This window comes from Trematomus bernacchii, unplaced genomic scaffold (assembly GCF_902827165.1).
Source record: "Trematomus bernacchii unplaced genomic scaffold, fTreBer1.1, whole genome shotgun sequence".
Taxonomy (NCBI): Eukaryota; Metazoa; Chordata; class Actinopteri; order Perciformes; family Nototheniidae; genus Trematomus; species Trematomus bernacchii.
In genome coordinates this window covers 448,438-667,486 of record NW_022987584.1, presented here as the reverse complement: position 1 = coordinate 667,486, position 219,049 = coordinate 448,438, and the positions used below count along the sequence as shown (strand labels likewise).

At 40.9% G+C, this 219,049-nt stretch overlaps 5 protein-coding genes across 11 annotated transcripts; 1 reads left to right on the top strand and 4 right to left on the bottom strand.

Annotated features, from left to right (window-relative positions):
* Positions 1 to 24,893: 24,893 nt before the first annotated feature.
* On the bottom strand, positions 24,894 to 33,532 carry LOC117480822 (butyrophilin-like protein 2). The gene is made up of 3 exons (XM_034128308.1): positions 33,406 to 33,532; positions 26,434 to 26,781; positions 24,894 to 26,234 (listed from the first exon to the last, which is right to left on the bottom strand). Exons 1-3 carry the CDS (start codon positions 33,464 to 33,466, stop codon positions 25,948 to 25,950), a joined length of 696 nt encoding a protein of 231 aa, XP_033984199.1. The 5' UTR covers positions 33,467 to 33,532; the 3' UTR covers positions 24,894 to 25,947.
* A 4,154-nt stretch (positions 33,533 to 37,686) lies between these two features.
* LOC117480805 (low affinity immunoglobulin gamma Fc region receptor III-like) lies at positions 37,687 to 209,533 on the top strand. Of its 6 annotated transcripts, none has more exons than XM_034128283.1 (10): positions 37,687 to 37,874; positions 44,244 to 44,279; positions 66,942 to 67,199; positions 67,905 to 68,147; positions 131,835 to 131,993; positions 132,444 to 132,530; positions 134,267 to 134,356; positions 136,236 to 136,331; positions 137,427 to 137,516; positions 146,113 to 147,035. In XM_034128283.1, the coding sequence occupies exons 1-10, from the start codon at positions 37,844 to 37,846 to the stop codon at positions 146,157 to 146,159; spliced, it is 1,137 nt and encodes a 378-aa protein (XP_033984174.1). In that variant the 5' UTR covers positions 37,687 to 37,843; the 3' UTR covers positions 146,160 to 147,035. The 6 variants fall into 6 exon arrangements, with proteins under 6 accessions (XP_033984174.1, XP_033984170.1, XP_033984172.1 ...); XM_034128279.1 differs by lacking the exons at positions 131,835 to 131,993; positions 132,444 to 132,530; positions 134,267 to 134,356 and adding exons at positions 68,473 to 68,652; positions 71,875 to 71,970; positions 73,578 to 73,667 and having other exon boundaries at positions 37,697 to 37,874; XM_034128281.1 differs by lacking the exons at positions 131,835 to 131,993; positions 132,444 to 132,530; positions 134,267 to 134,356 and adding exons at positions 68,473 to 68,652; positions 71,875 to 71,970; positions 73,578 to 73,667 and having other exon boundaries at positions 37,699 to 37,874; positions 146,116 to 147,035.
* Positions 109,244 to 113,650, bottom strand: LOC117480811. Its single transcript, XM_034128294.1, has 3 exons — positions 113,477 to 113,650; positions 110,661 to 111,011; positions 109,244 to 110,467 (listed from the first exon to the last, which is right to left on the bottom strand). The coding sequence occupies exons 1-3, from the start codon at positions 113,625 to 113,627 to the stop codon at positions 110,052 to 110,054; spliced, it is 918 nt and encodes a 305-aa protein (XP_033984185.1). The 5' UTR covers positions 113,628 to 113,650; the 3' UTR covers positions 109,244 to 110,051.
* On the bottom strand, positions 149,005 to 160,442 carry LOC117480825 (coxsackievirus and adenovirus receptor homolog). 2 transcript variants are annotated; one of them, XM_034128312.1, is made up of 4 exons: positions 160,347 to 160,442; positions 152,895 to 153,163; positions 149,885 to 150,235; positions 149,005 to 149,690 (listed from the first exon to the last, which is right to left on the bottom strand). In XM_034128312.1, the coding sequence occupies exons 1-3, from the start codon at positions 160,411 to 160,413 to the stop codon at positions 150,227 to 150,229; spliced, it is 345 nt and encodes a 114-aa protein (XP_033984203.1). In that variant the 5' UTR covers positions 160,414 to 160,442; the 3' UTR covers positions 149,005 to 149,690; positions 149,885 to 150,226. The 2 variants fall into 2 exon arrangements, with proteins under 2 accessions (XP_033984203.1, XP_033984202.1); XM_034128311.1 differs by having other exon boundaries at positions 149,007 to 149,690.
* Positions 180,167 to 197,043, bottom strand: LOC117480824 (coxsackievirus and adenovirus receptor homolog). The gene is made up of 3 exons (XM_034128310.1): positions 196,697 to 197,043; positions 181,610 to 181,933; positions 180,167 to 181,424 (listed from the first exon to the last, which is right to left on the bottom strand). The coding sequence occupies exons 1-3, from the start codon at positions 196,764 to 196,766 to the stop codon at positions 181,279 to 181,281; spliced, it is 540 nt and encodes a 179-aa protein (XP_033984201.1). The 5' UTR covers positions 196,767 to 197,043; the 3' UTR covers positions 180,167 to 181,278.
* Positions 209,534 to 219,049: the final 9,516 nt, after the last annotated feature.

Below are 219,049 nucleotides of genomic sequence, written 5' to 3'. Positions count from 1 at the left end.
TGTAGTCTCTCTCTTCTCAGTCTGTAGTCTCTCTCTCAGTCTGTAGTCTCTCTCTCAGTCTGTAGTCTCTCTCTCAGTCTGTAGTCTCTTCTCTCAGTCAGTAGTCTCTCTCTCAGTCTGTAGTCTCTCTCTCTCAGTCTGTAGTCTCTCTCTCAGTTGTAGTCTCTCTCTCTCAGTCTGTAGTCTCTCTCTCTCAGTCTGTAGTAGTCCTCTCTCTCAGTCTGTAGTCTCTCTCTCTCAGTCTGTAGTCTCTCTCTCTCCAGTCTGTAGTCTCTCTCTCAGTCTGTAGTCTCTCTCTCTCAGTCTGTAGTCTCTTCTAGTCTGTAGTCTCTCTCAGTCTGTAGTCTCTTCTCAGTCTGTAGTCTCTCCTCTCAGTCTGTAGTCTCTCTCTCAGTCTGTAGTCTCTCTCTCTCAGTCTGTAGTCCTCTCTCTCTCAGTCTGTAGTCTCTCTTCTGTCTGTAGTCTCTCTCTCTCAGTCTGTAGTCTCTCTCTCTCTCAGTCTGTAGTCTCTCTCAGTCTGTAGTCTCTCTCCTCAGTCTGGTAGTCTCATCTCTCAGTCTGTAGTCTCTCTCTCAGTCTGTAGTCTCTCTCTCTCTCAGTCTGTAGTCTCTCTCTCAGTCTGTAGTCTCTCTCTCTCAGTCTGTAGTCTGTCTCTCTCAGTCTGTAGTCTCTCTCTCAGTCTGTAGTCTCTCTCTCAGTCTGTAGCTCTCTCTCTCTCAGTCTGTAGTCTCTCTCTCAGTCTGTAGTCTCTCTCTCAGTCTGTAGTCTCTCTCCCCGTCTGTAGTCTCTCTCTCTCTCTCAGTATGTAGTCTCTCTCTCAGTCTGTAGTCTCTCTCTCTCAGTATGTCTCTCTCTCAGTCTGTAGTCTCTCTCTCAGTCTGTAGTCTCTCTCTCAGTCTGTAGTCTCTCTCTCTCAGTCTGTAGTCTCTCTCTCTGTCTGTAGTCTCTCTCTCTCAGTCTGTAATCTCTCTCTCAGTCTGTAGTCTCTCTCTCAGTCTGTAGTCTCTCTCTCAGTATGTAGTCTCTCTCTCAGTATGTAGTCTCTCTCTCTGTCTGTAGTCTCTCTCAGTCTGTAGTCTCTCTCTCAGTCTGTAGTCTCTCTCTCTCTCTCAGTATGTAGTCTCTCTCTCTCAGTCTGTAGTCTCTCTCTCAGTCTGTAGTCTCTCTCTCTCAGTCTGTAGTCTCTCTCTCAGTCTGTAGTCTCTCTCTCTCAGTCTGTAGTCTCTCTCTCAGTCTGTCCTCTATCTCAGTCTGTAGTCTCTCTCTCTGTCTGTAGTCTCTCTCTCTCAGTCTGTAGTCTCTCTCTCAGTCTGTAGTCTCTCTCTCTCAGTCTGTAGTCTCTCTCTCAGTCTGTAGTCTCTCTCTCAGTCTGTAGTCTCTCTCTCAGTATGTAGTCTCTCTCTCAGTCTGTAGTCTCTCTCTCTCTCTCTCAGTCTGTAGTCTCTCTCTCTCTCAGTCTGTAGTCTCTCTCTCTCAGTCTGTAGTCTCTCTCTCAGTCTGTAGTCTCTCTCTCAGTCTGTAGTCTCTCTCTCTCTCTCTCAGTATGTAGTCTCTCTCTCTCTCAGTCTGTAGTCTCTCTCTCTCAGTCTGTAGTCTCTCTCGCAGTCTGTAGTCTCTCTCTCAGTCTGTAGTCTCTCTCTCAGTCTGTAGTCTCTCTCTCTCAGTCTGTAGTCTCTCTCTCAGTCTGTAGTCTCTCTCTCTCAGTCTGTAGTCGCTCTATCTCAGTCTGTAGTCCTCTCTCTCTCAGTCAGTAGTCTCTCTCTCAGTCTGTAGTCTCTCTCTCAGTCTGTAGTCTCTCTCTCTCTCAGTCTGTAGTCTCTCTCTCAGTCTGTAGTCTCTCTCTCTCAGTCTGTAGTCTCTCTCTCAGTCTGTAGTCTCTCTCTCTCAGTCTGTAGTCTCTCTCTCAGTCTGTAGTCTCTCTCTCTCTCAGTCTGTAGTCTCTCTCTCAGTCTGTAGTCTCTCTCTCTCAGTCTGTAGTCTCTCTCTCTCAGTCTGTAGTCTCTCTCTCAGTCTGTAGTCTCTCTCTCTCAGTCTGTAGTCTCTCTCTCAGTCTGTAGTCTCTCTCTCAGTCTGTAGTCTCTCTCTCTCTCAGTCTGTAGTCTCTCTCTCTCAGTCTGTAGTCTCTCTCTCTCTCAGTCTGTAGTCTCTCTCTCAGTCTGTAGTCTCTCTCTCTCTCAGTCTGTAGTCTGTCTCTCTCAGTCTGTAGTCTCTCTCTCAGTCTGTAGTCTCTCTCTCAGTCTGTAGTCTCTCTCTCTCTCAGTCTGTAGTCTCTCTCTCTCAGTCTGTAGTCTCTCTCTCAGTCTGTAGTCTCTCTCTCAGTCTGTAGTCTCTCTCTCAGTCTGTAGTCTCTCTCTCTGTCTGTAGTCTCTCTCTCTCAGTCTGTAGTCTCTCTCTCAGTCTGTGTCTCTCTCTCTCAGTCTGTAGTCTCTCTCTCTCAGTCTGTAGTCTCTCTCTCAGTCTGTAGTCTCTCTCAGTCTGTAGTCTCTCTCTCAGTCTGTAGTCTCTCTCTCAGTATGTAGTCTCTCTCTCAGTCTGTAGTCTCTCTCAGTCTGTAGTCTCTCTCTCTCAGTCTGTAGTCTCTCTCTCAGTCTGTAGTCTCTCTCTCTCTCAGTCTGTAGTCTCTCTCTCAGTCTGTAGTCTCTCTCTCTCAGTCTGTAGTCTCTCTCTCAGTCTGTAGTCTCTCTCTCAGTCTGTAGTCTCTCTCTCAGTCTGTAGTCTCTCTCTCAGTCTGTAGTCTCTCTCTCTCAGTCTGTAGTCTCTCTCTCAGTCTGTAGTCTCTCTCTCAGTCTGTATCTCTCTCTCAGTCTGTAGTCTCTCTCTCAGTCTGTAGTCTCTCTCTCAGTCTGTAGTCTCTCTCTCAGTCTGTAGTCTCTCTCTCTCAGTCTGTAGTCTCTCTCTCAGTCTGTAGTCTCTCTCTCAGTCTGTAGTCTCTCTCTCTCAGTCTGTAGTCTCTCTCTCAGTCTGTAGTCTCTCTCTCAGTCTGTAGTCTCTCTCTCAGTCTGTAGTCTCTCTCTCAGTCTGTAGTCTCTCTCTCAGTCTGTAGTCTCTCTCTCAGTCTGTAGTCTCTCTCTCTCAGTCTGTAGTCTCTCTCTCAGTCTGTAGTCTCTCTCTCTCAGTCTGTAGTCTCTCTCTCAGTCTGTAGTCTCTCTCTCTCAGTCTGTAGTCTCTCTCTCAGTCTGTAGTCTCTCTCTCAGTCTGTAGTCTCTCTCTCTCAGTCTGTAGTCTCTCTCTCTCTCAGTCTGTAGTCTCTCTCTCAGTCTGTAGTCTCTCTCTCAGTCTGTAGTCTCTCTCTCTCTCAGTCTGTAGTCTCTCTCTCAGTCTGTAGTCTCTCTCTCTCTCAGTCTGTAGTCTCTCTCTCTCAGTCTGTAGTCTCTCTCTCAGTCTGTAGTCTCTCTCTCAGTCTGTAGTCTTTCTCTCTCTCTCTCAGTCTGTAGTCTCTCTCTCAGTCTGTAGTCTCTCTCTCAGTCTGTAGTCTCTCTCTCAGTCTGTAGTCTCTCTCTCAGTCTGTAGTCTCTCTCTCAGTCTGTAGTCTCTCTCTCAGTCTGTAGTCTCTCTCTCAGTCTGTAGTCTCTCTCTCAGTCTGTAGTCTCTCTCTCTCTCAGTCTGTAGTCTCTCTCTCAGTCTGTAGTCTCTCTCTCTCAGTCTGTAGTCTCTCTCTCTCAGTCTGTAGTCTCTCTCTCAGTCTGTAGTCTCTCTCTCAGTCTGTAGTCTCTCTCTCAGTCTGTAGTCTCTCTCTCAGTCTGTAGTCTCTCTTCTCAGTCTGTCTCTCTCTCTCAGTCTGTAGTCTCTCTCTCAGTCTGTAGTCTCTCTCTCTCAGTCTGTAGTCTCTCTCTCAGTCTGTAGTCTCTCTCTCTCAGTCTGTAGTCTCTCTCTCAGTCTGTAGTCTCTCTCTCTCAGTCTGTAGTCTCTCTCTCAGTCTGTAGTCTCTCTCTCTCAGTCTGTAGTCTCTCTCTCTCAGTCTGTAGTCTCTCTTTCAGTCTGTAGTCTCTCTCTCAGTCTGTAGTCTCTCTCTCTCAGTCTGTAGTCTCTCTCTCAGTCTGTAGTCTCTCTCTCAGTCTGTAGTCTCTCTCTCAGTCTGTAGTCTCTCTCTCTCAGTCTGTAGTCTCTCTCTCAGTCTGTAGTCTCTCTCTCAGTCTGTAGTCTCTCTCTCAGTCTGTAGTCTCTCTCTCAGTCTGTAGTCTCTCTCTCAGTCTGTAGTCTCTCTCTCAGTCTGTAGTCTCTCTCTCAGTCTGTAGTCTGTCTCTCTCAGTCCGTAGTCTCTCTCTCAGCTGAACGAGGCTCCTCCTATCAGGTGGAGGGGGTAAACACAGCAGCAAGCTTTTGGGATGAACTCCCCTCTCTCTGACAGAAACAGGAAATGTTGTAACTTTCCGTAACACCGCTTTCAAATCAGAATCCCTTGAATAAAAATAAAATAAATAAAACTCAAAAATCTTTAACGGTGTTTATTTTTTGTAAACCACTTTTTGATTTAAAAACTGAGCTTCTTAGTTTTTGCAACAGTCTGTAAATATACACAACTTTATAATAAAATGCACAATTTTACCGTTTTCTAGACTAACCGGTATATGGTCCTGAGTTAAAAACAATACGAGGTAACAGGAAGTCGTTAACATCTGTATGTCGATATTAAATGTCTCTTGTTTTGCAGTTACTTACTAATAAGAACATATTTTATTTTTGTATTCTCTATTTTCTTATTTGAAGCGTTGTACTGCTTACATCGGACCAAATCAGATTTATATAGTTTTAGTGTATTTCATATGAATTGTTACAGTCAGTACTATTCAAGAGGAATATATTTGAATCCGTCACAATGTTTGTAAACAGTTCAACAAAAGGCTCAAATTAAACTTTCTTTTCTTGGTTATAAAGCCATATATATTGTAAATAAGATATATAAATATATATTGATTTTTTGTAGTAATTTGCAAAATTCCTATTGTATTTCCTCTTTTTTGTATATTTTATTTGGTGTAAAAAAAATGATAATATATTTAATAATATCAATTACTCAAATAAATACATTTCTAATAATATTTCTACTTTTTCTCCTATTTGTTGCAGGGGCACTAAATACAAGTCCTTGGGAAAACCTGCTAGACTAACTTTAGATTTTTTTTAAAAGAATCATCCACAGCTGCTTTTTATTAATACAGGTAAACACTTTATAACCCTCCTATCTCAAACCTGACTCAGGGGTCCAGAGTGTGATAGTGTGAGACAGTATTAGATGTATTGTTAGTATCTAACCGAGCAGCAGGGGGCAGCAGAGCTCTGCAGATCAACCTTTATCATCAGGGTTAAAACATGAGGTCAGAATCTACCAGTGTATTCTATATGAACATGCATCGCAGCATGAAGAGTCATGAAGTCCCTCTTTCTAACTCAAACTAATGATAACAATGAGTGAAACCGTTCAGATCGAGCTCCAAACACACATTTCCTGGATCCGTGAACTTCCTGGTTTTACATGTTATTTGTAATACGATACGATATACTTTATTGTCCACAGAGACATGTGAGAGATGAACTGATGCCAAACAGGATGGTTTACATACTTAGAGGTGAACACACACACACACACACACACACACACACACACACACACACACACACACACACACACACACACACACACACACAACACACACACACACACACACACACACACACACACACACACACACACAGGCAGCACAGGAGATTCATTTTGCATTAAAATACTGTTATTAGCGATTCCTTTAAGAATTCAAAACATTCGGAGACTATCAATAATTCCCACGCCGCTCACAGCCGTACGGTTTCTCTCTCGCTTAAATCTCTAGCAGAGACGAGCGCGACCATAAGACTAGACAAGCTACAACATCTACTGGCCCCTAAACCCAGGACACATGTTCTGAAACCTTCTTTGACTTACAGAGCTATAAAGGAACTCATTGCCAAACTACCTCGCTGACATAGAGTCCAGAGCCTCTTTCAACAAGAGATTGAAGGGCCATCTACTAATGACCATGTATCCTGTGAGCTGTGAACCCTAAAGTCATGCTTTGTGCTGGTGGGTGTCTTGTGCACTCATCCTTGGCTGAGATTGATGTTTTAAGTGGATGAGATTGTTGATGATGTTGTTAATGTTGTTGATGATGTCAGGACTTATGTCTTGAATGTTGTTGTCTTGTATTATTGTTGTTTTAAGTGTCGGACCCCAGGAAGAGTAGCTTTTGTCAAGAGCAAAAGCTAATGGGGATCCTAAATAAACATAAACATAGTGGGAGTCTTTCATCATATTTCACATATAACAACAACAAAGAAGCTTTCAGTGAATATATATTACATTTATTTCTCTTATTATTAAAGTCACATGTACTCACTTCCTTTTTAGTAAATATCAAACAGACTGCAGGAATAATGAGAAGTATTCAGCACACATTAGCACTCTCTCTGGGTAAATGTTAGCCTAGCATGGTTAGTTTAAATATGTGTATTTAAACAGAAATGAATAACTCTAAACCCTGAAAACATAATAATCTGGCGCCCTCTAGAGGTCTGTCTTATTACTGCAACATAACTTCACTTAGTTATCATTTCAACTGATAGAACTTAAATATAAATATACATAATGATTAAAAATGAATTACTTTTAAAGTAGTCACACAATTATACCTAATGGTACAAATCACATTAAAATGACCTACATTTATGATAAATGTGTACTTTTACTGGAGTATATCAGAATACTTAATATTTCTGAACATGAGGAAATATTTACTAAGGTAATAATTGTTATATTAATACAAATAATAATAATAATATTAAAAAAATTGTAGAAATAAAAATACAAAAACGAAATAAAAAATAATAAAATTGTAATTATACAATACAAAAAATAATAATAATGAAACATAAGAAAATAGTAATAATCATAATAATGTATTCATCAGAGTGTAAAATGAAGATAAATCTCGTGGTGCTTAATAAATTGGAAACAGTCAAATTAAATAAAATGTGTCCTGGAGTCAAATTTGTGAATTTTGGTTAAAGGGGACCTATCATGCAAAATGCACTTTTGTACGTCTTTTCTACATGAATATGTGTCCCCGGTGTTCCAGGGAACTCACCAAGTGTCAGAAAACACAACCCTCTCTATTTTCCTCCATACCCAAATCTCTAAAAAAGGGGCTGCAACGGATCTGATAAAAACTGATCCAGATTTGAACACTGTCCTGACGTCAGGACGGTGGCGCTACGGCTATTGGGCCAACTCCACCAATCAGGAGGAGACAGCCACGGCCATTGCCGTTCGAAAGCGCTGGAGACGCTGTAGTACATATGCCAGGCCTGTAGATGGTTCTCACAGAATCAGCCCTGAGCGAAATGAGGCATGGCTAAAATGCATGATCTGTTTGGTATTTTGAAAATGATAGGTCCACTTTAAATAATCAAATGTATTAGACTTGCAATGCAGCTGACCGCCTGCAGGTGGCGCCAAAAACGGTTGACTTAAGAATATAAGAAAATATCACTTTTCTTTTTTTTATATTTTTATTTAAAGCGTTGTACTGCACTCGGACCAACATTTTTTAATAGAGTTTTAATGTATTTAATATTAATGTTTACAGTCAGTACTATTCAAGAGGAATATATGTTAATCCATCATAACTTTTGTATACAGTTCAACAAAAGGCTGAGCCGAATATAAGTCACTATTTTATCAAATTAAACCTCCTTTTTTTGGATATAAAGCAGAAAAAGAAAAGCACAATGCCTATAGTAAATTATATATAAATATACACAGATTTTCTTTGCAGTAATTTACCAAATCCTTTGTGTATTTCCTTTTTTTTATTTGTATATTTTATTTGTTCGAATTGCTTTTATAATATATATTATTTTTAAATACATTTAATAATATCATATAATATATATTATATTTATATTTGTTCTCCTATTGTATGTATGCACTAAATACAATTCCTTGTGAAAACCTGCTAGACTGACTTTAAAAAAAAAAAAAATCTTCCACAGCTGGTTTTTAAATGTTATTTATTTAGGGAAATACAGAAAAACACTTTATAACCCTCCTATCTCAAACCTGACTCAGTGGTCCAGAGTGTGATAGTGTGAGACAGTATTAGATGTATTGTTAGTATCTAACCGAGCAGCAGGGGGCAGCAGAGCTCTGCAGATCAACCTTTATCATCAGGGTTAAAACATGAGTTCAGAATCTACCAGTGTATTCTATATGAACATGCATCGCAGCATGAAGAGTCATGATTAAGTGTCTATATTTTAAATCTTGTGTCTGTAAAAATGTAAACGGTGTGTTAACCAGTGCATGTAATGTTGAAAGAGGGGTTAAGCAGGAGGGCAACGTGCTAGCCATAAGTCCATTAATTAAACTTATAAACAATGACAAGTTAATATCAGGAACACCAGTTGGCCATGCGCCCAAAATACCTGCCATCGCCTATGCAGATGATGTCACTGTTATTATAGAAAACCGGATGTTCGAACAAAATTCTGCGTTTACAAACTTATTTTGGTTGTGCTTACCTTGCAAAGTAATGTTATAAGTGTCAAAGGAATGTTTTAATGTAAATATTAATGATAATATTGTAGCGTGTCCAAGTTAATAGTTATTTCAGTTATCAGATGTGCAGTTTAGTACATTTGTAAAGTTATTTAGGCAATGTTGTTGGCGGGAGTTAGGGAGAGACCGCCCCTTCCAGGTGTGTGTGTGTGCGTTTTCCGGTGTGCTCTCTGTTTAAGTTATTTATATATTTATGTGTTGTGTGTTTTGTGTATTATTAATGTAACTTTTGTATATTATGTATTGCTCAAACTATCTAAAATAAAAAATGAAGAGTCATGAAGTCCCTCTTTCTAACACTAATGATAACAATGAGTGAACCGTTCAGATCGAGCTCCACACATTTCCTGGATCCGTGAACTTCCTGGTTTTACATGGTATTTGTGATACGATACGATTTACTGTATTGTCCCCGTAAGGACATTTGATAAGATAAGATAAGATAAGATAAGATGGACCTTTATTAATCCCCGTGGGTAAATTCAGTAGTACAAAGCAGCAACAGGGTGAGCGTGAACAAACAGGAAGCACAGATTCATAACATCAAACTTTTTTTTAATTAATAATGATAATAATAATAAAAGACTATGAAATAGGAGATGAGTAAAAATAAGAGTAAAATAACTGTCAGCATATATACATATTTGGTCATCTCAGTTATGAAGTCCGGAATGAGTTAAAGTGAAAAGTGACATCTGTACATATAGTGACACATCTATCTACATATTTGATCTACTACTAATATATTAACATGGGTTGTGGAAACAGTGTATATTTATGTCCAGTGATTTGATTTGATTTCTTTTTCATGATTGCCCCCCTTGTTGTGCAGCCTGATGGCTACAGGCACAAAGGACTGTCCGAGGCGGTGCGTTGTCGTGGAGGGATGAGTCTGTGGCTGAACGTACTCCTCATCTTCACTAGCTCTGCGTGGAGTGGGTGGGAGGGGTTCTCTAGGATGCTGTCGAGCTTCCTCCTCGTCCTCCCCTCTGCCACCTCCTCCAGATTGTCCAGTTGTACTCCCACTACAGAGCTAGCCTTCCTCACCAGCTTGTTCAGCCTGCCAGTGTCCCTAGTGTTGGTGTCTCCCCCCCAGCACACCACGGCAAAGAAGAGCCCACTGGCCCCCACAGACTGGTAGAACATCTGCAGCAGCCTCGTGCTGAAGGCCCTGAGCCTCCTCAGGAAGAGCAGCTGGCTCTGTCCCTTCCTGAGGAGAGCATCAGTCTGTCCAGTTCATTGTTCAAGTGCACTCCCAGGAACTTGTAGCTGTTCACCACCTCCACCTCCTCCCTCCTGATGGTGATGGGGGTCAGAGGCCTCTTCCTGCTCCTCCTGAAGTTAACCTCCACCTCCTCCCCCCTGATGGTGATGGGGGTCAGAGGCCTCTTCCTGCTCCTCCTGAAGTTAACCTCCACCTCCTCCCCCCTGATTGGTGATGGGTGGTCAGAGGCCTCTTCCTGCTCCTCCTGAAGTTAACCTCCACCTCCTCCCCCCTGATGGTGATGGGGGGTCAGAGGCCTCTTCCTGCTCCTCCTGAAGTCCACCTCCACCTCCTCCCCCTGATGGTGATGGGGGTCAGAGGCCTCTTCCTGCTCCTCCTGAAGTTAACCTCCACCTCCTCCCCCCTGATGGTGATGGGGGTCAGAGGCCTCTTCCTGCTCCTCCTGAAGTTAACCTCCACCTCCTCCCCCCCTGATGGTGATGGGGGTCAGAGGCCTCTTCCTGCTCCTCCTGAAGTCCACCTCCACCTCCTCCCCCTGATGGTGATGGGGGTCAGAGGCCTCTTCCTGCTCCTCCTGAAGTTAACCTCCACCTCCTCCCCCCTGATGGTGATGGGGGTCAGAGGCCTCTTCCTGCTCCTCCTGAAGTTAACCTCCACCTCCTCCCCCCTGATGGTGATGGGGGTCAGAGGCCTCTTCCTGCTCCTCCTGAAGTTAACCTCCACCTCCTCCCCCCTGATGGTGATGGGGGTCAGAGGCCTCTTCTGCTCCTCCTGAAGTTAACCTCCACCTCCTCCCCCTGATGGGGATGGGGGTCAGAGGCCTCTTCCTGCTCCTCCTGAAGTTAACCTCCACCTCCTCCCCCTGATGGGGGGTCAGAGGCCTCTTCCTGCTCCTCCTGAAGTTAACCTCCACCTCCTCCCCCCTGATGGTGATGGAGGTCAGAGGCCTCTTCCTGCTCCTCCTGAAGTTAACCTCCACCTCCTCCCCCTGATGGTGATGGAGGTCAGAGGCCTCTTCCTGCTCCTCCTGAAGTTAACCTCCACCTCCTCCCCCCTGATGGTGATGGAGGTCAGAGGCCTCTTCCTGCTCCTCCTGAAGTTAACCTCCACCTCCTCCCCCCTGATGGTGATGGGGGTCAGAGGCCTCTTCCTGCTCCTCCTGAAGTTAACCTCCACCTCCTCCCCCCTGATGGGGATGGGGGGTCAGAGGCCTCTTCCCTGCTCCTCCTGAAGTTAACCTCCACCTCCTCCCCCCTGATGTGTGATGGGGGTCAGAGGCCTCTTCCTGCTCCTCCTGAAGTTAACCTCCACCTCCTCCCCCCTGATGGTGATGGAGGTCAGAGGCCTCTTCCTGCTCCTCCTGAAGTTAACCTCCACCTCCTCCCCCCTGATGGTGATGGAGGTCAGAGGCCTCTTCCTGCTCCTCCTGAAGTCCACCTCCACCTCCTCCCCCCTGATGGTGATCGGGGTCAGAGGCCTCTTCCTGCTCCTCCTGAAGTCCACCTCCACCTCCTCCCCCCTGATGGTGATCGGGGTCAGAGGCCTCTTCCTGCTCCTCCTGAAGTTAACCTCCACCTCCTCCCCCCTGATGGTGATCGGGGTCAGAGGCCTCTTCCTGCTCCTCCCTGAAGTTAACCTCCACCTCCTCCCCCCTGATGGTGATGGGGGTCAGAGGCCTCTTCCTGCTCCTCCTGAAGTTAACCTCCACCTCCTCCCCCCTGATGGTGATGGAGGTCAGAGGCCTCTTCCTGCTCCTCCTGAAGTTAACCTCCACCTCCTCCCCCCTGATGGTGATGGAGGTCAGAGGCCTCTTCCTGCTCCTCCTGAAGTTAACCTCCACCTCCTCCCCCCTGATGGTGATCGGGGTCAGAGGCCTCTTCCTGCTCCTCCTGAAGTTAACCTCCACCTCCTCCCCCCTGATGGTGATCGGGGTCAGAGGCCTCTTCCTGCTCCTCCTGAAGTTAACCTCCACCTCCTCCCCCCTGATGGTGATGGGGGTCAGAGGCCTCTTCCTGCTCCGCCTGAAGTCCACCACCAGCTCCTTAGTCTTGCTGATGTTGAGCTGGAGGTGATTGTTGTCACACCAGCCTACGAAGTTCTCCACCAGGGCCCTGTACTCCTCCTCATTGTCATGTGATGCAGCTGACAGAGGAGGAGTCGTCAGAGAACTTCTGTAGGTGGCACGAGCCGGAGTTGAAGAGGAAGTCGGAGGTGTAGAGGGTGAACAGGATGGTGACAGCACAGTTCCTTGGGGGGCTCCGGTGTTGCTCAGCAGCACATCAGACCCTGCAGTCTGACATACTGAGGTCTGCTGGTGAGGTAGTCTGTGATCCAGGCCACCAGGCTGTGATCCACCTGCATCACTGACAGCTTCTCAGCCAGCAGCTGGATCGTGTTGAAGGCGCTGGAGAAGTCGAAGAACAGGATTCTTAGTGAGCTGTGCGGCTCCTCCAGCTGCGTGTGGGCTCTGTGGAGCTTGGAGGTGATAGCTTCCTCTACACCAGTGGTTTCCTGGTAAGCAAACTGTAGAGGGTCCATGGAGTCACACACGAGGGGTTTGAGGTGCTGCAGAATCAGTCTGTCAAAGATCTTCATGACGTGTGAAGTCAGAGCAACAGGCCTGTAGTTCTGACTGTCCTGCAGTTCCGCATACATGTACAGATACAAACATAATACACATACAAATACATACACATATCATCAGTCATGCACCGTTTGAACAAACACAGACGCACAAACTGACAAAGGAGACCTGTTGCACAACCCTCATGGCCAACATTTAAAAGTATATTACATGTGAGTGTTGAGAAGCTTAATGTCAGGAATGAGTGGGAACCCTGGATCTTATTTGCAAGCTGCACATAAAGAACTTCAGAGGGAAGAGATGTGCATTAAAAACCTGCTGACACACACACTGAGCAGAGAGTGTGTGAGTTTATTTCACAATAACAACACTTTGACCTCATTTCAATCGGTGGCAACAGGTCGCATAACACCGACATGTTTCTGCAGAGACAGAGGAACTGAGCCAAGAAAAACAGCCGCCATAAAACTGCTCGTGCTTTATCCTGCACATCTACTCTTAGGATGAAAGGAGTTTGTACACGTTGTAAAGCATCTCTTCCTCCTCTCCTCGTTTGTTTGTTTGCAGGAAGTGGAAATCTAAACTGTGTTGAAATATAAGTAAAATGACTCTGTTTGTTCAAATTACAAATCAATCCTTTTTAATACAGTTTAAATAAATAAACATTTTCAAAAAGAAACACGTCTTGAATCCGAAAGCATTTTTTAACATCAAGAGAAATGAAATTCTTGCAGAAATCTCCAAATGTCAAACTATTTTAATATCTAATCTCAGCATGGATCGTTCTGTGTTGTTATGAGTTCAGTGTTTTCTCTTTGGACACATTGATAGGGGTTGAACCTGTGACTTCTCTGTCAGTAAAACTTGCTGAGAGGTCATCCTGCTCTCACTGATGATCCAGAATACTGCCTGAGTATTGATGTGTCCTAACATGTGTACACCGTGTCAGGACTCAGAGCGCCCTGACTCAGAAAGTAAAGATCAGTCCCAGCGTCATCAGGGCGTTTGATTTACAGACATCACAACGCTTACTGAGACCTGGAGGATCTCATGAGGAATGAATACGGTCATTAATATTAAGAGAAGAAGTCTGAGATGTAACCAGAGAGATGGCAAAAGTACACACGTCCTTTACTCAAGTAGAAGTACAGATACTCGTGTTTAAAAATACTCTGGTGAAAGTAGAAGTACTGACTAAACTTCTTTACTCAAGTCAAAGTAAAGAGGCTTTGAAATGTACTTCAGTAGAAAGTACCCATAACTAGCAGCTGTTTTAAAGAGTACCTGACCTCCCTTTATATTAATAGAACAATAATGTCATTGTTAGCTAATGAATGTTTCCATGCTGAACAACGGCAACATGACAACGTTTTCATTGGTCCCTCTTCTTTAGAGAAGACCAGGAAATGATGGATACACGGATCGTGTTCAAATCAATAGGCACGCAATGACTCTAAATAATAATGATCACGCCACCAAACACACATTCAAACTAAAGGAACCAGCCTGTTTGGGAAATGTGAGAAGTAGAAAGTACAGGTATTTGAGTTCAACATGTAAGAAGTAGAAAGTACAGGTATTTGTGTTCAACATGTAAGAAGTAGAAAGTACAGGTATTTGTGTTCAACATGTAAGAAGTAGAAAGTACAGGTATTTGTGTTCAACATGTAAGAAGTAGAAAGTACAGGTATTTGAGTTCAACATGTAAGAAGTAGAAAGTACAGGTATTTGTGTTCAACATGTAAGAAGTAGAAAGTACAGGTATTTGTGTTCAACATGTAAGAAGTAGAAAGTACAGGTATTTGTGTTCAACATGTATGAAGTAGAAAGTACAGGTATTTGGGTTCAAGATGTAAGAAGTAGAAAGTACAGGTATTTGGGTTCAACATGTAAGAAGTAGAAAGTACAGGTATTTGTGTTCAACATGTAAGAAGTAGAAAGTACAGGTATTTGTGTTCAACATGTGAGAAGTAGAAAGTACAGGTATTTGTGTTCAACATGTAAGAAGTAGAAAGTACAGGTATTTGTGTTCAACATGTAAGAAGTAGAAAGTACAGGTATTTGAGTTCAACATGTAAGAAGTAGAAAGTACAGGTATTTGGGTTCAAAATGTAAGAAGTAGAAAGTACAGGTATTTGAGTTCAACATGTAAGAAGTAGAAAGTACAGGTATTTGGGTTCAAAATGTAAGAAGTAGAAAGTACAGGTATTTGAGTTCAACATGTAAGAAGTAGAAAGTACAGGTATTTGTGTTCAACATGTAAGAAGTAGAAAGTACAGGTATTTGTGTTCAACATGTAAGAAGTAGAAAGTACAGGTATTTGTGTTCAACATGTATGAAGTAGAAAGTACAGGTATTTGGGTTCAAGATGTAAGAAGTAGAAAGTACAGGTATTTGGGTTCAACATGTAAGAAGTAGAAAGTACAGGTATTTGTGTTCAACATGTAAGAAGTAGAAAGTACAGGTATTTGTGTTCAACATGTGAGAAGTAGAAAGTACAGGTATTTGTGTTCAACATGTAAGAAGTAGAAAGTACAGGTATTTGTGTTCAACATGTAAGAAGTAGAAAGTACAGGTATTTGAGTTCAACATGTAAGAAGTAGAAAGTACAGGTATTTGAGTTCAACATGTAAGAAGTAGAAAGTACAGGTATTTGGGTTCAAAATGTAAGAAGTAGAAAGTACAGGTATTTGGGTTCAACATGTAAGAAGTAGAAAGTACAGGTATTTGTGTTCAACATATAAGAAGTAGAAAGTACAGGTATTTGAGTTCAACATGTAAGAAGTAGAAAGTACAGGTATTTGGGTTCAAAATGTAAGAAGTAGAAAGTACAGGTATTTGTGTTCAACATGTAAGAAGTAGAAAGTACAGGTATTTGTGTTCAACATATAAGAAGTAGAAAGTACAGGTATTTGGGTTCAACATGTAAGAAGTAGAAAGTACAGGTATTTGTGTTCAACATATAAGAAGTAGAAAGTACAGGTATTTGTGTTCAACATATAAGAAGTAGAAAGTACAGGTATTTGGGTTCAACATGTAAGAAGTAGAAAGTACAGGTATTTGAGTTCAACATGTAAGAAGTAGAAAGTACAGGTATTTGAGTTCAACATGTGAGAAGTAGAAAGTACAGGTATTTGTGTTCAACATGTAAGAAGTAGAAAGTACAGGTATTTGTGTTCAACATGTAAGAAGTAGAAAGTACAGGTATTTGTGTTCAACATATAAGAAGTAGAAAGTACAGGTATTTGGGTTCAACATGTAAGAAGTAGAAAGTACAGGTATTTGAGTTCAACTGTAGAAGTAGAGTAAAAGTTGAGTTAAAGTAGAAGGGAGAAGTAGAAGTACAGGTATTTGTGTTCAACATGTAAGAAGTAGAAAGTACAGGTATTTGGGTTCAACATGTAAGAAGTAGAAAGTACAGGTATTTGGGTTCAACATGTGAGAAGTAGAAAGTACAGGTATTTGTGTTAAAGTGTAAGAAGTAGAAAAAGTACAGGTATTTGTGGTTCAACATGTAAGAAGTAGAAAGTACAGGTATTTGTGTAAAATGTAAGAAGTAGAAAGTACAGGTATTTGTGTTCAACATGTAAGAAGTAGAAAGTACAGGTATTTGTGTTCAACATGTAAGAAGTAGAAAGTACAGGTATTTGTGTTCAACATGTAAGAAGTAGAAAGTACAGGTATTTGTGTTCAACATGTAAGAAGTAGAAAGTACAGGTATTTGTGTTCAACATGTAAGAAGTAGAAAGTACAGGTATTGTGTTCAACATGTAAGAGTAGAAAGTTACAGGTATTTGTGTTCAACATATAAGAAGTAGAAAGTACAGGTATTTGAGTTCAACATGTAAGAAGTAGAAAGTACAGGTATTTGTGTTCAAAATGTAAGAAGTAGAAAGTACAGGTATTTGTGTTCAACATATAAGAAGTAGAAAGTACAGGTATTTGAGTTCAACATATAAGAAGTAGAAAGTACAGGTATTTGGGTTCAAAATGTAAGAAGTAGAAAGTACAGGTATTTGTGTTCAACATGTAAGAAGTAGAAAGTACAGGTATTTGGGTTCAACATGTAAGAAGTAGAAAGTACAGGTATTGTGTTCAACATGTAAGAAGTAGAAAGTACAGGTATTTGTGTTCAACATGTAAGAAGTAGAAAGTACAGGTATTTGAGTTCAACATGTAAGAAGTAGAAAGTACAGGTATTTGGGTTCAAAATGTAGAAGTAGAAAGTACAGGTATTTGAGTTCAACATGTAAGAAGTAGAAAGTACAGGTATTTGGGTTCAAAATGTAAGAAGTAGAAAGTACAGGTATTTGGGTTCAACATGTAAGAAGTAGAAAGTACAGGTATTTGTGTTCAACATAAGAAGTAGAAAGTACAGGTATTTGAGTTCAACATGTAAGAAGTAGAAAGTACAGGTATTTGGGTTCAAAATGTAAGAAGTAGAAAGTACAGGTATTTGTGTTCAACATGTAAGAAGTAGAAAGTACAGGTATTTGTGTTCAACATATAAGAAGTAGAAAGTACAGGTATTTGGGTTCAACATGTAAGAAGTAGAAAGTACAGGTATTTGTGTTCAACATATAAGAAGTAGAAAGTACAGGTATTTGTGTTCAACATAAGAAGTAGAAAGTACAGGTATTTGGGTTCAACATGTAAGAAGTAGAAAGTACAGGTATTTGAGTTCAACATGTAAGAAGTAGAAAGTACAGGTATTTGAGTTCAACATGAGAAGTAGAAAGTACAGGTATTTGTGTTCAACATGTAAGAAGTAGAAAGTACAGGTATTTGTGTTCAACATGTAAGAAGTAGAAAGTACAGGTATTTGTGTTCAACATATAAGAAGTAGAAAGTACAGGTATTTGGGTTCAACATGTAAGAAGTAGAAAGTACAGGTATTTGAGTTCAACATGTAAGAAGTAGAAAGTACAGGTATTTGAGTTCAACATGTGAGAAGTAGAAAGTACAGGTATTTGTGTTCAACATGTAAGAAGTAGAAAGTACAGGTATTTGGGTTCAACATGTAAGAAGTAGAAAGTACAGGTATTTGGGTTCAACATGTGAGAAGTAGAAAGTACAGGTATTTGTGTTAAAGTGTAAGAAGTAGAAAGTACAGGTATTTGTGTTCAACATGTAAGAAGTAGAAAGTACAGGTATTTGTGTTAAAATGTAAGAAGTAGAAAGTACAGGTATTTGTGTTCAACATGTAAGAAGTAGAAAGTACAGGTATTTGTGTTCAACATGTAAGAAGTAGAAAGTACAGGTATTTGTGTTCAACATGTAAGAAGTAGAAAGTACAGGTATTTGTGTTCAACATGTAAGAAGTAGAAAGTACAGGTATTTGTGTTCAACATGTAAGAAGTAGAAAGTACAGGTATTTGTGTTCAACATGTAAGAAGTAGAAAGTACAGGTATTTGTGTTCAACATATAAGAAGTAGAAAGTACAGGTATTTGAGTTCAACATGTAAGAAGTAGAAAGTACAGGTATTTGTGTTCAAAATGTAAGAAGTAGAAAGTACAGGTATTTGTGTTCAACATATAAGAAGTAGAAAGTACAGGTATTTGAGTTCAACATATAAGAAGTAGAAAGTACAGGTATTTGGGTTCAAAATGTAAGAAGTAGAAAGTACAGGTATTTGTGTTCAACATGTAAGAAGTAGAAAGTACAGGTATTTGGGTTCAACATGTAAGAAGTAGAAAGTACAGGTATTTGTGTTCAACATGTAAGAAGTAGAAAGTACAGGTATTGGGTTCAACATGTAAGAAGTAGAAAGTACAGGTATTTGAGTTCAACATGTAAGAAGTAGAAAGTACAGGTATTTGTGTTCAACATGTAAAAAGTAGAAAGTACAGGTATTTGAGTTCAACATATAAGAAGTAGAAAGTACAGGTATTTGAGTTCAACATATAAGAAGTAGAAAGTACAGGTATTTGAGTTCAACATATAAGAAGTAGAAAGTACAGGTATTTGAGTTCAACATGTAAGAAGTAGAAAGTACAGGTATTTGTGTTCAACATGTAAGAAGTAGAAAGTACAGGTATTTGGGTTCAACATGTAAGAAGTAGAAAGTACAGGTATTTGAGTTCAACATGTGAGAAGTAGAAAGTACAGGTATTTGAGTTCAACATGTAAGAAGTAGAAAGTACAGGTATTTGTGTTCAACATGTAAGAAGTAGAAAGTACAGGTATTTGGGTTCAACATGTAAGAAGTAGAAAGTACAGGTATTTGGGTTCAACATGTGAGAAGTAGAAAGTACAGGTATTTGTGTTAAAGTGTAAGAAGTAGAAAGTACAGGTATTTGTGTTCAACATGTAAGAAGTAGAAAGTACAGGTATTTGTGTTAAATGTAAGAAGTAGAAAGTACAGGTATTTGTGTTCAACATGTAAGAAGTAGAAAGTACAGGTATTTGTGTTCAACATGTAAGAAGTAGAAAGTACAGGTATTTGTGTTCAACATGTAAGAAGTAGAAAGTACAGGTATTTGTGTTCAACATGTAAGAAGTAGAAAGTACAGGTATTTGTGTTCAACATGTAAGAAGTAGAAAGTACAGGTATTTGTGTTCAACATGTAAGAAGTAGAAAGTACAGGTATTTGTGTTCAACATGTAAGAAGTAGAAAGTACAGGTATTTGTGTTCAACATGTAAGAAGTAGAAAGTACAGGTATTTGTGTTCAACATGTAAGAAGTAGAAAGTACAGGTATTTGTGTTCAAATGTAAGAAGTAGAAAGTATTTGTGTTAAAATGTAAGAAGTATTAGAAGTAGAAAGTACAGGTATTTGTGTTAAAATGTAAGAAGTAGAAAGTACAGGTATTTGTGTTAAAATGTAAGAAGTAGAAAGTACAGGTATTTGTGTTAAAATGTAAGAAGTAGAAAGTACAGGTATTTGTGTTCAACATGTAAGAAGTAGAAAGTACAGGTATTTGTGTTCAAAGTGTAAGAAGTAGAAAGTACAGGTATTTGGGTTCAACATGTAAGAAGTAGAAAGTACAGGTATTTGTGTTCAACATGTAAGAAGTAGAAAGTACAGGTATTTGTGTTCAACATGTAAGAAGTAGAAAGTACAGGTATTTGTGTTCAACATGTAAGAAGTAGAAAGTACAGGTATTTGTGTTCAAAGTGTAAGAAGTAGAAAGTACAGGTATTTGTGTTCAAAGTGTAAGAAGTAGAAAGTACAGGTATTTGTGTTCAAAGTGTAAGAAGTAGAAAGTACAGGTATTTGAGTTCAACATGTGAGAAGTAGAAAGTACAGGTATTTGTGTTCAACATGTGAGAAGTAGAAAGTACAGGTATTTGTGTTCAAAGTGTAAGAAGTAGAAAGTACAGGTATTTGTGTTCAACATGTAAGAAGTAGAAAGTACAGGTATTTGTGTTCAACATGTAAGAAGTAGAAAGTACAGGTATTTGTGTTCAACATGTAAGAAGTAGAAAGTACAGGTATTTGGGTTCAACATGTAAGAAGTAGAAAGTACAGGTATTTGTGTTCAACATGTGAGAAGTAGAAAGTACAGGTATTTGGGTTCAACATGTAAGAAGTAGAAAGTACAGGTATTTGTGTTCAACATGTAAGAAGTAGAAAGTACAGGTATTTGAGTTCAACATGTAAGAAGTAGAAAGTACAGGTATTTGTGTTCAAAGTGTAAGAAGTAGAAAGTACAGGTATTTGTGTTCAACATGTAAGAAGTAGAAAGTACAGGTATTTGTGTTCAAAGTGTAAGAAGTAGAAAGTACAGGTATTTGTGTTCAAAGTGTAAGAAGTAGAAAGTACAGGTATTTGTGTTCAACATGTAAAAAGTCTTCAGAAAAATAAGTAGTGGAGTAAAGTACTGATACCAGAAACATGTACTTAAGTACAGTAACAAAGTATTTGTACTCCACTACTTCCCACCTCTGAGATGTGGTTCTGTGGTAATGAGTCATGTGACAGAGGTCCAGAGGGGTTTAACTCCTCAGAGACTCAGTGTGTTGTTAGGCCTGAACAAAGACAGATATCAGCTCCATGTTGAGAGCAGCGTGTTGTTAACAGAAAAAGCAGATTGTTCACCAGACAAAGACTCTCACAGAAATGTGCCACGGTGCAACTCCTCCCCCTCTCAGTGCTCTCATGTATCAGAGGCAGGTCCACACAGGAGAACAGGCAACATCAGGATTGAATCTCCTCTGGCGGTTACTAGAGTTCAGAGCAGGCTGCTAGGCTGTTTGTCAGGAAACGCCCTAATGCTCCGAGTGCTGGAAGCACACAGATCATTAACTCTACTCAGATCCCACACGTCTGAAGGAGAATCTCTTTGTTTGGATGTAAAATTGACAAAACTGCCCTTAGAGTCACATTATCCTGTAGTTTCTTTGCAGGAATCATGATTAGTGAAGCTGCCAGATAGAGGAGTACAAAGTACAGTATTTCACTCTTAAATGCTGAGGGATGTACACAGAAGTACCTCAGATGGTACAGAAGTAGAGTTCTGCTATGAAGCCTTTAAAAGCTTATGAAACTCAACATGACTCTAAAACAGGAACAGGAAATGACTGCTGCTGGGTAAAGTCACGGGGTTTTCAGTCTCATGAGAGATGTTGTGTTCCCATAGAAACCGTCAGTAACTGTGAGTCACTTGAGAACTGAAAGGCATTTTCTTTCCCATTTTAATGATGTTAACATCATTTATTTTTTTAAATCACCAAAAGTAATAATTTCTCTCTTTTTACAATCCATCAGTTATCGGGGGAAAAGCAGAGAATCCCAAATAAAGTTTGAAATGAGTTAAAATAAAGATTTTCTTTTGTATTAAAAACTATTATTTCTGAATAAATGGTAAAACTATGTTGAAGGTTAAAGACAAGGCAAGTTTATTTACACAGCACTTTTCAACACAAGGCAATTCAAAGTGCACACTAATGAAAGACATGAAGAGCATTAAGAAACATATAAAATGACATTTAAAAACACTCATTTAAAATCACAGGTACATGAATTAAAGTCACAGAGCAGTGTGAGAGACACACATCTGAAAGGTTGAGCTCTGACTCAAACATTGATCACTTTCTAGCAGAAATAGTTTTCTATGACCTCACTTTCTTTCTACTTTCTTCTTTAACTTGTCCTTTAGTTATTTCAAGTGTTTCGTGCTAAACGAACCCCCCTTTGGAAGATTCTCATCTGACCCCATGGTACCTTTTAGAAACTATTCCTCTTTTTAAATGCACATAGTTAAGTTTACCTTGTCTTTGTAGGACTTTTTTGGTGTCCTCCATGAACCAGGGTCTTGAAACCCTAACGGCACACGTAGGGGTCTTTAACCCTAAAAATACTAAGCCTGAATATATCAAAAGCAGCAAAGAGGAAAGTCTTCTTGCTGGATTTCAAAGTAGTCTTCGTTGCAGCGGACCTGCAGGTTTCTGGGAGTTTGTTCCAGATGTTTGGAGCATCATAACTGAATGTTAAAGAGATGTTTCAATGTTATATCAAATAAAGTTATGTTTAGTACATTTGTATTTATTTTGAAAATTGTTAATATTGTTAAAAGTGTTAAAGGTGGGGTAGGTAAGTTTGGAGAAACCGGCTTGAGTGCACTAGAATTTGAAAATAAACAGCCGGAGAAAATCTGCCACTTCCTCACAGAGCCCCTCCTCCAACACACACGAACCATGACCAATGAGGGCACGAGATAAGTTTGTGCACAGATGGAAGGCTGACAGGCAGGTAGGCCATCCAGTTATTTTAGCCGGGCCGGCTCAGATGATTGGTCGTGCTTTTTACAGTACCACAGCTTCCACTGATGAAATTTATTTATGTATTTCTTGTCAAAGCACTTCAGATATTCATTGCTATCAGGATGTTAAGAGCATTCCATGGAATATAACAAAAAGTGTATCTCGAGCCGGTTTCTCAAACTTACCTACCCCACCTTTAATATAGTTTTCTCTTAAAATGTGTATTTGTATTGTATGCCCTGTAAAAATAAAACAATTAAGGAAAAAATTAGCTGATGAATAAAAAATATAATATTTCTAATATCTTTTTAATTTTGTACTTAAAAGAGTATTTTTTATATGTTTTACTTTTACTGAAACTGTTTTGATGGTTTAGAAGATTTTTAAATAATTGAGCCTGTTGTTCTTCTTCTGGATAAATAATGTCAAAGTTGAGCTGAAGGGTTAAAGTCACGGTTAGAAACATCATTATAATTAGAGTTAGTGCTGGTTAAAGATAACCAGATGAGGCTCACAGATGTTTAAATGTTCGTCTCGCTGTCGGTGTCTCACTCCTCTTTCCTTCTCGCTCACAGCTTCAGCCATTTTCAAAAATCTTTCTTGAACTCAATTTCCTCAAGATTTCTCTTGAAAGTCCACATTTGTGCTCCACTACAAATCAAAAGGAAATATTGTACTTTGTGCTTCACTATCTTACATAGAGTTGATCAAGTATAAGGTTCTGTTTTTACACATTTTTTAAAATATTGTTAGAAATCCTTGAGCTATTACGTTTTTGTTTGTTAATATTGGATTTTTTACTACAGGGTACTTTTTACGTGTAATATTCAAACAGCATTTAGCTAATTATACTTTTACTTACATGTAAGTAAGATTTTCATTACCAGACTTTCACTTTTAATAGAGTATTCTTACAGTGTGGTATGAATATCTTTACTTAAAGGGGACCTATCATGCAAAATGCACTTGTGTACGTCTTTTCTACATGAATATGTGTCCCCGGTGTTCCAGGGAACTCACCAAGTGTCAGAAAACACAACCCTCTCTATTTTCCTCCATACCCAAATCTCTAAAAAAGGGGCTGCAACGGATCTGATAAAAACTGATCCAGATTTGAACACTGTCCTGACGTCAGGACGGTGGCGCTACGGCTATTGGGCCAACTCCACCAATCAGGAGGAGACAGCCACGGCCATTGCCGTTCGAAAGCGCTGGAGACGCTGTAGTACATATGCCAGGCCTGTAGGTGGTGCTGTTCTCACTGAATCTGCCCAGAGCTAAAAAATGTCAAATTGAGCGAAATGAGGCATGGCTAAAATGCATGATCTGTTTGGTATTTTGAAAAAAAAAAAGTATAAATATGCCTTATATAGGTATGGTCCTACACTATATTATTACAATATAGCATGATAGGTCCACTTTAAGTAAAGGGCCTGATACTCCTTGGACCTGTATGTATGAGTGACAGTATATCAATGTGTTTCTGTGCCTGCTTTGTTTAATTTAACGGATGTATGTATTTGTATTTGTTCAAATCATTGTAAGCTGTAGATTCATCATGGCTTGTATCAGACAACAGAACAAAAATAAATGTGTTGTTTAAAAGTGTGTACCGTTTCATGTTTTGTAGTAGCCTTAGTGTAAAACAGTTTTATTGAATAAGAATTGCATTTGATGATAATAATTATATTTAAATATTACCTACATATTTATTAAATGAAAGATAAGAATAGCAAGTAAAAACAACCTGGAGATTTGTAATAAGATGCAAATGTAACCTTAAGTAACATCTACTATACAATAGTAAATAAAATGTACTTACAAAAACTGAGTGTGACAGTAAAGTTTACTTAAGTGCCTTTAGTAACAAACACTTCTTAACTGTAAGTAGAAGCTACTTGAAATATACGTTTTCTGAGTGCGTTTTCTAGTAAATCTTACTCCCCTATTTTTGTCAGTGTACACAGTTATTAACGGCATGTATATATATATATATGTATATATATATTGCACATAGTTGGTTGGTATTTAACAGCAAGGGGTGTTATAGTCGGCGGGGGGGGGGGGGGTCTACTAGGGGCTGTGCTGGTTGTATAGTCTGACGCTGAAAGGATAGTGCAGTAGAAGTATAACGTAGCAGACTAAGGAAATACTCAAGTTAAGTACAGTTATGTCAAAATTACGCTGACCTTTGAAACCTTTGAAACCTTTATTATTGGCTTTTTGAGTAATAATGTAGAAAGTATGAAATATAAACGTCTCATCAAGACATCACGAGTCGAGTCTCCCTTTGTCAAACAGAAAGCTAAATACTTTCAGCTTCACCTCCACACACTACAGACCTACAGGGGGGGGGGGGGGGGGGGGGTACTCAATAACATGTCTTTGAAGTACATTTCAGCCAGGATATAAGGTGTTTAAATCTTGAGATATGCAATTAAAATAAGAACACATTATATATAAAAATAGAACTTCAGTTTAATAAAGTAAATACAACATATATCACTGAAATACATGACACAGTGCAGAGTTGTTTGAGTTGTAAGCACATACATGTTCTGTTCTCAACGGTTTAGATAGATAGATAGATCGATCGTACTTTATTGATCCCAAATTGGGAAATTGTTTTTGTTACAGCAGCATAAAAGGCATTTTACAATAAAACAAAACTACAAAATATACAAGAATAGAAAAGAAAATATAAAATATACATGCAGATATTATATATATATATATATTCAAAATATATGGAATATGGAGTATTAAATATGAAACAGATTATGTATGAGTAAAATGTACAACGTGGTTTTATTTCTAGAGAAGCTATGGAGCAGAGAGTTCTCTTCCAGCCAGAGGGGATTTGTTGCACAGAGTTATTGGGCAGGAATGTTTTCCAGTATCTGTCCTTGAGACAGGGGAGCGCGGGGGGGGGGGGGGGGGGGCAATTTATTATCATCTGACATTTGTTCATTTCTCATTTCATCTAATCGTTTATTTGAATAGGAGCAATGCACTTTAATGAACACTTTAGAGAAATAATACTTCAAGTATAAATATGCTTGATTTTAGCTTTGAGCTCATTTCCACCCGTAGTCCCTGACATACAAGAACATGACATTTATAAAGATAGCAACAATAAATACATGATGTACAAAAAGAGCATGAGCAGCAATTCATTATCTGTGGATGTTCTGATTCAACTTCAATTATTGAACACAAACAACTTCTTATTAGTATAGTTTTTAACCCTTTAGCACTTTCAGGTTAAACAGGTGCTGGGTTTGATTTCATTATTTCACATTTCATGTAAATCTACTTAGTAGAAAATAAATAAACATTTTAAAGTCTTATCAAGACAATCATTTACAGATGTACGTATGACGTATATTTTAACCGTGTACTTAGTATACATATACTGGAAATATTATCTGTAAATACATAAACCTGAAGCAGATATTTCTGCAGCTATACGTAAACACAAAGTACATCTGAAATGTATCACTGATATATCTGTACGACAGATACACAGTTTAAGACCTCTTTACACCGACTTTAGTTTGAAATTGACCTGCTGATATTTAAATAAACCCCTCACCATGAATCCCTTCCAGGCTCTGACACACAAAGACCAGATCAGACGCCATGTTGTCAGCGCTGTGTCTGAAAGATAGGCTTCACTGTCGATCCTACGTGTTCAGCAGCAAAGTCAATCCTTCTGATTGGCCGATCACTTAAGGATAATATTTTAGCACTCTCTCAGACTGAAGTTAGAAACTGAATCACGTTTGGTTAACCCTCACCAGGTGTTTGTGTCTCAGGGGGTAAAGCCCCTCCACCGCGTCAAGGTAGAGATTCATGGAGGAGATGATTTAGTTTAGAAGCAGGTGATGGAGGACAGTCAGGTGTGAAGAGGTCTGGGACATGTCTGGGGTTCAGTTCAACATTCACTTTCTCATCAACACTCTCTGATGGTCTCTTCTCCTTAGCTCTTTTAGATTTCACAACAAGTCCAGCAACGACAGCAACAACGATGAGACAAACCAACCCAACTCCCAACCCAACGTATCCTCCGGGACCCCCTGGTTGTTCATCGTTGGCGTCTCCATTCTTCAGGTGCTTCTCAGAACCTGAGGACAGAAACAGAGAGCAGTGAGGAAACGACTGGACCCCCCCTCATGTTGGAGAACAGCTGATCATGAAGGTGATGAAGAACAGAATCTGTTTCCTCTCCAGTCTCATGTCAGACATTATCTACCGATCACAGAGCATCAACATCATCTTTAAACATGCCAATGGAGGAACTCTTCAGGAGAAACACAAACTCACCTTCAGAGACGCTCAGAAGGACGGAGTGCACAAACTCTCTCACGTCTCTCTTCCAGCGATTATTGTAGCGAGTTATAACCCGACACTTGTAGGTTCCCGTGTCGTTGGTGCTGACGTTCTTCAGGAGAATAGTAAAGTCTCCGTTCTTCATCTCTGGGTCACTCAGCTCAACACGACCTCGATAACGTTGATTCTGGAAGATTTCCATCGACTCGCTATCTCTGTAGTAGAAGACGTACTGCTCCAGCTCAGATCTCTTCCACTCTAACACAGTGATGGCAGCATCTCTGGAAGTGTGGCACTGAAGAGTGACGTTCTGTCCAGGCCTTGCATTCACCTCTTCTAGATCTGGAGAAAAACAGAAAGGCAAAAGTCAGTTATTTCATTTTGAGCCGTTTGTATATTTACAAGGAGTCTTGGAAGCAGCGGCAACATCAGATTAAAAAAAAGGTTTACAAAAACAGAAATGCCACTAAAGACTGGGGTTTTGTTATTATATAATTGTTTAATTATTCCTCTGAGAGAAGCTGGATTCCAGTGGTAGATTCCTACATTTATTCTAATACTTTACTTAAGTATAATTTTGAGGTATTTTATTAGTACATTTGCATCTATGATACTTTATACCTCTGAGTCAGTGATCGTGGTAAAGCTCACGGTCCTGTGCGAGGAAGGCATGGAAGCAGCCTTTGAAAGGAATAAGGAGAAATACAGAAAGCTTCATGAACTTAAGCTGGATGTCCAACTATCAAGTGGAACTCTGATGCAGAGAATATCCATCCAAAGATTCCTCAAGGCTGGAGGAATGACCGGATGCAGACAAAAGAAGAAGTGGCTGAGCAAGGGAGTCTCTGGATAAGAAGGAATGATGCAAACTGGGGTAAGCAAGGACCTCAGATCATTGCAGACAGTGGTGGATATACACCAGCACTGAAATGCGTAGTGCCTGGACCGAGAAAGAGGAACAAATCAACATAACATTGTAATATTACAGAACAACACAGATACCATTCTCATTTATTCATTTTATTTACATGTTATTTATATAATTAAATCGATGTTTTTGTTTTTTTTTATCCGAGTGTTCCAGGGTATTCTCTGAACACTAAAAAAAGAATTAAAATATGTCTGTAATATAGGCCTACAGTACTCATATGTTCTAGCCCATCTTTTGTGAAATATGTTATGCCAAGAATGAGTGTAGGAAGTTGTGTTATAGTTCCAACAGTTCCTATTCTGAAAAGGTAATAGGCCTACATTGTGCATACTGAAATGAAAGCTTTATTTAACTGCATCAAAGAAGACTTGAGAGGGCAGTTTGGGAGTTTAACTTTAACTATAGAGATGCCTAATTCTGTAAATAAGTTATTTAACGTGTGTTCTGTTCGGTTTGTGTGTTGAAAGATTTAGTATTTTCATTCTATATCTTATGTGTCCTTTTATTTATTAATGTATGTTTCCAACTACTTTTTATATTCATGTGTATTTTGTGATATTGTTATTTAATTTGTGTAGTTATTTTTGATTGTAAATATTGTTCTACTTGTGTGTTTGAGAAATGTGTGCAATATAGCTATTTCATTCTGAATTGGAATGCGTCTTTTCATTTATTCATATCACCCACTCTTTAAACCCTCTGCTCTGGGTCCGTGTACGTTTTGTTAGTTGGATTTTTCGTTTGAACCAAAAAAACGAAAATACCAGCCTTTTTTCCTTTTAAATCAAAAACGAAAAAACGGGAAACCAAAGCAGTTTTCCCGTTTTTGTTGTATGAATAAAAAAACGGAAAACAAGAAGACCTAATAAAAAAAACGGTCCGGTTTTGGTTTTTGATAACAACTTCATTCAATGTTCCGTTTTGTATTGAAGAATGAAGAAAAGCAGTCCGGTGGACCGGAAGTTAAAGAACATAATATATAATGGCAATGCTGTAAAGGTTAAATCCTGGAACCCAGAAGTCTGACGAGGATACGTTTATTTCTGCATTCACATGCAGATATGCGTTTATGGAGAATACAAGTATGCAAGCTCTGTGCATAACTTTAAATTCGCTGACTTCCGGTTTGTACTGTGTCTGTAAATCCAGTGTCCAGCTTGTCGCTGTGTGACAACCATAGACTGGTGACAACGTCATGTGTGTTGCATACCTGCAAGATTTACCTGTGACAAATGTCAGGGATATATCAGTATGTATAAGAAGTTGTAAGTAGAAAACATTTAGGAAAAAAGATGACTTCTTATTTACTCCTTAAAATAGCACTATGTTATTAAACCAAAATGTTACCCTAAAAGAAATAATACAAAGCAAACTGAATACGTATTTATTTTGTTTCTCTTCTTACAGGTGGGGCTGAAAGACTCGACCCCCGTTGAGCTGGAGCATCATGGCTGCAGGTGTGACGTGTGTTACTCTCCTGCTCCAGTCACATGACTCCCAGTGGGTCCCCAGTACTCAGCTGTACAGAGCAGCAGTGGTACAAACCAAGAACTATGGCAAGTCTAAGAATAATGTCATGAAATACTAAAACGACACACTCATCATGTCTCATACACACATCATCTCATCATTTCTATATCTGGCTTAAACCCAGTGTGTAAAACCAGGCCCGGTAGAGCACATGGCTGGGATGTCCGCAATCCAAAGCAGAGAACAATGTCAGAGAAAGTCAAGTGAGAGATGAGTAGTTATGTGAAAGTAAGCTATGCACACAGAATAGTTTATGTGTTGATGTGTCTGAGAGCTGAGAGCTGCTGGATCTGTCTGCCCTCAAAGTGCCAGGGTAACATTTTGGTTTAATAACATTGTGCTATTTTAAGGAGTAAATAAGAAGTCATATTTTTTCCTAAATGTTTTCTACTTACAACTTCTTATACATACTGATATGAATTGATTTACTTTTATACTATGAACGAAGAAAAATAACTCTTTAACAACAGAACAGGAACAAATCACAGCTGTGACCTCTGTGCAGCACACACAGACCAGTCAGTCCAGTTCTGGGGAGTAGCTACCTTGTGCTAGTTAGCACACACAGACCAGTCAGTCCAGTTCTAGGGAGTAGCTACCTTGTGCTAGTTAGCACACACAGACCAGTCAGTCCAGTTCTGGGGAGTAGCTACCTTGTGCTAGTTATATTAAAGTGTATGTCTGACTATTGGCTGGGTCTAACCTGTCTAAAATGAGCCACATCCCCAGGAACATGTTCAACCAGACGGTAACTAAGACAGTAACAACACTTCATCCTGAACTCACTGTGGGGCCTGTCTTCATGGACCTGTAGCATAACACCCTGACACTAAGAATGCACATACTGTCCCTCCTCTGTCTTTCAATGTAACTTGTTGAAGAAAAACAATAAGTTTAACGTTACAGAAATAAAAGCTTAATTACTCACCCTCCTAATTGTAGACGTAACTTCATAAGTACAACTTGAAACATGTCTCCCGCTTGCTGCTGGGTGCAGGTGAAAGTAGGTCGACATTTCTGTTTACATCCCTGACATTTGTCACAGGTAAATCGTGTAGGTATGCAACAAACATGACGTTGTCACACAGCGACAAGCTGGACACTGGATTGACCAAATAACTACACACTCTTATTTACATTTGACACGTTATTCAAAACCAACAGCCTGTGTGTTGTTTGCTAAACACTGCCACTGAAATACCAGACTCAATGATCAAACCCCTGCCCCCAGAAACATGTTAAAAGCCACGTAACCAATTAGATCACTTATGGCGCGTTTCCACTACACGGCCTCGCTCGGCCCCGCTCGGTATGGCTAGGCCTCGTTAGGACTGGCTCACTTTATGGCGCATTTCCATTACAGTTTAGGAACTGGGGTAGTATCAGTGTAGGCGGAGCCGTGACGTGATCTTCAATGAGAACCCCAGAAAAACAACACAGCCGTTAGCTGTGAGCACTCACAGCTCACAGCTACTTATATATGTTCAGAAACTAGACAACAGTTAAACAAGTACAAACCACAGACTGCCTGTGTCATGGCGAATACAGTCGCTGCTTTATTTATGTCTGTATAGGCCGTTGTTGTGAGTGTGGACGGTCGGGGCATATATTGCGTTAGCTTAGCCAATCTCCATTTAGAAAACAAGCATTTTAAAAGGTGTTTCGCCTGCCGTCTGTCTGCAGACTTGACAAAGCATTAATTCATGGTTTTTACTAACCGGTATCAGTATGTTGTTACTTCGGCATCATTTTGAAACGTGTATTACAATTAAATCACGGTCAAATATGTCCATCTTGTTGTAGTTGTAGCCCCCTTGCCAGCGACGCTCTCTCTAGTTTAGCATGCTCAGCCCGACTCAGCCTCGTTGTCTCTGGCCCTAGACCCACGATTTTATGAGGCCAGAAAAACTGTGAATTAGGACCCGCCGGCCGGTACTAGGCCAAGTGGAAACGCAACCAAAGACGGGCCGCTGACGTCACAGCCCTCTTAAACCGTGCTCCGCGCTGTAGTGGAAACGCGCCATATGAAACCTTAGAAACACTTTGTTGTGCACAACAATGGAGGCCACTTTTGGAGAGAGAGTTAGAGGAAGAGGTAAATGCAATATACTGTATTTTGTCTTCAGTACCATACAGTAACTATGTTCATGTCATCTTCACTCTCAGTAAAGTCATTGTGTCTGATACTGTTATGAGTATTGAGAATAAACCTATGTGTGTGTTTCCACATTGCATGTGTTCATTCCATATTTACAGCGTGCTACAAATGAAAATGCCTAAAACTTTGACTTGAATGTCTTGTTTATTAATCAACTAATGGACAGTGTTTCAATTCAGTTCATGTAAGCCTTACACACACTCTTTTGAGCGTCTAGTGATTATGGCCTGCATGTCTTTCTGTTCTAACTCAGCTGTCAGCTTCTTAGAGTTTAGACAAACATCAAATTCATAATGTAGACTAGTTGGACAAAATAATGCTTAACAACTGTTCCATTATTGAGTGAACTGTTTTAGGGGTCGACTGATATATCGTTCTCCCGCTTGCTGCTGGGTGCAGGTGAAAGTAGGGCGACAGGTCACAGGTAAATCTTGCAGGTATGCAACACACAGGACGTTGTCACCAGTCTATGGTTGTCACACAGCGACAAGCTGGACACTGGATTTACAGACACAGTACAAACCGGAAGTCGTACAAACCGGAGGTCAGCGAAATTAAGTTATGCACAGAGCTTGCATTAATCTCTATAAACGCATATATGCATGTGAATGCAGAAATAAACGTATCCTCGTCAGACTTCTGGGTTCCAGGATTGAACCTTTACAGCATTGCCATTATATATTATGTTCTTTAACTTCCGGTCCACCGGACCGCTTTTCTTCATTCTTCAATACTGTCACTACCCGATCTGTCCCCCTGCCCGATCTGTACTGCGCATGTGCTGACGGTCCGCTATATTGGACAACTACATACGGCAACTCTACTAGGACACTTGACACAGTGGCTTTTGGCAAAGCAGAAAAAGAACCGAGAGAGATTATTGTTATTACAACGTGACTTCACTATTATTTAACAACTCTTTGTATTGGGTTCTTTTATTTGGGGTTAAATACATTGTCAGAATAAGTGAGACATGGATTTAACTTCTGTTAGACAGCTATCATACTGAATACATATTTACTGTGAATGTATGCAAACATGTATGGCATATAGCTGTCTAACAGAAGTTAAATCCATGTCTCACTTATTCTGACAATGTATTTAACCCCAAATAAAAGAACCCAATAAAAATAGTTGTTAAATAATAGTGAAGTCACGTTGTAATAACAATAATCTCTCTCGGTTCTTTTTCTGCTTTGCCAAAAGCCACTGTGTCAAGTGTCCTAGTAGAGTTGCCGTATGTAGTGGCGGACCATCTCGCACATGCGCAGTACAGATCGGGCAGGTGGACCGATCGGGTAGTGACAAATACAAAACGGAAAATTGAATGAAGTTGTTATCAAAAACCAAAATCGGACCGTTTTTTTTATTAGGTCTTCTTGTTATCCGTTTTTTTATTCATACAACAAAAACGGAAAAACGGCTTTGGTTTCCCGTTTTTTCGTTTTAAATAAAAAACGAAAAAAGGCTGGTATTTTCGTTTTTTGCCTTTTGGTTTAAACGACAAATCAAACTAACAAAACGTACACGGACCGCAGAGGACTCCCCAAGTGCTGTGTTGATTTATTTTAAAGTTGGCCTGTGGATTTTTTTTTATTCTCCTTATAAGAGTTCTTTGTTTATTATTAGAGGTTAACAGTTTTCTATAATTTAAAAATAATAAATGCAAAAAAACTAGTTTTTGTCTTTGATGTAACAATATATACAACTTTATAAGCTATCAAGCTATCAAATATGTTTTGCGGCTACACCATATCAGCTAGAACCGTAACTGGTTTGACAGCTGTAGCTACTTTACAGATTATTAGCTAATACAAAAAATAAAAATACACTTGTAATAAAGTCATTATAACAGCAAACAAGCTGACGTCACTGGTGACGGGCAAAACACAGGCAGCATTTAAAATGTTAGAAAATGGTTGGTACACTACAAATATAAGATTATCTCTATAACCATGGAGTAGTTTGGTGATGTAGTATGGTGTACAAAGACACACAAAGAGTAGCAGACTAGCAGGCACCGGCATTTGTTTTCAAATTACCATGAACAGTAATTTACACACATCTGGCTAACTCCATAGGTATATTCCCTTCCCAAGTTTCGTTTAATCTTCTCGATGTAGTGCTTAGTCCTGTCGGAGTGCACCGGAACGAACGACACTATCATAACAGTGAGGCGTGTGGCGTAGTGGGTAGAGCCTTGGTATGGGGATCAGATGGTAACGGGTTCAAACCCCACTGCAGTCAGCATGTCGTTGTGTCCCTGAGACCCTTCTCCCCAAATTGCTCCTAACAAGCAACATGTAATGTAATAATATCTTACACACACACACACACACTCACTCACCTCCTGCAGCCACAGAGCCGATCCACAGTAACATGAACAGCCCCACATGTTGAGCAGCCATGAGAGCAGCTGGCGAAGAACAGGAAGTGATCTGAACTGAGTGTAGTGCGAACCGGTCTGTGGCCGTGTCTCAATTCAGGGGTTTCATCCTTCGAAGGGTGCATTCGTAGACCGCATACGTCACTTCCGCCGAAAGAAGGCTGTCCCAATTTAAAAAAAAGACGAGACTCCTCCGAATGCGGCCCACGAATGCAGCCTACTTTTCCCCAATTTGAAGGATACATCTGATGTACACTCCGCGGCCTACCATATCCCAGGGTGCAATACGCGCAGGGAAGAGTGAGTTTTTTTCAAATGAAATGGCTTCCGGTCTCCCCAGCAGAGTGGATTTAAAAGCAGCAGCAAGCGGAGGAATCACTAATAAATGTGAGTATTGGGTTTTAACTTACTTTAAATTAACTAACGTCACACACGTCAAACCCAAGGGGCATTAAAACGTACATTTTCGTTAAATAATACGGATAAATATGTGACGCTAACTAGCTAGCTGGACGTACTGCACTGTTGTTTACACTTATTTTTAATTCAATTCAGAAGTTTACTAAAGTCATACAGAGATCGTGGCTCTGTTATAGATAAGTTATACTTTATATTGCATAAATAGACCAAAGTGAAAACATTTAGACCGGTATAGCCTACAGTACGGTGGGATTTATAAAAGGCTACCCTGACGTGTAGCTGCTGTTAGCTTTATGTATTTCTCTGACATGTTGCAATGTTTTACTGTTTATTAAACTTTGGGACAACATTACAACCTTTGTGTTCAGCTCATGCTGCTTTGAGGTAGGGCTAAAAGAAAAGCCTATTTTAAATATTTCCACCAGATTTGATCATCTTTTATAAGGTTAAAGTTTATTTAATGTATCCTAATCCCATAATAATAAGACAATCAAAAATAGACAGCAGCCTTTTGCTTGATGTTAGTTTGTGCAGTGCTGTCAAAGGGATGCACGTGTGACTGTCATTTCATCTCTTTAGTTTTTTTAAAAACCAGAACAGTACATCATTTTAAATGATCCTTTAGGGATTGTTTGTCTGACTCTGAAATGCTTAGTTACATTTTGCAATAATACTTCTGCAACCCTGTGTTTAATATGATTAATTCACTTTTTAATTTTTCTCTTGTTTTTCTCTGTAATTAGTAAAATTCTGGAGAAATGGATCTGCTGGAGAAGGACCCCTAATCTGAAAAGTGCCCAGCGGATCATCAGGACAGAGCTGCCATCCACCTGGACACCCCGTGGTGCTGAAGAAAGCAAAACGGCGATCAGGAACATCCTCCACCCAGACCTCTGCTTACTGCCGTCCTACATACTTGTGTGTCTTAGTTTCAGAATATGATTTTGTATGTGTCCTTTCTTTGAATAGATATGTAACGATTATAGCTTGAGTCTGTCTGATTCCCCAAACAACTGCTTCTATATACTTGCTGCACATATAATTCAAATAAACAACTGCATAAACACACTTTTGCTGATATTTGTTTTACTGCTGGTGATGTTAAATAACATGATTGATTTGCTCTGTCTCAATGATGAAAGTTATAATAATAGAAGACATGAAGCTGCAGAGAGAGGATGGATATATTCTTACCTCTACTTTGTGATAAGATGAAAATACAATATTAAATTGTAATTGTTAAACACATTGTTTATTTCATTTACTGAGGTTTTAACCATTATTTACAACATGTGTAGATAAGCAGTGGAATAATAGGATATCTCTAGGTCATTAAACTGTCTTCAGTTTAATTTTATTAATACAAAAAATAGGTCATAGAAAATGTTTAATTGTGTATTTCAGCAGAGCGGGGGATCACGGTGCTGCTGGACCTGGAGGTGCTGACCTGGGGTCAGTGGGACATCATCTGGGCAGGTTTAGGGGAAGAAGGAGAATATAAACTGTTATGATCACAGCTATTAAGATTAGAACACTAATATTGTTAAGAATCAATCTATACAACATGCTTTGGTTCATTTAAAAAACATATTGTTTTATTAGTACAGAACAATTAAGACTTATTTTAAATAAATAATATGATTAAATTACATCAGCTATATATAATTTACTTGTTAACTTACTAATGTAACATTACTGGGGGCTAAAGGAACAGCTTCATCTTATTTACCTGGCCATGGTCCTCTTTAATTCATCGCCGACGGTGATCTCCAAAAAATGTAAAAGTAAAAGTAACGTTTCTGGATCCTTTTCAGCTGAGTTAGCTTGTAAGCTAATTTGCTAGCAGGCTGCTGGAGCAGCGCAACCGAACAGCGCGTATCACGTGACATAAATACGAAGCGCTCCGTAGGCTAGACCGTCTCATTTCGTAGGCCGCTCGGTCCAGCCTACCCGGTCTACGTGGGCTTGGTCCTCCGTGGACCGCGTAGGCTGCGTACTCCGAAGGGTGCAGCCCCTGAATTGAGACACGGCCACGTCTGCTCAGAGGGTGGAGGAGGAGGAAGAGGGAGGAGGGGAGGATCCATGGTCACATGATTTACAAAAACAGTTTGCGTGTACACAAAAACCGAGAGAGACACCAAACCAACTGAGACCTGTCTGTCCGCTGCATCTACGCACACACTGTACCACACACACCTACACCACACACGCACCTACACACTGTACCCTACACACTGTACCACACACACCTACAGCTCCTAAAGCATATCATCAGGCTACAGCAGTTGTGTATTTTATTATGTGAAGCACTAAATGGTTTTAGAAACATCTGGACTCTTTGTTTGTAGATATCTACTAAACTAAAGCAAATAAAGAGAGTAGGCCTGTTATACTGAGTGATATATATTATACACACTGCTCTGCTTTCTGCACGGACCTCACAGCTGTTCTCACTGTAAACATCGCGTCGCGATGAAAGCAGTTAATAAAATAATATCCAGGGGATGCATGCTGAGCTGTGATTGGCTGAGATCAGTCCGGCCGTGCGTCACGACTCTTTGAAACATCACTGTTCCCGGAAATGCATCCACGAAGGAGCCGTGGAGGACCGTGGAGGACCCATCAGTGTATCCTCGGTTATAGCTCCTCCAGAGAGCCTCCTCGACGCTCGATGCTGGGTCCTCGATGTGCATTTAGAGAAATGAGATGTCCTTCAACATGGCGCGCTAAAATTCATTTCCGGGTCACTACCGGAGGACCGAGGAGTCGAGGAGTCGAGGAGGGGGATTTGATGAAATGAGAACGGCCCATAGTATACAATGTTTATATTATGTACACATCAATGATATTCCAGTGATAAATATAATATTATTCTGAAAATCACTTTTCTGCAAAAAATAGTGCATTTAGTGTTACTTTAAGATATCATGATACTTGTACTTTTACCTAAGTAAAATACCTTAGGACCTTTTCTACAATAATGACACTTAATTCTTAATTTGTGTCCAGCAGAGGGCAGTGTTGCTTACTTATTCATTATTATTATTTATTCTGGCAGCTCACTGCTTGTTTCTTTTATTTTGTATATATATTCATTTATAATTATTATTATTTATAAATAATTATAAAACACATGAGCTAACCAACTCAGTATAAGGATTATAAATTAGTAAATAAAAGCAAAAGAATAATAAAAAGAATAGGGATGAATACGTTTCATAAATATCAAATAATAGACAAATATATTCTTAAATTATTTCTTCAAACAATTTGACACCCAATTGCTTTTTAGTATTTAAATGTATATCAAAAATATTCTATACCATACAAACCAAATTATATTGGTTACATATACAGATAGATTTATATAAAATGTACCAAATAAAGTTAATGAACCATGATTGTTGTTAAGGCTTATATATACAATAACAATTTTATCATGAAAAGTGTATTGTTGTTTATTATTAAGATCATTTTACATTAATATAATAAGAGGAAGTGTTAGAGACAGGCTTTTGTTTTGGTCAAAGTAATATTGCCATCTAGTGGTGACCTTGTGTACTGCATGGTGAATAAAAGACTACAATTCCCATGTTGCAGCCAATTAAGAGACAGAGGTAGTCAACCTGTGTGGAAGATGCCGACACAATTATTACAATTATTTAACGTTAATCATCCAACAGAATATATAAAGACAATCTTAGTTTGCTTCAATAAACGCTTTCATGTGAGTTGTGCCTCTTGTGTTGTTGACTCTGACTGAAAGAGTATTTTCTGAGTCTAATTTGTGTGGAAACTATTTTATTTTGATTAACCGCACAAGCCTTGTAGCCAAGAGTAAAACTGATAACCTGAAGGATTAGTAGATGTGTTTCAAAAGGTGTTCAGAGTGGTTGAAGGAAGCGGTGACAGGAAGGAAACGCTGGTGTGAGCTATACTTTCAGAGAAACAGTTTGATGTCACATCACAAAGAGGTACAATGGATCCAACAAGTCTTCAACGCCTCGTCTGTAAGTACAATCTTTATACTGTTAGCATGACCCAGGTAAAAAAACTTTATGCTTAAATTATACTTTTTAAAGAATGTACTAAGTACACTTTTAGGATAAATGTGCTATTTTGGTCGCATTCAAGTATACTAAAGTGTACTACTTAAGCATTAGTTGAGTATATTTGAAGTGTAAATTGTGTGCTAAATTGGCACAACTTTATGTAAACTTTAAGTGTACTGAAGTACACCAGTTAAAATCATGATTTGTGTGCATTCGAAACACACTTTAAGTACAATTGTATTATATCATCAGTGTGTTGGAAATATACTTAAAAAGGCATTCAGCTCAATTCATAGTGTATAAGTGTGTTTTGAACATTATCATACTTATTCAAGCACACCTGTTATATTTCAAATTAACTTCAAATGCACTTTCTGACTGTATTTAATACTTTTAAATTGTGCTATTATGTTAATAAAAATGTATTTATAGTAAGGTTCTATCACAATTTAAGCACCATAAATCCATGTATTTTAAGTATAATGTTATTATACTATAATGTAATAATAATAATAATAATAATGGGTTCCATTTATAAAGCACTTCATATTTGATATCAAATCCCGAAGTGCTACAAGCAGTGAGCATGAACAGTATAAAATAGACATTACACAACACAGTAGAATTAATAAAAAGCAATAAAAAAATAAATAAAAGGATGGTAAAAAGGTCTGGGCAAAGGCTCTTTTGAAGAGATGGGTTTTGAGGCCTTTTTTAAAAGCCTCCACGGTCTGTGGTGCTCTCATGTGGTCGGGGAGAGCATTCCACAGACTGGGAGCAGCCGAGCAGAAGGCCCGGTCTCCCATGGTACGGAGCTTAGTCCTGGGGGGTTTGAGCAGGTTGGAGTTGCTGGAGCGGGTGGTCCGCAAGGAGGTATGGGTGGTGAGGAGTTCCTTGAGGTAGGGAGGGGCAGTTCCATGGACACACTGGTGGGTGAGGACGGAGACCTTGAATTCGATCCTCAGTTCCACGGGGAGCCAGTGTAGTGCTTTAAGGATGGGGGTGATGTGGTCATATTTGCGCACCCTCATCAGGATCCTAGCAGCGCTGTTCTGGATGTACTGGAGCTTCTGGATGCTTTTGTTAGGGATCCCGATGAGGAGTGCATTGCAGTAGTCCAGCCTGGAGGAGACAAAGGCGTGGACCAGTTTTTCGGCGTCGGACAGAGTGAGTGTGGGGCGGAGTTTGGCGATGTTCCTGACGTGATAAAAGGAGTTCTTGCACAGCTGTTTAATGTGGGCCTCAACGGTCAGATGGGCGTCCATTTTAACACCCAGGTTGGTGACTATTGAGGAGAGGGTAATGTCCTGGCCGGAGAAGGTGATGGTGGTGATGGTGGATGACTGAACCTGGTGTGGGGTGCCAACTATAATGGCTTCGGTCTTGGAGCTGTTGAGTTTCAGGAAGTTTTGCTTCATCCACACCTGCATCTCCTCCAGGCAGGCAGTGAGTGTGGGTGAAGGCAGGGCTGCAGAGGAGGTAGGGTTGATCCTGAGGTACAGTTGGGTGTCATCAGCGTAACAGTGGAATGATACTCCATGTCGGCTGATGATAGAGCCAAGGGGGAGCATGTAGAGTGTGAAGAGGGTGGGGCCGAGAACTGATCCTTGAGGGACACCACAGGTGACGTTGTGGGTACCCGACTCTGCCTCGCCCAAGGAGACGTACTCTGTTCTCCCGGTGAGGTATGATCTGAACCAGTCAAGGGGAGAGTCAGAGAGTCCGATGGTGGAGTGCAGACGATGGAGGAGGATGCCGTGATCGACGGTGTCGAAAGCTGCAGTGAGATCGAGGAGGATGAGGAGAGAGGGAGAGCCAGCATCAGCCGTCATCAGCAGGTCGTTGGTGACCCTGACCAGGGCAGTTTCTGTGCTGTGGCCTGAGCGGAAACCAGACTGGAACTTCTCAAATAGGTTGTTGGAGTTTAGATGGTCCTGGAGCTTTTTCCAGCTCCTTGGATAGAAAAGGAAGGTTGGAAATGGGTCTGTAGTTGGCCAGGACTCCCGTGTCAAGGGAGGGTTTTTTGAGACGAGGTTTGATGACAGTGGTTTTTAGGGCAGAGGGGACATGGCCAGCCTGGAGAGAGAGGTTTACGATCTTAGTGATTATGGGGCTCATGGTACAGATGTACGATTTCACAAGAGCTGACGGAAGGGGGTCCAGGACACAGGTGGAGGGCTTCATCCTCCTAACGATGCCCTCAACCTCCCGCTGAGAGATGTCCGTGAAACAGCGAAGAGGCTGGGTTGTCCCAGGCTGTGGGTCAGCAGTTGGAACTGGAGGTGTAGAGGGGCTAGAGAGGAGGGAGAGGATGGTGTCAACTTTGTTTGTGAAGAAGGCGGCGAAGTTGCTACACTGCTTCTCAGTGGAGTCGGAGTGTAAAGGACTTTGGGGTTTGAGGAGGTGGTTAATGGTGGAGAAGAGTTGCTTGGAGTTTCCAGTACTGTTGTTGATGAGGGAGGAGTAGTACTGGGACCGTGCATCTCTGAGGGACTGTGCGTAGGCCTTCTGGTGTTCACGATAGGCTAACTGGTGAACAGTGAGTCCTGAGGCCTTGAGCTGCCACTCAAGGACACGCCCAGCTGTCTTCATTCTCCGCAGCTCGCCGGTGTACCAAGGGGCTGAGCCCGAGAAGGTGACCATCCTGGTTTTGAGGGGGGCGTGCAGATCAAGGAGACGGTTAAGGGACTGGTTGTAATATGCAACTGACTCATTTACTGATGAGAAGTTGGCGGAAGAAAGATGCTGGAGGTCCAGGGTCATGGTGTCCGGGTTGATGTTCCTCAGGTTCCTGAAGCGGATTTGGCGTTTGGGCATGCTGAGTGGGGACTGGATAAAGAGCTCCTTTATCTAGTCAGCAGGCTACTCAAAGCGCTTTTACACCACATATCACATTCACACACTGATGGCGGGAGCTAACCATCAGAGGTAACACATTCACTCACATCCACACACCAATGCGCAGCATTGGGTGCAATTTGGGGATGGGGCCCAAATTACTTACATATCAAAGTCTTTTCATCTGCAAGATGGAAGAATAGCTGGGTGCTGCCTGGAGAGACTGATGAGAGGGACACAGGCTGGCATCAGCAGCTTTCCACACCATCACATCTTCTCTTCCATAGTCTTCACTGTCCACTGGTGCTCTGTCAAAAGAGTGAACATCACAGCTGTCATGTTAACCCTTTGTTACACAACATACAACCAACATGCGTCAAAAGTGACCCGAATTAGTTTTAATTGTAAATATCTTCGCAATAAATTACTTTAACCATTCAGGGTTCCAGGTATTCCTCAATTAACCTGTTTTGGATCAACACCAATTCTAATTTTTATTTTTCCTTTCTTACTTTTTGAATACAAATCATGTTTGTATCACTACACTTCTAAGGCACAACATGGGTCAAAAATTATCCTTATTCTTTTGCTATGTTATTTCATGCATGGCTGAGTGTTTCTTTACTATACATTTTCAAATCTATTTCTTTAGTCATTAATATTCAAAGTATTAATTAAATACCTTGTTTTTGATTACCACAAATCATTATTTTCATTCTCCTGTTCTTAAATGATGAACTAAAATAGTTTATGCCAAGTGTGATAAAAATGCAAAACAAATAATTTTGTTAAAAATATTAATTTTAGCAGTGATTTGGACCAAGCATGTATGATGTAGTAATACAACAACTATTTGAGTTCACACACTGTGACATTAGCTAGTCATGTTAGCTTGTAATATATAGAGCAGAGCTAACTAGCAAGTTAACCAAACGTTAGCGGTTAGCGGTTTATGCTATGCTAGCTGTTGGCTACTGAACATTAACAAACTGGATTCCGCTGTAAGAAAGCTGTGAAACTTTACAGTAAACTTGGCGACAACACTGTGACACCCCGCTGTTTATGTGTAATTCTCCCGTGTTGGAGACGAGAGGGTGGAGCGGCAGCACTGCAATAAGCTGTAAGCTAACGTTAGCAGCTAACGTTAGCAGCCACCTGTTAAGCCCGGTTTCCCCCGACGGTGGGGAAAGGCGCAACATCTTGCAAGCAACAGCATCTCAGGGCTTCTTAACATTTAACAACCTATTAATGATGCATATCCACTTAACGGGAAGAAACTCAGCAAACTGACGATATTAACCATCTTTACCTAAACGAAATTCATGTCTAACGCCAAGCTCTAAATCAGCACTTAGCCAAAACGGGCTAATGGGGCTAACGCTACTTTAGCACATTACTGGCAAAAGCGATCTTTTCTACTTCATGCTCTCTGCACACACGTATCATATGAAAGCTGAGATTCCACAGATTCCATATGTATATGTCTCATCACTGTACGACCACAACTCACTGAACTAGAAGAAGAAACGTAACCTTAAATACAAAATAAAACATTCACAAACTAAGGATTATCTAAATACATGTTTAACTCCATTACAGTCGCAGGACTCACCAGATCTCAAGTCTTCTGTTCTTTGTTGACGTCCCGATGCTCATATTTAACGTGTAGATGTAAAACGATGCAGATATTAATCCATAAACTCCTGCAGCAGACATACAGACAGAGTGAGCAGCAGCTGCGCAGGAGGAGAGCCGCTCAAACTGACGTGGAAGTTTCAAATTGGATTGACAGGCGCGGACAGTTCTCATTGGCAGGTTTCTTCGATAAAGTTTATATTAACCAATCAGGAGTATTGTGGACTCATTCCAATCCTGCTTGTAGTTTCTGGTACAATTCACTGTGTTTTAGTCCAGGAGTTTCTGAAGTCTGGAAGGAAGCTGTACAGAGACACAACATTTCATTGCATCAAGCTTCATGTATGAAGTGTCTGAGTGCAACAATGTGTATGCCATACATCCAGACTCATTGACATTCAAATGTGTCATAATTAAGTCGAGGGAGAAGATATATGTTATCCCTCTACCAAACAACATTGAACAAGACTGATTTGACTGGACATCAAGGAAGCCTCAAGAACTAATTCAGACTATAGGCTTGATGTAATTCACCGGATAACAAATGAGATTAAATAATGAGCCTATAATGGGAAAATAAGAGTACTAATTTCCAATTCTGTGCACAAAGAATTCTGTAATTTTGATGTTCTGCTCCTTAGTATTTTGTAATGTACGAATCCCTAGTAGATTGACTTGTTAAGTACACACCTGTAGTAGAATGTTGAATGGGATGTACCAATGTGTTTTAGGAACCTGTTCTGAACCTGACATACATAAGTGCCTTCTGTCAAGTAAGTCTTTGTGCATTAATACATGATGGTAATAGTCCAGACCTATACACTTCCCAGAGGTGTAAACAAAGTACACTATCCACAAGTGTTATAAAATAAACACTAACAAACAAAGTACACTGAAGTACAGTTTAAAATGAACTAACATTAAAGTGCACTGTTTGTAAGTATACTTATGTACACTTCTAATGAAGTGAAATTCAAGTCTACTTAAATAAAGCATACTAATAGGGTATTACAAAGGACTTGCAAATATTTAACTTTTCAAAAGTAGGCTAACGTACCACTATAAGTATTTGCAAGTTAATATACTTTTTAAAAGTACAATGAAGTACAATTTAAGAAAAATGTATATTAAAGTGCACTTTTTATAAGAGTACTTAAATACACTTCTAACAAAGTGAAATTAATGTACACGTTAATAAAGCATGCTAATAGGGTATTACAAAATACTAAAAAATAATTGTACTTTCGATCAGTATACTTAACGACCACTATAAGTATTTGCGATTTAGTACGTAGTAGCGAAAGTGTACTTACTTACAATTCACAATACACTTAGATTCAAGAACACTTTTAATAAGCACACTGAAATACCATTTTAAGTATATCAGAAATAGTATATTTATTTTTAGTACATTGAAACTTTTTAAAACTACATTTTAAACATACTTTCAATTAAGCACAAAAAGTAAAAGTATACTTGTATATACTTTCGTATACTTAAATTATATTTCTAATACACTAAAGTATACTACTTTTTGACCTGGGGAGGGAAGACGTTCAGATATCATGAAAACATCTGAGAGTTCACTGACCTTCACAACAAGCATCCAGAGTCTGGAGAGATGTAACTCTCTGTACTGTTTGGTACGTTCAGGAGAAACTGCAAACTAATATGATTGTTGTGGTGCATTCAAGTTCCTGCTAAAAGAGAAGTCTGGTATTTTCTCAGACTTCTATCCAGTCTGACTCGTGCTAACTTTGCACTACATTCATGTGTTCTAAAAGCACCATACAGACCTGTTGAAGTGTCCTGTGTGTCGCAGTGAACTCACACTAACCTGTGGTTTCTCCTCAGTCCTCACCTCCCTGCTGAGCTGCTCCACTAACCAGGGTCAGTACACTTTCTCTGTCTTAGAAACTCAAAGCTGTGTCTCTGTTGACCTGATGCATCACTTTAGTCTCAGAGTAACTGAACTCTTTTCTGTCCTCACATACTGAACTCTGCATCGCATGTTAGATTCATCAGTGAACATATCAGTGGCTTCTTCTTCTTCAGTGTTTTATAAATCTTCCTCCCTGCAGCTTGTCTCAAGGTGACTCCCAGCAGATCTCAGATATTTAAATATGAACCTCTCTCTCTGAGATGTGAGGACGCCTCTGATGGATGGACTGTGAGGAGAAACACGAGCATTGAGAAAATAACTGAGTGTGGAGTCGACAAGTGGGGAAAATCTGCTGGTTCCTCCTGTAATGTCAGCTCCATGGACCCTTTGGACAGTGGAGTGTACTGGTGTGAGTCCACAGAGGGATCCACCAGTAACACCATCACCATCACCGTCTCTGGTAAGATCAGCCTCTCTGTTTCCTCATCAATACTAAAAAATATTTGTGAAGGTTAATCCGAGAGAGGAAACTGGACGACCTCAGAGCTGCTAGCTTGTGCTAACCACAGGGTGCAAAACACACATTCTCACACAGCACAACACACACTATCATCCACTAAAGACACCTCAGTACAGTCTCATACTTTAGGGGCTGGTAAAAACTGATGTTTAACATATTATTTATTTCTAAAATATAATTATTTTAGAGAGAAAATGCTCTTTTTCTATAGTGTCCTCTTAAGTACTTAAACTCCAGATGGTCCTCACAAGGATATACGAACAAGAATACAGTCCCTGGAAATCATCAAATAATCAACACTTCGTCTGATTTGCTCCAGATTCAAAGGTTTTAATGTCATATGAACATAAGCTGCAGTGTAGAAATCTTATGACCCGAGCTTCTCCAACGATGCAATATAATAAAATGTGGTTTCTGTCTCTGTGTTCAGGTATAGAGTTTATCCTGTCAGAGTAGATGTTGTTTCTGTCTCTGTGTTCAGGTATAGAGTTTATCCTGTCAGAGTAGATGTTGTTTCTGTCTCTGTGTTCAGGTATAGAGTTTATCCTGTCAGAGTAGATGTTGTTTCTGTCTCTGTGTTCAGGTGGATCAGTGATCCTGCAGAGTCCTGTCCTCCCTGTGATGGAGGGAGATGACGTCACTCTGACCTGTAGAACAAAGATGGCCGACCCCCCCTCTGCTGATTTCTACAAAGATGGCGTCTCCATCAGGAATGAGTCTGATGGTCACATGACCCTCCACCATGTTAACAGGTCTGATGAAGGCCTCTACAAGTGTAGCGTCCAGAGTAAAGGAGAGTCTCCAGAGAGCCGGCTGTCTGTCTCAGGTGAGGAGCTTTCCTTTGGTTTCAGGACTCATTCCTTCAGATGTTCACCTGACCAGGTGTGATTCTCTCTGCAGAAAAACCTACCACCACTTCCTCTCCTCCTACATCCACCATGGACCCGACCACAACCCAACCTCATTCCCGCTTCCTCCATATTGTGTTCAGGGTGATCTGCCACCTGGTGGTCTTCTGCCCGTACTGCATCTCCACTTTCCTCATGGTGTCTATATATCGAGAGAGGGCCAGAGGTAACTTCTCTCAGTTTCTACATCTAAAGGGATTTAATATCAGCCAGAGCTCTTAATACGTTTTCTACATTTTCTTTCTGACAACAGGAAGTGACCCGTCTGTCTCCATGGCGATGACCCCGCCCACCCATGCTGAGCAGGGATTGGACGACGACTACGATGATGTCTTGTCTGCTGTCACCACGGAGCATCAGTTCTGACCTGATCTTAAGATCCAACATCCAAACATTTTATTTTTGTATTCTCTATTTTCTTATTTGAAGCGTTGTACTGCTTACATCGGACCAAATCAGATTAACATAGTTTTAATGTATTTCATATGAATTGTTACAGTCAGTACTATTCAAGAGGAATATATTTGAATCCGTCACAATGTTTGTAAACAGTTCAACAAAAGGCTCAAATTAAACTTCCTTTTTTTCGTTATAAAGCAGAAAAAAGCACATTGCCTATTGTAAATAAAATATATAAATATATACTGATTTCTTTGTAGTAATTTGCTAAATTCTTATTGTATTTCCTTTTTTTTGTATATTTTATTTGGTGTAAAAAAATGTTATAATACATTTAATAATATCAATTACTCAAATAAATACATTTCTAATAATATTTCAACTTGTTCTCCTATTGTATGTATGCACTAAATACAATTCCTTGTGAAAACCTGCTAGACTAACCTTAGAAAAAAATCCCAAATCTTCCACAGCTGGTTTTTAAACATGATTTATTTAGGGGAATACAGGTAAACACTTTATAAACCTCCAATCTCAAACCTGACTCAGTGGTCCAGAGTGTGATAGTGTGAGACAGTATTAGATGTATTGTTAGTATCTAACCGAGCAGCAGGGGGCAGCAGAGCTCTGCAGATCAACCTTTATCATCAGGGTTAAAACATGAGTTCAGAATCTACCAGTGTATTCTATATGAACATGCATCGCAGCATGAAGAGTCATGAAGTCCCTCTTTCTAACTCAAACTAATGATAACAATGAGTGAACCGTTCAGATCGAGCTCCAAGCACACATTTCCTGGATCCGTGAACTTCCTGGTTTTACATGTTATTTGTAATACAATACGATATACTGTATTGTCCCCGTAAGGACATTTGTTCTGGACTGTGAAATGATACCGTTTCCAAATCGTACTATGCCGTACAATTATTGAAATGTCTGCATGCATAACACGGCATAACACCGCCCCCCCCTCCCCTCGTCAGCGCAACGAGGGGGGTCAAAAAGTACACAGTAAAAGTACTTCATTGTATTTGTGGTAATAGTCTAACAAGTACTGAGTCCAACAGTACCAATTTTATTAAGAATTGATGGCTAAAAATAATTGTATCTCTCATCAAATATAGCAGAAGTGGCATGATTTGGTTCTCAGGAGGGGACTTAGAGAGAGTATTACTCAAAAAGTACACAGTAAAAGTACTTCATTTTATTGTTGGTAGCAGTCAAACTAGGACTGACTCAAACAGTGTCAGTTTTATTAAGAATGTATGGTACACATTATTTGTATTGCAAATAAAGCAGAAAAAACATGCATTATTTTACTCTTGCACAGCGATTACCGTAAAGGCACTTTAATCGCGCACCGCTTTGAACAAAAACAGAAGCACAAACTGACAAAGGAGACCTGTTGCACAACCCTCATGGCCAACATTTAAAAGTATATTACATGTGAGTGTTGTTGGAGCAGAACACCTCTGCTACGCGCCGTTCGTTGGATGAGGCTGGATCTCTATTAAATTAAGAAAGGAATTGAAAACACCGGAATCAAAGTTATAACAAATTATCTGAGTTTACTTCTGGTAGGAAACCAAACACATATACAAGTTATACAGAGTACTCGAGTACTCCGGACTTCAGGTTTGTGATGCGATGCGGATAAAGGTGTCAGGACCATCCAACTCATCAAACAAAAAGAAATTGACTTCAGGTTTGTGATGCGATGCGGACACAGATATCAGGACCAACCAACTCACCAAACCAAAAAGCATTTTACACTCAAAAACAACAGTATACATATCCCTATTTTGGGGCGGAGATGTGTTCACTTGTTCCCTCCCCCTTTTATTCGACAGCGAATTAGAGAGCCCCTGGGGAGGAGCTGTGTAAACTGCTCACCTCCCCCAAGTGTTCTTACTGGTTGGATTCACATCTGGTCGGGTTCAATCAGAGTTCTGACCAGAACGTGAGATCCTAAGTTTCACCAGGTCAAAAGTCAACGTTTATCTCCACCCTATCTACACTACATTCCCTTCCCATGGGGGTTTTTCACATAAACCATCCCTCCTCCGACATTTTAACTTTAGTGCACCCATATAAAGAGGTCCATAACGACCTTAAAACAACATCTGTATGTGGAGGTGAAGGGGACATGTGTGTGTATAACACAAGATCTCTGGGTCAGTGAGTTTAAAAGTGAGAATAACATTCCTATTCTAAGTGATTATCAAAACCCGTTGTGATTACCTAAAACAGTTCAAACAATACATGTTCACTCAAATACAATTCAAAATAATACATGTTTACTTCAATACAGTGTAGAATCATATCTTTTTACTTCAGTGTTGAGAAGCTTAATGGACAGAGGCAGGAATGAGTGCTTATAGCGGTTCAGACTGATCTTGGGAACCCTGCATCTTATCTGTAAACTGTAAAGAAGTTCGGAGGGAAGAGATGTGCATTAAAAACCTGCTGACACACAAACTGAGCAGAGTGTGTGTCAGTTTGTTTCACAATAACAACACTTTGACCTCATTTCAATCGGTTGCAACAGGTCGCATAACACCGACATGTTTCTGCAGAGACAGAGGAACTGAGCCAAGAAAAACAGCCGCCATAAAACTGCTCGTGCTTTATTAATCTGCACATCTACTCTCTGATTTCAGGAGTTTTTATACGTTTTAAAGCCTATTTTCCTCCTCTCCTGCTTCGCACTATGAAAGCACGCTCTCACCGTGGAGGAGGTGAAACTAAATCAAGGTTTTTGATGGAAGTTGACATTTAAACGAGCCTTTTATCTCACAGAAACATGTGAAGAGATGAACTGATGCCAAACAGGATGGTGTACATACTTGGAGGTTACACACACACACCCATATTAAACAGACACACACACGCACACATATTTAAATCCTCCAATCAGCAACTTTATTGAATGTGTGCTCTACTGTAACTGTGTGTTGAAATATAAGAAAAGTTCAAATGACTCAAAATTCAAAATGAAGCCTTTTTAATACAGTTTAAATAAATAAAAAAATAAACACTTTTTGAATCTGAAAGCATTTTTTAACTTGATATAATAATTAAATATTTAAAGAGAAATTACAAATTAATACAATTATAAAAACACCCCCAAAAAAGTATCAAACTTATACATCATAATCATATTAGGGGTGGATATATTATATAATAATTAAATAATTTAAATAACCCCCAAAAATTAACAAACCACTGCGTCAAAAATATTGAAATGTATATAAATAATAGTTGATTGAAAACTGGACAGGGATAGATCTTCATGACATTTAAATAAATGACAGAGACTTCAAGGAAACTCCCAGTGACTCTTCAGGTTCTTATAATCAATATTTATTCATTCTCTCATTGACTGGAAACAGAAACTTAAGGCAGACGTCTCGTGAGATGAAAGGCAAATACTCAGTTTTACATCTCTATATTTGCATTCATTTTAATATTCCACCCCTCTTTTCCACATGGAAGAACAGAGCGCTCTGACCTGCAGGAACAGGGAATATAAACCAGGCTTCACTTTATTATTTGATGCAGATTTCCTCAGTCAGCTGTTGTTGTTGTTTAGGTTCAGCAGAAAGAGGTCAGACTTGTTTACATGACAAATAAAACCTTCATTGTGTCCCTGAAAGCACCGCCTGACAGAACTTGATAGGCCGGTTCCTTTTGGATTCACTTCATGAGAACAGAAAGCAGAACTAAAGTACATAAAACACGGGGTTGAGGTATTTGTACAAGGCAAGGCAAGTTTATTTATATAGCACCTTTCAACACAAGGCAATTCAAGGTGCTTTATAAAAATGAAAGACATTCAGAAAATGGCATTTAAAATCAGTCAATCAAAAGCAAAGATAATAAAATAAACATTAAAAGAAAAAATACATGAATAAAAAGTTACAGTGCAGTTTAAGATACGAATAGTTCACACAGAAGTTCCACTTTACTGATGCCTTTCTTACACTGTACATCTATTGATTCGTGTTCACCAACACGATTTCCCCATTTTCTTCGTGTCACAAAGAACGATTTTAAAAGCAATGTATTTAAATTAAACAATCTCATCTCTTAAAATTCACAACTTATTATGAATGAAACATTCATGAACTTATAATGATGTATTCAGATGTTTAACTCTGTAACATATGCACGCAACGAACAGAAGAGCGTAGGGCAGAATTAGGAGGGAATCCCGTCTCGTAGCGTTTGTGCACCGTTTTGAAATGCCGCTCCTAAATTACCCTTCTTCGGTAAAGCCACGCTCGCATTGCAGATGAGAGACAGATGGACTTTGAATTGGAATAGATACAAAAATAATCATCCTCCCACTCGGAGTGAAAATGATATATTTTGGGCTTTTTTGCTTCTGCCATAATTGCGGTCTTGTGTGTGTGCGGACTCTCACTCCTGTTGCCACGGACAACGTCAGCGAAATAGTGCCCACTGCCCACCAGCCACGCCCCGACACATGGGGTCACGCCGGCCAATCACAAAGCTTTGATGCGTTCAAGTGCATTATTCTGGCACAGGAAGATTATGTTATAGGACATTAACGATAAAACTGAATATTGTTGTTCTATTTTTAGACACATCTCGCGATCGACTGATCGACTGTTTGGGCACCCCTGGTCTAGAAGCAAGAACCGCATACGTCACGCTTACGTCGGAGGCGGGGGCGGGATCAACATCCTGAACAACAACAACAACAAGCCCACGTTTTGTCCAGTTTGTACACAACGATGGAAAACCCCAAACTTATCAGTTTTATGACGCAGCACCACTCGGGCTCTGGGCGGTGTGAACAACACGGGGCTGAAAATAAAAACCGGTTCCGAACCAGAAGAGCCCAAGAGGAGCTAGAACGGGAACCGTGTTGGTGTGAAAGGGGCAATACAGAGCATTTGGTCCAACTAGTTCCTGAACAGTGTCCTTCACATGCTGATATCCAGAGTTGGGTGTAACGCGTTACACAGTACACGTTACATACATGTGGGATAACACACACACCACACACACACACACACACACACACACACACACACACACACACACCTGGGATACACGTTACAAAGTAACGCGTTACTGTAATAATATTACTTTTGTCGGTAACGGAGTAGTGTAACGCGTTACTTTTATAATTCAGTAATCACACTACAGTTACTAACTTTGCCCCGACACGTGTTACTTCCTTACTTTTATAAAATCAGTCATAATCACACTGACAGACAAGAGGGGTTTCCGCCGCAGGTTTATATGTACGTAATCTGCGCGACTTGCGCGTCCACATCTCCACGTGCAGTGCTGCATAAACATGGCTGAGTCAGCGATAACTTCCGAGGGGTGGAGGTATGCCCATTATTTTGAGTTCGTCCGAAGAATAGACAGGAATGTGACGGTGAGGTGCAAACTGTGTCCAGGCCAGAAGCTGTTATCCACTGCTGCAAACACCACGTCAAACCTCAACCAACAGTGTGATTAAACCACTATGTAGGATTTCCAGTGTCTATGTGATTTATTTAGGAACATTTCAATGGATTTTCTTATAAAGGTCACAGAGCTGCTCGATGACCCTGAACGTCTCGTTTACAGCAAACAGTCTGTGGTGTTTACAACCAGACGAGAAGAGGGTGGAAACACACAATGCACACAATGTGCTTTTATTCATGTCTTCATGTGTGCTTATGTGTACATGTGTCTGTTGATTGTGTATTTACATGTATATACATATTTGTATACATATTTTTATATATATTTGTATTTTGTTATTCCTCTGGATTGTGGGAAACGGTATTTCGATCTCTCTGTACACACAAACTGAAAGATTGACAATAAAGTTGACTTTGACTATTTTGTTTTTCATTCCTGCACATATTTTATTCCACTTCAATGTAAATACTGCTATATTTGACTATATTTTGTAATATATGTTTAAATGTTACTATAGTTTCTTCAAATAGTTTCCTATCTGTGTTTTTAATTACATGTGTATGTGTATGTACGCACAACAACACCTCAGTCAGATTCCTCGTGCGTGTCATCCTGGAGATAAACCTGATTCTGAAAGTACGTGCACATCCACCAGGAGTGATACTCAGAGCCATTGGCCCCATCTATGTGCTAGCTTGTCAGGAAGAGACAAATAATGCTGAATTCTGCTTAATTTTGGAAAGGAATATTCATAAGAGCCAAACTCTCCATCCAATCGTAGAGAAATGAAATTCTTGCAGAAATCTCCAAATGTCAAACTATTTTAATATCTAATCTCAGCATGGATCGTTCTGTGTTGTTATGAGTTCAGTGTTTTCTCTTTGGACACATTGATAGGGGTTGAACCTGTGACTTCTCTGTCAGTAAAACTTGCTGAGAGGTCATCCTGCTCTCACTGATGATCCAGAATACTGCCTGAGTATTGATGTGTCCTAACATGTGTACACCGTGTCAGGACTCAGAGCGCCCTGACTCAGAAACTAATGATCAGTCCCAGCGTCATCAGGGCGTTTGATTTACAGACATCACAACGCTTACTGAGACCTGGAGGATCTCATGAGGAATGAATACGGTCATTAATATTAAGAGAAGAAGTCTGAGATGTAACCAGAGAGAGGGCTAAAGTACACACGTCCTTTACTCAAGTAGAAGTACAGATACTCGTGTTTAAAAATACTCTGGTGAAAGTAGAAGTACTGACTAAACTTCTTTACTCAAGTCAAAGTAAAGAGGCTTTGAAATGTACTTCAGTAAAAAGTACCCATAACTAGCAGCTGTTTTAAAGAGTACCTGACCTCCCTTTATATTAATAGAACAATAATGTCATTGTTAGCTAATGAATGTTTCCATGCTGAACAACGGCAACATGACAACGTTTTCATTGGTCCCTCTTCTTTAGAGAAGACCAGGAAATGATGGATACACGGATCGTGTTCAAATCAATAGGCACGCAATGACTCTAAATAATAATGATCACGCCACCAAACACACATTCAAACTAAAGGAACCAGCCTGTTTGGGAAATGTGAGAAGTAGAAAGTACAGGTATTTGAGTTCAACATGTAAGAAGTAGAAAGTACAGGTATTTGTGTTCAACATGTAAGAAGTAGAAAGTACAGGTATTTGTGTTCAACATGTAAGAAGTAGAAAGTACAGGTATTTGTGTTCAACATGTAAGAAGTAGAAAGTACAGGTATTTGTGTTCAACATGTAAGAAGTAGAAAGTACAGGTATTTGTGTTCAACATGTAAGAAGTAGAAAGTACAGGTATTTGGGTTCAACATGTAAGAAGTAGAAAGTACAGGTATTTGGGTTCAACATGTAAGAAGTAGAAAGTACAGGTATTTGGGTTCAACATGTAAGAAGTAGAAAGTACAGGTATTTGGGTTCAACATGTAAGAAGTAGAAAGTACAGGTATTTGGGTTCAACATGTAAGAAGTAGAAAGTACAGGTATTTGAGTTCAACATGTGAGAAGTAGAAAGTACAGGTATTTGGGTTCAACATGTAAGAAGTAGAAAGTACAGGTATTTGTGTTCAACATGTAAGAAGTCAAAGTACAAAGTCGTCAGAAAAATAAGTAGTGGAGTAAAGTACTGATGGCAGAAAAATGTACTTAAGTACAGTAACGAAGTATTTGTACTCCACTACTTCCCACCTCTGACTGTAATTCTTTGGTAAAGAGTCATGTGACTCAGAAGCTACTGGTAACTTCCAGATTCCTCAGGGCCTTAGATTCAGAGACGAAACAACGCTTACTGAGACCTGGAGGATCTCATGAGGAATGAATACGTCATTAACATAAAGAGAAGAAGTCTGAGATGTGGTTCTGTGGTAATGAGTCATGTGACAGAGGTGCAGAGAGGATTTACTCCTGAGAGACTCAGTGTGTTGTTAGGCCTGAACAAAGACAGATCTCAGCTCCATGTTGAGAGCAGCTGGGCGTGTTGTTGACATAAAAAGCAGATTGTTCACCAGACAGACTCTCACAGAAATGTGCCACGGTGCAAACCCTCCCCCTCTCAACGCTCTCACATATCAGAGCAGGTCCAGACTGGAAAACAGGCGCCATCAGGATTGAATTTCCTCTGGCGGTTAGTGGAGTTCAGAGCAGGCTGCAGAGGCTGTTTGTCAGGAAACGCCCTAACGCTCCGGGTGGGGGAGGTACACAGATCATTAACTCTACTCAGATATCACACGTCTAAAGGAGAAGCAGACAATTCTCTTTGTTTTGATGAATGACTTCAAAACTTCACAAACTGCCCTATAGTCACATTTTCCTGTGGTTTCTGTGCAGGAATCAGGATGTATGAAACCCAACATGACTCTAAAAACAGGAACAGGAAATGTTTGTTGCCGGGTAAAGTCACGGGGGTTTTCCGTCACATGAGAGGTGTTGTGTTTCTCATATAAACCGTCAGTAACTGTGAATCACTTGAGAACTGAAAGGCATTTATTTTCCCTTTGAATGATTTTAACATTAACATTATTATTTCTTTTTTTAAAAGCACCAAGAGTAATAATTTCTCTATTTTTGCAATCCATCAGTTATCGGGGGAAAAGCAGAGAATCCCAAATAAAGATTTTCTTTTGTATTAAAAACTATTCTTTCTGAATAAATGGTAAAACTATGTTGAAGGTTAAAGAGATGTTTCAATGTTATATCAATAAAGTTATGTTTAGTCAATTTGTATTTCTTTTGAAAATTGTTAATATAGTTTTTTCTTAAAATGTGTATTTGTATTGTATGTTCTGTAACAATAAAACAATTAAGGAAAGAATCAGCAGATTAATAAAACATATAATATTTCTAATATCTTTTTAATGTTATACTTAAAAGAGTATTTTTTATATTTGTATTTTTACTGAAACTGTTTTGATGGTTTAGAAGATGTTAAATAATTGAGCCTGTTGTTCTTCTTCTGGATAAATAATGTCAAAGTTCAGCTGAAGGGTTAAAGTCGTGGTTAGACACGTCATTATAACCAGAGAGCAGTCTGAGCTCCACCTGCTACTTAAAGATAACCAGATGATGTTCGTCATGCTCTCGGCCTCTCACTCCTCGCTGAGTGTCGTTCTCTCCCACAGCTTCAGCTCTCAGTCACAAAGGAAACTGAAGAAACCAGAAAGCCTCGTTTATCTCCCAAAAAACAGAGAGGGAAAAGAACTCTTCAGTAAAAGTAGAAACACTACAGACTGAAAACACTCCATCAAGAGAAAGTCCTGCAGGAGAAATGTTACTCAAGTAGAACATGCTATCAGTAACATGTACTCAAAGTATCTTGATTCAGTATTATAGAATATTAATATTCTGTGTTCATGTATATCTGATGTGCAGAACTGCGTCATCAGCATAGCGCAGGTTTTTATACGTGAGAGGGTGTCAAATAAATATAGTGAAGTAAAAAGTGAGCAGTCAGAGCCTTCACATGCAGTAGAAGTATGACGTAGCAGACTGAGGAAATACTCAAGTTAAGTTAAGTTAAGTGAAAATAGGACTTCATATGTAGTTACATTAAAACACTTAAAACATCACTTTTTTAACTTTTTTATACTTTATACTTTTACATAATCAACAGGCTCTCAAACGCTGACCTTTGAAACCTTTGAAGCCTTTATTATTGGCTGTTTGAGTAATAATGTAGAAAGTATGAAATATAAATGTCTCATCAAGACATCACGAGTCGAGCTGAGCGTTGAGTTTAGAGATAAAGAGCAAACTGGAACTCCCTAAAACAGAAACTAAATACTTTCAGCTTCACCTGCACTGCAGACCTGCATGAGGGGGGGGGGGGGGGGGGTACTCAATAACATGTCTACAAAGTACATTTCAGACTGAATATAAGGTGTTTAAAGTTTTAATCTTGAAATATGAAAATAAGAACAAATGATATATACAACTTCAGTATACTAAAGTAAATACAACATATATCACTGCAATACATGACACAGTGAAGAGCAAGCTGTGTTTGAGTTTTAAGCACACTCACTTTCTGTTCTCAAAGGTTAGTGCAATTTATTATCATCTGACATTTATTTGATTCATTATCTGTGAATGCTCTGATTCAACTTCAATCAGTTATCACTGAATCAAATTCTTATCAACTTCTTTAGAATAGTTTTTAACCCTTTAGCACTTTCATGTTAAACAGGTGTTTGGTTTGATTTCATTATTTCACATTTCATGTAAATCTACTTAGTAGAAAATACATAAATAATATATCACCAACACGATAGATACACATTTTAAGACCTCTTTTCACCGAGTTTAAGATTTAAATGGACCTGCTGATATTTAAATAAACCCCTCACCATGAATCACTGCATCGGATATTTTGTGAACCTACGATCACTTTCAGGCTCTGACACACAACACGATATCAGACTCCATGTTGTTAGCGCTTTGTCAAAAGGTTAGGCTTCACCGTCGATCCTACGTGTTCGGCAGCAAAGTCTGACTGCAAAATATGTCCTTCTGATTGGCTGGCAAACTTTAGCCAATCAAAGCAAAGGAAATAATAACTGCCTTTCTGACCACCAGCTGTATCCTCGCTCTCTTTAACGCGAAGACCTCCATGTTGCCATTAGAAACAGAACTTCTTACTGGTCGTAACTTTTCATAACCGAAGATATTCAGCATCTCTCAGAATAAAAACTATATATTTCAATAATACAAACATTTTTTTAAATATCTTAACCCTTAGATGCCCGAGTGACTGGACCCTACACTCTTCCATAAGTGGGTCAAAAAAGACCCGTATTAGAATAATATGTGTTTTTATGCCATTTTTGTAATTTTGGTTAAGAAAGATCACTTGTATAATATTTAGTATTATATTTTGATTCACACTAGAAATATTTTGTATTTAATTTTTCACTATTTATAATTTTAGACATTTTTTTTACATTTTGAAAAAAAAACTAAATTCCATAGAAAATGCATGCGGGTCATTTTTGACCCACTTATGGAAGCTAAAAATGTGAATGGCATGATATCCAAAACATGTTTTTTGAGGAATAGCTGGAATATGAAATGATAAAAAAATGTAATTACAAAGATACTCTAAGAAAACCACCTCACCGGGTCAAAAAAGACCCACTTATGCATCTAAGGGTTAAGTGGCATTTCTTGTCTCATTTTCCAAATTTGTCATCATAAGCCCCACCTCCAATCCGTAAACCCCGCCTTCCTACAAAAAGCTCCGCCTGACATTTGTAAACCTCACATCACATCCTTAAAGATTAGATTCAGCTTTTCCAGCATTTTCTAACTTTTAGGACCTATCGAGGGCTATTCAATTGAATGTAAGTCAATGGTAAGAAGTATTTTCTGGACTCATGACGTCAGGAGGGTGTAGTACCACCGTTTGGCCACTACCGACATTAGCCTAAACGCCAGCACACTCTCTGGGACGCTAGCTTCTCGGATGTTGGTTCGGTGTGTCAGGGCCTCAAAACGGATTGCTGATCACCAGGACTTGCTTCATCACTCTCATGTCCGCTGGTTAAGTTTGGGGGAAGTATGTCGACGAGTGTGGGAGCTCAAAGGGGAGATTAGCTCATTTTTGGAGTTAATCGGGAAAGCTGGCGATTTTCCAGAGCTGAGCGACGCAGATTGGCTTTGTGATTTTGCTTTTGCTGTGGGTTTGTTGTGCCCGACCACTTTTGTACATATAAAAACGCCACTGATCATGTCCCCTGTCACAAGACTGTGAAACAGCGTCGCAGGAGTTGCAATTGGAACTGATTGATCTTCAATGTGACTCCGTCTTAAAGGAGAAGTTCAACTCCCTCCAACTGGAGGAGTTTTATGCTTCACTAAGCGAAGCCAAGTTTCCAAACATTAGGAGGATGGCACAGAGGATGCTGGTGTTGTTTGGCTCTACCTACGTGTGTGAGCAGACGTTCAGCGTGATGAACATCAACAAATCACGCCACAGATCCCTAACTGATGAACACCTCAGAATTTCTCAGAACCTCCTGAGAATTGCCACAACCAAACTGACACCAAACGTTGATGCACTGGCAAGAAAGAGTGACCAACAACACTGTTCCCACTGACATTAAATGTAAGTTTTCTTTACCTTTTCAGGTAATGGCTTTTACTTTTAAATTGTATTTGTTCACACAAACACTCTCCATCCATCTGCTACTGGCCCGGCCCATCTATCAAATTTTAAAACTCATAGTGGCCCCCGAGCCTAAAGGTTTGCCCACCCCTGCTCTAAAGTCTAACCCTCCACGGGAAACCTGACCAGGATCATTTACCAAAATACAACTCATATAAAAACATAGTATTATTACTTATTATTTACTGCAATACATATATTTAAAGTAACAGTACTTTTAATTTGATCAAATGTATTTAAAGTAGTTGTGATGCCCCTGTGGGTCCATCATTAGAGAGGGTGTGGCTGTCCTGTCTGTGCTGCCTTGATTGCAGTAATTATTACTATTACTTTATTAAAACAACTTAAAGGGGACCTATCATGCAAAATGCACTTTGTGATGTCTTTTATACATACATATGTGTCCCCGGTGTGTCGGGGAACTCACGCAGCGTCAGAAAATAAAACCCTCTCTCTTTTCCTCCGTACCCAAATCTTTTAAAAACAGGGCTACAACGAGCGGATACAGATTCCATCCAAACTGACGTCAAATCGGCGGCGGACCCACAGAAAGTTGCTATCAGAAACAATGCCTTACGTGTTTTGGACGTAATCTCGTCTTTGTTTACATTAGCAAGCCTCGCTAACACTCAGAGCTAACCTGTACTGGAGAGAGCATGTGTTTTAAAAAGCAGGAAATTAAAAAAAGAACTCACCTTGTGATAAACCCGCAAGAGAAAAAGCATTTGAGCTCCATACTGTTTCAGAAATAATCCTTGATGTGGTTTAGAACAGGATGGCGTTTTATCACAGCAGAATTTAACTTTATCTCCGGTAGAATTCTGATCAGGCATTAGCTCCGCCTCCTCTTTTTTCATTTTTTTCAAGCTAAGGACCCAAGATCCGCGTTTCTCTAACAGGGCTTCAAAAGAGGGGTTTGAGCAGAATGAGGCGTGGCTACAACGGGTGATCTGTTTGGGATTTTGAAAAAAAAACTTCACAGACATGTTTTGTATAGGTATGGCCCTACAATATATGTTTCAAATATAGCATGATAGGTCCACTTTAAATAAAATGTATTTGAAGTACAATTCAGTAAAAAGTCTGAATAGTTAATTTATCTTAATATGAAATAAAGGAACATAACCTTTAATTAAGCCTAATATGTGAGCACTCTTTCTGTCAACTGAAAATAGAAACTGAACCACGTTTGGTGTAACCCTCAATCCAACTGGGTGTTTGTGTATCAGGGGGTTAGCAAGCCCCTCTACCGCGTCAAGGTAGTGATTCATGCAGAGGAGATCATTTAGTTTAGAAGCAGGTGATGGAGAACAGTCAGGTGTAAAGAGGTCTTTCAAATGTCCGGTGTTCTCTTTGTGTACGAATCTCTTCACCTTAGCTCTTTTAGAATTTACAAGAATCCCAGCAGCAGCAGCAGCAGCAGCGAGACAAACCCCGGCCCAGCTCGCAGTGCAGCTTGTCCACTTTGTGGCTGTCCAACCCTTTGCTCCACATACCCGGAATCTGAGGACAGAAACAGAGAGCAGTGAGAACAGCTGATCATGAAGGTGATGAAGAACAGAATCTGTTTCCTCTCCAGTCTCATGTCAGACATTATCTACCGATCACAGAGCATCAACATCATCTTTAAAAACATCTCAATGGAAAAACACAAACTCACCTTCAAAGACGATCAGCTGGACGGAGTTCACCAACGTTCCCAGTTCTCCCAGGTTTCTCTTCCGGCGGTTCATGGAAGGTATCACCTGACACTGGTACGTTCCCGTGTCGCCGACTCTGACATTCTTCAGGACAATAGAAACGTTTCCGCTCTTCATCTCTGGATCTTTCAGCTCTACACGACCATGAAAACGTGGATCCTGGTAGTTTTCATTGGCCCTATTATGTCTGTAGAAGAAGACGAAGTCATCGTTCAGGTCGGTTCTGGTCCACAATAGGTTTGTGACGGCAGCATCTGTGGGACTGTTACACTGAAGAGTGATATTGTCTCCAGGATTTGCCTCCACCGGCAAATCTAGAAAAAAGCAGAAAATCTGAAAGTTCAGCTCATCTTACACATTCAATTCTATGTTTCACACATCACTGCACTGCTCTTCCACTTTACATTCTGATACCTTACACAACACTTTAAAACATATTTCTATAGTTCCTCTTCTTTGAGTACAAACAAATATTTTTGATTCCATTTAAAACATTTTGTACAATCTTTGTATTGCTCATTCGTTTATTTTAACTTCCAATGTATATAAATATATTTGTATTCTATTGTATTCTATTGGTCCCCCATTATACTGTTTTTCATCAATATATCACAGGTCTCAGATATATCCAGAACATGTCTCTGATTGGCTGAAACACCAAACAGATCATTGCAGCATTACCCATAATCCCCTCTGTTTCAGCCCTGTTTCCAAAGTGCTGATTCTCTGTCTGTTACTTTAGATGAAAATAAGGAGCCCCTCCCCACGCCCCTCTGTTGCCCCTTTCACACCGGCGCTTTTCCAGCTCCTGCTGGGAGCTAGAGCCTGAAAAGCGCCGGTTTTTCCTGTTCACACCGCAGCGGCGCCGCGTCATAGCTCCGGAATGCGGTTCACTTCCAGCTCCAAAAAGTTGTCGGTCCAGAGGCAAGAGCTTTGGAGCTATGACGCGGCGTCGCTTACGTCGAGGCGTGCAGGAAACCTTACTTTGACCATCCGTTCGCTGTTGTTGATCATTGTGGAGAGCAGGCAGACGTTTTGTTTGTTATTATAGCAGCTATCGGATGGAATCAATACATGGGCTGCACAGGTTGTCATGTCCGACTATCACAAGTAGAATCATAATGAAAAATACGCCGGTAAAAAGTGCCTGTAGAAAACGGCTTAGCAAGTAGTCAGTTTAGCTTCGGTTGCTATGCTAACATCACCCATGTTATACCAGAGAAACTTTCATAACAGAGTTGTGATGCCAAACAGCGTCAATTCAGACTGACACACATTCACTTAAGGGGAACTGGGGATATGTATCAGCTGCTTGTGTGACAGTCAGACAGTGAATACTTTAGAGCCGTGTGAGCTAACCCGGAGCTAACGGGAGAATAAACTCCCGTGGAAGAGCAGCCAGCACTGTAGCGGTCGGTAAATGCCGCTGAAACACATTAATAAACAATGAACCACGGCACTCTGGAGAAAAGTATAAGGTTGGAGAAGTCGTTATTTAATTTAATCTGGCTTCGTATGATTAAAAGCAACACGATCGTCGACCCGACGCAGTCCCCGGCCCGTTGTTGTTGTGGGAGAAAATCTCTCGGCAGCTCTGGGCAGTGTGAACAGAGCGGGAGCTGAAAAGGGAAACCGGAGCTGAACCAGAAAAGCTCTCGCTAGGAGCTAGAAAGGGAAAAGCGCTGGTGTGAAAGCCGCATGAGAGAGATTTGGTTACAAAGAACTCAATGGCCGCGTTCACACCGGAGTACTTTTCCCCATACTTTTCGCCTTTAGTTCCGTTCGTACCCCTTATGTCGCGTTCACACCAAAAAGAGCACTTAATCCCGGGAACTTTTACCCCCATGTTTAGTGCCTGCTGAGAGATGGTACTTTCCTGGGGGAAAAAAGTGCCCCAGTTCTGATTGGCTGGGCGAATTGCAAACCACGCCCCGTACAACTCTGAAATGTATTGTAGAGCCGCCATTTTATTATCCTCGCATGAGCATTATTAGCATTAGCATTAGCCCAGCGCACAAACGCAGAGAGACTAACTTATGGCAACACAAAAGAAAACATGGGAGCGGTGGAGATGAGGAGTCGTCACAGTTCTGGCGATTTACTCAGAAGGCTTCAGTAGAAGCTGCTGGGAGTCCCAGCAGCTTCTACTGAAGCCTTCCCCAACTCCGGGGACTTCCGGCCGGGGACTTTGGGTGGCAGTATACGCCGTGAAGTTGTTTGCTGCCTGCCAGTAAGTTATCATCATTAAATTAATATCTATATATTTTATACTATACTTGCACTGGTTACCGTTTTCATACTTTATATATCTTAGCATATTCATACAACACACTGTTAATACTGCTCACAGGCTACTGTGTATATCTAGTGTATTCATACCCCTCACTGTGTATTCATCATTCAATTCATTCTATATTTTATTCTGTAGATTGTGTACATTACTTTTCACTTTACTGCTTTATGCACTCCTGGTTAGAAGCTAAACTGCATTTCGTTGTCTCAGTACCTGTAATCTGTGCAATAACAATCAAGCTGAATCTAATCTTGAGCAGGAACAAATGTATTTACTTAGTACATATCTGACATTAACGATTAAACACATTTGTCCATTCTTTATAAATGCAAACCGAGTCAAGCCGACTCCGGAGGTGGCAGTATGCACCTTCAAGCTGTTTGCAATCCGCCAAAAAACCGAGAGAAGAAGAAGAAGAAGAAGAAGAAGAAGAAGAAGAAGAAGAAGAAGAAGAAGAAGACGAAGAAGAAGAGAGAGAAGAATAAAGAGAAGAAGAGAAGAAGAAAGAAGAAGAAGACGAATCAGACAGAAGAAGACGAATAGAGAATAAGAGAGCAAGAAGAAGACGAAGAAGAAGACAGAAGAAGAATAAGAAGAAGAAGAAGAAGAATAGAGAAAGAAGAAAAGAAGAAGAAGAAGAAGAAGAAGACGAAGCAAGAAGAAGAAGAAGAAGAATAAGAAGAAGCCGACTCCGAGCTGTCCGACTTCAGGCGAGCTTTTGAGACCTCCCCGGCTGCGATCGGCCTATTCTCGTCTACTTTGGAGTCGAGCCCGCAATCTTCGTCTCAAACAAGGCCTAGTTTTGTTGTTGTTCAGTTTTTATCAAACGGTCCATCTCAACTTACATAAGCAGTGTTTAGGAGGGGCTCACAGAGCGAGCTCTAACAGGAAATAAGAACAGTTTGCGCCGAAACACTCCCCAACCAAAAAGTGTTCACATGAATATATCGGTATTTAAGAAAATAATATTCCACATATAAGTTAAGAGAAAGAACAAACTGCAAAAGTATCTGCTTTTGTCAGCAGGCGGAGGGATATTGTCTTCCATCACAAGAAAAGTAGTGCCAATCAGATGTTACTGGCGTGGGCAAACGAAACCCGTTTTCTTTTAAGATATTAGTTCATATTAGAAATACTAAAGTCTTTATTTTCATATACACAATGACAATGTAAAGCCTGAGGCTCCTCCAACAACGTGAAGTATCTCATACAAATAATTAAAATGCAGGAATAAGGAAACAAAAACATGTAAAGTCAAATGAGATAAGACAATGCTAATTTATAACATGTATGTAAGGTGTTCCCTTTAACGTTGTTCTGTGGTTATATCCATCTGACAGGTTAAGTGACTTATAACAATATAACATGTAATCAACATTTCATGTATTTATATTTTGTATTTATTAAGTACATATTATTAGTATTTATAAATACTGTAAATCTTCACAAAAAAAACGCCTTTACACACGCCTTCACACACACACACACACACACACACACACACACACACACACACACACACACACACACACACACACACACACACACACACACACACACACCACACACACACACACACACACACACACAACACACACACTCCGCCCCCCTCACCTCCTGCAGCCACAGAGCCAATGATCCACAGGAACATTAACAGCCCCACACGTTGCGCAGCCATGTGAGCAGCCTAGATGCTAGACAGGAAGTGATCTGAAACAGAGTGTAATCCAGTGTGGACCGGTTTGTGTTTGCTCAAAGGTTTCATACAGAGGGGAGGAGGAAGAGGAAGGAGGAAGAGGAAGGGGGAGGGGGAGGGGAGGATCCATGGTCACATGATTTACAAGAAACAGTTTGCTTTATTAGAATGACACGTTCAAGTACAGAGGGGGGGGGACAGTGCAGTCAGATCATTTCAGTGAAAGGTGATCTCAGACTGAATGTGATGATGAAATGTGAATCTATTTGAAATATATTGAGGGTCTAACCTTTTTAAAAGACTGAAAGATTAATCTAACTATAGTGTGTGTGTCCACAAACAACATTAGTTACACAGAGTAGAGAAGAAGGGACGCTTTAACCCGGGGGCCTTTTATCAGACCTTGAACATAAATCAAACGTACAGCAAAGTTTAAAGGGGACCTGCTTTGGTATTTCACTCAGCTCGTCTCTCCATAAAACACAGCGTTTTATATAAAGAGAGATGTGAGAAACAGCAGAGGACATAAGTTTGGCTGACAAAGTCTTTAGCTGGTTGATATAAGGACGTCATATTGGTGTCCTGCCTAATAGAAAAGAATATCCACAATGTACACAAACATTGCTGCATTTTCTGTTTCCTTAAATAACACACACATGAGAAGCATATCAGAATGATGATGAATAATGATGATCAATAGCTTTTGCCTGAACTCTTACTCTTAGGTGCCCCCTGGTGGTGGTGGTTCTGCAGAAAATAACATGTATTATTATTATTATGCAACTAGCTGAAATTACTTTAGAAATACCAACAAATAAATATACATTTAACGATCAACCAACAGAATAGAGGCCAACATGTGTTCCTTTGACGAAATGTTTACATATGTGAATATACCGTATGTCCATTTATGAACATATGTATACCTCCATGCACAGTCAATATGAGAAAAAACAAAATCAATGCAGTTCAGTATGGCTAGGCTTCAGGGGTCCTCATGTATAAGTCTTTATGTATGTATGTCCGGTGCCTTGCTCAAGGGCACCACGGAAGGGCAGGAGGTGAACTGGGACCTCTCCAAGTAGCAGTCCACACTCCATATTTAGGTCTGTTCGGGGACTTGAACCGGCGACCCTACAGCTCCCTGTCCAAGCCCCTACTGACTGAGACACTGCCACACAATGTTCAACAATGTTCAACAATGTTCAACAATGTTCAACAATTGGTCAGACATTAAGGTGGTACAAATAATGTAGGTATGGCCCTACAATATAGTGTTCAAATATAGCATGATAGGTGGATTCACTTACACAGACTTCACTATCACCAGCCAATCAGGATTAGACAAGATTGAATACACAGGAAGGCGCATCCCATAGTGACACATTGAGACAAATGCTATGAATGAAAACTATACATTTACTGCTAATGTGTCTCGATAAGATTCCCTCACTGTAAACAATTAGCCTAACCAGAAAATGATGCCACTGCTGACAGCCAGTCCAATAATTAACATCTGGCCACAAATAAAAAGCCTTTTTAAAAGTAAACGATACAATATGAAACTCTCATGGTCTCCCTTCAAGTGCATTATTATTTTCAAAGACGTTATAGATCAGACGTGCTTTTAATACAACCTGCTCTTTTGTGGTTTTGGTGAGGGAAGTATTCAGATAATATAAAGTACGTTTTTTTCTGAGAGAAAATCACACAGCCAGTGGACTAGAGCAGAAACAGGAAGTGGTTTTACTGCTCAGACAGAAGAAGAAGATTTCATTGTACCAAGAAGAAGAATGAAGGACACGTCTCTCCTGCTCCGTGAGTAACCCTGAACGTATTTAATACATAAAGATATTAAAGTTTTGAAGGAGTAGAAGTTTGAGTACAAACGGGTTCAAATGTTAGAACAACAGTGAAATAAGATTATAGTGATCGGCATTTCAACAAATTAAGAAAACACTTTATTTTTGACAAGCAAGGGAACAGAAACAGCTGTGATATTAAAGTGATGAACAAAATAATGCATCAATAATATATTACTCTGCACAATAAGAACTTTTTGTATTTTAAGTATGTTTGATGCCAATGCTTTTAATGAACACTCTTGAACGCAGGACTCGACAGAGTATTTGTACACTGGTGTTCCTACTGATATTTATTTACTAATAAAGTTTTCTGGTTGAGTTTCAGTGCTGTCAGTCCTGATTTGCTGCTCAACAAACTCAGGTCAGTATTAGAAACTGTTGCATCAGGGATTATCAGGAGCAAACAATTAAGTACTATTTCAGTTTTGGAGAGACGCAGAGAAATTACTTATTTGAGAATCTCATAAAAAGGCCAAGTTTATTTAGCGAGGCGTGTGGTGCAGTGGTTTGTGCGCTGGTGTTCGGATCAGGGGGTTCAAACCCCACTGCAGTCAGCATGTCGTTGTGTCCCTGAGACACTTCACCCCAAAGTGCTCCTGTGGGGATTGTCCACAGTATTGAGTATGTAAGTCGCTTTGGATAAAAGCGTCTAACTAGTGACATGTAATGTAATGTAATAATTACACCACAGATCGTGCAGGATCTCTGCTCAAGTCGTATATAAACAACTAAATATTACCATTAGAGATGCATGACTAAATAATGCAGTTATCTTTACTAATTTTGCAATTGTGATACGATTCACAATGTGAGAGGGAATGATCATTTTCACAGCATCATTCAAATTATATATACTAAAAATATATTTAAATGAGGATCTTTATATTTGGCCTTTTCTGTGATTTGGATATTGCGTGAGTCCATACTGATATTTAAATAACATCTTGATTAATTCTGCAGCTCTAATTATCGTAATTGCCATATACTTGGAGTCAAACTCTATCACTCTGCTGGATAACCAGTTTCTCCTGAGGTTAGCGTGACAGAAGCTAACGAGGCTAAAGGGTTTATCAGTGACTCCAAACTGCTGTGAACTTTATTCTGGGACAGGTTTTATTTGAAGTTTGACTCAGAATCCAATAACTCCCTGCAGCTCGTCTGACGGTGACTCCCAGCAGCTCTCAGGTATTTACAGGAGAACGTGTCTCTCTGAGATGTGAGGACGCCTCTGATGGATGGACTGTGAGGAGAAACACGTGCAGGGAAAGAAGAGCTCAGTGTGGAGTCGACTGGGGAAGATCTAATGGTTCCTCCTGTACCATCAGCCCCACGGTGCCATGGGACAGTGGAGAGTACTGGTGTGAGTCCACAGAGGGATCCACCAGTAACACCATCACCATCACCGTCTCTGGTAAGATCAGCCTCTCTGTTTCCTCATCAATACTAAAAATAATTTAAGAAGTTCATCAGAAAGAGGAAGCTGGACGAGCTCAGAGCTGCTAGCTTGTGCTAACCACAGGGTACAAAACACACATTCTCACACACACTATCATCCACTAAAATACTCCTCAGTAAAGTCTCATACTTTAGGGGCTGGCAAACACATATTGTATACGTTTTATTTTGTTCTATATTATCATAATTTAAGAGAAAATTCACTTTTTTGAAGTGCTCTCTTAATCTTCCATCTGATCGGCTGTTGCAGGTTTCTTTTTAAATGTTGAAATCACTGTGTGGCTTCTTCTCTAGTTTCCACTTCAGCAGCTGAAAAGGACAAAAAGGAACAAACATTATAATCAATTTAATCTCATTTTATTAAGAGTTTATCCTGTCAGAGTAGATGTTGTTTCTGTCTCTCTTCAGGTATAGAGTTTATCCTGTCAGAGTAGATGTTGTTTCTGTCTCTCTTCAGGTATAGAGTTTATCCTGTCAGAGTAGATGTTGTTTCTGTCTCTGTGTTCAGGTATAGAGTTTATCCTGTCAGAGTAGATGTTGTTTCTGTCTCTGTGTTCAGGTATAGAGTTTATCCTGTCAGAGTAGATGTTGTTTCTGTCTCTGTGTTCAGGTATAGAGTTGATCCTGTCAGAGTAGATGTTGTTTCTGTCTCTGTGTTCAGGTGGATCAGTGATCCTGCAGAGTCCTGCCCTCCCTGTGATCGAGGGAGATGACGTCACTCTGACCTGTAGAACAAAGATGGCCGACCCCCCCTCTGCTGATTTCTACAAAGATGGCGTCTCCATCAGGAATGAGTCTGATGGTCACATGACCCTCCACCATGTAAACAGGTCTGATGAAGGCCTCTACAAGTGTAGAGTCCAGAATAAAGGAGAGTCTCCAGAGAGCCGGCTGTCTGTCTCAGGTGAGGAGCTTTCCTTTGGGTTCAGGATCATTGTATTTCTGTAGCGGACCCTGAATGCAGCATATCCCTGGTTCCCGCCACAAAAAGCCAATGGGATTTCGCCATTGGATTTTGGATGATTGCAGAAAATAATCTGCCATAAAATTAAATATCTTGATAATGCTCATTTCAGGATGTTGGGACTTATTCCTGCTCCACTCTGTAAAGCTTCATATTAGGAATGACTGTCCATTAGTTTAAACCTGAAACACAAATACTAAATAAAACAAGATGGACGGTGAAATGTTTATTTCTGTGCTTTTCATTATTTGTTTTTCCTTTTTAGAGAAACCCACCACCACTGCAAGTCCTCCTACCTCCAGCTCTGTTTCTCCAACTTCCACTTCAACGCCTCCTTCCTTCTGGTTGCTTCCTGTTACTGCATCCCTCTGTGTTCTGGTTCTGCTGGTTCTGTTGGTGGTTCTGGTTGTTCTGGTGCGACGATGCATCCGAAGGAAACCTGAAGGTTAGACACAGACAACAAAACATTACATGTTACTTGTTAGACGCTTTTATCCAAAGCGACTCACATACTCAATACTCAATTCACATCTGTTGTGATAACAGCAGTGTATATCCCCCCGCAGCCACTCGCCGACAACAACACGGCACTCGATCAGCTGTTTGGGTTTATTGATAAAACCGAGACTTCACGGCCAGATGCGGCGTTCGTTGTGGCCGGAGATTTCAACACCGCCAACATGAAGAAGGTTTTGCCAAAATATTACCAACACATCAACTTCCCGACGCGCGGGGGAAACATACTGGACCATGTTTATTCCCCTTTCCGGAATGGATATAAGGCTCTCCCTCGCCCTCCCTTCGGCAAATCAGACCATATCTCACTACTGTTGTTGCCTGCTTACAAGCAGAAACTTAAAAGGGACAGACCGATAACAAGGACAGTACAACGATGGAGCGAGGAGTCAGATTCAGCACTGCAGGATTGCTTTGCATCTACGGATTGGAGTGTGTTTGAGGACAATAACATCAACACACACACGGACACTGTCATCTGCTACATTGGGAAATGCATCGATGACGTGGTACCGAAGGTTTCTGTACGGACATTCCCAAATCAAAAGCCCTGGGTAAACGGTGAGGTGCGCGGCAAACTGAAAGCGCGCATTATCGAGCACACAGCGGGAGATTTGGAGGAGTACAGGAAGTCTAGGTATGATCTCCGGAGAGCAATTAAAAATGCAAAGAGAAAGTACAAAGACAAGGTGGAATCTGACTTCAAAGGCTGTAACACTAGGAATATGTGGGCGGGACTAAGGACAATGACTGACTACAAAGGAGCAGCGGGGGGTGCTGCGGGAGTGTCTGCGTGTGCATCTCTCCCAGATGAGCTAAACAGTTTTTTTGCACGCTTTGAGAGCAGCCGGGCTGTGGAGGTACAGAGGGACCAGGAGCTACACTGCCCTTTTGTTTTAAATAGGGCAGATGTGTGTAAATCCTTCAAAAGGGTTAACCCACACAAGGCTCCTGGACCTGATGGCATCCCTGGCCGTGTTCTCAGGGTGTGTGCAGTTCAGCTGGCAGAGGTGTTCACAGACATCTTCAACAGGTCCCTGCTGCAGTCTGTAGTCCCCACATGTCTTAAACACTCCACGATCGTTCCTGTCCCCAAAAAGACAATCATCACCTGCCCCAACGACTACCGCCCAGTAGCCCTCACCTCCATCATAATGAAGTGCTTTGAGCGGTTAGTCAAATTATTCATCACCTCCTCCCTCCCTGAATCTCTGGACCCCTGCAGTTTGCCTACAGAGCAAACAGGTCCACAGACGACGCCATAGCCCTCACCCTCCACACTGCCCTCTCACACCTGGACCCGAAGAACAGGAACACATATGTGAGAATGCTGTTCATTGACTACAGTTCAGCATTCAACACCATTGTGCCCTCCAAGCTGGCCATCAAGCTCAGAGACCTCGGGCTCAACAGCGCCCTCTGTGACTGGATCCTGAACTTCCTGACGGGCAGACCCCAGGCAGTGCAGGTGGGAAATATCACATCCTCCACCCTGATTCTAAACACCGGTGCCCCTCAAGGCTGCGTGCTCAGCCCTCTCCTCTACTCCCTGTTCACCCACGACTGCGTGGCCACACACAGCTCCAACACCATCGTGAAGTTTGCTGATGACACGACCGTCATCGGCCAGATCACAGACGATGACGAGACGGCGTACAGAGAGGAGGTCGAAAACCTGACATCTTGGTGCCAGGATAACAACCTCCATCTCAACATCAGCAAAACAAAGGAGCTGATTGTGGATTACAGGAAGCAGCAGGGAGAGGGACACGCCCCCATCGCCATCAATGGGACTACGGTGGAGAGAGTCAAAAGCTTCAGGTTCCTTGGGGTCCACATCACTGAGGACCTGACATGGTCTCTTCACACCACCACCATCACCAAGAAAGCTCGACAGCGGCTCTTCTTCCTCCGCAGGCTGAGGAGGTTCAACATGGACTCCAGGATACTCTGCAACTTCTACAGGTGCACGATAGAGAGTATCCTCACTGGCAGCATGACGGCCTGGTACGGCAGCTGCACCGACCTCGATCGTAAGGCTTTACAGAGGGTGGTGAAAACTGCACAGCACATCACCAGGACGGAGCTGCCATCCATGGAGGACCTTTACTCCCAGCGGCTCAGGAAGAAATCACTACGGATTATCAAAGACCCCCATCACCCCAGCCACAAACTGTTCTTTCTGTTGCCGTCTGGCAGACGTTACCGCAGCATCCTGGCAAGGACAAGAAGATTCGGAGACAGTTTCTTCCCGCGGGCAGTGAGACTGTTAAACAATTGAACTGTTGAAACAACTTCAAAACATTCATCTGCTACTCAGTAGTATGTATCTAATACCTAATATATATATATCATTCCAATAACTTGTATATAGACTCATACTGCACTATTCCACATCATAACTTTATTTCATTTTTATAACTATTATTATTTTTGTATTGCTCGTGCTCTTATTGTTATTATATTATGTTATTATGTTGCATTGTTGGAGAAGCCTGTGACATAAGATTTTCAACTGCATAATTACTCTGTAGCTATGTCAGATTGACAATAAAGAACCTTGAACCTTGAACCTTGAATACTGTGGGCAATCCCCACAGGAGCAATTTGGGGTGAAGTGTCTCAGGGACACAACGACATGCTGACTGCAGTGGGGTTTGAACCTGTGCTCCCCCGATCCCAACATCAACGCAATACCCCACTGCGCCACCGCCTCCCTAACAACAACTAAACAAAAATAAAATGGTGCTGCAGCTCTCATTTTAAGAACCACATTTACTAGGGAAGTTTGGATACACTCAACTCACGCAATTCTACAAATAATATTTTCTATTAGGAGAATACCTTTTTTATTTTTTATGGAGGTTCAAAATGATGCAAAACACTGAATATATACTTTGTCTTAATTCACATCAGAGACTGCTGATAACGACTTTCCTGCAATACCAAAGCCTTAGCATTTGAACGAATTACATTTCTGTCAACTAGATGCCCATTCATTCATCCAATCAGAGAGCTTTTGATCGTTTCACATTATATTTTACTGCAGTTTGAGTTTGAAATTGTAGATTTGAAAATGCTACGTTTCACATTGTCTGAAGAATCGGTAATAAATTGAGGGACATTTATGTGTCTTTGTGTTTCCTTTCAGCTGCTGAAGTGGAAAAGGGAGAAGACGTCACATACAGCGATGTCAAAATATCCCAAAGCCGGAACAAGCCAATCAAACAGAGCCGACGGGGCCGAGGTAATGATTGGTTCTCAGGGACTGTGTGTGTGTGTTCTTGTTCTAATATCAATTTGAGGACCATCTGGAATTTTATAACTTTTGGGGACAATTTTGAAAAGACAATGTTCTCCTAAATAAATATATTTTAGAAGGGAATAAAATCTATAAAATCAATTTGTACTAGTGCCAAAGGTTTCAGACTGTAGTGAGGTCTATTTTAGTTGATGATAGCGTGTGTTGTGTGAGAACGTGTGTGTTGTACCTTGTGGTTAACACAAGCTAGCAGCTGATGGAAAACACTTCAGAAGTGTTGACCTGCAGACGCTGCACTGCAGGACTGTTAACAACACAAATAAATAATATGAGTAAATTATAAATATTATATTACATACAATATATCATTATAATTGCACATGCATGCACATATGTGTAGTTTGTGTGACGTACCATCATGTTCATTTTGGTCAACATGTCTTCATTTCTTGATAAAATCTAGCAGCTGTGGTTGCTAAGTTTCCATCGCCGTTGTGAAAGCTATTTTCCGCGTTCCAAGAAGCAGAGGTGTAAAGAAGAACAACTTGTTCACATTGTTCTTAAAGATATACCCTGATATTCACTGCTGTTGGTCAGCCATGGATGTATGTGAGAAGCGTAAATAATTTGATTTTTTTTCATATAAGTGTTACTAAAGTATGAGAAGCAGATAGTAAATATATTCATCAGAAAGTAGTAATGTAAGTTAAGACATGTTATTAAACAGGACATTTAATAATAAAAAATAATGAATCAGAAATTAAATTATACCTCTAAACTTTCTAACTGCCCTCCCAAGTTCAACCCTTTAGAGATTGTCCTAATTTTTAGCACTTTTTTCCCATAAATTTGATCTACAAAGGTAAAGGGCAAATACTAACCATATATGCTGATCGTATTCTTTTTAAATTGGGATAAAGTAAACATCTGTTTAATTTTTTAACGTAAAGTTGTTTGGTTGTGTTGATTTAAAAACCCACAAACACTGGCTGAATAAGAAAGATATTACATTTTAAAATGTCCCCTTATTTGTGGAGAAGCAACGATGTTGACACTGTATTGATTCTGGATTTATTCTATATCTACTTTATTTCTGGTGATTTCTCTGACTTCCAGAGTCTTTTAACCTCTTTCCTTCCCTTGCCAAATCCTCGTTAGCAATGGTCATTATTTAGTTTAGCAACAATGTTTTATTGAGTATTAACAACCTCTGAAATGTCCAGTTTGACCAATCAGAATCGAGTATTCGGCTGGGACTACTTCTCGCTAATAAATACATTCAATAAAGTTGGTCGGTATACTCTGCTCGTAAAACCACAGCAGGTTCATTCCAGAGAAGTGTTCATCTCATAGAGACGTCTTGGTTTTTCTCGCCCACGCGAAATGCATTTTAAATCGGGGGCGGGTAGCCTCTGTGTGGTCGACCGCCTTCCTGTTTCAGGAAGAACACCTTTCATTGTTCTCATGCTACAGGACCAGTTAATCCCTAGCAGCGTTATTATTGTTATATTAGGCTATATGTATTATATTACATTAATTATATCCCATGTATAATATAACATGTAACTCTGATGATGTGTTTCACCATGCAGAGAGCGGTCCAGCTGCAGTTTACTCTGAAGTGAAGACGAAGAGAGACGTCTGTTACGGAGAGATCGTGATCAACACAAACAGGAGGAGAGGTACACCAACAGATGCTAACTGTTCCCTCTGCTTCTATTCACTATGCTAAGCTAAGCTAACAATGTCCCACTGAACACTCACAACAAGAAAGAGGCAAAAGAGTAATTCCTAAAATATTCCTTTAAATGCATATACTGTGTGAAATTAACAAAATGAGTATTTCATACAAATGTAAACTTTTAATACACAGAAATGAAAAATTAATTAAAAGCCATAATAAAACTATAAAAACAAGAATTTACTAAATAAAAAATAAAAATGAAATACTGGGGGAATTAAAATGATTAACAATGTATGACTTAATTATTATTAGCTCAGAAAAAAAAGTCTTTCATGAAGCTTTTAGTATACAAACATACAAAATAATACATGTTAAATAAAGACAAATATTTTTTATACAAATTAAAGTTTTTTAAAAAGAATAGTATTTTTTTTAAATAAAGATACACCCTTTAAATAACCTAAACAAAATACCTTATATTGAAAAGCTATTATAGATTAAATCAGTTAAGTTTAACTCTGCACACACACAGTTCTACATGATTGCAGATATACATATTATTATGTTATTAAAGCAGTGACTTCCTGTTTTCATGTATATTTAATAAAGTTTCTCCTGTTTTTAGCAGAGATCGTCCCCGAGCCGGACGTCCTGTACTCGTCTCTGAGGTAAACCGAAGAAGAATCCTTTGGACATCTTTTTATTTCTCTGTGTTACTTCCTAAAGACTCCTGCAGCTACAGAGCGCTCCCTTTCACTACGCCGACAAACAGCTCCATTTGTTCTGGTTTGTTCGCGGCTAACCGAGAACAAAAACACACCTGATAACATTACATGACATGTCACTTTTATTCAAAGCGACTTACATACTCAATACTGTGGACAATCCCCACAGGAGCAATTTGAGGTGAAGTGTCTCAGGGACACAACGACATGCTGACTGCAGTGGGACTCGAACTTGGGCAAGGCGCTCGTGAATTGTTAACGTTATGATTGGCTGTTTCGTCTCCAATCATATATTCTGTCTGAGAATTTTTTTAAACTTCTTTATTGGGGGAGGGCAGAAATGTTCAAATGGGAGGGCCTGGCCCTCTGACTTTAGGTCACACGTTGTAATGTTTGTAGATCTCTTTATACATGTATCCTCGCCATCCATAGTCTCTAAATAACTTATTTCACATACAGATGGAGCATCTTATTTCAGACTCCAGCTTACTGCTTCCTGCCTACTACCTGCCAGTTTACCTGCCTAAGACCTGCCAAAGACCAGTATCTGGGAATGTTAAGCCCTCCCACTATTTTCCAAGAGGGCGTTGCCAGATTTTCAATTTCAGGATTTGAACCAGGAGATGGCGCTTCCTTCACAGAAACAGGAAGACAACTTTTCAGGGACTGTCAGTTTATGTTTAGAAGAGCATTTGAACCACATCAATATTTTAGATCAAATAAAGTATATCTAATCTTTGTAATTCAATGAATATATAGTCTTTATATATTAAATAAACTATGGCCAAACTAAGATTTAGTTTTTCACAAGAGAAAATGGAGATATTATATAAAAAACTAAAGTTAAAAAATCTTGTTTTTAATGCCCCAAGAGCAATAAAAACACTTGGTAAAAAAATACAAGCTGTAAAAATACTTATATATATTAATACTATAACATAATGATTAATTTCAGATGATAATACTTTCCAGTGTCTGTCTCATGCAGCAGCTGACCCGGCCGACAGTAAAAATAAACATTTATAACTAGTTTAGGTTGTTTGAGAGGTAATTAAAATAGCTAAGGGTGATGATCTGACTTGAAGTGTGTGTTTTTGCTCCTAATTAAATGTGTACAAGATGTGAAGTCAACAGGTATAGGAAAGTATTCCTAAAACGTCCAAATAGTCACAGCAGGGATTTGCCACTGTGCCACTACAGTTGATCTGTGTGTCTACAAAGAAAGCTTTTCATTTGCTAGATGCTGATGTAGCTATTTGGATTACTTTGAAGATGCAGTTGGGAATATTTCCTCAACCCTGCTTTGTTATTTTCAGAAAAGTGATATATATTGTTGGAGACCTCTGAATTAAATGATCAAGTCACCTCAAGTCATTAGTGTTCAAGTCCAAGTCGAGTCGCAAGTGTTTTGTGATTTTGTCAAGTCGAGTCCAAAGTCATCAAATTGGTGACTCGAGTCTGAATCGAGTCCAAGTCATGTGACCTCTGCCTTACTGTACATTCATAATTTCAGCCGGAGGGAGGGGGGCGGCGCTGTGGAAGAGCAGATTGCGAGTGAGAGGTGCCTGTCATCTTCCCTTTACAAGTTTCACAAATGTATTTATCGTGTGATTTTGGAAATAAAAGTTTCATATTCTGAAAGCCAAGACTTTGTTTATATATTATACGTGGGTAGCTATGACGTCATAAGGAGTTACCGTAAATGAGAGCTGCCGTAAAAGTGTTTCTAGGATTTCTAAACGAGACTAGTACAGCTGTTATAAAGCATTAAATAAAAAGTCATGAAAGGATAGGAGTAGAAAAGGTTTAAGGAAGTAAGCAATGAATACAGGAATGTCGAAATTCCTCTGTTTCCACGCGATGCCGAACATTGAAGACAGAGGACGGCGGTCCCCCAATCTACACAGCGGGAGAAAGAAGATCATAAAGCAGATCGAGGAGACATCCCGATCTTTCCCACATTAGTGGCAATTCACCTATACTTAACCCCAATAAATAGACCCAATAAAAACAGTTGTTAAATAATAGTGAAGTCACGTTGTAATAATAACTCATCTCTCGGTTTGAGTGTTCTTTTTCTGCTTTTCTGACTATTCTCATTGTGGGGAAAAATAACACCCAGGGTCCTGATCGTTTTAATGAGGTTGAATATAGTTATATTCATATTTGTCAGTGATTCTCATGTCAATTCGGCGAACATAAACATAAATGGATCGTGGTGAAGATGATGATTAAATTAGGATTAAAAATCGGGAGAGCCGGCGCATTTCCTCATCGTTCGTTTTTTTCCGACTAAACAACATATTTTGTTAAATAACAACATGGTGATGTTTTGTAAATGATTACATGTCTTATTTAGCACAGACTATGATCCTATCCGTGACATATGGATCTTAACAAAGATCCGCTATACAGTAGTACCAGACATACTGTACATCCAGCTTACTGTATCGAAGTTGATTTCACATGAGCTCCAGTGTGTAACCCCACTGCACCCCCTGATGGATCAATGATCCATTGCAGCTGGCTTCACAATAATTACATTTATTTATCACGGGGGTTGTATCAAGTCAGACTGGGGGCCGGCTCTTTATCACGAACCGATCACCGGGCCGATCACGGACCGTGCACGAGCCAATTCACGACCCTCGCGTTTCAAACTGTCCAAAATAAGACGCTCCATCTGTAGGCCAGTAAAACAAGAATAGAGTTTAAAAGGTGAGTGATTTGTAAATATACCATAAAGAAAAAGTACATCTGTTTACAGTTCTGTTTCATAAGGGTGTTTGAGAGAGGTATCCATAAATCTCTTCATGTTGCTCTCAAAGTGCACCAGATTGATGCTTTAACTTCAATATTTAAATAAAATCTTCCCGGGGAGCATGCCTCCGGACCCCCCTATGTTCGGTTCACTCCCCACTAAATAGCACTTTACCCCTGCTTACACCTATATGCCTTGAGCTGATTATCGAGCCTTCATTGTAACAGTCGCAGGTACACTGTGTATTTTTGTGGGATTGTTGCAGTAGAAAGTTCCACTGTAGCGCCCGGTACATTAATGGGAAACCCTAAATGTTTTGAGCACCCTCTATGAAACATCAAGCTACCCCACAGCACCCCCAAAATAAATCTCTGGCGCCGCACTGGAGCCTGCAACCCCGTTTTGAAGAATGTGCAAAACAGGCTCATTGCAGCCACTAATGCTGAGACACACTTTTCTGCCAAATATCAGCATTTTCTTTCTTTTCATTTTTTAGCTTACTGTTCTAGCAAAGGGATTGCACAATTGTATTATGTATTTATTATTTGACCACACAGAATTATGGAGCATTGTTTTATTATCACTGTTCTAGCAAAGGAATGCTCACGTTCATATTGATGTATTTTAATAAATGTTAACTTGGCCCATTACGTGACTATTTGTGTTGGGGGGCCCGACTTTTTTTTTTCTCCAAAGGGGGGCCTGACAGAAAAAGTTTGAGAACCACTGCTCTAACCTGTGGTTTCTCCTCAGTCCTCACCTCCCTGCTGAGCTGCTCCACTAACCAGGGTCAGTACACTTTCTCCGTCTTAGAAACTCAAAGCTGTGTCTCTGTTGACCTGATGCATCACTTTAGTCTCAGAGTAACTGAACTCTTTTCTGTCCTCACATACTGAACTCTGCATCGCATGTTAGATTCATCAACACATCTGTCAGTGGCTTCCTCTTCTCAGTCTGTAGTCTCTCTCTCTCTGAGGCATTGATCCGGACCAGTGACCTTGTATAAAGTTCACAACTGGACCTTTAATAAAAAAGTTTGAGTACCCCTGCCCTACTGACTGAGCAAGTGCTTGACTAATTACGAGCTAATATGAAGTTGTTAAAATCTGTATGTCGATATTAAATGTCTCTTTTTTTGCAGTTACTTACTTATTGAAAATATCACATTTTATTTTTGTATTCTCTATTTTCTTATTTTAAGCGTTGCACTGCTTACATCGGACCAAATCAGATAAATATAGTTTTAATGTATTTCATATGAATTGTTACAGTCAGTACTATTCAAGAGGAATATATTTGAATCCTTCACAATATTTGTATACAGTTCAACAAAAGGCTCAAATTAAACTTTCTTATGTTGGTTATAAAGCCATATATATTGTAAATAAGATATATAAATATATATTGATTTTTTGTAGTAATTTGCAAAATTCCTATTGTTTTTTCTCTTTTTTGTATATTTTATTTGGTGTCAAAAAAATGATAATATATTTAATAATATCAATTACTTAAATAAATATATTTCTAATAATATTTCTACTTTTTCTCCTATTTGTTGCAGGGGCACTAAATACAATTCCTTGGGAAAACCTGCTAGACTAACTTTAGATTTTTTTTAAAAGAATCATCCACAGCTGCTTTTTATTAATACAGAAAACACTTTATAACCCTCCTATCTCAAACCTGACTCAGGGGTCCAGAGTGTGATAGTGTGAGACAGTATTAGATGTATTGTTAGTATCTAACCGAGCAGCAGGGGGCAGCAGAGCTCTGCAGATCAACCTTTATCATCAGGGTTAAAACATGAGTTCAGAATCTACCAGTGTATTCTATATGAACATGCATCGCAGCATGAAGAGTCATGAAGTCCCTCTTTCTAACTCAAACTAATGATAACAATGAGTGAACCGTTCAGATCGAGCTCCAAGCACACATTTCCTGGATCCGTGAACTTCCTGGTTTTACATGTTATTTGTAATACGATACGATATACTGTATTGTCCCCAGAACCATGTGAAGAGATGAACTGATGCCAAACAGGATGGTTTACATACTTTAGAGGTGAACACACACACACACACACACACACACACACACACTCATTTTGCATTAAAATACTGTTATTAGCGATTCCTTTAAGAATTCAAAACATTCGGAGACTATCAATAATTCCCACGCCGCTCACAGCCGTACGGTTTCTCTCTCGCTTAAATCTCTAGCAGAGACGAGCGCGACCATAAGACTAGACAAGCTACATCATCTGCTGGCACCTAAACCCAGGACACATGTTCTGAAATCTTCTGTGACTTACAGAGCTATAAAGGAACTCATTGCCAAACTACCTCGCTGACATAGAGTCCAGAGCCTCTTTCAACAAGAGATTGAAGGGCCATCTACTAATGACCATGTATCCTGTGAACTGTGAACCCTAAGTCATGCTTTGTGCTGGTGGGTGTCTTGTGCACTCATCCTTGGCTGAGATTGATGTTTTAAGTGGATGAGATTGTTGATGATGTTGTTAATGTTGTTGATGAAGTCAGGACTTATGTCTTGAATGTTGTTGTCTTGTATTATTGTTGTTTTAAGTGTCGGACCCCAGGAAGAGTAGCTTTTGTCAAGAGTTTAAATAATAAGCTAATAAACATAAACATAGTGGGAGTCTTTCATCATATTTCACATTTAACAACAACAAAGAAGCTTTCAGTGAATATATATTACATGTATTTCTCTTATTATTAAAGTCACATGTACTCACTTCCTTTTTAGTAAATATCAAACAGACTGCAGGAATAATGAGAAGTATTCAGCACGCATTAGCACTCTCTCTGGGTAAATGTTAGCCTAGCATGGTTAGTTTAAATATGTGTATTTAAACAGAAATGAATAACTCTAAACCCTGAAAACATAATAATCTGGCGCCCTCTAGAGGTCTGTCTTATTACTGCAACATAACTTCACTTAGTTATCATTTCAACTGATAGAACTTAAATATAAATATACATAATGATTAAAAATGAATTACTTTTAAAGTAGTCACACAATTATACCTAATGGTACAAATCACATTAAAATGACCTACATTTATACGATAAATGTGTACTTTTACTGGAGTATATCAGAATACTTAATATTTCTGAACATGAGGAAATATTTACTAAGGTGATAATTGTTATATTAATACAAATAATAATAATAATAATAATAATAAAAAAATGGTAGGAAATAAAAATACAAAAAACGAAATAAAAAATAATAAAATTGAATTATACCATACAAAAATAATTTATAATATAATAATAGAATGAACATAAGAAAATAGTAATAATCATAATAATGTATTCATCAGAGTGTAAAATGAAGATAAATCTCGTGGTGCTTAATAAATTGGAACAGTCAAATTAATTAAAATGTGTCCAGAGGCCTGTACTACGAAGCCTGGTTCAACCTAACCTGGATATGTTTGAGTTAGCCGTTGGCCCCAATCCAAACATACGCGCTCTCGCTAAACTGTACTACGACGCTGGTTATCAAGTTGGACGCTCAAGCCAGCCGTGTCCTATCTAGTTAGGTGCGCGTTCAACATCGAAAGGGGCTGGTATTTGGAGCATTCGACCAATCACAAACATGGACAAGCGTACTGACAGCGCAGCGTCATACTTCCTGAATGAAAAGGAACTTTAATATTAGTCAAAATGAAGAAGGTTAAACTTTAAACATCCCATGACTTAAACATTTATCCAGGATCCAAAGCCACATAGCTTGCACCATGCAAGGTGAATACAGCTGGTAACAGAAAAAGTGTTGAATGCGTACATTAACAGGTTTATGAAATCACTGCCCCGTCCAAGAACACGATCTGACTTTAATTACATTGACTTGAAGTGTTTCGTCAACTTAATGTGTTGCTTAAAATAATACTTCATGCATACAGTATGTGACACTGTGAGTGTTGCACGGGCCAGATACGGCTCAGCTGACTCAGATAAGGAAATATATGATTACATTATGATTGTGATATGATATGAATGATAATGGCACACATCTACGTCCTGCACTCACCAGTGCCGCGGGACTGTACTTAATGTTTACTCTGATCCGGTTACTTATGTCGTGGCAGATATTTAAGTAAGCTTTCTTCACGCTAATATTATAATAGTCAGATTGCTCTGAAGATGGGAGGGGATATTGTATTAATTTTCACGTTCACACAGTCAGTGATTTTTGCCGGCTTGTCTTTCCTGCAACGGCAGTTTTTTCTGTATTCCTCTATCCTGTAATATGACTTGATCTTTAAACTCCGCACACGGAGCTCTGATTGGTCAGCAGGCGGTGCTTTCAAGAGTGATCTCTTAGCCTGCCACCTAACCTGCTCCGGAGCAGGTTTGGCCACTCAGCATAAGTTACCATGGAAATCTAGCCCGCTAAAAAGAGAACCAGCGTCGTAGGACCGGAAAGCCCGAGATTCCCTGAATTTAGCCGCTAGCGAAAATCCAGCTTCGTAGTACAGGCCTCTGGAGTCAAATTTGTGAATTTTGGTTAAATAATCAAATGTATTAGACTTGGCAATGCAGCTGACCGCCTGCAGGTGGCGCCAAAAACGGTTTTGACTTAAGAAAATAAGAAAATATCACTTTTCTTTTTTTAATATTTTTATTTAAAGCGTTGTGTACTGCAACTCGGACCAACATTTTTTAATAGAGTTTTAATGTGATTTAATATTAATGTTTTACAGTCAGTACTATTCAAGAGGAATATATGTTAATCCATCATATAACTTTTGTATACAGTTCAACAAAGGCTGAGCCGAATATAAGTCACTATTATATCAAATTAAACCTCATTTATTTGGATATAAAGCTGAAAAAGAAAAGCACAAGCCTATAGTAATTATATATAAATATACACTGAATTTTCTTTTCAGTAATTTGCCATATCCTTAGTGTATTTCCTTTTTTTTATTTGTATATTTTATTTGTTGGAATTGCTTTTATAATATATATTATTATTTTTAAATACATTTAATAATATCATATAATATATAATATTTATATTTGTTCTCCTATTGTATGTATGCACTAAATACAAGTCCTTGGGAAAACCTGCTAGACTGACTTTAGAAAAAAACCCAAATCTTCCACAGCTGGTTTTTAAATGTTATTTTATTTAGGGAAATACAGAAAAAACCCTTTACAACCCTCCAATTCAAACCTGACTCAGGGGTCCAGAGTGTGATAGTGTAAGACAGTATTATATGTATTGTTAGTATCTAACCGAGCAGCAGGGGGCAGCAGAGCTCTGCAGATCAACCTTTATTCATCAGGGTGTAAAACATGAGTTCAGAATCTACCAGTGTATTCTATATGAACATGCATCGCAGCATGAAGAGTCATGATTAAGTGTCTATATTTTAAATCTTGTGTCTGTAAAAATGGTAAACGGTGTGTTTTAACCAGTGCATGTATGTTGAAAGAGGGGTTAAGCAGGAGGGCAACGTGCTAGCCATAAGTCCATTAATTAAACTTATAAACAATGACAAGTTAATATCAGGAACACCAGTTGGCCATGCGCCCAAAATACCTGCCATCGCCTATGCAGATGATGTCACTGTTATTATAGAAAAACCGGATGTTCGAACAAACCACCTAAACCTATATGAACTTGGCATCAGGAGCTAAATTAAACCACAACAAAACTGAAGGTGTTTGGATCGGCGCTGACGATGCCAAAAGGGATATTGTAGTGATCACTGATTCATACACTGGGGTTACATAATTCAATCCAGGAACTACAGGTTGGGGGTATTGTTTCCGCACGGACAGATATGTTGACGGTACCTCCGGTGTACCTACTGGGTGTTTCTCAATCGCGAGTACGCTTGCTTGGTAGCACATGTCTGCCGAGCATCTTGCTTCAGAAGCGAGTCAAGAATACTTCCTGGCATTCGGAAAACAAAGAGAGGAACACGCTAGCAAGTGTGCAGGTGTGCGTCATATGAGAGGCCCCGCCTTACATCTTCCGCCACAGATTTGGGGAAATTGGTCCGTGCGCAAAGCATTGTGGGGATTTTAAGACCGCAGAGTCTACTCATGTGCAGCCTCGATATTTCTCCAAATGGAGTACGCCGGGCTCGGTAGATTTCCAAGTATGCTGGAGATTGGAACAGTACTTCGGCGGCACTCGATGACGTAGTATGCTTGAAATAGTGGCTCTGAAGCAGCTTTACTCGCGATTGAGAAACACCCACTGTGTGTTGTCCCTTACACTTTGTCTTGTCATCTCAGCCTGCGACCCGACAGCATGTCGATTTCTGCTCCTCAATAAACTGAGATTTGCACCTTCGATGCACCGCCTCCGTCTCCCTTCTCTCGGCACTACAATATAAACATTCAAGTGAAAAAAGAAATTAAAATACTTGGATGAACTTGTTGTGGCAATCCAGTACTCACAACAGGAAAGAATGAAACAGAGAGGAATCAATGAAACACAAACACAGATACAGTTGAAATTAATCATTATTATTTAGTTGCGCTACACCAAACACCAATGGGGAAACATGACCTGCCCTCAAGCACTCATACAGCAATGCTCCCCCGAAAACCAGAAACACAGGGCAGATATACATGTAGGTTTTCTAAATGTATATATTTACACATTCTCGCGAGATCTATCAGGGGTCATTGTAAGTTAAAGCGCGAACTGTTACTTGGCTAATGTTGTTATAATTCTCAGTATGTGAACACAGATCGAAAATGGAAAGATTTCTCACAAGTCAGCGTAAACGGCCGCGATCTCCAGCCGGACAACCGTGTGTGTGTGTGTGTGTGTGTGTGTGTGTGTGTGTATGTGTGTGTGTGTGTGTGTGTGACAGCATGCCATTTGAAACAGTGAACGATCGCTATTGTGTACGCTTAGGGTGTAATGGTATTATACACACATATTGTAGGAGCACAGAAACAGTGTTCAAATTCTGCGTTTACAAACTTATTTTGGTTGTGCTTACCTTGCAAAGTAATGTTATAAGTGTCAAAGGAATGTTTTAATGTAAATATTAATGATAATATTGTAGCGTGTCCAAGTTAATAGTTATTTCAGTTATCAGATGTGCAGTTTAGTACATTGTAAAGTTATTTAGGGCCATGCTGTTGGCGGAGTTAGTGGAGAGAGACCGCCCCTTCCAGGTGTGTGTGTGCGTTTTCCGGTGGGTGGTGGTAGGGAGAGTAGAGACGGTAGGAGTTGTGTTCGAGTGTGGGGAAAAGTCATAATGAGTGTTTTACTATTGATTGGCTCTGTAAGGGCGTGCTGTGGGCCGTCATACCATAAAATAAAGAGAACGTTTGGACATTGAAGGCTCGTGATCTGTGATCTTGAATAGCGGGTGAACGCTATATGAACAGGCTCGTGCTTGGCCCACTGGTATTGTTTGTTTATTATTTTGAAAATTAACTAGCACGCCGTGCTGTCATATAGCAACTGGCAGCAAAAAGATCCTGGCGCCGCCCATGTCCCAAACATGTTTAACGCACACACATCAGCCCAAATAATTGAAGCAACCTAAACCAAACAGTTGTCAATGTGGTGTGGGGTTACAACAAGGGGAAGTCACTAACGTTATTTATTATTGAAAAGTAAGGAATATGGAGGCCTGGGAGCCATAGACCTGGCATTACACTCAACATTACCTTTGTACAGAATATTACAGCTGCTATAAATAGGAAAGTACTTTGGGTTGAGGATGGAACAAAAGAAGAGGCAGAGCCAGAAATGGACTCTATTACAAACTAGTTTATGCTTCATAACTGAACTTGCACATTTAGAGATAGATTGGATCGGACTACCGAATAGAGTGATTTTTAAAATGGTAAATGATTTCAAATATGGAGGTTTTATAACATTCAAAAACCCAACATCTGATGAAGGTAGTGAAGTCTTAAAATGAATGAAATGTAAGCAGCTTTCGGAGAGCATGAGAGACGTGAGGTGGCTGATCTCAGAGCAGTCAGAGCTGTGGTCTCACGGAGCTGCTATGTGAAAACTAAAACATGTCCGATGGTTAACTGTGAGGAGGACGAGACTCTACAGCACCTCCTCATGGACTGCTACAGAGCCGAGGAGGTGTGTTCCTACGAGGCATCGGCTTAGAGTTCAATGTCAAATATAAGTCAATCATCTAAAAAAAAAAAAACCCAGACTCAGCCATGGGGCTTTTGAGTCTGTGACCGAATATCTCACTGGAATACAAACGTGCTCTCTGTTTGTTATTTATATATTTATGTGTTGTGTGTTTTGTGTATTATTAATGTAACTTTTGTATATTATGTATTGCTCAAACTATCTAAAATAAAAAATGAAGAGTCATGAAGTCCCTCTTTCTAAAACTAATGATAACAATGAGTGAACCGTTCAGATCGAGCTCCACACATTTCCTGGATCCGTGAACTTCCTGGTTTTACATGTTATTTGTGATACGATACGATTTACTTTATTGTCCTCGTAAGGACATTTGATAAGATAAGATAAGATAAGATAAGATGGACCTTTATTAATCCCCGTGGGTAAATTCAGTTGTACAAAGCAGCAACAGGGTGAGCGTGAACAAACAGGAAGCACAGATTCACAACATCAAACTTTTTTTTAAATAATAATGATAATAATAATAAAAGACTATGAAATAGGAGATGATTAAAATTAAGAGTAAAATAACTGTCATCATATATACATATTTGGTCATCTCAGTTATGAAGTCCGGAATGAGTTAAAGTGAAAAGTGACATCTGTACATATAGTGACACATCTATCTACATATTTGATCTACTACTAATATATTAACATGGGTTGTGGAAACAGTGTATATTTATGTCCAGTGATTTGATTTGATTATTTGTCACATGATTGAGCCCTTGTTGTGCAGCCTGATGGCTACCGGCTCAAAGGACTGTCCGAGGGGTGCGTTGTCGTGGAGGGATGAGTCTGTGGCTGAGCGTACTCCTCATCTTCACTAGCTCTGCGTGGAGTGGGTGGGAGGGGTTCTCTAGGATGCTGTCGAGCTTCCTCCTCGTCCTCCCCTCTGCCACCTCCTCCAGATTGTCCAGTTGTACTCCCACTACAGAGCTAGCCTTCCTCACCAGCTTGTTCAGCCTGCCAGTGTCCCTAGTGTTGGTGTCCTCCCCCCCAGCACACCACGGCAAGAAGAAGCCCACTGGCCCCCCACAGACTGGTAGAACATCTGCAGCAGCCTCCTGCTGAAGGCCCTGAGCCTCCTCAGGAAGAGCAGCTGGCTCTGTCCCCTTCCTGAGGAGAGCATCAGTCTGTCCAGTTCATGGTCAAGTGCACTCCCAGGAACTTGTAGCTGTTCACCACCTCCACCTCCGCCCCCCCCTGATGGTGAGGGGGGTCAGGAGGCCTCTTCCTGCTCCTCCTGAAGTTAACCTCCACCCGTCCTCCCCCTGATGGTGATGGGGGTCAGAGGCCTCTTCCTGCTCCTCCTGAAGTTAACCTCCACCTCCTCCCCCCTGATGGTGATGGGGGTCAGAGGCCTCTTCCTGCTCCTCCTGAAGTTAACCTCCACCATCCTCCCACCCTGATGGTGATGGGGGTCAGAGGCCTCTTCCTGCTCCTCCTGAAGTTAACCTCCACCTCCTCCCCCTGATGGTGATGGGGGTCAGAGGCCTCTTCCTGCTCCTCCTGAAGTTAACCTCCACCTCCTCCCCCCTGATGGGGATGGGGGTCAGAGGCCTCTTCCTGCTCCTCCTGAAGTTAACCTCCACCTCCTCCCCCCTGATGGTGATGGGGGTCAGAGGCCTCTTCCTGCTCCTCCTGAAGTTAACCTCCACCTCCTCCCCCTGATGGTGATGGGGGTCAGAGGCCTCTTCCTGCTCCTCCTGAAGTTAACCTCCACCTCCTCCCCCCTGATGGTGATGGGGGTCAGAGGCCTCTTCCTGCTCCTCCTGAAGTTAACCTCCACCTCCTCCCCCCTGATGGTGATGGGGGTCAGAGGCCTCTTCCTGCTCCTCCTGAAGTTAACCTCCACCTCCTCCCCCCTGATGGTGATGGGGGTCAGAGGCCTCTTCCTGCTCCTCCTGAAGCTCCACCTCCTCCCCCCTGATGGTGATGGGGGTCAGAGGCCTCTTCCTGCTCGCCTGAAGTTAACCTCCACCTCCTCCCCCCCTGATGGTGAATGGGGGTCAGAGGCCTCTTCCTGCTCCTCCTGAAGTTAACCTCCACCTCCTCCCCCCTGATGGTGATGGGGTCAGAGCCTCTTCCTGCTCCTCCTGAAGTTAACCTCCACCTCCTCCCCCTGATGGTGATGGGGGTCAGAGGCCTCTTCTCGCTCCTCCTGAGTTAACCTCCACCTCCTCCCCCCTGATGGTGATGGGGGGTCAGAGGCCTCTTCCTGCTCCTCCTGAGTTAACCTCAACCTCCCTCCCCCCTGATGGTGATGGGGGTCAGAGGCCTCTTCCTGCTCCTCCTGAAGTTAACCTCCACCTCCTCCCCCCTGATGGGGGGTCAGAGGCCTCTTCCTGCTCCTCCTGAAGTTAACCTCCACCTCCTCCCCCCCTGATGGGGATGGGGGTCAGAGGCCTCTTCCTGCTCCTCCTGAAGTTAACCTCCACCTCCTCCCACCCTGATGGTGATGGGGGTCAGAGGCCTCTTCCTGCTCCTACCTGAAGTTAACCTCCACCTCCTCCCCCCTGATTGGTGATGGGGGTCAGAGGCCTCCTTCCTGCTCCTCCTGAAGTTAACCTCCACCTCCTCCCCCCTGATGGTGATGGGGGTCAGAGGCCTCTTCCTGTCTCCTCTGAAGTTAACCTCCACCTCCTCCCCCCTGATGGTGATGGGGGTCAAGGCCTCTCTTCCTGCTCCTTCCTGAAGTTAACCTCCACCTCCTCCCCCCCTGATGGTGATTGGGGGTCAGAGGCCTCTTCCTGCTCCTCCTGAAGTTAACCTCCACCTCCTCCCCCCTGATGGGGATGGGGGTCAGAGGCCTCTTCCTGCTCCTCCTGAAGTACTAACCTCCCACCTCCTCCCCCCTGATGGTGATGGGGTCAGAGGCCTCTTCCTGCTCCTCCTGAAGTTAACCTCCACCTCCTCCCCCCCTGATGGTGATGGGGGTCAGAGGCCTCTTCCTGCTCCGCCTGAAGTCCACCACCAGCTCCTTAGTCTTGCTGGTGTTGAGCTGGAGGTGATTGTTGTCACACCAGCCTACGAAGTTCTCCACCAGGGCCCTGTACTCCTCCTCGTTGTCATGTGATGCAGCTGACAGAGGAGGAGTCGTCAGAGAACTTCTGTAGGTGGCACGAGCCGGAGTTGAAGAGGAAGTCGGAGGTGTAGAGGGTGAACAGGATGGTGACAGCACAGTTCCTTGGGGGCTCCGGTGTTGCCTCAGCAGCACATCAGACCCCTGCAGTCTGACATACTGAGGTCTGCTGGTGAGGTAGTCTGTGATCCAGGCCACCAGGCTGTGATCCACCGCATCACTGACAGCTTCTCAGCCAGCAGCTGGATCGTGTTGAAGGCGCTGGAGAGTCGAAGAACAGGATTCTTAGTGAGCTGTGCGGCTCCTCCAGCTGCGTGTGGGCTCTGTGGAGCTTGGAGGTGATAGCATCCTCTACACCAGTGGTTCCCAAACTTCTTGTGCCCAAGGCACACCAAAGGACAAGTACAAATCTCAAGGCACACCTATTGTGCAAAATAGCCCTTATAACACGTGTTATCACTCATATCATGTAAAATATCTGTAAATGTGCATAATTATTTACTAATGCCAAATAAAATGTGACAAAGACAACTATATTACTCATGAAATATTTCAGAAATGAATTTGAAACTTTATCAAATTAGGCTTCATCAAAGCAGCAGCACACTCATTTAAACCAGACGGGTCACAACATTAAAATGAGGCAAAGACTCAAAGAGAACTGTCAATGCAAGGAAGCTGCACTGTCCATGGGCCTGAACTACACATTATAAATGTAACATTTCAGCAATCAGCATTGAAACATGTGCTATTGTAAATATTTTGCCGACTTACAAATGAGTGAGATACATGTGCCTGTCGGGGCGCGCAGATTTTTGTAATCCTTGGTGGCACTGAGGAGAGGGCCACTCGCAAGTCCTGTTCAACAGAGAGCCGTGACCTCCTCTTGTTCTTCATGTAAACCAGAGTAGAGAACGCCAACTCACACAGGTAGGTAGTGGGGAAAAGAAGAAGTTGCTCAATCGCGTGGTGGGAGATGCTTGGGTACTCCGATGGAGAAGCCAACCAAAACTGATCCAGTGGGAGCTCACTACATTTGAGTTTCAGTGTGCGGTCCACACGGAGCTCTGCGCACTCCTCTCTCTCTTTCATAGTGAGCTTTTCTGTTGGGAATTCCTGGTGGAATGGGTCTCGGTTCCAGTCATAGTCCTCGATGTCAGCCACACGTGGAAAATAGCGGTCAAACCTCTCTTTTAAGGTCTGAAGGTGTTTGGCATATACAGCGCGCTCCCTAGCTGCCTGCGGCGCAGCTGATGCCAGCGGGAACATGTCCATGGAGCCCTGTTCCAAAGCCTCGCGCCACAGGATAAGTTTGCCCATAAACCCCCGAATCTTGTCTGTGGATGATAAAATGTTTTCATTCCTGCCCTGAAGCTTGGCGTTTAACTCGTTGAGATGCCCAAATATGTCTGCGAGGTAAGCCAGCCTGGCGCACCACCTCTCATCCGCGAGCTTGTCTTTATGTGGGACAGCGTGTTCACGTGAAAACTCCAAAAGCTCTTCCCGAAGCTCATAAAGACGGGATAGGACTTTCCCCCGTGACAGCCAACGTACCTCTGTGTGGAGGATCAGGCTTTGGTGGTCGGCTCCCATCTCGACGCACAGCTGGGAGAAGAGGCGAGATTTCAGGGGCCTTGATTTGATGTAATTCACCATCTTCTCCCGTAGGATGGCTTTCCATTTCTTTGCAGAAGAAAAACGTCTCTTTGATCGAGTCAGCATCAACATATCTGACGTTTGCCAGAAGTTGGGCAGCCCCACTTATGTCAGTAGATTCGTCTATTTGTAGGGAAAATCTGCCGCTCGCCTGCAGTGCCATAAGACAGGTAACTTTCATGATACTGTCTGCTGACAGTTTGTTTCCTCTTTTCTTTCGGTGGTGGGTTGTCGGCAGTCTCTGCACTGGTGGTTGGTGGTTTGCTCCGCACAAGAAAGCGCTCCATTTCCCCTCTTGCGTGTTTCTCTGTTTTAATGTTGTCCTTCAGCCTTCGATGTGTCACGGTCTTATAATTCCCACCTGCAACTGCGTTAACAGCGAAATATGGGGTTCTGTGAGGATTTCTTTTTAAAGAATTGTTTTTAGGTATAGAGTTTGCCTCTGTATTATGAAATGAGTGCATACAAAGTACTGATATAGTACATTAAAAAATAATTATTTTTGTGTAGTTGTATATTGCAATAATAACGTATGGTTGTCACAAAATCCCACGGCACACCCGGACTTGCCTCACGGCACACCAGTGTGCCGCGGCACACCGTTTGGGAACCACTGATCTAGACTAAACGGGTATATGGTCCTGAGTTAAAAACAATACGAGCTAACAGGAAGTCGTTAACATCTGTATGTCGATATTAAATGTCTCTTGTTTTGCAGTTACTTACTAATAAGAACATATTTTATTTTTGTATTCTCTATTTTCTTATTTGAAGCGTTGTACTGCTTACATCGGACCAAATCAGATTCATATAGTTTTAGTGTATTTCATATGAATTGTTACAGTCAGTACTATTCAAGAGGAATATATTTGAATCCGTCACAATGTTTGTAAACAGTTCAACAAAAGGCTCAAATTAAACTTCCTTTTGTTGGTTATGAAGCACATTGCCTATTGGAAATAAGATATATAAATATATACAGACTCTTTGTGTAGTAATTTGCTAAATTCCTATTGTATTTCCTTTTTTTTGTATATTTTATTTGGTGTAAAAAAATGTTATAATACATTTAATAATATCAATTACTCAAATAAATACATTTCTAATAATATTTCAACTTGTTTTCCTATTTGTTGCAGGGGCACTAAATACAATTCCTTGTGAAAACCTGCTAGACTAACCTTAGAAAAAAATCCCAAATCTTCCACAGCTGGTTTTTAAACATGATTTATTTAGGGGAATACAGGTAAACACTTTATAAACCTCCAATCTCAAACCTGACTCAGTGGTCCAGAGTGTGATAGTGTGAGACAGTATTAGATGTATTGTTAGTATCTAACCGAGCAGCAGGGGGCAGCAGAGCTCTGCAGATCAACCTTTATCATCAGGGTTGAAACATGAGTTCAGAATCTACCAGTGTATTCTATATGAACATGCATCGCAGCATGAAGAGTCATGAAGTCCCTCTTTCTAACTCAAACTAATGATAACAATGAGTGAACCGTTCAGATCGAGCTCCAAACACACGTTTCCTGGATCCGTGAACTTCCTGGTTTTACATGTTATTTGTAATACGATACGATATACTGTATTGTCCCCGTAAGGACATTTGTTCTGGACTGTCCTGCAGTTCCGCATACATGTACATATTCATATACAAACATAATACACATTAAAATACATTCACAGTGAATGTATTTATATGTTTAAAGTATATCGTATCGTATTGCAAATAACATGTAATACCAGGAAGTTCACGGATCCAGGAAATGTGTGTTTGGAGCTCGATCTGAACGGTTCACTCATTGTTATCATTAGTTTGAGTTAGAAACAGGGACTTCATTAATGCTGATTCACAAATCATCAGTCATGCACCGTTTGAACAAACACAGACGCACATACTGACGCACTGGAGACCTGTTGCACAACCCTCATGGCCAACATTTAAAAGTATATTACATGTGAGTGTTGAGAAGCTTAATGGCAGGAATGAGTGGGAACCCTGAATATTTTTTACAAGCTGCACGTTAAGAAGTTCGGAGGGAAAAGATGTGCATTAAAAACCTGCAGAAACACAAACTGAGCAGAGAGTGTGTGTCAGTTTGTTTCACAAGAACAACACTTTGACCTCATTTCAATCGGTGGCAACAGATTGCATAACACCGACATGTTTCTGCAGAGACAGAGGAACTGAGCCAAGAAAAACCGCCGCCATAAAACTGCTCGTGCTTTATTAATCTGCACAGCTATGGCGTTATTGTTGTGCCTCTATCCTGAGCACGCAAGGGTGGAGAGGTAGAGCGAGGGGGAGAGAGGGAGAGAGAGCGCGTGCATCGGTCTGCTTGCGCGCGGAGAAGGAGTTTGTGAGAGGGCTTAGAGTCAATTGTGCAAAATATCTTTTTCTGTGCTCAAAAATGTTAAATTGCGTTCTCAGGATAGAGGCACACAAATAACGCCATAAACATCTACTCTCTGATTTTAGGAGTTTTATACGTTTTTAAAAGCATCTTTTCCTCCTCCTCTGCTTCCTATTATGAAAGCACGCTCTCACCGTGCAGGAGGTGAAACTAAATCAAGGTTTTATTTTGAGTTTCCGCTCACACAGAAGAGAAGAGACTAAATGAGGAAGACGGCTCTGTGTTTGTAAAGATGGCTGTTTTGCAGGAAGTTGAAATTTAAACGAGCTGTTTATCTCACAGAGAACATGTGAAGAGATGAACTGATGCCAAAACAGGGTGGTGTACATACTTTAGAGGTTACACACACACACACACACACACACACACACACACACACACACCCATATTAAACAGACACACACACACACACACACCCATATTAAACAGACACACACACACACACACACACACACACACATATTAAACAGACACACACACACACACACACACCCATATTAAACAGACACACACACCACACACACACACACACACACACACACACACACACACACGTATTAAACAAACACACACACACACACACACACACACACACATACACACACACGCACACGCACACGCACACACACACACACACACACACACACACACACACACACACACACACACACACACACCCTGTTACAGAACAGAGTTCCTAAGAAATCAAAGTGATGATTTGAATTTGAATCCAAATGACTGAGGGGGTTTTTCATGTTCTTATTTTGAAACTGAGGCTCTATTTTAAATGTTCTGGTCAGTGTTAAAGTTCAGCGGTGCCAAAAATGATCAAACCACTACATGAAAAATATTAAAATGTATATAAATAATAGTTGATTGAAAACTGGACAGGGATATATCTTCATGACATTTCAATAAATGACAGAGACTTCAAGGAAACACCCAGTGACTCTTCAGGTTCTTATAATCAATATTTATTCATTCTCTCAATGACTGGAAACAGAAACTTAAGGCAGACGTCTCGTGGGGTGAAAGGCAAATACTCAGAGATTTACATCTCTATATTTGCATTTATTTTAATATTCCACCCCTCTTTTCCACATGGAAGAACAGAGCGCTCTGACCTGCAGGAACAGGGAATACAAACCAGGCTTCACTTTATCATTGAATACAGATTTCCTCAGTCAGCTGTTGTTGTTGTTTAGGTTCATCAGGAAGCGGTCAGACTTGTTTACATGACAAATAAAACCTTCATTGTGTCCCTGAAAGCACCGCCTGACAGAACTTGATAGGCCGGTTCCTTTTGGATTCACTTCATGGGAACAGAAAGCAGAACTAAAGTGCTTCTGATAAAACACAGGGTTGAGGTATTTGTACAAGGCAAGGCAAGTTTATTTATATAGCACCTTTCAACACAAGGCAATTCAAGGTGCTTTACAAAAATTAAAGACATTCAGAAAATGGCATTTAAAATCAGTCATTAACAAGAAAAGATAATAAAATAAACATTAAAAGAAAAAACACATGAATAAAAAGTTACAGTGCCGTTTAAGATACGAATAGTTCACACAGAAGTTCCACTTTACTGATGCCTTTCTTACACTGTAAAGAAAGTAGTAAATATAAATTGTAAAGCAGGACTATTACTGAGTGTTTTTTTCAGTGTAGTTTGAGTACTTTTACTGCCACTACAACCCAGTCTCGCGGCATTTCGTGTTCTTAAAATTCACAACTTATTATGAATTAAACATTCACAAACTTATAATGATGTATTTTGGGCTTTTTTGCTTCTGCCATAATTGCGGTCTTGTGTGTGTGAGGACTGTCACTCCTGTTGCCACGGACAACGTCAGCTAACTAGTGCCCACTGCCCACCAGCCACGCCACATGGGGTCATGCCAATCACAAAGCTTTGATGTGTTCAAGTGCATTATTCTGGCACAGGAAGATTATGTTATAGGACATTAACGATAAAACAGAATATTGTTGTTCTAATTTTAGACACATCTCGCGATCGACTGGGAATCTCCCCGCGATCGATCGCGATCGACTGGTTGGGCACCCCTGGTCTAGAAGCAAGAACCGCATACGTCACGCTTACTTCGGAGGCGGGGGCGGGATCAACATCCTGAACAACAACAACAAGCCCACGTTTTGTCCAGTTTGTACACAACGATGGAAAACCCCAAACTTATCAGTTTTATGACGCAGCACCACTCGGGCTCTGGGCGGTGTGAACAACACGGGGGCTGAAAATAAAAACCGGTTCCGAACCAGAAGAGCGCAAGCGGAGCTACAACGGGAGCTGCGTTGGTGTGAAAGCGGCAATACAGAGCATTTGGTACAACTAGTTCCTGAACAGTGTCCTTCACATGCTGATATCCAAGAGAGGGAGTTACACAGTCACAAGATGGAGGAATAGAAAGCAGTATTCAATGTTTACTTCAGATTAGCTCCACGTCAGAAATGATCATGCTTGTCATATGTCTATCTCCATAGAGGCTGAATCATCATGTTAATCACATAGCTAAAGGCGCTTTCACACCGGAGTACTTTTCCCAGGAATAGTTCCAATAGTTCCTGGTATTTTGCGTTCACACCAAAAAGATCTGGAACTAGAACTTAGTTCATGAGAACCTTTTCCCCCCTTTTCAGTCCCTGCTAGAGAGCCGGTACTTTCCTGGGGAGAAAAAGGTTCCAATTTCTATTGGCTGGGCGAATTGCAAACCACGCCCCGTAAAACTCCCCCGAAAAGTTTTGTGAAGCCGCCATTTTATTTGCCGGCATTAGCATTATTAGCATTAGCATTAGCCCAGCTCACCAACGGAGAGAGACTAACTTATGGCAACACAAAATAAAACGTGGGAGCGGTGGAGTGATGAGGAGGTGTCGGCGCTTCTGGCGATTTACCCGGGACTTCGGGGGGCGATTTACTTTCAGTATACACCGTGAAGTTGTTTGCGGCCTGCCAGTAAACCCAAAGCAGAAGAAGAAGAAGTGACGTCAGCGGCTTCATTTGCGTAATCCTCCCTCAGGGAACTTATTCCGATGTGAACGCGATCTACTCTTTAGTTCCAGGAAACTAAAGAGTTCGGGGGAACTAAGTACCGGGAGCTAAGTACGGCAAAGTACTTGGTGTGAAAGCGGCTAATCATATCCCTAAAACAGTCCTGATGCTCTTCTAGGTAATCATTAGGGCTGTCAAGTTAACGCGTTAACGCAAAAAAAAATGAATGCCACAAATTATTTTAACGTGATTAACGCATGTGTATTTTTTGTCCTCGGCCGCCCGGTAGTTTCAGAGCGCATCGAGTTTAAAATACCATCTACAAGCTGATGCTGACAGCCCCGCTCCTGCCGCCCGCTTGTGGCAGACCACACTTCCACGCTCACCGGCAGGCCCGCCCTTATGAAACAAAAATATATTGCAGCGACGTGCAGTCAGTGGAGGCAGGGGAGGCAGAGCCTCACCTGTCATACTCCAATGTAACGGAAAAACAACTAAAGAAAAACGAAATAGTAATAATAATAAAATGTCTCCACTGATCTGTGTTGTAAGTGTGATTTATGTATGATTCTAATCGCTTTTTATAGTCAAAATCAGCAAATTTGCCGAGCTCCGCTACGGGAGCGATGACAAGTGAGGCAGGGGCGTGCTCTGCCTCTCGTAAGCCCACAGTAACTTGCTGGAGCGCGGGCACTAATTTAGCGCGGGCACTTATTTTGTGAGCGCGCTCAAGCCATTTACTGTGGGGTGAGGTGAGGCACAGATGAGCTCTGCCTCACCTCAGAATGCGTCACCCCACAGAAACTGGCTGGGGCCCTAAGCGCATGCCTGTTACCATCTCACTGTAGGTCACCAATGTAATGTATGTAGATCCCTTTATTACATTTATCCTCGCCATCCATAGTCTCTAAATAACTTATTTCACGTATATATGATATTTAGGCTCGCTGGTCTCATCATACAACGGCAATGAAAAAATCACCAGGAGAGGTAGCCATAACCTCTGCCGCACTGAAGGGGGCGCACGTGAGCCCACAGGTTCTTGTTGCTACTGTAATTCTACGCAGAGACGGTAGACGTAACAACAAACTAGACTTTTGAAACTACAGGAAGATAAGGAGGACTTTTACAAAAAAGTAATAGAGATTGTTGTCCAGAAGGATAGCATGGACTTCATCTTCAAGTCAAGGTAAGACCACATTTGTAATGAAAATGGGATCTTACTAAGAAAGAACAATCCAATATTTAGATTTTGGGTATCCTTTTGTTGAACGGTCTGTTTAAAATGAATCGAAGCATCAGACTAAAAAAGCTTTTGAAAATAACCGAATATTTCGATTAAGGTCAAAATATAATATTTGTAAATCTGACTCAGTGCCTCACCAGCCATGAACCTCACCGCACGTCACTGATATATTGTAATATATTGGTAAATATAATACAATATACTGGATCACACATTTCCATATATGGGAAAGTAGTCCTTATATTTTTAAATATATTGCAATATATGCATGGACCATGTATGGCTATATATTGATACATATACAAAAAATATATTGCAATGAAAACAAAAACTGCACTATACATTTATATATAATAGTTTTATTGAAACACTCATTTATCTTTCATGAGTTACACAAGTTTACATAAAATTGAACAGATATTCATAAACAGTTATCTCACTTCGTTTTGTATAGTTACCCACTTTATATATGAACATATGTTTGATGGTAGCCTATATATTAAAAAAGTACAAATTGTCCATTGAATGATGGAAAATAATATACAGTTTATAAATATATACAGACACACACATATATGCACGCATATATATGCATATATGCACGCATATATATATATGCATGCATATATATATATGCGTATATATAAATATGCATATATATATTCACATATATATATATATATATATATATATATGCATATATGCACGCATATATATATATATATATAAATATGCATATATATATACACATATATAAATATGCATATATACACACATATATATATATATATATATATATGCATATATGCACGCATATATATATATGCATATATTACGGCCGACCGGCTATTTGGAGTGGAATGCAGCCCTTCACGGCAGACAGCCCAAACAGTATTAGAATGCGCCACTTCCGGCTGACAGTGGCTGACCTCCGTCTTCGCTAAACATAACTCTCTAAAACGTGTTAACGTTCTCATTGGACACATTACGTGCCAGTGATCATCACCAATCAATCTCACAGATTTCGGGGAGGCCCCACCCCTCTCCAGCAATAGATTGATCTGATTGGCAGATTCAAATCTGCGTTGCCGCCTCTGTCTGTTGATTCTGTCGCTGAGTGTCAAAGAGAAAGCATTCATCAGGTGCTTCGAAACGGAAAAAATTAAAAAGAAACGAGAGGAAAATACAGCACGAGAGTCAGGTATGTGTGTGAGCATTTAAAACTATTTTAAATTGAAATAATTCTGCATGTACACTACAAGTAGTCTAGTTGCTTAATCCGTATGTCCCGTCTCTCGACACTACAACAGCTACATTAACTAACGTTAGTTAAATTAGCTATGTTAGTTCCCTCGTGTATAAGTGTATAACCGGTCCGCAGCTTTGTGAACATTCAATTTCGAAGATTTTCGATGTTAGTCAACTGAAGTCGACCCAAAACAGCCAAAAATAGCGGACCTTTAGATGGCTAACATTTTAGCATAAGTCAATGGAGTTTAACATAGCGGAAACTAGCCCCGCGGCTAACGGACATTTTCTGACTGGTGAAGATGATGAGCTAGTTAAGTAATGTAACCACAGTTAGTCTATGTGTTCTGATGTTAGTAACTATGTAGGCTAACATCAGGTTAGGCTATGTGTTGTGGACTAATGCATTCAAGTTAGTTCACATTTTAGTTGTTATTGCCCCTGCTGACAATTGTGTGGATAATATGTAGACTACAGTCAATGGAATTTCACATTTTGCTCTCCAGTGTATGTTATTTTAATGTTGACCCATAATACTATATATCTATATATTTTACAGGAGCATTGTTGAAATTCATAGGTCGAACTAAGCCTGCAGAACCACAAGTCAAGAGGACAGAGGAGCCAGATAGCAGTGGTGACTGAGGCAGAATAAATAAGGAGAGAGGGCCCATGCAGAGAGGCAGACATCAGTAGTGAGGAATCAGGCCCAAAAGACACGAGGACAGAGGAGCCAGATCGCAGTGGTGAGGAACGCACTGTCATTTAATTTCACTGTAATTTTACTTTTCACATATCACTTTATTCACTATTCAGCTTAGTTATCCTTGCCATGAAGGAATGAATGATTGAATGGATGAATGTTCTATATTATTTTAATGACAGATTGAACCACAGCAATATTGTTTTAGAGATTTTATATGTTTAACTGCTATGCCTGTCATCTCTGCTCTGTGTCATTGTGTTGTCTCCTGGGTTCTGTAGTGCCTGGAGTCTGTCTTTTTATTTTTTTCCTCCCAAACCCCATCCCCTCAGGACGCCTTTTGCCTCCTGTCAGGTCATCATTGTAATAAGAATTTGTTCTTAATTGATTTTCCTGGCTAAATAAAGGTTCTACTACTATTTATTCAGTTATTTTATTACTGGTACTTCTAATTGCACTATGCGTATTGTTGTATATTGTATATACGTATGTATTTACTACTACTACTTACAAAATCGAGGGTTGTAGCTTTGTGTCAGTACATATTTCAGGGTTTTTCTATGCCTTTGTTCATCTAAATTCTAATACTCATAGGCGACTACAACTCCTGCCGATGCCGAGGCCCAGTTCTCCCTTCCCACCACCCCAGGCTCATTGTGCTAGGTAAAACTCTCATTCAATAAAAGTAGTCTTTTAAAGGTGGGGTAGGTACTTTTGGAGAAACCAGCTTGGGTGCGCTAGAATTTGAAAATACACAGCCGGAAAAAATCTGCCACTTCCTTACAGAGCCCCTCCTCCAACACACACAAACGCGCACATGACCAATGAGGGCACGAGATAAGTTTGTGCACAGATGGAAGGCTGACAGGCAGGTAGGCCATCCAGTTATTTTAGCCGGGCCGGCTCAGATGATTGGTCAGTACAGTACTACGGCTTCCACAGATGATATTTTTTTATGGATTTTTTGTCAAAGCACTTAAGATATTCATTGCTATCAGGATGTTAAGAGCATTCCATGGAATATAACAACAAGTGTATCTCGAGCCGGTTTCTCAAACTTACCTACCCTACCTTTAAAGATGAATGCAAATACATTTTAAAAAGTTTTAAACAGAACTGTTACAGATGCAGATGCTTGGTCCAAATTCCATAAAATAACCAGTAGCGCCACACTCAGATGAAAATGTACAAAGCCTATTCTTCCACTATTTGTATTCCCACATTATTCACCAAGCCAGCCCATGCTTTAATATAGATATTATGGATATTGTTATAATTCCTGCTGTCTTTTGTGAACTTCTAATTATTTGTAATTGTTCTGTTCCACAGATGCTGTAGTAAACCACCATCCAGGGATTAAATAGGGTACAAGACTGTTTTTTTGGCCCTGTTCCGGACCTTGTTTTAATGAGTGATCAGCTCATGTTTAAAGTTGTCACCAGGTGAAACAAAAAACAAGATTGTTGAATAGGATAACAGACTGCTCTTTTTGGCCCTGTATGAAATAACAATGCATCATTTATTAACTATACCTATACAAAATGTAATACATTTTCCCTTCATTATGTAATAACACCTCCTTTTGTAATAATTTGCCCATTATGTAGTAAACAAGTTCAATGCAAATATGTAATACATGTCGCCACATTTTGAAATATATTATTACATATTGCTGTGGTTATTACAAAATGAGTTGCAAACAATAACATTACAACTGTTTATTTATTTATTCAACCATGAATCATCCTTACTCATAATTTTAAAATATTTCAGTAGAATATCTTTCATTGGCCAAAACTAGATCAAGTGTTACCATATTCATTAGCCAACATGTATATCAACATCAATTTTGGGATATATTTACAGTTTGGTTATGGTTACATAATGAATATTACAGTTTTTTAAAAGGGCAACTCACGCATTTTGTAATAACCATTGCAAAATGTAATAATTTATTACAAAATGCAGGGAAATGTATTTTATATTGCGTTCAGGTTGTTACAGAATGCAGCAGATTATTACAAAATGTGGGTTTTATTACATAATTACATGAAAATGTTCTTGAGTCATTACACAATGTGTTGTTTATAGGCCTTTTCTTTTATTCTTTCCTTGTCCTTCTTTTAATGAGTATTTTGATAACTGTTACACATTGATAGAAAAAAACAAATTAAGCTTCTCATTATTCAGACTCAGCTCTCAGCGCTTAAGCTTCTTTTAAATGTTGATAAAACCAAGGTAATGCTCTTTTCAAAAGCTAAAAAGACACCAGAGCCTGTTTTAGATATTGTAACTACGCAAGGAATAAAACTTGAAGTGGTTGCCTGTTACAAATACCTTGGTATCTGGCTTGATGACTGTCTCACTTTTAAACTTCAGGTCAATAACCTGCTTAAAAAACTGAGGGTGAGGCTAGGTTTCTTCTACAGGAACAAGTCCTGTTTCTCGCTTGAGGCCAGAAAAAGGCTCTGTGACCTTTTTACCTGTACTGGACTATGGTGATCTGATCTATATGAATGCACCTGCCCATTACCTGATCAAGTTAGATGCCGCCTATCACAGTGCACTGAGATTTGTGACAAACTGTAAAGTATTAACCCATCACTGTATCCTGTATGTATAAAGAGATCAATGATCTCAATGGGATTCACCTGCATAAATAAAGGTTTTAAATGAAATGAAAGGTTTTTATCAGAACATGCATTTCTCCTCATTGTGAACATATATTGCACTCATGTTCAGAATATATGGTACATACATGGTCTTTTATAAATCTGAATATATAGTGCATACATGGCCCCATATAATTGTGAATATATAGCGCATACATGTCCCCATATAATTGTGAATATATATAGTACATGTCCCCATATAATTTTGAATATATACTACATACATGTCCCCATATAAATCTGAATATATAGTACATACATGTCCCCATATATTTGTGAATATATATAGTACATGTCCCCATATAATTGTGAATATATAGTACATACATGTCCCCATATAATTGTGAATATATATAGTACTTGTCCCCATATAATTGTGAATATATACTACATACATGTCCCCATATAAATCTGAATATAGAGTACATACATGTCCCCATATAAATGTTAATATATAGTAAATGTATGTTCACATATATACACAACCAATATATTATATATATTTACATATATTACTCAATATATGGAAAGCGGCAATTACTGATGTATTATCCCATATATTGCAATATATTAACACAATATATTATTCTATATATCAATATATTGTAATATATTAACACAATATATTATTCTATATATCTTCAATATATTTTGTAGATATGAATACATATGTGTTTCATGTTGATTATTAATCAGTATCAGTTGGTGTAGCCAACAGCAAGATGTCCTTTATTAAATCTTTTCAATTAACCAGTAAATCAGAAAACAAAATAATGCAATATATTGACAGTTAATATATGGGGAAATATATTTTCTTTGCGTAAGGGCGGACTGGCCATCGGGAGGACCGGGAGGGTGTGTGTATGTGTGGAGCGACTCGCGAGCAAGGCACACCTTACGTGTTGTTGTTGTTAGCATCTGGTGCTAGCTAGCTGCGCTAACGGATATAAGGAGCTGTTTCAATGAAAACAGAGGAGCGACATTTCGCCGACAACTGCGCAGAGCACTTGACTTTATGCAGGTAGCCAGACAGTGGGACATTGTACGAAAAGTCAGCACACTCAGCACGGATAGTGCGCGCAACATGATTGCAGCGTCCAGGCAGCTCCCATTCGAGCATATATGCCTTGAGCTCCAACGATCCATCACAGTGTCTCCACATTCACACACACACACACACACACACACACACACACACACACACACACACACACACACACACACACACACACACACACACACACACACACACTTTGTATTGTATTATTGTATGAGAGGTTCCAGGTTGAATTGAGGCGAATATTTGTAATGTTCAGTGGTTGTTGTGTTTAATATTCATGAGAATATTTGTCATTGTTCAAATGATAATAAACAAACATATAAAGCATATTTGTCCACTCATATGTTGATAAGAGTATTACAAACTTGAAAAATATCCCTCTAAGGTACATTTAGAACAGATAAAAAATGGGCGATTAATTTGCGATTAATCGCGATTAAATATTTTAATCGACTGACAGCCCTAGTAATCACACATCCTGTCATGTTCACAGCTACAGTTGGGATACCTTTGTTAGCATGTTACTCTCACATTGGAAGAGGACATTCAGTATTCTCCCAACAGTGTCCCTGAAAGCACCGCCTGACAGTTCTTAATATAGCCGGTTCAGTTTGGATTCACTTCATGGAAACAGAAAGCAGAACTAAAGCACTTCTGATAAAACACAGGGTTGAGTGTTCACTGTAAAGATGGAATAATCAACGAGACACGACTAAAGTAGATATAATTTAAAGGCTCTGAATACTCTCACCCTTTAACAACACACTCTGCGTCATGGAGTTACACCAAGATCAGTTTCCAGAGAGATAAATAAACAAATGAATAACAGGAGAATAAATAACAGAATAATATCTACAGTGTGATTAAACCACTATGTAGGATTTCCAGTGTCTATGTGATTTATTTAGGAACATTTCAATGGATTTTCTTATAAAAGGTCACAGAGTTTCTGCTCGATGACCCTGAAGGTCTCGTTTACAGCAAACAGTCTGTGGTGTTTACAACCAGACGAGATGAGGGTGGAAACACACAACGCACACAATCATGTGTGCTTTGATTCATGTCTTAAAGTGTGCTTACGTATAAATGTGTCTGTTGATTGTGTATATATATGTATATATGGGAGGCGTGTGGCGTAGTGGATTAGTGCGTTGGTGTTGGGATCAGGGAGTCACAGGTTCAAACCCCACTGCAGTCTGCATGTCGTTGTGTCCCTGAGACACTTCACCCCAAAGTGCTCCTGTGGGGATCTCCCACAGTATTGAGTATGTTAGTCGCTTTGGATAAAAGCGTCTAACAAGTGACATGTAATGTATATACAAATTTGTATACATATTGTTATATTTATTTGTATTCCTCTGGATTGTGGGAAACGGTATTTCGATCTCTCTGTACACACAAACTGAAAGATTGACAATAAAGTTGACTTTGACTATTTTGTTTTTCATTCCTGCACATATGTATATTATTCCAATTCTATACGATTTCCATCATATTCAATGTAAATACTGCTTTATTTTACAATTTTCTTCAAATAGTTTCCTATCTGTGTTTTTAATTTGTATGTGCGCACAACAACACCTCAGTCAAATTCCTCGTACGTGTCATCCTACCTGGTGATAAACCAGGAGTGATACTCAGAGCCATTGGCCCCATCTATGTGCTAGCTTGTCAGGAAGAGATAAATAATGCTGAATTCTGCTTCATTTCAGAAAGGAATATTCATAAGAGCCAAACTCTCCATCCAATCGTAGAGAAATTAAATTCTTGCAGAAATCTCCAAATGTCAAAGTATTTTAATATCTAATCTCAGCATGGATCGTTCTGTGTTGTTATGAGTTCAGTGTTTTCTCTTTGGACACATTGATAGGGATTGAACCTGTGACTTCTCTGTCAGTAAAACGTTGTGTAACGAGAGGTCATCCTCTCACTGATGATCCAGAATACTGCCTGAGTATTGATGTGTCCTAACATGTGTACACCGTGTCAGGACTCAGAGCGTCCTGACTCAGAAACTAATGATCAGTCCCAGCGTCATCAGGGCGATCGATTCAGAGACGAAACAACGCTTACGGCCCGTCCACACGGCGGCGTGCGTTGAAGCTTCAACGCTTCTGCCCATTCACTTTGAATGGGGTGACGTCACGCTTCGCCGAACTGCATTGTGGGAGCGTTGCTTCGCTTTGCTCTCGTTGCTCGCTTCAAAAGTTGAGCAATGTTCAACTTTTGAAGCTTCGACGGAAGCGTCAGCCAATCAAATCATATGCCAGTACATGCTCTAGCCAATCAAACCGCGTGCTTGTGTGTCTGGGGCGGGAGATTCATGTGATTGGTTGTTGGTCGAGTTTCAGACACGCCCGCCGGCAAGCTTCAACGCACGCTGCCGTGTGGACGCTGCGTTACTGAGACCTGGAGGATCTCATGAGGAATGAATACGGTCATTAATATTAAGAGTAGAAGTCTGTGATGTAACCAGAGAGATGGCTAAAGTACACACATCCTTTACTCAAGTAGAAGTACAGATACTCGTGTTTAAAAGTACTGACTAAACTTCTTTACTCAAGTAAAAGTAAAGAGGGCTTTGAAATGTACTTCAGTAAAAAGTACCCATAACTAGCAGCTGTTTTAAAGAGTACCTGACCTCCCTTTATATTAATAGAACAATAATGTCATTGTTAGCTAATGAATGTTTCCATGCTGAACAACGGCAACATGACAACGTTTTCATTGGTCCCTCTTCTTTAGAGAAGACCAGGAAATGATGGATACATGGATCGTGTTCAAATCAATAGGCACGCAATGACTCTAAATAATAATGATCACGCCACCAAACACACATTCAAACTAAAGGAACCAGCCTGTTTGGGAAATGTGAGAAGTAGAAAGTACAGGTATTTGAGTTCAACATGTGAGAAGTAGAAAGTACAGGTATTTGAGTTCAACATGTAAGAAGTAGAAAGTACAGGTATTTGGGTTCAACATGTAAGAAGTAGAAAGTACAGGTATTTGGGTTCAACATGTAAGAAGTAGAAAGTACAGGTATTTGGGTTCAACATGTGAGAAGTAGAAAGTACAGGTATTTGTGTTCAACATGTAAGAAGTAGAAAGTACAGGTATTTGGGTTCAACATGTAAGAAGTAGAAAGTACAGGTATTTGGGTTCAACATGTAAGAAGTAGAAAGTACAGGTATTTGTGTTCAACATGTAAGAAGTAGAAAGTACAGGTATTTGAGTTCAACATGTAAGAAGTAGAAAGTACAGGTATTTGGGTTCAACATGTGAGAAGTAGAAAGTACAGGTATTTGGGTTCAACATGTGAGAAGTAGAAAGTACAGGTATTTGTGTTCAACATGTAAGAAGTAGAAAGTACAGGTATTTGTGTTCAACATGTAAGAAGTAGAAAGTACAGGTATTTGTGTTCAACATGTAAGAAGTAGAAAGTACAGGTATTTGGGTTCAACATGTAAGAAGTAGAAGTACAGGTATTTGTGTTCAACATGTGAGAAGTAGAAAGTACAGGTATTTGTGTTCAACATGTGAGAAGTAGAAAGTACAGGTATTTGTGTTCAACATGTAAGAAGTAGAAAGTACAGGTATTTGAGTTCAACATGTGAGAAGTAGAAAGTACAGGTATTTGTGTTCAACATGTAAGAAGTAGAAAGTACAGGTATTTGTGTTCAACATGTGAGAAGTAGAAAGTACAGGTATTTGTGTTCAACATGTAAGAAGTAGAAAGTACAGGTATTTGAGTTCAACATGTGAGAAGTAGAAAGTACAGGTATTTGTGTTCAACATGTAAGAAGTAGAAAGTACAGGTATTTGTGTTCAACATGTAAGAAGTAGAAAGTACAGGTATTTGTGTTCAACATGTAAGAAGTAGAAAGTACAGGTATTTGGGTTCAACATGTAAGAAGTAGAAAGTACAGGTATTTGTGTTCAACATGTGAGAAGTAGAAAGTACAGGTATTTGTGTTCAACATGTAAGAAGTAGAAAGTACAGGTATTTGAGTTCAACATGTAAGAAGTAGAAAGTACAGGTATTTGTGTTCAACATGTAAGAAGTAGAAAGTACAGGTATTTGTGTTCAACATGTAAGAAGTAGAAAGTACAGGTATTTGTGTTCAACATGTAAGAAGTAGAAAGTACAGGTATTTGTGTTCAACATGTAAGAAGTAGAAAGTACAGGTATTTGTGTTAAAATGTAAGAAGTAGAAAGTACAGGTATTTGTGTTAAAATGTAAGAAGTAGAAAGTACAGGTATTTGGGTTCAAAATGTAAGAAGTCAAAGTAAAAAGTCATCAGAAAAATAAGTAAAGTACTGATACCAGAAAAATGTACTTAAAACAAAGTATTTGTACTCCACTACTTCCCACCTCTGACTGTAATTCTTTGGTAAAGAGTCATGTGACTCAGAAGCTACTGGTAACTTCCAGATTCCTCAGGGCCTTAGATTCAGAGACGAAACAAAGCGAGACATGGAGGATCTCATGAGGAATGAATACGTCTTTAACATAAAGAGAAGAAGTCTGAGATGTAGTTCTGTGGTAATGAGTCATGTGACAGAGGTCCAGAGGAGATTTACTCCTGAGAGACTCAGTGTGTTGTTAGGCCTGAACAAAGACAGATATCAGCGCCTTGTTGAGAGCAGCTGGCGTGTTGTTGACATAAAAAGCAGATTGTTCACCACACAAAGACTCTCACAGAAATGTGCCACGGTGCATACCCTCCCCCTCTCAGTGCTCTCATGTATCAGAGGCAGGACTGGAAAACAGGCGCCTGATGATTGAATTTCCTCTGGCGGTTAGTAGAGTTCAGAGCAGGCTGCAGAGGCTGTTTGTCAGGAAACGCTCTAATGCTCCGGGTGGGGGGAGTACACAGATCCTTAACTCTACTCAGATAGCACACGTCTGAAGGTGAAGCAGCTAAATATGTTTGTTTGGATGTAAAATGTCTTCAAAACTTCAGAAACTGCCCTATAGTCACATTATCCTGTAGTTTCTTTGCAGGAATCAGGATTTGTGAAGCTGCCAGATGCTCTCGTGTATCAGAGGCAGGTCCAGACTGGAAAACAGGCGCCAGCATGATTGAATCTCCTCTGGTTGTTAGTAGAGTTCAGAGCAGGCTGCAGAGGCTGTTTGTCAGGAAACGCCCTAATGCTCCGGGTGCTGGAAGTACACAGATCATTAACTCTACTCAGATAGCACACGTCTAAAGGAGAAGCAGACAATTCTCTTTGTTTTGATGAATGACTTCAAAACTTCACAAACTGCCCTATAGTCACATTTTCCTGTAGTTTCTGTGCAGGAATAAGGATTAGTGAAGCTGCCAGATGGATATAGAGGAGTACAAAGCACAGTATTTCACTCTTAAATGCTGTGGGATGTACACAGAAGTACCTCAGATGGTACTGAAGTAGAGTTCTGCTATGAAGCCTTTAAAAGCTTATGAAACTCAACATGACTCTAAAACAGGAACAGGAAATGACTGCTGCTGGGTAAAGTGACGGGGGTTTCCGTCACATGAGAGGCGTTGTGTTCCCATATAAACCGTCAGTAACTGTGAGTCACTTGAGAACTGAAAGGCATTTATTTTCCCTTTGAATCACGTTAACATTAACATTTTTTTTTTTTAAAAGCACCAAGAGTAATAATTTCTCTCTTTTTGCAATCCATCAGTTATCGGGGGAAAAGCAGAGAATCCCAAATAAAGTTTGAAATGAGTTAAAATAAAGATTTTCTTTTGTAATAAAAACAGTTTATGGTTGAAGACATGTTTCAGTGTTATATCAATAAAGTTATGTTTAGTGAATTTATATTTATTTAGAAAATTGTTAATATTGTTATTTCTTAAAATGTGTATTTGTATTGTATGTTCTGTACAAATAAAAACAATTAAGAAAAAAATCAGCAGATGAATAAAACATATTATATTTCTAATATCTTTTAAATATTATACTACGTTTTACTTTTATATTTACTGAAACTGTTTTCATGGTTTAGAAGATGTTAAATAATTGAGCCTGTTGTTCTTCTTCTGGATAAATAATGTCAAAGTTCAGCTGAAGGGTTAAAGTCGTGGTTAGACACGTCATTATAACCAGAGAGCAGTCTGAGCTCCACCTGCTACTTAAAGATAACCAGATGACGCTCACAGATACTTAAATGTTCGTCACGCTGTCTGCCTCTCACTCCTCGTTGAGTGTCGTTCTCTCCCACAGCTTCAGCTCTCAGTCACAAAGGAAACTGAAGAAACCAGAAAGCCTCGTTTATCTCCCAAAAAACAGAGAGGGAAAAGAACTCTTCAGTAAAAGTAGAAACACTACAGACTGAAAACACTCCATCAAGAGAAAGTCCTGCAGGAGAAATGTTACTCAAGTAGAACATGCTATCAGTAACATGTACTCAAAGTATCTTGATTCAGTATTATAGAATATTAATATCCTGTGTTCATGTATATCTGATGTACAGAACTGCGTCATCAGCATAGCGCAGGTTGTTATATGTAAGAGGGTGTCAAATAAATATAGTGAAGTAAAAAGTGAGCAGTCAGAGCCTTCACATGCAGTAGAAGTATGAAGTAGCAGACTGAGGACATACTCAAGTCAAAATAGTACTTACGCTGACCTTTGAAACCTTTATTATTGGCTGTTTGAGTAATATAGAACGTATAAAATAGAAATGTCTCATTAAGACATCACGAGTCGAGTCTCCCTTTGTCAAACAGAAACTAAATACTTTCAGCTTCACCTCCACTGCAGACCTACATGAGGAGGGGGGGGGGGGGGGGTACTCAATAACATGTCTACAAAGTACATTTCAGACAGAATACAAGGTGTTTACAGTTTTAATCTTGAGATATGAAAATAAGAACAAATTATATATACAACTAGAACTTCAGTATACTAAAGTAAATACAACATATACTGAAATACATGACACAGTTCAGAGCAAGCTGTGTTTGATTCATTGTCTGTTCTCAAAGGTTGGTGCAATTTATTATCATCTGACATTTATTTAATTCATTATCTGTGAATGCTCTGATTCAACTTCAATTATTGAACACTGAATTTAATTCTTATCGACTTCTTTAGTATAGTTTTTAACCCGTTAGCACTTTCATGTTAAACAGGTGTTTGGTTTGATTTCATTATTTCACATTTCATGTAAATCTACTTATTAGAAAATACATAAACATTTTAAAGTCGTATTCAAAACAATCATTTTCACATTAACCAGACATTTCCCTGATGCATATTTTAAAGTGTATTTAGTATAGTAGAGATATACTGGAGATATTAGCTGCACATACTTAAACCTGAAGCAGACTATATTTCAGGAGCTGTAAGTAAACAAAGCACACGTGAAATGTATCACCGACACGATAGATACACAGTTTAAGACCTCTTTACACCGAGTTTAAGATTTAAATTGACCTGCTGATATTTAAATAAACCCCTCACCATGAATCACTGTATCAGATATTTTTATCTTCTTTTTTTATGTAACTACTACTTCCAGGCTCTGACACACAAAGACCAGATCAGACGTCATGTTGTTAGCGCTGTGTCTGAAAGACAGGCTTCACTGGCGATCATACATGTTCGGCAGCAAAGTCAATCCTTCTGATTGGCTGATCACTTAAGGATAATATTTCTGGACTCTCTCAGACTGAAGTTAGAAATGGAATCACATTTGGTGTAACCCTGACCAGGTGTTTGTGTCTCAGAGGGTTTGTAAGCCCCTCCACCGCGACAAGGTAGTGATTCAGGGAGGAGATGATTTAGTTTAGAAGCAGGTGATGGAGGACAGTCAGGTGTGAAGAGGTCTGGGACATGTCTGGGGTTCAGTTTCACATCAACACTCTCTAATGATCTGTTCAGCTGAGCTCTTTTAGATTTCACAACAAGTCCAACACCAACACCAACACCAACCATGAGACAAACCAGTCCCAAACCAACTGCCAATCCAACGTCTCCTCCGTGACCCCCTGGTGGTTCATCGTTGGCGTCTCCATACTGATGGTGTTCATCGTTGATTTCCTTCTCAGGACCTGAGGACAGAAACAGAGAGCAGTGAGGAAATGACTGGACCTCCCCTCATGTTGGAGAACAGCTGATCATGAAGGTGATGAAGAACAGAATCTGTTTCCTCTCCAGTCTCATGTCAGACATTATCTACCGATCACAGAGCATCATCTTTAAACATGCCAATGGAGGAACTCTTCATGAGAAACACCAACTCACCTTCAGAGACGATCAGATGGATGGAGTGCACAAACTCTCTCAGGTTTCTCTTCCTGCGATTATTGGAGGGAGTTATAACCCGACACTCGTACGTTCCCGTGTCATCGATGTCAACGTTCTTCAGGAGAACAGAAGCGTCTCCGTTCTTCATCTCTGGATCTTTCAGCTCAACACGACCATGATAACGTGGATCCTGGTAGTTGTCATACAGCCTGTTATCTCTGAAGTAGAAGACGTAGTCATCCTTCAGCTCAGGTCTGCTCCACTCTAACAGTGTGATGGCAGCATCTGTGGGGCTGTTGCACTGAAGAGTGACGTCTTCTCCAAGCTTTGCATTTTTTTTTAGCATCTCTAGAAAATAAAGGCAAAAGTCAGTAATTTGATTGAGATCAGTTCTTTTTCCATCAGTCCCACTGTTTGTCCACATTAAACTACACAAAGGGTATTTAGTGTTGTCATCCAGAAGTGAACAACTTAAAGGTTATTTAGTGTACAGGATGTTAAACGTGTACGAAAGATCACAAACACCTGTGTGTAGTCTAGAAATGCCACTACTGATCATTTGGAGTTTTATTATTATTACATTTTTAAGAGACTATTGTTAAAGGTAAGTTACTATTATTTATGCATTATGATTATTATGCATTTATTTATTTATTGTTGTTATTAATAATGTTGTATAAAGATTATTATTAATATCATTATTGTTATTGTTTGCATTTAGTTATTGTTATATTTTGTATTATTATTCCGAGATTATTATACAAGTAATGTTATTAATGTTCTTATAGATATGTATTATTTGTATTATTATACAGAGATTATTTTAATAGTTATTCATATTTGTATATATACATTATTATTATTATTGTCATAATTGCTGTGCATTTCTTTTTGTATTGGTAGTATTATTATACAGAGATTATTTTAATTGTCATTATTATTTTTATATAAAGATTATTATTATTGTTATTTTGCATTTATTTATTTTATATTTTGTATTATCATTCAGAGATTATTATAAAAATAATGTTATTAATATTCTTATAGATATTAATTATTTGTTATGAATATTATCCACTGATTTATATTCTGTATTGGACCAGAGGACCCACCCTCTGATGGAGTGGAGGATGACCATATTTAGAAATGAGTTCAGCCAATCACAACGCTCCTAACATGAGCAGAACAGAGTTTCCTTTTACAGGAAGTAAAATAAAATAAAATAATAAAAAAACTCGGTTTGTCCCGAAACAGTAATTAATTTCAGCTTACAATGAAGCAAACAATTGTAAACAAGAAATGATCAGTCAAAATAAATAAATTATAAAATGTACAAAACACATTTAACAATTCAAACCGCAAAGTGTCTGCTTTGGTTGAGGCGGAGGTATATCACTTCCACCAAGAAAAGTAGTCCCTCAGATTGTATTGCGTGGCAAATAAGAAATTAGTTCATATAATAAATACTAAAAACGCTTTGTTGTCGTATACACAATGACATCTAAAGTCTCCACACTGTGACACAAAGTATTTAAGACATAGAAATAAATAGAAGACACTCAGCTGCCAGGGTTTTCACACGCACCAAGCCCTGGCAGCACATCACCCCCACTCTCTTCAACCTCCACTGGCTCCCGGTCAAGTCCCTCATCACTTACAAACTCCTCCTCCTCACCTCCAAGTCCCTCCATGCCCTCTCCCCTCAGTCCCTCACAGATCTCCTCCACACCCCGTCCCGCACCCTTCGATCCTCAGACTCTGACCTGCCTTCCATTCCCCATTCACGCCTCCGCACCTTCGGGGACCGTGCCTTCAGTGTCGCTGCCCCACCCCCTCTGGAACTCCCTCCCTGCAGAAATCCGCAACGCCCCTTCTCTCAACATCTTTAAATCAACCCTTAAAACTCATCTGTTCAACATCGCCTTCCAACAATAACTCACTCCCCCCCACTTACACTTCCATTTCTGCCCCCTGTTTTATGTTTTATGTCTTACTCTTGTCCTTATATGTTTCTTTGTAAAGCGACCTTGAGGTTATGAAAGGCGCTATACATTCAAGTTATTATTATTATTAAGACAATGGTGTAAGTTCAAGAAGGAATAAGAAAACATACATATATATATATATGTATAATATAATGAGATAAGACAGAATGTAAACACTGTACGGAGGAATAAATACATGCAATTATATATGAAATGGTACTTTTAATGTAGTTCTCCTTTCTTTTCTTTTATTGGAGAAAGATTAATAACATGAACTGCTAATCCATAAAATAGATAAAATCCATTTTGTAAATCAACATTACACTAATATGACATAGCCTATGTGTGTAATAGTTGTGATAATGTGCAGCGAGTCCTTCATTACTCAGAAGAAAACGCCTTCAGGGTTCGTGCTTCCTCTTTTCAAACCGCTCTTCCTCTTAAAATCAGATATTCCGAACTCTTTTTTTGTACATTAACATTTAAATAAAATATAAGATCGAAAATCATCTATGTGTACACCTACTCTATTCTGTTCAGTGCTCATAATCCACACACACACACACACACACACACACACACACACACACACACACACACACACACACACACCACACACACACACACACACACCACACACACACACACACACACACACACACACACACACACACACACACACACACACACACACACACACACACACACACACACACACACACACACACACACACACACACACACACACACACACACACACACACACACACACACACACACACACACACACACACACACACACACACACACACACACACACACACTCACCTCCAGCAGCCACAGAGCCAATGATCCACAGGAACATGAACAGCCCTGCATGTTGCGCAGATGTTAAAGCCACCATGAGAGCAGCTGCTGATGTTAACTGGTCTGACTGTTCTTCTTCTTCTCTCGGTTTTTGGCAGACGGTCTGACTCATCCGGTAAAACTTTAGCTGTCTCTCTTTATACTTAAATGAGGGAGGAGGAGGAGCAGGAGGAGGATCTATGGTCACATGACTTACAAGAAACAAGGCTGGGTTTCCTGGAAAGATTCCAAATAGAGACAGCAAACAACTCTCTGGCCCAATTCCAAACCACGCCCTACACACTCCCCCTCCGTGACGGAGTGAACTCAGTGGAGTGACACTCGCAGCTCAACGAGGCTCCTCCTGTCAGATGGAGTCTCTGTTGGACTCCGGTACTGCACATTACTCACGAGACGTTTAAAAAAAAATAATGTGTGGGGGGGCGAACGCACTAACCACTCCGCCAACGCCACAGTCACCAACGCCATTCGGACCGGATGAGAATGTCTGGCGGGCCGGATATGTGGGGGGGTGGATTGGAATTGGGCCTCTCTCTCTCTCTCTCTCTCTCTCTCTCTCTCTCTCTCTCTCTCTCTCTCTCTCTCTCTCTCTCTCTCTCTCGCTCATAAACTGTATATACTTTTTAATTCGACATATATATACACAAAAATATAAATATATAGAAACACATACAGTGGCAATAAAAAGTATGTAACTTTTGGAATTTCCTGGTTTTATGCATCAAATGTTCATTAAATGTGATCTGATCTTCATCTAAGTCACTTTTTGGCAAACGTTATATTTATATATATACATTTATATATATATATATTTAAATACACACAGTATATATTGTGTTGTTGTCCAATGCTTCTGCCTCTTGGTAATTTAACTCAAAGGATCCACCTGATGGCAGTATTTCTGCAGCACACAAACACACATTACTAAAGTACATTCAAATATAAACACTTACATTGAGAAAGACCAAAAGTGGGGTCCCATATACGTTATATAAAATATTCAGCTATAGGTAATGTAGGCTACCAAAGTATAATAAGGTAAAAAACAAAAATCATATATTTAATAAATGTACATCTAGACTTAGGCTCACTGAAAATGTGTCTTTATAAGATTCCCTCACTGTAAGGAATAATCATGCTTAGTAATTAGTGGTGTAGTGCTATCTCTTTCTAAAGAACCAAAGTGCATCTGAAGTGTGCACGGTTGTGCGTTTTGGATGTTATGTAACTGCTGTTAATTAACGCTCCAGCCAGAATCGGCTATAAAGGAACTACAGCACGGTCACATGACTTCACGTCACCACCGCTAAGCTAAAGGTGGCTAATGTTGGGCTATAAAGGAACTACAGCACGGTCACATGACTTCACGTCACCACTGCTAAGCTAAAGGAGGCTAATGTTGGTCTATAAAGGAACTACAGTACGGTCACATGACTTCACGTCACCACCGCTAAGCTAAAGGTGGCTAATGTTGGGCTATAAAGGAACTACAGTACGGTCACATGACTTCACGTCACCACCGCTAAGCTAAAGGTGGCTAATGTTGGGCTATAAAGGAACTACAGTACGGTCACATGACTTCACGTCACCACCGCTAAGCTAAAGGTGGCTAATGTTGGGCTATAAAGGAACTACAGTACGGTCACATGACTTCACCTCACCACCGCTAAGCTAAAGGTGGCTAATGTTGGGCTATAAAGGAACTACAGCACGGTCACATGACTTCACGTCACCACCGCTAAGCTAAAGGAGGCTAACGTTGGGCTATAAAGGAACTACAGCACGGTCACATGACTTCACGTCACCACCGCTAAGCTAAAGGCGGCTAATGTTGGGCTATAAAGGAACTACAGCACGGTCACATGACTTCACGTCACCACCGCTAAGCTAAAGGAGGCTAATGTTGGGCTATAAAGGAACTACAGCACGGTCACATGACTTCACGTCACCACCGCTAAGCTAAAGGCGGCTAATGTTGGGCTATAAAGGAACTACAGCACGGTCACATGACTTCACGTCACCACAGCTAAGCTAAAGGTGGCTAATGTTGGGCTATAAAGGAACTACAGCACGGTCACATGACTTCACCTCACCACCGCTAAGCTAAAGGTGGCTAATGTTGGGCTATAAAGGAACTACAGCACGGTCACATGACTTCACGTCACCACCGCTAAGCTAAAGGAGGCTAATGTTGGGCTATAAAGGAACTACAGCACGGTCACATGACTTCACGTCACCACCGCTAAGCTAAAGGTGGCTAATGTTGGGCTATAAAGGAACTACAGCACGGTCACATGACTTCACGTCACCACAGCTAAGCTAAAGGCGGCTAATGTTGGGCTATAAAGGAACTACAGCACGGTCACATGACTTCACGTCACCACAGCTAAGCTAAAGGTGGCTAATGTTGGGCTATAAAGGAACTACAGCACGGTCACATGACTTCACGTCACCACCGCTAAGCTGAAGGAGGCTAATGTTGGGCTATAAAGGAACTACAGCACGGTCACATGACTTCACGTCACCACCGCTAAGCTAAAGGTGGCTAATGTTGGGCTATAAAGGAACTACAGCACGGTCACATGACTTCACGTCACCACCGCTAAGCTAAAGGAGGCTAATGTTGGGCTATAAAGGAACTAACTACGCTAAAATCTCTTCAGCTTGTGTTAACCACAGACCCTGGCGCTTCATTTACTTGTGCTAATAGACCGGGCCCGGCGCCACGAGGGGGCAAAAGGGGGCATTGCCCCCTCAGTTGTATTATTTGCCCCCTCACCTTGAGCATCATTCATCCATCAAAAAGTACAATAAATGTCACAATTATTAAATAATAACTTTAAATAATTATCTTCCCCAATACACGTTACTATGTTTAGATCAGATATGTGGGCAGGCAGTCAAGCAACGTGTAAAAAAGCCTCAACCCCAAGTGAGCTTGTAGTCTTAATTAATGTTAGCATGTGTGTTTTCCGGGCAAAGTCCCCGTTTTCGGTGGCCGGTACCCGGTTGAAACTCCCGAAAATGTTCCCGTTTTTGAATGTGCGTTAAAAAACATAGAGCAAGGTGAAATAAAATGTTACATGTCAGTAAAAACAGAGAAACACTGTTGTGCCTTTTTGTAGCGTTAGCGTATTTCTTCTTCTTCTACCTCTACTTCTTCTTCTTCTTCTTCTTCTTCTTCTTCTTCTTCTTCTTCTTCTTCTTCTTTTTCTACCTCTAATTCAATGTACCTGCCCGCGAGATATTGGACAAAAGAAACTCTGCTAGTAGTGTCAACTAAATCCATAGTATTACAACAAAAGTGCTTTAAACGAGGAAAGTTACGAATTTATGTTCTCAATCGCCATGTGTGGGATTGAATATTAAATTAGTTTAGATTAGATTTATTGTGCCCAGGGGGAGATTCATTTTGCACAGCACTGTGAAAACAATATGAGTAGTGATATTCATAATACTTTCATCACATTAGTATGCAGTTTACTTGCGGTACCGAGGTGGGCCAGCGGTACCGAAGTGGGCCGATCGACAGTCCCGGGCTGATTTGCAGTCCCAGTCCGTCCCTGTTAGTATGCATAAAAAGTGACAGGTCACACCTACTACTACTTATACTAATGACCCACTTTTGTATGCTAATGACCCCTTTGTTGTGAGGTGTGATAACATGTAGATGTGATATCACATATACGTGTGATATCCTTTGATGTGTGGTGTGAGGTGTGATAACGTGTAGGTTTGATATTAACCCCTCTAATAGACCTTTGATGTGTGGTGTGAGGTGTGATAAGTCAAAGTCAAAGTCAAAGTCAGCTTTAGTGTCAAAATTATTACAAAATTATGTGTTATACATCCAGAAATCTCGAGATATCGTTTCCCGCAGTCCCACAGTGTGACATATATATGTAGCAGATGTAAATATGCAATGGGGTTTATTTAATTTTGTTTTGTATAATCACACAAATTCTGTGTTTTATATTATTTTATTCTGTGTTCTTCATTTTATTGAATGTTAAATACCTGGCATGGACGGAGATCAGTGGGCGGAGCCTCTGAAGTGTGGTCGCTGTGCTCAGGAGTTCATTGTTGTGAGGACTTTCCCCCCTATATATTGTGTCCCTCCCGTTTCCTCAGCCCTTTTTGTAAACGTTGCACGTGAGAGGAGTCACTGAGGGAAACTGATCGTTTTTATCTGTCAGTCATTAAACAGAGATCGTCTCAAATTTACGCTGGCTCGGGTCTCGTCCATTATCAACACAACGCAGACCGCTTAACCACACCGGTTACATATACATAAAACAAAACAGAAAGGGCCTAGATCAGGGGTGGGCAAAAAATATTTAGCTGTCCACTCCTCATTAAACACTCTGCACTCAATGTCGACTTTTCTTTTCTTTGGTCCACTCATTGTTACAGATGCAGGATCAAAGGGGAATTATTGCGTCATCGTTTGCGTCATGACGTAACCATTTATATTTTCTCCGCAACACCGCAACACCGCTCACAACAACATCAATAGAGGACTGCGTCGGGTAGTTTTTAATCATACGAAGCCAGATTAAATTAATCTGGTTTCTTAAATTAATCTGGTTTCTCCAACCTTATACTTTTCTCCAGAGTGCCGTGGTGCATTGTTTATTAATGTGTTTCAGCGGCATTTACCGACCACTGCAGTGCTGCTCGTGCACCGGAGTTTATTCTACTGTTAACTCGTGGCAGCGGCCGCTGTAAAGTATTCACTGTCTGACTGTCACACAAGCAGCTGATAAATGTCCCCCATCCCCATCAGTGAATGTGTTTCAGTCTGAATTGACGCTGTTTGGCATCACAACGCGGTTATGAAAGTTTCTCTGGCATTCTACAGGTGATGTTAGCATAGCAACCGAAGCTAATCAGACTATGTTGACTACTTGTTGCTATCATATTGTGGCAAAAGCCGTTTTCTACACGCACATTTTACCGGCGTAGTTTTCGTTATGATTGTACTTGTGATGGCCACATGTAGCCCATGTATTGATCCGATAGCTGCTATAATACAAAACAACAGGAAAACGTCTGCCCGCTCTTCACAATGATCAACAACAGTGAACGGATGGTCATTAAAGTAAGGTGAAATAAACAGAATCACACTAAGCCTGGTTAGTGTTGCCTGACTTTATATAAGTGTTTTTAATAAGTGTGTGGTCGTGTTTTAGTCACTTTGCTCAGCGCTACTGCTTGTTACAACTTGTATTCGCTGTACTCGCCATGAACTGTTATTGCTCAGGTTAATCTCGACCTCCTCCAATGTAAGCATGACGTATTTGCTTCTTAGATCTTGCCAGGTTGCCGACTCCAGCAAAGGTCAATTGTGTCTAGAGTGCGCCATCTAGTGGGATCCACTGAAATGCCGGGTATTGCAGGAAAAAGGCAAAATGAATGCGGTCTTTACTATCATTTGGACAATTTTGTACCAATATTCGGTGGGCCGGATTAAAAAGCCCAACGGGCCGTATATGGCCCGCGGGCCGTAGTTTGCCCATGCCTGGGCTAGATAAACGGGGTATACAATTTAAAATGTTAATAATATATTTAAAATGTTCAAAGTACAGTTTCAGAGCAGCGGAGTTGGGCAGAAAAGTGACTGGTGCTGGATGAGGGAAGGTTGTGTGTGTGTGTGTGTGGGGGGGGGGGGGGGGGGGGGGGGGGTTAAAGTCCAGGACCATTTGGGGCAGCGGGGAAAGGTGGGAGGCAGGGTGAAGAGGTCAGGGGAGAGATGTCAGAGAGGGGGAGAGTGGGAGAGAGGGAGGGAGGGGAAAGAGTTCAGCATCCTGACCGCCTGGTGGAGGAAGCTTAGTGCATAGTGAACTCTGCCCAGAGGATCATCGGTGCCTCACTCCCCTCACTACAGGACATATACAACACCCGCCTCACCCGCAAAGCACTCAGCATTGCGGGTGACTCCACCCACCCCTCCAACAGCCTCTCCAGCCTCCTGCCTTCAGGAAGAAGGTTCCTCAGCCTCCGCTCACGCACCTCCAGGCTGTGCAGCTTCCGAACCACAGCGTGATGCAGCTGCTGAGGATGCTCTCAGTGGCGCCTCGGTAGAAGGACAGCATGATGGGGGGTGATGCTCCGGCTCGCTTGAGCTTCCGGATGAAGTACATGCGCTGCTGGGCTTTCCTCGCTAGTGCGGTGGTGTTGTTTTTCCAGGTGAGGTCATCAGTGATGGTCACACCAAGGAATTTGGTGCTAGTCACCTGCTCCACAGCAGCGCCGTTGATGGTCAGGGGGAGAGGGGGTTGGTAGTGGGTTCTCCTGAAGTCAACAACTATCTCCTTTGTTTTCTCCAGGTTGAGGAAGAGGTTGTTGTTTTGGCACCACAGGGCCAGCTGGTTCACTTCCTTCCTGTAGTTAGTCTCATCGTTGTGGCTGATGAGACCCACCACAGTAGTGTCGTCTGCAAACTTCACGATGTGGTTGGAGCTGAAGATGGGTTTGTAGTCGTGAGTCAGCAGAGTGAAGAGAAGGGTGATATTACCCCCTCTAATAGACCTTTGTTGTGAGGTGCGAGGTGTGATATCATTAACCTTTGATGTCCGTCCTTTGATGAGTGTCTGATGACCTGTTGTTTTATAGTCCTCTCTAAATTAGATTAGTTTTAATTTTTCCTGTCACCCCCTTATTTTGCTGTTATACTATGCCAGAAGATAGGGGTGGAGTTAGTTTAAAACAAAAATACGCTCAAACTAAATAAAAAGCCACTCATTTTCATTCACTAAGTCACCTAAAACTTTCAAAAAGAAAATGGCTAAGAGACGCATCGAAATGGGTTTAATCAGTGAGACGCCTGTGACAACTTACCGCCATCCATCGGGAGTGACAGTCAAGAAACGGATGCAGTATCTGTGTCGGGTTCAGACCCCTCAGTCTGAGGCTCCTCATGAAAAATGGAGTCTGGAAAATGGAGATGTTTGGGGTTATGTGCTCAACTTAATGGCAAATGAACTTAATTTTTACCATCTGAAGAATGGAGAAATGTATGGACCCCACAGTGTTAAAGCGACGTTGACCTCAACAGATTGGGCTGTGTTAACTCTGGTGTCTTCCAAAGATCTCCACGCAACCATTGTATCAGAAAAAGCAGTGCATCAAGAAACCATCGTGGAAGCATCGGTGCACAAAAAACCTGCAACAAAAAGCAAAGAAATGCAGACTGTGGTCGAGATAAAAGAAGAGCTTTCACCACAACCCCTCAATGTGGAAGAAGAGGAAGAAAATATTCACCCGCAGCCAGAAGTTGAAGTAAAAAGAATCCTGACAAGCACCGTCTGGGAGACTAAAAGCGGACCCTCTGGTAGATGGTATTACCGCTCAAGCCGTTTGGTGACGCGAGGGAAGGAACACATGAAAGACTTACCTCTGAGTATTGACCCACGGTTAAATTGAGGTTGGAATGCTTTGGCTGGTACTTGTCTGCCGTCCTGACACAAAGCCAGATATTCCATATCATTATGAAGGAAATTAAAAGGTGAAAGCGTTCTCCTTCCGGTGAATGCTTCGTGATTTACCATCCCCAATACTATATACTTAGGCATATTACCCAGAAAGAGATTTTTTTTATTACATATTCTGGAATTTACAGGGATGCTGTATGTTTTGATATTTACGTGAGATAGAGGGTAAAGAGCGTTGCCTCTCATCAGAGCCGCAGCATGACCTAAACGCACGGCAGGGGAAAAGGTTGCTTTGTTGATAAAAAGTGAGGCCCCCAGTATTTTATACGGTATGTGGAGTCATTGGTGCACATGAGAGTAAAGGCATCGCTAGATCTGGTGAGCTTGATTCTCAAATCTACAGAGTTCAGGAGAAGCCTCTCGCTGAAAAATATATCGGTGTGTAAAGCTCCCATTAGATGAAGCTCTCGAGATTCAGAGGTGAATATAGCTCTCTTCACTAGACCCTTGTTTGGCCCATTGGCAATCACTACAGATTCCATAGCTCCTGCTGTGTCCTTGTAAAATAGACCGTCGGTGAACTGAGTGTTTAACCCTCTGGAGTCGGTGGACGCGCAGACTCCAGAGGGTTAAAGTAGAATGAGAGTAATTCAATAAAGTCTCAATCATCGCTCTGTAAGGATGATTCGAGCTGGATTGAGAAATCAGCCTGTCCCCTAAAACAACGTCTCATTGACTAAACATTGTATTCAGAGGATAATTAATGAGTGACACGGGAGCATCGGCTGCCAGATTAGTCCCATCGGCGTTGGTTATTTTGATCCTGAGATGCATCAGGGTGTCATTCATATCAAGGTATTTATCCCCGTCCCCTGGAATGAAAAATTCAATGGATCCATCCTCTGTAATGGCAGACAACGGAAGGACCTGTGTTTTTCATCGATAGAAAGCTGCGTCATGGGAGCTGAGAATAAATCCAGCTCTGCCATGCTACATTCAGCAGATTTGTGATGTAAAAGAGCCATATTTAACACTCTAAAATATATCTCTCCCCAATGCGTTAATTCTTCAAGGGTGTTTTTTCCCTAATGATTTTGTCTTGGCTGAGTGCTTGCCCTTTTTAAAGCCTGCCGGAACCCGTTTTCCTGGAGGTCTCTTCCTTGCCCTTCTTGCTAAAACCATCAGACCTCCTGATTCTTCTTGAGACCTGTGACCCGATTGGCCGCCAAATTTATTGGCGGCGTGTAAGAGTCGGGAGGACTGATCATTTATTCCGGCAAATTATTCAGACCTCCTAATTAACCTAACAGAAGTTATTGAGTCTATGTAAGTTTACTGCTTGGCTCAGATCCACCAACGTCAGCAAGATCTCACCTCTATTAACTCCTGAAGAACCAGGTTCAATGAACTGCTGTTTCAATTCAGACAACCCCCTAAATCTGTTTAAGCGATCCCGAAGGATTCTGATATCAGTAATGAGGTGTGGCCCTACCTAAGTGTGAGTGTGGCAGTGTGCAATCTCACCTTTGAAGCAGGAGAGGAGAGCGCAGATGTCTTTCAAGTTGTCCCAATCCAAAAGGTGGGATCAGTTTATTTGAAGAAAAATAGGTCCACACTTATAGAGGGTTGTTACCTTCTCTCGTTACAACATTATAATCATACTAAACATATCATGCTGTGATCATGTTCTAATATGAAACTTTAATTCACAGTTTTACATTTATTACATAAAATGTGTAACTTCAGCTGCCCAATTCAGTTGTGACATTTAAAATCTCCCGATAGAATTTAGAGGTATTTCCTCATAAATGACCGGTGATAATAAAAAGCACATTCAAACTTTCATTCAACAAATCAATTCACATCAATTCCATTCCTATATTCCGACACAGATGGCAGGTACTAATACTCACAAACACACATCTGATTTCCGACACAGATGGCGGGTACTAACATTCAAAAACACATTCCTGTTTTCCGCATGAATTCGGAGGAAGATCCTCACAGGTGGCGGGCCTAACCTTTCACAACACACATCAATTCATTCCACTCATTCAACTCAGAAATTCACTCCACTTTCAACAAAGACATTTGAGAGATATTTACCAAGTCTGAGAGAACCTTACCGAGAGCAAAAACCCAGCTCTCCAGGGAGAGAGCTTTACCGAGAGAGAGCTACCAGGCGAACCCCACCCCCTCTCTCTCACTCTCTCCAAAAAAAAGTTCCTCCCCATCCACCAGTGTCTTTATGCTCGAAAACAGGATATAAAAACCTAAAGACCCCTCCTCCATACCAATATTTGTGGAAACTGGGCATGGCCTCTGATGTAAAGAACTGGACATGACCAGACATGTGCTATGGCTATGGCATAAGACACACCTTCCCAGGCTTATGTAAAAAGTTCATGACCCCTCCTCTGCAGGACTTGCAAAATATTATTCTCGGCTATGACATAACCACCTTTTTGGGGCCTCAATGTATTTCTCCTTAAGTCAGGAGCCCCCCTCCCTGTGTACTGCTGTGAGGGGAGAGGGAAGAAACGGTCTCTCTTCTCTTATCAGTGACACCCATAAACCATTACAGGCCTTACACTCAACTTAACAAACCACTTTGTTTATACTGTAAATATAGAAAATCATAACATATGAAACATTTTCATTGTGGGTTATACAAGAATATAATTGATTATATTTGATTATAATTAACTTTCGTTTTAATTATTCAACCTGATATGGAGATCTCAACAGGCGTTACTGATAACATCAGATGCAAGGTTTTTGGCCACCGATTTAAGATGAGGTTTAGCTATGGCGAACCCCCTACTCACCAACGGTGCTACAAAACAAAATAATCTTGAGAATATAGAACCAATGCCTCTACCGTACATAACTGGTGCTCCATAAAAACCAGGCAATGACCCTCCAGCTTGATTTTCATAGTAGTTCACAAAACGTTGCAGATCTTGATGAATCATCGTATTGCAAAAGATTGCACAGTTTTTTAAGGACGGAAATGAAGTTTCACTACACTCTTACCTTAGGTAACCTTTATTGGTACGTTCTGATAGTTTTTTTTTATCTCTATATGTATATTTTCGATATGCGTTTTTGTTACCGGCAAGTAATACACAGGACTAAAATACTGGGTGATGGTGTCACCGAATGTCCCTTTTATACCTATGGTTCTCAGGAGAGGAGCAAAAGCGTCACCTACCCTCTGATGACTGACCACGTTACTATAGCAGTAGAGATGAGTTACAAGGTTCAAGGTTCAAGGTTCAAGGTTCTTTATTGTCAATCTGACATAGCTACAGAGTAATTATGCAGTTGAAAATCTTATGTCACAGGCTTCTCCAACAATGCAACATAATAACATAACATAATAACAATAAGAGCATGAGCAATACAAAAATAATAATAGTTATAAAAATGAAATAAAGTTATGATGTGGAGTAGTGCAGTATGAGTCTATATACAAGTTATTGGAATGATATATATATATTAGGTATTAGATACATACTACTGAGTAGCAGTTGAATGTTTGATGTTGTTTCAACAGTTCAATTTTTTAACAGTCTCACTGCCCGCGGGAAGAAACTGTCTCCGAATCTTCTTGTCCTTGCCAGGATGCTGCGGTAACGTCTGCCAGACGGCAACAGAAAGAACAGTTTGTGGCTGGGGTGATGGGGGTCTTTGATAATCCGTAGTGATTTCTTCCTGAGCCGCTGGGAGTAAAGGTCCTCCATGGATGGCAGCTCCGTCCTGGTGATGTGCTGTGCAGTTTTCACCACCCTCTGTAAAGCCTTACGATCGAGGTCGGTGCAGCTGCCGTACCAGGCCGTCATGCTGCCAGTGAGGATACTCTCTATCGTGCACCTGTAGAAGTTGCAGAGTATCCTGGAATCCATTTTGAACCTCCTCAACCTGCGGAGGAAGAAGAGCCGCTGTCGAGCTTTCTTGGTGATGGTGGTGGTGTGAAGAGACCATGTCAGGTCCTCAGTGATGTGGACCCCAAGGAACCTGAAGCTTTTGACTCTCTCCACCGTAGTCCCATTGATGGCGATGGGGGCGTGTCCCTCTCCCTGCTGCTTCCTGTAGTCCACAATCAGCTCCTTTGTTTTGCTGATGTTGAGATGGAGGTTGTTCTCCTGGCACCAAGATGTCAGGTTTTCGACCTCCTCTCTGTACGCCGTCTCGTCATCGTCTGTGATCTGGCCGATGACGGTCGTGTCATCAGCAAACTTCACGATGGTGTTGGAGCTGTGTGTGGCCACGCAGTCGTGGGTGAACAGGGAGTAGAGGAGAGGGCTGAGCACGCAGCCTTGAGGGGCACCGGTGTTAAGAATCAGGGTGGAGGATGTGATATTTCCCACCTGCACTGCCTGGGGTCTGCCCGTCAGGAAGTTCAGGATCCAGTCACAGAGGGCGCTGTTGAGCCCGAGGTCTCTGAGCTTGATGGCCAGCTTGGAGGGCACAATGGTGTTGAATGCTGAACTGTAGTCAATGAACAGCATTCTCACATATGTGTTCCTGTTCTTCGGGTCCAGGTGTGAGAGGGCAGTGTGGAGGGTGAGGGCTATGGCGTCGTCTGTGGACCTGTTTGCTCTGTAGGCAAACTGCAGGGGGTCCAGAGATTCAGGGAGGGAGGAGGTGATGAATAATTTGACTAACCGCTCAAAGCACTTCATTATGATGGAGGTGAGTGCTACTGGGCGGTAGTCGTTGGGGCAGGTGATGATCGTCTTTTTGGGGACAGGAATGATGGTGGAGTGTTTAAGACATGTGGGGACTACAGACTGCAGCAGGGACCTGTTGAAGATGTCTGTGAACACCTCTGCCAGCTGAACTGCACACACCCTGAGAACACGGCCAGGGATGCCATCAGGTCCAGGAGCCTTGTGTGGGTTAACCCTTTTAAAGGATTTACACACATCTGCCCTATTTAAAACAAAAGGGCAGTGTAGCTCCTGGTCCCTCTGTACCTCCACAGCCTGGCTGCTCTCAAAGCGTGCAAAAAAACAGTTTAGCTCATCTGGGAGAGATGCGCACGCAGACACTCCCGCAGCACCCCCCGCTGCATTTATACGCCTGCATTTATATCCGCAGGGTAGGTTGTAGGGGTGTTGAAAATAATCGTTTCTACGATGCATTGCGATGCGGACGTGGACGATTCGGTATCGATGCAGTGACGGAAGATAATCGATTATAGCGTAGTAACGTTGCTTCCTGATTTTCCGGCCGCGGCTTTACTATAAAGTTTTTTCTTTAATATCAAATCGGTCGGTGACGCAGAGATCAGGGAACAGATGTGACGCAGAGATCAGGGAACAGACGTGACAGCGGCACTACGGCACAGCAACACCAAACACGGAGCAGTCTGCTTTATCCACCAACACAAGAACACCAGTCCAGAACCAACAGCAGAAGGACCCACTCTGAATCACTCCGTGTCGCTGCGGCTCAGAGACACAGGGATTTATGTTTTTCAAAAATAATCACGTTACAATCATGTCAGGTTTTTGATGGATTTAATTAAGTCTTGGATTGCAGAGTATGAATGTCCTCTAGCAATTTTCAGACGATATATACGTGTGTAAAGTTTGTGAAGGCAGGAGGAAAAAAGCTTCCGCGATCACCGTCTCCTCTCCGTTCCTCCAAACCCCGCCCCCTCCCTGAAAATAATGAGTGACAGGCTGATAGTGACCCGATAGGAACTTTATTATTCACTTAATCACTGATTGAGATATGATGAAGCTAACTTAATCTCATACATTCATGGGATTTATGTAACAGTAAGACAGAGAATGTAAGTGTGCACCCACATGCACTATTTTTGTTTGTATATGCTGTTGTAAATACTCCTGTTGTCTGCTGTGTTCAGACTCAAGTCCTGTGTGTGATGCCACATTCAGGACATTCAGTGTCCTCTCTTTAACAGAAGACCGTTGCTAGAAGCTGAAGCTAGACTGCAGAAGCATTAGTTTTTTGTTTTTGAGGATGGAACAACTTCACACACAGATATAGGGAGGCTAGACCTATACAATTGATTTATTTTGGTTTATAAATTAATGTCAAGACATTTATGTTATTGATTTCTGAAGCACTTTCTAAATAATAAAAAGAGAGTTCATATGTATTTACTGCATGTATGCATTGATGAAAAATAAGCCATGTGCAGTAATATAGAAAATTGAGGATGCAACGCATTGGTATGAATCGTGATGCATCGTGATGCATCGGGATATCGAATTGAATCGAATCGTTGACAGGATAATCGTAATCGAATCGTGAGACCAGTGAAGATGCACAGCCCTAGTAGGTTGCTGATTTATCATCAAATTTGAGCCATTGGTCTGGTTTTATTCCAAGCATATAAGCGAGGGGCTTTGGAAAGCGAAAACGATGTTGTCCACCACCCTGAAATTCAATTTTCCTGTGAATTGGACTATAATAAAAATAGACGTCAGAGACAATTTTTCTGGAGCAGGACTCCAGTTCCGCCTTGAGCTGACTTATGTTGCTATAGTAACCCTCACGGAAAATGTGAAGCTTTACCTTGCTCACTAGCTCGGGGGCTTTTGATTTCTTTATCCATTCAAAATAGGCTACATCTAGAGGTAAGTTATACCAAGTGTGTGGGTATGACATTTCTGTCATGGCTACCTGCCACGAACCGTGTAAATGCAAAGGTTGTGCTAAGTTTACCTGGTAACTAGAGCTTGTGTTGTTTTGAAATACATCAAGACTGGCATTGGAAGGCAGCGTAATGTAGAACCCCTCATTTATCTCCATGGCTGCAATGAAGGACTGAGCGTTAAGTCTGTTGTTTTTATACATCTTTGATCTCCCCAGCATCAACCCAACTGTTGAATTTCTCGGGCCAGTTCTTCCAGCATACATACATCTGTTTTTTCCCTCTCACAACACACCTTTTCAGAATTTTCTCCACTTGGAACGCCTTGTCATGAGATACCTTCACTTTTTGTAACTCTTTCTCATAAAAAGTCCCCTTGATGTCTTCTGCATCATAATCTTTGAGTTTGTAAACAGGGGGTTGACGAGGTATGCCTTCGGACACCGTAAATAATTCGTCGGTATAACTCTGTTCATATTTTTTATCAAAGACCCCTCTCAACTAGGATATTCTTACAAGTTCCCCCTCCTTAAAGTTCATTTTCCTAGCAGCTGAAAAGTTTCAGACACTGAACTCTTCCTCTCGTTGCCAAAAGTCCCAAGCGTCTGTTATAATCCTCCTCCGGGTCTCGTCGTTTTCAACAAGCTTTTCGTAAAGCTTGCTGATTTTAACCTTGAAGCGTCTTGTGTTTCTGAGATTGTGAAGAATCGCCTCGGCAGCTCCAAAGATCCTCCTCTCCGACGCATGAAGGTTGCATGAGTGTAGAGAATTCCGAATGGCTGGAATGAAACAGTCGGTCCAAAGTCTCTTTACCACTTTGTCATAGTTTAGATCTAAAAAATATTCTGGCATCTCAAACAAACACTCGTGCTGTATCTGACTAAATTATTTGCTGTATGGGGTGGGACTTATTATGTTGAGTAGGAGGAGGAGTCATCTGCAAAATTGAGAGTTGTTTTCACCAGTATAATGTCCTTCGCTGTTTGACTCTTTTAAAAAAGTTCTTTAAGCTTTGTAGATTTTTCATCTATAATTTTCAGAGGCACACGCAAGGATGTTTGAAAAACCCCGCATGTAGACTTGAAATACTCCAAAACAAAATCCTCAGAGGGTTCCTTCCCCCGCGTCACCAAACGGCTTGAGCGGTAATACCATCTACCAGAGGGTATTTTTGTTTTAAACTAACTCCACCCCTATCTTCTGGCATAGTATAACAGCAAAATAAGGGGGTGACAGGAAGGGGGGAGAGGAAAGGGGGAGAGGAAGTGGGGAGAGGAAGGGGGGAGAGGGGGACGGGGGAGACAGTCTCACACAACTTCAAAGAGACTTCCTTAATTAACACAAATCATATTAAAACTAATCTAATTTAGAGAGGACAATAAAACAACAGGTCTCACAAAACTTCAAAGAGACTTCCTTAATTAACACTAATTCATTACATTGCCAGTATTTTTCGTTGTTGTGAAAAAAAAATCGCCCCCTCGAATTTTTTAACAGCCCCCTAAATCATTTAATCCTGGAGCCGGGCCTGTAATAGACCTATGGGTGTTTTTATCTGAGAGTTAACCACACAGCCAGTGAACAAAAGTACAAACAGGAAGAGTTGATCTCATTGTACCAAGAGGAAGAATGAAGGACACATCTCTCCTGTTCTGTGAGTAACCCTGAACACATGTAATACTTCAAGATATTAAAGAGGGATAAAGAGTTATGGTAATTAGAAGCTTAAAAGTGGGTTTTTGTGTTCGAAAAACTAAATATCATTCAGTGAATAAGAAAATGAATACAAAACGTAATATTTATCATTAGGGGAATTGTTCTGTAGCAGCTGCAATACAGTGAGAAAGATTCAGATTAAGTAGATAGTACAACATGTAATGAAAAATACTTTTAAATGTATTTCTTAGGTTAAGGTGAAACTTCACAAACTTATGTACCCGGTGGTACATAAAGTAAAAACATTTATGAAAAAAGAGCTCATTAATGCCTGAATACTATCATCATTATCATTATTATGATATCACTCTGCACGATGAGTACTTTGGTTTTGGGTATATTCAAAGTAATAATTGAAGTTGAAGTGAAGTGTAGGATGCAGGAGTCGTACAGAGTGTTTGCACACTGTGGTGTTACTGCTTTACTGATATCTGGTTGTCTGGTTTGTGTTCAGTGCTGTCCTCCCTGTTCTGCTGCTCAACAGACTCAGGTCAGTACGTTAACCTGCAGCCGGTCAGACTGGAATACATTCAATACTTCATTCAGACATGTTCCCTTATTTTGCCTTTACTGCAATTTGGATATAGCACGAGTCCATATTGTGATTTAGATTATTGATCAAATGCAGCCCTTTTCACCATCATAACCATTTACTTGAATCAGTCAAACTCTATCACTCTGCTGGATAACCAGTTTCTCCTGAGGTTAGCGTGACAGAAGCTAACGAGGCTAAAGGGTTTATCAGTGACTCCAAACTGCTGTGAACTTTATTCTAGGACGGGTTTTTTAAAGTTTGACTCAGAATCCAATAACTCCCTGCAGCTCGTCTGACGGTGACTCCCAGCAGCTCTCAGGTATTTAAAGATGAACCTGTCTCTCTGAGATGTGAGGACGCCTCTGATGGATGGACTGTGAGGAGAAACACGAGCAGGGAAAACAGAACTGAGTGTGGAGTCTGGGGAATATCTGCTGGTTCCTCCTGTAACATCAGCTTCATGAACACAAGGGACAGTGGAGTGTACTGGTGTGAGTCCACAGAGGGATCCACCAGTAACACCATCACCATCACCGTCTCTGGTAAGATCAGCCTCTCTGTTTCCTCATCAATACTAACAATAATTTAAGAAGTTCATCAGAAAGAGGAAGCTGGACGACCGCAGAGCTGCTAGCTTGTGCTAACCACAGGGTACAAAACACACATTCTCACACACACTATCATCCACTAAAATACACCTCAGTACAGTCTCATACTTTAGGGACTGGCAAACATTTTATTGTGTTCTATATTATCATCATTTAAGAGAAAATGCTCTGAGAAAGTCTCTTAATTAGTAAAGCTCCAGTCGGTCCTCAGATGCATACAATAACAAGAAGACACAACACACACGCAGTACCTGAAAACCCATCGTTACCTTGGCTCCGTCTGATTGGCTGTTGCAGGTTTTTTAAATGTTGGCATCACTGTGTGACGTCTTCTCTAGTTTCCACTTCAGCAGCTGGAAAGGACAAAAAGGAACAAACATTATAATCAATTTAATCTCAATTTTTAATGTGAAATAAAAATATAAAGCTCTACAATTTCAATCTTCTTCTTCTTGTCTTTGTTGGAGCTGCTGCAGAGTCTGACCTGTTGGAAGAAATATGAAGAGAAATCTTGTTTTGCTCAAAGTTTACCTTTAGTGGGTAGAAATATATTATATAGAGTTTATCCTGTCAGAGTAGATGTTGTTTCTGTCTCTGTGTTCAGGTATAGAGTTTATCCTGTCAGAGTAGATGTTGTTTCTGTCTCTGTGTTCAGATATAGAGTTTATCCTGTCAGAGTAGATGTTGTTTCTGTCTCTGTGTTCAGATATAGAGTTTATCCTGTCAGAGTAGATGTTGTTTCTGTCTCTGTGTTCAGGTATAGAGTTTATCCTGTCAGAGTAGATGTTGTTTCTGTCTCTGTGTTCAGGTGGATCAGTGATCCTGCTGAGTCCTGTCCTCCCTGTGATGGAGGGAGATGACGTCACTCTGACCTGTAGAACAAAGATGGCCGACCCCCCCCCCTGCTGATTTCTACAAAGATGGCGTCTCCATCAGGAATGAGTCTGATGGTCACATGACCCTCCTCAATGTTAACAGGTCTGATGAAGGCCTCTACAAGTGTAGCGTCCAGGGTAATGAGTCTCCAGAGAGCCGGCTGTCTGTCTCAGGTGAGGAGCTTTCCTTTGGTTTCAGGATCATTGTATTTCTGTAGCGGACCCTGAATGCAGCATATTCCTGTAGCATAGCATACACATGTAGCCCTTAACAAAAAGCCAATTTGTTTCCTCCATTGGATTTTGGATTATTACAGAAAATAATCTGCCATCAAATAAAATAATCTTTATAATGATAATTTCAAAGTGTTGGGACTATTTCCTGCTCCACCATGTAAAGCCTAATATTAGGAATCACTGTCCATTAGTTTGAACCTGAAACACAAATACTAAACAAATCAAGATGGACGGTGAAATGTTTATTTCTGTGCTTTTTATTATTTGTTTTAACTTTTTAGAGAAACCCCCCACCACTGCAAGACCTCCTCCCACCACTTCTGTTTCTCCAACTCCCTCCTGGTTGCATCCTGTTGCTGCATCCCTCTGTGTTCTGGTTCTGCTGGTTCTGGTTGTTCTGGTTGTTCTGGTGCGACGATGCATCCGAAGGAAACCTGAAGGTTAGACACAAACAACAAAACAACATCAAAACAAAAAAGTTGTGCTGCAGCTCTCATTTTAAGAACCACATTCACGAGGGAAGTTTGTATACACTCAACTCACGCAATTCTACACAAATATATTTTCTATTAAGAGAATGCCTTTTTAATTTTTTATAGGTTCAAAATAATGCAAAACACTGAATATATACTTTGTCTTAATTCACAAAGAGACTGCTGATAACGACTTTCCTGCAATACAATACCAAAGCCTTAGCATATTAACGAATTACATTTCTGTCAACTAGATGCCCATTCATTCATCCAATCAGTGAGCTTTTGATCATTTCACATTATATTTTACTGCAGTTTGAGTTTGAAATTGTAGATTTTAAAATGCTACGTTTCACACTGTGTTAAGAATCAGTAATAATTTGAGGGACATTTATGTGTCTTTATGTTTACTTTCAGCTGCTGAGGTGGAAAAGGGAGAAGACGTCACATACAGCGATGTCAAAATATCCCAAAGCCGGAACAAGCCAATCAAACAGAGCAGAGGTAAAGATTGGTTCACAGGGACTGGTGTGTGTGTTCTTGTTCATATATCCATGTGAGGACCATTCGGAATTTTAGAACTTTTGGGGACAATTTAGAAAACACAATTTTCTCCTAAATAAATATATTTTAGAAGGGAATACAATCTATAAAATCAATTTTTACTAGTGCCTAAGGTTTCAGACTGTAGTAAGGTATATTTCAGTGGATGATAGTGTGTGCTGTGTGAGAACGTGTGTGGTGTACCTTGTGGTTAACACACACCAGCAGCTTATGGAAAACACTTCAGAAGTGTTGACCTGCAGACGCTGCACTGCAGGACTGTTAATAACACAAAGAAATAATATGAAAACAATTATAAATGTATAATTAACTCTGATTACATACAATATATCATTTTAATTGCACATGCATGCACATATGTATTGTTTGTGTGACGTGATGTGTGTTAATTTTGGTCAACATTTGGACATTTCTTGATAAAATCTAGGTTGCTAAGTTTCCATCGCAGTTGTGAAAGCTATTTTCAGCTTTCCAAGAAGCAAAAGTGTGAATAAAAACAACTTTTTCACATCGCTCTTAAAAAAATAGTTGTTCCCACGAGACGGAGGGTAAACAGAAGAGGGCCGGCAGGTTTCGGTGCTCAAAGTGTTTCAACAACATTTCAACTTTGTGCAGAAACACACACTCACATGTCTCCATGCCTTAATGTTCAAAAAGCTCTTTATTTTTCTCATACTGCCTGTGCTGCAGCACCTCTTTTCACCCTCTGTCTGAAACCAGAGCCCAGTCTGCTCTGATTGGTTAGCTGGCCGGCTCTGTTGTGGTTGGTGAACAGCTTAGAGATGTCCCGCCCCTTAGCCTATCAGCGCTAGCCAATAGGAGCACGAGTGTTCCAAAGTGATCTCACTATGTTCCTGAAGTAAAGTCCAGTGGAAATCGGCCCTTTTAAAAAGTCTAATAAAGCTATAAGAAATACAAATTTATTCAAAAATGACCCATGTGTATTGCAGTCATATCTTCATTATAATGGATCCTTAGCACTTTTATTCATAAATATGATCTAACAAAGGTAAAGGGTAAATACTAACCATATATGCTGATTTTATTCGTTTTAAATTGGGATAAAGTAAACATCTGTTGAGTTTTTTTACGTAAAGTTGTTTTGTTGTGTTGATTTAAAAACCCACAAACACTGGCTGAATAAGAAAGATATTAAAGTTTACATTGTCTCCTTATCAGTGGAGAAGCGTCAATGTCGACACTGTATTCCTGTTGATTCTGGATATATTCTATATCTACTTTTCTTCTCTCCTTTGATCCTCCATAGAAACAGTCTGTATTTTGCTTAGCAACGGTGTTATTGAGTATTAACAACCTCTGAAATGTCCAGTTTGACCAATCAGAATCGAATATTCAACTAAGCCGGTACTACTTCTCTCCATCTCAAATTAATAAATACATTTAATAAAGTTGGTCAGTACACTCTGCTCGTAAAACCACAGCAGGTTCATTTCCAGAGAAGTGTTCATCTCATAGAGACGTTTGGCTTTTTTCAGCCCACGCGAAATGTATTTTGATCAAGGCGGGTAGCTCTGTGGTCGACCGCCTTCCTGTTTCAGATAAACACCTTTCATTGTTCTCATGCTACAGGACCAGTTAAACCATAGCAGCGTTATTATTGTTATATCCCATGTATTATATTCCATGTAACTCTGATGATGTGTTTCACCGTGCAGAGAGCGGTCCAGCTGCAGTTTACTCTGAAGTGAAGACGAAGAGAGACGTCTGTTACGGAGAGATCACGATCAACACAAACAGGAGGAGAGGTACACCAACAGATGCTAACTGTTCCCTCTGCTTTCATTCACTATGCTAAGCTAAGCTAACAATGTCCACTGAACACTCACACAAGAAAGAGCAAAAGAGTAATTCCTAAAATATTCCTTTAAATACATATACTGTGTGATATTAACAAAACGAGTGTTACATACAAATGTAAACTTTGAATACACATAATATAACAATGAACTAAAAGCCTTAAATTAGAACCGATAATAAAACTATAAATACAAAAAATTATCAAAAGACAAAGCTTTTTTTATAGAAATTAAAGTTTTACAAACATTTAAAAAAATTAACATATTTACATTTTATTTACTTAAAGCCTTAAAATAACCTAAAAAAAAGTAATTTTGTTATTTCACAAAATAATACCTTAAATTGAATAACTATTATAGATTAAATCAGTTTAGTTAGCTCAGCTCTGCACACACAGTGCAGATATAAATATGATTATGTTATTAAAGCAGTGACTTCCTGCTTTCATTCACTATGCTAAGCTAAGCTAACATTGCCGGTGCATTAATCAGAATGAAATATGGTGAAACAATTGTTTCATTTTTCAGAAGGTTCGGTTCTCGTTCACACGAGCAAAACTCAAACGGACTATAAACTTTAAACACAAGTCATGTGCACAGAAATGCTGTTCAACCATTGGTCAGACATTAAGGGGGTAAAAACGCCAATCCTGGCAATTTCTACCTTAGCCTCCGCCATGGAGCATCGGCAGGTTATTTTCATGCTGCTGTTAATCTGGAGATCAACAGACTCTAGCGATCCGCGCATATGATTATGGAACTCTCTCCCACCTGATATCCACAACACTGACTCTCTCCCCATTTTCAAATCACGTCTCAAAACACATCTCTTCACACTCGCATATCCACCCTGATCATTATCCATCACACATCCTCTGTTTTATTGATTTGATTGATTGATATACTGCATTGTCTTGTTTCTGTTTCTTATGCTGGTGTTATGTATTGTGTATCTTGTTTTTGATGTGTTTGTACGGCGACCTTGAGAGCCTTGAACGGCGCCTATATAAAAGAAATGAATTATTATTTATTATTATTATATAATCAGAGAACGTCCGTTAAAAAACATTATAACACATATAATGAGAGACGTTCTGCAGTCAGGAGGAGGTTTCACCGACGACAGGTGGCTCTGACTTTTATGTAGTTGACGGAGCATTTTTACTGTTACGACACTGTTCAACACTTCATTCTGCTTCACTCTTTAACTAAACAACCGCGGATGTCTTGAAAGACTCTTTCGCTAAAGATTTGGAAGACATCCGCGTTCTTGTGACTCGTAAATACTACGCTTCCTATGTTTTGTTGCGGACTGCGTTCACACCAGCGATGAACCGCTCCAGAGTTCACTTGCAAGCGGTCCGAGACCACCTATTTTAGGCGGACCAGAGTCCAGTTGTTTAGTTCACTTCAGAGGTCTCGGACTGCGTTCACATAAACCCAAACGAACCGCATAGAGGGGGTAAACTATACAAGGTTGGTGTGAATGCAACCTTAATTAATTGAATCCCAATTTAATTACATGTGTTCCCCTATTCCATGTTTTGATGAATGCACCGGCACAAAGAGATGCAAATAGATGAAGATTTAGCTAGTTGAACTTTTCAACCCTAAAAACAAAGTTTCCTGCAATACACAATCATGAGTATATTTATGAATTAGATTTCTGTAATCTCACCTCGATGCCCAATATTTTCATCCAATTAGTGAGATTTTGATCGTTTCACGTGATTTTTTACTGCAGTTTAAGTTTAACATTTTAGATTTTAAATGTTTCTTTCACATTGTCCTAAAAGTCGATATTAATCAAGTGACATGTTTATTTCAGCTGCTGAAGTGAAAATGGGAGAAGACGTCACATACAGCGATGTCAAAACATCTCAAAGCCGGAAGAAGCCAATGAAACAGGGCCGACGGGGCAGAGGTAATGATTGGTTCTCAGGGACAGTGTGTGAGTTCTTGTTCTTGTATCCGTGTGAGGACCATCCGGAAATTAAGAACTTATGAGGACAATTTAGAAAAGAGCATTTTCTGTTAAATGAAGATATATTAGAAAGGATCAAATGTAAAAAATATCAATGTTTACTGGTCCCTAAGGTTTCAGACTGTAGTGGGGTCTATTTTAGTGGATGATAGTGTGTGCTGTGTGAGAATGTGTGTGTTGTACCTTATGGTTAACACAAGCTAGCAGCTGATGGAAAACACTTCAGAAGTGTTGACCTGCACACGCTGCACTGTTAATAACACAAATAAATAATATGAAAACAATTGTAAATGTGCAAAGGAAGACTGTGATTACAATAAATATATATTTAAATGTGCACATGTATGCACATATGTGTTGTTTCTGTGACGTACAGACATGTCAACATTTCTTTATAAAGATCTAGCAGCTGTGGTTGTTAAGTTTCCATCGCAGTTGTTAAAGCTATTTACTTTTGGACATTTTTTAAACGACTATTCGAAAAAGAAAATGTGATTAATAAATATTGATTAGTTTCAGCCCCCTTTTCAAGCTGCAACACATTGTACGCTCATCACAACAGAGCCGACCAGCTAACCAATCAGAGCAGACTGGGCTCTGGTTTCAGACAGAGGGTGAAAAGAGGTGCCGCAGCACAGGCAGTATGAGACAAATAAAGAGCTTTTTGAACATTAAAGCATGGAGACATGTGAGTGTGTGTTTCTGCACAAAGTTGAAACACTTGTTGGATCTCTCATTCCCGCTCTTTTCACCCTCCGTCTCGTGGGTCAGTTTGTAGTTTTTTTCCACTATGCTTGTAAAACCACAGCAGGTTCATTTCCAGAGAAGTGCTGATCTCATCGTGACGTTTGAGGCGGGCAGCTCTGTGGTCGTCCGTCTTCCTGTTTCAGAAGAAAACCTTTCATCGTTCTCACGCTACATGAACAGTTAAACCACAACAGCGTTATTATTGTTATATCCCATGCATTATATTCCATGTATTATATTCCATGTATTATATTCCGTGTAACTCTGATGATGTGTTTCACCGTGCAGAGAGCGGTCCAGCTGCAGTTTACTCTGAAGTGAAGACGAAGAGAGACGTCTGTTACGGAGAGATCGTGATCAACACAAACAGGAGGAGAGGTACACCAACAGATGCTAACTATTCCCTCTGCTTTCATTCACTATGCTAAGCTAAGCTAACAATGTCCACTGAACACTCACACAAAAAAGAGCAAAAGAGTAATTCCTAAAATATTCCTTTAAATACATATACTGTGTGATATTAACAAAACGAGTGTTACATACAAACTATAAACTTTGAATACACATAATATAAAAATTAACTAAAAGCCATGAATTAAAACCGATAATAAAACTATAAATACAAAAAATGATCAAAACAATTACATTTTGTTTTTAAATACTGGGATTTAAAATGACTAACAATTTATTACTAAATTCTTATTAAATAAAGACAAAGCTTTTTTATACAAATTAAAGTTTTACAAACATCAAAAAATATATATATATTTACATTTTTTTTACTTAAAGGTGGGGTAGGTGAGTTTGAGAAACCGGCTCGAGATACACTTTTTGTTATATTCCATGGAATGCTCTTAACATCCTGATAGCAATGAATATCTGAAGTGCTTTGACAATAAATCCATAAAAAATGTCATCTGTGGAAGCAGTAGTACTGTAAAAAGCACGACCAATCATCTGAGCCGGCCTGGCTAAAATAACTGGATGGCCTACCTGCCTGTCAGCCTTCCATTCCTTCCATTCCACATTGGTCATGTGCGTGTTCGTGTGTGTTGGAGGAGGGGCTCTGTAAGGAAGTGGCAGATTTTCTCCGGTTGTGTATTTTCAAATTCTAGCGCACTCGAGCTGGTTTCTCAAAATTACCTACCCCACCTTTAAACCCTTTAAATAACCTTACATTTTTTTGTTTATTTTGTTATTTCACAAAATAATACCTTAAATGCATATACTGTGTGATATTAACAAAAAGAGTGTTACTTAAAAACTAAAAACTTTTAATAAACATAATATAAAAATAAACTAAAAGCCATAAATTAAAACCGATAATAAAACTATAGATACGAAAAATTATCCAAAAAAACATTCAAAATACTGGGATTTAAAATGATTAACAATTTATTACTAAATTATTATTAAATAAAGACAAAGCTGTTTTTGTCTTTAAATAACCTAAAAAAATGTATTTAGTTATTTCACAAAATAATACCTTAAATTGAATAACTATTATGGATGAAATCAGTTCAGTTAGCTTAGCTCTGCACACACAGTTCAGATATAAATATGATTATTGTGGAGGAAACTTCTGTGTAGTAATGCATGGAGTCACCGACTCAGGAAGGAGACACGGTGAGAGTTGGAGCTTTGATGTCAAACACTGATGGGTTTATTCAGAGTATTCGGCCGGAGGATTCACATCACAAATCAAAGAGTCAGAGGTTCTGACCACACGGTAGAGTTGCCACGTCAATTCTGAAGAACCTCTCTCTATGCTAGACCTTTTAACAGGTTCACAGAGAGAAATCAACATCTCTGAAGGAGTAGACTAAACACTGAATCATCTGCGTCCGATGCTCATGGCCTCAAGGATTTCACATCCTAGAGCCCACAAACACTGATAAAGTGCCTCAGTGTTCTCACAACAATTACCCTACGTGCCAGTCAAGTTGACCGGTCTCACACTGGGGACAACAACACATATGGCACCAAGGCCTTTCCTTAAAGGAGATAACACATGTCAGAGTAAAGGGTTAGATATCTAGAAGAATTATTCCTTAACAGTTCCTCTCTTTTTATCATTTTTGATAACCTTAAAACATTAGTCTAATAATTCTGGTCAATACTTAAATCAATAGGCGTCTTCAGAGTCGAGTGTGGTCTCACCTTACATTCAATTACATCACAAAGTAGAATAAGATTGAAACATTCAATCACAATGATTGATACAGGCAATCATAATAGGAACAATTATCTCTCATCAGTGTTTGGAGCATCTTTTGTCAAAAGCATAATAATGAACACACATAAAACACAGATACATAATAGCAAAATATTTGTTTTAAACTAATATCTTTTATCATTTAAACCATTAGTTAATGTCATTTATCAAACTATAAAATCAAAACCAGAAACAGCTTAAAGATTTGCTTTAAGGCAATCACTAGTCAAAAGCATTTCAAACTTAGGATCATCAGAGATCCAGCTAAGGCATAAAACTCACAGGTGATTTGATCAATCTGTAATCCGCAAAGTTGCAGTGTCCTCAATTTTAGGATTACTTTACGTTTACTTCATTACACTTTAGTCAAGAGTAAGGCACTTAGTCTTAGTAAAATCAATACATTCATTTTAGTCAAGTACATTGTTCAAAATCTGAAAAGGAAAAGTTAGGCAAATATTCAAAGACTTTTGTAAAAACCTGGAAAGGAAAGATTAAACATTCTTAAAACTTTAATTCATACATTTGTAAATGCTACAACTGATCTGTACCAAATTAAGTCTATCACTTATCCTTATTAGCCATACTTACCTGAAAATCTACTTATGGTACTTGGAAAGGGTTCTTCTGTGTTTATCTAATGTTGAATATAGAATATCAATTTCTTTAAATTATAATTCTCTAATTTGAGGATCAAATATGCTACATAATTGCTATATGAATTATTATAAATATTTGTTTTGGGCCAAAACTGAAATTAATCCAGTACTTGAAACATCATTTTATGTCTGTCTGTGCATGGGTAATACATTACAGAGTAGTGTTGTTAAGCCTGATTGCTGGATGATTAAGGATATTAACATTATCTGTTATAATATTAGAAATACCTTATTATTCAATACCTTATAATCTGAAAATATTTATTTATTAATTTTGTTTAGTGTGAAAATGTAATCTGATCTGACTAAATATATTTATCACCACTACTTAACACATGTCTGGTCATTGGAAATATAAAAAACAATCATTAATTGTACATCTTTAAACATCTGGTCATTCAATTCAAAGTTCATCTTTGTACGAGAGCTGGAAGAACATGTCCGTCAGGCTTCCTGACTCGTTCTCCTCCTCCCTTTATGACACCGAGTGTCTGGTGTGTAAAGGTATCCTGATACTGTAGATTAGCACTGAGGTGCTGATTGGCTCAAACTCTTCTTCATCAGAGCGCCATATTTCAACCCCCCAATTGCTCTGCTTTTGTGTGGCTCATTCAGTGAGCACTGTAGCTGACCCCCCAGTGAGACGGAGGCTCATCTGCCGGTATTCCTTCTGCTATCTGCTTGAGAGCAACTGCGTATTCCTGATGCATCCAGGTGTCCCCCCCGTGATGGGAGAGGTTAGGAAGACATCAAACTCCTCCAAGAAACATGGAACCTTGTATTATAGAAGCCTCTGAAGCCCTCGCTCGTCCTGCAGGGTTGTCTGCTAGAGCCCACCGAGCAGAAAGATGAAGAGAAGAACCCCCTCTTATCAGAAAGGTGAAGAGAAGCGTCCCATCTCGAACGACCTTGTGCTTCCTTGCACGTGGCTGGGGGTGCTCTCTGCACCCGGAGAGTGTGACCCTCTCTCTCTGACCCTTGGCCTTGAGAGCTGTCCTAGTTATTGGGTTAACACCTGATAGGGATGTTTTTCTGAGTGAAGACAACTCAAAGTAATGGATTAGCACATTATCATTTAATTACAAAAACAGGATAGGCCCCTCAGAATGATTTGGGAGCCTTCCTGACACATGCACATTATCATTTTGAAGGTTTGTGTTAGTCATTGAACATGCAAGAATCATATACTCATCAGTCCTTAGCAGAGAAATGTTATTGTAAGTTAAAGGTGAGCTTGTCCCTGTGGATATAACCCCTTCTCAATGATTCTAAATGCATATTAATTCACCATTTACCTTTTGATAAAATATTAGTTTATCAGAAATATTTTGTCTCTTCCATAAAACATAGGTTTGAGAAATAAATTACCCAATATAAAATAATTTACTCAATATAATTGACTCTTCCCTCCCTTTTCTTGCATATGGTACATATGAAATAATAACTTAGGAGTCTATTTAAGCATGGTATAGTTTATAATCTATTAATCGAGAAGACTCAGTATCACCTGTGTGCAGCTTACAAAAAACCATTGTGAGAAACATATATTACGCAGGAAATTGATACATTTGTTGAAAAACAAAGCATATCTGATTTGGGAGGAAAAGTTTCATCCCTTTAACATCTGAGTTATTACTGAAGGCATAGCATGAATGATACTGGGTGTCTGAGGGTGTCATTACTGAGAAATGTCAAACAAAATCAAAACCTTACATTTGAAAACAGGTTTGCATTCCTCCACTTAAGGTGACGTTATCATTGGAAACAATAAAAGCTAATTGTTTTGATGTAGAATCTATATATTGAATCGTTAGAGCAGAACAGAATGGTTGTATTGTAGCCTGAGTTTTGTGCAGCCTTTAGTTTTACCAGGTGGAAACATTGTCTATATAATGTGAATACATGTAGAACTAGACATTAAGAGACCCCTGACATTAGGCCTATTTGAAACAATAGTAGGGGCTTTTACCAGCTCGCCAACTTACAGGCATCCTCTGCATAGCAGTATGAATAGCCTTAAAAACAACCCACTCTGCGGTAACGAGAGTCATGTATCTGAACCAAATGCCCTAAGTGAAGCCGTTAGTCTCATCTGACTGACCCAAGGGTTGGTGCTGGTGTGACAGGGAGGCTTCCAAGTGTTCATAGCAGATGTCATGCTTTCAGTTCATGGCTCAGTGGGGGGGAGCAGACCCATGTGAGACAGTATCAACGGCTGTAATGTTCAGTTTGAGGAGTGTCATTCTCTCTGGGAGCAGGAAATGGTGTCCATTCAGACCAGACCATTAATGTCATGTAGAGCAGCCATAGCATCTCTGTGACTGCACTCAGCCGGACTGCAGCAGGGCAGAACTGGGTGACTTTTAGTGAAGCCGTCCAAGGCCATAGACAACATGGAACAAAAGGGACACAAGGTCATCAATGTCTCTCTTTACCTTTGGCCTAATTGTAAAACAAATTAGTGGAAGAAATGTGGAACCCTAATCCATCATCATGTGACATTTAGAGTTAATTTAAATAATTACTTATGGGTTGAAGTCAAATTAACATTAACATTAGAACTAAAGTCAGTTAAAATTGGACTTGCACGGATCAGAATCTAATCAATACACCATTTTCCCAGCTCTGTAATGAAAAGGATATCAAGATTAGGTACATTACAGGAGTGTTAAAACATCCAAACATGCACACTTATCTTATTCTAGTAGAGATTAGAGGACAGGTCTAATGTTGTGAACAAAATGATCAAGTCAAAGTTATTTCATTTATTTTATCTTATGTACCACATTTAATTTAATAATTCATCTTAAATTACTAATAACTTTAAAGAAGGCAACAATTTACAATGTGGATAAGGTGACTACTTATCCAAAGTGTGTGTGTGTGTGTGGGTGTGTGTGTGTGTGTCTGTGTGTGTGTGTGTGTGTGTGTGTGTGTGTGTGTGTGTGTGTGTGTGTGTGTGTGTGTGTGTGTGAACAGCTTGTCTGCCCAAGGTTAAAACATTTGGGACAGCAGTGAGAATGTTATGAGAAACAATTTGTTGCTTAGACTGAACTCGAAAGAAGCTGAGATTAGAACATTTTAAATAAATCAAAACACTTGTACATTAATTAAATACATTTGACATTTAGCTTGAGCTAGGTTCAATACTTTCTTTATGGTATTTAAATTGGGCTCAAGTAGAACCTTTACATGGATTTGGCTTGCAACACAAAGTGATACCGATCTCTGTCTGTTATGATTTGAAAGTCTCATGATTTAAAGTGTAGGGCTGTGAAGGAGAGGCCCTTGGAAAACAACCTCTACTTCTTTGTTAACTGTAATTACTTATTGTAAAGAGATTGCAACATTATACTTTTTAAAGAATTGCTCAATTCATTTAACACATTTATTATGCACACTGTAATGAAAACGTCAACAAATATATTGATCCTGGCTTAACCAGCGACCTTTACTCTTTTGTTCATAAGCTCGGTTTCAGAAAACTTGTCAGTAGTTTAACAACTATTAGAATTGTAGTAATGTCTATGGAGACCAATTGGTTGATACGAGAAATCATTTGAAGCAGTTTAATAAAGAATGTTAAACTATATTTAAAACTGTAATTAAACTTCAACTTATATTAATTATCTGAATCCAGTGGCCAGTTGGAACAGATAATCAACAAAGTTTCCATTTTGCAGCAACAGCGCAAAAGGTTTCAACAATAATTTGTATTATGTCTGAGTCTAGTTCTGTCTTATCAGCTTTGTTTCGGAATGTGTTCAATACATTACGTTTTTTCATTATTACCATACAATACATATATTTTAAGAATAAATGAAACAAATAATACAATATTGACCTAAAACAGCAGACAGATTTTGCCACCCTGACCTCCTCAGGCAGGTCTTTACGACCAGCAGTGATGCCTCTGAGGGTCTCAGGGTGCAGGACGGGGCATAGGGTTTATAAAAGGTCACAAACATATCTTAACATACCAGCAATACAATTTAAGAATGTATTCTTAAAGTAATATAATCTTCTCTTCTTCTTACACCTACAGCGCACACCCTGAACAGTGTGCTCCTTGTTTACATTTCCTCTGCACATTCAGATGCAGCGCACACCCTGAACAGTGTGCTTCTTGTTTACATTTCCTCTGCACACTCAGATGCAGGACATAAAACACTCTTTTGCTATTTATTTTCATTTTGCAGCACATCTATACTACCAGAATTTTGCAAAACACTATATATTATTTATCTTTCTCCAGTCATTTACTTTTGGTGAGTTAACTAAAGCTTAGTTTATTTTACCCTGGCTATGGACTGATTCATTATTAGTTGTTACAAAACATGCACAAGACGGCGGTTAGACAAACCAATATAGACCCCTGATACAAACAATCAGACAAACAAACATGATGAACTCATAATAAACACCAGCGTGACAGCAAAAGTTCATCCAGCTCAATTTAGTCCGGATTAAAGAGGTTTCAGAGGGGGTAGGGACTATTATGATCTCTCCCAATGGGAATCCAGTGGGGTACCTTGACTCGTACCTCCACCCTTGTATACAAGTCCTTAGATCGGTGCCTGAAGACCGTCCAAGAGCAATAACTAGCTTATCCTCTTGCGACTCCACTATCCCTGCTTTAGTGGTGCTATGCCCCCCCGATCGGGGCACATAGACTTTTTTCCTCTACCCTTTCTATCCGAAACCACACAGTTAACCGTAGTCCTACTCGACCAGCCTACACACCTCCCATCATGCTCATCCCAACGATGAAACACAGTTTTGCTCTACACTTGCATACCACTGCCCACCCATGATCAATTAGCCTATCATTTTATGTATGCACCCCGGACCGACATCAGCTCCTCAGCAATGTAGGGTGCCTGTCGCATCAGGTAATGCACGCACCTCGCACTTGCCAGCACATCGTAAATGGCCACAAGCCACGAGAGTGCTTTTAAACCGTCTCTTTTTTAATAGAGACGGCGGTGGTGTGAGTTAAAGCTATAGACAAAAGCTGTGATTTTCTCCCTCTGAGTTCACTTCACCAGCTCATGCAGATACGGGGAGGTATTTGACACACATTCCCCGGAGCCGCAGCAGCTGGAGCCGTGTTTTTTTTTTAGAGGCGCTGGGGGTAATATCTATGGCTGCTTTAGTTAACTGCTAGTGTTGGCCGCTGAAACCCCCGGAATCTCGGCGATTTGTTCATTACAAATCTCTATTTTGATTTCACACAGAAGTTCCACTTTACTGCTGCCCTCATTAAGGTTTTTTTTAAACATCTCCGTGTATGCCTGCACGGCACATACGTCCAAGCATCACACACAGAGGGAACCAGCCAGGACAGAGTCCCTGGATGATCCCCTGGGGTTACTAGCCCCAAATGTTCATTAACCAAAACGAAACGCAGCCGCTTAGCTTCACAGATAATTTTAGGATACCGTCAATCACAGATTCTGGTAAGGCAATGTCCAAATGTAGATTTGAAATCACACTTACCAGTCTCTGAAGATCTGTTGGTATCCTGCCGACAACGCCAATTTGTGGAGGAAACTTCTGTGTAGTAATGCATGGAGTCACCGACTCAGGAAGGAGACACGGTGAGAGTTGGAGCTTTGATGTCAAACACTGATGGGTTTATTCAGAGTATTCGGCCGGAGGATTCACATCACAAATCAAAGAGTCAGAGGTTCTGACCACACGGTAGAGTTGCCACGTCAATTCTGAAGAACCTCTCTCTATGCTAGCCCTTTTAACAGGTTCACAGAGAGAAATCAACATCTCTGAAGGAGTAGACTAAACACTGAATCATCTGCGTCCAACGCTCATGGCCTCAAGGATTTCACATCCGAGAGCCCACAAACACCGATAAAGAAATGCTTCAGTGTTCTCACAACAATTACCCTACGTGCCAGTCAAGTTGACCGGTCTCACACTGGGGACAACAACACATATGGCACCAAGGCCTTTCCTTAAAGGAAATAACACATGTCAGAGTAAAAGGTTAGATATCTAGAAGAATTATTCCTTAACAATTATGTTATTAAAGCAGTGACTTCCTGTTTGCATGTATATTTAATAAAGTTTCTCCTGTTTTTAGCAGAGATCGTCCCCGAGCCGGACGTCCTGTACTCGTCTCTGAAGTAAACCTGAAGAAGGACTCCTGGACATCTTTTTATTCTCTGTGTTACTAGTGACTCTACAGTGACTCTTGAGCAGAGGAGTAAAGGCTGTTCTGCTGCTGTGGTTCTGTGGGTTTCACTTCGCTGACAAACAGCTCCATTTGTTCTGGTTTGGTCGCGGCTAACCGAGAACAGAAACACACCTGATAACAGAGGACACACACGGCAGACACACACACTGTGTGCAGTTTATATTGTGTATATCAAATCATGGTGGAAGAAGTACTCAGATACTTTACTGATGTAAAAGTACAAGGTACACAAGTACAGAGGCAAGTACAGATGAATCCAAAGAGCTGCATTACCGCCCTCTGCTGGATGAAAAACTAAACTTTCCCTCAAACCAATTACTATATGTACGACCAACACACTATGCTGTCGCCCGAATCAGTGACCCGGCATCCAGCTTTGCACTGCTGCTGACGGATGACATCCTGCAGCATATTGTGTCCATGACAAACCTGCATGGGAGACGGTCAATTGCAGAGTGGCGAGATATGGACACAGAGGAACTGCAGGTTTACGTGGGGCTGCTCATTTTGGCCGGTGTTTACAGGTCAAAAAATGAATCGACCCTCAGCCTCTGGAGTGAGAAATCGGGACGAAGCATTTTCCGAGCCACGATGTCCCACAAGAGGTTTCACCAAATCAGCCGAACACTGCGGTTCGACGACAAGCTATCCCGACCGCGGCGCCGTGATGACAAGCTGGCTGCCTTCCGCAAAGTCTGGGATATGTGGACGCACCGCCTGCCGATGCTGTTCAGCCCATTCAGCGACGTCTGCGTGGATGAACAGCTCGTCCCATTCAGAGGCAGGTGCAGCTTCAAGCAGTACATGCCTTTGCTGAACAATGCATTCAAATCTTATATGTCTTAAATGATATGATGAATTGGAAATGGGGGACCCTGATGTAAACAAGACGAAAGTCTTTCTCTGGTCTGCATCCCCTTAACAATTGTATGTTTTGAGCTGTACTGTACTGTACCCAATATACAAGCTGTTAATAAACTTTTCAATCAATCAATCAATGTTGCTGCCAATCATTGACCAATCTAGGGACCTAATAACAATAATCAAATATTCCTTGAAATGTATTTTTTGAAAATTAATCTAGTTTTTGTTTTTTTCAATAAAAGAACTGTGGAGTTTTTTCAACAAACTGGCATTTAAAGGGTTAAAATCCCCAAAATATAATTCATATTTCATATGTGTATGTCAGGCTGGAGTAGTTTTAAAAGATTGACTCTTTTAAAGTGGGAAGAAATATGAATATAGCAGTTTTGTGAAGGTGGCATTTTTTGGCCTTAGGAACAAAAAGTTTTTTTTTGTCAGGGCCTCTTAAGGGTTAATCATTTTGAATAAGGAAACAGATTATTACATACAGAATATTCCACACTCATTATTTCTGATGAAAATAAAACGTTCAATATCTAAACCTTTAGTCTGTTAGCATAAGCAGCTAATGCTAAGCTATAAAACAATGTTATTTGTTTTTACTAATTGTGCCTCATTTATTTTTATATAACAGGTTAATCTACAATTTCTACTTAATCTGCACTGAACTTCTGGTGTTTTAATACCTGCAACTTCACATTCAGGTAAATCTACTTAGTAGGAAATGAATACAAATCTTAAAGTCTTATTCAGGACAATAATCCACAGATTTACCCAGAAACGTCCCTGAAGCATCTTTTTAAGTATTAAGTAGAGACTGGAAATATTATTGACTTTAAATACATAGACGTGAAGCAGACTACATTTCTGCAGCAATAAGTAAAAACAAAGCACACGTGAAAAGTATCACCGACACGATAGATACACAGTTTAAAACCTCTTTACACCGACTTTAAGATTTGAATGGAGCTTTAGTCTGCTGATATTTAAAGTAACCTCTCTTCATGAATCACTTTTGGTTATTTAGGGAATTTACCATCAATTCATGAAGGCCCTGACACACCAAGACCAGGGCCCAGTTCCAAACCGACCCCTAACTAAACCAACACAAATCAAACTGCGCTCCAGTTTCCCCGCTGCGAGGCTGAAGGCTCACGAGCTCCACCAGCACCGACAGGACAGCTCCGGAGTCAGCTGGATCGCCGGAGCAGGAGTACTGGGAGCATGATGGGGGTCTTTCTAATCCTGATGGGGGTCTTTATAATCCTGATGGGGGTCTTTGATACTCCCGAGGGCTTTCTTCCTCCGCTGGGAGTAGAGGTCCTCCACTATAATCTTACTTGATTCAAAGTTTGCATGTATAACCAGTCAAATATTTACATGACTTGTCACTTTCACCCAAAGCGACTTGTATAAACTCAAAATACTGAGGGCACTCCCCACTGGAGCACTTTGGCTGAAGTGTCTTGGTCCTAAAACTCAAAGAATTAGAGTACACTCAGGTTCAGACCGTGAGGAGCAGCTGGACAGACAGCGGAGCTCCTTCTCTACAGACTGGAAGTCATTCCTGCCTTCTGCCATCAAACTGTACAACAGCTCACCTCTGGCTGCAGAGAACTCACTGCTCCACAGCTTTAAAGGAGGTAGAATAAATTGCACAGTTATTTACAGACCAACAGAACTATGGATTTTCTAATAGGCTTTGTATGAGCTGCAATAAACCAGCAGCGTAATTACAATTATACTGCATTCAATCTGCAAGTAGTCAAAGTCAACTTTATTGTCAATCTTCCAGTTTGTGTGTACAGACAGAGAGATCGAAATACCGCTTCCCACAATCCCGAATACGAAAATAAATATATATAAAATATGTGTGTGCAAATATGTATGTACCTATATATACACAGTCAAAGACACATTTTTACATGTGCACACATTAAGACCTAAATAAAAACACAACAATCAATATATACAAAATAACAGTCACTTCAATATTTTGAGAATTTACATTCGTGCAAGATTTTCCACAGAATGTGCAAAAAAAATATTATTGCAAGATTGTCCATAGCAGCGTAAAAAGTATCTGGTGCTGGATTTCATACTGATGAATAACAGCTGATAATATTACCTCTCATAGACTGAATATACATTCATTATCTGATTTAATATTTCAAAGGAAGTAGTAACAGAACAGCGGTATTTGCTGATCTTAAGCTTAAACCCTGAACACAACGTGGTCTGGAGCAGCGTGTGTCTGCAGCGTGAGTACCTGATAGTCCTGTAATCTGACTTAGATAGTAGTGAACCCCTCAGGTAGTGCAGGTGGTTGGGTTATTCATCAAGACCCTCCACCACGACAGGGTCGACATTCAGGAGAGGAGAGTCAGGGGTTCAGTTCGGACATTTCCTCTTCATCGAAACACTCTTCTGATCTCTTCACCTTGCTCTTTGACATTTTACAACAAGCACAACAACAACAACAACGAGACAAACCAGTCCCACACTAACTCCCAACCCAACGCGTCCTCTGGCACCCCCTGGTGGTTCATCGTTGGCGTCTCCATACTGATGGTGTTCATTCTTGATTTCCTTCTCAGGACCTGAGGACAGAAACAGAGAGCAGTGAGGAAACAACTGGACCTCATGTTGGAGAACAGCTGATCATGAAGGTGATGAAGAACAGAATCTGTTTCCTCTCCAGTCTCATGTCAGACATTATCTACCGATCACAGAGCATCAACATCATCTTTAAACATGCCAATGGAGGAACTCTTCAGGAGAAACACAAACTCACCTTCAGAGACGATCAGATGGACGGAGCTCACCAACACTCTGTTTCCCACGTCTCTCCTCCTGCGATTATTGGAGGGCGTTATAACCCGACACTCGTAGGTTCCCGTGTCGTTGGTGTTGACGTTCTTCAGGAGAACAGAAGCGTCTCCGTTCTTCATCTGTGGATCTTTCAGCTCAACACGACCTCGATAACGTGGATTCTGGAAGATTTCCCTCGACATGTTATCTCTGGAGTAGAAGACGTAGTCACCCTCCAGCTCAGGTCTGCTCCACTGTAACAGTGTGACAGCAGCATCTGTGGAGCTGTTGCACTGAAGAGTGACGTCTTCTCCAGGCTTTGCCCTCACCTCTTCTAAACATCGAAAAAAGCAGAAAGGAAAAAGTCACCAACATTTCTTTAACAGTGATCAGCTCACCTCGAACGGTCCATGGAATATTCTGCTAGTTTCAGAATACCTTTATATTATAGATACATTTGTGCACGAAGCTATTTTTTTTACAGGTCACATCTCTTCCACTATAAATTCAGATATATAGTATGTATTTTATGTAGGGCTGTCAGTCGATTAAAATATTTAATCGCGATTAATCGCATGATTGTCCAGAGTTAATCGTGATTAATCGCAAATTAATCGCACATTTTTTATCTGTTCTAAATGTACCTTAGAGGGATATTTTTCAAGTTTTTAATACTCTTATCAACATATGAGTGGACAACTATGCTCTATATGTTTGTTTATTATCATTTGAACAATGACAAATATTCTCATGAATATTAAACACAACAACCTCTGAACATTACAAATATTCGCTTCAATTCAACCTGGAACCCTGGAACCTCTCTCATACAATAATACTGTGTGTGTGTGTGTGTGTGTGTGTGTGTGTGTGTGTGTGTGTGTGTGTGTGTGTGTGTGTGTGTGTGTGTGTGTGTGTGTGTGTGTGTGTGTGTGTGTGTGTGTGTGTGTGTGTGTGTGTGTGTGTGTGTGTGGAGACACTGTGATGGATCGTTGGAGCTATGTGCAGCTCAAGGCATATATGCTCCAATGGGAGCTGCCTGGACGCTGCAATCATGTTGCGCGCACTATCCGTGCTGAGTGTGCTGACTTTTCGTACAATGTCCCACTGTCTGGCTACCTGCATAAAGTCAAGTGCTCGGCGCAGTTGTCGGCGAAATGTCATTGAAACAGCTCCTTATATCCGTTAGCGCAGCTAGCTAGCACCAGATGCTAACAACAACACGTAAGGTGTGCCTCGCTCGCGCGAGTCGCGCCACACATACACACATACACATACACACATACATACACACATACACACATGCACACATACACACATGCACACACCCTCCCGGTCCTCCCGATGGCCAGTCCGGGCCTGCCGGTGAGCATGGAAGTGTGTTCTGCCACAAGCGGGCGGCAGGAGTGGGGCTGTCAGCATCAGCTTGTAGATGGTTTTTTAAACTCGATGCGCTCTGAAACTACGGGGCGGCCGAGGACTAAAAATACACATGCCTTAATCGCGTTAAAATAATTAGTGGCGTTAATTTTTTTTTGCGTTAACGCGTTATTAACGCGTTAACTTGACAGCCCTAATTTTATGTGCTACACATACACTCGTATGGTAGTACTCATACTGTGATCACCCTCTGTATAATGTGTACAACACATATACTCGTATGGTAGTACTCATACTGTGATCGCCCTCTGTATAATGTGTGCTACATATACTCGTATGGTAGTATTCATACTGTGATCACCCTCTGTATAATGTGTGCTACACATATACTCGTATGGTAGTACTCATACTGTGATCACCCTCTGTATAATGTGTGCTACACATATACTCGTATGGTAGTATTCATACTGTGATCACCCTCTGTATAATGTGTGATACATATACTCGTATGGTAGTATTCATACTGTGATCACCCTCTGTATAATGTGTGCTACACATATACTCGTATGGTAGTACTCATACTGTGATCACCCTCTGTATAATGTGTGCTACTACACATATACTCGTATGGTAGTATCCATACTGTGATCACCCTCTGTATAATGTGTGCTACACATATACTCGTATGGTAGTACTCATACTGTGATCACCCTCTGTATAATGTGTGCTACACATATACTCGTATGGTAGTACTCATACTGTGATCACCCTCTGTATAATGTGTGCTACACATATACTCGTATGGTAGTACTCATACTGTGATCACCCTCTGTATAATGTGTACTACACATATACTCGTATGGTAGTACTCATACTGTGATCACCCTCTGTATAATGTGTGCTACACATACACTCGTATGGTAGTATTCATACTGTGATCGCCCTCTGTATAATGTGTGCTACACATATACTCGTATGGTAGTACTCATACTGTGATCACCCTCTGTATAATGTGTGCTACACATATACTCGTATGGTAGTATTCATACTGTGATCACCCTCTGTATAATGTGTGCTACACATACACTCGTATGGTAGTACTCATACTGTGATCACCCTCTGTATAATGTGTGCTACACATACACTCGTATGGTAGTATTCATACTGTGATCGCCCTCTGTATAATGTGTGCTACACATATACTCGTATGGTAGTACTCATACTGTGATCACCCTCTGTATAATGTGTGCTACACATACACTCGTATGGTAGTATTCATACTGTGATCACCCTCTGTATAATGTGTGCTACACATATACTTGTATGGTAGTACTCATACTGTGATCACCCTCTGTATAATGTGTGCTACACAGTAACTCTGTCCACTATCTCCCACTCCTGGGTGACTTCAGGGAACTGGAGTCTGGTTCTTCAAAATGCCTTTCCTCTGTTTTCACCACAGCTAAAGAACGAGAGCAGAACATTAGTCATTATTCACCTTTACTGATGTTCAGATGGATGGACTGATTGGTCAGATTGATGGACTGCATCGACAGTCCATCCATCTGACCCCCCAGTTCTCTCTTCCTTCGGCTATGGGAGGAGGTTCTAACCTGACAATGGTACGTTCCCGTGTCGTTGACATTGACGTTCTTCAGGAGAACAGAAGCGTCTCCGTTCTTCATCTCTGGATCTTTCAGCTCAACACGACCGTGATAACGTGGATCCTGGACACTTTCCATCGACTTGTTATCTGTGAAGTAGAAGACTGAATCCTCCAGCTCAGGTCTGCTCCACTCTAACAGTGTGAGGGCAGCGTCTGTTGAGCTGTTGCACTGAAGAGTGACGTCCTCTCCAGGATTTGCCTTCACTTCTTCTAAATCTACAGAATAACAGAAAGGCAAAAGTCAGCAGTGCATTTCTTTAAGTTCTGACATACCTCACGCAATAGTTTCGAAAATACTTCCATATTTGCTCTTACTTTTGATATTAAACATATTTTGTCACAACGCTTCGTCTCAACTTACATAAGCATTGTTTAGGAGGGGCACACGGAGTGAGCTCTAACAGGAAGTAAGAACAGTTTGTACCGAGACCCTCTGTACCAAAAAGTGTTTACTATCTATTCATATTATAAAGATATAAAGTTAGGTCAAAAGTTAAGGCAGAGGGATATTGCATCCACCAAGAAAAGTAGTGCGTTAGATTGTACTGGGAGGCAACACAACTCTTTTTTGTTTTTGATATTAGTTCATATTAGAAATACTAAAGGCTTTATTTTTGTATGTACAATGAAAATGTAAAGCCTGAGGCTCCTCCAACAACGTGAAGTAACTCATACAAATAATTAAAATGCAGGAATAAGGAAACTAAAACATGTAAAGTCAAATGAGATAAAACCATGCTAACCTATAAAATGTATATATATATATATATATGGTGTTCCCTTTAACGTTGTTCTGTGGTTATATCCATCTGACAGATTAAGTGACTTTGAAGATTCACATTAATAATATAAAATATAATTAAGAAAATCACCCAATAGTATATAGTTAAAAAAACATCTTCATCATATGCAACATTAAAAATGACACAGACCCCTCACTTCTAGGGTGACCAGGACACACACACACACACACACATACAGGTTTTGCAATTATTGTGAGGGCCATGACCCAAGGGCAGGGTGTGAGGACCCCCCTTTCTGCTATAGCCACAAAGATGAAAAAAATATCTCTAACACAAGATGGGGGTAGTGAGACAGAAAGTCACTTAAAATGTTAAAACCCAAATTTTCACACAAGTGGTGAATTTGGTCGGTGTTGTGAGGACCGGCCAGTTGCTAGGCAGATTTAAGTGTGTGTTTTTCCCAGCAGTTTTGACAAGTTTTCTTCTCAAAAACCTTTTATGAGCCCTATGGCCCACAGCATTAAAGATTGGCATTGCACATAAGAGAAATGAAAAGACTAGAAATAAACAATGTAAACATCACAAATAGAAATAAAACAGCATTCAAAAAGTAGAAAATATACATGTTGAAATACCAATTTACAGTAAACAAAATAAATATAAAGCAGGATATTATATACATTAAGTGTGTAGGAATGGAATATTAAATTAAGTATACATGTAAAATGTACAGTGTGAGTTTAAGTCCAGTTATCCTAAGAGATAAGAGATTGTTGAATCCTAAAACCTTATTTATGTAATATTCTATAATGATATGTTTCAGTCCCTGCCTGCAGGCCCCTGTATTATTTAATTTAAAGTCTATGCCGGTGTATATGTCTCTCTCAGTTTCTTAAATCCTCACCTTCTTCTCTTCTCCCATGTTTTGTTACTCACCCTTTCTCCTCTGTCTGTGTGAGTGGTTGGTGTTTCTTTCTTGCTGTATGGATGTGGCTCCCATCTTTAGGCCTCCCAATGCTGTCCCTGGTCCTGCTGTCCCTGCATGGCCCTGTTCCTCCTGCATCCCCCACAGCCATTCCCATTGTTTCATGCATTTACATACCATATTCTGTCTTTGCTTTCTAGTCTTGATACCTCCCTTGTGTATAAAACAGTATTATAAGCCATACTGTGTTATGTCCTAAGTATTCACTCAGGTCTTTCAGGAAACTAAGGTTGCATTCACACCTAATAGTCGTCTTCTTTGGTGTGTTAAAACATTATAAACACATATAATGACAGACTGCAGTAAGGAGGGCTCTGATCAGATTGTACCACAGCCTTTTGTTGTACACAGGGGACCAGTGAGGTGAGCAGTCACAAGCAAATATAGCCTAGCTTATAGGCCGAACCGCACCAAGCGGTTGAACGCACCAGGGTTCGATTCAACCAGACTAAACAAGGCTGGTGTGAACATGACCTAAGACAAGGTATTACTTCCTTCACAAAACAAACAATGCAAGAACTATAATCACAGATTGATTTATTTGACAGGTGTGTGGAACTACAGTTATAAAAACACTCACCTACTGTCCATTCACTCTAACTCTACATTAACATTTCTCTCTTCTAACTCTACATTGACTCTACTAACTACTTGTGTTTTGGTGAGATTTCGTGGAAACAACACACGATTGTAAAAATGTCACGTTTGCTTAATTAAGTCATTATGTGTGGAAATTCCATGTGATAACTGCATCTTTCAAATACGTTTTCTGTCTGTGTAACAATCCCAAAGGTATGATTGAGTGCCAGCGTGCATTATTGAGCCAAATTGTCCATTGTCCTGGGTTGCCAGTGTCAGACATTTGAACACATTTTCCTTTAAATCTGAAACGTATAGTAGTTTTGTAAAATTTGCTACTGATTACGATTTTACAAAATAACTTCACTGCTGAGATCAAGGGACAAGGCAACACTGTCACAACAGGCAGAGGAACAATAGTGAATGATAAACAAACCATCTGTTTTACTTGGGAGAGAAAACTAAGGCAAATTCAAGAAATCTTACACAATCTGTTCAACTAGTCCTTCCGCCCAAATAACAGATTTGTTAAATGAGAATTCTACAATCTGGCAAACCAATCTTCAGGATGGCATCATTTGACAGTGCTCTCCAAAACTTTCACAAATGATTTGTAAAGCCATATTCACACAGGATTATCATTACGGGACCTTATGTCATTTAGAAAGAACAGTCATGGCAGACTCATATTGGATTTAAGATCACAGTCAATAACTGTAATAACAAATAACTAGAGGCCTCCACGCAATACTAGTAACTTAAGAATTCAACTTATGAACGTTTTCTGATTGGCCACTGGTAAAGGTTGGGCAACTCGTATTTGACCCTGAAGATTTTTGTCCTCTTTGGGGCAGTGAGAACAAGATGTGACACAACACTGACATCTACGGTGGCCCTGAAGTGCAAGTCAAAACAACATTTCACAAAACGCTACAGCATTTCAGGAAACACCACAGCATTTAAACTTATACGGAAAGGGTATTCCTTTAGGGAGAACACTTCTTGTTTGTGATTGGACAGAGCCAGCCAGAGAAGCACTGCTATGATTGGTTGTTTTTACTGCCAGTCAAGAAATGACGCTTCGTGATTGGTCAGCACCCAACAGCGCAACATGCCCCAAAACATCAGCCGTTAGCTGTTAGCACACAGAGCTCACAGCTCCTCATATCTGTTCAGAAACTAGACAAAAGTTAAACAAGTACAAACCACAGACTGCCTGTGTCATGGTGAATACAGTCGCTGCTTTATTTATGTCTGTATGCCATTGTGAGTTTGGACGGAGCAGCTACAGGTTAGTTTATCCTGATCAATCCGATCTCCATTCAGAAAATACGCATTTTAAAAGGTTTTTCGCCTGCCGTCTGTCTGCAGACTTGTCACAGCATTAATTCATGGTTTTTACTAACCGGTATCAGTATGTTGTTACTTCGGCATCATTTAGAAACGTGTATTACAATTAAATTAAGGTAAAATATGTTCATTTTGTTGTAGTCTACCATAGTATTTACAGGGAGATAAGCCCCGAATATTTGCATCGCTCTAATCGTGATTTAATTGTAATACACGTTTCAAAATGATGCCGAAGTAACAACATACTGACACCGGTTAGTAAAAACCATGAATTAATGCTGTGACAAGTCTGCAGACAGACGGCAGGCGAAACACCTTTTAAAATGGGTGTTGTCTAAATGGAGATCGGCTAAGCTAACACAATATATGCTCCGACCGTCCACACTCACAACAACGGCCTATACAGACATAAATAAAGCAGCGACTGTACTCGCCATGACACAGACAGTCTGTGGTTTGTACTTGTTTAACTTTTGTCTAGTTTCTGAACAGATATGAGGAGCTGTGAGCTTGAGTGCTAACAGCTAACGGCTGATGTTGTTTTTCTGGGGTGCTCATTGAAGATGACGTCACGGCTCCGCCTACACTGTGTTACTATAGATACTACCCCAGTTCCTAAACTGTAATGGAAGCGCAGCATTAAAGTGAGCCGGGCCTAACAAGGCCTAACAAAACCGTACTAAGTCGAGCGAGGCCTGCGGTGGAAATGCGCCATATCTCTCTCTCTCTCGTGCTGACACAGACACGCTGCTGCGCCGTGCACACAGATCTGCCGGTAATGAATATTACATTTTGTGAGGAAACCTTTCCACCAATAATTCCAATAAGTATTCCAAAATGTATTCACTTCAGGTTTACGAAAGTAACTGTAATCAGATTACTCGTTTTTCAAATATAACGCGAGCTGAATACAGTTACTTGATTTTTGTATTCTGATTACGTAACGCCGTTACATGTATTCCGTTACAACCCAACCCTGAATATATACACACTCTGTATATATGTTTGGTTATAATACATTGGACTTACTTACTGCATCACTTTATTTTATAATTACTTCTATTTTCTTTCTTTTTAAAATCATATATATATATATATATATATATGTATGTTGCATTGTTGGAGGAGTCGGGGACATAAAAATGTAATTGCCATTTCTACATTGTAGTCAGTAGTTAATGTGCACATGACTATATATATATATATATATATATATATATATATATATATATATATAGATATGTAGCGTCACGCAGCTTTCCCCTGAGAGATTTCTACGGGGAGAAGCTCAGCTAAACGCTGCGGTGATTAAATGCAATGTTATGCTCCTAACCACTTCAAGCTTTATTTCTGAAACAGTATGGAGCTCAAGCCTTTCTCTTTACCACAATGACATTACGTTACACATTCTCCCCAGTAGCCTACAGCGTTAGCTCCATGGTTAGCTCTGAGTGTTAGCATGCTTGCTAATGTAAACACACAGCATATTACTCCCAAAACACGCTGCGCATTGTTTCTGATACAGCACATAGCTTGACATGTTCTTTCTTAAGTGTTTACCGCTAGAACGGTGCCATTATATGTATTATATATAACAACTTTACTCTAAGCCCCCAGCAGACATCCTGCTGAATACACAGACACACAGCGCTGTGACTGTATACAGAGACGATAGGTTGGGTCGTGTCACGTGTGCCGGAGAATATAGGTTGGGACGTGTCACGTGTGCCGGAGATGATAGGTTGGGACGTGTCACGTCGGCCGGATGTCGCCAATGACGTTATAGGAGCGAAAATTCTGGATCTGCTTGTTAGCACCCTCCTTTTTTAGAGAGAGGTGTGGGTATGGAGGAAAAGAGAGAGGGTTTTGTTTACTGACACTTTTACCCCTTTCACACCAACGGTGTTTCAGGGCCGGTTCGGTGCTGGTGCTTGAAAAGCACCGGGTTTTCCTGTTCACACCGCAGCGGAGCAGCGTCATAGCTCCGGAATCCGGTTCGTTTCGAGCACCAAAAAGTTGTCCGTCTAGAAGCAAGAACCGCATACGTCACGCTTACGTCGGAGGGGGGCGAGATTAACCTGAGCTAACAGTTAAGGCGAGTACGGCAAATAAAAGTTGTAACAAGCAGTAGTGCTGAGCAAAGTGACTAGAACGCAACCACACACTTGTTAAAAAAAACACACTTTATAAAGTCAGGCAACACTAACCAGGCTTCGTGTGATTCTGTTTATTTGTACCTTACTTTGACCATCCGTTCGCTGTTATTGATCATTGTGGAGAGCAGGCAGACGTTTTGTTTGTTATTATAGCAGCTATCGGATGGAATCAATACATGGGCTGCACAGGTTGTCATGTCCGACTATCACAAGTAGAATCATAATGAAAAATACGTCGGTAAAAAGTGCCTGTAGAAAACTGCTTAGCAAGTAGTCAGTTTAGCTTCGGTTGCTATGCTAACATCACCCATGTTATACCAGAGAAACTTTCATAACAGCGTTGTGATGCCAAACAGCGTCAATTCAGACTGACACCAAACAGCGTCAATTCAGACTGACACACATTCACTTAAGGGGAACTGGGGATATGTATCAGCTGCTTGTGTGACAGTCAGACAGTGAATACTTTAGAGCCGTGTGAGCTAACCCGGAGCTAACGGGAGAATACACTCGTGGAAGAGCAGCCGGCCAGCACTGCAGCGGTCGGTAAATGCCGCTGAAACACATTAATAAACAATGAACCACGGCACTCTGGAGAAAAGTATAAGGTTGGAGAAGTCGTTATTTAATTTAATCTGGCTTCGTATGATTAAAAGCAACGCAGTCCCCGGCCCGTTGTTATTGTGAGGTGAGGTGAGCTCCGGCGTTGGGGAGAAACTCAGCGACGTAAACTGTGACGTCATGACGCAGCAGCGGCAGCACCAGTCGGGCTCTGAGCGGTGTGAAAAGAGCCGGCGCTAAACCGAAGAACCGGTTCTGAACCAGAAAAGCTCTAGCACGGAGCTTGAACCGGAGTTGCGTTGGTGTGAAAGGGGCATTTGTGAGTTCCCTGACACACCGGGGACACATATTGCGGACACACACACACACACACACACACACACACACACACACACACACACACACACACACACACACACACACACACACACACACAAACAGGACGTCACAATTAAATAAAAACATATATATTAAATACAAAAATAACTGTAAATGAAGTGACGAATACAAATTCCAGGATTCGACACCCCATGTTTCAATATGTATTGTGTGCTATACTGATAACGACACACTATCTTACTCTCACGTACTTCACTTGTAATGTTCCACAAGATAAAATGCAACATCCTAGCCGTGCTAACGTCAGAACCCAGAAGCCTGGTCCCTCGGCTCATGTCGTCGCCTCGGGCCACCTGTGCGTCAAAAAATAATGTCCCCCTGACCAACGTATATTGCAACACCCCAACCATCAAAGCGAAAAGTTTAACCACAAGAATCAAGACTATATGAGCTACCACTAAACGACTCATAGTCTGAAAATTACCATTAAAAAAACCCTCAACGTTTACTTTTCGTTTTAAGCATCGTTTTAAGGTGTAAACGTTTAATTTTCAAATGCGCGTTCCCATGACAAGGGGTGCATTTCACGCCGGGGGTGCATCATTTGGCACAACACCTGCATAGTCTCAATTTGTGGGACGCGGGACAAATGATAAAAATGCTGTGCAGCCAGTCACCCTACTCACCTCCTGCAGCCACAGAGCCAATGATCCACAGAAACATGAACAGCCGCACATGTGAATGAGCAGCCATGAGAGCAGCTGATGCTAACCAGGAAGTGATCTGAATCTGAACAGAGTGTAATCCAGTGTGGTGTGGACCGTTCTATTTCGTATATGGCTTCGCCCTCTATGGCTATCGCTATTGGGTAATCCCCCTGCGCACCCGCGCAGCACTGAAACACTTGTAGTCCACGCCCGCCCGCAAGGTGGGCCCCACCCTCGGGCTCCCTTCCGGTATAAATAGGAAGGAGGCCCGACAATCTGCTCCCTCTTTTTCTTCAGCACCCCGTTACTGAAGCACAAGAGACACTTTCATTAACAGAGCAATCATGAGCAGCAATTGTGTGAGAGATTGTCTCTCATGTGGCTCTGGATACATTATGAGTTACGACCAGCACACGATGTGCGAATCCTGCCTGGGGCCAGAGCACGCATACGCGGCTCTCAGCCAGCAGGTCGCATGCACACACTGTGCCCGTCTCCCCGCGGACGACAGGAAGCGAAGAGCGGACGCTCTCGCTGCTGCGGCCGAGGAGGACGATTGGCCCGTCCAGGCTTTCGAGCCCGTGGACGGCGGCCTCATGTCCCTGGAGCCGAGTGCCGTTCAGGTGTCGGACGACTCCTACCCCGCCTCCCTCCACGGTTCACCGTACGGTTCTCCCCTCCCTCCTCTCCCCCAGACGGGGGAGACAGAGTCGGAGCAGGGTGCCGGCTTGGCGGACGAGCACGCGGTCCCCTTCTCCGTCACCACGGCGCTGCCGGTGATAGGTGGCATCCTAGGGGAACTACCGGATATCATATGCAAGGCGGCCGCCTGCAGAGGTCTCCCCGTTCCCCCAGCTCAGGAGAGGTGTGCTCCGGACGATATGACCGGAGTTTTTTCGCGGGTGCAGACGGTCAGGAGTGACCCAGTCTGGCCACGCTTCCCCGCCATCAGGAGGTACCAGGAGGGGGCGGCGGCGAACCCAAGGACCCTGAAGGCTCCGGTGGCCACATTTGTTCCCCTCACCAAGGTGGAGGGGTTCACAGATGCTGGGTTCCCAGCCACCCCTTCTTTGGAGCCGAGCCTGACGGCGTTTTTTGCGGTGAGACAGGCCAACGTGATCGCCGGACGGCGCCCTACGTTGGCCTCCCCGAGGGACCAGTATGTCGCCCGCCAGGCCGACCGGGTGCACCAGTGTGCCTTTCAGGCGTCGGCGGCGGCGAACAACATCGCGCTTCTCTCAAACTCGGTGGTGACGCTGGTGGAGCGGTCCACCCACCTTGGCCACTGATGAAGCGGAGGAGATCAGCAAGGCGGCCAGCACGGCGCTCACACTGTGCGCGTCCGTCGCTGTCTCCCAGGCGAGGATCGCCGCGTGGGTGACGCAGATTCAGCGCCACCTCTGGCTGCAGCAAGCGTCACTTACAGAGACGGCCAGGAAGGTGCTTCTGGACGCTCCAATCAGCCCGGACGGGCTGTTCGGACCCCAGTTCCACGCCATGGTGGAGTCCATGAAGTCTGCTGCAGAACAGGCGGACGACATCCGCCAGCACGTCAGCTGGCTCCAGCCACAGCGGCATCAACGCCCGCAGCAGCCGCAGCGTCCGACCCGGCCACAGCGGCAGGCGGAGAGACGCCCACAGCCGCGGCGTCAGGGTCCTTCAGCGGCTGCAGGGGCTCCGTCCCACGTCTCCACTCCCCCGCCACCCCAGAGACAGAGGGGTCTTCCAGCAGTGGGTCAACGGGGAGTGAGGCACTCCCGCTCTTGGTCTGCTCCACCAGAGCCTCCGAGGAAGCAGAGACGTTTTTGACGTGTTGGGGTTGTGTGGAAAATAAAAGGAGAGTTCATTTTCCAAACTTTTTGTCTGAGTCATCAGTATCAAGTGTTTTCTCACCCCCCACTCTGTGTAAGAGCCTGCAGTTTTTAATCTATCGGTTAATAAACTGCAGAGTTCGCTAATTAAGCCAGCTGCCACCAATCTGTTGATTAGTAGATAGCAGGGCTCGCTGCAGAAGCCTGCGGTTTTAACCTATCGGTTAATGAACCGCAGAGCTCGCGGTATTCCTCTGTCCGAGATACGTCTCCTCCACACATAAACCCATGAGCGCAGTTATGACGCCTCATGTGGACGTCACGACACACACCTCCACTCATCCCCTGAGCGTGTACACGCCTCATGATGAGAGCCGGAGTGAAACGCAGCCTGTGGAGGCTCCCTCACAGCCCTTTTGCCAGGCCCACCTTGGGTTGCCTCACGGGCTGCGGCGGCGAGGGCTCTGACGTGGAACGTCGCCATGACGACCACATGCGTCTGATCACCATGGGTCTCCCCCACAGGAGGAGACTCCAGAGGTGATGGGTCATTCGCTGCAGAAGCCTGCTGTTTTAACCTATTGGGTTATAAACTGCATAGCTCGCGGCATTCCTCTGTCCCAGATATGCCTCCTACAGAGCACGGTCATGACGACCATTACAGCATATCACAGAGAAGCCTCTCCAACGGGGGAGTGAGACCCATCCTTGATCTGTCAGTATTCCCATGCTGACTATCAAACAGGTGCTGGAATGTGTTCACCAGGACGACTGGTTCACTTCCACCTGAAGGATGATGCATATACTTCCATACCCACCATCCCGAAACACAGGGAATTCCTGCGTTTCTCTTTTCAGGAAATATCAGACCAGACAATCGTCTGCTGTTTGGATGTTCCCTGGCTCCTCGCATTTTTGTGTAGAGAAGGCTGGAGCCACTACACAGAGAGGAGGGATGAGAATGAGGTTTTTTCTCTGGACGACCTGCTATTTGCTATAGGCTCGATCCAGCATGAGGAAGTCGCTTTACAGACGTTACATCTCGTATCGCATCTGTCAAAGCCTGGGTTTCATAATGAATTTGGAGAAAAGCTGCCCTCTCCCCTCTCAGACATTCATTTATCTGGGAGTGGATTTAAACTCAGCCACCAGAGCGCGGCTCTTGCGGCAGCGAGTGGAGGAACTGCAGCGAGATCTCCTCCGGCGTGTCTAAAACCCGCACAGCCCTCTCCGTGACGCAGCTGCTTGGCATTCGCATCAGCTGGTCACGCGGTGATCCCCATGGGTCTCCCCCACAGGAGGAGAATCCAGAGGTGGGTCATTCGCTGCAGAAGCCTGCTGTTTTAACCTATTGGGTTATAAACTGCATAGCTCGCGGCATTCCTCTGTCCCAGATATGCCTCCTACAGAGCACGGTCATGACGACCATTACAGCATATCACAGAGAAGCCTCTCCAACGGGGGAGTGAGACCCATCCTTGATCTATCAGTATTCCCATGCTGACGATCAAACAGGTGCTGGAATGTGTTCACCAGGACGACTGGTTCACTTCCACCTGAAGGATGATGCATATACTTCCATACCCACCATCCCGAAACACAGGGAATTCCTGCGTTTCTCTTTTCAGGGAATATCAGACCAGACAATCGTCTGCTGTTTGGATGTTCCCTGGCTCCTCGCATTTTGTGTAGAGAAGGCTGGAGCCACTACACAGAGAGGAGGGATGAGAATGAGGTTTTTTCTCTGGACGACCTGCTGTTTGCTATAGGCTCGATCCAGCATGAGGAAGTCGCTTTACAGACGTTACATCTTGTATCGCATCTGTCAAAGCTCAAAGATCCCCATGGGTCTCCCCCACAGGAGGAGACTCCAGAGGTGGGTCATTCGCTGCAGGAGCCTGCTGTTTTAACCTATTGGTTTATAAACTGCATAGCTGGCTCGAGTTGTCCTCTTCCCCCCCAGACATTCATTTATCTGCGAGTGGAATAAAACTCAGCAACAGACTGCGGCTCTCGCTGCAGCGAGTGGAGGAACTTACAGCTCCCTATCCAGCGTGTCACATCCCACAGCGTGGTGAAAGCCCTCTCCGTGATACAGCTGCTCAGCATGACGTCAGCTGATCACGTGGGGATTCCCCGGGGTCTCCCCCACAGGAGGGGTCTCCAGAGGTGGTTCATTCGCCCACGCACCGACCCCGTGCGTCAGGGTTAAATGTGCTGGAGCTGTTCTCCGGGTTGGGAAGTATTCCAGCACTTCGCCCCGTTGCTGTACAATCAAACATGTGTTGATTCGCCCAGCCAACAGGCCACGGCAGCCTACCTCAATCGCCAGGGAGGACAGCCGTTTATGCTAACCCGGCTTCATGCCTAAGGCTAAGGTCATCACAAACTTTTTTAGGTCAAGAGTGATCACCCTGGCTGGCTTCTTTCCCCCTCCTCAAAGCCAGAGGAATGTTTCCTCCTCCACGGCTTTGCACGGAGGAATGTCAGTGGAAGACATTTGCAGTGCTGCTTCTTGGTCTTCTCCCTGTTCATTTATTCAATTTTATTTGAGGGATGTCTCCCATTCCTCTCTGACACACCCTGTACTGAGTGTCCTGTCAGAGTGAGTGACGTCAGGGATCCAGCTGTGCGCCTCTCTCCTGCCTCGGCACACGGAGAGTGGCCTGTATTTCCCTTTTATGAGAGGGACGTCCCCCTTTTTTCCCCTGACACATTTCGTACGGAATGTCTTGTCAGAGTGTGTGATGTTGGGGACCCAGCTGTGCGCTCTTCTGCCTGTCTGCACACAGAGAGCTGCTATTCCCCCTCCTTCTGTCACTGGGCAAAGTGTGACTTTTCGTCTCTACTTTCTCACAGCGGACGGGTATGTATTATTCCCAGCCTTCGTCCTCTCATGGTAAATATTCATGTTATGATATATTCCAGGGACTGTGATGCGCCATTCGCATGGTGCAATAGGCATGGGTTATTATCTGAGCAGGTGTGGTTGTGCTTCTTGTACCGGGGCGACCCAGTGGGGCGCAGATTACATCTTGCTTCGCCCTTAACCCAATAGCGATAGCCTTAGAGGGCGAAGCAATATACGAAATAGAACTGAAGTTACCTACTGTAACTCCAGCTTCTATGAGTATTGGCGTAGCCCTCTAAGTTCTGGGCCCCACTGGCTCCACGAATAGCTGAAGAAAAGTTATTTTGTGTGGGAGCAGATTGTCGAGCCTCCTTCCTATTTATACCGGAAGGGAGCCCGAGGGTGGGGCCCACCTTGCGGGCGGGCGTGGACTACAAGTGTTTCAGTGCTGCGCGGGTGCGCAGGGGGATTACCCAATAGCGATAGCCTTAGAGGGCTACGCCAATACTCATAGAAGCTGGAGTTACAGTAGGTAACTTCAGGTCTGTGTTTTGAAGTAAGAAGATATGATTCTACACTGTATTGAAGTAAACATGTATTGTTTGAACTGTTTTAGGTAATCACAAACGGGTTTTGATAAGTCACTTAGAATAGGAATGTTATTCTTACTTCCAAACTCACTGATCCAGAGATTCTGTGTTTCATACACCAACCTTGCCTGGGTTTCACCCCTAAAACCAGATGCGGTCATTAAGTCGTTAAAGACACATCATAAAATAGGTGAAGGAAAGTTTAAATGTCTGAAATAGGATAGTTATGTGAAAAACTCTCATGGAAAAGGAATGGAGTTAAGATCGGGACGGAGATAAGAATTGACTTTTGACCTTAGGGGACTTTGGAATTTCAAGTCCTGGAGAGAACTATTGAACCCGGCCAGAAGCGAATCCAGCCAATCAGGACACTTGGGGGAGGTTAGCAGTTTAAACAGCTCCTCCCCAGGGGTTCTCTGATTCGCTTGGGAGAAAAGTGGGAAGGAAGAATCGACAAATCTCCGCCCCAAAGACAGATAGAAATACTGACGTTTGTGTGTGTAAAATTGCTTTTGGGTTTGGTGAGTTTGTTGGTCCTGATATCTGTGTCCGAATCCATCACAGACCTGAAGTCCAATTTCTTCTCGTTTGATGAGTTTGTCTGGTCCCGATGCATTTATCCGCATCGCATCACAAATCTAAAAGCCCAGAGTACTCGAGTACTCTGTATAACTTGTATATGTGTTTGGTTTCCTACTAGAAGTAAACTCAGATAATTTGTTATAACTTTGATTCCGGTGTTTTCAATTCCTTTCTTAATTTAATAGAGATCCAGCCTCATCCAACGAACGGCGCGTAGCAGAGGTATTCTACTCCAACAAGTGGTGACTCCCGACGTTTGTGAGCGGATCTCTAGAAAGGAACACCGACAGCCAGGGGACAGAATCCAGTCCAGGGGAGGACACAGAGATACTGTTGACAACTGCAAGCGCGCTATAACACAAAAGGTGAGCAGACACCTGTTTTGAATATCAAAAATCTGTGATTGATTATACTAAAACTTTAGAGTTGTCAGCAGCGTTCTCACTGTTCTTAGTCACGGTGGGAAATACAATACATATTCTAGTTAAATTAGATTATTAGTGCTTAGAGAAGGGTATTCAGTCCTGGATCTAGAGCAAAAATAGTGTTTGAGTGTGGCGGGTAGATCCCAGCCCTTCACTCACTAAATACGAAGGCTGCAAGGCTAGAAAAAGAGGGTTAAATTCCCCGCAGATCATGATAAGATTGATTAATGCGGTTACCTTGCAAGCGCTTTAATTAAAGACTACTTAGGTGTCAAAATAGGGTTAAATTCCCCGTAGGTCAATATAACATTGATGAATACGGTTACCTCGCAGTGCTTTCATTAAAGACTGTAAGGCTGTAAAAGAAGGGTTACATTCCCCGCAGGTCATGATCAGATTGATTAATGCGGTTACCTTTCGTGGTGCTTTAAATGTATAAAATTTCTGTAATTGTTATATGGTGGGTGATAGAGGAGGAGAGTGACGCGACCTCCAACTAATTATTTGGAACGACCGTATCTCATCACAAAACTGTTGTGGGGATAATCAGGCTCATTAAACGTGACGATAAAGAGATTTTGTTGACTGAGTTTTTAACTCTTGACCTGAAGTCGCAATCACCGTGAGGAGATTGTAGAAGCCTACTTCTGGAAGTCACGCTATCTGTTGAAATAAACATCGCACAATAATAATTTGCCTGAATGTGATATGATAAGGTATGAGAAGCTCTGTGTGATTTTTTAAAGTCAAATCTGTGTAATACTTGAGAGACAGAGAGCAACGAGAAGGTGGTATAATGTCTGAGACCCTACCTCCACCCTAAGGAGATAAGGGCTCACAAATGCCACTTATGAGTATCCCATCTAATACTCCTAAAGGAAAACACATTGTTAGACCTGATATTCAGGGATAAGGAATGTTGGAAATAGTAATGGAAGATATTGAAAATCTTAAACTGGATCAACCAACCATGTTAGTGAACCCTGCTAATATGGAGCTAATACATGTAGAAAGAATAGCAGCAGCTCTGGCAAAGACAATAGGTCCTAGAATGCAAGCACAGAGCGATAATATGATAAGGGCTATTAAACTGACCCTTTTTGGGAATGGGATTTTCCGTTACACAACAGAAGACTCAATTCAGGCCTTAAAGAACGCTTTACAAACTAGTCAGGGAGAGTTTAATGTGTTGCTATGTTGCTCAAAAGGAAGCTTACACTTTTGGGAAGAGATCTCCCTTTCTCTGTCCTGAGGTGCTGCTGACTCAAAGCAGCATACAGGGTCAAAGACAGGCGTGACCTCTGGAGAGGAAGAAAATCTAAATCTGAACAGACCACAGAGCCCATTAAAAGGTTTTATGGCCTCTACACTGAGAGGAAGATCTGGAGATTGTAAGGAACTCTCCCTGAATATCCACCCCCACACCATTGAGGGGAAGAGTGTTCCTTTCACCAATAAACAAATCATCTCTTAACCAAGTCAGATTTCAAAATAGCCATACCTCAAGTTGTTAAGAAAAGAGGGAGATTCAAAAGGTTATCAATAATTGCCCAGTATATTAAATAAATACAAACAGACACGTATCAATATAAGTCAGATAATGTAGACGAGGTCAATCATGGAAGAAGGCTGACATTTAATGCCTGATATATAAGTAATAGTAATAATAAATATATAGCTGATATTAAATAACTGATGTATAAGGCTCGATATTTCTGAAAATGAGAACACCGTTAACGGCGTTCTATTTCAGAAAAAGGGGGAAAAGGATAGGATATACATCAGACAATATGTATGTGAGATTATTACGTTTTTAGGAGAAATTTATCAATTTAAAATACTAGTTATGGCATTTTTTTGTTTTGTTTTATTTGTTGCTTTTAAGAGAAATTGATACATTTAAAATAATCTAGCTTTGGTTATTTTTTGTTTTGTTAGTTTGTTCCTTTTTTGTTTTATTTTTATTTTTGTTCTATTTTTGATTTTTATTTTGATTTTTGATTTTGATTTTTTATTTTTATTTTTTGAGATGATTTCAAAACCATATTTCCAGCAACTTAAGGGCTTGGTATGAGACTTCTCCACACAGGCTGCTGACGTTAAAAGGGGGACCCGAGAAACACAAGGCCAACACAGCAGATTACGTCTGGTTGGAGGGGACCTCCCATGCCGTCCGCTCAGATGGAAAGGGAGACAACTGGTACCACTGGAGCCAGTGTGCGGTCGGGAAAAACACCTGCGAGGACCCTGGACGACATCAGGACAGAGTTGGCCCTCGTCGCGAGGACCCTGGACGACATCAGAACAGATCTGGCTCTCGTCAAGGCAGTCGACCCAGGAGGCGCCATCAGCAGACCGGAGGAGGAGGATCAGGACATCTCTCCAACAGTCGACCCGGAAGCCGCCATCAGCGGGCCGGGGGAAGACAATCAGGCCACATCTCTCTAGCAAGCACCCCAGAAGCCGCCGTCAGCGGGCTGGGGGGACGAAGACATGGCAAACCAAGACGGCACAGGGAACTCCATTTCCCGCTGAAACAGGTTGATATAGCCGGTGTGGAACTTTGTCTGAACAATCAATTTTTTTTTGAGGAACTTTCAACTTTATTTTTATATCCCATAATGTAAGGGATTTGTATTTTTTATTCTACAGAACTATGTGTTACCAAAAGAGGGAAAAGTATGATAATGTCTTTTCTAATTTCTGTGGCTACTTTTATTGCCATTTTAGTGACATGTGGTTGTTGTTGTGTGCCTTGTATCTGCTCACTGTGTGTTAAGACTCCTCAGTTCCACCATTGAGGGAAGAGTAAAGATGACTCAGCTGACAAGGACTTTGCTTTTTAGACATATTTTATTCTCCCTCCACTGTCATAATAAGTTGTTGTTGTGGACTGTTCCTAAAGGTTTAAAGTGCTCTATATCCCAACTTCTGATGGGTTTATATAAATGTTGGGACAGACACAGTAAGAAGAAAATTGACAGTGGTAATGTTTCAAATGCTATATGTTGATCTCGTGAGGTGAGATCAAAAGAGGGATTGAAGTAAGAAGATATGATTCTACACTGTATTGAAGTAAACATGTATTGTTTGAACTGTTTTAGGTAATCACAAACGGGTTTTGATAAGTCACTTAGAATAGGAATGTTATTCTTACTTCCAAACTCACTGATCCAGAGATTCTGTGTTTCATACACCAACCTTGCCTGGGTTTCACCCCTAAAACCAGATGCGGTCATTAAGTCGTTAAAGACACATCATAAAATAGGTGAAGGAAAGTTTAAATGTCTGAAATAGGATAGTTATGTGAAAAACTCTCATGGAAAAGGAATGGAGTTAAGATCGGGACGGAGATAAGAATTGACTTTTGACCTTAGGGGACTTTGGAATTTCAAGTCCTGGAGAGAACTATTGAACCCGGCCAGAAGCGAATCCAGCCAATCAGGACACTTGGGGGAGGTTAGCAGTTTAAACAGCTCCTCCCCAGGGGTTCTCTGATTCGCTTGGGAGAAAAGTGGGAAGGAAGAATCGACAAATCTCCGCCCCAAAGACAGATAGAAATACTGACGTTTGTGTGTGTAAAATTGCTTTTGGGTTTGGTGAGTTTGTTGGTCCTGATATCTGTGTCCGCATCGAATCACAAACTTGAAGTCCAATTTCTTCTCGTTTGATGAGTTTGTCTGGTCCCGATGCATTTATCCGCATCGCATCACAAATCTAAAAGCCCAGAGTACTCGAGTACTCTGTATAACTTGTATATGTGTTTGGTTTCCTACTAGAAGTAAACTCAGATAATTTGTTATAACTTTGATTCCGGTGTTTTCAATTCCTTTCTTAATTTAATAGAGATCCAGCCTCATCCAACGAACGGCGCGTAGCAGAGGTATTCTACTCCAACAGTTTGCGCAAAGTTTTCATACACAGAGGGAGGGGGAGGGGGAGGGGAGGATCCATGGTCACATGATTTACAAGAAACAGTTTGCTTTATCACAATGACACGTTCAAGTACAGAGGGGGGGAAAACTGTGCAGTGAGATCATTTCAGTGAAAGGTCACGGTGATCTCAGACTGAATGTGATGATCAAATGTGAATCTATTTGAAATATATTGAGGGTCTAACCTTTTTAAAAGACTGAAAGATGAATCTAACTATAGTGAGTGTGTCCACAAACAACATTAGTTACACAGAGTAGAGAAGAAGGGACGCTTTAACCCGGGGGCCTTTTATCAGACCTTGAACACAAATCAAACGTACAGCAAAGTTTAAAGGGGACCTGCTTTGGTATTTCACTCAGCTCGTCTCTCCATAAAACACAGCGTTTTATATAAAGAGAGATGTGAGAAACAGCAGAGGACATACGTTTAGCTGCTAAAGTCTTTAGCTGGTTGATGTAAGGACGTCATATTGGTGTCCTGCCTAAAAGAAAATAATATCCACAATGTGTGGTTGTCATTGCTGCATTTTCTGTTTCCTTAAATAACACACACATGAGAAGCATATCAGAATGATGAGGAATAGCTTTTGCCTGAACTCTTACTCTTGTCAGCAGTAAGTTACTCTTTCTACTGCTCACTTCTAACTCTCCCCTTTTGTCTGTCTCTTCTCAGGGTCCAGTCTACGCGTCTGGTCGCCCGGCACCACAGGGGGGCTCCTCAGACGCCAGATGGACATTTATTTTAGGGGCAGAAAGCATCGAGTCAGGGCTGGAGTTAGTACTCGCCCTGATCTTGAGGACAAATATGTGAAAACAAAACCCTCTCTCTTTTCCTAAAAGGTTTTTCACCAAAGCAGTGCAATGCATTTGGGCTTTAACCATTTTCATTCAAGTCAATTTACTTTTCTGCATTTTCAGCTAAGTTCAGCAACACATGTCACATTGCATCACATGTCACCTTTTAGACACTTTTATCCAAAGCAACTTACATACCTTCAATACTGTGGACAATCCTCACAGGAGCAATTTGGGGTGAAGTGTTTTGCCCAGGGACACAACGACATGCTGACTGCAGAGGGACCAGGTAACTTCTCTCAGTTCGTTCATCTAAAGCAGGGGTTCCCAACCCCCGGTCCGCGGACCGGTACCGGGCCGCAGAGGTGTTACTGCCGGGCCGCGAAATAGCTGTGAGTTTATCGTAATATTTGCAGAATTATAAATATATAAAAATATTTTATCATAATATTTTGTTCACCTATGCCACCAGTCATATTATTTCATCCAGTAGCTAGTTAATCTTTCACCAGAAAACCGTTGAAAATGGCTTTTATGATGTCCCGAGGGATTCGGCGGCTCAGCCTAAGGTCTCAGCCTCTTGTGCGCACGAGCATGTTACCGGTGCGCCAAGTAGGAAGAGGAGCGCACAGGAGACAACCGTTTGATTGCAGACTGTTATGTTTATGTGGGGAAATGGTGGTGCATACATTATTTGAGATATATTTCAAACTCGGACTTCATTTTAAGGACATGTCGGCCAGGGGTGTAGAGCTATTTGATTAAGCACCGGATTGGCAAAACAGGAGAGTAAACCAGTCTGCCTTGATCTATGAATTAATGTCCGGGACTCTCACGGTATCTGCTGCCCGCAGCTGTTTTATAGAAGAAACACCTCCTTCATGACATGGCTACAGCATCAGGAGGCAGCGGGACGTATACTCGGTAAAGAGCTGTGCCTTTTTACGCACCGCCTTCGCTGTGTTTAACTTAATCAGAACAGTTTAAGAGTGACTGCAGGCTGCTACGTGTTAACCACACACACCTCTACACACACACACACACACACACACACACCTCTACACACACCTCTACACACACCTCAGTCTACACACACCTCTACACACATCTCTACACTCTACACACATCTCTACACACATCTCTACACACACCACTACACACACCTCTACACACATCGAATTGCCCGATTACTCCCCCTTGTATTAGTTGTATGAAGGAGATGTCCAGTCAGTCACCAAGGTGCATGATGTGTGTGTGTGTGCTCTGCTCAGCTCAGCTCTGTGTGTTCGGTGTGTTTGTGTCTGTCCGACACCGGCATTTGTTTTCAAATGTTGATGAACAGTAATTTACACACATCTGGCTAACTCCATATATGCGGCTGTTCCCAAAATAAATTAGTTTAATCTTAATCTCGATGTAGTGCTAAATGCTGTCGGAGTGCACCGGAATGAACGACACTATCATAATATCTTCTGAAAACAAATGCCAGTGTTCATAATGCGGCTTCTCCTCGTTTCCCCAGCATTCACTGGATTATCCGTAAATCATACAAACAAAACCAAAACGTTGATTTATCTGTTTTCCCGTTTTGGTTTAAAAACTGAATAACGTAGGTTTTTTGGTTTTACGAAAAACCAAAAAACAACACAGGTTCTTTTTTAAACTTTGTTAATATGTTTTGGATGCATATTGTTCTAGTATTTGTTCAGGCTGTTACATACAATTAGCCTCTGTTGCTACCTGCTGGTGGCGAGTAAATATTAAAATCAGTTAAAACTGACAACCGGTCCGCGATTTTTTTTTAATGTATCTGCCGGTCCTTGGCACAATAAAGGTTGGGAACCCCTGATCTAAAGGGATTTCATATCTAGTCTTTTTTTTTTTTTAAATAAGACTATTGGCCAAAACCAAGTCGTATTTATCTTTTAAAGACTTAGAAAGGGTTATTAACGCCTTTGTAACCTCGAGACTGGACTATTGCAACGCTCTGTATGTGGGTATGGACCAAGGTTCAAGGTTCAAGGTTCTTTATTGTCAATCTGACATAGCTACAGAGTAATTATGCAGTTGAAAATCTTATGTCACAGGCTTCTCCAACAATGCAACATAATAACATAACATAATAACAATAAGAGCAAGAGCAATACAAAAATAATAATAGTTATAAAAATGAAATAAAGTTATGATGTGGAATAGTGCAGTATGACCAGGCCTGCAGCTAGTCCAAAACGCTGCTGCACATTTGCTGACTGGCCACAAAAAGCGCGACCACATCACCCCTATTCTGGCCTCACTACACTGGCTTCCAGTTCGGCTCAGAATTGATTTTAAAATCCTTTTATTTGTTTTTAAAGCACTACAGATGGAGCCTCTTATTTTGGACCCCAGCATACAGCTTCCTGCCGACTGCCAGCCAGTTGCCAGCCAGTTGCCTGCCAAAGACCAGTATTCAGGAATGTTAGGCCCTCCCACTATTCTCCAATTTCAGGGTTTAACCAGGAGATGGCGCTATATATTAAATAACTAAGACTTAGTTTTTCACAATAGAAAATGCAGATATTATATAAAAAACTAAAGTTAAAATCTTGTTTTTAATGCCCCAAGAGCAATAACATCTTGTCACAAGCTTTTTGGAAGAAAAAGACTGACTCAAGAGACCTGTAGTTGACTAATTACAGGCCTCAATAAAGTTCTGCCATTGGTTGTGAAAAACAACGGTGGACATAGTGGAAAGTGAAATTGACATTGTCGAATTTAATAAAAATACAAAATAATGTATCTGTGTACGTGTTTTACTATGTGATCTGCACTTATCAAACATCTAATTAAGGCGAGACACCCCAGGTGAATAGGGTATTTTTAACTTAAAGATATCAGCTAAATATTTCTCCAGTTAATTACTTACAATAAGGCAATTGTTTTTTGTATTACAAGTTTTCTGAAATAGCATGTTTAAATATCCAAATGAACCATTATCTCATGAAATATGCGCATATTTTAACACATTTCAGGAACCGAAATCTGAACTTTGGATAAAGCCAGGATCAAAATTATTGTTTCATTTTGTAGTCATATTAGTATCTAAGGCTTTTACAGAAGGGATTTTGGATATCTCTTTGTATCACTCCATAAATCAGAAAATACTGTCAACAGCCCTAAAATATCAATTTTCACCATGTTTTTAGGTATAAAATGTTATATAATTCAGGCTATGAATTATATATGACCAAACCCTTCTGTAAAAGCCTTCATAATATTGATAGGAATATAACTGGAAGGTTTGGTGTATGTAACTGCTGAGTGATTCTACAATTTAGGGTACATTCCATGTCCATTGATGTCCATTGATGATAATTATAATTATTCTAACTATTTTCTTCAAAAATATCATATTTTGCCTATTATTGGAAAGCATGTTATAATATCACACAAACATTATGTGCATCCTATGCTTTATTTAGCTTGAAATGTGTCATGATGTTCTTAAATTGTCAGTTTTTGCTATGTCCGTTTTTCAGTTGAGGGTGTCTTGGATTCAAAATAATGAATAAAAACCATTAAAGTAAATTTAAAAAATGATTCATTTATTTCAAAAGTCTAAATACTAAAGAATAATAACATATTTTTAATTGATTTCCCCCTTTAAATAATTTAAATATCTTAATATATGAATGTCCGCAAAAGTTCTGTCAACTATGTTACTAACAGAACTTCCCCCTTTAACTCAAAAATGGTTTGTCCCAATACCATGTCACCAGCATCACATGATGCCATGTTCCTCTTTGGCAGACATTTTGAACACACTGTGGTGATTGTCCTCTACATTTTTACAATATTTTATGTATAATAGCACATGGTCAATTAATATACTCATTGACAATCAACAATGTTACGTACATTGTTATGGTTTACAATTGTTTAATGATTTTAATTCAATTATATGTGCAAATGTGATGTTAACCTGTTCAAGAAAATGACATGTGGTCATCCAGGCAAGGCCTACCATTGAAATGATGGGTCAAAATAGGGAAATTGTCAACTAGGTTACCTGTCAACTGAGTTACCCAGTACTGTAATAACTGTAGTAACTTAGTTGACAGGTAACCTAGTTGACAATTTGTACGACATGTAGACGTCATTACACATCATTATCAATGGAATTTTGCACTTCTGCCTTGAAATTAACATAGTGCTGATGGTTAATAATGTGTCCAGTCAACTATGTTATTTGCGTCAAATGTTTGACTTTCATTGTCAACTATGTTGCACCTCATTTTTTCAAATTTAAAATATCTAAAATAGTGCTTCTGATATCCTTTATAGTATAATGTATATCTACACAGGTTGGAGTTTTACATGACATCTCTTAAAACTATCAAAATGACCTGTATGGTAGTTTTATAATACAAAATATCCCTAAACTTAATGACAGTGCTGAACATATCACATGAAAAAACAAAACTTTAATACAATTATTTTATAAACTTTAAAAAATCTTTGGATATATGGTAGAATAGACTCAAGAGCCTTTCAAATTTGATTTTACTTGAAGTGCAGGACTTAATCAAATGATTGTAATGACATCAAGTTTGTCCGTAACATAGTTGACAAACTGAGTAGTGAAAACATCCTTTCCCTTAAAATAAAAAAATATATAAAAATGTTTAAGCTTTGCAACTAGTGGATATGTTACACTGAGGAATATACTAACTTGAACCACTGATTGTTCTATCTATACATTTTATTTGGCATTAGTAAATAATTATGCACATTTACAGATATTTTACATGATATGAGTGATAACACGTGTTATAAGGGCTATTTCGCACAATAGGTGTGCCTTGAGATTTTTACTTGTCCTTTGGTGTGCCTTGGGCACAAAAAGTTTGGGAACCACTGCTGTAGAGAAATGTAAACGTTCACCATCCCCCACCCGCCTACTGTATGTTGATTTTTGACATGTAAATGGGTAACTACCCCCCTCTGAGTGAATACCTGTTGTACCTGTCCGGGGCTAAGCCCATAGGACGATGCTCTGATGTCATCACCCTCGCACATTGGTCATATGTTTACAAAAAACGATGTTAACACTTTCTCGTTCTTAATATATGCTATATTTAGAGTCGATATGTGTTGAATTTACTTTAAAATAGCAGATCACTGTGATTCACTTCTCCGCGGCTCCTCCGTGCAGAGAGGCCCCCCCCCCGTTGACAATTCACGAGCGTCTAACTCTCTCCCCCCTGTGAAGAGATATCACAGGGGGGGGTTGGGACACACACATTCCGATGGCCAATTCGTTTTAAACAAAGAGTGGGGTGGGGGCTGGTGAACGGTATGGTCAATGTTTGTAAACACTGTGACATTTTGACTTTATTTGATCATTTCAGTTAAAAACTAACATTCATATTTCATATTACTGTTTTGCCTGGCTGGACCTGTAATTTACAGGAAAGGAGTGCACGCTACTAAAGAGACACGCTACCATGGAAACCAAACAATGGTGTTGCTGTATTGAAGTCCGAGTGGAAACAGTCATATTTGGAGCGTTATGTTAGAATGAAACAGCGAGGTCGTGACTCACAAAAAAAAAGTGTTACTTCACTAACTGTAAGCTTGTCACTCAGAGTAACCTACAGTTAACTTAACTGTTGGAAAAGAAAGATCAGAGTTAGGAGTGTGAACACACAGCTGAGAGCTGCCGTTTCATTCTGACTGTTTAAAAAACGGTAACAACGGACTATTTTTCTTAGCGGATGCATGTAAATTTAAATCAATACATAGAACTATGTTTTAAATCAATAAAAATGTTTTCTAAATCCATAAAAGCATTTTAATTAATATTGGGAGTCATGTCGTTACTTTGTTGAGAATGTGGCCATGTAATAAGCGGGATAATTTGCAGCGACTTGGTCATTATGGGGAAAAATAACACCCAGGGATCAAGATCCCTCCGCGACGCGGAGGGATCAGTAATTTTTAGTGAATTACTGAGTTTAGGCACGTTAATAACATTTTAATGAAGTTGAATACAGTATATTCATATTTGTCAGTGATTTCATGTCAATTCGGCGAACATAAACGATTAAATTAGGATTAAAAATCGAGAGCCGGCTGCTGTTCGTTACGGTAACCCAACTAGGACACTTGACACAGTGGCTTTTGGCAAAGCACACAAAGAAAACAAAAAAAACCGAGAGAGATGAGTTATTGTTATTACAACGTGACTTCACTATTATTTAACAACTATTTTTATTGGGTTCTTTTATTTGGGGTTAAGTACATTGTCAGAATAAGTGAGAAATGGATTTAACTTCTGTTAGACAGCTATCATACTGAATAAATATTTATGCAAAAATGTATGGCATTAATAATGTATATCTAATTACATTTAAAAATGTATGGCATTAATAATGTATATCTAATTACATTAACTGTGAATGTCTTTCATTTTATTTAAAATGAAATAAAATTACATAAAACATTTTCCATAAAAAAGTTGATTCAAGAACAACTCAGTACTTTTCTTATATGACTATTATTGCTAAATTTGAAAGGTCTTTACCAGCTTTGGAATTATATATATATATATATATAGCACCTTCTGCCATCCCATCTCTACTGACATATGGATCTTAACAAAGATCCGCTATACATTAGTACCAGATATACTGTACACGGACATTTTAGTGAACCAGACCAGCTGTTTCCGCCGGGTCTTCGCTTCCCGGGCATCACGTTGTTTACAAGTGTGTTCAGATGCTAAATGACAAGTGCAAGTGACAATTGTTGTCGTCTTCTCTGTGAACGTTTTTTTCTCCGTTATTTTGCCATTTTCAGATTTAAATTTCGAGCGGAAAGCTAACCAGGAAGTAATAATTACTTAAGCGGAGAACGGAGAAAGTAAACGTTACAGCAGGCATAACAACAGCCGGTGTTTATTTTATTATAATATTCAAGAACAAATCAGTACTTTTCTTATATGACTATTATTGCTAAATTTGAAAGGTCTTTACCAGCTTTGGAATTATATATATATATATAGCACCTTCTGCCATCCCATCTCTATATATAATATCTATCCGTGACATATGGATCTTAACAAAGATCCGCTATACATTAGTACCAGATATACTGTACACGGACATTTTAGTGAACCAGACCAGCTGTTTCCGCCGGGTCTTCGCTTCCCGGGCATCACGTTGTTTACAAGTGTGTTCAGATCGTTCAGATGCTAAATAAAAGTTTAGCTTGTACTTTTGATACCCCGCCTCTCGGCACCACAACATCCAGTTTACTGTATTTCACATGAGCGATGTCGAACATTGAAAAGTCCTTATAAAATCTCTGTTATTAGATCAGTACTTTTCTTATATGACTATTATTGACTTGAACACTGAGAATGTATTTATTAACTTCAGACATTTGAAATATTTGAAATCAGATGAAAACAAACTGTAACGGACCCTGCCGTGTTATCTATGATTACTATGCCTTACTGTACATTCATAATTTCAGCCGGAGGTAGGTGGTAGGCGTTGCGGAGGAGCAGATTGCGAGTGAGGTGCCTGTTCTAAACGAACTATTCCAGCTGTTATAAAGCATTAAATAAAAAGTAAGCAAGGAATACAGAATGTTACGTTACGTAACTTTGTTGAGAATGTGGCCATGTACATGTAATACATGGGATCATTTGCAGCGACTTGGTCATTGTGGGGAAAAATAACACCCATCCTGATCGTTTCAATGAAGTTGAATACAGAATATTCATATTTGTCAGTGATTTCATGTCAATTCGGCGAACATAAACATCAATGATGATGATTAAATTAGGATTAAAAATCGGGAGAGCCGGCTCGTTCGTTTTTTCCGACTAAACAACATCTATTATTTAGAAGTTGATTTCACATGACTCCAGTGTGGAACCCCACTGCACCCCCTGGTGGATCAATGATCCATTGCAGCTGGCTTCACAATAATTAAATGTATTTATCATGGGGGCGGTATCAAGTCTGACTGGGGGCCGGCCGGCCATCACGGAACGTGCATGAACCGATCACGACCCTCGCACTTTAAACTGTCCAAAATAAGACGCTTCATCTGTAAATGGGCTGGCTCCGGCCTATATAGCTGAACTGCTCCAGCGCTACACCCCAGCCAGAGCTTTAAAGTCTGCTGACCAGCTGCTGCTGGTAGTGCCCAAGACCAGGCTAAAAACCAGAGGGCACCGAGCCTTCGCAGCAGCTGGCCCTGGGCTCTGGAACACTCTGCCCCTCCATGTGAGGTCGGCCCAGACCCTAGGGGTTTTTAAATCTACACTAAAAACACACTTCTTCTCCCTGGCCTTCTAGTTAGAGCGGAGCACGACTCCTGACTTTTCCTTGTGTTTTTTTAATTTTTGATATATATCTGTTGTAATTTATTGTCTTTTATTGTGATTATAGTAATGTGTTTTTATTACATGTACAGCACTTTGGCTCGACCAAAAATCGCTTTTAAATGTGCTTTATAAATAAAACTTGATTTGATTTGATTTGAATATTCACCAGAACTCTACTTAACACATTTTCTTTCTGACACCAGTAAATGACGTGTCTGTCTCTGTGACGATGACCCCGCCCACCCACGCTGAGCAGGGATTAGATGATGACTACGATGATGTCATGTCTGCTGTGACCACGGAGCATCAGTTCTGAAACAGAAACAGCAAAAGCCCAGAACGCTTCCCTGAGGAACTCCACGTGTCCTCGTTGCCATGGGGATGTTATAATTACACATTTCAAGATAAAAAAACTCGCTCATCATCAGACTGGTTTTAAAGATTGTTTATTCTAGCTTGACAAATCATTCTGTGTTACTGAGATGACGTACATTTTACATTTTATAACTTTTAACACAAATATTTTCTTTAACAATCTGTCAGTTTTTCCCACTTTTATAATTTTTTTTAAAGTAACAGAACTTTGATTAAAATACTTTTAACGTAACAGTACTTTGGCTTAAATAAAATGTCTTTAAATCCTTTTCTACGTCACAAGTATTATTATATTTCTTATCTCTGAGGCTTTGGTCTGTTAGCATTAGCAGCTAATGCTCAGCACAGAGAACACATGTGCACAATATACAATAAACACAAGAACTAATGATAAAATAAGAACTTCAGTGTCCAGATGTAACAACATGTACTTTTTTTACAAATACCTGACACAGAGCAAAGCAAGCTTGACATTGACAGATTTAGGCACATTCATGTTCGGTATGTTCTCAAAGGGAAGTGCAGTTTGTTATTGATTCGTTATCGGGATGCATTCATTCAAATTAAATCATTCATCATTGAATCGGCTACTTTTACTTTCTGACCTCTTCTTTAGCAATCTGAAAGAAGTTCTTAATTTAAAGTTTAACAATCAGAACTGTTTTCACATTTCATGTAGATCTACTTAGAAAACAAATAAACCTTTTAAAGTCTTATTCAGGACATCCACAGATTCAGAAAGGAAGTATTAAGTATATACTGGAATAATTATCTGCAAATACATAAACCTGAAGCAGACGACGTTTCTGCGATAAAACAAAGCACACGTGAAATGAGTTACGAAGCGCAGACCTCTTCACAGCCGACAGACTCGATGGGGGGGGGCGAGTACATTCACCTAAAGAACATGTATTCAAGTATATTGGTGTATTTCAAATAAGTAACAGTACTTTTAATTAAACAAAATGTGTTTTAAGTGCAGTTACTATGGTAACATGTATTTTCAGTACTTTTTCCTGAGTCCAATATATAAACCCTAAATACTCAGAACGGTCTCTTTGGAGTTGTTATTTGTTCAGAAGCAGTTGATGGAGGACAGTCGGGTGTTAGAGGTGCGTGGTTGATCAGTGCTTTACACACTTCTTCAGCAACACACTCATCTGATCTCTACAAAGGACCACTTTGAGATTTTAGAAAAACAAAACGTCCAAGAGCAAAACCAACAACAACAACAACAAGACAACCCACTCCCAAACCAACTCCCAACCCAACCTTTCTTCTGTGCTTTTCCTCAAATTCTTCCTTCGTGGGACCTGAGGACAGAAACAGAGAGCAGTGAGGAAACGACTGGACCTCCCCTCATGTTGGAGAACAGCTGATCATGAAGGTGATGAAGAACAGAATCTGTTTCCTCTCCAGTCTCATGTCAGACATTATCTACCGATCACAGAGCATCAACATCATCTTTAAACATGCCAATGGAAAAACACAAACTAACCTTTAGAGACGATCAGAAGGACGGAGCGCAACAGTTCTTTTGGCATGGTGGGAATTGTAACCCGACACTGGTACGTTCCCGTGTCGTTGACGGTGACGTTCTTCAGGACAACAGAAGCGTCTCCATTCTTCATCTCTGGATCTTTCAGCTCAACACGACCACGATAACGTTGATCCTGGTTGTTTTCATCCGCCATGTTATTCCTGAAGAAGACGACGTACTGACCCTTCAGCTCAGGTCTGCTCCACACCAACTTTGTGACAGCAGCATCTGTGTGACTGTTACAGGGAAGAGTGACGTCTTCTCCAGGCTTTGCCTCAAAAGCTACAGAAAAACAGAAAGTCAAAAGTCAGCAGCATTTCTTTAACGGTGATCAGATCAACCTGCACATTTCTACTTCCTGTTTGAAACGGCACAGCTCTTAAACTTTAAAGTCTGATATACTTCACATACTTTGTTCTTTAACTTAAGATTTTGAATGCAGGACTATTACTTGTAAGTTCATTTTAAGTATAATTCCTTTATTCGTCCGACAAAGGGAAAAAAGCCATGCACATGGAGGGGTCAGAGTTCCCGTTAGCCTGTAATTACCGGACTATGACCGGTAAAATATGCTGAAGACCGGCAAATCTAAATCTCTCCGGTCAAAATAATTTCCCCTTAGCGCAATACCGCATCAGTTGCTCCACTTATGTGACAGACAAGAATAGTACGTGACAGACAAGAAGAGTCTGGGACAGACGAGAAGAGTACGTGACAGACAAGAAGAGTATGTGACAGACAAGAAGAGTACGTGACAGACAAGAAGAGTATGTGACAGACAAGAAGAGTACGTGACAGACAAGAAGAGTACGTGACAGACAAGAAGAGTACGTGACAGACAAGAAGAGTCTGTGACAGACAAGAAGAGTACGTGACAGACAAGAAGAGTACGTGACAGACAAGAAGAGTACGTGACAGAAAAGAAGAGTACGTGACAGACGAGAAGAGTACGTGACAGACGAGAAGAGTACGTGACAGACGAGAAGAGTACGTGACAGACGAGAAGAGTCTGTGACAGACGAGAAGAGTATGTGACAGACGAGAAGAGTCTGTGACAGACGAGAAGAGTATGTGACAGACGAGAAGAGTACGTGACAGACGAGAAGAGTCTGTGACAGACGAGAAGAGTCTGTGACAGACGAGAAGAGTCTGTGACAGACGAGAAGAGTACGTGACAGACGAGAAGAGTACGTGACAGACGAGAAGAGTACGTGACAGACGAGAAGAGTCTGTGACAGACGAGAAGAGTACGTGACAGACGAGAAGAGTACGTGACAGACAAGAAGAGTCTGTGACAGACGAGAAGAGTCTGTGACAGACGAGAAGAGTACGTGACAGACAAGAAGAGTCTGTGACAGACGAGAAGAGTACGTGACAGACGAGAAGAGTACGTGACAGACAAGAAGAGTACGTGACAGACAAGAAGAGTCTGACAGACAAGAAGAGTCTGTGACAGACAAGAAGAGTCTGTGACAGACAAGAAGAGTACGTGACAGACAAGAATAGTACGTGACAGACAAGAAGAGTATGTGACAGACAAGAATAGTACGTGACAGACAAGAAGAGTACGTGACAGACAAGAAGAGTACGTGACAGACAAGAAGAGTACGTGACAGACAAGAAGAGTACGTGACAGACAAGAAGAGTACGTGACAGACAAGAAGAGTACGTAACAGACAAGAAGAGTACGTGACAGACAAGAAGAGTCTGTGACAGACAAGAAGAGTCTGACAGACAAGAAGAGTACGTGACAGACAAGAAGAGTACGTGACAGACAAGAAGAGTACGTGACAGACAAGAAGAGTACGTGACAGACAAGAAGAGTACGTGACAGACAAGAAGAGTCTGTGACAGACAAGAAGAGTCTGACAGACAAGAAGAGTCTGACAGACAAGAAGAGTACGTGACAGACGAGAAGAGTATGTGACAGACAAGAAGAGTCTGTGACAGACAAGAAGAGTACGTGACAGACAAGAGTCTGTGACAGACAAGAAGAGTACGTGACAGACAAGAATAGTACGTGACAGACAAGAAGAGTACGTGACAGACAAGAATAGTACGTGACAGACAAGAAGAGTCTGTGACAGACAAGAAGAGTATGTGACAGACAAGAAGAGTACGTGACAGACAAGAAGAGTACGTGACAGACAAGAATAGTACGTGACAGACAAGAAGAGTCTGTGACAGACAAGAAGAGTCTGACAGACAAGAGTACGTGACAGACAAGAAGAGTACGTGACAGACAAGAAGAGTCTGACAGACAAGAAGAGTCTGTGACAGACAAGAAGAGTCTGTGACAGACAAGAAGAGTACGTGACAGACAAGAATAGTACGTGACAGACAAGAAGAGTATGTGAAAGACAAGAAGAGTACGTGACAGACAAGAAGAGTACGTGACAGACAAGAAGAGTACGTGACAGACAAGAATAGTACGTGACAGACAAGAAGAGTCTGTGACAGACAAGAAGAGTCTGACAGACAAGAAGAGTACGTGACAGACGAGAAGAGTATGTGACAGACAAGAAGAGTCTGTGACAGACAAGAAGAGTACGTGACAGACAAGAGTCTGTGACAGACAAGAAGAGTACGTGACAGACAAGAATAGTACGTGACAGACAAGAAGAGTACGTGACAGACAAGAAGAGTCTGTGACAGACAAGAAGAGTATGTGACAGACAAGAAGAGTACGTGACAGACAAGAAGAGTACGTGACAGACAAGAATAGTACGTGACAGACAAGAAGAGTCTGTGACAGACAAGAAGAGTCTGACAGACAAGAGTACGTGACAGACAAGAAGAGTCTGTGACAGACAAGAAGAGTACGTGACAGACGAGAAGAGTCTGTGACAGACAAGAAGAGTACGTGACAGACAAGAGTCTGTGACAGACAAGAAGAGTACGTGACAGACAAGAAGAGTCTGTGACAGACAAGAAGAGTACGTGACAGACAAGAGTCTGTGACAGACAAGAAGAGTACGTGACAGACAAGAAGAGTCTGTGACAGACAAGAAGAGTACGTGACAGACAAGAAGAGTACATGACAGACAAGAAGAGTACGTGACAGACAAGAAGAGTCTGACAGACAAGAAGAGTCTGACAGACAAGAAGAGTACGTGACAGACAAGAAGAGTCTGTGACAGACAAGAAGAGTATGTGACAGACAAGAAGAGTACGTGACAGACAAGAAGAGTACGTGACAGACAAGAAGAGTACGTGACAGACAAGAAGAGTCTGTGACAGACAAGAAGAGTATGTGACAGACAAGAAGAGTATGTGACAGACAAGAATAGTCTGTGACAGACAAGAAGAGTCTGTGACAGACAAGAAGAGTATGTGACAGACAAGAAGAGTATGTGACAGACAAGAAGAGTATGTGACAGACAAGAAGAGTATGTGACAGACAAGAAGAGTATGTGACAGACAAGAAGAGTACGTGACAGACAAGAATAGTACGTGACAGACAAGAAGAGTACGTGACAGACAAGAAGAGTACGTGACAGACAAGAAGAGTACGTGACAGACAAGAATAGTACGTGACAGACAAGAAGAGTACGTGACAGACAAGAAGAGTACGTGACAGACAAGAAGAGTCTGTGACAGACAAGAAGAGTATGTGACAGACAAGAAGAGTACGTGACAGACAAGAAGAGTACGTGACAGACAAGAAGAGTACGTGACAGACAAGAAGAGTACGTGACAGACAAGAAGAGTACGTGACAGACAAGAAGAGTCTGTGACAGACAAGAAGAGTCTGTGACAGACAAGAAGAGTATGTGACAGACAAGAAGAGTCTGTGGCAGACAAGAAGAGTACGTGACAGACAAGAAGAGTACGTGACAGACAAGAAGAGTACGTGACAGACAAGAAGAGTACGTGACAGACAAGAAGAGTACGTGACAGACAAGAAGAGTACGTGACAGACAAGAAGAGTACGTGACAGACAAGAAGAGTACGTGACAGACAAGAAGAGTACGTGACAGACAAGAAGAGTACGTGACAGACAAGAAGTGTACGTGACAGACAAGAAGAGTACGTGACAGACAAGAAGAGTCTGTGACAGACAAGAAGAGTACGTGACAGACAAGAAGAGTACGTGACAGACAAGAAGAGTACGTGACAGACAAGAAGAGTCAATTCTAATGTCTAACACGTGGAGAAAGAGTGTCCTGTATGGGTTGATTGTGCGTTGATCTGTTGGTAATGCCTCAGGGTTCCGGTGGGCATGTAAACGAATGCATAATGCTGCGCTATACTTTGTGGCCTCACCCGGTTGCATAGCGACGCTTATTGTTGAGGTGTCTTTTAATAAGCAGGTAGTCATATCATTAGCTAGAACCAGCTAGATCTGATCGATATGGACATAAACGCGAGTGAAGTCAAATCTGACCGGAGCAAGAGATCAGCTGCTGCTGACGAGTCGACACGCAGCTCTGCATGATCACCTGCAGCGGTGAGCAGAGCAACACACACTTCAGGTTAGAATATCACACGTAGCTATTTGAATGACCTCTCAAACTACCTAAACTAGTTATAGATGTGTTTAGTTTTACTGTCGGGTCACTCATTACTGGATCCGTGAGCTGCATGATACTGACGGGCTGTCAGGAGAAGGAGAGCGCTCCGTTTATTATTCCCGTGTTTTTGTAAGTTACTGTACACTTTTGAATAATGTAGTTAATCTACTATAATTAGTTTGTTTAATATGGAATCATATCAATTTGTTTTAAAGCTCAATAAATAACAAAGAAGACCTTTGACCGGCACTTTTCTCATTTTGTCCGGAAGATTTAAACTTTAGCGGACATTTTGACTGGCAAAAAAATATTCTATCGGGAACTCTGGGGGGGGTGTCCAGTGCCTTGCTCAAGGCACCACGGCAGGGCAGGAGGTGAACTGGGACCTCTACAAGTAGCAGTCCACACTCCATATTAAGGTCTGTTCAGGGACTTGAACCGGCGACCCTACGGTTCCCAGTCCCTATGACTGAGCCCCTGCCGGGCGGCTGCACGTCGGTGTTACAGCAGGGGATCAGAGCTCTGCTCGAGGAGGGCTCTATTTAGAAATGAGAAAGACTCTTGGCCTCCATTGGCTGGAGCGAGCAGGGAGTCAGTTTGTGTTTGTTCAGTTTCAGCCAATCACAACTCTCCGTCTCAAATGACATCAGCAGTGTTTTGGAGGGGTGCAGTTTCCTCTTGCAGAAAATAAAAGATAACATCTAATCTTCAGGTTCTCGGGTTACAACAAAACAAACAACTCTTTACAAAAACTCATCGGTTTGAACAATAAATAATAAACTTCATAAAGTTTTAGGAACAATAAAACAGAAAGTGGTTATTAAAGCTCCCATGTCATGCTTTTCCGGTTATTACCCGTCCCCTTGTGTGTTATGAAGGTTTTTATACATGTAAACGGTGTGCAGAGTCAAAACCCTCAAAGTACACCCTGTAGCGAGTAAAACTCTAACACAGAAAAGACCTCCCCAAAACGCCTCGTTGGAGATACGTCACTGCCCATTTGATTCTTCCGGGTACCGCCTGATGTCATGCGGTACCCGGAACGAAATGGACCAATCCCGAAGAGCTATGGCCACACCAGCAGCGGCGTGTTCCTCCTCCAGAGGTTCGAAGAACCGGCATTTCACAGACGAAAGCTTCCAAAACATTGCCCAGTTTGAGGCCGGATATGCACAGCTTGTTTGGACCGTTTGGAGCAGGGGAAGATCTGGGTATACAACCTGTAAGTTTGCATTGTTATTTGTGTATTTATCAAACAAGACTGTTTAAATGTGTAAACTGTGTTGGACTGCTAAGCCATTGACACAGTGCTACCTGTGCTAACTAAGTTGCTAGAGTTTCCATATATCAACTCTAATATCAGCAGATGGCCTTGCATACATGTATCTCATAGCAGGAGAATGTCTGCATTCACACACAAAATACCTATTGACAGTATACTCCGGGTGATTTGCCGGTCAGTCGCGAAACGTAATTACATTATAGCTGGCGTAGCGATCTAACACACGGAGCTAGAGCTAGTTTTGGTCGGAAAAACATTTTTGTGATGCTACGTTGCTAGCGTTTAAATATATCAACTACAATGTCAGCAGATGGCCTTACATGTTTGTCATGGCAGGAGAATGTCTGCAGTCACACACACGGAATACTCATACAGTATACTGTACTGTGATTTACCGTACATTGTGACCGTACATATACTGCATGTAGCTAACGAGGCTAGCTGTATGCTAGCGCAAAACAATGTATTCATGCAAGTTACATTGTATGGTAGCAGAATACCCGTATACGATTGCAATTATAAACACGTTATTGCTAGCCTAATATGAACCACTAGCTTTTGTTCATAGTAGTTTTATTACACTGCATTATAGTTGCCTTTCCTCCAAGCTAACGTTCATATCGTGTTAGCTACCAAGGTAAACAAAGCTAGGTTAGCATATTAGCAGGCAAGCTGTTCATTACACAACTACTACTAACGAATCTAAAACAACTAAGTTTCTCTAATATTTTGTGATTTGCATTTGATTTCGTCCAGCCAGATCCTGGCGGACAATCCATGACGGGGAAGGGATTCTACTACTACTGAGGCCTCGTGCTAAAAGGCACCGCACCGACTGTGCGCGGGCAAGATGCGAGGAGGAGGAATGAATGATATACCGTGTGTATATATGTATATTTATGTTCATTTTGTACATTTCTAAAAATAAAGTTTAATGGAAATACTTAGTAGGCCTATCCTTTCTTCCCTGAATTCATATATAGCAAACCATGATTTGATTTCTCATCAAACAGTAGTAGTTTATAACGGGTAAAAATAACTTACTCTTTGTTATGAGAGTAGCTCGTAGGCCACAAAGACAAGGAGACATACACGAGTTTACAAAACCACGGCACATTTATTGTGGTAAATGCAGAGACAGGTGGTTGAGAGGATCGCAGAGTTAGTCTTCCTGCAGCCGCTTTGGAGAGAGACTGTGTCCGGAGGTGTCCGTGATCGTGCTGATTAGCCTCTTCAGCTCCACCCCAGCGTAAGACAAAGGCCCTGGGGCCGTCACACTCTTCTATAACAACAGTTAAAAATATATATGTATATAAAATATACGGCTGTACCGACGCCATGATAAGACTGATGTTACGCTGAGAGCAGCCGGGAAAAGCACTGACATGGGCGCAGCCTCTCTGGTGGTTGACTAATCAGAACGAGTGGCCGAGCTGACCAATCGGAGCACACTAGGCTCACAGGGAGGGGGGGGCAAGAGCTCCAACGAGTCGTTTAGTGGAGAAAGTGAATACTGCTGAATACACATGCTTGACAGAGATGCTGTATGCGAAACCAATGTGAGTTTGGAAAATTGCACAGTATAAATCTATTTTAGTATACCTCAACAATGTAATTATGATCAGTGGAAATGGCCATGACATGGGCCCTTTAAACAATTCCAGCTGCAAAGAGTCTGCTTTTGTTCAGACGGAGGGATCTAAGAAAAATAGTGCGTAACGAAACTGTGTTTTCTGTTTAAGATATTAGTTCATATCATAAATACTGTGACTAACTCATACACATAATTATACTGGAAGAATAATTAAACTATGTACATTTGAATAAGCTCTAAAATGAAATACTTGTTATTATATATTAGGGATGCCAGAAACTGACCATGATCAAATTCGAAAATCGGACAGCCCTAGCGAATATTAATCGATGATTCGCCGCCGCCAACCCTCTTCCCCCCCCCCCCCACCCCGCGGGAGAGAAAAAATGCAGAGCTTGCATTTTACTCCCTCCAAGTTTACAGTAAAACAAACTGGTGGTGTGACCAATGGCCATTTACAATTATTAATACTATTACTATTATTAGCATTAGTCTATATTTTGGTTGAAACTAAGCCAGGAAAAAAAAGAAAAACATAAATAATAATAAAAAAATATATAAATAAAATCGAATTTTAAAAATAATTTTCGATTATGGAGACTGTAACGAATATTCAAAAAATCGAATAATCGCTGGCATCCCTATTATATATAGACCCAACAGTATACACAACAGTAGTAGTAATATATAGTACAACAATTTTGATAACAAATATGTATTTACCTCTGGACATGACATAACATTCAATGCACAGAGGTGTAAAGTAACTAAGTACATTTACTCAAATGCTGTACTTAAGTACAATTTAGAGGTACTCGTACTTTACTTGAGTATTTCCATGTTATGCTACTTTGTACTTTTACTCCACTACAGTTCAGATGTAAATGGTGTACTTTTCCTCCACTACATGTATTTAATCCCTTTAGTTACTTCACAGATGTGGATGAATGATGTGAAATATAATCAAGTGTTAAATCAGACTTTAGTTCCACCTGGAGTAAATCCACAAGCTACCCTGCAGTATACAAAGTCATTATAGTATATTACTCAAGTACAAGATCTGAGTACATGACACATCTGAATCCTGACACATCTGAACACACACACACACACACACACACACACACACACACACACACACCACACACACACACACACACACACACACACACACACACACACACACACACACACACACACACACACACACACACACACACACACACACACACCACACACACACACACACACACACACACACACCACACACACACACACACACACACACACACACACACACACACACACACACACACACACACTTGAATCAACATGATAAGCCAACAATTAGTATTGTGGCGTCTCGCTGCGGGAAACCCACCTTGTCAGCGCTGTCATCTGCCCCCAGTCATGTGACTTTGTTTACAATCCGACAGCTGGAAGCAAAGGAAAGCCCTCCGGCCTCATATGGCTATGGTGATCATAGGGCTGCTCGATTATGGCAAAAATCACAATCACGATGATTTTGTTCAATAATTGATATCACGATTATTAAATACGATTATTCATTGACTTTGAAAACATCCATTTATTGAACTTTAAAACAAATAATAATTTGAACAGTATCTTTTTAACTGTTGATTACCCTGAACGTATAATTCAACTGAAAAACCAATACAAAAATGTATTAAATAAATGATACCTAGGCCCACCCACTCTGGCACTGGGCCCACCTATTCATTGATCAAAAATGACTGGGCGAAAATATAGTTTCCAAAATGTTTGTTCAAAATTAACAATAAAATAATAAAATAAGAGCAAACATGTGTTTCCCTTTCAAAAAATAATAAAATTAAAAGCAACATTAGTTAACGTAATCAGGCCGAACTCAACGTTTCGCGGCCGCGCGCAGACGAAGGAGGACAGTGGACTGGACAGACACAAAAAATATACCGCGCTCACTAACGATGTCACAACAATCGATGTTCAGTTTTTTTTAAAAGAGTAAGAACAGAGGAACCGCCGGAACCACCACACTCACGCAGCCTACACACGGCGGCGTGCGTTGCCGCTTGGCGGTGGGCGTGTCTTGAGCTTGGGGAGTTTACGCGAGCAACGCGACCAACAACCAATCACATGAATCTCCCGTGTCTCTCCCCAAGGGCTGGAAAATTGAAGAAGTGACCAGAAATTCGGGGTTGTCAGCTGGAAAAAGCGATGTCTATTATTTTAGGTACTAAACGAACGGGGGCTTGCAAAACTTTTAGATAGATAGATAGATAGATCGTACTTTATTGATCCCAAATTGGGAAATTGTTTTTGTTACAGCAGCATAAAAGGCATTTTACAATAAAACAAAATATACAAGAATAGAAATAAAATAAAATAAAATATAAAATAAAATATAAAATATACATGTCAAAATACAAAATAGAAAATATACATACAGATATTATATATATATATATATATATATACAAATATATATATATTCAAAATATATGGAATTATGGAGTATTAAATATGAAACAGATTATGTGTGAGTAAAAATGTACAAGGTGGTTTTATTTCTAGAGAAACTATGGAGCAGAGAGTTCTCTTCCAGCCAGAGGTGATTTGTTGTACAGAGTTATTGCAGTGGGCAGGAATGTTTTCCAGTATCTGTCCTTGTGGCAGGGGAGCTGCAGCAGTCTGTTGGAGAAGGAGCTCCGTTGACTGTCCAGCTGCAGGTGGAGAGGATGGGTGGGGTTATCCATGATGGACAACAGCCTGTTCAGTGTCCTCCTCTCCACCACAGCTTCAAAGGGGTCCAGCTTGATGCCGATGACTGACCCAGCTTTCCTGATCAGTTTATTGATCCTGCTGGTGTCACCGGCTCTGATGCTGCCCCCCCAGCAGACCGCAGCAAAGAAGAGTGCACTAGCCACAACAGACTGATAGAAGATCTCCAGCATCTTACTGCATACGTTGAAGGATCTCAGCTTCCTCAGAAAATAGAGTCTGCTCATCCCCTTCTTGTACACAGCGTCAGTGTTGATCCTCCAGTTCAGCCCATTGTCTAAGTGCACTCCCAGGTACTTGTAGACCTCCACAACTGCCACATCCTCTCCCAGAATGCACAGGGGCAGAGGAGGAGATGTCCTCTTCCTCCTGAAATCAATGACCATCTCTCTGGTCTTGGCCACATTCAGAAGCAGATGATTTCTTCCAGTCCACTCAACAAAATCACCCACCAGCGCTCTGTACTCCTCCTCCCGTCCATCCCTTATACACCCTACCACTGCAGAGTCATCCGAAAACTTCTGCAGGTGGCATGACTCTGAGTTGTATAGAAAGTCAGAGGTGTATAAGGTGAACAGGAAAGGAGACAGCACAGTCCCCTGTGGGGCTCCAATACTACCAACCACCACATCAGACAGCACACTGCCCAGCCGGACGTACTGTGGTCTGTCCGTGAGGTAGTTGGTAATCCAGGAGATGGTGGACGAGTTTACCCTCATAGCCTGCAGCTTGTCACTCAGTAGCCGAGGCTGGATCGTGTTGAATGCACTGGAGAAATCAAAAAAGGTGATTCTCACAGTGCAACCCGATCCATTCAGGTATGAGTGAGCACGCTGCAGCAGGTAAATAATGGCATCGTCCACCCCCAGGTGAGGCTGGTAGGCAAATTGCAGAGGGTCAAGGAATGATCTCACCTGCGGTCTGAGATGGGCCAAGACCAGTCTCTCAAGCACCTTCATCACATGAGATGTGAGTGCTACAGGGCGATAGTCATTGAGCCCAGAAGGAGTTGTCTTTTTAGGGACCGGAACAACGCATGATGTCTTCCACAGCACCGGGATGGTCTCCAAGTGCAGGCTCAGGTTGAATATATACTGGAGAACAGGAGCCAGCTGGCGTGCACAGGTCCTCAGGACCCTGGGGCTGATACCATCAGGGCCAGCAGCCTTGCCTTGGTGGAGTTTTTCCATCTGACTCTGGACCTGTCCTGTGCTCACAGTAAAGCGGGGGGGGGGGCTTGATGGCAGGGGGGATAGAGGGGGGGGGGGTCTGAGGCAAGATGAGCAGAGGGGGGGGGGGGGGGGTCAGCGGCAATGTGAGCAGAGGGGGGGTGCAGAAGCCAGGCTGGGTGGTGGAGGAGAGGTGTGAAGTGTAGGTGGTGAGCAGAGGGGGGATGTTGACGCCAGGCTGAGAGGAGGAGGTGAGGTGAGAAGAGGAAGTGGAGGAGACAGCAGCGGGCGGAGAGCTAAACCTATTGAAGAAGGTGTTCAGCTCGTTGGCCCTCTCCAGGGTGCCCACAGTCAGTCTGTCTCTCCCTTTGAAGCCAGTGATAGCCTTCATCCCAGCCCAGACATCCCTGCTATTGTTCTGCTGGAGCTTAGTCTCCAGCTTCTTCCTGTACGAATCTCTGCCCCTCCTCAAATTGTCTCTCAGTTGATGCTGGATACTCTTTAGCATTGATTTGTCCCCAGACTTAAACGCTTCCTTTTTCTTATTTAAAAGAGTTTTCAGGTCACTAGTAATCCAGGGTTTATTATTGGGGAAACAGTTGACAGTTTTAGCCGGTAATATTGTTTGTTCACAGAAGTTGATGTATTCTGTGATGCAGTCAGTCATATTATTGATGTCCTCTCCATGTGGCACACAAAGCACGTCCCAGTCAGTGGTCTCGAAGCAGTCCTGTAGAGCCTCATTAGCCCCTGGAGTCCATTTCCTCACAGTCCTGGTGGATACAGGCTGCCTCTGCACCAGAGGGACATATTTAGGAGCCAAAAAGACGAGGTTGTGGTCAGATCTGCCCAGGGGGGGGAGGGCAGTGGCACAATATGCATTCTTGGTATTTGCATATAGAAGATCCAGAGTATTATTTCCCCTGGTGGGGCATTTCACATACTGAGTGAATGTAGGCAGAGATTTGTCCAGTTTTGCACGGTTAAAATCCCCAGTTATTGTTATGAATGCATTTGGGTGAAGAGTTTGGAGTTTGGCCACAGAGGAGTGAATGACGTCACCAGCCACCTCCGCGTCCGCGTTCGGTGGAATATAGACAGCAACTACGATGACAGAATAAAGTTCTCTAGGTAGATAAAATGGACGTAATCCCACAGCTAGCAGTTCAATGTCCGGGCTACAGAAACGCTCCTTCACAGTAACATGTCCAGGATTACACCATCGTTCGTTCACATACAGTGCAATCCCTCCTCCTTTCTTTTTACCGCTCAGAATAACGTCCCTGTCCGCCCGAACACTCGTGAAGCCGGGGAGAGCCGTGTTATTATCCGGGATGAGCGAGTGCAACCAAGTCTCGGTAAAACACATGATGCTACACTCACGGTATTCCCACTGCGTCTTCGTCAGCACGCGGAGCTCGTCCATCTTATTCCCCAAAGACCTCACGTTCCCCATTATGATGGCCGGTACACAGGGTTTGTACCTCATCTTCTTCTTCATCCTCAGCTTGGCCCCAGCTCTGCAGCCCCGCTTGAGCCTCCGAAGCTCCTCCGGGATGTCATGCCTGGCTCCGGGCAGCAGCACGGGTCGGCACAGCGCAATCAGCTGCTCACGCGTGTAAACAATGCCATCACTCCTCTGAGCATGGCTCTCCGACACAAAAAGTGAAAAAAGTAGCAGAAGAATGACCAGAAAACGTTCGAAGTAAAACGTGGCCATAGTTCGCTGCAAAACAAAATAAATATCCAAAGAAAAAAGTACAACTAGCTGCTGCAGGAAACATTGCTATTGCTAATTTATGCAACATTCCATGCTGGCTAAATACTGTCTATGCCTGCTAGCTGTCCATTCAAACGAAGTACACTGGATATAAACTCCCCAAACAGGCGAAAACCTAGCAGTTTCACCCACTGTCTCTGCCACCTCCCTCCATGCCTGGCTCCTCCGGTTTGTATCCCGGTAGGTGAACAGGGACTGAAAGCACCGGGTGATTCCCTACCGCTACGATGATTTTCTCCTACATTTTTTGGCATATGAGGAAATGAACTGCGGTCTGGCTCTCTCAACATACACGCGGTTTGATTGGCTAGTTCGGCGAATCGTGACGTCACCCCATTCAAAGTGAATGGGCAGAAGCGTTGAAGCGTCAACGCACGCCGCCGTGTGTAGGGGCCGTCAGGGCCGGCCCGTAGCACTGGCGTTATAGATGTTCGCCTAGGGCGCCGGATCTGGGGAGGGAAAAAACATTTTTGACCGTTGGTGCTCATCCTAATTTTCGGCCTTGATGTAACAATATTCATAATTAAGTAAATGTAACACCCTTTTCACCCCGGTTACACGTTTCATTTGCCCTGTACGATGGGCGCTGTAAGTGATGAAAATGGGGAATGTTGGCTTATCTGGCGCCCGCAGCTCACAGCCAAAGTGCGAGCGTGGGAGGGAGCGAGGGAGAGTGCACTGGTACCGGCACGGTTTTTATTAGCACCTGGTGCTAGCTGCTCTAACGAAGAAGAAGATGTTTCTACAATAATGTGGACAGACTGAGAGGCTGATAACTACAGCTCAGTGAGGTAAAGGACTCTGAGTGTTTAGATAGTTCACTTTAGTCTAAGTTATCTCAGTGGGTCTCAAACGGTTTGGTCACAATTTATGTAAACACATATTTCCAAGGCACTCCTTTATAATTATTGGGATAAACAGGTTTGAAATCATTTCAATGTACTATAGGACAGTAACCAAAAATATCCTTTAAAACTGGAGAGATAAAAGAATATGCATAAATAAATAAATGTTAACTAGGTAAAATAAGATATGAATGAACAACCAAAATCGCGCCAGCTAAAATCTCGCCTAGGGCAGCAAATGGTCTAGAGCCGGCCCTGACCACACTCATCATCCTCACAGCAGGTGCCGCCTCAGAGAGACGAGAGTGTTTTTAATGTTAACCTGTCAGCCATAGATGACCCGGCAGCTACACAGCCAAATCTCATAAAGTACCCTCAGACACTTTTCGGACAAAAGAAAAGGAGCTTCGCTGCCCACTGGTATGACAAGTACACATTCTTGGAGTATAGCATTAGCAAGGACAGTGTGTTTTGTAAAATGTGCCGGCATTTTAGAGAGAGAGGCGGGGCAGGCGGAGAAGATACATTCAGTCGCCATGGTTACAGGGACTGGAAACACATCGACTATGCTCTCAGTAAACACGAATGTCATTCTAGGCATAGCCTATTTTTATTAGATTATTAACAAAAATCGCGAGAAAACATTTGAACAGGCCCAGCCGAAATTAAAATCCTGGCGCCGCGGCTGGTCCCCATGTTTTCTTTAACAGTTACTAACATTAGATATTTTAATGAGATATGGACAGCAAAACAAAAAATGGGCCTGAATTTAGCAGTGGACATAAATGTCAACTGAGTGTCACCTTTTATTTTATGAACCTTTTACATTAAAAACAAGTTAGAACTTTCAAAAGGTCTTATGTTTTTTTTCGTTTCCAGTTTAGAGCAGTAGTCCCTCCAAATGTCTGTGCACGTCTCTGCGCGCACACACACACACACACACACACACACACACACACACACACACACACACACACACACACACACACACACACACACACACCACACACACACACACACACACACACACACACACACACACACACACACACACACACACACACACACACCACACCTCACCTTCTGCAGCCACAGAGCCAATAATCCACAGGAACATGAAGACATGTTGGGCAGATATTAGAGTCGCCATGGCGGAGCGAGTGAGTCTGCACACGTCTCCTTGTTAACGGCAGCCAGAGGGAGGAAGAGCAGGGCGGGAGAGAAGGGAGGTCACATGTGCCGTTTATCAAACCCACTTCCGCATTAGCTCTCTGCTAACTGCGTCATGGGAGTTTAAAGAGATCCGCGTTAAGAACTCTGGAGTGACGGGCCACACGGGCACTGCTCTCAGTCCGGTGGAGGTGGACTGACTCGTCGCTCCGCTGAGGAGATGAAGGGCAGCTGAACTCCGGAACCCCCCCCCCCTGCTCACATGCGCCCCCATACTGAAAGACATGCCCCCCTCTCCATACACAAGGACGGAACTAAAAAACAACAGTACAACAAATAACTCATTAATAAAACAAAATAAAAACAACAATCATACTGAATATAACAACGAAAAGCCTCAAATTAGAAACAGAAACACGTGAGAATACCCTGGGGAACAACACATGCACTAAACACATGTAAAACAAAAGACTAAACAAAAAAAAAGTAGAACCCTACTCTCAAACCAACTGCTCACATTTAAAGACATGTAGCATAATATATGTGTTTTACAGTAACTCTATTAACTTCCTGCAGATGTGAATTAAAATGTGTAATGCACTAACCATTCAATAATACTTGTTAACAAAGGTTGAAGGTCATATTTCGTGACTGAGGTCAAACTTATTTTCAGTGAGAGATTGTTTTGTTCTTAATAGAAATGTAAGGTTAACAAATGCAAAGAATGGCCAATGTTTTATTTGTGAGATAATACTTTCCTTTTATAGCTCTCGTTGGTATATGCACAGAAACAGTTAGCATCAGTTTGAGAGGTGACCATCGTTCATCTTATTTAAAAAGGTGCTTTTTCCTCAACTTTGAGACAGAGGCCGTTTCTCAATCGCGAGTACGCTTGCTTGGTAGCACAGCCGAGCCGAGCATCTTGCTTCAGAAGTGAGGCAAGAATACTTCCTGGCATTCGGAAAACAAAGAGTGGAACACGCTAGCAAGTGTGCAGGTGTGCGTCATATGAGAGGCCCCGCCTCTTACATCTTCCGCCACAGATTTGGGGAAATTGGTCCGTGCGCAAAGCATTGTGGGGATTTTAAGGACGCGAAGTCTACCCATGTGCAGCCTCGAAATTTCCCCCAAACCAAGGACGCGGCCTCGGTGGAATTCCAAGTATGCTGGAGATTGGAACAGTCCTTCGGCGGCACTCGATGACGTAGCATCCTTGAAATATTGGCTTGGAAGCCAGTATCCCCGAGATTGAGAAACGGCCAGATGCTCTGCTGTCGCTTTAAATTCATGCTGGTGATGAACACGTGATGCTCTGACGCTGTAAATCAGAAGTGGGCGTGGTTAATTCTCCACTGGCCTGGTCGCATGATTTACAGGAATCAGGTTCTACAAACAATAAGACATTTAGGTACAGTAAGCAACAGTCAAATGTGATTAAAGTTTTCAATCTGATGATAACATGTGAATACATTTGAGATTAAAGTCAGAACTCGTGAAAAAATATATATTTGTGTCACATCCCAAAAAAAGGTTTCTTATGTGGCCGTAATCCTGCTCCGTCTGACTTCTGAGAATAAAGTCAGAATTGTGACAAAAAGTTCAGAAGTCAGGGTAAATGGGCATTTAAATACCAAACGAAATATATTTAGAGTTCTTCATAGAAACTTTAAAAGTTAACATAACTGGTCAGATGGGCGGCTGGGCAGCTGTGGCTCAGTGGATAGAGTGCTGGACTTCGAATCAGAGGGTAGCAAGTTCGAGTCCCAGTGCAGTCAGCATGTCGTTGTGTCCCTGAGACACTTCTCCTCAAAGTGCTCCTGTGGGGGTTGTCCACAGTACTGAATGTATGTAAGTCGCTTTGGATAAAAGCGTCTAACAAGTGACATGTAATAACTCACATATGTGTAAATATATATTATACACATGTTTATGTAGTTCTGCAGCAGGTTTACAGTATTCTGCTGATGAACTACAATTTCACAAACTGCATTAAAGGACCTTTATTTATTTATTTTATTTAATCGTTTATTTAGCAGGGACAATGCACATTAATGAACACTTTAAACAAATAATGCGTCAAGTGTAAATATGCCGGATTTTAGTTTTGAGCTAATTTCCATCCGTAGTCCCTCATATACACAGTGGCGACTGGTCATTAGGGGCAGGTGGGGCACAGCCCCACCTAGTGTCAGCAGAAAGTATTACAAATAATGATTACAAAAATGCAAAAAATAAAATAAAAAAATATATAAAATATATTTTAAGATCATGTTTAATCATCTGATTCGTCTGTACATTTCTGTTTTAGTCTGTGTTCTTCTAATTAGTGTGTCTACAGTCACAGTGTGTGCCTATTGAGCTGTTTAGAGCCATGTGGGACAAAACCTGATTATGCCCCTTCCTCTCGCTGTGAAGTGAACGTGACTGTAAAAACTACACTGCGCATGCTCAGAGTATTTTGTAATGTAATGTGTGTGGCAAAAAAATAATGACCAGAGGGGCATGGAGCTACCATCCCCACCATACGTCATCTCAAATCATTCAGAGCTGATTGGCTGTAAGTACGTGTGCCGCGAAAAGTGTGCTGTGTGAAGAGGAGACGAGAGAGCTGCAGGGGCGCGTCCTAAAACCAGGAAGTAAGCACAAAAAAGCAATGAGATTTCTCCATAGGATTTTAGAAAATAGCTCCAAATAAGATCTGTGGGAAACGTACCTGTTAGATAAATGCACGTTTTGTTCAGCCGGATAACATCCACATGTCTACCCTACTTTTATAATTTTTTTATCATAAATCTATGGATTAGATTTATGATAGACTTTTGAAACTACAAGAACATAAGGAGGACTTTTACAAAAAAGTAATAGAAATGTTTGTCCAGAAGGATAGGAAAATGGACTTCATCTTCAAGTCAAGGTAAGACCGCCATTTGATTGAAAATGGGATCTTACTAAGAGAGAACAATTCAATATTTAAATGATAAAATTACATTTTTTGGGTATCCTTTTGTTGAACTGTCTGTTTAAAATTAATCGAAGCATCAGACAAAAAAAGCTTTTGAAAATAATATTATATTTTGGTTTAGGTCAAAATATAATATTTGTAAACCTGAAGAGTCAGTGCCAGTGCCTCAGCAGCCATGAACCTCACTGCACGTCACTGCAGAAGCTTATATATAGACATCTAAGTTTTTTGTGCCCCACCACTTTTGTACATATAAAAACGCCACTGCATATACAACATGTGTGCAGACATCCACTGCCTCTGTGCAATCTACTCTAAGGCGCCTCCTGCTGGTGGGAGCTCTGCAGCACACTCACTAACAGCAGTACTGCATAAAGTACTACATAACACTGCAGCAGCACACATAAACACACTTATTTTCTATTTTCTTTTCTTTCTTTTCTTGTTTATTTCTTGTAAAATGCCTTGTCTTTTATGCTGCTAAAACACACCTTTCCCCCCCAAATTGGGATCAATAAAGTACCATCTTATCTTATCTTATCTCTTATCTTTACTACAGTACACACAGAGGTGGGAAGTAACTTAGAAAAACTCAAATACTGTCCTTGAATACAATTTTGGTGGACCTTCAGTTAGTAACATGATTCAGTTAGCAAGGTGACTGTGTACTGTTTAACAAATATATTTCGAATGTCGAATTTATATTAATTGACATTTCACTATGACAGAGTGGACATGTTAAGCTTGACAACTTCCAACTACACACATAATATGATCAAAATGACCAAATATACGTTTAAATACTTATTCTGCAACTAGCCAATGTCTCAGCCTCCATTGGGAAAGACAAAATGGTGGTAGTAATGTAACTGAAAACATCAGAGGGTTTATTATAGGGGCAGTTACATCATAATGACAGGGTGGACAGCAAATGTCAGGGACACATGCAAAATGTTCAATGTTATTATGAAAATAGAATATACATGATCAAAATGACTTGTTTTATCAAATAACTCGTTGTGGACAATTAAACCATATAATTATTTTTAAAATGTAGTATCATTTAACCACTTATTACACACACTGTGGTTAGCAGAGCAGTGTGTGGGACATGCCAACATCACGTACATCCAATGAAGAAATACGGTATAAAATGAAGGAAACACATTTCAAGAGACTTATCATTGTACTGATATGTGTGTAAATGTTTGGCCTTTTCTAATAAGACCTCAGAGTTTAATTATTTTGCTACATTTTCATGATAACTGAGTGATTCTGATGGGGACACCAAAGTTACTTTATAGTGATATTGACCCAGCTGCTCCAGCACACTAACAATGATGTCAAACAGACAGTCTGTGGTTAGTACAAACTCATACTAGTTCTCTCAGAAGTATTTCAGTACATGAAGTTATTACTGTCTGTTCTTGATCGAGCAAAACAAAAAGATGTAAAGAATGCTTTCTTAGCCTCGGACAGAGTTAGTGACACGTGGGTAATCGATTCACCTCTCAAGAAGTTTGATTTGAAAATCTCCAAAATTGTTTCCAATGACAGTTCCCTGAAGGCAGCATCTCTCTGGACCAATGGGATTCCTCCATGTGATTTTGGATTATGTCAGAAAATGATCTCTGTGTCAAACCAACGTTTAGTTCATCAGGATAATCTCACATACCCCGTCTCTTGCGTTGGGTCATACCCCCCTTCACATGCTATTTTCGGTCAAAATTGACCGGTGTGTTTTGCACAGTGATATCTCTGGAACCCCTTATCCAATCTTGATGGTTGACATCTCATTTGAACAGTCAAAGCAAGTAGAATCAAGGGATGATAAACAGAATGACACCAGGGGTGAATTTCATGTTATTTTTGGCAGTGTGTTCAAAGATAGTGCTTATTTTACATTACTGTATATTATAAAAATGCTTGCCCTGTAGGCTGTGTTCACTGGAGATGGAAACGCTTTAGTTAGTGTTGTAGCTGAGATTCTTCCCGTTCCAAGGATGTATGGGATGTATTGATTTGATACAAGCAAGCCAGTGTTTCATGTCATGGTCCGGACCCACCGGTGGGCCCATCAAGTTCAGCATTCACTGTGATGAATATAAAATAAGAAACTGATACTGTTTTCCTCAATGAACATTTATTGAAAGAGAAATATACCATAATGTGTGTGTGTGTGTGTGTGTGTGTGTGTGTGTGTGTGTGTGTGTGTGTGTGTGTGTGTGTGTGTGTGTGTGTGTGTGTGTGTGTGTGTGTGTGTGTGTGTGTGTGTGTGTGTGTGTGTGTGTGTGTGTGTGTGTGTGTGTGTGTGTGTGTGTGTGTGTGTGTGTGTGTGTGTGTGTGTGTGTGTGTGTGTGTGTGTGTGTGTGTGTGTGTGTGTGTGTGTGTGTGTGCGCGTGCGTGCGTGCGTGCGTGCGTGCGTGTGTGTGTGTGTATATAGATGTTTTCCATCTGCAGGATGAACATAATACACTCATACCCATTAATTTTCTATGGCTGTCAATTCTGACCGAAAACATCATGGGTGTTTCACTGTTGAATAAATCACTCAAAATCCAATGCAAGTGGTGATCATCAAGTGTGTATGTCCAGAGGCCTGGTGTGGAGGATAACGTTAGGTATTGAAGCAATTGGATGAAAAACACAATATTTATGATTAAAACAAAAGTCATTCGGTCACTTTTGACCCGAAACGCAAGAGAAGGGTTAACACTTTATGATTTCTGAAGTAAGAAGCTAATGTTAGACTATCTCTTCAAAGCAGGAACAGGAAGTGGTTTTACGGCTCGGACAGAAGAAGAAGAAGAAAAAGAAGAAGAAGAAGAGTTGATCTCATTGCACCAAGAAGCAGAATGAAGGACACTTCTCTCCTGCTCCGTGAGTAACCCTGAACACATTTAATACTTCCAGATATGAAAGAGGGATAAAGGGTCATGTTTAATAGATGAGAACAAATGGGGTTTAAATGTTATAGAAACAGTGAAAAAGTGATCAACAATATCTCTGTCCTGAATGCAGGACTCGTGTTTCTGTTTTGAATGTAATCACTTCAAACTAAGAAAGTGTTGTGTTTGATCTCCAGTGCTGAGCTCCCTGTTCTGCTGCTCAACAAACGCAGGTCAGTAACCTTTAGATTCTCAGGAGGAAACACTTTGCTGCTGGTTCTCTTTCTCAAAGACACAGAGACATTCTCTTTTTCAAAGAATGCTTTAAAGGCTACATTTATTTCTGCTCACTAAACTATATTGAGTTGAATATTTGATCCTGTTTGAGTGTTTGTTAACGTGATGAAACCACTGCCTCTGAACACTCTGACGCCTGAACGCCTGCAGTCAGTAAAGCTCACAGATCTATGAATACATGTGAGTGGTTCTTCCAGTATCTGCTGCCACAGCTGCTTCATAGCATCAAGACGCTCCTTCACTTCATGAGACCCTCAACTATACCACATTTAAGAACTCTTTACACATCAGAGGATCCAATCCTACCACGCTTTATGAGTAGCAAGACGTTCCTTTCAAAGCAACTCTTTCTGTTGTTTGTCTGGATATAAGAGGAACTTCCTGATGAAATCATCATCTGTCTTTTTGGAGATGTTCTGTCTCTGTTTGAAAAGTGGAAAAGGTGAATTCCTTTTGACTCTGGGTTCAGCTGTAGGGCCTGTTGTGATCTGAACTAAACACAAGTACATTGACAACAGTGGACTTGGACACGTAAGAGATGGGGCACGAGTACCTTTAAAATAACTCTTTAAATACAATGTTTTATTATCTGTATTGTTATGTGTTCGGCCCCTGATGTGAACTGCAAGTATTATGTTCCCTCAGGATAAAGAGTTCACTAAACCTAACCAGACATGGCGCTCACTGCAGTTTGAATATTGCATGAGTCCACATTGTGATGTTGATAACATTTCCATTAGTTGTGCATCCCTTATTACCGTAATGAGGGTTTACTTGGAGCAGGCAAAGTTTCCTGAGAGAAAGAGAGCTTGCTGCGTAACCAGTAAAAAGAAGCTCTGGAGAACTTTATTCTGGGACGGGTTTTATTTTTTAAGTTTGACTCAGAATCCAATAACTCCCTGCAGCTCGTCTGACGGTGACTCCCAGCAGATCTCAGGTATTTAGAGATGAACGTGTCTCTCTGAGATGTGAGGACGCCTCTGATGGATGGACTGTGAGGAGAAGCACGAGCTATGAGAACAGAGCTGAGTGTGAAGACTGGGGAACACCTGCTGGTTCCTCCTGTAACATCAGCTCCTCTGACCCTGTGGACAGTGGAGTGTACTGGTGTGAGTCCCCAGAGGGATCCACCAGTAACACCATCACCATCACCGTCTCTGGTAAGATCAGCCTCTCTGTTTCCTCATCAATACTAAAAATAATTTAAGAAGTTCATCAGAAAGAGGAAGCTGGACGACCTCAGAGCTGCTAGCTTGTGCTAACCACAGGGTACAAAACACACATTCTCACACACACTATCATCCACTAAAATACTCCTCAGTACAGACTCATACTTCAGGGGCTGGTAAACACATATTTTATACATTTTATTTTCTTCTATATTATCATAATTTAAAGACTCCAGTCGGTCCTCACATGAATATAAGAACAATAAAACATACACACAGTCCCTGAGGACCAATCATTACCTTGGTCTGATTGGTTGTTGCAGGTTTTGTGATCATTTGATGTGTGTGACGTCTTCTCCTATTTCAACTGCAGAAGCTGAAATGAACAGAAAGGAAAAAACATTGATATCAATTAAATCTCATCTTTTAACACAAAATGAAAGAAAATGCAGACGTGATTCATGGAAGAAACATGAAGAGAAAGGTTCTTTTCTTAAATCTTAGTCTAGTGGGTCAGAAATATAGAGTTAGTTTTGGATGGTATGATGATAAATGATCGTTTCTTCATACTGGACTAATATATATAATAAAGTCTTTAAACCATGTGGAACGGCTTAAAAATCCCTCCTATTTTCCTAATTATTAATTATTAATAATTAAAGATGTTATTATCAAAAGCAGTTGTTATTAAATTAGAGTTTTACTAATCATTAGTGAAGGTCTGTACGGAGAGTTTCAGAGTTTATGAAGTTCAGATTGAGGAAAGTATCTACTTATGCTAAGCTAACTGACGCCATATAGTCATATTGTCCAATGTCATTATAACAGTGATTACTTTGTTGAGGTTTGTTACGTTATTTTTGTCAAGTGTATTTTAATGTGAGTAAAGTCCATTGTTCTACTTATAGGACGTTTCAGACTTCAGCATGCTAACGTTAGCTTTTCAGTTAGCTACACAACAGCCTCACTTGGCAGGTAGTGGGTTCATTAATAATCTCTGCCATGTGTAAGTTATTGATCACGTTCATTCTCCATCTGTCTCTGTGTTCAGGTGGATCAGTGATCCTGCAGAGTCCTGCCCTCCCTGTGATGGAGGGAGATAACGTCACTCTGACCTGTAGAACAAAGATGTCCGACAACCTCCTCGCTGAATTCTACAAAGATGGCGTCTCCATCAGGAATGAGTCTGATGGTCACATGACCCTCCACCATGTCTCCAGGTCTGATGAAGGCCTCTACAAGTGTAGAGTCCAGAATGAAGGAGAGTCTCCAGAGAGCTGGCTGTCTGTCTCAGGTGAGGAGCTTTCCTTTGGTTTCAGGACTCATTGTATTTCTGTAGCATAGCATACACATGCAGCCCTTCACAAACAGCCAATGGGATTTCTCCATCGGATTTTGGATTATTACAGAAAATAATCTGCCATAAAATAAAACAATCTTAATAATACTAATTTCAGGGTGTTGGGACTATTTCCTGCTGTAAAGCCTAATATTAGGATTACCTGAAACACAAATACTAAACAAAACAAGATGGAAGGTGAAATGTTTATTTCTGTGCTTTTAATTATTTCTTTTTTCTTTTTAGAGAAACTCACCACCACTGCTCCTCTTGCTGCATCGCTCTCTGTTCTGGTTCTGGTTGTGCTGGTTGTTCTGGTTGTTCTGGTTGTTCTGGGGCGACGACGCATCCGAAGGAAACCTGAAGGTCAGACACAGACAACAACAACAATCTCAAATTGTCCAGCAGCTCAATTTAAAAACACACATTATCCAGGAGAATTTATTGCAACCAAAAGAATCCCCTTTTCATTTGTGAGCTAGGTAACAATTATGCAAAACACTGAACATATAATTTGTCTTAATTAAGAAAGAGATTTTATTGAATCCAAAAGTAATAAATGTTTCCACCTTTTCCATGTTTTGATTAATGCATAAAGAGACGGGAATAGATGACATTACATTACATGTTACTTGTTAGACGCTTTTATCCAAAGCGACTTACATACTCAATACTGTGGACAATCCCCACAGGAGCAATTTGAGGTGAAGTGTCTCAGGGACACACCGACATGCTGACTGCAGTGGGGTTTGAACCTGTGCTCCCTTATCCCAACACCAACGCACAACCCACTGCGCCACAGCCTCCCTTGATGCACATTTAGCTACAATGTTAGCTTAGCATAGCTCAGACCGACCCGATCTCCATTCAGAACATATTTTAAACATTTGTCATCATACGGACTGACCTGAAAAAACATGAACTCAGAATTATCAATAATAGGTATTATTATGTTGTAATTCTGCATCATTTTTATATGTTTATTGCAATTAAATAAATAAAATGTTAGTTCTGGGATCTTTCTGATGTTCTTAAGTTCACATGTGAATTCCCAGAGACAGTTAACACACTCAATCATTGAATGTGTGTCTTTAATATTTGAGGTTTAGTGTTCAATTAATAATGCATTTTAATATATAAGTTATATATATATATGTTGTGCTTTTTAACCTAATTACCAACTGTCTGCTAAAGACAAGGACAAATCAAAACAATCCTTAGCATATTCATTTGTGTTCAAATTGTGTTCAAAGTCAAAGTAATGTTTGGTCCTTTGTGTTTCCTTTCAGCTGCTGAAGTGGAAAAGGGAGAAGACGTCACATACAGCGACGTCAAGATATCCCAAAGCCGGAAGAAGCCAATCAAACAGAGCCGACGAAGCCAAGGTAATGATTGGTTCTTAGGGACTGTGTGTTAGTTCTTGTCCTTAAGAGGACACTTAAGAAAAAGACAATTTTCTCTAAAAGGGAATACAAAATCAATGTTTACTGGTCCCTAAGGTTTCAGACTGCAGTGAGGTCTATTTTAGTGGATGATAGCGTGTGTGAGAACGTGTGTTTGTACCTTGTGGTTAACACAAGCTAGCAGCTCTGAGGTCGTCCAGTTTCCTCTTTCTGATGGAACACACTTCAGAAGTGTTGACCTGCACACGCTGCACTGCAGGACTGTTAATAACACAAAGAAATAATATGAGTAAATTATAAATGTGCATTTAACAATCTGATTACATACAATATATAATTATAGTTGCACATGCATGCACATATGTGTAGTTTGTCTGACGTACCGATGTGTTAATTTTGTTCAACATGTCGACATTTCTTGATGAAATCTAGCAGCTGTTGTTGCTAAGTTTCCATCGCAGTTGTTGAAGCTATTTTCCGCTTTCTAAGAAGCAGAAGTGTAAAGAAGAACAACTTTTTCACATCGCTCTTAAAAAAGGAGTGGTTCCCACGAGACGGAGGGTAGAAAGAGAGCGGGAATGAGCGAGACGGAGGGTAAACAGAGCGGGAATGTAGGGCCGGCAGGTGTCGGTGCTCAAAGTGTTTCAACCAAGTTTCAACTTTGTGCAGAAACACACACTCACATGTCTCCATGCTTTAATGTTCAAAAAGCTCTTTATTTCTCTCATACTGCCTGTGCTGCAGCACCTCTTTTCACCCTCTGTCTGAAACCAGAGTCCAGTCTACTCTGATTGGTTAGCTGGCTGGCTCTGTTGTGATTGGTCAACCAGCTTAGAGATGTCCCACCCCCAAGTATATCAGGTACAATGTGTTGGAGCGCTAGCCAATAGGAGCACGAGTGTTCCATAGTGATGTCACTATGTTCAGGAAGTAAACAAAGGAGTTTTTACATTTCTAATGAAGTTCTAAGAAATACAAATCAATAGTGTAAGCACCGACATTACACCCTACATTCACGCTCTGTTTGCCCTCCGTCTCGTGGGTCAGTTTGTAGTTTCTTTCCACTCTGCTTGTAAAACCACAGCAGGCTCATTTCCAGAGAAGTGATCTCATCGTGACGTTTGGGTTTTTCTCTCCAACGCCAAATGTATTTTAATCGAGGCGGGCAGCTCTGTGGTCGCCCAGCTTCCTGTTTCAGAAGAACACCTTTCATCGTTCTCAAGCAACATCAACAGTTAAACCACAACAGCGTTATTATTGTTATATTATATGTATAATATTCCATGTAACTCTGATGATGTGTTTCACCGTGCAGAGAGCGATCCAGCTGCAGTTTACTCTGAAGTGAAGACGAAGACAGACGTCTGTTACGGAGACACCGTGATCAACACAAACAGGAGGAGAGGTACACCAACACATGCTAACTGTTCCCTCTGCTTTCATTCACTATGCTAAGCTAAGCTAACAACGTCCACTGAACACTCACACAAGAAAGAGCAAAAGAGTAATTCCTAAAAGATTCCTTTAAATACATATACTGTGTGATATTAACAAAACGAGTATTACATACAAATGTAAACTTTTAAAACACAGAAAATAAAAATTAACTAAAAGCCATAAATTAAAACGGATAATAAAACTATAAATACAATAATTTACAAACAAAGTACAAAAATCAAACATTTAAAAATAAATATATTTACATGTTCCTCCGTACCCAAATCTTTTAAAAATGGGGGTACAACGAGCGGATACAGATTTGCTGCCGATATGACGTAATTTCGGATGGTGGACCCACAGAAAGTTGTTATCAGAAACAATGCCTGACGTGTTTTGGACGTAATCTCGTCTTTGTTTACATTAGCAAGCCTCGCTAACACTCAGAGCTAACCTGTACTGGAGAGAGCATGTGTTTAAAAAGCAGGAAATAAAAAAAGGAACTCACCTTGTGATAAACCCGCAAGAGAAAAAGCATTTGAGCTCCATACTATTTCAGAAAGAATCCTTGATGTGGTTTAGAACAGGATGGCGTTTTATCACAGCAGAATTTAACTTTATCTCCGGTAGAATTCTGATCAGGCATTTTTTTAAACTGAGGACCCAAAATCAGCATTTCTCTAACAGCTGAAACTGAGGGATATGAGGGATGTCTAAAATGCATGATCTGTTTGTATTTTGAGCAAAACACATCATAGACATGTTTTTATATATTTGTATATAACTGAGACCCATAATATATGCCTTGAAATAGCATGATAGGTGCACTTTAAACCCTTTAAATAACCCAAAAAAGAATACCTTATATTGAATAACTATTATAGATGAAATCAGGTAAGTTAGCTCAGCTCTGCACACACAGTGCAGATATAAATATGATTATGTTATAAAAGCAGTAACTTCCTGTTTGCATGTATATTTAATAAAGTTTCTCCTGTTTTTAGCAGAGATCGTCCCCGAGCCGGACGTCCTGTACTCGTCTCTGAAGTAAACCTGAAGAAGAACTCCTGGTCATCTTTTTATTCTCTGTGTTACTAGTGACTCTAAAGTGACACACTCGGAATAATGTATTATTTATTTATTTTTAAATGTTTTCGGATTTCACATCGCATAAACACCAAATCCCAGCGTGCATAGCGTATAGCGGAATATCAGTATGAGAAAAACGGCATCCTGTCCTTTGACCCTCACATCGTACAAGGAAAAACTTCCAGAGAAAAACCCACAGTTAATATACACACATTCCTTCACATTTACATTTTAATTTACATTAAAGTATTTCGTGAGGCCTTCTAACATGTTTTTAAATATAACTACGGTTGTAGTTGAAGAGTTTGTAAATTAACATGAACCGAAGCTGTTGCCTGTTGCAATATACAGTCTATGGTTGCTACAGAGGATTGTGGGTAATGTAATGTCTTCGGCCATCCAAAACTCATAGAAAACGACTTGTTTCTCAGAATTGAAGGGGAAAACGTGACAAAAGCATTGTACACACACTAAAACCTATCAATGTCGTTTAATTAGCAAGGATAATCTGGTGTTTTTGAGTTGATGAGTAGTGGAGATATCTCTGTCAAATCAATACAGTAAGGGGAATACTTACTTCCGGGTGTAGGGGAATACTTACTTCCGGGTGTACAATTCTCCGTTATCCAATGGGAATGGACGCTCACATTGCCTTTAACAGCCGCCGACACAAACGAATGCCGTGCTTCCATGAGCGTCAAATCCCGCCGCCGATGGGAATACATTGCAATCAGTTGAAAGCTCTTTGCGTCCCTTTATGAAGCTGAAGGAGCCTCGGAGCGTCCCAACTGCACGCCTCGGGACCCTGACCAAGCGTCACTCCTGGACGTTTATGGAGTGAGAGTGTGTTGGACAAACAGCTCCATTTGTTCTGGTTTGGCCGCGGCTAACCGAGAACAAAAACACACCTGATAACAGAGGACACACACGGCAGACACACACACTGTGTGCAGTTTATATCAGCGACGTGCAGTCAGGGGAGGTAGAGCCTCACCTCCTGTGATACTCCAATGTAACGGAAAAAACCCTAAAGAAAAAAATAATAATAATAATAAAATGTCTCCACTGATCTGTGTTGTAAGTGTGATTTCTGTTTGATTCCAATCGCTTTTTATTGTCAAAATCGGCAAATTTGTCGAACTCCACTACAACTACATGGGAGCGATGAGAGGTGAGGCGGGGACGAGCTCTGCCTCACGTGACCCTACAGAAACTGGCTGGAAAGCGGGCCCTAAGCGCCTGTTCCCATCTCACAGGTCACACATGTAATGTTTGTCGATCCCTTTATTCCATGTGTCCTTGCCATCCATAGTCTCTAAATAACTTATTTCACGTATATATGGCTCGCTGGTCTCATCATACAACGGCAATGAAAAAGCACAGAGACGGTAGACGCAAACAACAAGCTAGACTTTTGAAACCAGAGGAAGATAAGGAGGACCTTTACAAATAAGTAATAGAGATCTTTGTCCAGAAGGATAGGCAAATGGACTTCAAGTCAAGTCAAGGTAAGACCACCATACTAAGAGAGAACAATCCAATATTTAAATGAAACCACATGTCTTGGGTATCCTTTTGTTGAACGGTCTGTTTAAAATGAATCGAAGCATCAGACTAAAAAAGCTTTTGAAAATAACAGAATATTTTGATTAAGGTCAAAATATAATATTTGTAAATCTGACTCTGAAAGAGTCCGTGCCTCACCAGCCATGAACCTCACCGCACGTCACTGGTTCATATTGTGTATATCAAATCATGGTGGAAGAAGTACTCAGATACTTTACTGAAGTAAAAGTACAAGGTACACAAGTACAGAGGCAAGTACAGAGGAATCCAAAGAGCTGCATTACCGCCCTCTGCTGGATGAAAAACTAAACTTTTCCTCAAACCAATTACTAGATTTACTCAAGTACTGTACCAAAGTGTAATTGTGAGGTACCTGCACGTTACGGTAGTATTTTCATGTTATGCTACTTTATACTATTACTTCTCTACTTTGCAGGTTCATATTATTCATACGAAATTTAAATCAAGTCATGAATATGATATATTATTCTGGATTCAGAAACTCATAGTATAAAATGTTTAAATTATGTTCACATTAATGAGTAACCAGGGATACATATTATTCTGAAAATCACTTTTCTGCAAATGTGTTTTTTCCCTGAAAAATTGGCCAAAATTAAATTAAAGAAATATAATTTTTGTTAAGATTTATATATATAAAAAACATTAATACATGAAAAGTGTATTGATGTTTATTATTAAGATACTTTTACAACATTATAATAAGAGGAAGTGTTCGAGACAGGTTTTTGTTTTGGTCAAAATAATATTGCCATCTAGTGGCGAGCTTGTGTACTGCATGGTAAATAAAAGACTACAATTCCCATGTTGCAGCCAATTGAGAGACAGAGGTGGTCAACCTGTGTGGAAGATGCCGATAAAACACAACTGACCAGTTCTTTAAAGTTTATCATCCAACAGAAACATAAAGAACATCTTAGATTACAATGCTCTATGTACATTCCCTAAGATATTGAAGTGACTGTTATTTTGTATATTGATTGTTTTGTTTTATCTTAATGTGTGCATATGTGTAAATGAGTCTGTTGAATATATATATATATAGGATATACATATGTTATACATATTTTATACATATTTGTATACATATCTTTATATTTTTATTATTGTATTTTGTATTCGGGATGGTTGGAAACGTTATTTTGATCTCTGTCTGTACAAACACACAGAGAAATTGACATTAAAGTTGACTTTGACTTTTTTACTTTGACTGACTTTTGAATAAACGCTTTTTTGTTGAGTTTTGCCTCTTGTGTTGTTGTGTTGCTAAGCACATGGTGTAGTCCCATAGCTGAGGATTCTGGGTAGTGTAGTTTCTTCTGCCATCCAAAAACTCAGAAGAAATATTTGTTTCTCCGAATCGAAACCCGAAAGGGGAAAATACAAAAGCATTGTACACAATTGAAACCAATCAATGTTGTGTAATTAACAAGGATAATCTGGTGTTTTTGAGTTGATGAGTAGTGCAGATATCACTGTAAATAAAATCAATCGACAGTAAGGAGAATACTTACTTCCGGGTGTAAAATCCTCCGTTATCCAATGGGAATGGACGCTCACATTGCTCTCTGCGTCCGTAATACAATAAAGGGGACATGATCAAATAGGAATATAATTATCTTTTAAATAACGTTAACTAAAGGGAACAATCTATTTGACACAGCTGAAGCTCTGGCCTTCCTTAAAAACTAACTAATTTAATAAAAATCACAGTTGTATTACACACAATGCACTGTTTTTTGAGAGCAAAAATTGGTAAATAATGCACCATAATACATTCTGACGAAAAATAAAAATTATTATGAATACAAATAAAATAAAAGAAGCCTCCCGTGAATTACTACAAGCTATAAAGTAGATTTTAAAAACGTTTTATAGAATAAAAGATAAAGTAAACAGATATGGTTCTAAACTGTATTGAAGTAAACATGTATTATTTTGAACTGTATTTTAGTGAACATGTATTGTTTGAACTGTTTTAAGTAATCCTCACTTACACTCACTGACCCAGATATCTTGCTACACACACATACACCTCCTCCCACCAGCACACACACATATTAATTTCAAGGTCCTTTCTGGGCATCAATATATCTGTGTACAATGTTTGGTTGTCTGGGAAAGAATAGTTTGTGTGAAATATTCCTTGGGAAAGTAAAGGAGTGAATACAGGTGCAGAGATAAAGATTGACTCTGTCCTTGTGTACTTCCGAATCTCACGCTCTGCTCAGAAGAAACATACTTTTTTCCCAGAACTCTGATTCGCTGTATTGGACCCGACCAGAAGTGAATCCAACCAGTAAAAACACCTGGGGGAGTGAGCAGCTCACACAGCTCCTCCCCACGGACTCTCTGATTCGCTTCGGAGTAAAATGGGACGGAAGAGTCAACACATCTCCGCCCCAAAAATGTCTATGAATACTGTTGTTTATTCATGCAAAATGCTTCCTGTTTCTGACTGGCTGGTCCCGATACCTGTATCGCACGGCAGTAGAGCTGGAGGTCCGGAGTACTCTGGGCTTCCTGTTTCTGACTGGCCGGTCCCGATACCTGTATCGCACGGCAGGAGAGCTGGAAGTCCAGAGTACTCTGTAAACTTGTATAAGTGTTTTTTACCAGTAAAATCTGATTATTGTTATAACCTTTATTCCGGTGTTTTGAATTCCTTCTTTTATTAAATCTAACCAGGCTCATCTAACGAACGGCGCGTAGCAGAGGTGGGCTTTAAGCCACCACCACGGTGTTTGCTACAACAATTATGGTGACCCCGACAATTCTGAGTGCTGGTCTATAGAAGGAACACCGACAGCCAGCGGACGGAATTCAGTCCAGGGGAGGACACCTCGACACCGCTGACAACTAAACCAAGGCCCCATATACAAAAGGTGAGCAGACACCTCTTTGATTACCAAAATCTGTGATTGACTATACTACAACATTTTAGAGTTGTCAGCAGCGTTCTCAGTGTTCTTAGTCACGGTAAAAAATACAATACATATTCTAGTTAAGTAAGAAAGTGCTTAGAGTCAGGTAAAGCAGTCCTGTACCTAAGGCACAAAGAGAATTATAAGTTATAACGTGTTTGTAAGAGGCGGGTAGCTAAGTCCCGTGCCTTAACTCACTAAAGAAAGACTGCGAGGACGTAAAAAACAGATGGGTTAAAGTCCCCGTAAATCAAGTAAGTATTATACGGTTACCTCGTGGGTGCTTTAATGTGTAGACTGCGAGGATGTAAAAAACATAAGGGTTAAAGTCCCCGTAAATCAAGTAAGGATTATACGGTTACCTCGTGGGTAAAAGGTTGTTATAAAGAACTTCCTATTGAATAATAATCGAGTGGGCAATCCCTCTTTGAAAATTGCTAGAATTGTTATATGTGGGGAGACGACGAGAGGAGAAATACGCGACTTCCAACTAACCATTTGGAACGACCGAATCTCATCACAACTCTTGCTGTGGCGTTAATCAGGCTCATTAAACGTGACGATAAAGAGATTTTGTTGACTGGGTTCCGACTCCTTGCCTGAAGCCGCAGCCGCCGAAAGGGGGTTGTAGAAGCTTGCTTCAGGAAGTCACGCTATCTGTTGAAATATACATCGCACAATAAAAATCTGCCTGACTGTACGGGGATAAATATATGTACAACTGCAAACATAATTTAAGAACACCACTCTGTACACAGTACATACTTAGAAAAGAAGTAGTAGACGGAGATAGAATTCAGATAGTACGAAGTCATAGTCTGGAAGGCTGAATGTGACGATAAAAGATTTTTGTGGTTTGGGATTAAACTCCATGTAAGCGTTGCATCTCTAAAGAGGGGTTCCGAAGCGCGCTTAAAAACCGCAATTATCTGTTGGAATAAACATCGTACAATAAGCCGGACAGACTGTATAAGGGAATAAACTCTGTGTGATTTTTTACGTCAAATCTGTGTAATAATTGAGAGTAAAACAGCAGAAGTAGAGTTGAGTGGAGGCAGTGTGCACCAAACAGAGGAAGCTCATTCGTGGTCAGCTGCTGCCCTCTGGTGGCGAACAGGGTGTGTAACAATATTCTGTGTTGTTTCACGCTGGAAACTTTGAATTAAGGACAGGGCTTTCAAATAAATAGAATAAGGACATTAAGAGTAAAGACAAGAATTGTCCAGTTTATTAAATAAATACAAGCGAACACATATCAACCTTGTCAGATAATAGAAACGAAGTCAATCATGGAAGAAGGCTGATATTTAATGACTGATATATAAGTAATAATAATATATAATATATAACTGATATTTAATAACTGATATATAAGGCTCGATATTTCTGAAAATGAGAACACCGTTAACGGCATTCTATTTCAGAAAAAGGGGGGGATGTAGGTCAATACTGATGTACATAAGTATCACACTGGACAGAGTTGAGAACAGAGAACCTCCGTGCACAAGACATGCAGCCGGTACAGCGCGTATCTTAAACAAAAAGGCCACAGTACGGCAGACAACTACTTGGCCTGGGGTAACAATGCAGCAGATAGGGCGGCCAAAGCAAAGGCAGGGTATGTACCCCAGTTCCAAATGCTCGTCATGAAGTCCACTGACTTGCTGCCCGCCGTAACAGATGACACTCTTAAAGAAGCACAGGAAGCAGGCTCTTTACTGCTTTGCAAGAAATATAGTACTCAGAGAGATGTGCTTTTCCAGACACTGTAGAAAGCAAAATTCCATGACTTGTCGCTATCAGGGCTGTTAGGAAAAAACATCAGGCAATATGTATGTGAGATTATTACGTTTTTAAGAGAAATTGATACATTTAAAATAATCTCGTTTTTTTTTTTGGTTTTTGTTTGGTTTTGTTTTATTTCTTTTGTTTATTGTTTTCTGCATAGTCTCTTGTCCACACTCCAGTCTAGTTGGTGGCGGTAATGTACCTACAAGTTGGTTTGCCAACCGCCAATAAACACTAAAGAAGTAGAAGAGATTAGTTCAAAACCATATTTCCAGCAACTTAAGGGCTTGGTATGAGACTTCTCCACACAGGTTGCTGATGCCAAAGGGGGACCCGAGAAACACGAGGCCAATACAGCAGAGTTCGTCTGGCTGAAAGTCATCAGGCCTAAGTGGCTCAACCCCAGGTTTTCCGGCCCCTACCGAGTGACCCAAAGGACCTCCCATGCCGTCCGCCTAGAAGGAAAGGGAGACAACTGGTACCACTGGAGCCAGTGTGCGGTCGGGAAAACACCTGCGAGGACCCTAGACGACATCAGGACAGATCTGGCCCTCGTAAAGGAAGTCGACCCAGAAGGCGTCATCAGCGGACCGGAGGAGGAGGATCGGGAGGACATCTCTCCAGCAGTCGACCCAGAAGGCGTCATCAGCGGACCGGAGGAGGAGGATCGGGAGGACATCTCTCCAGCAGTCGACCCAGGAGGCGCCATCAGCGGACCGGAGGAGGAGGATCGGGAGGACATCTCTCCAGCAGTCGACCCAGGAGGCGCCATCAGCGGACCGGAGGAGGAGGATCGGGAGGACATCTCTCCAGCAGTCGACCCAGAAGGCGTCATCAGCGGACCGGAGGAGGAGGATCGGGAGGACATCTCTCCAGCAGTCGACCCAGGAGGCGCCATCAGCGGACCGGAGGAGGAGGATCGGGAAGACATCTCTCTAGCAGGCAGCCCAGAAGCCGCCGTCAGCGGGCTGGGGGGACAAAGACACGGCAAACCAAGACGGCACAGGGGACTCCACTTCCCGCTGAAACAGGTTGATATAGCCGGTGTGGAACTTTGTTTTAACAATCCATTTTTTGAGGAACTTTGTTTTAATAATCCATTTTTTGAGGAACTTTGTTTTAACAATCCATTTTTTGAGGAACTTTGTTTTAACAATCAATTTTTTGAGGAACTTTGAACTTTGTTTTTATATCCCATTATTTGAGGGACTTGATTTATCCCATAATTTAAGGGATTGGTATATTTTTTGCCCATTATTTTGGGGACTTGATTTATCCCATAACTTAAGGGATTTGTATATTTTTTGCCCATTGTTTAAGGGATTTGTTTATTTTTATTCTACAGAACTATGTGTTAAAGGTTCCAGGAAATGTTGAAGGGTTCTTTTGGGGCAGACACAGGAATCTCTCTTCAGACTCCGAGCAACACGAGTACCTTTCAGAGGCGCTTAGAAGACCTCCGTGAGATAGGTAATAAAACCCGGGTAGCTCCCTCACCCCTGCTAAATTGGATCAGTTGGTGGAAGACTACTGACATATGTGGGGACCCGCATTTACCATTAAAAACCTATCGCTTAAAATCAATCACTAACCAAGTTTGGAGTAACTCCTGTTTTACTTTCCAAATAGGCCCTTTTATCATTACTCAACATCTGGACGAGGGTAGATGTCTATTTAAATACTCCTCGTACTCAAGAGGGTTTTGGCATATCTGGGTCTCAATCTCCCTCAGAGGGCACGTTTTGTATTCTGGGGAACCAAGGTACGATCGCATTGACCATTGGTAATATACAGTTTAAAGATACCAGAAGAATTGGAGCTAACAGCATAATTATGTACGGGCACTGAAGAATGGTAGCGGGCCTGGGCCTCCTACTTAACGATAATTTTCATTGTCTGTAAAACTAATGATGTGCTTTCTCCAACTCCCGCCCCAGAGGAAGAGATAGTAAGGACCAAAAGAGGGACTAGAGTAGCGAGCCTTATGTCTCCAAAAAGAACCTTCACACTCCAAGAAGGTAGCGACGGAATAGTGGACATAGATCTGTGCGCAATCGCCCCATGTTCCAACTCTGACAAATCATACTCAGGTCTCGCTAAATATGTCTGCCTCACCCCAACAGTATGCAATACATTCACGGAAAGGTTCGCAGGTGCAAGTTATGCCTCTATTACTCACACCCGAGGATGTAAATGCGAATCCTGGTCTTGTGTACTAGTTAACTATGGTCCGAAAGACTGGGGATATACGCCTAAATTAAAATCAGCAACGATTGTTGCGTTACTAAAATGTAGAATGAAAGTCATTAGAAAGAACCCTACCTCTCCCTGTTCTAATTTCTGTGGCTACTTGTATTGCCATTTTAGTGACATGTGGTTGTTGTTGTGTGCCTTGTATCCGCTCATTGTGTGTTAGACTCATCAGTTCCACCATTGAGGGAAAAGCTGCCCCTTCCCCTTCGTACCAAATGCCCTTGTTGGCTTATGCGTCGGAGGGGGAAGAGCACGATGACTCAGCCGACAAGGACGAATTTCTTTAACATATTTTGGTCTCCCTCCACTGTCATAAGAAGTTCTTATGGTGGACTGTTCCTAAAGGTTTAAATTGCTCTAAATCCCAGCTTCTGATGGATTTATATAAATGTTGGGACAGACACAGTAGAAAAGAATGACAGTGGTTATGTTTCAAATGCTGTGTATATGTTGATCTCGTGAGGTGAGATCAAAAGAGGGATTAAAGTAAACAGATATGGTTCTAAACTGTATTGAAGTAAACATGTATTATTTTGAACTGTATTTTAGTGAACATGTATTGTTTGAACTGTTTTAAGTAATCCTCACTTACACTCACTGACCCAGATATCTTGCTACACACACATACACCTCCTCCCACCAGCACACACACATATTCTTTTCAAGGTCCTTTCTGGGCATCAATATATCTGTGTACAATGTTTGGTTGTCTGGGAAAGAATAGTTTGTGTGAAATATTCCTTGGGAAAGTAAAGGAGTGAATATCGGTGCAGAGATAAAGATTGACTCTGTCCTTGTGTACTTCCGAATCTCACGCTCTGCTCAGAAGAAACATACTTTTTTCCCAGAACTCTGATTCGCTGTATTGGACCCGACCAGAAGTGAATCCAACCAGTAAAAACACCTGGGGGAGTGAGCAGCTCACACAGCTCCTCCCCACGGACTCTCTGATTAGCTTCGGAGTAAAATGGGACGGAAGAGTCAACACATCTCCGCCCCAAAAATGTCTATGAATACTGTTGTTTATTCATGCAAAATGCTTCCTGTCTCTGACTGGCTGGTCCCGATACCTGTATCGCACGGCAGTAGAGCTGGAGGTCCGGAGTACTCTGGGCTTCCTGTTTCTG

Coding starts and splice junctions, on each gene's coding strand:
- LOC117480825 (XM_034128311.1), bottom strand. CDS start 150,104: ATGTCGAGGGAAATCTTCCAGAATCCACGTTATCGAGGTCGTGTTGAG. Junction 149,691..149,884: donor CCATCTGATCGTCTCTGAAG/GTGAGTTTGTGT, acceptor TTCTGTCCTCAG/GTCCTGAGAAGGAAATCAAG.
- LOC117480811 (XM_034128294.1), bottom strand. CDS start 113,627: ATGAGTCAGACCGTCTGCCAAAAACCGAGAGAAGAAGAAGAACAGTCA. Junction 111,012..113,476: donor TGGCTCTGTGGCTGCTGGAG/GTGAGTGTGTGT, acceptor TTTATTTTCTAG/AGATGCTAAAAAAAAATGCA. Junction 110,468..110,660: donor CCATCTGATCGTCTCTGAAG/GTGAGTTGGTGT, acceptor TTCTGTCCTCAG/GTCCTGAGAAGGAAATCAAC.
- LOC117480824 (XM_034128310.1), bottom strand. CDS start 196,766: ATGGCGACTCTAATATCTGCCCAACATGTCTTCATGTTCCTGTGGATT. Junction 181,934..196,696: donor TGGCTCTGTGGCTGCAGAAG/GTGAGGTGTGGT, acceptor GTTTTTCTGTAG/CTTTTGAGGCAAAGCCTGGA. Junction 181,425..181,609: donor CCTTCTGATCGTCTCTAAAG/GTTAGTTTGTGT, acceptor TTCTGTCCTCAG/GTCCCACGAAGGAAGAATTT.
- LOC117480805 (XM_034128279.1), top strand. CDS start 37,844: ATGGATCCAACAAGTCTTCAACGCCTCGTCT. Junction 67,200..67,904: donor CATCACCATCACCGTCTCTG/GTAAGATCAGCC, acceptor CTCTGTGTTCAG/GTGGATCAGTGATCCTGCAG. Junction 68,148..68,472: donor GAGCCGGCTGTCTGTCTCAG/GTGAGGAGCTTT, acceptor TTTCCTTTTTAG/AGAAACCCACCACCACTGCA.
- LOC117480822 (XM_034128308.1), bottom strand. CDS start 33,466: ATGGCTGCTCAACATGTGGGGCTGTTCATGTTACTGTGGATCGGCTCT. Junction 26,782..33,405: donor CGGCTCTGTGGCTGCAGGAG/GTGAGTGAGTGT, acceptor GTTTTTCTCCAG/ATCTAGAAGAGGTGAATGCA. Junction 26,235..26,433: donor CCTTCTGAGCGTCTCTGAAG/GTGAGTTTGTGT, acceptor TTCTGTCCTCAG/GTTCTGAGAAGCACCTGAAG.